The 213,926-nt window shown below is 41.2% G+C and overlaps 2 protein-coding genes, 1 non-coding gene and 1 pseudogene across 9 annotated transcripts; 2 read left to right on the top strand and 2 right to left on the bottom strand.

Annotated features, from left to right (window-relative positions):
* Positions 1-60,477: 60,477 nt before the first annotated feature.
* LOC116863666 (NADH dehydrogenase [ubiquinone] 1 alpha subcomplex subunit 5-like) lies at positions 60,478-60,837 on the bottom strand. Its single transcript, XM_032851050.1, has one exon. It carries the CDS (start codon positions 60,835-60,837, stop codon positions 60,478-60,480), a length of 360 nt encoding a protein of 119 aa, XP_032706941.1.
* Positions 60,838-78,506: 17,669 nt separating this feature from the next.
* GRAMD2B (GRAM domain containing 2B) lies at positions 78,507-190,378 on the top strand. 7 transcript variants are annotated; one of them, XM_032844527.1, is made up of 16 exons: positions 120,502-120,692; positions 148,569-148,812; positions 164,284-164,403; positions 167,311-167,422; positions 170,417-170,483; positions 171,412-171,515; positions 175,863-175,958; positions 178,274-178,345; positions 178,443-178,523; positions 180,892-181,003; positions 181,564-181,686; positions 182,372-182,459; positions 183,366-183,470; positions 186,841-186,934; positions 187,585-187,669; positions 190,115-190,378. In XM_032844527.1, exons 1-15 carry the CDS (start codon positions 120,629-120,631, stop codon positions 187,645-187,647), a joined length of 1,545 nt encoding a protein of 514 aa, XP_032700418.1. In that variant the 5' UTR covers positions 120,502-120,628; the 3' UTR covers positions 187,648-187,669; positions 190,115-190,378. The 7 variants fall into 7 exon arrangements, with proteins under 7 accessions (XP_032700432.1, XP_032700449.1, XP_032700418.1 ...); XM_032844518.1 differs by having other exon boundaries at positions 187,589-187,669; XM_032844541.1 differs by lacking the exons at positions 120,502-120,692; positions 148,569-148,812 and adding an exon at positions 78,507-78,692 and having other exon boundaries at positions 187,589-187,669; positions 190,091-190,378.
* LOC116859139 lies at positions 152,974-161,267 on the top strand (annotated as a pseudogene).
* Positions 174,526-174,631, bottom strand: LOC116864037. Its single transcript, XR_004381924.1, has one exon. It is a non-coding gene; the product is annotated as a U6 spliceosomal RNA (small nuclear RNA).
* Positions 190,379-213,926: the final 23,548 nt, after the last annotated feature.

Here is a 213,926-nt window from a genome sequence, read left to right on the forward strand (position 1 = left end):
ATTGGATTATTTGTTCTTTGGGTGTTGAGTTTGCTAAGTTCTTTATAGATTTTGGACACTAGCCCTTTATCTGATATGTCGTTTGCAAATATCTTCTCCCATTCTGTCAGTTGTCTTTTGGTTTTGTTAACTGTTTCCTTTGCTGTGCAAAAGCTTTTGATCTTGATAAAATCCCAGTAGTTCATTTTTGCCCTTGCTTCCCTTGCCTTTGGCGATGTTCCTAGGAAGATGTTGCTGCGGCTGAGGTCGAAGAGGTTGCTGCCTGTGTTCTCCTCAAGGATTTGGATGGATTCCTTTCTCACATTGAGGTCCTTCATCCATTTTGAGTCTATTTTCGTGTGTGGTGTAAAGAAATGATCCAGTTTCATTTTTCTGCATGTGGCTGTCCAATTTTCCCAACATCATTTATTGAAGAGGCTGTCTTTTTTCCATTGGACATTCTTTCCTGCTTTGTCGAAGATTAGTTGACCATAGAGTTGAGGGTCTATTTCTGGGCTCTCTATTCTGTTCCATTGATCTATGTGTCTGTTTTTGTGCCAGTACCATGCGGTCTTGATGATGACAGCTTTGTAATAGAGCTTGAAGTCCGGAATTGTGATGCCACCAACTTTGGCTTTCTTTTTCAATATTCCTTTGGCTGTTCGAGGTCTTTTCTGGTTCCATATAAATTTTAGGATTATTTGTTCCATTTCTTTGAAAAAAATGGATGGTACTTTGATAGGAATTGCATTAAATGTGTAGATTGCTTTAGGTAGCATAGACATTTTCACAATATTTATTATTCCAATCCAGGAACATGGAACATTTTTCCATTTCTTTGTGTCTTCCTCAATTTCTTTCATGAGTACTTTATAGTTTTCTGTGTATAGATTCTTAGTCTCTTTGGTTAGGTTTATTCCTAGGTATCTTATAGTTGTGGGTGCAATTGTAAATGGGATTGACTCCTTAATTTCTCTTTCTTCTGTCTTGTTGTTGGTGTAGAGAAATGCAACTGATTTCTGTGCATTGATTTTATATCCTGACACTTTACTGAATTCCTGTACAACTTCTAGCAGTTTTGGAGTGGAGTCTTTTGGGTTTTCCACATATAGTATATCATCTGCAAACAGTGATAGTTTGACTTCTTCTTTGCCGATTTGGATGCCTTTAATTTCCTTTTGTTGTCTGATTGCTGAGGCTAGGACTTCCAGTACTATGTTGAATAGCAGTGGTGATAACGGACATCCCTGCCGTGTTCCTTACCTTAGCAGAAAAGCTTTCAGTTTTTCTCCATTGAGAATGATATTTGCGATGGGTTTTTCATAGATGGCTTTGATAATATTGAGGTATGTGGCCTCTATCCCTACACTTTGAAGAGTTTTGATCAGGAAGGGATGCTGTACTTTGTCAAATGCTTTTTCAGCATCTATGGAGATTATCATATGGTTCTTGTTCTTTCTTTTATTAATGTGTTGTATCACATCGTTGATTTGCAGATGTTGAACCAACCTTGCAGCCCTGGAATAAATCCCACTTGGTCGTGGTGAATAATCCTTTTAATGTACTGTTGAATCCTATTGGCTAGTATTTTGGTGAGAATTTTTGCATCTGTGTTCATCAAGGATATTGGTCTGTAGTTCTCTTTTTTGATGGGATCCTTGTCTGGTTTTGGGATCAAGGTGATCCTGGCCTCATAAAATGAGTTTGTAAGTTTTCCTTCCATTTCTATTTTTTGGAACAGTTTCAGGAGAATAGGAATTACTTCTTCTTTAAACGTTTGGTAGAATTCCCCTGGGAAGCCGTCTGGCCCTGGGCTTTTTTTTGTTTGGAGATTTTTGATGACTGTTTCAATCTCCTTACTGGTTATGGGTCTGTTCAGGTTTTCTATTGCTTCCTGGTTCAGTTGTGGTAGTTTATATGTCTCTAGAAATGCATCCATTTCTTCTAGATTGTCAAATTTGTTGCCATAGAGTTGCCCATAGTATGTTCTTATAATTGTCTGTATTTCTTTGGTGTTCGTTGTGATCTCTCCTCTTTCATTCATGATTTTATTTATTTGGGTCCTTTCTCTTTTCTTTTTGATAAGTCTGGCCAGGAGTTTATCAATCTTATTAATTCTTTCAAAGAACCAGCACCTAGTTTCGTTGATTTGTTCTATTGTTTTTTTGGTTTCTATTTCATTGATTTCTGCTCTGATCTTTATTATTTCTCTTCTCGTGCTGGGTTTAGGGTTTCTTCCTTGTTCTTTCTCCAGCTCCTTTAGGTGTAGGGTTAGGTTGTGTACCTGAGACCTCTCTTGTTTCTTGAGAAAGGCTTGTACCGCTGTATATTTTCCTCTCAGGACTGCCTTTGCTGTGTCCCACAGATTTTGAACCATTGTGTTTTCATTATCATTTGTTTCCATGAATTTTTTCAATTCTTCTTTAATTTCCTGGTTGACCCATTCATTCTTTAGAAGGATGCTGTTTAGTCTCCATGTATTTGGGTTCTTTCCAAATTTCCTCTTGTGATTGAGTTCTAGCTTCAGAGCATTGTGGTCTGAAAATATGCAGGGAATGATCCCAATCTTTTGATACCAGTTGAGACCTGATTTAGGACCGAGGATGTGATCTATTCTGGAGAATGTTCCATGTGCACTAGAGAAGAATGTGTATTCTGTTGCTTTGGGATGAAATGTTCTGAATATATCTGTGATGTCCTTCTGGTCCAATGTGTCATTTAAGGCCTTTATTTCCTTGTTGATCTTTTGCTTGGATGATCTGTCCATTTCAGTGAGGGGAGTGTTAAAGTCCCCTACTATTACTGTATTATTGTTGATGTGATTCTTTGATTTTGTTATTAATTGGTTTATATAGTTGGCTGCTCCCACGTTAGGGGCATAAATATTTAAAAGTGTTAGATCTTCTTGTTGGACAGATCCTTTGAGTATGATATAGTGTCCTTCCTCATCTCTTATTATAGTCTTTGGCTTAAAATCTAATTGATCTGATATAAGGATTGCCACTCCTGCTTTCTTCTGATGTCCATTAGCATGGTAAATTCTTTTCCACCCCCTCACTTTAAATCTGGAGGTGTCTTCGGGTTTAAAATGAGCTTCTTGTAGGCAACATATAGATGGGTTTTGGTTTTTTATCCATTCTGATACACTGTGTCTTTTGATTGGGGCATTTAGCCCATTAACATTAGGGTAACTATTGAGAGATATTAATTTAGTGCCATTGTATTGCCTGTAAGGTGACTGTTACTGTATATTGTCTCTGTTCCTTTCTGATCTACTACTTTTAGGCTCTCTCTTTGCTTAGAGGACCCCTTTCAATATTTCCTGTAGAGCTGGTTTGGTGTTTGCAAATTCTTTCAGTTTTTGTTTGTCCTAGAAGCTTTTAATCTCTCCTTCTATTTTCAATGATAGCCTAGCTGGATATAGTATTCTTGGCTGCATGTTTTTCTCCTTTAGTGCTCTGAATATATCATGCCAGCTCTTTCTGGCCTGCCAGGTCTCTGTGGATAAGTCTGCTGCCAATCTAATATTTTTACCATTGTATGTTAGACTTCTTTTCCCGGGCTGCTTTCAGGATTTTCTCTTTGTCACTAAGACTTGTAAATTCTACTATTAGGTGATGGGGTGTGGACCTATTCTTATTGATTTTGAGGGGGGGGGATTCTCTGAACCTCCTGGATTTTGATGCTTGTTCCCTTTACCATATTGGGGAAATTCTCTCCAATAATTCTCTCCAATATACCTTCTGCTCCCCACTCTCTTTCTTCTTCTTCTGGAATCCCAATTATTCTAATGTTGTTTCATCTTATGGTGTCACTTATCTCTCAAATTCTCCCCTTTTGATACAGTAGCTATTTGTCCCTCTTTTGCTCAGCTTCTTTATTCTCTGTCATTTGGTCTTCTATATCGCTAATTCTTTCTTCTGCCTCATTTATCCTAGCAGTGAGAGCCTCCATTTTTTATTGCACCTCATTAATAGCTTTTTTGATTTCAACTTGGTTAGATTTTAGTTCTTTTATTTCTCCAGAAAGGGCTTTTATATCTCCCGAGAGGGTTTCTCTAATATCTTCCATGCCTTTTTTGAGCCTGGCTAGAACCTTGAGAATCGTCATTCTGAACTCTAGATCTGAGATTACCAATGTCTGTATTGATTAGGTCCCTAGCCTTTGGTACTGCCTCTTGTTCTTCTTTTTGTGGTGAATTTTTCCGCCTTGTCATTTTGTCCAGATAAGAGTATATGAAGGAGCCAGTAAAATACTAAAAGGGTGGCAACAACCCCAGGAAAATATGCTTTAACCAAATCAGAAGAGATCCCAAATGGTGAGGGGGGAGAAAGGGGATAAAAAGCGGTTCAGAAAGGAAAAAAAAAAAAAAAAGAAGAAGAAGAAACAATTTAAAAAAGAAAATGAATAAAGAAAAAATATAAAAAAAATATATATATATATATTAAACTAGTTAAAAAAACGTTAAAAAAGAAAAGGGTAAAAGTTAAAAAAAATTAGCAGAAGAAGAGAAAAAAAAATTGAAAAAGAAAAAAAAATTAAATTAACTGCAAGGCTAAAGAATCATGGGGAGAAAGCCATGAGTTCCGTGCTTTGCTTTCTCCTCCTCTGGAATTCCGCTGCTCTCCTTGGTATTGAAACTGCCCTCCTTGGTAGGTGAACTTAGTCCTGGCTGGATTTCTTGTTGATCTTCTGGGGGAGGGGCCTGTTGTAGTGATTCTCAAGTGTCTTTGCCCCAGGCGGAGTTGCACCGCCCTTACCAGGGGCCGGGCTGAGTAATCCACTTAGGTTTGCTTTTGGGAGCGTTTGTTCCCTGAGCGCTTTCCGTAGAGTCTGGAGGACGGGAATGAAGATGGCGGCCTCCCAGTCTCCGGCCCAGAGGAGCCAAGAGCCCGGGGCCCCACTCCTCAGTGCACCCTCAGAGAACAGCGCCCAGTTACTCCCGTCACCCTGGCCTCCGGCCACGCTCCGAGCTGACCGAGACTGCGACCGGTTCAAGGTAACCCCGAGCTTAGAGCTCACTCCTCGGCTCTGTCTCTGTAGCTGGCTTCCCCGTTCTAATACCTGTAAGCTCTGCGACACTCAGACACCCCCGATCCTTCTGTGACCCTGCGGGACCTGAGGCCACACTGACCCCGCTTGGGCTTCACCCTGGTTAAGCCTCTGGAGCAATGTCCCTCAGTGGAACAGACTTTTAAAAGTCCTGATTTTGTGCTCCGTTTCTCCGCCGCTTGCCGGGAGCCGGCCCCTCCCCCCGTAGTCTATCTTCCCCCCTCTTTGGATTCACTTCTCCACCAGTCCTTTCAGAAAGTGGTTGATTTTCTGTTTCTAGAATTGCTGTTCTTCTCTTCGATCTCCTGTTGGATTTGTAGGTGTTTGCAATCTTTAGATAAGCTATCTAGCTGATCTCCCGCTCCCTGAAGTAGTCTCAGCCTGCTACTTCTCTGCCATCTTGACTCCTCCTTCAAAAATTTTTTTAAAAATACTACCAAACTATCTTAATATACTTATTTTTTTCCTAATTAATAAGCATTTTTTAGAGGTTGCCTGATATTTCGTTTTTATGCATATAGGTCATTACAACTTCACTGAAAACTGTTTGAGGAGAGATAAAGGATCATACAGTTTGACTGACCTTGTGAAATTTACCAATAATGAAATGGAAGCACTATGCATGTTCTTTAAATTTTTCTAGTGTCATGAACTGTTAGAAATGTTTTCTCTTCTTTTTTTTTTAAGATTTTATTTATTTATTTGACAGACAGAGATCACAAGTAGGCAGAGAGGCAGGCAGAGAAAGAGGAGGAAGCAGGCTCCCTGCTGAGCAGAGAGCCCGATGCAGGGCTCTATGCAGGGCTCGATCCCAGGACCCTGGGATCATAACCTGAGCCGAAGGCAGAGGCTTTAACCCACTGAGCCACCCAGGCGCCCCTAGAAATGTTTTCTTAAAGCTTTATGTTTTAAATGTCTTTAAAAGCTCTAAAGACTTTCTCTGATTCAAGTCATCCCAAAAATTAGCTTGAAAAGTAGATTTCCTTCATTCTTAGATTAGTTTTAGGTAAACTGAATTTTATATCCCTTTAAAATTGTTTTAAGTTAATTGGCAAGAAGCCAGCTTTTAAAACTGTACAAATTAGCCACCCAACTTAGTTACGGAAAAAAAAAAAAGCAAATAATTCATTTGAATCCCTCCCCCCAAAAAGCTATTTTTTTAGCTCCCTTAGAGTAGATCTGCTTTTAAATGAGAAGATGATTGTAAATCACTGTGAATTGCTCATAGACAGTGTTATATTGTTCCCCAGGATGAACTTTAAGAGGCGTCTTGTGATTTATGTATTTGTGATCAAAATAAAGACAGCTTTTTACTGTGGGAGCAATTTGCATTTCATTTTATGTGTTTAGTCAAATGCTAGGTTGTACGCGACCAAGGTAGAGCGACAAAGAAAACAGAGGAATAGCAGGTCTCAGTGCTGGAATTCACCTGGTTTTGTAAGATCTAAATATGGGTCACTTGATTGGTCACAAACAGGTCTGCAGGATCCACTTGATAATTTCTATGAATGGATCAGTCTTTTCTCTGCAGCTATGCTGGGTTACTGGCAAGCAGGAAATGTGCCTTGTATACATCATTTCCTATATTCACTGCAGGACATGCTCCTGGGCACAGAGTTAAAATGGAATGACTACCATTCAAATGATTGTCTGACACCTCATAAATGGATAGGTTTTTTGGGAGACTAAGCCCTTCCGGTGATTACTAAAGAGAGAAGAGAGTGTCCTTGATTTCCAGTATTTGTAAGCATATATTTAAGAAGACAGCGTCTCAAGGGCATTTCTTTCCACTTGGAAAATCACTTGGAAAATACTTAGCACCTGTTTTTACAATCAGTATTGACTTGAAGGAAAATGCTTACAAATTCTTTCCAAGTTATTTCTTCTACATTCTTCCTTTTTCTTTACTGTATTCTCTTATTGACAAAACCAGAAAACAAACAAAATTTCAACAATCTCAGTTCTGCAGTAAATTACACAACACTTCTCCTTGATTTTAAAGCCTCCCAGTTTGCCCTTCTAATTTTATCTGCTATGACAATTACTTGACATAGCCAAGACACCTGAATTATACAGTCCCTAGATGTAAATCACGTGTTCCTGCTTCTACCTTGTCTTGCTGTTCTCTATACCTAGAACACTTTCCTACAACCTTTGCCCGTCATGATTCTACTCGTCTGCAAAGACATCTTCCAAATGTTACATCCTCCATGATCTTCCCAAAGGCATAGGAGCTCTTCCATGCTTAAGCCTCCTTGGTCTTTTGTAAGGCTTCTTAGGGCTCTTGTTTGATTCTGTCATATAAAATGATGAGGTGTGTTTTACATTGTTTCATCAGCCTATCACACAAAACTAGAAAACACCATTTATTCAGTGGTAACTGTGCCTGAGATGGCTAGCTCTCTGCATGTTGGTGCTGAGTCCTCACCATGACCCGTATTACTATCCCCATCCTACAGATGAAGAAAAGCTAAGCACAGAGTGGGGACTCAGATCTGGGCCTACGTATGGGGTGACCAACAGTCTTGATTTGCCTGACATGCAGGATTTTTCAGAGATGCAGGACTTTCAGCACTAAAACTGGGACAGTCCTAGGCAAAATGGGATGGTTGGGGTTCTACTTCTACTTCTAGAACCCATGTTCTCTCAATGAGCCCCTTGAGAGCACTCCTCACATCAAAAGGCTCAGAGGTGGGAGAGGATGGCTATTATCCTCCAGCAGGCAGGAGCTTCCCCTCCCAAGCACGTATCCCCTCCAGCCCCAATCATGGGTACAGCTGGGTCACTGTGAGCTGCTTCCCTTCTGGGAAACCCAGACTGAGTGTGAGCTAAAGGAGGTCCCCCCACATCTAGCCCTGTTCCCAACTCCTCCCCCTAAGCTTAAGCTGGCTTCTCTCAGAGGCCTAACCACCAAGTTTTGAGGACATTGATGGGTCAGTGGGTACTTAGCTAGATACCTCCCTATGGGGGGAACCCAACAAAATGCAGGTATTTGCAGAATGGCAAGAAGATGCTGGAAAAAAATACATTTTACTCAAACACCTGATTGACCAAATCACTCAATCTCTTCAGACACGTCAAGGGAAGACCTGCTCCAAACATACTGACAGACCCAATGCTAACAATTCTGTTCATCCAGACAAGAGCAAACAACAACCATTTGACATAAACTGGTCATCCAAGACTATCTGCCCCAGAGAAACAGACTACCATCCCGAAACATCCTGGACAATTTGTGCAGGTGCAGACCAGACTGACATTTCCTGCAGCTTCAAGTACAGTAAGTAGAGCGCTCTGTGGTTTATTTGGGCCTGACAATGCTGTGATCCCTCAGGCTCCAAGCTTCCAATCCTAGGACACCTGGGTGGCTTGGTCAGTTAAGCATTTGCCTGCAGCTCAGGTCATGATCCCAGGGTCCTGGGATGGAGGTCCACATTGGGCTCTCAACTCGGCACGAGTCTGCTTCTCCCTCTGCCTGCTGCTCACCTGCTTTCTCTCTCTCTCTCTCTCTGACAAATAAATAAAATCTTTAAAAAAAAAAAAAAAAAAAGAAGGTTCCAATCCTATCTACTCACTTGTGAAGACTATAAACCTATGGATGACCTGCTCTTTGCCCAGAACAATTAAATCAGAAAGTCCAGAGCACTGCACAGGTGAATATAAGGGGCACAAAGGGTTCAAAGTCATTGCTCTAAAGCAGTGACTCACTGTACTGCCCCTGGCTGGCATCCCTGGCCATTCATTCTTATGCTAACAGGGAAAACTGTGCTGTAAGATCCAACAAATTCTGTGTTTCCCTTGACTCTCATCACTACAACAGAAGTCTCTCTGTCCATGGGAAAATGACCCAAGAGGGAGAGCTTGGGCAAGACAGGTTTAATAAGCTGACTATGTACTAGGAGATGCTTAACACAAAAATACAACTCTGTGATTCGTAAGCCACAGGATTTCCCCTACCGGTCTCCATTTTCCTTCACTGGAGGCAGCTCTATCTTTGCTGCTTTGCAAGCATGTTCCCTACAGATGAAAGTCTCTTGAATGAGCACTCCCAGGTCTCCAATGTAGCCTCCCACGGTGATCTGGAGAACTGCCTCTCATAGAGCTATAATGGTCCTACACCCTATGGTAGATGTTTTTATGTCCCAGTCTAAGTCATGCTAGAGCGACTCAGTCTTCAGTTAAGTATCAGACTCCTGTTTACACTCATTAATTTGGGATCTGGAAGTTGGTAAAAAATTTCAGGACATTGTTTTGTTAATATCAAATAATTTATAGAAAAAAAATTATTGGAATGATACTCTGAAAATGTTGTGGTCTGAATTTTCTAACATTTACTTCTTAAAATTATCCTAATCACAGTAATTATTTTTCTAATGTTACATTAAAAGTGGCAGTTTAAAATGTTGGACAGGAAGATGATGTGATTTAATGAAGGGCATCTTTCTCCACATTGACAGGGATGTTAAATCTTTTTTTTTTTTTTAAGATTCTAATGTGGCCTAATTACTTTAATTTAAAATTCTGGGTATGCATGTTTTATTCATGACTTTCTAGATGATTGAGAAAGTTTTTGCAGCTCCTTTGAAGCTCGAACTTTGGAAATATAACAAATAATGAAGCCATCATATTTTCAAAATGCTCAGATAGAGGAGACTTTTGAAAGACAGTATAATTGTGAATCAAAGCTTAATCGGCTGCTGTGAAATGAGTTTTTAATTATTACATTGCCCCTGATGTGCTGGAGTTCAGCAAGGTTAGGAGAATGACCTCAGACATATTTCCTCTGAAAGGGTAGAATGTGTTTTCCTTTGCAGCATATCACCTTGAACATTCAGAAACCAAGTCATTCTGCTTCCCATGAAAATATTTCTCAGAAACAATTTTCCACACTAACCCTTGGTTAATCTCACACAAAAATTGAAAAGTGTCACTCATTTATCTTTTTCTAAAATGCATTATTTTTGCAGTGGACATAATGGGCTTCTGAGTCAGAATACTCACGTACTCCCCGCCAAAAGTCCCCATTTTCCAAAGCAGTTCGTAAATTCATTAAAGAGAATATGAGAAAGGGTGCTCAAAGCATCAGTCTTTAGATTTCAAAATTCTGGATCAAAATAACTGGTTTAATTTCAAGTGCCTAAAGGTAATGCAGATTTTCCAAATGGGGGAAGTGTGGGTTTGCACAAGAAAGCTCTCTGGACAGCCAGTGCCTGACATCTCCTGAGGTCAAGTTCAACTCTAATTTCCATTTTTAGCAAGTAGTAATCTGCTTGAGTTGAGAGTGGAAGAAACACAATGTACACAACTTCTCAAACATTCTGCCTCCAGTGTAGATACCTATACCTATGTTCTAATTTCAGGTCACTAAAGAAAACTGAGAGATCTGAACTTAAACATTCAAACATCTAAAAATCGTAAGAAAATTAGTACATCATCACATGACCAAAGTAAAACTCAGAATTGATTTCAATTCTATTATCATGTTTTTCCTTTAGACTGTAAACACACACACACACACACACAACAAAGCAAAATAAAAAAAAACAACCCAACTTTTGCCAAATGAAAATCTAGGTTCTACTAAGAAATAAGCACTCACATCATGACCTCTTCTAAAGCTCTCTCCAAACGAGTCTGAACTGAACTTCCAGGGCAATTTTTAAGGAAGGGTGTTTAACTCACTTACGTGAAAGTCAAAATCTCTCCGTTGCCTTAAATATATATATTCAATCAAATCAAAGAAACAGGTGTAGATGTTGCATGAAGCATGACTCAGAGTTCCTACTGACAGTTTTCCTTTTTGAGGAATGCAAACAACCTGAGGCTCATTTAACAAGAATAAGTAGGATCCTGAAATAAGTCTTACTTGGAGAAGAGTCATCATTAAAATGCTGCACAGAGGTCTGATTTGCATAAGATCTGATTACATTTGCTAGCTGCTCACGTATCTGTGCTGAATCAATGTCACTTCATCAACACACAGGTTATCTTTTCTGCTCACTTTAGAATGGCCTCAAATTCCAAGTAAGAAATACAGCATTGCACTCCCCACATGTCCCTCTGTCACAGGCTTGGTGTGTGCCACTTCTTGGCGGAACGGGGAGATCAGTCAAATCTTACCCAGCATTTCTAACATTGAGCAAACATGTGGAATTTATTTCTTGAAAATGCCACCTAGGAAATTATCGGACATCTCTGCACTGGAAATAAGGGTGATGAGAGCCAGCAGACATACTAGAAATAATAATAGCATTTATTGAGCAATTTCTAACTGCCAGATCCTCGGCTAAGTGTTGCCCAAGCATTAAATCTACCATTGCAGCTTCTGTTAATAATCTCGTGCTTTTAAGTGAGAAAAGCAAAGCCTTAGAAAGGTTAATTTGCCCAGTACCACAGGCTCGTCGTTGTTGGAGTTAAGACTTGAACTCTGAAGTCCATGCTCTTCAACAGACATTTCCCAAAAGCTGAATGACCAATGTTCTCAAATTATGTACACCCAACCGAAGTTAAGTCAAAGATCTGCTCTGTTGAAAATTGAAAGTTCAGAAGCAATTCTACCTGAGACAAAAATCCTTCCAAGGTGTCAGGAAATCACACTGACCTCTCAATGACACTGACCCCAGAACAGGACATGAATTCCCCCCTCCTACACACACACACACACACACCTGCACGCTGGTTCTTCCCATCTCAGGCACTACCTGTTCCATTCCTTAACTGCCAACCACAAGGAAGGAAAATTGAGAGAAAGTCAAAACGATGCTTTCCATAATGCACTGAAGCTCAGTTTCTGTTTAGGATTTCTCCTGTAGACACTGAAAACATAGGCAGGAATTGCTGAGAATATGGAAAGCAAGTAACAATAATAGAACCAAAGAATTCCCCAAATTATTATGGAGCTATAGTGACCACCTGTGCAACTGTACGGCCAGTACTAAACACAAACGCGTCTTAACCACACACACAGATACACCCGTGTATGTTAACACCAGGTTGACAGAGGGCTGTGGAATTAGATATCCACCAACGTGCAAATGGAGGGCTTCTGTTGCACATGGCCATAGTCCCAGTTCCACCCACACTCTCTTGGAATACAAGCAAGGCATTTGTGCATAATCTATTTCTCCAAAAAAGACTTTAAAACTCAAAGACTGTGAGCCCTAGCCCTTACCAGAATGTTGGGGCTTCCCTTGCCACATATACTGAATAAGGAAGTAACTTAAATTGCAAGCAATTTAAATTGTGCCCTGCTGAAACACACCTGTGAAAACCACAAAAAAATCCAGATTAAAATAAGAGATCATTTTATGTAATTAAGAGATCTTTGTGTGGCTGAATTAGAAACATATCAGTTCATAAGTAACACATACAATATTCCACAATGAAGACTACCGCTTCTGGATATATGTGCCAAGTCCCAACGATTTGGTCAATCAAAATTTATTGAGTACCTACTACGAGCAAGGCACAAGGACAGACACAAAGGAATAGAAAATAACTGAGGCATGTGCTCCATCAGCCTGTACCCTCTCTGCGCCTCCCCCACCAGAACCTCAGAGGGAACAGAACCCGGACACAGAGCAGAGCAGGCCAACTTCCCTACGCCTGCTCAGGACCCTGTTTCCTCATCTCCGGTTGGTTTACAGGCTTCTAAACTTTGCAACACTGTGTGCAAAGCTGCTTAGGGAAGCCTAGGTGCTAGGATGGTCGGGGATTTTAATCAATGGAGTGGAGACTCTGTGGTCTGAATACGGGATGTATGGTGGTGTTGCCAATCCTGGAAACAGCCTTTCTTTTTTTCTAAGATATGCGAATGAAGAGTTGGCGTCTTCACCAAGAGGTGGCACCTAGGGTTCTGAGGAAATAAATGCATAAGCCTCACGCACGGACCTGTGTATAAACAAATTCCGCGTAGATATACAGGATAGCTTTTTGGAACTTAGGCAGCCACACACAAAAGCCGCTCCTATTAGTTAGGCCTGTGACAACAGCTTGGATTTTTTTTTTTTTTTTTAACCTGTACGTTTGAGGCTTTTTCTTTTGGTTGATTAAGGTATGAAAGTTGCATATGCTGGGGCACCTGGATGGTTCAGTTGGCTGAGCCACCGACTCCTGATCTCAGTTCAGGTCAAAATCTCAAGAGTCGTGACATTGAGTCCCATGTAGGGCTCTGTGCTCAGCGCAGAATCTGCTTGAGATCCTCTCTCTCCCTCTCCCTCTCCCCCTCTGCTTGCTGTTTGTGTCTCAAATGAATATATAAATCCTTTAAAAAAAAAAAAAAGAAGGAAAGAAAGTTGCATACGCTAAGTGGGAATGGAGGAGAAAGCACATAGAAGGCAATTACGCTCTAGGAGAAAGCATTACTGGATGTGTTCTTAAAACTGAATTCTTCACAAATCTATCTAAATCCCTGAGAGAAGACACAAGGTTTCCAAATTATTCCATCTCATTTGCTGTTCACTGAACTGCCAGAATCCACGCAGAAGTAATACGTGTAACAACAACAACAAAACCGTGTTTTTCTATTTCAACAGAAATACCTGAACTCCTGATTAGTTGCCAGAACATCGCAAATCACCTTTTAGCATCTCTGAGTAGCTCTTGTACCTGTCTTCCTTATCAGAGAAATCGCTGATACAGTTTTCCTCTTTTACTGAGGACCAGTATTTGACTACTTTGGTCTGGGAAAAGGAGACATTTGAAACATATTTGGATCAGTTTCCAGGGCTGATTAAAGAACAGAAGGTTTCCATGCACAGTCAAAACCAGAGCCTAATGAGCATCAGACAGATAAGGTAGGTTGGCATGCAGACCGGCCCCACTCCGTTCTGTGCCTGACATTAGCTAAGTGGCTTTTCCCCTCTTTCGTGCCCACAAATATGGAAAAACATCCCTTTCTCTTCCCTCACAAATGCTGTGGAATGAATATGAAGAAGCTGTAGCCAACCCTCCCTTTCCACTCCCATTTTTTTTTTAAGATTTTATTTATTTATTTGAGAGAGAGAGAGCATGAGAGAGGGGAGAGGCAGAGAGAAGCAGGCTCCCCGCTGAGCAGGAGCCAAAGGCAGACACCTAAACGACTGAGCCCCCCAGGTCCCCTTCACTCCCACACTCTAGTAGAATTCCTGGTGTCTCTGCTTCTATCTGTTAATGGAAAACCTTTTACCTGGTGCCTGGCCTCCAGCCTCCACCTCTGGAAGTCACCCTAAACCACCACCTGATTAATTTTCTCTCCACAGTGACTTCAGTCATCCAGTTACTCATCACTGCTTTCAGAGTAAAATACGAAAGTCTTCAACACGGCAATAAGCCAGTCAATGTTGAGGTACTGGGGGAACTACACATCAGATGTGCCCCCTATCAAAGTCATGGTGACAACTGAAACATGGCCACACACACACTTCCAAACACACCTAAGGAGACAGTGTGTCCTCAAGGACACACAGACAAGCCTCGGATGGCTCTGCAGATGCATACAGGCAACGCTGGGTCTGTTTCTGACTTTGTATATAGTTTTCTGGGAGGTATCTACCCTAACGTAAGTTCTGAGACTCCTCTGTTAAATACTTTTTTTTCCCCTCAAGGTGCATAAATTAATGGGAAAAGACACATAAGCATTAAACAATTTGAAAAAGGTCAGGATGACATAGGTTTCCCTAAATTGCTAAGAGTTTTGTAGAAAAGGGGCACCTGGGTGGCTCAGTCAGTTAAGCGTCTGCCTTCGGCTCAGGTCATGATCACGGGGTCCTGGGATCGAGCACCACATTGGGCTCCCTGCTTGGTGGGAAATCTGCTCCTCCCTCTCCCTCTTCCCCTGCTTGTATTCCCTCTCTCGTGGCATCTCTCTCTGTCAAATAAATAAGTAAAATCTTTAGGGGAAAAAAAAAAAAAAGAGTTTTGTAGAAGAGGATTCTCATGTGAAATGTACATGACTAGTCTATTTCCCCTGAAGCCAAAGGAGGAATCGCTGGTCTATAAAAATGTAAGTAGAGCAAATCCTGGGTCTTCCTTCCCCAACTTCCCAAATTTGATTCTCTCTTTTCTCTTCTACTCATATCTTCATTGCCCAGATTCTGTGAAAGCCTGAGGAAATTTTAGCTTTGGCACTTTTGAAAAATAACAACATGACTTCCTGGAGCACCATACGGTACAAGACACTAAATTTGGAACTCCTTGAGAGTAAACAGTGCTTTCATTATGTCTGTGGCTTTATTTTCTAGCCAATCGCCTGGTCATTATTAGAGTAAGAACAAGATGCGGGAAAGCATGTGGTGGAAGGCAGGGAAGTCAGCCCTTAATCTCATCTGCGGACTGCGATTTGGAGCGAACCTCTTAACCTGACTCGGCCTGAATTTATTCAGCTGCTAAAGGGAGGTAGTAACACCAGCCATTTTGCAGGATATTGTTATGAGGACTAAATGTGATAATGTATTATAATGTGGTTTGTAAGTGATAAACACTCCATGGTATTAGTTATGATCACTCCCTAGTACAGGCTTAAAATCATAAAATGAGTAGAAAATAAGACAGAGCTGAGCTACGGCAAAACAAACAAATCATGAGGGGACTGCACCGAAACCTGAAAAAAGCCTTGTCCGTCAGAAAGTCTTCCAGGAGCAGATGTCTGCAAGAGAAGGGGAAAAAAAAGAAGAAAATGCCTCTGAAAGGTGGCAAATTGGATTTGGTTTCTGTTCCCCAACTGAACTAGCCAAATTCAACCATAAATGGAAATTAAAACTTTTGCTTTAAAATGATGAGGTTTAATTCAAAAAACAAATAATCACTCAAAAATTGGGCAGAAGACATGAAAACACACTTCTCCAAAGAAGACATACAAATAGCTAACAGACACATGAAAAAATGTTCATCATCATTAGCCATCAGGGAGACACAAATCAAAACCACATTGAGATAACACCTTACACCAGTCAGAATGGCCAAAATCAACAAGGCAGTAAACAACAGGTGTTGGAGAGGATGTGGAGAAAGGGGAACCCTCTTGCACTGTTGGTGGGAATGCAAGTTGGTGCAGCCATTTTGGAAAACAGTGTGGAGGTTCCTCAAAAAATTAAAAATAGAGCTACCCTATGACCCTGCAACTGCACTACTGGGTATTTACCCCAAAGACACAGATGTAGTGAAAAGAAGGGCCATCTATACCCCAATGTTCATAGCAGCAATGGCCACAATCGCCAAACTGTGGAAAGAACCAAGATGCCCTTCAACAGATGAATGGATAAAGAAGATATGGTCCATATATACAATGGAGTATTACGCCTTCATCAAAAAGGATGAATGCCCGACTTTTGTATCAACATGGATGGGATTGGAAGAGATTATGCTGAGTGAAATAAGTCAAGCAGAGAGACTCAATTATCATATGGTTTCATTTACTTGTGAGCATAAGGAATACCACAGAGGACATTGGGAGATAGAGAGGAGAAGTGAGTTGGGAGTAATTGGAGGGGGAGACAAACCATGAGAGACTGTGGACTCTGAGAAACAAACTGAGGGTTTGTTTTGGAGGGGAGGGGGTAAGGCGTTGGGTGAGCCTGGTGGTGGGTATTAAGAAGGGCACGTATTGCATGGAGCACTGGGTGTGGTGCATAATCAATGAATCTTGGAACATTGAAAAAATAAAATTAAATTTTTAAAAAATCTTAAAAAAAAAAACCTGAAAAACCAAACCAAACAACAACAACAAAATGATGCAGTTTATGTGTCAAAGTCATTTGTAATTGACTGACCCGCCAAATGAAAACACATATAAAAGATGGATAAGATGCACAAAACAGGTATTTGGAGTCCATAGAGATCAAGTAGGTTAGTCAGAACTTGAAGGACTAAATCCCAGAGAGAAAACAAGCAGTATGTGTGTGTCAGAGGTAATCTTCACATTAGCCTCCACATTCTCCCCCCATTCCATTTTCTGACTCATTGCACAAGAAAAGAAGCAAACGGAAAGCAGTAGCTCAGAATTGAAGGCAGTCTCTCTGAAGGTGATTGACTGACTGACTGATGGATTGATTGATAACCAAATTTAAGGATTTCACAGACAAATTTGATAGCATATTTAAAAAGAAAACGGAAAAGATCACTGACAAGCTGGGAAGAGAGGTCTGCAGAAATGTCCAGCTTGAATCTTAAACAGAAAAATGGAAGGACAATACAGAAGAAAGCATCAGATACTGAGTAACACATGATTAAATGCTCTAACGTACGTATGATTAGAATCTCAGGAGAGAGGAAAGGACAGGACCTAACAACATGGAGGGCACAAATTACCAACAGGGGAACGGAAATGCGAGATGTTCTCTACAGATATTACAGAGCCTTAAGAAAACAAGAGGATAGTGTGGATAACATAATGTTCATAGATTAGTCTCAGTTTTGTACAGATAACATTTGTCACCAAATTGATCTAAAGACCCAATGCAATCAGAATCAAAATTCCAGAAAGAGGGGCACCTGGGTGGCTCAGTCAGTTAAGCCTCCAACTCTTGGTTTCGGCTTAGGTCATAAGCTCAGGGTCATCGGATCCAGGACCACGTTGAGCCTGTGCTCAGTGTGGGGTCTGCTTGAGATTCTCTCTCCCCCTCTACCCCTCTCTCCAAAAGTAAATCTTTAAAAAAAAAAAAAATTCCAGAAAGACATTTTGTGGAAGTGTAATAAAGTGTTTAAGATGGATATAGAAAAACAAGGGAACAAGAGCAGCAAAGACAATTTTAGAGAAGAACAACAATGTTGGAGGATTTGTAGTAGGAGATGTAGAACATACAAAGACTAACTATAAAATTATAATAACTGGTGCTCCTGACTGGCTCAGTCAATATAGCACATGACTCTTGGTCATGGTGTTCTGAGTTCAAGCCCCACACTGGGCATAGAGTTTACTAAAGAAAAAAGAAAAAAGCAAAAAAATAAAAAAGAAAAGAAAAATGTTTTAAATAAGTGGTAAAACTATAACAATTAAAATAGTGCATTATTGACACAAAGACAACAGTTCAACAAAACTGAGTCCAGAAACCAATGCATGCATATATGGTTATGCAAGTGCCATCACACTGCAGTGCAGTTTAAATGGTGTTTAGAATAAATAATGTTGGATCACTGGATATCCATATGGGAAAAAAGTTACCATTGATCCCTACCTTATAACATAATACCAAAAAAGAAAAAAAAAAAATATATATATATATCTCAGTTCCTGTTAGATCATAGATCTGAATATAAAAAAGACAAAATAATAAAGCTTCTAGAGGTTAACACAGAATACGTTTAGAATCTCAGTGTAAAGAAAGATTTCTCACATAGAACAGGGAAGGAACATAAAGGAAAACATTGACAAATTGAACTTAACTACAATTAAGAAAATCTATACATATGGGGTGCCTGGGTGGCTCAGATGTTAAGCATCTGCCTTTGGCTCAGGTCATGATCTCAGTGTCCCGGGATCGAGCCCCACGTCAGCCTCCCTGCTCAGATAGGAGTCTACTTTCCTCTCCCTATTCCTGCTCTCTTGCTCTCTCTCTCTTCCTCTCAAACAAATAAATAAAATCATTTTTTTAAAGATTTTATTTATTTATTTGACAGAGAGAGATCACAAATAGGCAGAGAGGCAGACGGAGTGGGGGGGAAGCAGGCTCCCCACTGAGCAGAAAGCCCGATGTGGGGCTTGATCCCAGGACCCTGAGATCATGGCCTGAGCCAAAGGCAGAGGCTTAACCCACTGAGCCATCCAGGCACCCCCAAATAAATCAAATGTTAAAAAAAAAGAAAATCTATATACATCAAAAACACCATCATAAGAGATAAGATGCTGAGTAGAAAAAGATATTTGCAATATTCATTTCCAAGAACTCACGTCCAGAATATATAAGGAAATATTACAAATCCATCAGAAAACACGGGAAATCCAATTTTTTTAAAATGGGACAAAAATTCTTGTATGGGTATTTTGGGTGTGTGTGTGTGTGTATATGTTTTTGTGTGTATTCTCCAAATTGCCTAATAACGACATGAAAAGATGTTTAACATAACTCATCATAAGGAAAATGAGTTACCACTACATAATCACATTTTTTAAATGACAATACCAAGTGTTAGCAAAAATTTCAATCATCTGGAACACTAGCAATAAGAGTATACGCTAGTAAAACCATGTACGGTCAGTATCTGCCAAAGCTCAACGAATGAATCCCTATTATCGGACAATTTTACAACATAAAAGCATATATAATGCACAAAAGACACATATAAGAATGTTCACAGCAGCCTATGCGTAGGTTCTCAAAGCCAAAACCAACCCAAACATGCATGAACGATGGAGAAATGGTGGAACAGTCTTTGAATAAAATTCTCTGCAGCAGGAGTTGGCAAACTACATCCAGTGGACAAAACCCACCCATGGACGGCATCATTTAAGGCTGCAGAGTCCATCAGCTGCAACATAACACCATATGGCCTACAGAGCTGGAAATAGTGCCTCTCACAAGCTTTACAGGAAAAGTTTGCCAAGCTCTGCTACACAGCAAGGAAAAGCAATGAGCGACTACTTCTATGCTACACACAATAAGACAAACCTGAGAGATGTCATACTGGGGTTGGGGGAGCCAGACATGAAAGGATACATGTTAGGATTTAGTTTATATGAAGTTCAAATAAGAAAAATTAATAGAAGTGACAGAAGCCGCAAGGTTGGTTTCATTCTAGTAAATGTCATAACTTGGTTAGAGGGCAATAGTACAGCTGACCACAGTCTTTAAATGGGACCTGTCATTTATTTATTTATTTATTTATTTATAGATTTTATTTATTTATTTAGTTGACACAGAGAGAGAGAGAGAGAGAGAGAGCACGCAGGGGGAGTGGGAGAGGGAGAAACAGGCTCTCCACTAAGCAGGGAGCCCAGTGCAGGGCTCAATTCTATAACCCCGGGATCATGACCCGAGCTGTAGGCAGACGCTTAACCGATTGAGCCACTAAGGTGTCCCTGACCCTGTCATTTAAAAGTGAGATGAGGGGCACCTGGGTGGCTTGTGTCATGATCTCAAGCTCCTGGGATTGAGCCCCGCATCAGGCTCTCTGCTCAGCAGGGAGCCTGCTTCCCCCTCTCTTTCTGCCTGCCTCTCTGCCTACTTGTGATCTCCGTCTGTCAAATAAATAAATAAAATCTTAAAAAAAAAAAAAGTGAGATGAAGCAAGCACAACTGGAGAGAATCACCCACACCCCACTATACCTTCCCTGCCACACCACCAAGGTCCCTGGCAAATCTCTTAGAGCGTGAGATCCCACAATGGCCTCCCAAGCTGGGAAGACAAAAGGAAGAAAATCAATCATTCAATAGCTCCTGGGCAGTTAAGATAAAATCTTGTCTCAGATCTCCTCTGATCCCTATAGGTTTTAACTTCTTTTGATTTGAACAGTAGGAAAACACACACACACACACACACACACACACGCATGCACGCACACCCCCCCCCCAATGAATTCTAACGATCTACACTAAATAGTGTTTCAGGACCAACTAAAAGACTATATCCACCCCCAATCCACCTCCTTATTCAGATGAGTGAATAGAATTGCCTGAAGCTCGTCAGAGTATTGATTTTGGAACAATAATTAAAATCTAATGGAGTTCATCAGTTTCACATAGAACTATAAGTTTCATCTAAAGACATGATAAATCGCTGAATAAGAATATCTGACTGCTCATCTACTCAATTTTTAAAAATTCAGATTTCATTTTCTGACAATGTTATTCATTTTAACTGAGAGAAATATTCAGACCATCTGAAGTGCTGGACGTTTTATTCTAAGAAGGGGAGGGAAAAAAAGAATCATTTGGTTCTTTATGGGGGTCAAATTATACATCAAATAAAGTATGAAGTTCCTTCAGCAGATACATTTCATAAAGTTAAATGGGTCTTTCAAGATTATGCTGACAATAGAGTCTTCAGTCTTTGTTATAATATAGTCTACGACCTCACTAATAAGGATAATAATGTATCATCAAAAAATGCTGTTAATTGAAAACTGCAAGTCTAATTAACCAGGGATGTGACCATGCATAACATATTATTAATAGAACAAAAAGATTGCATTACAGCAACGCTACACAGAGAAAAACTACAAGGACAGTCCACAGTTCAAAGACTCCTCACATCCATTTTGGCAAAAGTTACTGGTGGTATTTTCCTTTCATTAAACTGTAGGCTTCACAGCAAAATGACTTAAAACCAGAAGAAAAAAGTCAAGCCAGATTTCAAAGATGGGTCACAGGGCAGCTGCTTGGGATCCAGTCTATAAAGAGTCCCCACACATGGCTGGACGACATCAGAAATATGGTGCCAATTAACTCATGTTTCCACATGAAACTCTTTACATAATGGGTAAAATGTAAATGGGCCCCACTCCCAGTGAATTAGTTCCCTCTAATGAAAAATATAAATACTCTGTCTTTGTGCTCACTTCTTTCCATTGAGTATTTTGTGATATACACATGCACATTCACTACTGTGGGGGTCACGACTATGTATGGAACCAAACCTGGAAAGAGCCAGCTGAGAGTTACCGGAAGTCAGCGGTTATAGGCAATTAAATTTCAACACTAAAAGAACATGTGGTACAAGACTGTCTCTAGAGAAAAATGGATTTATTTTATTAACTAAATTTTAAATTCTATGCCTCTTAGGATGTTCCCTTATAACAGGAAAAGCCTTTTTAAAGATCTGACAAGTCAGCGGTACTGTGGGAAAATGGAACTCATTTTCCCAACATTAAAAGAGAGGATCCAGATCAAGACGACTTACTGACAGCATGTTAAAATCTCCCCCTTACTGCAGCTAGCACTTTAATACATTAGCTTAAATAGCATGGATAAAGATACAGATATGTAAACACATTTATTTGTTAAAGAAAAGAACATAAAACCTCCAAGGGTTACAAACAGAGGGGAACTCACTACTCGATACGAAAGACTCACAGATCAAGGGAATTTGGATGTGAGTTTGGAATCCTGACACTGAGACCTCCACAGTCTCACAGGACCGCGTTCAAATACACCTCATACAAGACAAGTGGCTCACACCAGGCTCTCCTGCCATTAAAGCTGGGAGCTGCTTGTCCAAAAATCCTTCTGACCACCTGTGCAGAATTGTGGCTGGGGACAAAGTAGAATCTCCCACAGGAAGCAGAACCCAGGCTTACCTGGTGTAGAGTACAGAGCCCAGGGTCACCCCAACAGCACAAAGCAAGAGTCCACACTAAGCAACCAACAGAAAAGCCATTCCATAGGGCTGGGACGGAGGAGTTTTAAGGACTTCCTAAAATCCAAGGTGTCTCTGTTTATTGAGCAAGAGCTAACTTCAATTCTTTTGAAATACAGAATAGTAACGAATAAAAGTAAACAATAATGAATGAGGCAGAGTTTCAGAATACAGAGAAACCAACAGACAAGTCCTTCAGCTGCCCTTTCTTTTCTATCATCAATATTTAAGCAATAACCAGATATGACCATAGCATTGCATTAGTTTTGCCCTCTGTGAGACGTATTTTGCTTTAGGTAATACAGCAGAGGCGGACGCCCATAACCACTTTGTATTTACAGAAAATGGACAGTAAAGTTTTGCCCACAACCAGGAGATGTCTCCAAATTGGGGCAGTGTTCTAATTTGTTTCGTAATCTGTCCCAAGGTAGTGACAGTTCAGTAATATCCATGTCTTCATCTGAGCATGTTCAGTGAGCATGAGCCTCTCTGTTTCTTCATATGAAAACTAAATAAGATGCTGGAACTATTTTTCCAGAAAGAGATTTCTTAATGGGAATTCTGAACTCACTACATGTTTCTTTTGCTGCAATATTCTAACATTTTATTTCTGGTAAAGTTGTGTATAAATCTTAGTTGATTAGCACCAATAAAAGAAACAACTACAACAATTGCTACATTCATTTGCTTCCTACAAAGAAAACATATGGGAAGGGTTGGTAGGCTTCAAACCTTTAAATAAAAATTTGACTGAAGATCTTCTGAAACAATCCACTTATTGATGCGTTGTTTTGATAAGTTAATTTTTTTTATTTTGTTCAACAAATGAACAAGATTTGAGGCCATACACACACACACACACACACACACACACACACATATATATATATATAAAATAATAGTGGGTGATGTGCTGAAAAGAACTTTAAAATAAGTGTTCAAGATCTTTAAAGATGGGTATTAAGGGGGGCACTTGTGATGAGCACTGCATTCTACACCTTGAAACTAATATTGCCCTGTATGTGAACCAACTTTTAAATAGAATTTAAAGTAGAATTTATTTTTTTAAAGATTTTATGTATTTTTTTGACAGAGAAAGACACAGCAAGAGAGGGAACACAGGCAGGGGGAGTGGGAGAATGAGAAGCAGGCCTCCCGCAGAGCTGGGAGCCCAATGCAGGGCTCAATCCCAGGACCCCAGGATCATGACCTGAGCCAAAGGTAGACGGCCAACAACTGAGCCAGCCAGGTGCTTCTAAGCTAGAATTTAAATAAAAACTTGGGGGAATAAAGATCTTTAAGGACGTAAAAATTGTATTATGGTTCATAAAATAAAAACAAGGGTAATGAAGCAAGAGGTACCTAGAAATGAACATTGTAATCACTGAAATTTAAACATTGTGCATTGGGCACAGCCAAAGAGAAAATTGAAGAAGTGGAAGATGGAATTGAGGAAATCTCTCAAACCATACCATAAGGATGGGCACATGGGTGGCTCAGTGGGTTAAAGCCTCTGCCTTCGGCTCAGGTCATGATCCCAGAGTCCTGGGATCGAGCCCCACATTGGGCTCTCTGCTTCCTTCTCTCTCTCTCTCTCTCTCTCTCTCTCCCTGCCTCTGCCTACTTGTAATCTCTGTCAAATAAATAAATAAATAAAATCTTTAAAAAAAAAAAAAAACACCTTTTAAACCATACCATAAGGAGATAAGACATGGACATACAGAAGATAGATGCAGAAGTCCCAAATGCACTGAACAATGCCAGAGGGAGAGAATGGTGGAAAAGCAACGTTCAAGGAGATAATTCCAGAGAATTATCTAAAAAAATGAAGAAAGACATAAAACCTCCAGTCGAAAAGCCCACTGAGTGTCACATGAAATAAACTTATTTTAAAAAATCCTTGCCTAAGCATATTGGTACTAAAACAAATAAACAAAAAGTTTTAAAAACTAAAATTCTTCAAAACTTCCAAAGAGAAAAGGCATTAACTGCCAAAACTGGCAGATTGGCAATAGACATCCTATAATAGCAACATCAGGAAAACATTTCAGGAACAGAATATGGACAAATATTTTCAAAGGTGTACAGGAAAATAACTATGAGCAAATTGTCAACTTTTAGTATTTTATTTATTTATTTGACAGAGAGAGCGAGAGCACACATAGCAGGGGGAGTGGGAGAGAGGGACAACAGGCTCCCTGCTGAGCAAGGAGCCCGATGCAGGACTGAATCCCAGGATGCTGGGATCATGAGCTGAACCCAAAGCAGATGCTTAACTGACTGTGCCACTGAGATGCCCACAAATTGTCATCTTAAAGTGAGAGCAAAAGTAACACCAGATTCAGAACTGAAAAGACTATCCACAGACCTTCACTGGACTGTGCTACTACTGGCAAAAGGAAGGAACTTCTAGGAGCAGAAATGGGAAGTAAGTATAGTCAGCAAAGACAAGGATAAAACATATGGCAAATTTAAATGTATCTATTTTTCAAATAACAACAATATTATGCAATTTTTTTTAAGTGTTAGAACTTAAATTCTGTGCAACAATCAAACAGCATTGTCATCCCATGGCCTGTGGAAGGCAGCTGAAGCTTTTCATTGTGTTCAGCAGCAGCTGGAGATACTTATTCATTTTAGAATTTTCAGGGAAAAGAATATTATCAACTAATTCAAACTTAAAATAAAATATTAAATAATTACTAATTATGTCAACCAATTAATTAATATTAATAATTAAAATAATATTTGATTTTAATTAATATATTATGTAATTAAATCTATTTGATTAAAAATAATTAAAATAAAAATATTTAAAATTAAAAGTCTCCTTCTGCCCCCACCCGCTGCCAATGCTCACTCTCCTCTCTCTCAAATAAATAAATAAAATCTTTTTTAAAATAAAATAAATAAAAACAAAGAAGGTAAAGAGGGAAAAGTCTTACTGAAAAAGAAGAATACTCTCCTAGATGATACAGGAAAAAAGAAGTTTCAAACGTCTCTTGGATCACGCATGCGCGTATTTTCTACATTTCCTGTGTATACTAGCCAGTTACAAGTTAATTTCATGGTCTTGACTGAAAGGTAGATCTGAATAAAGTACAATATTATATTTAACCCACATACTAAATATCTAATTGTTTTTAAGATTTTATTTATTTGAGAGGGAGAGAGAGAGCACAAGTAGAGGGGCAGAGGGAGAAGCAGGCTCCCCACTGACCTGGGAACCCAATGTGGGGCTTGACCCCAGGCACCCCTTAAATGTCTATTTTGAATGTATGGAGATATTTTAAACAATTTTTGATGAAACATAATTTGCCAATATTCATATTAAGGCATTCTAGGTACCCCAGGCCCCAGATGATTCCCCATTATCAATGTGTTCAGCATCAGCATTACTGAAATATCTACTAAGATGAATGAAAAACACAATTCTCCTTTTTCAATTGTCAGTTGAAATAGTTTTCTTGTTCAGCATAATAAGGTGAGGCTTATTTTTGATAAAGCCCCTTTTTAAAAATATGCATAATGAGTTTCCTTTCAGAATATATGTATAATAAATTTGTATATCAGAATACAGACACAGAAAAGGGGGAAAAATTCTTACTTGGTACATTACAGATTTTCTCAGTTAGCAATATCAAGGCTCAATTAACATTACTGTCCTACTGCTCAAAATGTAAAAAGCACTGTTTTTTTCTACCTTAACCAGTGTCCTCGCATCTTAGCCTTCTTACTAAACTTGCTTTCATACTAAGTTTACTAAGCTTACTAAAGTTTTCCATTTCAAGGCCAGAGTACCTGACGATGAGCTGCTGGAAATTGGAATTAACCATTCCCACGTATGCACGGTCATACATAAGAAGAATCCATAGCTCTTTTAAGTCATGAATATTGCTATTCTCTGTTGGGATGAATTTTTCCCTTCTATAAAACAGAGATTTGAATAGAGGAGAGATAAAATGAATGTCTGTTTCCCACATCATACAATAAGACAAAGAGTAAAAGGAAGCTCAAGTCTTTTGCACATTAAATGTCTTGTTATACTGGACACCATAATAGCACACAAAGATTTCAATGCCATAGAGAATATTCTAAATAAAACTAAGTTAAAAATAAAAACCAACAACACAGAAAAGCAAAGAACCTTTCCAACTTCTTGTAGAAAGTAATGTTAACAGAACAGCTCAGCAAAGACAGTTTTCCACCTTGAAGAGAAAGGTTGTAATTGTAATTTTTACTTTTGAATAAGCTCTTCCCACCTGTATCGTACGTGCTTCAGTCTAATTGAAAAGGAAAAAATCTCCAAGTTGGAGAAACAGTGACATTCAGAGCCTCAGGCTTGACTCACAAGTAATTCCACCGGTAATATTTCTATGGTTGCAGAAAGTGGAAAAACACAGATATTTTTGCTTGTAGTATTAAATTTAATTCATAAAGTTTAGTAGCAATACTTCTGAGGACAGAGAAAAGTCAGCTTTCAATATAGTTAGTCCAGAAAAAGAAAGCTATATTGTTGGTGCAAAATTGCCTGTTCAAAATTTCAAAGTATAGGCTTTAGGGTTCTGAAACAGGGGGAGATATAAATAGTTTATTATACATCTCAGATTGCAAAAATATCAAAAAGATTCCCTTGGGGTAATATAGCTACCTAAAATCAAAGAACAAAACAAGAGAACAAAGAATGGAGTTTTTTAATTTTTATTAGTTCTCTTGTCATTCCATAATAAATTAATAGAATTCTGGTTTTTCCATGCAGGAAATGAATAGATATTATGAGGACCATATGAAACAGCTTAGAAACTGACTTATTTTTACAAAAAATGATACATTTTTAAGAAAATCAAGGGAAGAAAAGTCTTGGTTTCTGAGTATATGCGCAGATATATAACAGAATATATATATTCTATTATACTTGGGTTTTCCCAAGTATAATAGAAAACCACCTACAAAGATTGAACCACATTCTTTCACTTATCTACCCATAGATCATTGTGCTGACACATTTGAGACTGTTATACCCAATGAGTAAGTATAAAAATGGAAAAAAAAATTCCCAAAGAGTAAATGCACCATCTTGTTCATTTTAAGATTGTATCTATATTAGGGGGAAAAAGTGCCAACAACTTCAAATATTCAAGTAATGACTTTAAAGGGGCTTTGCAGTTTACATTACAATGTATGTTTGTAATAAAATAACAAAGCCCTTTAAAAATACATTGAGAGGAAAATTGTTACATTTATAATTTAAAAGAAATTCTGCAATTCTTTGTGTTTTTTTTTAAAGATTTTATTTATTTATTTGACAGACAGAGATCACAAGTAGGCAGAGAGGCAGGTAGAGAGAGAGGTGGAAGCAGGCTCCCCGGAGCAGAGAGCCCGATGTGGGGCTCGATCCCAGGACCCTGAGATCATGACCTGAGCTGAAGGCAGAGGCTTTAACCCACTGAGCCACCCAGGCGCCCCTGCAATTCTTCATTTTTAAGGGGGTATAATTCTTCCTTCATCTACTTGATTCACATCCTATTTCTTCTTAAGAAAGAAAAAAAGACCCTGTTCCATCTTTGCAGAAGGCCAGCAAATATTTTACTTCATTAATGGTATCTAATTTTCAGTCAACAGAAATAGATCATGCCAGAATAGTTTCCCCTCACTGTCACCATTCCCAATTTCCTTATTCCTTATTTTTTCTGGTGCCCTCAGTGAGTGCAAGATTTGATGAACACCAATAAAAGCAATAACCAACATTTTGTTCTACCAGCTAATCAATTTAAAAATATAATTTGCAGTGGCTTAAAGCTTATTATAGGATATTTCTACACAAAGACAGAAGTGTAAACATTAAAAACAACTGAAAAGAACTCATATAACACTGCTAACTACACTGGAATGAAAATTAAATCAAATTTTAAAAGAATAATCTACATTTTGGTATAAGTGGTGGCTGCAAAGAAGTAAATGTGTAAGATTTTGTCAAACTATGCACACAAATATTTTAAAACCACAATTAAGGAAATAAGTGTTTACAAAGATTATCTGGTCATAAACTTATTAGTGATTTTTTCTTTTATCTATATCTCTTTTCCAAATTTTATACAAAGAATGAACGTTTTCTGTAATGAGAAAAAATGATCAATATTAATAAAAGGTATCTCAAAAAAAAGCCATTAAAGGGATATCCAACAAGAGTTGGCATCATGGGTGAATTTTTTCAAAACTATAATAAGCAGATATTTTGATCCTGTTTATACTTTTCCAGGCCATAAAAAAAAATTTACAGAGCTGTGGTAAGAATGATATTAAACTTACTAAGTACCGCATGAAAAATAAACTACCAACCAATCTCTTCCTGATTATATTTGTACAGGTACTATTTGAATATTAGCATATAAACTCAAAGAGTTTTATTAACAGATTATTGTGCCATGACCAAATAATATTATCAGGAATAAGAGGATGGTTGAACATTAGAAGACTCTTGGATGTAACACTAATATTTGTAAAATATATGATTATAGATGTGGAAACTCAAAGATAGGTTCTTTAAAAAGCTATTAGTCATGTGAAAAGATGTAAACTGATTAAAAATCAATTGCATAAAAGCAGATTTTCTAGGTAAAAGAATCATAAAATGTACTTAAAAAAGAAAACTTTTAGAAAGGAAAAGAAGATGTTATAAATTAAACCATAAATGAGTAAAAACTAAATTTTTTTAAGGTTTGATTAGGGATAGAGGGAGATAAAAGAAATCTTACATGGGAAGACCTATTTTTAGGAGTGATTAGGGAATTATGAAGCCTCTTGGAATTAATCTAAGACTCAATGTGATATAACCAAAATTCCTACAGATTTTTTTTCTTTTCTTCCTTTCTTTTTTCTTTTGCTTTTTTCATCTCAACAGGAAAAAAAAAAAAAAAGTCATTCTGAAGTTTACGTGAAAGACTAAATGTTTTTAAATGACCAGGAAGAAGTCTTAACAACTAAATCTAATGAGAGGGAAGTAGCTCAGCCAAATAGAAATATACACGGGACTCTGGGACAACCCAGGTTTGAACAGCACAGATCTACTTACACACAGGTTTTTAAAAAATATAAATAAATCGCAGTATTGTAAGCCTATTTTCTCTTCCTTATGATTTTCTTAATAACATTTTCTTAAATCCTTTTTTAAAATCAATTAATTAATTTATTTGAGAGAGATACACAGATACAAACAAATTTCTTTTTTTTTTTTTTAAGATTTTATTTATTTGACAGGCAGATCACAAGTAGGCAGAGAGGCAGGCAGAGAGAGACGGAGAAGCAGGCTCCCCCCTGAGCAGAGAGCCTGATGCAGGACTCGATCCTAGGACCCTGGGATCATGACCTGAGCCGAAGGCAGCGGCTTTAACCCACTGAGCCACCCAGGCGCCCCACAAACAAATTTCTTTACTGGAATGTTTATCATAATAAAAGATAAGAAGTACATTACTTATCTATTACAGAAATACCTAACAAAATTTCTGAAAATGTAGCTGCTTAAAATCACAGTGAACATCGACTATCTTCTGTGGTTTCTACAGGTCAGAAATTTAGGAAAACCTTAACAGGATAGTTTGTCCCTGGTTCCTTCATGGGGTTGCAGTCAGCTAAAGTCTTCACGAGAGCTGAAGGGTCCACATCCAAGTAAACACACTGGTGCTGGTTTTTGGTGAAAAGCTGGTGTCATCTCCAGAGTACTGTTTGAATGTCCTTACAACATGGCAGCTGATATCCTATTAGAACATGTAGAACATGATCCAAGATCAAAGGCAAAGCCACAGTGTCTTATATGACTGACTCAAAAGGCATACACTCATTTCTACCATATTCTGTTCTTTAGAATTGAATCGCCAAATCTAGCCCACATTCAAGAGGACAGAAATTGGGCTCCATTTCAGAAAAAATGAATGCCAAAGAATTTATGGATGTATTTTAAAATCACTATAGTAAAAAACGTAAATATCTACTAATGAAATGAAAGGCTGGTTAAAGGAAGTATGGCAATCATTTCCAAATATTTTTTACAGCATACTCTTTCAGCAAAAAAGAAAAAAGAGAATTGAAACACACAAGTCTGATATGAAAACATGAATTATATTTTCCAATTATATACATAACATGAATTACATTTATTTTCCAATTATATACGTAGACGCTAGATACTATAGTGTGTATGTTACAAAATAGATACCCAAAATTTTGACTTTTCAATAAGATAAACAAAAGTGGACGAGCTAATAATATTTTCTTCCCACAACCCAATGAATCATCCTGAGGTGAATGTACATACTTAAGAGACCACTGAAGATATGTAGTCACTGAAAAATGAAATGATTCTATGAATACAAATGAGGAAATGCATCCAAATAAGAAAAACAAAACGATAAACATTAGGTATCAGTTGATCCCACCTATTTAAATAAAGAACATACACATAAATGCGCTCTCTCTCTCTCTCTCTCTCACACACACACACACAGAGAGACACATAAAATTTATACAACACTATAAGAGAAACTTAAGAATGGTTTTCTCTGGGAAGCAGATTCCATCAGATGGGAGACGAGGAAAAAAAGCTTTAGTTATCTTCTTACTCCCTTCCATAACTTTTGAACTTAATATGTGCATGTTCATTTTGAAATTACTTCCAATGTTTAAAGAAAATATATGCAAATTCATATAAAATGAAAGCAATGTAACAAAAAATGAGTGGGGGCACCTGGGTGGCTCAGTTGGTTAAGCGACTGCCTTCAGCTCGGGTCGTGATCCCAGGGTCTTGGGATCAAGCCCCGCATCGGGCTCCCTGCTCGGTGGAGGGGAGAACCCTCCCTCTGCTGCTCTGCCTGCTTGTGCTCTCCCGCTCTGACAGATAAATAAAGAAAATCCTTAAAAAAAAAAAAGAGTGAAGGACACGAAAAAATAGTTCTCAGAAAAAAAAATTAGTAAAAATACCTCTTGAATGTTTTTTTTCATGTTCATTTTCAATTATAGTAAGAGAAATATAAATCAAAACTACACAGAAATAGCACTTTTCCTTTATCAGACTGGCAAACCCTGGAGTTTGATAACGCTATGACTCAGCAGAGGGGAAAGTCACTTTCATTCAGTGTTGTAAAGACTGTAAACGCTACAACCCCCGTGGAGGGCCATTTGGCAATATCTGCCAGAATTTAAAATGTACATACCCTTTAACCCAGCAATGCCACTTCTAGAGATTAATCCTACAGACATATGCAAATAACATATGTCGAAGGTTCTTTGTTGCAGGATGGTTAATAATAGCAGAAGAAGAGTATTAACCTAAATGTCCATGAACAGGCGTCAAGCAAGATAAATTACTGTAAATCTTTTCCATGGAGCATGACACAGCAATTTGAGTAAGATCCTCTTTCCATTTATAAGCTCAAAAACATTCTTAAGTAAGGGGTGCCCGGGTGGCTCAGCCGGTTAAGTGGCTGCCTTCGGCTTAGGTCATGATCTCAGGGTCCTGGGATGGAGCCCCACATTGGGCTCCCTGCTCAGCGGGTAGTCTGCTTTCCCCCTTCCCTCTGCCTGCTGCTCCCCCTGCATGTGCTCCCTCTCTGTGTGTGTGTGTCATAGAAATACATAAAACCTTTAAAAAATAAATTAAAAAATAAAAACTAGTAATGATAATAATAATAATGATAAACATTATTAAGTAAATTCTTAAAGAGGCAAGAGCAGGGGGCATCTGGGTGGCACATTTGGTTGAGCGTCTGACTCTTGGTTTCGGCTCAGGTCATAATCTCAGGGTCATGGGATTGAGCCCCCACATTGGGCTCTGTTCTCCACTGGGAATCTGCTTGAAATTGTCTCTCCTTCTGCCCCTCCTGCTAATACACTCTCTCAAATAAATAAATATTTCTTGAAAAAAAAGGGAGGGGGGCAGAACACGGTGTATAGTGTGCTACCATTTGGAAAACAAAATGGGGAAGATATATATTCATACTTGCTTATTTACCTATAAAATCACTGGAAGGAGACATAAGAAAAATAAATGCCAGTTGTGGGTGGGATCTGAGTGGTGAGCAGGCAAAGCAGGGAGGCAGACTTTTCACTCTCTACACTCTTATACCTTCTGATCTTTGATCCATTAAAATAACTACAATAACACAGTAGAGGTCAATGACATTGGCTAACACCTAATAGTCACACCCCTTGTGCTAGACAATCTACTGTTTTACATATTATTCTATTTAATTCACACATTTTACATATGAGGACACTGAAGCCCAAGGAGACGAAGAAGGAGCCAGACACCTAACATTAATTAGTCAGGGGTGGGCCTGGTAAAGTAATCCCATGAGATCTGGGCCAGATGCTGTAACACCTTTCACCACAAAGAGTTGTTAAGAGTAACACTTTGCTAGAAGGCACAGCTATGATGACTGACTCTTCATACCAGTCAATAATTATCAATAGAGAAGTGATTTTTTTCAGTGTTATTATCTTAAGACTTTATGGAGAATATTCAAATGGAGTCACCAGAAACGTACTGGAAACAGCAATCAGAAAATGTACATCTTAGTGTAACTCTGCCGTAACTTTAATTTCTCTTGGTCTTCATTTCTACATAGAGAAGATGAGGAAATATCTTAGTTTCCTTTCCAAATCAGAACCCATTACAGGACCCAAGTCACCTGCCCGATCACAAGTTTGCCACCACTTGGGGGAGTCACCCTTTCCTGGAAAGCTAAGTCAAATGATTCACGTGCCTCCCCCAAGTCAAAACAGAGGGAACCTCCCCACCTCTTCCCCCTTGCAAGAGTCATTTCTAATGAGTTTAAGGCAACAGGAGTTGTTTCATACTCAATCCTAAGCCAGACCACAAGGAAGCCTGCTTCTCTGCCCATCCTCCCATCTGCTTCCGTCCCTTGCTCACGGTCACTACCTCTCTTCATTCCCACTACAGCACTGCTCACACAATAACAAACATTTTCAGGCATTACTGAAAGAATATAAGACAACACAGAAACAGCTATAAATCAATAATGAGGGACTGTCCTGTTGTCTATAGAGTATTTGAATCACTTTGCTGCATGAGGGGCTGAGGTCAATGCCTATTTCTAATAAGGAAACAGGAGAAGCTCTACTCCTTCCTCGTAAGCCCACCACTTACGATAAAACTCCCTTTATGAAATGCACAGTAATGTGTAGTTATAAGAAGGAGTTCTAAGCCGGAGAAGTTTGGTTTGAGTCTGAGTGTTGGTTCCAAGTAGGGGAACGCCCAAGGAAGTGCCCACCTAGGAGAGTTCATGAGCTTCCCTGCATTTTAACCACCTGAAGGTCATAAACGTAATAAAGACGGAGAAAACAGCTTCTCTGTTTCTCTAATTAAAACATCATCTCTGCGGCAGGTGAAAGCAAAGCCTTCACGTTTCCAAGTGGTTTAAAAATCCTTTCTATCAACAGTGTGACAGAGAGCAAGAAAATTTACACACCCTTGGGGCAAGGCAGAGAAAATCTATGACTGTCCTATGCAGGTAGATGCAAACTGCTGGTGGTGATTTTTTTTTTTTTTTTTTAAGTGTAGATGTAGGAGGAAGTGCACTGGTCAAATCTGTTAACAAATATTACAGGACACACTATATATCCTTTCCAGAAATAAAACGATCTCAGATCTTGTACTAACAATGGTAGGAACAGTTTCATTAGTCAGTGGCAACCTATAGCTAGTCTCTCAAAATCATTTAAAATGATCACAGGGAGAAGCCAAAGGGTTCTTCCAGATCTTCCAGATCTCTCATGAAGCTAGCAGTTTCTCAGATTACCTCCAGCATTCTGTATGATTTTGCATCAACTTTCTAGATGAGCCCCCAAATCGTGATAAGCAGTGTAAGCTCTAGCCATGTCCTTTTAGAATTTCTATGCACAGCTGTTTCGGATTACTCAAGTCCATTCTTCTATGGCAGCTGGCATCCTCCTTGACTTGCACAGAGGAAAAGATAATTATGTCACGAAATGAATGGCTCTGTTTTTCCTACTTTGGACATGAGAAGAACCTCTTTTCCTGGGCTCACCACCTCAGCCTCCAAACCCCAAACAAAACTATTCAATGCTATTTCCTTCAGAGTATGCCAAGCTTTCCTGGTGAGTTCCAAGCGGGTCTAATCCTCCGTCTAGGAATTTTCCAAAGGAGAGCACGCTATATTCTTCAGTGCCCAGTGGATTCCAACATGGTTACGAAGTCCAGTGTCCTAGCAAGGCTGGGCATGGGCAAGACCCCTGAAGTCAAGCCTAGGGTGAAGACACTCCCCTGCCCCTCATCTCAGGGCTGTGGCCAAACTGCGGTCACCCTGAAGTCATTGCTTTGTCAGCAGTAGGAGGCAGCTGGTAGACCTTTTTTTAGCTGTGGGGTCCAAGATGCTGTGACTGAGCAACCTCCGGGGCCACAGAGTGTAGAGCAAGGCAATCCAAATGCTTTCAGCACAAGAGGTAGAAAGGTGTCCACACGTGGAGCTCAGCTGCCTGCCAGCTGTACCACCCTGATAAAGTGGAGAAAATAGTTTAATCATGAACTCTCTGTGACAACTAAATGAGCTTATACATATGAAGTACTTGGAACAGTACCTGGTACAAAGTTAATAAATGCATTAAGTATGATTAGCTATCAATACAGGATTTTTGGTTCTTAAAAGTCCTGAGGACATGCCACAGAGGAAGTGTTCTGACTCACACTGACATTCTGAGGGGCCAGCACCATGGACTCTCTTGGGTCAGGAGGTATGGTCTTCATTTGGCAGATCTCATTCAAAACAGGCAGCAGGTAGGTGGGTATGGGGAGTGTAATTATCTACCCGTATGAGCCAGGTATGGTACAACAGCCATGCATTTCTTCCTTAGGTACTTTTCTAAGCCCAAGCTAGACGGTTTTCTAAGAATAGGGACAGTCGACCATTCGTCTAACCACAGCTGCTACCCTTTCTTTAGCACCGTCATCCCAATCAGCACTTCGAATGGATGGAGGGGGAACACGACACCACAGACTCCCACTAAGTCAGCTCATGATGCCAAGAGATGCCTTCTTTCCATCAACTCTGCTCTTAAATACTGAATTCTTTCCATCAATTCCTTCTTAAATACTGAAAGGGGTGGAGGTCTGGCTGTTGCTGGTCAATCTCTGTGGAACATGGGGCCACCCAGTGCCCAATGCCCTCAGCTTTGGGCTTCTAGATCAAAATAATGAGCATGAGAAACTGATACATTTATACCTGTGTTTGCCTGGTGACTTCTTCACCTCTAAATGCATTTGGAAGCTCCAGGTGACCTGCAAAATGTCAGTGAAGTTATATACAATGACAGAAAGAGCCTTGAAGAGTCCCTTTCGGGGTCAGCCAGCAGGGGAAATAGTATAGCACTGAGCGTTAAGTACGGCGGCTGATCAAATTTAACCAAAGGCAAGTTGACTTGACGCAGAACTTCCCAGCAAGAGTAAATAAGAAATAAAATTGACTCGATTTATTTTGGCAGCCAACAGATAGAATTTGGTTTATTTCCTTCTGTCCTACAGAATCTTTTTTTTTTTAACCAAACGGGGGGGTGGGAAACTAGATGAAAGGAACACGGCAAATCCCAGATCAATTTTTAAATAAATTCTCTGCTTCATCCAAAAGCAGCACCGAGTTCACATCAGGCATAAGAAAACCAGGATAAACACTAGACAATTGAAAATTTAATCAATTGCCAATGCCCTTGAAGGCCACGAGGTACTGAGTAACAGCCGGGGGGACTTTGTGAAAAGCAAGTCAAGTCAGAACGCAAACATCCTGTCCTCTAATGGGGACACATGCTCCAAAGAGAGATGACGCGTATTTGCTCTGGACTGGTGACAGGTTTTTTTTTATTCCATCACACACAAGGTAGCAATCAAGGCTGCCTCCAGCCTTAGGGTTTAAAATACACCTAAGCTCCCACAGCACACTCAGGAGTTGATTATCAACCATTTTTTTAGAAAATATAATGTCTTATGTCTTGGATGTGGGGTTTATACATTTATCATTTCCTACACCAGATACACTGACAACTCTCCCCTTTACGGATAATTAAAAGAAATTATGAATGTCTTATATGTGCGGCATAATTATCACTTTTACCTTACAAAGTACAATTTGCTACTCACACATGACCATCTTCTCTGGCCATTTAACTGCAGATAACGATCCTTTATGAATCTAGCTCACAACCTGGAGATTTTCTATCTCATGTTCCTTTGGACCTTTGCAAAAACAATATAGAATGCCTACAGTGTAAAATTAGGCCTAAACTTAATTATCTTGCAGCCTATTTCCTGAGTTTAATTAACTTTTCTGAGTGGTTTCTACTGCAATGAGAACTAGGCCCATTTGGTATTATTTAGTGTCATAATTTCTCTTCCTTCTCAGTTCCAAGGACACCACAAGCTCCCTCCAGCCCTAATTGCCATGGCAAATGCAAAGATAGGAGAACCGAAAAACAGCTATAACCAAAATTAAGAATGTGCTGCAGTGCATACTAATCTAGGGATGGAAATCTGTGAGTGTGCTGTCTATAATCCCTTCTAGCCTCTAAATGAACTGACTTTAAATATTTAATTATCTTGTTAAGTAAATTCAGATTACAGATTCAAATCCTCCTCATTACAGATTATCGGGCTATTTCAGAAGGAGAATAAATTGAAGCCAGATACACAGCCTTTTATAAACTGGAATATGCTACACAGTTTACAAGAGAAGCTGTTCTCCTTCTCCATAGCTTACGTAGGCTCCTTCTCTGGACTCTGAGAAGACTAGACATGTCAAGAGAATTGGCCTCCAGAAAGTGCCTAAGCCCTGCCCCATAGGTAGTAGAGTGTGGCCTTTGCAGCCAGGCTTTTTGAAAGCAATGAAGACTATTCAGTCATTAGCTCTGGGGCCCTGAGCAAGTTACTCCTCTCTAGTAGCCTTGGTTGTCTGCTATTGAATGCAGATAATGGTAAATGCTCCCCTGGTGGATTTCAAAGATTAAAGAGATAACCAGTAGGCTTCCTCTACCCTTCCCTCTCCATCCCCCTCCCCATATAAAATGTTTATATTTTATATAAGTAGTTTCCCTCCAGGGAATTTGCGGGTTGACTTTTTATTTTTTTAAGATTTTATTTATTTATTTGACAGTCAGAGATCACAAGTAGGGGGAGAGGCAGGCAGAGAGAGAGAGGGAAGCAGGCTCCCTGATGAGCAGAGAGCCCGATGTGGGACTCGGTCCCACGACCCTGGGATCATGACCTGAGCTGAAGGCAGAGGCTTTAACCCACTGAGCCACCCAGGCGCCCCAACTTTTTTTCTTTTTTTAAGATTTTATTTATTTGAGAGAGAGAAAGAGAGAGCCAGTAGCTGATGGAGAGGGACAAGAAGACTCCCACTGACCAGGAGCCCGCCAAGGCAGTGCTCCATCTCATGACCCTGAAATCTTGACCTGGTCTGAAATCAAGAGTTGGACGCTTACCTGACTGAGCCACCCAGGGGCCCCACGTGGGTTGAGTTTTAACATGCCAATATGTTCTGTAAATGGTTGAGCAGAGAGATGACTAGGAAAATAGACTCGAAGGGGGAGGGAGGCCTTGGGTGAGACAGGTAAGAATAAAAAATAAATAAAAAAGAAAAAAAAATCAGAAAAGGTTGCAGAGACCTAAATGGTATTTGTAACAAAGAACAACAACCACAAAAATTTAGTAAACAGAAAAGGCGGTACAGGGAGGAAGAGAAGAGAACATGAAACGATCCGGATATTCTGACGTAAAGCACAAGAAAGAGGGCCACTATTTCTAGGACAGTCTGTGACAAAAACCAAGGAGAATTCAGGGAGAACACAGGAGCGCTCCTAGGTCAGTCTCTAGCATCCACGTCACTCCTCCATCCTTACCTGAGACTCTGCTGTTGCTCTGCCGGGAGCCTCTCGTCACCTTAGCTGGGGCTGGGGAGCTGCTGAAGGCTGGGAGTGACAGATGCTTTAAACCTTTCTTTTTTTTTTTTTTTTTTTTTTTTTTTTTTTTTTTTTTTTTTTTTTTTACTTTTTTTTGCTTTAAACCTTTCTGATGCCACCAGGTACTTCACACCTACTCCCCTCTCCCCCCATTCACTCATTCTTGCTGCTAGTCTTGTGGTATAATTGAGATCCTCCTTGTTTTATGCTTATTTTACATCCTTAGTTCTATAACAGGGAGGAATGTCTCATCACTGTCCTGGCTGAGAAGGAGACCCCGTCTTGGCTCCATTCAGTGGCTCTTTGGTCCCTCCTTGGCTAGCCATGGGGAATTTCCCTCCCACACCAACACCCATCTTTTACCTGCCCAGTCTAGGTACAGGGGAAGTAAAATGAGGTATGCTTAAGATTATTCTGAGCCATGGAAAGGGGCACGTCTACTCAAGGACGATGGGACACAGTATGACATCAATAGTCATGGGCAGGCACTGGCCCCATGAGGGAACACCCGCCCCCCGACACAGGAGAGCAATGAAAAGGACAATCACTGTGGATCTTTGACTCAGGTGACACGTGATATGACAACTTTGGCTAACACCAATGCAAACGGATGATGCGGGTGATGATCCTCCCTCAGGTTTCATGCATTTTTGTTCAGGCTCTAAAACACTAAGCGTCTCTCTCGGGCGCCTGGGTGGCTCAGCGGGTTAAGCCGCTGCCTTCAGCTCAGGTCATGATCTCAGGGTCCTGGGATCGAGTCCCGCATCGGGCTCCCTGCTCAGCGGGGAGTCTGCTTCCCTCTCTCTCTCTCTGCCTGCTTCTCTGTCTACTTGTGATCTCCCTCTGTCAAATAAATAAATAAATAAAATCTTTAAAACACTAAGCGTCTCTGGAAACATTCTGTTCCCCTGTGCTGCTCTGTGTCCCATATCAGAGAATGTTGGAGTTGAAATAGGCAATGACATGGACAGAGATTCGGGTGGTTTTAGTATTGCTATTGGGCTCTTTTCACATCCTCTCATAGACCACAGAGTTCCCCTTCACACATTCATCTACTTGCTGCTTTCATTCAGCATTTTCCAATCTACCTTGTCCAGGGAAACAATCCCGAAGAATTAGTCCAATATCTGATTCCATCCTTCAAAAACAGGGCCTCCTGGATAAGAGAGAGCCTCTAGTCTCTCACATTCAGTCCATATCCAAGGCTACCAAAAGCCCTCACAATCTATGTACTAGTTCCTACTTTATTGTAAAGTAAAAGACTGGGTCTTCGGATGAGACTGAGGCACAGAGGACTTCAAACCTGCCGTGTGCCTGCCTGTGTCTCCTTCCCCAGCCTCCCACACGCTCCCCTGCACAGGCCTTAAATCAACCGGCCCAGCCTGGTCTTGTACCTGCTAACATCACCCACTGTCTAAAGGCAGCGAGCAGCTGTTTATTTACAATTAGATCTGCCAGCTGGAAAGCAAACATTCTACGTTACCAAATCAATCAATGTTACAGGGAGAGAAAAAAGTCAGGTACAGCATGAAGTGGAGGACAGGAACACTACATTATATCGCAGCTGTCTTTGTCCCATGCCATTAGAAGTTCTCCGCACCAAGGATTAATATAACCACCGTCTATGATCAGCTGTCTTCCAGTCACAGATTGGACACCTGAGAAATACAGCCAGCAAAGGGAGAGACTGGGGCCTTGGACGCCCATGGCCTTCATCTGATGACATGAGCAACACTGACCTGAAGGATGGTTCTATCATGGAACCAAGGCTTCTCCCCTGGACTGGGGGAGACCTCTTTGATTCAGGTAGCAGTTACAGCTGAATCACACGGACTGATATGGGGCCTTAAAAACAGTATCACATCACCATGTTGTGTATTTGGAGTCTCTCTCTCATTTTGGAAACCTGAAAGAATGATAAGCAGCTTCTCTTCACCATCAAGTGGGTCAGCCCAAGTAATCTTCCCATTTTTTATGGATGTATGTAGTTACTGATGGTCAAGATATCGATTTGAGTTTGGCTGTTAATTCACCAGCGTATGCTTGCTGGAGGCACACACTTGCCGGGTATGGTCCTCGAAATCAGTAAAGCCAAAGGCAGTAACACTTTAGTAGGAATACAGCGACAAAAGCTTAACAATATGACTGATGAGGCTCTTCACTTACCTCTAGGAGTTTTGTTTGGTTTGTTGGGCCATTTTTTTTTAAATAGTAATTGATGGGAATCCAGAGGGGGGAGGAAGGGATACTAATTATAAAACTAGAGGGTCACTCAACATGAGATTCCAGTATACAATCCAATCTTTGTAACCCACAAAAGTTCCTATGAATGCATGCATACTGGTCTGCACCCCCTAAAACTCACTGCACTTTTTGTAGCATTTCAGATAAACCCTATACACGTCCTCCTCGGGCCCTGGTGTGCTGTGAATGTGAAGGTTTGTGTGCTCTCTCTATGCTCCGGCTCCTAATAGGAAACTCCACTGCGCTTTGTGTAAACAGAGAAACATCTGCTGTAGCCACTAAGAGTTTATAGAAAATGTGCAGCCAAGGCTGTTACAGACCCCTCTCTGCCCTCATTAGAAAATATGCTGGCAATCAACAGAAATACAACAAAACTCAGAGAGCTTAAGGAATCGGGAAAAGACAGCGAAGGACTTTGGGACAAAAAACAAAAACAAAAACAAAAAAAAAAAACAACCTCCCAGCCAACTAGTGGGATTAGGAGTACAGGGATTAGCCATTAGGATTCACAGAGCCTTCATTAAGAGCCTCCCATTTTCTGAAATCTGGTTTGTTTAAAACTGTAGGCTCAGAATCCACCCTTTGCATTTCAATACCTTGACCCCAAGGGCAGTAATCTCCTTTTATACAATTGAGTTGGCTTAATGCTCCATAGTAGCCTTATGAACCCTGGGTTTCCCACAGTCCACAGAAGAGGATGTGGTTTCAAATTCTTAGCAAATTCTGGTGAATATTTAAACTGGAGGTACATATAGGTAAACTCTACGAAGAGTCAGACGGAAGGGAAAGTATTGAGACCACTGCAGACCTCTCTGGGTATGACGGGAAAAGGACTAGAACTAAAATGAGATCAATAAAAGTTAAGAGAATAAGGCCAGTGATGGGGTGTCCACCAGAGGGTGCGAAGTATGGGGTAGCCATTCTCTTCCCTGTTCCAGGGACCGGAAATGAACATTCTGGATAGAAATGAAGCCTTTTCCTCTCTTACAACAGCTCACCAAGTACAGATTTTGTACCATCTACTCAAAGTCACTGTGTTCTTTCTATTTTTTTTTAATCTTTAAAAAAAAATTTATTTAAGTAATCTCTACACCCAACATGGGGCTCGAACTCACAACCAAGAGTCAAATGCTCTTCCCACTGAGCCAGCCAAGCACCCCTCAAACTCACTGTGTTCTTGTAGTTCCCTTCATTCCTTTTTTCTTTTGTTTTGCTCCTGGAAGAACCCCTCTTTTCCCTCCTGCCCTATAAACCCATTTCCATCCACCATAACATCCAAGTAACAACATGTTGGTTTGGATTATTTGGGTTAATGTAACAAAAATGGGTTCTGGCTAAAATTAGCAAGGAAAAAAAAATTGGGTTTGTGGAAGGAAATGAGACAGTATAAGAAATGGAAGGGCAAGGTAAGCAACCAGGTCTCAGAAAAGGATGAAAAGCAGGGTAATGATGGGAAAATAATAGATGCTCTCTCCAGAATCACCAAAAGGATGAGTCAAATCCAACTATTCCCTGGATCAGGTCATTTTGCTTGGGATGCAATTTCCCAGGTTGCGATCCCCACAGAGCTGCATGGAAGGTCCCTCCCCAGTGCTGGTACCAAAGGAGGGTGGACGGGACGCCATAGCCATACGCGTGAAGTACTTGCACACAGGCATACTTGTACACACAACAATGGCATGAAGCTTAGAGAAATGACTTACCAGGCTCAGCTCTTAGAAGCTCAAGCTCATCCAACTGCCCTTCATTTCAGGACAAAGCACATCTTGCACCACCATCTGCATTTGGTGCCTTTTATTCCTTTCTTTTACATAAAAATTTCTTATTTCAAGGAACAATCCCTAGTTTTAATTCCACACCCTTGCCCACCAAGTAGTTCTGATTAATTCTGTTTATCACAGAAAGCAAGGTAAGGCTACAGGAATGATCTCAAAAGAAAAAAAGAAAAGAAAAGAAGGGGGGCGCCTGAGTGGCTCAGTCCGTCAGGTGTCCGACTCTTGATTTCGGCTCAGGTCGTGATCTCATGGTCATGGAATGGAGCCTACATCCAGCTCCCGGCTCAGCAGGGAGTCTGTTGGACGCTCTCTCCCTCCCTCTCCTTCTGCCCCACTCCCTGCCAGCTCTCTCTCTAAAGTAAGTCAATAAATCTTTACCAAAAAAAAAGAAGAAGAAGAAGAAGAAGAAGAAGAAGAAGAAGAAAGGAAGACAGAAAAGGCATCCTTAGCCATGTCACTGCTGGCCAACAGAACATTGTACGATATTGGAAATGTTCTAAATCGAGGCTCTCCAGTATAGCCCCTTCTGCCACATGTGCTACTGAGCTCTGGAATGTGGCCAGTGAGACAAAGAAACTGAGTTGTATTTAATTTCAACTAAATTAAATGTAAATCTAAATAGCCAAATGTGGGTAGGCTCTACCAGACTGGAGAGTATAGAATAGATACAGAATACCCCAAAATTCTTTGTTGCATTTATTTGAAGACTATATGGCTTTTATGTCCTACTGTACTCACGTGTACCATGAATGTGGGATGTTAAAAACCAGATTAAGTGTTTTTCTGGGAAAGTTAAAGGCAACTCTATAACCTTTGCACAAACGCGGCAAGTAAGGCACCTTCTGGGTCAGGAACTCACCTGCAATCTAAACCCCCAACCAACGGACGCCTGGGTGGCTCAGTCAGTTAAGCATCTGCCTCCAGCTCAGGATGTGATCCCAGAGTCCTGGGATCCAGCACCGTGTCAGGCTTCCCGCTCAGCAGGGAGCCTGCATCTCCCCCTGCCTGTCACTCCCCTCCTTGCTTGTCCGTGTGCACTCTCTCAAATAAATAAATAAAATCTTTAAAAGTAAATAAATAAGTAAACCATCCCCAAGTAAATAAACAGACTTGCAGCAAGTCCTAAGCTCTAGCTCTAGCTCTCCCTAAGCAGATGAGTTTAGGCAAGTCAGGCTTTCTTTTTCATTTCTTGAAAAGAAAGAGACCAGATTAGATGTTTTCAGGTCTCTTCTCCAGCACTAACAGCTTTAATTTTTATTTTCTGCCACCCAAATCTAGAAGCTGTGTGGCAGGGGCTACAAACAGAAATGGCTCCAGGGTCCAGGGTGGTACATGAGGCAAAGTTATCTGGTAGGATTGGGAGCCAACACCACACACCCCAGCCAATCCTACAGCTGGGAACATCCGCCTGCCACCTGGAGAGTCTGTTTCCCAAAAGACCTCAGAAATCCTTTTTTCTTGTTGGGGTCTAGAGCAATTTTTAAGAAAATCTCTGTGGCCTATGCAAATCTCATCTGTGGACAAGGCGTGATGTTGATTGCTTCAGATACATGATAGCTAAAAACCTGGGGCACTCAGATTCTATTCTCATAAATGACCCCCACCTTCAGAAATTTCTCCCTTTCTCTATCACCCCATATTATTTTCAGTTTAAATTTCTGTTTCTAAGCTCTCCCTCTAAACTCCAAACATAATTTAATTAAAATGTTAGCTCAAGCCACAACACCACATGGTTGTGAAAGTGGGTTTTTCTCTAGTAACTGGGACAGACAGAAAGGTTAGCATAATGTGCCTATGGTAAGGGAAAGATGCCCGTCTCTCACTTTTCATTGGGGTACTCTGAGGGGAATACAAGGTTTCTGGGATCCATTAGAATTTGTGTTTTATGGGAAATACATTCAACTTATTCTCCAATAAAACTGCAAATAATTACTGTCTAGAAAATTCTAACTGTTCACTGAAGCAGCTACTTGCAAGGACACAAATATTGCTGCAGTAACAGAAAAAAAACACCAGGTGGCAGCATTATATCATTAAAAATTCTCAGTACTTGAAATGGAGGTAATATTTAGAAAAATTGTCTTGGCACAATTCAAATCAAGCTACATGACTTCTAGATCTATTCTTACTGATCCATTTCTTCAGAATTTATTTTTAATCAATTATGATTATTTGAAGGCTATTATTATTGCAGCTTAAGTCATTCAACCCAAAACAGGCCTTAAATTTTTAGAATGTTCAGTTTCTAACACCTTTGGGGTTAAATGGTATAAAACTGCATAAGGGAAATGGGAAATGTTTTATGTTTATATTGCATAAGGGTAATGCTTTTTTTTTTTAAAGACTTTATTTATTTGACAGAGAGAGATCACAAGTAGGCAGAGAGGCAGGCAGAGAGAGAGAGAGAGGAGAAAGCAGGCTCCCCGCCCAGCAGAGAGCCCGATGCAGGACTCGATCCCAGGACCCCAAGATCATGACCCAAGCTGAAGGCTCAGGCTTAACCCACTGAGTCACCCAGGCACCCCAAGGTAATGCTTTTTAACAAACATCCTCGCTTATTATTATTAATCTATTTGTGTTAGAGGCCCTTGGGAGTAATGAATGCTGCATTTTTAAGAGAAATCCTGGATGGTTGGGATTCATGTTTTAGATCCCAAGAAGTACCAAACAGTAGGGCAGAAGAGGGTGTGGAAAATTAGCAAAGAATCTCTTTTAAAGTCCAGGAATCACACCTTTGCATGCTCTGGAAATAAAACCCATTTTCAGATCTCAACTGCAGTGCTTAAAAACCTGGCCCCTGGCCACTGCAGAGTCAGACCGTCCTCTCCCATCCCCCTTTCACCCAATCATCCTCAACTCTGTTTTCAGTTTGCTACTGCTATCTCATTGCAAATTCAAATCAGAACATGTAATTAACCACAATAAAAAAGTATGTGTGTGTGGAGATAGATGGATATTCATTATGCCATAATATCATCAAATATCCAGAAAAGATTCTTTTTTTTTTTTAGATTTATTTATTTATTTAGAGAGCAGGGGAGGGGCAAAGAGAGAGGAGAAAATCTCAAGCAGACTACCCACTGAGCACAGAGCTCAAGAAGGGGAGTGGGGGGGATCGATCTCATGATCCTGAGATCATGACTTGAGCTGAAATAAAAAATTGGACTCAAGTGATAGAAGTCCCTGAAGGATTCTATTAATTTTCAATTATTTCATAAATGTCCTCAATTTTTAAAAAAGATTTTATTTATTTGAAAGAGAGAGAGCAAAACTGGGGTGAGGAGCAGAGGAAGAAGCAGGCTCCCCCCTGAGCAGGGAGCCCGATATGGGACTCGATCCCAGGACCCCAAGATCATGACCTGAGCTGAAGATGGATGTTAAACTGACTGAACCACCCAGGCACTCCTGTCCTTAATTCTTTAAAAAAATAGAAGAATTGTGCATTCCTTTTATGATGGCGGGCCCTCCCTCTTACACAATTACATCTGACTAACGTCTGGCATTTGGACCTGGGTGTCAAGGCCAATAGGCAGGTTTTTGACCTGGGCTGTTGACCTGGAGGGCTCACTCCAAAATAATCCCTCCCCAAATGGAGGACAAAGCTGACGTCTCTATGCGTAGAGGAGGCACAGAAGCAAATGCCGGGCCATTTCAAACGAGCCATTTTTATCTCTCATTTCAGGAATCACGAGTTCAAAAATAATATAGCAATTCTCAGAGCACCCCGATACGAGCTTAGCAATATTTTCATTGTAAATGAAAAATATCTCTTTCTTTCCTTCTTTTTTTCTCTTTTCATTTCATGAGACCAGAAGCCAAAATACTGAATCATTCCTTTCCTGAGGGTGCGGCACCTGTCAGCCCTAGAGGACCTTCGGAAAATCTGAAGGAAGTTTCAGACACTCTGCAAAAAACTTGCAGACGGTAAAGCTAAAAGTACCCATTTTCAGGGGAGGAGGAGGGTCAGGGACCCCTTGTGAAGAGCCTTGGGCACGGTGAACCTTCGTTGCCTATAAGAGCCACGCTATGCACAGAGGGGAGATCCCAGAACCCGCTCAGCCAAGCAGAACGTGCCTGACCGTCTCTCTCTGCTCAACCTAAATATCCACTTCCTACCACGTTTGTTCACTGCTTGACTGTCATTTTATTTTATATCGTTTGGCTTTCGCCACTCAAAGCCTGGAGGGGATCTGTAGTGCGTCTGGCCAAGAGCCAGCACAGAAAGCCACATCCATATAAGTCACAGAGATGAAGGGTACAGCACAGGGAACGGAGTCACTGGTACCTTAGCAGGGTTACGTGGTGAGAGATGGGCGCTACCGCAGAGTGTATGGACTTGTGGCATCACCATGCTGTACTTCACCTGAAACAAAGTAACCTTGTGTGTCAACCGTATGTCAACAAAAAACTAAATTAAAACAATGACACACAAACAAACAAACAAACAAATAAATAAAACGAAGCTGAGGGGACGAAAACGGAAAAGAAAATCGTATCCAGAAAAGCAAGTAAGGAACCCAAGGAAAGTGCTGGGCTCTGACGTTCAGCTGGTGGGCGAATAAATTGGAGGGCAATTTGGCGATCTCCCAAGGGACTTAAAATTCTGCACATGCCTTGACCTGGCCCTCCTACTCCTGGAAATTTATCCGGAGGAAATAGTCATGTGGGTGGTACAGGCACATGGGTAGTCATTACAGTTGTGCCTATAATTGAAAAATTAGAAATAAACTGTCTGACCACAGTTGGAAATGCTAAACCAGCTCGAGTACTGCCATTGCACAAAATAACATTCAGTCTTTTATATCAGTTTGATAAAGGTTAGTGATACCATTGGAATATATTTAATATGTTAAGCGGGAAAAGCAGAATCTAAAAGAGTTTCTAAATGATTCCACTTTGATACTATCTATTTTGCTAACATACCCTGAAATGCTCTACACAAAGTGACTAACAGCAACGCCTTAGATTATATGATTATGGTTGGTTTTATCTTTTGTCCCTTCTTCCCTTTGATTCTTATTATTTCTGTCTGTATTTTTCTTTTTTTTTTTTAAGATTTTATTTATTTATTTGACAGAGATCACAAGTAGGCAGAAAGGCAGGCAGAGAGGGGGAAGCAGGCTCCCCACTGAGCAGAGAACCCGACACGGGGCTTGATCCCAGGACCCTGGGATCATGACCTGAGCCGAAGGCAGAGGCTTTAACCGACTGAGCCACCCAGGCACCCCTCTATTTTCCTATAATACATACGTATTGCTTATGCAATAAAGAAAAGTAAGTATGTTCCAAACATGAGTACAGTCTGAGGATCCTCAATCATTAAGGTCAGTGGCCGGAAAAGACAGGAAAATTGGAAAGCAAGAGAGGTAGGCACCTGCTGAAATGAGGATCAACAAAAAAACTAAAACAAGACACCTTTCACCATGGAGCAAAGCTAAGGAGAAATTCCATGATGCACGAACCAGATTCCATGGCAAGAACCAGAGAGCTTGAGGTAACACTAACACCCACCCAGTCCCATTTTCTCCTTCTACTAAAGTGATTCTTGATATAGAAGATTTTTATGTATAGCTGATCATGAAATAAACCCAAGTTTCTAGAGCTTTATAAAAAGTGACTCCAAAAAGTCTTAGCAAAAGAAGATTTAGCAAAAAGAAAATTTTTTATGTGCTCAGGCACCTCCCTGCCCTAGTGCAGAGAAAACCATCTCGTGTGTAGGCAAGAAACCTGTACTGTGTACCCTTTCCTACCTAAAGAAGATTAACAGCAGGCTCCAACTTCTCTGTCAATGGTGCTTTTGAAAAAGGGACTTTGTTTCACATAAGAACATTTGAACTTGTTCCTTTGTAAGCGTGAGCACTTTTAACTCAGACACATGTTAAAATCTCAGAATTGTTTCCTTAGATTTGTGGGCCTCCATGATTTTTTCGACTATTATCTATGCTCCTAGTTTTGTCTGCCTTTCCACAGTGGACTCAAGTGCTCTAAGACCCATCTCCAAAGTGTGGAATTCTTCAGGAACAATCCATAAATCCATCAATGACACTTTTGTTTAAAAAAAAAAAAAAAATCCGGGGGCGCCTGGATGGCTCAGTGGGTTAGGCCTCTGCCTTCAGCTCAGGTCATGGTCTCAGGGTCTTGGGATCGAGTCCCACATGGGGCTCTCTGCTCAGCGGGGAGTCTGCTTCCGCCTCTGTCTCTGCCTGCCTCTCTGCCTACTTGTGATCTCTGTCTGTCAAATAAATAAATAAAATCTTTAAAAAAAAATCCAAATTCCCCAATTGCATGACTCAAAGGCAATCCTTTGTGACGATATTAGCTGAGACCAAAACCTCAATGTTAAAATTACAGGTGGAACACTTTGACTTACATTTGGAGTTCCCATTTGGCAAAAGTAATAAAACTTGATTTCCATTTAGTTGGAATTCCTCCCTTTTCCTTGGTTATACCTAAGTTTGGGGGAGTTTATGTTAAGCCAAGGCCTTGAGAGGTGTGCTCCATGGTTCTTGGGTCTTCATCCGTAATGGTTTTCCCAAGCCACACCCAGCTGGCTCCCAAAGGCTGAGAGGAGTCACATCTGTGTGTGTGTGTGTGCGTGGAGATTATCAACTTTGTGCCAGTGGTTGTTTTCTCAAACCAAGCACCAAGAGGGGATGAGTTCAGTGAGCATTGGTGGTAGAGTGGCAGCCTTCCAAATGTGATGATTTCAGTGAGTGAGAGACTCTCTAGCCTAGATGGGAAAAAAAAATCATTCTATAGATTCTACAACTGAAAATTCATTTTCTTTACCCAAGAAAGTTTTTTCTAGGCCTTTTTGTTTAAAAAAAAAAAAGCTAGTTATAACTCATCTTCATTCAACTCTTTTAAATCTTCCAATATTTTTTTAGATTTTAATGATTCTAAATTACATATTCTGGAGGATAATTAATGTAGACCTAGCATGTACTTATGTGGTGTGAAATAAGCCTGGTATGTATGCCACCTTCCTCAGTGGATGTATTATCCCAGGGTTAACACTATGCTCTTCATGGGGTGATATGGTGTCCCTTTTCTCTTTTCTCAACCCAAGCTGTAGTAGATGCTCAATAAATGCAGGCCATCCCGTTTCCTTGTGATGCTGGAGCATCCTGTCATGAGCCTGCTCTCTGCAGGAGTACTATGTATTTGTATCATTTTCTTAGGGTTTTTGTGGGGAAGGGGGTCATGTCTGTCTGTTTAGCATCAAATGCCTAGGGGCTAAACCAGCAAAATCAAAATAAAAAACCAAAAATAAATTATTAAGATGTAAAAACCTTGTAATGACACTCAAATTCTAGATTAGTACATCAACCAAACCTCTAATTATGTAGATAAATAAAACCGCATCTTAAGTACTTCGCACCAACATCTACTCTCACAAGATGGCAATGCCCACATATACCCAGAGCGTCTACATATGGGCGCCTGGGTGGCTCCGTTGGTTGAGCATTGGACTCTTGGCTTCAGGTCAGGTCATGATCCCAAGGTGCTAGGATCAAACCCCAAGTTGAGCTCTGTGCTCATCGAGTCTGCTTGTCCCTCTCCCTCCCTCCCTGCGCCTCCCTCTACTTATATTTTCTCTCTCTCTCAAATAAATAAAATCTTCTTTAAAAAAAAAAGTGTCTAAATATAAAAAGACACATATAAAGGAAAAGTCAACGAACTGTGCATGCCTTCACTTAAAGGCAGATTTCCAGAGGACGAGCCTCATGTATTTTGTAGCTCGTGCACCAGGCAGGCGAAAAGGGCTTACCCTCTCAACAAAGACTCTATATATTATAGAGTTCTTGTGAATTATAATTCATAGATATATTCCTTTGACACTGAGGATGTTGACTCTTTCACAAATGCAAGATACAATATCGGGGTTTTATTCTTCTGAAACAGCCCATGAAAAAGCCACCGATCCAGTACTTCTTAGCCAGGTAGCTAGATGCATGTTGATTTAAAAATCCTTCTAAAGATAGCACTCTCCACCGTGAAGGGGCCTTCTTAGCCCTGAGCGTTTCATTCATCATCCTTAGCTTTTGCTGAAAAAAAAAGTTGGCCGTTCACCTCTCTCTAAAGATCAAATCCACTGTGCTCAAGACATATTGCTTCTTTCTTCGAGCTTTAAAAAATATATGTTTACTTCTAACTCCTAATGAAGATGTATTACTTCAAAAGCCACAAAGTAGAGGTCCCAGATACGCCTTTTGAGTGAATCCCAAGAAAGGTTGTTAGGTTGTGGGCTTAAGAGGTTTCTGCTGCCTCTGAATCAATCCTTGAAAGCGTTCCTTCGAGCTCTCTGCAGTCGGTGCTAACCAGCAGCCTCGGAGGGTCAGAGAAGGGCCAGCTACTGGAAATGATTCGGACCCCTGACACAGCAACCAAACGATGAAATGATTCTTTTTCCCTTAAAGGAGGATAATCCTCCACTCTTTTCATACAATACACTCAGAGGGGAAGACCAAAATAGAAGCAGAAAACGCTTTCCACAAAAGATGTAATAACAATTTTCTTTACTTGAGCCCAGAGAAGGCAAGTGGTTAAGAGTATTCTACCGAACTAGGAGATACTCAGGGAGACATCAAGGTCCAGAAGAGTTCAAACCTTCTCCACTCAACTGAGAACAAACACATGACTCTGAAGGACAGAGACCAGCTCCTTCTTTTCCCAGAACCACAAAATGATGCACGTTACCGTCAGAGGTCTTTATGGAAAAATGAGGGGGGAATGAGCTGTGAAGATCTGGAGCAATTTTCAAAAGAGCACTCAGCAAGACAGTGGCAGGTCAGGAAAACTGCTTTCCTGCCTCAGAGAGTTACATTTCATCTCTAACACAAGAACTGAGGCTGGTCCCCAATGACTACACGACCACGGTTAGACAAATGTTTCTTGTTAAGAGAACCAACTGAAAATGTAATGTGGAAAAGCAAAATACCATCTCCACACATGTCTTTACAGTAGCTAAGATACTCGAGGCCATGGTAACCTCTCCTGATCCTGGGAGACACGGATTCAGGTCCAGGAGTTTTCAATCTTGGCTCCATGGACGCCCCTTTGGGGAGAGCTTGGAAGAGAAAGAAGAGTCAGTATATCTGAGTCAGATATACTCAGCCTTTCTACCCCAATTTCAACCACCAAAACTCTAAGCTTACTTGTTTCAAGGGGTACATGATTTTTAATTTTTTAAACAATCGAAGCTAACCCTATACCTTCAAACATGAAGGGACCGAAACAAGGAGAAGTTAAATAACCAGAAAGAAGTACTGTTGAAAGAATGATTAGTGGAGATCAATACATAAACCAAGCAACCAAGATCTAAAGAAGCAAAGGAGGGGAACTTAGATCATCCAAGGACCCAGGACAACGAGCACTTTCAGGAGATGATTCGTCACTGGCACATATTACAAACCCAAGGTGGATTTGGTTCATAGACTTAATATTGGTCCCTCTTCCTTTGAACCTCATCTTCTTGTAACAGTGAAATAAAAAATGGAAGCATGACTACTAACCCTTTTCATCACAAATACATTTATCCCCCTGAAAATCACCTCAGTAATTCTACTCCTTTTCTTCTCTTTCTGTTCTAAATCCCTCCTCCTTCTGGTAGCTACCTCTTCAAACCCCAACCCTTCTATGGGTTTTCTTCTGAATCAGTAAACCCAATATGGCCCCACACAACGGCATGTAAGTTGTTTTATCTGAAAACTTCAATTCTATCAATCTTGCATCTGTGGGCAATTTTATTTTGTGAAAAACATAGAAGAAAGAATATTTAAAGTAATACAAGGGGTAATATAAGGCTATTAGTCCCCTTCATATAGTGGTAACAGTGGAACCAGATGACATGAGGAATCTTATGTCTGGAAGGAAGAGTCCTTAAACAGGCCATTCCAACCACCACCACCACCTTCACAGAGTGACATCCTTAGGCACTGACAATAAGAAACAATTTGAAAACCATTCAGAGATAAACTTTAACACAAACTTTAAATAAAATTGTTTGCATGTCTTCTCTTGTCATTTCAGTAACCCCATTTCCACATGCTGTGTTCATATTTCTATTTTTATTTTTCTATTTCTCTTTCTATTTTATTTGTGTCTTTCACCCCTTCTATATACTCCTCTTGGTTCTGCAAATTCCCCTCTCCTCCTGAAATGCCAGACTATCCACAAGGTTTCAGTAGGGTCTGAATGAGAAAAAGAAAACATTTTTCTAAGCTCCTCCATACTATATTTTAGTTGCTTTCTCTCAAATTGCCCAAAAGCTTACTAGCAAGTAAATATTATTGTTCTCTGTCTTTTTTCTCTGTAGAGGTACGGATGGGTCGATAGGGAGAGGAGGGTGTTCCAAATCACAATGCTTGTGTTTTTATAAACTTTTTTATTCAACAATAACTTCTGAACATCTTTCTATATCATTAAAATTGATCAACGTTGGGGTACCTGGGTGGCTCAGTGGGTTAAAGCCTCTGCCTTTGGCTCAGGACATGATCTCAGCGTCCTGGGATCTGGCTCCGCATCGGGCTCTCTGCTCGACCGGGAACCTGCTTCCTCCTCTCTCTCTGCCTGCCTCTCTGCCTACTTGTGATCTCTGTCTGTCAAATAAATAAATAAAATCTTTTAAAAAAATTGATCAACAATATTGTCCTCATGCTCTTACAGTATTCCTTCATCTACATGCCAAAACTTATTTAAATCCAGGATGAATTCTGCCTTCCAAGAAGTTGCTTCTTTGGTCTGGTTCAAAGTGTTGATTATTCCAACAGTTCCTAACTGGCCTTCTTATCTGCTTTCCCCTCTACAATGCACTAACCACATCACAGCTGACCTTACCCTCTCCTAAAACACAGGGAAGATCATGTTACTCCCCCTTTTTATAAACCTTCTACTGCTCTTTGAGTAAAATCCAAACTCCTTCGCAGGGCATCCAAGACCGTCCCAGAACCTAGCTTGGGATTCCTGCTCTAATCCCAGCACCCCCATCTCTCCCAGCCAGTATTTCCTGCTCACTCCACAGAAATTCCAGCCTTTGTGCATTCCCGTAATGTCCTTCAACACCTGGTCAACATGGCTAATTCTCACTCCTCTTTTAAGATCCTCCTCCACTGCCTTTTATGCCACCAGCAGCATTAGCTGCTTTCTTTTCTGCCTGTGAAGCCATTTCTATATTTCTATACAATGGCATTCATCATATTGTATTATAATTTTTTATGTAAATATTTATCTCACAATTCTAGCTTTATCCCTAATGTTTTGTACGTTAACTTTCCCTCAATAAATGTTTGTTGAGGTGAATTCAATCCCTCAACCTGCGGACCAGGCGTATAACTGGATGGGATCAAACATTTAGTTCTGCTGAGGTTCTGAGTCCTAAGGATGAAGTGCATTTCCACCCCCACAGTTGTCCTCCTGATATATCATAGCAACTGACATCACTAATCTATGTTTTCTCCACCAACTTTCAGCTTATATGCAAGGGTCAGAGTCTTTTTTTTTTTTTAATTAACATATAATGTATTATTTGTTTCAGGGGTACAGGTGTGTGAATCATCAGTCTTGCACAATTCACAGCACTCACCATAGCGCATACCCTCTCCAATGTCCATAACCCAGCCAAGGGGTCAGAGTCTTCGGGATGGTATCATTGATAACATTTGAACTCTTTCTGCTGTAAGGAGGGATAATGAATTCAGGAATTATGTCCAACATCCCATTAAAATCAAAAAGTTTTGGAAGAGGCATGCACTGTGAGAAAGCCGTCAATACTGTTACAGAAAACAAAAGTCGGCCAATAATATAGAAGTAACATTTAAATGTGAATATTGGTAAATGTGAAATAGTTCATTAACTTTACCAGTCTTTATGACTTTCTTTTCTTTTCCCCTTCCAATAAATAACACGGAACTTTCTACTGAACAATCAGCCAAGGAATATCAAATGACTTAGTCTTTGATGGTATTTTCAGGAAACAAAAGAAAGAGAAAGAGAAGTTGTCTAGATAGTATTGGTTTCAGTGACATCCATGTTTAGTTTCCAGTTTCCTTCTAGGGTTTCTAGGCTTAGTGAAGCATGACAATTGTTTTTTCAATAAAACACAGTCCTACAGCCCTGCAATCCTAATCATGTGTTGTTTTGCATTACTTCGTACTGTTCTCGTTCTAATTGCCACTGATTTATTGGATGCTTGGTCTCCCAAGCATGGTTCATAGGGACACTGAAACCTGATGAAGTCAAAAGCAACACTGCGATAACGTGAGTCTGAAAAACATATAAATGTTGCCACCTTAATGATTCTTTCCTTAACAAACCACTAGAGATACCCAGATTCAGATTTCCCTTAAGTCAACGAGAAGAACGTGTTTCCTTGACTGTTCATTTTTTAAAGAAATGTAACAAAGAAATCGAGACATGCACAAATACTAAGTGCACAGTTCAATCAATGCTCACAAAGGAAGCCCAGCAATGTCACCAGGATGTTAATCATACCCAGCACCCCCAAAGCTGCTCTTGAATGTACTTGCCAGTCTACCTACTTAAGTAGCCCATATTCTGGTATGTTAGCTTTGCCAGTTTTTGAACTTTACATGAATGGACTCATATAGTGTACACCAGAATGTCTGGTTTCTTTTGCTCCAGATGATCTTTCTGAGATGCGTTTTTGTTTTTGCATGTGCCAAGAGTCACGTGGAGCTCGGTGTTAGAATATAAAACTTTAGTCAAAAGAGGAAACAGTGAATGAGATGACTTTTTGAAATAACCTGAAGTCAACGGCTAAGAAGCAGCTGCTTGAGGTGAGAAATGTGAAATACCAAAAAGAGCCCTAAGAGATAAGCCAGAAAAATGGTCTTGGTAAGAAACGCCCAGAACTGAAATATCTCTCTTAGCTGAAAAGAAAAGAAAATTGGACCTTCAGAAACTATTTTGATTCAGGCTGTCTTCACTCTCATCTCTTTCTCAAAATCTTGCTTTTTTTCCTGCCTATGCCGTTCTGTAGCTGCTCTCTGATGGCCGCACCTCCATGAGGGATCGGGTTTTGCCACCTTTTCTCACACTGTATGGTAAATGATTCCTCATGTAAAATGATTCCAAACAATTCTTCCCATAAAAAGACATTTTCAGGGGCACCTGGGTGGCTCAGTGGGTTAAGCCTCTGCCTTCAGCTCATGATCCCAGGGTCCTGGGATCAGGCCCCGCGTTGGCCTCTCTGCTCAGTGGGGAGCCTGCTTCCTCCTCTCTCTCTGCCTGCCTCTGTGCCTACTTGTGATCTCCGTCTGCCAAATAAATAAATAAAATCTTAAAAAAAAAATTTCTTTTTTTTTATAACATCGCAATTTTTTACTTCCAATTTTTTCCTTCACTTATTTTTTTTAATCCCATTTTGGTTAGTCTCCTTAATCAGATATGGAATTTTCATTCTGTTTCTGCCCTTTTATTTTTTTTCAAGATTTTTAAAAAGATTTTTATTTATTTATTTGACAGAGAAAGAGAGAGAGATCACAAGTAGGCAGAGAGAGGGGGGAAGCAGGCTCCCCGCTGAGCAGAGACCCAATGTGGGACTTGATCCCAGGACCCTAAGATCATGACCCGAGCCGAAGGCAAAGGCTCTAACCCACTGAGCCGCCCAGGCGCCCCTCAAGATATTTTTATTTTTAAGTAATCTCTACACCCAATGTGGGGCTTGAACCTACAACCCTGAGATCAAGATTCACACATGCTACTGACAAAGTCAGCCAGGTGCCCTCTGTCTCTGCTTCTTTTAAACACAGGTTATTAAAAGCTTTCTTTGTAAGTTTTTGGATTTCCATTATGGTGAGCTACCATGCCATAAAAGTTTATAAAATTAATAAACTATCGCTACCAGCTAATTCTAACATTTAAGATACAGAAATTTATACTAGTGCTTCATAAAATTACATGCATTTAAAACATAAATTATTTTTATTCCATTATGAAAATGCTTCTTAGGGTAATTATCAAAATAATCTCACAAATATCAGTGTCATATTTTGAATATAAAAATACCCTTTTCTTCTCCCTTACAAAAAACCCAAATTCACACACACAAAAAAACTTGTACTAGTTTAAAATACAACTCATTTGAGGTACATCTACTATAGTTTTTAAAACAGATTAATTGATTCCAGTGAATGTGGGGGAAAAAAATTTTTTAATCTAAGCTTTTCCCTAAACCCTTCCACTTAGAGAAGGTTAATTCAACTTGGCACAGATTTAAACTATTTATCAGGAACGGGAATAGGGAAGTTGGGTATTTACCACAAAAGAGAGACAGTAGGTGTGATTGGTCACGATATGAATAATCTGATTTCTGGATTGTTTGTTTGTTTTTATTTCTGGTTTTAAAACCAAAATCCAGATATAAGAGGGCATCCAAAGTTCATTTCATTGGCTACTCAAATATACTGTGTGGTAAATTAAAAGTGGTCTTAAATTATTTTATGTCTTTCCACCAGGAGAGTGAGTCTACTTCCCCGTAAGTGAGCACCTTGTGATTCCTCTGACCAACACAATGAGGCAGATGTGACGAATGTGACTCTCAGCTCAGGCTTCAACAGTCTTGTCACATTGAGGCCACCCCCGGATCTGCTGCCTCCACAGGAGAAAGCCCCTGGGAGGAGGGCAGCATGTAAAGCAAAGACAAGCTCTCCGGGCTGCAGTCGTTGATGGTGATGGGTAATTTTTTGTGTCAACCTGACCGGCCTCACAGATGTCGGGATAGCTAGTAAAACATGTCGTGGTGTGTAAGTGATTCAGTAGATTGAGTCAAGAGATCGGAGCTCACCAGTGCAGGCAAGTGCAGGCAGGCAGCATCCAAACTGTAGGGAAAAAAGGGGAAGAGAGAGCAAATCTCTTCCTTTTTGAGCTGGGATACCCATCTTCTCCTGCCCTCAGACACTGGAGCTCCTGGTCCTCAGCCTTCGGGCATGGACTGAGTTATCCCAACAGTTTCCCTGGCTCTCCGGCTTGCAGGTGGCAGACTGTGGGACCTTTCAGCCTCCATAACTGCCTGAGCCAATTCCTCCAAATCTCCTCACATGTAACTGAGTATATCCTATTGGTTCTCTTTCTCTAGAGAGCCCTGACTGAGACACCGACCAAGAAGCCTGCAGAAGACAACAACTATGTGTAAATGCCCCAGGGAAGAGCAGAAGAAATGCCCAGCTGAGCCCAGCCCAACTTCACGAAGAACAACAACAAATTGCTCATGTGAGTCCCTAAATTGAGGGAGGTTTGTGACAGAGCAACAAGTCGAGAAAGGCACCCCGAGCCCACTGCATGAGGTAACATAGCCATTCAGTGAGGAAAACAGGCTAACAGAGTTGGGGCTTCACTATCAGGTCTCCTATTTCAAATGTCTACTTCGGTTTTCCATCTAACTTAGAGCCAATTTATTTCAAATTGGAGCAACTGTATTTCGCTCCTAGTATCTGCCTCTCCCCCCATTTACTTCCCAAACAAATCCCACTTCCATGTTACCACCAAAATATCTAAGATCCTAATTAAAATTCTCCCTGCCACCACTCATCCTTTCCAACATACTTCTGCCTACAGGATAAAGTCCTGACCCTACCTTGAGCCTACCTCATAACCCTTCTTGAGGCCCTGTCCCAAAGCAGAAGAGGCAGGAGTCTAGACCCACTGGCCCCTTCCCCACTGATCTAGAGTTGCTCCCAGATGTGTTAACCTACCCTGTGCTTCCAAGCTGAGCATACTCCATAACTTAGAAAGTTCCTCACAGCATCTAGGGCCCCCAAGGAAATCCTGAGGCATTAGGTAAAGCACTTGAAGGGGAAACTTAGAGCCTTATAACGAGTGGAATCCTGCATGGAACGGTCCAGGACAACCACAGCTGAAATCTAAGAGCACATGTGAATCACTGAGCCGGCTGCATGTTCTGTATCTGTGGTCATATGTGAAGATCCATTTCCTTGGGATGCTTCAGGAAGCCTTAGATGAAAGGTCTCCTGGGAAACACCTGGGCCTCTAAGGTGCTCATGCAAACCTTGGATCTCCATGAATTCCTGGAGCTTCTCCTTTCAGACACCGTGACCTCAATTAAACTGATCTGTGACCAGGTTGTTCTTTCTAGGACAAAGTTACTGCAGGATGGCCAGAAACACCTCCATGGAGAGCCACTTGACATATGATTATTTAAAAAACAAAACAAAACAAAACAGGGGCCCCTCAGTGGCTCAGTGGGTTAAAGCCTCTGCCTTCGGCTCAGGTTATGATCCCAGGGTCCTGGAATCAAGCCCCTCATCGGCTTCTCTGCTCGTCAGGGAGCCTGCTTCCTCCTCTCTCTCGCCTGCCTCTCTGCCTACTTGTGATCGCTCTCTGTGTGTCAAATAAATAAAATCTTTTAAAAAGAAAAGAAAACCCAAAATTGCACAGAATCACCTGGGAAACTCGTTCTTGAAACTCTGATGCCCAAGCCCTCCACTGAACCTGCAGAATTCTGGAATCTGTAGGAGTGGAGTATTTGTACAAGCTCACTGTGTGGTTCTGAGAAAGAGGAGAAAGTTTGAGGACAACCAGTTATGAAAATGACGCTAAAGCAAGATTTATTCACCACTGGGTGGCGCCAGAATTTCAAAGATGAAAATCTCTACTCCTGCGTTGTTGCCTTTGAGAGAACCCTAAGTGTATTCCCTTTTTCTCTCTATTCTCCACATCTCCCCAGCTTCTAGAAAAGGGGTATATCACACCTTTTCTCCACTCAGTATCAGTTTGGCACTTTCTCCTTGAACTTATTTAGGTTATAACAAACTATCTTGCTCCGCAGGGACCCTGGAGGGGGGCTCTTTCAGCACTGCCCCTACTTTCCTTTAGCATTGTCCCTTTCAAGTGCAATGTTTGGAAGAAGAAAATCCACTGTGAGTACTGGCCTCAACAGCGAGGAGTGATTTGACAAAAAATAATTATATGACAAGTTCCCAAAAGCCGTACTTAGCCATTTGTAATTTTCAATCCCTGCCCTTTCCCAAAAAACATGACTTCAAAACTACACCAGAATCACGTTTATTCTTTCCAAACTCCCACTGCTTCAGTGCAAAAGTATTTGACAACTTGTTAACAGTTTTGTCCTCTCTTCTTCCTCAGAGATTTGTACATTAACAAATCCCATGCAGATAATAATGTCATTTAAAAATTTCTCTGTACAAAAAAAAAAAAGAAAAAAATTTCTCTGTACAGTCCATTTGTTTGAAATCTGCTTGAGGTCATGTATGCAGCCCCGCATGCATTTAATTATTTTTAAATGTGCACTCAACAGAAATGGCTGGAAAGGGGCGCCTGGTGGCTCAGTGGGTTAAGCCTCTGCCTTCTGCTCGAGTCCTGATCTCAGGGTCCTGGGATCGAGCCCTGCATCAGGCTGAGCCTGCTTTCCCCTCTCTCTCTGCCTGTTCTCTGCCTACTTGTGATCTCTCTTTCTCTCTGTCAAATAAATAAATAAAATCTTTTAAAAAGAAAGAAAGAAAGGAAGGAAGAAAGGAAGAAAGAAAGAAAGAAAGAGCTGGAAAGATGAACAAAGCAAATAACATTTATCTTATCAATCCTATAAATATCTACTGAGCAACTGTATGTACCAGGCACTGTGATACACACTAACGGGGAGATACGAGGTTGAATACAACAGGAAGATGGAAGGTCTCCTGGACTTATACATCTAGTTGAGAGAAACATGGGGGGAATAGCAAATGAACGATTAAAATAACAAGAGCGACAACTCTTCCAAAAAGTAAAGCAGAATGATGTGATAGTCTCTGCACAAGGTGGGATTAGTGTTGACAAGGTGGTCAGGGAAGGCACTGAGGAGGCAGCATGTGAACCAAGAACAAATGAACCATCTAGGCAGAGGGTAGAGCAAAGGCAGCAATCTGGGACTAAACAAGCCTGGTACATGGTGGATCAGGAAGGAGGCCAACGTAGGGAAGCATCAGCCCCATGAAGTTGGAGACATGAACAAAGAAAGACCCTATCGAGGTCAGAGACTGCTATCTATCTATCTATCTATCTACCTATTTATCTATATATATATATATGAAATGGAAAATCACCAAAAGGTTTTAAGGAGGAAAGCAACATGGTCTTATTTATTTATTTATTTATTGTAACAGAACATCTAATTACATCGGTTTCCCATCAACACGCTAGTCATTTAATGATGACTACATTGGTCATTTCCACTGATGGCAGGAAGCTCTTCTGCTAAAGGCTCCCATGGTTTCCAGTGTATCATTTTTCCTGCCAGACTTACTTCATTTGCAGCCTCAAGCATCCCCTCTGCTAGCTGGCCACTCTGAAGTTGGTCTTCTAATTTCTTAACATCTGGTTCCACTTTAACCAGACCCAGCTTCTCATTTGTAATCTGTTCTGCATACGTGCTGTAGGCTGCATTTTCAGAAATCTGCTCAAGAACATCAAGAATCCTTGTGTACAACATTGTTAGCCCTTCATGTGGACTTTCACATATAACCAACCCCACCAGGCTGGCAGTTGTCCTCAGCAAAGGTGCCATGACAGCGCCTATAGATTTATTTTTTAGATCATCTTGGCTCCTGACTGCAAAGGGGACACAAATGGAAGCTAAGAGAACAACTGGAACATGGCAGTAATTGTTGCTTGAGAGATGATGATAGCTTGACTAGAAATAGGCATGGCCATGGAGAGAAGTGGTCACATTCTGGAGTGTTCTGGCAGGACAGACTTGCTGATGGACTGCATGTGAGGAATGAGGGCATGAGAGAAATCAACAACACTTCAGTTCCTGTTTGATCAATCAGGTAGATAGGGAGACGGATTACGAAGGGTAAAATGGGCAAGAAAAGTCTAGAGGAAAGCTCTGAATTTAAAATCCTCATTTGGTCATACAAAGCTTGAAATGTTAACATGGGAACAGTCAGTGGGGATTTATGAGATTTAATAGTCATCAGCATAGACTTTTATTTAAAGCCTGGATAATATCCTATCCTATCATATAACTATTATTTAACAGCTGGATAATATGTGTATAGATGGAAAAGAATATCAGAGACTGAGCCTACTAACTACATTGATAACTAACTACATTGATAACAGATAACACGGTAGTGGTTATGGGGAAATGTGATGTCATCAAGATCCATATTGGTGAGAATAATAATATTCCATATGGTATTGCAAAAAATAAATATGGGGGGCAGCTGGATGGCTCAGTTGGTTAAGCAACTGATTCTTGATTTTAGCTCAGGTCATGATTTGGGAGTCGTGAGATCGAGCCCCACATCAGGCTCTGCACTGGGTGTGGAACCTGCTTAAGATTCTCTCTTCTCTCCCTGTGCCCCTCTTCCCTCCAGCCTGTACACAAGATTTCTCTCTATCTCTCTCTCTCAAAAAGAAAAAAGAACGAAAGAATATATAAAATATTTAAGTGTCTGACACAGAGCAGACAATCAAGAAAATAATGATTTTTTTTTCTTATTTCCTTCCTGAGTAAAAAGTGGACTCACTAGTAAATTGCGATAGAACCAAAATCTTCCCATTAGTTCAGATGTCTTTAAAGCTGAAGAAGTCCTGAGAATCGTCTGCCTCCACATTTCCAAAATGAGATTCTTCCTATAGGGTCTTTAGGGGTTTCCAGGATCTCTATGAAGCCCGAGTTAATAAAGCTGAAAAGATTTCTTGAATGCAGACCCTCACAAAAGCCTCTAAGGGACAGACCTCGTATGCAGCATTTCCCGACTTTCACCCAGGCTAGAAAAACTGTCCACAGACCACAGTTTGGGAGAGCACTGACCGACTCCACGCACACATTTTATAGATGAGAAAACTGAGCACAAACGGGATAAAGTCACCTGGCCTGGGCTTGTTGTTGAAAAACAGACTGTTACTATGAAACTGCTTGCCCCAACCTTCCCATTGGAGAGCCTATTCCTGCTATTTTCCTTTACACTGAGTTAGTGAGTTAACGAGAGGTCAACAATAGACTTTGAGGTTGATAAGATGCCCCTGGTGGGCCTCAAGTTCCTTCCTGGGTCTGAAGGGCTCACATGTGCTTTACAAGGACTGGCCTAAGAATCACTATTGTGATTCTTATATGTTATATATATTATATGTTATATATATATTATTATATACATAATTATATATTATTCTAATATGAATAGGGAGACTGATCTTCCACATTTTTCTAAAGAACAAACTATTACTATATTTATGGTTTTGCTTCCATTCATGCATGTGACTTTGGATCCATCCACGTTGTGTCAAATCTCTGAACTTCCATTTATCTGGCTGCTAATAATAAGGGCAGTAAAGCTATGGTGAGTGCTGTGAAGTGTGTAAACCTGGTGATTCACAGACCTGTACCCCTGGGGATAAAAATATATTATATGTTTATAATAATAATAATAATAATAATAATGGCAGTAAAATGAGAGTTAATATTTGCTAAAGCTTTGGCCCATAACACAAAGTTTCTAAATCAGCAGAAACTATCTCTACCAGTGATCAAAAGAACCTTGGATTGACTTTCTCAAAAGCCAAGATCTTCCCCATCACCATTTTGCAGGAAAGGAAACTAGAGTACACAAATACTAAACCCTTAGTGGGCCAGAGGGCATAATGCATGAGGCCTAAGACATGGCTGGAGGCCAGTTTTGTCGGTGTTGTCCCTTAAATGCAAAGCCCTCCAGCAGAGCTGACTGAGCGATCAGAAGAAGGACTTCTATAAAAAGATCCAAGAGGAGCCAATGGTGGGTACAGCTGTCCGCTGCCCCTGGGGGCCAAGTGGAGTGGGAACTCTGCCCAAGAGGGTGGGTAGGATGGTTTGGGGATGTAATGGCAACAGTTTGTCGATCTACCAACAACAAATTTGAGATCTTTAATAGAAGTCATCTACCTGATTTTAAAACTATTTTTTTCTTGTTTCTAATGATAATCGGCTTCCGAAGTATATGGGACTATTATCCCAGGAAGATTCCACTGCACTCCCTAAGTCCCCCAATCATCATTTACTAAAACTAAAGATACCCTCAAAATGCATTCATTTAGCTCAAACAACTGACAACAATTAAAATATAATAGCCCTGGGAGGAGCTACCACCATCTTATCCTATAAGTATTATGAATATAGGATGTGAAGCAGTTAGCTATGACTGTATGACCATCTCAAAGCACATGGGTTTAAAAAACTATTGTTTTGGGATGCCTGGATGATACAGTTGGTTAAGTGCCTGACTCATGGTTATGGCTCAAGTCATGATCTCAGGGTCCTGGGATCGAGTCCCACTTCTTAGTCTCCACACTTAGCGTAGAGTCTGTTTGAGATTCTCTCTCCCTCTCCCCTGCACTCTCTCTCTCTCTGTCTCGCTCTTTCTCTGTCTAAAGTAAATAAATAAATCTTCTTAAAAAATAGCTATTGTTTCTCAGGAGGCTACAGGTTGGTAGGTAGTTCTACTGATATGGTATAGCCAGATTTTGGGTGGGCTCAGTCTGGGTAGATGGCAGGTCCACTGGGAGCTGGAGCTCCATGATGGCTAGAATGACTCAGCTCTCCTCCATGTGGCCTCACATGGAATGTGCCGCAAAGTCCGACATGTGACCACAGGGAAGCCAGAGAGGAAAGAGAAACACACAAGGCTTCTTGCAGTCTAGGCTCCGAATCATCACACCATCATTTCTAGTCAAAGCAAGTCACAAGACCAGCCCAAATTAGAGTGGGCAGGAACTACAAAGTTATTGGAGAAGGGGTATGGACAGAGGCCATTAAATTAACTGAGATCATTGATGCCTTCAATCCAACACAGGGTGGAAAGGCAAATTTTGATTCAAAGAGTAGAAAAGGAAGGATAGAGAATAAAAGTTATCTACATTCTTAATAATCTCATGCTTGGAAATCTCGTTCTAGAATCAAGCTTCGAACTCACACAAATTAGACTTCCTTCTCATTTGTAAATCTTCATCTCAGTTTTTTCCTATGCAAGTAAATCATCTCAACAGATAAGATTTTGTTTTACAGTGGTCACAGATTAATGTTCATTAAATACTTAAAAATATTTTATCATTTGTGAGGCACCTGAATGGCTCAACGGGTTAAGCCTCTGCCTTCGGCTCAGGTCATGATCTCAGGGTCCTGAGATCGAGCCCTGCATCAGGCTCTCTGCTCAGCAGGTAGCCTGCTTCCCTCTCTCTTTCTCTCTCTGCCGGCATCTCTGCCTACTTGTGATCTCTGTCGAATAAATAAATAAATTATTTAAAAAAAATATTTTTATCACTTGAGTTTAGCCAAATGATTTTGTTTGGATTTTTGATACAGAGTAAAAAAAAAAAAAAAACTTTAACGTCCTTTTTTTTTATGCTTCTAATTAATAAGCAACTTTAGTATTTGCATTAGTGATATGATAGAACACCTAAAAAAAAATAAGAGTAAAAAAGATCAAATTCGCTGTGAAAGGGCCTTCTCTAGTATAACAGATTCATCATCAGTCAATATTTATTGAACCCCCACCATGAGCAAAGAACCATAATGAATAAAGCACAAAGAACATTTCTTTAAAAGCATAGTCTGAAAAAAATAAATGAAATAAAAATAAAAGCATATTCTGATTATAGAAAGAGCAGATGAGGCAGGGGTGATAAAAAAATTGATAATTTTTTTTTTTAGGGAAAAGGTCAAATAATTTTTTTTTAATTTTTAAATTTTTTTATTAACATATAATGTATTATTAGCCCCAGGGGTACAAGTCTGTGAATCGCCAGTTTTACACACTTCACAGCACTCACAATGATTATCAAAGCTGTTGTTTGGGCATTTTGGGGGGAGGGTTGTTTTTTTTTTTAAACATTTTATGTATTTATTTGGCAGAGAGAGAGAAAGCAAGCACAAGCAGTGGGGAGGGGCAGAGGGAGAAGCAGGCGCCCCAACGAGCAGAGAGCCCCCCAGGATCATGACCTGAGCTGAAGGTAGATGCTACCAGATGTTTAATCGAATGAGCCACCCAGGTGCCCTGGGCATGTGTAAAGAATGCATAGTCAGGGATGCCTGGATGGCTCAGTTGGTAAGTGTCTGCCTTCAGCTCAGGTCATGATCCCGGGGTCCTGGGATAGAACCCTGCATCACGCTCCTTTCTCAGTGGGAAGCCTGCTTCCCCCTCTCCCACTCCCCCTGCATGTATTCCCTCTCTCGCTGTCTCTCTCTCTCTGTCAAGTAAATAAATAAAATCTTTTAAAAAATTAAATTAAAAAAATAAGAATGTATACTCATGCAAACAGGAGGAAGCTAAAGCCCATTCAGGGAAAATGACGGTAGAGGCTCTGAGGTGGCACATAGCCACTATCTTCTGAAGGGAGGAAAGACAACAAGATGGGAATAAGACATAGGTCCTCATGAGGAAGGGGTCAGTGTTAACTGACCCCACACCGGTGCCAAGATTAAATGAAGTTCTTGAGCCGAGAAGGTCATGTGATCTTAGGAGTCCCACAGCACATTGCTGCAGTCATTTGCTGAGCCACACATGTGTGTTTCAGGTGTGGCTGATCATGTCCCTCCGAGCAGAGTCTGAAAGAGAAACCTTCTGTTGCAGCACTTAGTACAGTGAGGGAAGAGCAGGCCACTTGGCAGAAAGGGCTGTCATTGGCCAGATCAGGAGTAAACTCCAGGTTCCTTCCTGGTACTCCCCAGAGTTTCTGGGAGATCAGATATCTTCTAAGAGATGTGGAAAAGGCAGCAGTCCCTGTCAACAAAGAGGAGCATCCAGCAGACCTTTCAAGCACAGCTCATCTCCTACAAGAGCCTGTTCCAGTGGAGGGAAATGACGCCAAAGGACCCAAACCAAGAATTGTAAGTGTTAGGTCTCAGACCTGGAAAAGGGGAGTGTTGCCTCTTTGCATTTCAAAAGTCTCTAGCATCTCAAGGACAGAAGCCTCCACAGGAGGGAGGTCTGTGCTTGCCTACTGGGACATTTTACCTTCTTTATCATTAAGGGCTTGAGAATAAACAAGAGTGATCCCACACGCTTTAGTAACCTAGGATGGATTAACCAAAGACTCAAGCGTATTTTGCTTATAGGGTTATTGTATAGAAGAACAGGCAGGGTTTGAGGGTTTTCATGTTATTCAAGCTGAAAAAGGGAACTCAAGCAGAGGGGGACAATGAGCAATACTAGGAGAGCCTTGAGAATCATGGTGGCAATCCAAGACTCGGTTTGCTCAAGAGAAGTCAGGATTTTCCAGTGAAGGGAAAATAGGATTGAAGGAAAGAAAGAAAGAAGGGGGAGGGAAAGTGCTGAATCCTAACCACTAGGCCATTAGGGAGCATCAGAAGGAAGAAGGGAAGGAAGGAAGGAAAAAAAATACAATTAAAAAAAAGAAAATGGGATTATGGTACTGTCACACTTACCGTGTCAACCTACAAGTTTTGGTTTTAAGTTCCTTTTAATCTAGAAAGATGGGTTTGGTTTCAGGTTAGATTTCATTGACTTCCTTGTAAGCAGGCACGATGTCTGAGGCTTTTGATCTTTTGACTTCTGCTTTGTTTTCTACTTTAAATTTAGCAAAACTGCTCACAGAGTACCAATTACATGTAGAGGAATTTTTTTTTTAATTCCTCAGGTGTTTCAACTATAATTGCTTTAAAATCCCTCAAAGAGTCTTGTCTTAAAAAGAAAGAGAATTTTATGGGAATGTTGTTAGGTTTTACCCCAGACCTAGAGCAATAAAGAGAAAGTCTCCAGAAACCCATTTAAAAGCATCACCATGGGTACACACAAACACTGTGAAGATAAACACTGCCCATGAGACGTGACAGGAACAGAAAACATAATATAAAATGTAAATGGATGGAGGAGACAAAGAACCATGTGCTTTACTTTACTTCTAGGAGACTGTGTGTAATAATGGAAAGACACAGGGCTTCGGATTCCAGAAACTTGCCCTGAATCTCAGCTCCACAGCCATTTCACTGAATGTGTGAACTAGGAAAAGAGACAGTGTCTCTTGAGTTTGGTTATCTTATCTCCAAAATGGTGAGAAATATACCTATTCCCTAGTGTTATTAAGAGGATTAACTAAGTTTCTATAGGTCAGGTGCCAGGTATATAGAAATTTAACAATGATTAAATTCCCTTCCCGTCTTTATCCTCTGCCCCTAAAAACCCAACAGAAACACTAGAACACAGTTTCACAGATAAACAGCCTATATGTTTCCACAGCAGTCAGGAGATGGTTCAGTCCAATCACCAAACTCCACCTTAATTTATAGCGTTTTCATGGGTGTGTCAGGCAGAGGTAGAATTCAAACTCTGGTTTACCAGAAATTTCCAAATTGTATCTGACCTGTCTGGGCTAAACACTCACTGTGCCGGAGGGGGAGACAGCAGGCACCTGGATCTGTATTTGAGTCTCAATCTTGTCACTCACAAACTAGGAGACGTGATATGAGTTCATCAAACTCTCAGAGCCTCAGCCTCTCCTCTGCAAAATAAGGACGGTAACTCCCTTCCAGACTCACTTCCAGCACTGCACACAAGCATGTTAGGAAGGCAATAACCATCACCACAAATGTGGTGGCCTTTCAAAAACTCTCCCCCCAAAAAACAACAACAAAAAAACGAAACAAAAACCTGCCCACTGGTCACCCAGTTGGGTTGTCTTCTGCATTGTTTGATAACTAGTAGAGAGTATTTTTTATTTATTAGCCATGTGCCTTTTTTCTTCCACAAATTGCACCCTTATGAACCGACTCATATCTTAAAAGATCCTATGACCTCCATTCTCAAGATCAAACTATTACAGATAGCACCATCTCAGTCACCTTCTGAAGTCGGCACAGCCTCACCGCTCTTCACTATTTTAAAACCTTGCAGGATGAATGGTAAATTGAAGACATGTCATCAACAGTAACACTGAAATGCATTAGTATATGATTCTCTATCTCTTTGCCTGTCCTTGAGTGATACTAATTCAGGCTCTTCTCAGTGCATGAAGATTCTGTAGGGAGGCATCATTATTAGCATTCCTTGTTATTACCATTGTCACAAACAGGTAAAATAATAACCATCTAAAAAACATGATGTCAGGATTATCAAGAATGATAGAGGGAAAATACACAAAACTCTGGCCCTGGACTTACTACTAGAGATGCAGAAAAAAGATAGAAGTCCATGTCTTCAAAAGGAACAGGGATCACCAAATTCACCAATGGAGAATAAGTTGCTAATTATATTGTTAAAAGTAATCAGTTAGCCAGAAATAAATCCTAACATTCATGGTCAGTTCATTTTCAACAAAGGAGACAAGACAATTCAATGATAAAAGAACAGTCTTTTCAATAAGAATGCTGGCAAAAACTGCCAAAGGAGTCACGTACCAGGACAACACACCAAAGAAAGAAGTTGGACCCCTACCTCACAACACACTTAAGAATCAACACAAAATAGATCCAAGACCTTATTCTTACATAAATGTTAGAACTATAGTACCTCAGAAGAAAACATAGGAGGAAAGCTTCATGACCTCAGGTTAGGCAATTATTTCTTAGGTCTGACACCAAAACACAAGTGATAAAAGAGAAGACTGCTACATTGGACTTCATCAAAATTGAAAACTTTGTGCTTCACTATTAAGAAAGTGAACAAACAACCTATAGAATGGGAGAAAATATTTGCAAATCACATTTCTGAGGGGAGAGTTTTATCCAGAACATATAAAGGATATAACTCAAAAATAAAAAGACAACCCAGTTTGAAAGTGGGCAAAGGATTTAAATCAGTTTCTCTCTAAAACAGATATGCAAATGGCCAATCAGCACAGAAAAGATGCTCTCATCATTAGTCATTAGGAAAATGCAAATCAAAAACATAATGAGATACCAGTCCATATCCACCAGAAGGGCTATAACCAAAAAGAAAAAACAAAAACAAAAACAAAACAAAACAAAAAAAAGCACATTAAATGTTGGCAAGGCATATGGAGCCATTGGGACCCTCATCTATTTCTGAATGGAATGCAAAATGGGCAGCCACTTTGGAAAACAGTTTGGCAGTTCCTCAAAAAGCTAAACATAGGGACGCCTGGGTGGCTCAGTTGGTTAAGCAGCTGCCTTCGGCTCAGGTCATGATCCCAGCGTCCTGGGATCGAGTCCCACATCGGGCTCCTTGCTCTGCAGGGAGCCTGCTTCTCCCTCTGCCTCTGCCTGCCATTCTATCTGCCTGTGCTCGCTCTCTCTCTCTCTCATAAATAAATAAAATCTTTAAAAAAAAAAAAAAAAGCTAAACATAGCAACTACACTCCTAGTTATTTAACCAAGACCACTCTGCACACAAAACATGTACACAAATTTCCATAGCAGCAGTATTCATAATAGCTAAAAACTGGAAACAATCCAAATATGTACTGACTGAAACACAATATGAAATGTGGCATTCCATTCAAGGGAATATTATTTGGTCATAAAAGAGAAGTACTGATACATATTACAACATGGATGAAACTTGAAATTATGCTAGGTGAGGGGTGCCTGGCTAACTCAGGTGGTAAAGCATGGAAATCTTGATGTCGGCGTCATGACTTCAAGCCCCACATTGGGTATGGAACCTACTTAAAAAACAAAACAAAAACAAAAAATAAAAGTATGTTAGGTGAAAGAAGACAGTTATAAAAGATCACATATAGTATGATCCCATTTATATGAAATATCCAGAATAGATACTTTGTTTATATGAAATGTTTCATTCCATTGACACAGAAAACAGTGATTGCCCAGAGCAGAGAAGCAGGGAGGTAGGAGGATGGAGAGTCACTGCCAATGGGTACAAGGCTTCTTTTTGAAGCAATGAAAATATTCTAAAATGAGATGATGCTGGTGGTTGTATACCTCTGTAAATATGCTAAAAACCACTAAGTTACACACACTGAATAGGTGGACTTTATGTTATGTAAGTGATATCTTAAGCTGTTATTTAAATCTTCAAAAGCAGGTACTTTAACTAAAACCCTCTGATTTTATTATAAATGTTGGTAATAATACTTATAACAGCTAACTGAGTGCTCATTATAGGCCAGGCAATATTCAAAACCTTTACAAGTACTAATTCACTTTTCTGGCAAACCTGTTAGGCAAATACCATTATTTGGTACTTTTACATACCATTTTACAGATTAAAAAACTAAAGCTATTAAGTAGTATCCTAAGAATTCAAACACAGAGAGTCTGTGTTTTTAAATAAAATATGGACCTGGCCCAGTAATCCAACAGCAAAATATGGGGAGAAAATCCCCAAAATTCAGAGTTGGGGAAATTTTAAAATATTATAACAAGAGGGGTACCTGGCTGGCTAAGTCGGTGCAGCATGCAACTCTTGATCTCAGAACTGTGGGTTCAAACCTCAGGCTGGGTGTAGAGATTACTTAAAAATTTTAAAGAAATTTTTAAGGGACACCTGGGTGGCTCAGTCGGTTAAGCGTCTACCTTCAGCTCAGGTCATGAGCAGGGAGCCTGCTTCTCCCTCTGCTTCTGCCACTCCCCCTGCTTGTGCACTCTCTCTCTTTCTCTGACCAGGAAATAACTAAAATATTTTTTTTTAATTAAAAATAAAAAAATCATTAACATAAAATAAAATACTATAACAAACAACAGAACCTAGAAAGTTAATGACTAAGAGTAAAACAATTTTTTTTGGTTACTTCATATAATAGCACTGGAAAATGAAAGGCTGGAGATGTCATGGCCATGTCCATCTCTTGTCCTGTGTGAAAACAATATTAAATACAGGTGGGCTGATGCTGGGAATCCCTGATATGTTTTCATTTTCCCATGAGCTACACCAGGAGGGATCCGGTACTGCAGCATGGCAGGAACAGAAGCCAGACTAGCAGGCTAGCAGCTAAGAGAGTATGGAGGGCAGGCTTTCCTCTGACACTGATTATTCGTGTGGCCTTGGGCAGGTCCCCTAACCCTTCTGGACACAAATGACAGATCTCGACCATGAACTATCCTCAACTGACACTTCCTAAAGTATCTGTTTGTTTGAAAATCTCATCATCCTAATTTATAGACTGGTCTCAAATACCTCTTGCCCAGTGTCATGCTTACTCTCAAACAAATCTTCCTCAAATCGGTTTCATGAAAGTCCTCAAGAATTCGGTGTGGTTCTACGCCAACCATGCTGGCCCCCAGGGTTCCGCCTGTGGGGAGGGAACCGAGATGAGTCCGTGTGTTCCTCACATTGAATGGTAATGCCCCTGAAAATAATAAAAAAGTATTTTGCAAATGTTGACTATATTTCCAGGATTACCAAGCAATTTTGACAATTATTTAGAGTAAAGCACAATTTTGGTAATGCCTACAGTGTTAATTGTGATTATCTCTGGAGGCTGAAGATTATAGGGGCTTTCTTAATCTTTTTTATATTTCCTGTGTTTTGTTTTATAAACAAAAAAGTGTATTTTAAAAAACTATGGCCCAACACTATGAATGTAGTTAATGGCACTAAACTGCTCACTCAAAAACAATTATGATACTACGTGTATTTCACTGCAATAAAAATCCCCCCAATATCCATTATGGAGACACTATAAATAATACAATGTTCATAAATAATTCTCTGAAAATAATTATCAATTTGTATAAAATCAAACAAAGGCAGAATAGACAAAACCCATGCAGTAGGTCTGAAGATATTGGTACTTAAATCAAAGAACACAGTTTCTTCAGTCTGGTAACTCTGGAGCCAAATTCATAAGTTTTGCCAAATACTGCAGCTGGGATGCTGAATGTCAGCAGTGGTGTGAGGAAGCCAGCTCCTACAAGCTCACAAGAGTTTACTGTCAGCATCTCTTCCCAAAGCTATATTCAATGGTGCATGTTGGTAGCTTAAAACCAGCCACAGTGGGAGCACTTACACTCTGGAAATTGGAAATGCTACAAATCAAAGCTTTGTTTTTCCTAGAAAATCAGCATACCAGCACATTGCTGTTTAAATAATAAAAACGTAAATAGAGGGGCACCTGGGTGGCTCAGTGGGTTAAGCCTCTGCCTTCGGCCCAGGTCATGGTCTCAGGGTCCTGGGATCGAGCCCCGCACTGGGATGGAGCCCCGCACTGGGATTATGCCTCATATTATCACGGGGCTCTCTTCTCAGCAGGGAGCCTGCTCCCCCCGCCCCCGCCTCTGTCTTTCTCTCTGCTTACTTGTGATCTCTCTCTCTCTGTTAAATAAATAAATAAAATATTCAAAAAAAGTAAATAGAAATGTATACTAACAGAATGCCTAAAATCAATGATCCCAACTTATGTTATAAATCTAAATACAGTTAGGAGCAGTGAAAAATATACCCAAGTGAGTGGCAAGGCGGGAATAGGAACCTAGGATTCCAGATTTGTTTCCCTTACATCATAAAGACCAAATGCCCAAAGACAAAGGTTGCCTTGAGTTTGCTATTGCTGGATTCACTGGAACTGCAAGATCAATTTGCTAATCTTTCTGGGGGCAAAACTCCCTCCAAAAGTCACCAGCTGCTGCAGAGAGTAATGGCTTTCTGTCAAAAGCAATATCCATCATCTCTCTGCATCACCTCAGAGAAGGGCTCATGACTTCAGAGGAGGAATTAACTTCCTTTTTGATTGTGACCATGGATACCCACAGATCAAAGGAGCTTGAGGAAGAAGCCAGGGCTTAAGATTGGACCTAGTTCACCAGGTCCTGAGCATTCCAGGCTGCTTGGTGGGCCCTTAGCACCAATGTCAACACCCCACGGATACAAACTGTTAATACTTGATCTATCTCTGGAATGAGGTCTTCCACAAGACACATGCAGGCACACGCTGACGTCACATTCAGAAAAGGAAATTACATCTTTCGATCATATTATAATAAGACTCCACTCAACTTTAGTGAAGGTATGACCAGCTCAAATCATAATCGTCCTCCGCCTGCTTATCCTCAATAGTATTTCCTGCATGCTGACTACATACAGGCCTCATGCTGGAACTCTACGTGATCATCCAATTCTTACCTTTGAGATGGATAACTTTTGTCCAGAGGTCTGGAACCTTTCTAAAGAAACACAGCAGGGAAATAATGGAGCTACCTTTCCAATGCAGACAACCTTCCTCCCAAACCCACATTCTCAATCACTCTAGAAATATGCATACATTCATAATATATCCAATATAGCATCATTCTATGAAGACTTTGTAATCTCCAGGTAACTCCACCAGAACACACACTTGTTTGCCCAAAAGGCAGCAGCATCTGCTTTGAGTATAAAACTAATTAAATTAATACTAACCTGAACTCAGCATAATCCATCAGATAAATCTTAGAGCACAAGTACCTGTAACTACTTAATTATAGAGGATATTTAGTGTATTTTTCAGTGGAAATTTACATTCCATACCCCTGGAAAGCTCAGTTTTGAAGCTCTGTTGTTTATATGGTGTTTTCAGTTTGGTCCTGTGCTTCAACATCCCATTCCCACACTTTCAGGAGGAGGAAGAAGATATGGGGGTATGAGCTCCCCACCCCTTATCTAACCGAACACAAGCAGGCATACCAGGTCCATATTTGTGGACTTCAGAATGGCTGGATGTAATAACCAAAGATTGTCATCATCGCACAAGGCTAAATTCCTGGAACTATGGACTTTGTTTCACTGAAGAAAGAAAAAAAGTTCTGGGCACTTGGGTGGCTCAGTCAGTTAAGCATCTGCCTTCAGGTCAGGTCATGATCTCAGGATCCTGGGATTGAGACCCACATTGGGCTCCCTGCTCAGTGGGGAGCCTGCTTCTCCTTCTCCCTCTGCCTGCTGCTCTGCCTACTTGTGCTCTCTCTATCCCTGTCTAATCTTTTAAAAATTTAAATTTTTAAATTTTTTTTTAAAAATTTTTAAAAGGTCTTTTAAAAATCTTTTAAAATCTATTTAAAATTTTTAAAAAAAGAAAAAATTCTTACAGGGAAACTTGAATGAGTTAGTCTAAGGAGCTAGAGCTAGAGAAGACTTTCAACATCATATAGGCTGGGGGTTTAAAACCCAAATGCATATTTTGAGAACCCAGTGAATCAAAGCCAGCAAAATGAGTGCAAGGGGGAGACTTGAGGGAAGAGGCAGACTGCAGTAATCAGCCCCACCACAAGGGGGCACTACTACTTAGTATCAGCCAACTATTACCACACGAATCCTATTTTTAAGGCAAGGTCAGATAACAATGTTTTATATAAAATGTTTAAGAAATTTCTAATTATGAAACATGGCAAGGCCAAACAGAAGCTGTCAGCAGGCCAAATCTAGCCTAACATCTTTCATTTGGTAGAAAAGAAAAAAGTCTAGAGATGTGGATTCGACTTACCAAGTGAGATAGCCCAAATTCATTGTTCCATTTTCTAGGTCACAAGCTCTTTAACCATCTCTACTTATAAAGATATTACATATAATTTATTGGAGAATATCAGCAAAATGACGCACTTGAATCATTGGTGGTCTTGCTTTAAACTACTCGCTGTCAGTTTCTGTCTTGTTGGGTTTCCATAATCTCAGTTTACACGGGAGGGGAGAATATGATCTCTGCTATCTTTATTTTAGTTGCAGTCTACTTGTTATCATTTTTTCACCAGTGTGTATGTTCTTTTTATGGCTATATTTATATAAATGTCCTACTTCCGTTGTTTATCTTTGATCGCCTGGACTTTGTTTTAATCTTCAGACAGAAATGAAAGATGCCGCAAAATCTAGGAGCGCCTTGAGAGCAAAGGCCATGTCTAAACAGTCAAGAGGGTCAAACAGCGGCAGTTCGGTGCCTGCTGATGTGGACTGCTGTCCAGCAGGCACCTGCCATTAATCTTAAAAACAAAGCGTCAGAAGTCACATTTTTCTCTTTGTGATCATGTGCCTTTAAACCCTCATTCCTGTTTGAACACAAGGTCCAAACATAACTACTAGCAAATTTTGAAACATTCAGCAGTGGCAGCTCCTATCAAGAAGTGAAAATGAGGGGACAAGCCACACAACTGGATCCCATTCCCGAAAAGGTTTGGGTTGCCTGTCCCATCGGCACCTGGCCATTAAAAACTTGAACGTCCCTGATGGATGACTGGTGTTGAGCATCTTTTCATGTGTCTGTTGGCCATCTGGATGTCTTCTTTGGATACGTATTTGTTCCTATCTTCTGTTCATTTGGATTATTTGTTTTTTTGGTATTGCACTCTATAAGTTCTTTATAACTGGTGATCACGACAGGGGAGATAAGTGGGGGAATAGAAGAAACAGGTGATACTTATGATGATGAGTCCTAAGTAAGGTAAAAACAATCACTGCATCTCTATATTGTATACCTGACACTACCTGACACTAATACAACACTGTGTGTTAACTATGCTGGAATTTAAAACAACAACAACAACTTGAATGTCTCTGGGGAGAACATACACTCTTCCCCCTTTCTACCACTTTCTGCTGGCTTCCATCCCCACCTCACAGTCTTACGTACATCTCTGGTTCTTGAAGGCATTCGAGTTCATGACTCTGGGTCTAGACTTTTGGCAAACCTCGTCTTTGACATAATTTCTTATGATTACAAATGAACTCAACATCTGACATAACATCGGCCAGCACTGTTTCAACGACTTCAGAGTTGCATCCCATAGATGGGTAGCAGCCACCTAAGTGAAATAAACCTATCATCAGACGACCACAATCATTTTTGGCTATCAAAGCAACATGTACATGTCCATGAAATTCAGCATTCATCTGTTTATTCCTATTACCTGTAAGATAAAGCTTGACCTAGCCACGGCATTTGGGGTCCTTCATCATCCGGCCGCTACCTAAGTGTTCAAAACTACTTTCTTCACCAACACAAAGTCTCCACTTACACACCCAACCTGACCCGTGTACTTTTTCGCTCATGGACTCTCCTGCCTTCCCTCTCCGCTTTTCCAACCTCTCCTCACTCTCCAGAATGGAGAGGTTAACTGGAACTCCAATTTTTCCTATAGGCTTTTCTAAATCATCCCGGATTCAAAAGATCTTTCTTCCTTTGAAATGTAAATAAACATAGTCTCACTTCTGTTTAAATGCTCCGTAAACATTTGGTGAATGAATGACTGAATGAATTCCAGCACGACCACATTCTTAGGTCCACTTAATTATGGCCAAGTTGCTTTAACCTTCTTAAGATACAGTTTCATCATGTGTAAAAATGTGGTTTGGGCAAGAGACTGAGATATTGTTTTGAAATTATCTAGCAGAGATTCTACATAGACTCAAAAGATACTAGGTAGAACAAAGACTGGAGAAGTATTAGCCTGATTTACTGCCTCCCTCCCTCCTGTGTTGTTAACTTTTCCATTATGCATAGTGTCTCTTCCTAGCTAGATTATTGGATCAAGGACCCATTTCTTGACATTTTTTTCTGTCCTTCACAGTGGCTAGCAAAACATGGAGTTTTGCTAATAAAATACTGTTGATGAGTCAATAGCTTCTCTATTGAAAAATATGTCCCAAGATTTTGTCTGGTGACACTGGAATTCCCTCCTTTAGAGACATTCTCTCCTAAAACAAGCATCAGCCTAGCTAAAATCCAAACCTGCCTGGGAGATAGTAATAAATTATGTTGCATTAGTTATGAATATATGCTCTGGTTACACTTTCTTGTTTACAAGGAGTAGAAACTAGCTTGCAGACTGTCGCTAGTATGCGAAGTATGATATGGTTTTGTTTAATCCAAAACCTTAGTAGAATTTGCTTTATTTAATGTTTTGCCAACATAACTGCAACATAGAAATACAGGGGACAAGAGAAATACAGATACTGCTCTATCAAGGAGGACAAGGAGTGAAACGGAATGAAGTATAGCATCAGAATTGCAGCAAATGGCATCAGGAACCGCAGTGTCCGGCTGTCGTGGTTTGCATTTCACCAAGGGGTTCCAAAGATGCAAGGCATTCAGGGCTAACACCAGAAAATCCCAGACAATCTGGTATAAGTTGGTCATCCTATAAGGAACCACTAAACTTCCACCAAAAAAACACACTTCCTCTAATTTCAAAAGTGCACTTGGGGTCAGCAGCACAAACCCGTCCCTGGTTGGTTATCAGCTGGTTAGGGCAAAGAGCTCACAAGGCCAAGGCTAAAGGTTTGATTTCCCAGGAAACTTTGCTCTCTTCCACAGTCAGAGGCAGAGTGCTTCCCTTCAGCCAACCGTCTTCCCGCATCTCTGACCCATCACAAGGGAACAAGGAGGGGGAATGAGCAGCTACTTTGGACCAGATCCTCCGCCGCTGCTAGTAACATTGGTGGGCGGACACTGATGGTTTCCTTGGGCATCAACACGGAGTGAGTGAATAAGGTTACAAAAAGAAACTCACCCTTAAATGGGTTTGAAATAACCATACATAGCAGAATCTCCTCGATTTCATTCCAATACTGTGAGACAGGCCTGGCAGACAGCAAGCTCGGCAGGTCTGGGATCACCTGAGGTTCCAGAGCCAGAAAGCCACAGAGATGGGGCGGGAACCCTCACCTCCTAGCGACTGTTTGTCATTGTGGTGGCCGCGGCGGTGGCAGTGACAGGGGTCACAGCCGCCTGTAAGCCAGCAAAACACACACCCTGAACACTGAGCTTGACTTTGTACATCTCCTTTCCATAAGGATTCCAGAACTCTTCAGGTTACTGGAACCACACGGGCCACCTGAAAGCTCTCATGCACCTTGCCCAACGCCAGCCGTGGCATGCTTGTGGGCTGATGATTTCCTGCACGTGTAAAGGCTTTACAAAGTGCAGTCAAATGCTCTGCCACTGAGCTATACCCCCTAGGCTTTACAAAGTGCATCCACATTCTCCACCCTGTTGCTCAGGTCCAGGGGATCCCAGAAAATTATCCCCACTTTAAACGTTTAGGTGCTGCAAGTTTCTGCACCTCCCTCTTTCACGTCTTTATCTTCTCATAGACTCTTCTGCCTCCAGTCCACAGGGTCGTGAGGTGTTTGGTGTTTGGATTAGTAAACTGACAGGTGAATTTCCCAAACACGTTTATTTTTCCTTTGGAAAAGTGTGGGTAGGAAGAAAACCACTCTGTGTCCTACTTCCATGTTACTCATTAACTGACTTGAAAAAAAAAAAATAAACAGCTTTGGCTAGATTAGGAGTCATGTGAAGAAAGTTTCCTGCAATGCGGGAACAGAGCAAAGCTAAAATGCAGTTTTCCCCATGACAGGGGGGACTCAGAAATGAGCCTCTGAGCTTCTTGCCTGACCTCGTGATCAATACACGCACAATGGCGAGGAAAAGTCAGTCTCCCAGCGACTCGGTCTTCCAGTTTGACATTTCTGGCAGCCCAAGAAAGGCAGGCTCCGAGGCCCCACACAGCTCCACAGACAGCCCCGGCTCTGTGTTTCTCAGGTGGGTACCTCCGTGGGTCGCCCTGGTGGCCTGAGCCACTACACTCGTGTTCCTTGGAGAGCTCTGTCCTCGTCCCTGGAGGCTGCAACCTGCCAAGGGGAAGGAGAAGGCACAGCCTGGGCATTTGGGCCAATGGATTAGAAGGGGGTACGTAGCAAAGAATGTGACTTGCCGAGCAAATACAGCTATTACCACTATTAAGGGAAAATAATGGTGCGTACCTTCTTTAGGAATTTTTTGTACTGGGTGACTGGCCAGCTCTGCCGTTCTTTAATTCTTGATCACTTTCATGTTCTTAGGAAATGAAGTCAAATAGTTGAGCCAAAAAAACCTTTCTTCCGTGTCAGAATTACCTGTGTTATTATCGAAAGAGTAAATTTGGGGGCTTTCTAAATTAATTATCAAAATAGTATTAGCTATACTGTAGGTTCAACTATTTATTGTACAGATGGAAAGCAGATTTGGCCTGATTGAGAACACACTCTTTTTTAGCTATAAATATTAATATCTACATAAATATGACTCTGATAATTACATTTTTTTTAATTTTTATTTTTTTACTTGAGAGAGAGAGAGAGTAAGAGAGCACAAGCAGCAGAGGGAGAAGAAGAAGCAGGCTCCCCACTTAGCAGGGAGCCCAATGTGGGGCTCGATCCCAGGACCCTGAGATCATGACCTGAGCTGAAGGCAGAGGCTTAACTGTCTGAGCCACCCACGTGTCCCAATAATTACATATTTTTAATGAAAACCCATGTTATCAACTCTTTATTTATTTTCACCTCCTAATAATTGTCTAGGAACTTACAAAATGTAGAAATCAAATCCAAGTGGAAATAATTACAAGAGAAAGTTTCTTACCCAACTTTGATGTAAACTTTAATGTTATCCCACATGAACCTCCCAAGTGAAGCCAGAGGAAAGACCTCCACACTAGAAGTTTATGTCTACACAACACCGCAGCCAGAAAGTTGATCATTTATTTTATTTCTTCATCATTTAAATCATTTATACAAAAAGGTGCTCCTCAAAATTATAGCTTTTAAAAATTAAATGGAAACAAAGAAATCCCATTTAATTAAGTTGTGTTTGCATATCAGAATGTCAGGTTACAAAAATCAGTAAAATAATTTAATTTTATTTTACTATATTATTTTATTTTATTTTTATTTATCTATTTGAGAGAGAGAGAGAATGAGAGAGAATACATGAGAGGGGAGAGGTCAGAGAGAGAAGCAGACTTCCCTCTGAGCAGGGAGCCTGATTGGGGACTCAATCCCAGGACTCCAGGATCATGACCTGAGCTGAAGGCAGTTGCTTAACCAACTGAGCCACCCACGTGCCCCAAGTGAAATAATTTTAAGAAGAAGTTTTGGGGATAAAGAGCCTGAATTTATGCAAAATGTTATGTAATACCTTTATTTTCAGGTTAAGTTAGTTTTTTCCATCCATCATGAAAATGAATTTATCTGACTTTCATTGTCTGAGCAAGAGGACAACACCTGTGATTAAAAATGTAAAACCTCTGCATTATTCCCATAATTTGCTGAATTTTGAATGTTTCTCAAGTAATTTTGTCTGGTTAATCCACCTCTTCTGTAAATAATGCCAACTCTTCTAGGAGCTCAAGTTCTAATCAGGAAAAACAAAATTAAAATGTAAAACAAATATTTAAAATATATAAAGTACCGAAAGTATAATTTAAATGAACACACATATTATTTAAATAAATTTAAATAAATAGAATAAAAATAAAATAAAAATCTGCATCAACTTAAAGTCAAGCCTCTTTCAAAAACAGCCCATGCCTACTCTACCTGCATATTAGATATTAAATATCAAATGTCTATATTAGGATCTAGAAATGATTTTTTGTGTGTGTATTGGAACCCATCTAAAACACTATGTGTATCTCCAAACACTTTGAGCACTGAAGGACTTTCAGTGCAGTTGAAAAATCTACTTAATGTGTTATATAGTAAATCATTCCAAATAATTCATGGGAGCATTTAGGCACATGCTGGTTAACTATTTGAGGTATAAAATAAGACCAGGTAAACACTTCCCTTTATCTTCTCAATAAATACTAAGAATTTATGGGGCTGATGTGATATCCTATTATCACTTCCCAAACTAGAAGCAATAAAATGTACTCTGAGATCAACAAACCACTTCAGATAGGCACAGATACAATTTACGCAGTGCTCTTATTCAAACATTCAACACAGATTCACTGAGTGACTGTCATATGCCAGGCTATATGGAGCACACAGCGTACAATCATAAGCCAGACAAACCTAGTCTCTGCCTTCAAAGAGGTTATTATAATGTTTAACATCAAAGACAGGCTAAAACATTATGAATGCATAAACGTATATACCTCTATATACGTAATTCTTATATTAACATTTATTATCATAGGAAACAGTTACAGGACTGAGAAAAAGAACCAGATAAGGAAAACTAACTTAGATGGGATGGCAAGAGAAGGACTCTTCAAGGAATTAATAATTCAGGTGTCTTCCAGGATGAGAAAAGAGCCAACCATGGAGTGACCATGGAAAAGGTCATACTGTCCAAAGGGAGGGAAAGATCCTAAGTCTTGAGGAATCTGGGAAGAGAAGCATCTGATGAAACTGGAGAAGGGGTTTAGGATTCTCTCTTAACTGCAGTGGGAAACCACTGGGTGGTTTAGAATAGGGGAGTCTCACAATGTGGTGTTCCCTTTAGAAGGGCATTCTAAAGGGAACACCACATTGTGAGACTCCCCATTGTGAGACTCCAGAGAGGCCCCTCTCTGGGTGATTTCCAGGTTTCTGCTCTGCTGAGCGATACTGGATCTTGCCCACATCTCCCCATGACCTTGTGTAAGAGCGTCTGTAAGGTACGGGGCCAGCAGACCCATTACTGGGTCACAGTTTATAGGCACGATTAACCCTGCTCATGATGTCAACTTGTGTTCCAAAGTGTTGTGTCATTCACGATCCTACCTGCAATGATTCTGCTGCCTACACAACACTGACATTGTCTGACTTCTTAATTTTTTCTAATCAGAAGCTGTGAAATGGCATCTCAATGGGGTTTTAATGTCCATTTCCCTTATTAATACAAAAGGAGCATCTTTTCAACATGTTTCTTGATTATTTTCATTTCCTCTTCCATAAAATACCTGCTTATAGATTTATGACCCTTTGGGGCAGAAGGCAGGTGGGAAGACAGGATACTTTTTCTTATTTTTAGATAGTTTTAAAAACACTGCAGACCTGGTGATTCACAGACCTGTACCCCTGGGGAAAAAAAATATATGTTTATAATAAAAAAAAAAAAACACTGCAGATACTAATTTTTTGTTACTTATATGTATGGTGTAAATATTTTATTCCGGCATATGATTTGTCTGTTCACATTCTCTGTCATATCCAAGTTCTTATTCTTAATTTATCAATGCCTTATTTTCTTAATGATTTGCACTTTCTGTGACTTGTTTACAAAATCCTGACCTACTCTGAGGTCATTAGAATGTTCTTACCTATTGTCTGCTAAAAGTATGTTTCCTTGCTCTGTCACACATTGCTGTCTTAGTTAGTACAACTTTATAATAAAAGTTTTGCTGTCTGGTAAGACAAAACTCTTTACCTAGTTCAAAAATGACTGGCAACTCTTGGGACACCTGTATGGCTCAGTGGGTTAAGCCTCTGCCTTTGGCTTAGGTCATGATCTCAGGGTCCTGGGATTGAGCCCTTCATTGGGCTCCTTGCTCAGTGGGGAGCCTGCTTCTTCCTCTCTCTCTGCCTGCCTTTCTGCCTACTTATGATCTCTCTCACTCTCTCTCTCTCTCTCTCTGTCAAATAAATAAAAATAAATAAATCTTAAAAAAAAAAAAGACTGGCTACTCTTGACCCTTTTGCTTTTCCATTTAAATTTTAGAATCAATTTATCGAATGAAGACTTATTCTTAGTTGAAATTGCTTTAAGTCTATTACTTAATTTGAGGAAATTAAGTCTACTTCTCCTTATATTGTGTGAAATATACCTGTTCATGCACATAGTATGTCCTTCCATTTATTTAGGCCTTCATTAATATCCTTTGATAAAGTTTTAGAATATTCTACATAAAGACCTTACACATTTTTAGACTTATTCCTACATACTTTACACCACTGTTGCCATTGGAAATAAATACAAATAAATATATATATACATATATATACACACATTTTTTTTAAAGTTTTTTTATTTATTTGACAGAGAGAGACACAGTGATTTATTTATTTTTAGAGAAAGAGAGTGTGTGTACACACACATGCAGGGGCAGATGGAAGGGGAGAGAGAATAAAGCAGATTTCCCATGGAACCCAGTGGTGGGGCTCCACACAGGGCTCCACACAGGCTCAATCCCAGCACCCTGACATCATGACCTGATCCAAAATAAAAAATCCACTGCTAATCAGACCCCTGGAAGTCTATGCCTCTTAATCCCCTTTACCTATTTCACCCATTTCCCTACCTCCCTCCCCTCTGGCAACTATCAATTTGTTCTCTGATTCTGTAAGTCCGATTCCGTTTTGTTTCCTTTGTTTTGTTTTTTAGAATGCACATATAAGTGAAATCATATGGTATTTGCTTTTCTCTGTCTCACTTACCATAATACCCTTAGGTATATCCATGTTGCCACAAAAGGCAAGATTTCTTTCTTTCTTTCTTTCTTTTTTTGATGGCTAAACTAATATTCCGCTCTATGTGTGTGTGTGCATGCCATATCTTCTTTATCCATTCATCTACTGATGGACATTTAGGTTGCTTCCATACCTTGGCTTTTGTAAATAATGCTGCAATAAACAGAGACATGCATACATATTTTCATATTAGCATTTGTGTTTTCTTTGGATAAATACCTAGAAGTGGAATTGCTAGATCTTACAGTAGTTCCACTTTCAATTTTTTGAGGAACCTCCATACTGTTTTCAATAGTGGCTACACCAATGAACATTTCCTACCAACAGTGCAGAAGAGTTCCCTCCTTCCCACATCCTTGCTAACACTTGTTATTTCTAATTTTTTCGATAGCAGCCATTCTAACAGACATGAGGTGGTATCTCATTTTGGCTTTGATTTACATTTCCCTGATGATGAGAGATGTGGAGCATTGTTTCATGTGTCTGTTGGCCATCTGGATGTCTTTTTTTTTTTAAGATTTTTTTTTTTTTAATTTGACAGAGAGAGATCACAGTAGACAGAGGCAGGCAGAGAGAGAGAGAGGGAAGCAGGCTCCCTGCCAAGCAGAGAGCCCAATGCGGGACTCGATCCCAGGACCCTGAGATCATGACCTGAGCCGAAGGCAGCAGCTTAACCCACTGAGCCACCCAGGCATCCCCATCTGGATGTCTTCTTTAGAAAAGTGTCAGTTCAGGTCCTCTGCCCAATTCAGGTCCTCTGCCCCTTAAAAAACCTTTTAAGAGGGTTTTGTGTTTTTTTCTGCTTTTTTTTTTTGTATGAGTTCTTTGTATATGTTGGATGTTAGCCCCTCGTCTGATATATCATTTGTGAATATCTTCTCCTATTCAGTAGGCTGCCTTTTCATTTTATTGATGGTTTTCTTTACTCTGCAAAAGCTTTTTAGTTTGTTGCCCTCGCCCGAGGAGACAGATCAAAGAAAACAAACTCCAAAAAGATGAGGCAGCACTATGCTGGAATGTGGGACCATGGTGGGACAATGGTGGGACCAGCCTAGGCCTCCTCAGACTCCTTCAGTGCTCTGGTTTGGGGATCACCATGGGGATGACCATGGCAGGTCCAAGGTAGCCTTACAGTCACATTCATGCTTCCACCCAGTGGCCCCACTGATTCTGTCCCTGTTCATCTATTGTCCCAGCTGCCACCAGTGAATGGCAGAGGAAATATTGGCCCTTTTTCTCTCTCTTCCCAACAGCCTTGATTTTTCTTAGCCACACTCACTTCCCCCGCTATCAAAGAAAGAGCAGGAGCACTTTTTGGTACCTCAAGAAGAGGAACACTGTAGGCATCATAATATGACCCATTTTCACTAGATGAGTCCATATCCCAGCTCCTGTTCATTGGGATTTGTAGAGGTAAGGGTTATATTTAGAATCTGGAGGGAGCTGAGTTCTGAGAAATGGGTTTTCCTCCCTAGGAGAAGGGATGAACAGGTAACAGTCAAAGAAAGCAGGACTGTGTTAAGAGGATATAGTAGTAGCAGTCATAGTGTCCTAAGCGTGGTGTGGGTGTTTCAGCGAATGGCATACCTCTCTATTCTTAGCGGGCAAGGTTCACTGGCAGGACCTGGGAACTCTGCTGAGCCTCAGGGGAGCTTGAAGAGCAGACTATCAGAAAGAAAAGAGATGATGAAGTATACTAGTGAAATGGGGCTGTGGAAGTTAGAATGAGGAGATAGATGCCTCTCCTCAAAGAGCAACAGGCATCTCTGACAAGAGGGGTAGAATTTTCCCAGCAGGAAAGAAGAGAACTCCCCAGCCTCTAACCTGGCCCAGAGAGAATGGACTTGCAGTTTCTTTCCCAGACTTTGCCAGACACTTCCCCACAGTTTATGTATACCAAGCACTCAATATTCTGTCAGCACACATGCTCTATCCTTGCACCAGGCTTCCAAACATGCTGGGAGCCCTCCCTTGACTGCCTCAAAAATTCCTATTCATCTTTCAAGTTGCACCTCCAGAAAGGTCTTCTCTAACATCTGGGGAGAACTTCTACCTCCACCCCCTCAGAAGTAGCTGCCTTTTTTATTTGTTGACATCCCATCCACTATTAACCACTTATCAGAATGGACTGTCAGGAGGGGTATGGTTTACAAAGTCGGTGAAGCTTAAGCTTCCACCCCCACTTACACAGGCCCCTTCCAAGGCCCTGGGAGTATCCGTAGCAAGCTCCTCAGATAGGCATACCTTTCTGTAAAGCTTTTGGACAATACTCCAACTACCATTATGACTGCTGTCTCTCTTCACTCCGATTTTCTCTCCTATCCAGTGGGCAAGGGCTTTTTTGACATTATGAGCTAAGGGAAAGTTGTTTGGAGATGCATTTCATTTGGGATTGCTGGAATTAATTTATGTGGTTTATCATGTGTGAGTTGTTACTAGCCAACCTGGCTTCCTGGAATATTCCCACCACACATGAAGGGTCAGAGATGAGATCACGATAGGAATATGTCCTCCCGGTACAGTTTATCAGCAGTATGTAGGGAGTGAAAGAGAAACAAGATTCGATATGTATAGGACCAGAAGCTAGTTTCTGGTAAATTTTTCCAGTCATCAGATGTGGTGGACTCTGTCCTCATTAATGCCAACACAAAACAGAAGTTCTCTCCTGTTAGGACCATAAACTTGATAAGGTAGCTGATATCATTTTAAGTACACCAAACTTTTTTCTTCTTCTTCTTTGGTGGTAATTGCATGATTTATCAGAATTTCTGTCTTTATGGGACACAAACCCAAGGTAATACTAAAAACAGCCTTTGCTTTTGTGTGTGTATCATATAATAGACCACATCTTATTTTTATTCTTTTATACTTACGTGCTGATGAAGGAATGGATGTGATTCCCTAGGCATGAATCCGTTAGTGGAATGCATGCTGGCTTCTTAGTGACTACCTGTTAGAAGTTTCTCATTTGGGGTGATCTTGAACATATTTATAGAAAAACTAAGTTTATACAAATGTTTCTCATCAGTGTCCAGTTCATTAAATTTTCATAACACCTAAACCTGTTTTTAAAAAACAATTTTAAAAATTAATAGCCTATGCATTAAGCCTTGACTCACTTGACTCACTTTTTAAAACGACATTTTCAAATGTCATGAAAATTTATTTTGGATGAGCTTATCTTTAAGTTCCTACTTTCATTAAAAGCTTTTTATCTTAATCAGTCAGGTTCATTTACATCCTCTCCTCCCTCCCTCTCTCTCTCTCCCCGCTCTCTCTTTCCTCCATGTCTAATGTAAAGCCAGGCAAGTGTACCTGAGCTGCAAGCTCCAGCAGTTCCCTCCATGGGTAACTATGTGGAGTTGTAAGAGGGCAAATTGGCCAGCCCTGCCAAGAAGTACAGGAGTGATGGATGAGGGCTTCTTTATAGCTAATGGCACAGAAAAAACCTCTACTATTTGCACAGTGTCTTACTTGTGGGAACTTTTTTACAGATGTGACCTTACTAACCTTAGCGGCTTTTGCTGTGGTGGATGGATTATGGTAGTTACTCTTTAGTGCTTAGATAATGAAGAAAAGAACAGAAAAAGGAAAAGCCGTTTTCTGCTGTGGCTGTCTGGCAAAATTAAGCTAACGAAATTAGTTCAGGTAGTGAACACACGGCCAGAGGGGTAACAGAATGGCGTTATCCAACTTCACTGATTAATATATTCACACAGTGTGACTTCAAATTATGTAGGCTATTTCCAAAAAATCAAATCTATCCTCAAGAGTCGTTTAATTCTGTTTCTTCAGCCCACCCAGGGTGACTTTCACAACCTCAGAAGTAGGCATGTGACTCCCTTTGAAAGAACAAAGTTAAGGAGACCTACCCGGAATTCTCTATTCTCTATTGACGCATTATGTGATTCTATGGGTTTTGGTGAAATTTATTTGCAAAAAAGACAAGGGTATTTGTCTTAGGTAATTTTCAGGAATGGTGAAAGAACAAGTATCATGGGTAATTTCATTTAACAAACAGCTATGGAATCCCTTCTATAATGCTGCATGGAAGGAGGACTGCCTGGTATATATCTGGTTTGGATACTTACTCGTGGCATAAACCCTCGGTGCCTCACTTTCCTTGATGGTAAAATGGGGACAATCTTAAGATGGCCGATACTATTAAACAAGACAATATACAAAGTGCTTGGACAGCAAATGTTCTAACAAGGTGATTATAAGGCAGGAGAGAAGATCTACAGAGGAATAATGGTATATTCACTCACCACCTAGAACTCTTAGAAGCTAGAAATACATCCTTGCCTCTCCATCTATAGTATCTGGCACAGAGAAGAAACTCTATAATGAGAAGAGAGCCTTGCAAAGTAAGTAAATGGCTGCAAACCCAGCTCCTGCTTTTAGGGGCTCCAATTTCTGTTGGTCACAGACACACCTGCCGGCTACTATACAAGGCAGGCAATGTGCATGTACTAGGAAGATTGTATTATTAGCCTAACTCTCCAATCTGTAATTTCCCTCAGCATGTTTATGGCTGATCCCCTTGTTGCAAAACTTACATCTAGAAATAACTGCACATTTCAAATGCTTAGTGCCACAAAATAAACCTTACCTAATGTGAAAAAGTAATGGCTGTCACGATGTTCCTGGGGAGAAAAAAAAAAAAACACCTATTTTATTACTTCCAATAAACCCACAGGGACAGAACAATGGGCCATGAATAAGCTTCACTCCAAACACACTCCTGTACAAGGGTAATAAAGCCAGAAGCAGGAATGGTGAAATCATACCAGGGCCTGCATTTATCTCCCAGACTTGTCCTTTGAACGCTGGGAAATACCGGCTATGACCTGGCCAGCTTCCTTGGTCCTATATCTTATTCCAGGAAGCTTCCACTCCACTCATGCATGCGAGTCCCGCCTTTGTACATTCTGAGCTGCCCACAACACTCTGGCAGAGTAAATTCTGTGTGGTCCTTTGAAACTGGACCAAACATCCCTGTCTTTGGAAAGGCTCCCTTGACACCCTTTTCTCGGCTGTGTAGTATCTTTTGTTTACCTCCATGACCACATTTATCACAAGCTGCATTACCCTTGTTACATTTCTTTCTTCCTCACTTTGCTGCCTTATTTCTAACCCAACCATTCAGCACAGTTCCCGGAACAAAATAGACAACAATAAATGTCAGAGGGTGGTGGGTGACAGAGCAGTGAGGAGCTCCCCTGAGATGACAGGCAAACCTGGCCCCTGCTGGGGTGTTTGCTGGGGTGCAGCGGGCCTGGCCCCAGGAAGACTGATGCTCCACAGCACAGTGAGAGCACACAGGGAGGAGCCGGCTCAGTGCAGGAGGGCAGCTAGAGACAAAGCCGAAGGATAGATCAGATCTTCTGACTCACCATTCTGGACCTTCTCGCTGTTCCACAGTGATTGACTATTAGATCTGAACTAGCATTTGCCTATACCGGGGTCCCAAAGGTTTTATCCTTGCAGTTGGGAAAAGAGAGGGGAAGAATTACAAGGAGCCATAGAGGCTGAGGTTTCTGTTTCCATAAATTGAAGGGCACACTTGATTTTAATGTATTTTCACACTGCATTCAGTTTACAAATAAACTAAATGACTGTAAAATTGAATTAAACTCAGCATAAAAGAAAAAAGAATGAAACAAAACATCAGTTTTTCATTTAAGGAATGATCCCCACACACGCTGCACACCTTCCTGACTTCATGCCTCTAAGCTCGCTCTCTCTGCCCGGAGTAACATCTCCCTCCAAGAGCACTAAATCAACGTCACTAGAAATCCGGCGGTGAATACAAGGGTGGCCTATGTTCTTGAATTACTCTCCTCAGAGGAAGTCACACACGGGCAGGATTTTGAGTCTTGCAGAGAGGAGGACAGGTAAACGGACCAAAGGGCAGAAACCCAGCCTCCAGGCCGTAAAGCAATGGCAGAGGAGACGCAGTTCCCAGCACAAAGAAATGGTAATTCTGTGACGTGATGTAGGTGTTAGCTAACCCTACCTCAGTAATCGCATTACAGTACAGAAGTGTCTTAGATGAACAGGTTGCACACTTCCAACTTCCACAATGGTACTTGTCAATTATATCTCAATAAAAATAATAATACTTAAAAAAAAAGAAATGGAAGGTAAGAGGGGAGCTGAGCATGAGGCGAGGGAGTGGCAAAGAGAGAAAGAGCTAGAACCTAACACTGAGGAGTTAGCCTTTTGCTATTCTCTGTGAAAGAGAAGAGCCCCTGTTTCAGACGGCTGACAGAACCCCGTGTCTCTAGAGCACACAGAGGGGTTGGAGAATCAGAGGAAAGGATGCAGAGCCCAGACACACTTTCCTCAAAGCATAAAAATGAAGCTCAGAAGCTGCATTTTGTCCCAAGTTCCGAACAAAAGAAAACACCCTCCAGAAAAAAATACCATTCCTATTTCTCTCCCTGTCAGAGACTGTATCCAACTGAGACAAACTCTAAGTTAGCAGTCATGGCCTCCAATGCCACCTCTGGAGAACAAAAGATACTCTTTTCTCTTTCGTGGCTGTGCCTCACCATCAGCACCCAGGCTCTGCCCGCTGACCCTTGCACGATTCCACACCGCCCAACATCCAAAGGCAAATCCAACTCCAAATCACTCATTTAGGGGAACATGAGGTTTAACCAGGAGGCTCACCCCACAGTGGGGAAGAATGGCCAACAAAGGCTGTATGAGTTACCAGCTGCCTCCCAGCTCGTTACACCAAATCTTCACCTCTTAAAATCATAAGCATCTACTTTCTCATACAGTATCTGTGTGTTTTGAATCTGGAAGTGAAGAGCGTGGTGGTTCTAGCTCAGGGACTCTGGTGAAGTTGCCGTCAGCTATCAACCATGGCTGCAATTATCCAAAGGCTTGACTGGGGCTAAGGGGGTGCATTTCTAACCACACCTGGTGGGTTAGTGTTGGTATCTGCAGGAGGCTTCAGTTCCTCTCCAACTGGAGAGAGGGTTGTTTACAACATGGCAGCTGGGGCTTTCCCCAGAGCAAGTGTTTCTTGAGACAGGACCGTGAAAGACACAATACCTTTAACAACCCAGTTTCTGAACTACACCATCATTTTTGCAATATCTTGTTGGTGAAATAGGTCAGCCCTATGTATTCGGTGTGGGAGGGGACAATACATGGGTGAGAATGCCAAGAAAGAGGCATCATTTGGAGCCATCCTGGAGGCTGGTGACTACAAGGGGTATGGGGGTGACATCAAGGTTGCCACATACTTCTAATCTGAAGGCAGTATATGCTGGAAGGACAGCAGGCTTGGAGTTGCACAGGCCTGTGTTTGTGTTGTGTTTTGGGGTTTTTTTGTTTATTTGCACAGGCCTGTATTTGATCACAATGTTGGCACATGCTGTGTCACCTTAGTCCAGTTACCTCAACTTTCTAAACCTCAGCTTTCTCATTTGTAAGATGGAAAAATAACACCTACATCTGAGGACTGTTTTTGAGGATTAGGTATGGAGAGTGTACATACTGTGGTGAATACTGGAGAATGGTTAACTGTTATAGTTACAAAGTAGGCTAAATGTTACTATAGCAACACAGTTGGAAGTCTTTACCCACACAACCCTGGGTCAACTCTAGGGTTTGTTTGGATTTGTTTCTTTTCCCTCATATTCTTTTTTTTTTTAATTTTTTTTAAAGATTTTATTTATTTGACAGAGAGAGAGAGAGAGACAGTTGACAGTAGGAACACAAGCAAGGAGAGTGGGAGAGGGAGAAGCAGGCTTCCCACTGAGCAGGGAGCTCGACACGGGGCTCAATCCCAGAACCCTGGGATCATGACCTGAGCCAAAGGCAGGCGGTTAACGACTGAGCCACGCAGGTGCCCCTTCCTCATATATTCTTTTATAACTTATAAATGACTTCAAGCTAAACACGGTTGGTAGCAGTATATAAAGCTAAAAAACATGTATTTTTGTTTATATATTTGAATAGATGTAGAAACCATGAAAACTTTAAGATCTAAACTTGACAGCAAGAGCTGTCAGGCTCTTGCATTTTTCCCATATGGCTGAAATCCATACTCTGATGACCTTAAAGAAACCTGGAAATAAGGTAAGGGTGGAGGGAATATACTGCATTCATGAGTTTTCTCAAAATCACAGTTTTTCTGGGAAGAAGTGTGATTATCTCTAGAGAGAAACACAAGTTCCAGTGGTCAAGTGGTGTGTGATGTCAAAATGAAACATTTTTTCAACAGGGCTACTGGTTTATAAGGTTACAGTATGTTCTTTCCTCAGAAATTTGAGAGTTTGGGCTTTGCCTTTGCAAATTTGCCTGATGCAAATTTCTCCACCCTTCATTTCTTCCCCAGTAAGATAAGAGTAAGGACCCTATGAGAAGCTTCTTCATGTGTGTACTCAGAATATTAACTCTCCAAATTTGTGCCCCAGAAGTTTAAGTAGAAAGAGCCCAGGCTTAGCCCTGACAGCCCTCTGGGACCCGGAACAAATCACTGATCCCCTCCTTTTCCTCATCTCACAAAATGGAGAAATCTACCAGTAAGAGGATTTTTTCCAGACAATGGGGAAGTTAAGGGACAGTGGGGAATGAAATGGGGTGAGATAAATAAATATATAGAGATAGATATAGAGATACAGAGATATTTAATTATAAGCTCCTTCTGGGGAAAAAATGAAGAATCCTCTTCAGGGATTACTTTATTCTTATGGTATTTAATATTTATTTTAGTTGCTATCTGATGTGGGGGACTTACCACAAAGCTAATGAAGATGAACTTTTAGGGCTGATCATCTGAATTAACCTCTTCTAATTCAATATTCTCTGTCCGCACCTGATTTTCACGTTTTTTTTTTTTTTTCTTAAAGAAGTCCCCCATATCCTATAAGCTGCAGGCCCTACAAAACTGAATCTGCCCCAGTTGCTGCTCTTAACATAAATACACATTTTTCAACCAAGACCAATTTTCTAATGGTATCACCGGTGTTTCATCATCATCAGTGAGATATTATCCTACTAACAGCTTAACAAATCTATGTAAGAAACTTAACAAGAAACTATTACTATAGTATGAATGGGTATTTCCAAAATGACTGATTCCTGGAATAGATGGAAATACAACGTATCCCCTACGTGCGTGTATTATTTTTCATAATATTCATATTGTCATTTATACAGGATGGTCACATTACATAAACCATGTAATTCATGAACCACATATACTAGAGTATATAACATATTTAATGTAGAATTTAATTTTAGCATAAAACATAGATAAAGGTGGTAGCATATTTTCCTTCTCAAAAGAGAAGAAAAATATTATCAAATATTCTATCTATATTATTATATACTACACATTGGGGGGTTTAAAGAAATATAGATTCCAGAAATCCAAAAGTTGCTGTACCGATAATAATTCCTCTCTGAGGTGAGAAGTAGCATAGAACAGTAGTTAGGAACGTTAGCCCCATAGGGTGCCTGGGTGGCCCCTCCAGTGAGCTTTTGATTCTGGGTTTCAGCTCAGGTCGTGACCTCAGGTCCTGAGATCCAGCCCCACTTGGGGATCAGCTCAGCTCAGTGCAGAGCAGTCTTGTCCCTCTCCCTCCCCCGACTTGCACGCACACACATTCTCTCTCAAATAAAGAAATAAAATCTGGAAGGAAGGAAGGAGAGGGGGAGGGAGGGAGGGAGGGAAGGAGGGAGGGAGGAGAAATAGAGAGCAAGCAAGTAGACTGACATGGAGTCCCATCTCATTGAAGTGGTTCAGCAAGTCTGTACTTCAGTTTTTGCTCCTCTTAAAGAGGGAGTGATAGCTTCTACTTCATGAGGTTCTCATAGGGATTGAATGAGCTGCCCTACTTGTGAAGTGCCTAGAAACCTACCTAGCATAGGCAAGCACTGCATAAATGTTATTTAAAAACACTGTAGGCTGGGGGCACCTGGGTGGCTCAGGCTGTTAAGCATCTCCCTTCAGCTCAGGTCATGATCCCAGGGTCCTGGGATCCAGCCCCACATTGGGAAGCCTGCTTTCCCTCTTGCTCTCCCCCAGCTTGTGTTCCCTCTCTCACTGCCTCTCTGTCAAATAAATAAATAAATAAATAAAATCTTTTAAAAATAAAAAATAAAAATACTTTATGCTGATTTCCACCTTGGGCTGTAGTCTCACAAACTGCTTTAGCACCCTGGGCAATGACTGAAAATTTCTCATTTTACTTGACTGTCATTCTCCCACTAGTGACATCATGCTTCTAGATCCCATTGCATGATTTCTACTGGAAAAGACTATATGATTCATCTTGGTATACTCCAAAGGTATTATTTAGTCTTCTCTTCTTAGAAAGGACAGAGAAATCCCTTTTGGGTTGTAGGTTAATCTAGAAATAGCTAAAACAGAAAACTGTGTAGTCATTTAAATGTTTCATGGCATAGGATTATTTGTTTTTATTTCAAAAGAGTTTTTAATATTTGCTAAATTGTCCACATTAGGAAATATAACTATGAATTAATAAGCATGTCTATTGGAAGTTGCCTCTTTTGTCAGCCTGTAGGACTAGGTGACTGAGAAGCTGACTTGACTTTGAACTTGCAACAATAACTGGGTTTACAGTAATAAAACAGAGTGTATTTTGCTGTGGCCCTAAACCATGATGTACATGTGAACACTAAATTACTGGATCATTAATATGTAAGTTCTGAGGTAATGCTATAAATCATGATAAATATTTAATGGAAATATCAAACCATCCTTCTTAAAGTCTTATACCTGAAAATGACAGGGAAGGAATTTTGTTAATTTCCTTGTAATTCTATCAATGGTCCTTAATTAATGACAAATAAGAGAAAATACACATTATGATGAAACATTCAATCATGTCGATACCAGTTTTTCGTCCCTTCTTTGGATCCCCAAAAGCAAAAGCATTGTTTTTTCTTGAATCCAAAAGAAGTAAAATCTTTCTACTATGTGCCTATCAGGTTTTTCCACAGTGCCAGACGCGATGTAACCATAAGCAAACCTATAGCTTTATGTAACTTTTGCAGCTTTTCAAAAATACATGGTTAAGAGCAGTGTGATGACCACAGTTCTGTGAGGTAATTCTTAATAAGGACCAGCCTCGGTTCCATAATCTTGTCATAGAAATGACAACATTTATTCTATGCATCCTGTGTACCAAGTACGATACTAAGCCCTTTTCACAGATTAGCTAATTCAGACTTCATAATAATCTTATGAAATAGGAACTCTGTGACTGCATTTCCCAGATAGAGAACCCAGGTTTAAAAAAAAAAAAAAAATGAAGTACTCGATTCCCACGATGTAAGAGTTGGACTCCATCTTAAGACTCTAAATCCCATGTTCTTCCTACTTCACTGTACTCCCACTCTTGCAACCCTTAATTTCCTTCCTTTGTGGACTAACAGAATTGGGTAAATGGATATAGACCTTCTGAAGTAAGTGGGGTACTTAACGTCTGATGTGGGAGTTAGCTATGACACCAAAAGCATAAGCTACAAAAGAAATAATAAATAAACTGGACCTCATCAAAGTTAAATACAAAAGACACCCACAAGAAAGTGAAAGACAATCCACAGAGTGAACGAAAATATTTGCAAATCATGAAGCTGATAAACTAGTATCCAGAATATATACAGATTTCTTACAACTTAATAATGAAAAGATGACACATTTAAAACTAAGCAAAGGTGGGACACCTGGGGGGCTCAATCTATTAAGCATCTGACTCTTGATCTCAGCTCAGGTCTTAATCTCAGGATCATGAGTTCAAGCCCCACATTGGGCTCCACTGGATGTGGAGCCTACTTTAAACAAACAAACAAAGAAATTCAAAGGATATGAAGAGTTTTTTTCTCCAAAGATATATAAATGCCAATAAGATGCAATATGGTTCTTCACATTAGTCATAAGGACAAAGTAAAACAACAAGAGAAAAAAACCCATAATGAGGTACCACTTCACACTTACCAAATGACTATACTCAAAAAGACAGAAAATAACAAGTCTTGGCAAGCATGCAGAGGAATTGAACCCTTTTACAAAGCTGGTGGAAATGCAAAATGGTGGGAGCGCTTTGGAAAACAGTTTAGCAGTTCCTCAACAGATTAAACATAGAGTTACAATATGACCCAGCAATTCCACTCCTTGGTATATAACCATAGAATTAACAACTCATGCCCACACTAAAACCTGTACATGGGTATCATAATAGCCATCAAGTGGAAACAACCTAAATGTCGATCTACTGATGAGTATGATGTGGCTTGACTACAGAATGGATTATTAACTGGATAGAAGAAAAAAGAATGAAGTACTATTCTATGCCACAATGTGAATGAAAGAAACTAGTCACAAAAGGCCACATGATTCTATTTTTTAAAAAGATTTTATTTCTTTGAGAGAGAGAGAGAGCATGCGCATGAGAGAGCATGAGCTGGGGGAGGGGTTGAGGGAGAAGCAGACTCAGGTTGAGCACAGAGCCCTACAACCAACATGGGACTCCATCCCAAAACCCTGAGATCATGACCTGAGCTGAAGGCAGACACTTAACTGAATGAGCCACCCACATACTTCCATTTAAATAAAATGTCCAGAATAGGCAAATCCACAGAGATAAAAGTAGAATTGTGGTTCCCAGGGGCTAGAAGAAAGGACAATGAGATTGACTACTAATGATTACAGGATTTATTTTTGTAGTGATGAAAATGTTCTAGAATTAGTGGTGATAGTTACACAACTCTGAACCAGTGAATTGGAGAGTTTGAAAGAGTAAATTTCACAGTATATGAATTATGTCTCAAAAAGCGTTATTTAAAAAAAAAAAAAGCTTAGTGAAACTTTTTAAAAAATCATTCTTTTTTTAAAAAAACTCATGTTCTGTGAGTACAAAACATAAAAATAACTTTTTCCATGACTGACAAATTGACCTCTTGATTTCAAAAGGAATGACACATTTTTATTAAACTAGATATTCTAGATCAACATTTTCTTTATTTGCCATGTAACTTTTTAAAAGATTTTATTTATTTGAGCGAGAGAGAGAGAGAAGGACAGGGATAGTGAGAGAGAGCACAAGTGGGAAGGAGAGGGAGAAGCAGACTCCCCACTGAGCAGGAAGCCTGATTGGAAGCTTGATCCCAGGACCCTGGGATCATGACCTGAGCTGAAGGCAGATGCTTAACCGAATGAACCACCCAGGTGCCCTTTAAGTTTTTTGTTTGTTTTTTTAATTTTATTTATTCATCAGAGAGAGAGAGTGCATGTGCACGTATGCGCTTTGGGTGAGGGGCAGAGGCAGAGGGAGAGAGAGAATCTCAAGCAGACTCCCTACTGAGCCCAGAGCCCAACATAGGGCTCGACCTCACCATCCTGAGATCCCAACCTGAGCCAAAATCAAAAGTCAAACACTTAACTGACTGAGCCACAGGTGACCCTAAGATTTTATTTTTTTAAGTAATTTCTACCCCCAACGTGTGACTCTAACAATCCTGAGATTAGGAGTCGCACACACCATTTAAGTCTTTGAAAACACTTCCCTTTCATCTTCTCACTGAAACTGTGCCAGGTTAAGGGAAGAATGTGAGAGAGTAAGTACCACAAGAAAGGGTTTGTGCCAGGGGCCCACAAGACCAGCCCACACTGAGAGATTCACTAGACACACTCAGAGAACTCAGCATACAGTACAGTACACAAGGCTAAGATTTACCACAGGGACATAGTAAACTGGGTCATAACAGAAAAAGAGGCAGGTGGAATCTGGGGGCATCCATGTATAAGCTTCCTTATACCCTTTCCCTCACAGTAAGGGTCACAGAGAATAGATACCTTCTTTCCCCAGCAAGGCAAATGCTACAACAGGTATACAATGTTTCTGACCACGAAAGCCCATCAGAGAGTTTTTACTGGAGGCTAGTCACATAGGCACCCTCTGCCTAGACATGCCCCAAATTTAATCTCCCAGAAGGAAAGCAGATGTTGAACATAAATCATATTGCTTGCACAGCCTAGGCCTGATGAGCCACTTTTTTTTAAGGTTTTTTTATTCATTTGACACAGAGAGATCACAAGTAGGCATAGAGGCAGGCAGATAGAGGGGGGAAGCAAGCTCCATGCTAAACAGAGAGCCCGATGCGGGGCTCGATCCCAGGACCCTGAGACCATGACCCAAGCTGAAGGCAGAGGCTCAACCCACTGAGAACCCAGGCACCCCCTGATGCGCCATTTTTATCAGCCTGGGAAAAGTGGGAATACCCCCAAAACCGAAGTTCCCAAGTATCAGACTTGCAAAGATACCTGTCTAAGAAGACCAGTCTCAGGTCTTCTTATTCTACATTAACTCTATCCTGAGTAGGGGTGGGAAACCAGGACCTCAAAACCACCATCCAATGAAACACAGATTCTTGAGGGAAAGACAAAGAGGACTAAGAGGATTCAAGGCCGAGGGGACACTGTAAGGTTTGGCTCCTAGATCAAAAGTCTACCCACATCCACAACCTGGGAAAAATTGGACTGGTTCAAGGAAGAACCTTAAGCCCAGATGGGCCTGATCATTTTGAAGTGATCCCAGGATTTTCTAGCTTCGCTTCCTAGCTTCTACCATCACCATGGCCTTCCATTCTCTAGTTGTCCAGGCAAAGGCACCTCCTCTAGTACTTTCCTGGAATAGGTGTGTCTTTTGCAGGAGAGATAAAAGGAAAGAGAGATTAAGTGCAAAGGTCTCTGACCTTTATCTTCCCCTGTGGTATTCAAGAAAGAATCCTCATTGATGTACAGATGGTGAAATGGTTTATCACCAAGAGCAGAGTTCATGAAACACTTACCAGGCCAAGTGTTCATGTAGCCCAGATGTAAAGGTCACAGAGGCAACCCCAAGAAATAAACATTACATGACATGAGGTCATCCTTTTCTCTCCTGCAAATGCTTAGTGAGAATTTATCTCATGGAAGACTGGAAGACTACTGTCTCAACTCCTTTGGAAGTCAGTAACCACCAAAGATCAACTAGAATGTATTTGAAAAATAAAGTGGAAGGGATGTCTTTTTTCCCCCCCCTAGAATATATCTGTTACATAAGAATTATCTAACTATGACCAGTGAGTTACAAAATGCATCATTAAAGGGCAGGACTCAAAGTGCATGCCGGCATGAAAATGTTTAGGTTTCTGTGGCTGCTTAGAATTTCTAAGACTTTCTACTTTCTCTGTATCTTTCTCTGTTATCCTGAGTTCCTCGTTTTCCTTTTATTTCTTTCACCGATCAGCCTCCTCCTCTTTCCCCCTTCCCACCCCTCCCATCTCCCCAAAGAATTAGAAACTGACTGTAATTTCCAAGGGTTCACTTATCTGCAGCCAACTGTTTTCTTTGGCAATTTCTTTGACAATATCTGGGAGAATTACCCAGATACAAGATGGTATCTCATTGACAGATGATTTCTAATAAACATTCCTATGTTAGCATATGTGTGTACCTGCATCTTCCACATTAATAGTTTTTTTTTTTTAATGGTACCTTCCAAAAATATTCAAGTTCACAAAAATCAGTAAATTCTTCTTTGCTACTTTTAGCCCTATGGAAAAAAGAGACAGTAAATTCTTATTTAGCAGCCTTTCAAAATCTTCAAAGCTCTGCCTTCAAAATCAGGCAGCTACATAGGAAAATCAGAGTTTCCCAGAACCAGACTTTGTAGCCCTGGTGATTGGCTTGACGGAGAGGGAGGAGACCTTCCTGGCAGAGATCAGTCACCCAGGGAAGGACCCTGCATCTAACTATCCATGTTTAATCTTCACAGAGAGTCAAACTGTCTTGAACCTAAGAAAGTCAACTTAGATGCAAGACACAAAAGATGACCCATTAGCAGGTGAGCCTGTCTCCAAGATAATAATTGCCTTCCATTTCACTTGCCTTCCACTGAGGCAGGGTTTTACTCGGACTAAAAGAGAAGTTTTCTCTGAAAAGGTGAAAAAATTGCTTCCTCCAAAAAATGAAAAAGTAATTTGATATCATAGAGCATAAGCAGACTTTAGGATAGGTAACAATCCTATGTGTGTCAGGCCTTTCCCAAACCATCGTGGGTTCTATGGAAAGGTGACAATCTAAAGCATACCCAGAGATCTGAGAGCATGAGTGAACATGCAGATCTCTTTCAGCTGTGCAAGAGCTAAGGCTATTAGTCTGCAGAAGCAAAGCTCAAAAGCCGGTGCGGAGAGTAGGGTGTGAGGGTCAACTTGGATATTTAAAGATTTGTCATGTGGCTGAGTCCGTGTACATGGCCTGAAGGGCTAAAAAGGTACAACTAAGAAGAGATAACATTCCAATCGCTATAAAAGAGAACTTGGAACAATCGGAATTTCCAAGGATGAAAGGGGAATGCTGTGAGTGGTAAGGAGTTCCCTGTAGCCTGAGGTATTCAAGCATTTGATAGATTCATTCAACATTTTGCATTCCTTTATTAAGTGTTCACTCTAGAGGCTCAACACTGGCTACCCAGAGGTGAATGAAAGGGTTACGATTCCTGCTCTTATCCAACTGAGTCTGGTGAGGTCATCCGCTCAGAGGTAGACTCTGAGTTAATTGCTAGAGAGGACTCAGATAGGACCTGTCAAGTTTTTCTGAATCTCAGGAAACATTCCATGCAATAAAGCCATGGGTTTTCCTACATTTAGAAAGCCCCAGATATTTTTTTTCTTGCCAAGAATGAGCCAGCCAGATTAATAACTCCTGGTTATGGAACAGCTTACAGCTAGTTTAAAGAATATTTTGGAGACCGCTGGGATTAAGGCTTTAAACTTTAAACTGTGGGTCTCCAAAGAACCTAAGGAAGAAGCCTCAAGTCCATTTTCTGAAAGTGAGCTCTTAGAATCATCTTCTTGCTGTTGGTGATAGTACTTATAACTTAGAGTTACGTATGCTTTACGGTTAGAAGATAGCTGGCCTTTGGAAAAATGGAATGACAGTATTTTATAATTAGGAACATAACATAAGACTGGTATATGCTGAAGAAAAAGACGAAAAAGGTTCTTCTTAATGGTTTGCATTTATTCTCACAATTATTTCCTTAACACACAACGCTGATTAAGTACAATCTAGTCTTGCCTATTAGCAAGTCTTGCCTAATTAGTGAAGTTCATTTTCTAATCACTTTGGTAATCAGCACACTTCAAGATGTGATCTTTTTACCTTAATCTTAATTTCACAACCATGATCTTAAAACTGGACCACCTGATGATTTGGAAAAATTACCTGTTATAGCTACAAGCCCCCTGCGGGTTTGCCTAACTTGACCAGGGGGCAGAGGTGAGAAGCTCTGGGAAAATTCCAGGAAGTTCGCTTTAGTAAGCCTCCCAGAATAGCTCCCGGCAACACAGAATTCACAAACACGTCTTCATGGAAAATAAACCGGCACTAACAAAAGCTCCTTTCACTTCTTTTTTTTCCTTTTTTTTTTTTAAAGCATATTTTAAATACTAAGACTAATCCAAAAAAAATCTATTAGCAAATTATGTACTAATCAATGCTAGAATGCTAAAAGTTTAAAAAACAAGAAAAAGAACAAGAACAAGGTCAGGGACTGAAAGTCATAAGCAGGAGAGAACTTGCTATTCAGTTTCCAGAAGAAGAGGGAATGCTTTATAGCAACTTCTAGATACAGACCTGTTTTACCTTGTACTTAAAGAGAAAGGTTTACACCAAAAAGAACAATGATACTTTACATTATTATACAGTTTTCTAACCATATTCTTGAGCAGACCGTATCTCTGCTGCCCATTAGACTCAGACAATTAAATACTTAGATAAACCTATGACCCCTAGTCATACACATGCACAAATGAATAAATCACAGAAGATAATAAGGATCATGAGGCTAAGGGCAAACTGGCAAGTTTTCAGTTTATTGTTAGGCTTTCAAATTCTAACAAAACACACTGGTTGGCTTACTTAGCTGAGGGTCACTATTTCCTAACAGTGGAACTAGACAGAGAGAAAATCAAAACTGTAGGCGCAGGTCCTTGAATCAGGTTTCAGGCCCAACCCTAGTATTAGCCTAGTATTAGCCCTCTCCGGCGTTTTCCCTTGTATCTTGCCTTTTCCTCTATCTGTGGGGTTTCTGCCAACATGCCCACTGGGGTTCCAGGCCACCCATGGGCCTTCTTATCACCCCACCCCAAATGGAAAGAAGTCTTCTCTCCAAGTATGACAGTTCCTTCAGCCAACTCAGAAAGCCTGGCTTCATCAGCAACGAGGCCCACTAATAAGAAATTTAAGGCTAATGAACCTAAGAGTTTGCAGAACCAGGAAGTGTAGATGAATGGTAGCGAGAAAGATATTCTCAGCCTTGTGGTCCCAGGAGGCAATTCTCCTCTATCTCTAGCTAGGATCCCTGCTGCTCAAGAACCCACCCAGCCTGCTGAGATGGGAACAGGCTTCAGTGTTTTCTTATTTGAGGCATAATCTCTATGGTACTACAGACCCCCAAACTACTACCAGTGAATCTGAGGTAGAAAGAGCTCTAAAACCACACAACTTTTGTAACTTTGCTAGGAGAATGTGAACTCAAGTGCTGTGAGACTCAAAGCAACACCTATTTAGTTCACTTAGTGGGAATGTTCGCATGTTTAGTGGAAGAAATCTTATCTGATTGAATCAAGCTGGGGATATTTTCTAACATGCAGCATATGTGTCATATAACTTTCAAAAATCCAAAAATCTCTCTGTATCCAAAACAATTTTGGCCCCATGGGTTTTGGATCAAGGCCTGGGGATCTGTAGTAGCTTCAAAATTAATTCCAGAGTTTTCCTTCAGTATTTCCCCCAGGGGGCTGAATGAATTATGCAGGATATTGTGGCTAAAAGGAAAAGGTCACATATCAAAATTAGAATTCCTCATAATTTAGTGGGGAATTTAATGGGAGGGGAGTACTTTTAGAAAGCCAGGGGTTAGGGTAGAGTGTCCCCCTAAAGAAGACAATATTTACCCCTTAGCCGTCTCATCTCTTTGTCTATCGTTGGCTAATATTCACCCAGGAAGGAGAGTATAGTGTGGGAAATCCATTCCTGAATTCAGTGGGGAGCTCACCATAGGATAAGAACTGCCCTCACTATACAAACAAAATTTTCAATGATGATTTGATTCCCTCACTAAGCCAGAAAAGTTTGCTATGGAGTAGCAAAAGCAATAGAATCCACAATATAGAATAAGCTCACTATTATGAGCCAGACTTGGAATCCAAATTCTTTTTACATGACTCTTTACATGAGAAAATGTATTCTGCTTTCAAAAATGCCACGTAGAACACGGCACATTTCTAAGTTGTATGCTAGCAGTATTATGTAGTGTTCTTCTAAGCACCATCACTTATTGTCCAAGAAATATTTTTGGGGCACTTGTAACAGGTTCTAGGAATAGAAGGTTCAACAGGAGACAATGAACCAGTCCTCACACTGTTCAGACACTAAGGAGAGAGATGAGAGGGGGAGAAATGTAATACAGATTAAAGTAAATGCCTCTCAATGTAAAATCAAGTACTCAATAAAGTCACAGTTTTCTAGTTGTAATTCTATACATCCCAAGTCTCCTGTGGTGTGTTTCATCTTATTTAAAAACAGCTGCATATTTTCTGATCCAGAGTTTTTGACACACTAAAAGTTTCACACTGAGTAACATAAAGTCTCCAAATCTTCACAAGCATAAGAAACTTTCTAATTATATATCTTTTTCCTCCAAGTTCTGCTAGTAAGAAAGAAGCTGCCTGGAAAAGAACAATTTACCAAGTCTCAGCAGAATAAAAGCATCATTTTCCCAAAAGTGAGACACAGAACACTATTTGAATCTTAAAACAATAGTGCTGAAGTTCATCATTAAAAAAAAAAAAATCCCAACTTTGCCAAAAGAAGATGGAATGTTAATGTCTGATCTGATAGCTACAGTCCACATTTTTAGAAAACCTGTCTCAACATTCTACATAGCAACCTTCTGAAAACAATAGCCTAGCACTATTGAAATGCCAAGGTTAGATTTTCTAAGCGGAAACCAAAAAATAACAGCTACCTTCCCTGAAATCAGGAAATCCCAGTATCCCACAACACAACCCAAGGAAACAAAGCCTTGGTCTTACACCCATCCTTTTCATGGTAGTGGTATTTGGTAGAGGGCGCATGTGAAGAGAAGCAAAAAGAGAAGAGGCCTTACTTCTCCACAAGGCAGCTCCCAGGGGGAGTTGAAGGCACCAGTGTCAACACAAATGGGAAGCTGTAGGTAGAAAACACATAGAAGAATTACATGCTTGTTGTCTTAACCCAGATTGCATCAGCCACATAATGCCAAGGACAGAAAGTCAGTCCATACTTGATGTTAAGCCCCTGAAGAAACAACAAAGAAACAACTAAGTCTTGAAATGAATCATGGGCATATGCAATTCCCTCTCTACTTTCAGATTTTTAAATGCAATGAGAACTCCCAGGGGATGGTAATGCCAGCCTGGAAAGCAATAATCAGGATCCTTAAGAGTAGCAGAATAAGGTCTGGGAGGTGTGGATTCTGTATTTGGTGAGGTCTTTCACTGGGGAAATTTGGACAATATGGAAAATTTGGAAGTTCATTAACTAGGAAAGTGAAATAAACTCAGTAGGCCTTTGTTCAGTGTCTCCAATTATGAGACACTAATCTTGGCACTGAAGGGAGAATTACAAAGATGTACAACATATCACCTCCATCTCCTTGGGGAGGTACATATAACCATAAATAGAGTATTGTGCAGCATAATAACTAAAGGTGATCATTAATACTCCCAAGACAACCATTACATGCCACACCCCATTCTAAAGGGGTTTCCATGTTGTATTTCATTTAATTATCACAATCTATAAGACAGGTACTATTATTCTGCTATTTTAGTGAAAAAACTGAAGCTCAGAGAGGCTGAGTAACTTACCTAATGTCACATAGCTCCTAAGTGGTATGTTAGTGACTTAAACCCAGGCTCCAGATGCCCGCCACACAGAATAGCATGGAAATGATGCTAATTCCGTGTGTTGTGAGTTATGGGGGCAGGATGAGGTAGGGAGGTGGGGAGAGAAATGGGAGCTTCCAGGAAAAGGGCAATTGAGCTTTATGGTGCCTCAATGAACACAATATAACCTCCCACAAAATAACTGGGTCCCTAGGCTTGGTTTCCTTATCTCTGAGTAAGACTGATGAGTTTCTCTCTTGGGTTCCTTTGAATCTTTTAATTCACTTCAGAACTCAACACGTCACCTCTTGTGACATCAGTGACATCACCAGAAACAGTACATAAAGAGCGAACTTTGGAAGAAAATGAGTCCATAACAGCCATGTGACATTAGGAAATTTGTGCACCTTTACTGAATCTTAGTTTTCGTCATTGGTGCACTGGGATAATCTTCATAAGGTTGTTGTAGAGATTCAGTAATCGACACACAGTGCCTGGTGCACAGGGGACAGTCGATTAAATTTAGTCTCTACTTCCCCTCTTCCTTTTCTTCAGCTGCATAAAAATCTCAGTTCTTGAACTCCCTTAAACCTTAGATGAGGGACCTGGATGTGCATCTGGACACACGTTAGTAGAATACCCTTTGGAGGGAGATTAAAAAATAAAAGATAGAATATTTGAGGCTATCAAATGTTTGCCAAAATATCTGCAAGGTTTTAATCTGCAATGCATCCATTTTATATTAAAATACTTTGTCCTTCTCTTGATCTCTTTCCTTGTACAACTCAACTACCTTACTGAACAGTCACATGATCAGCTGGAAACCAAGAGGTGAAGACATGCATGTACTATTTATAAGTTATGATTCATATGGCTTAGGAAGCTTTCAGCATTCCTCAAGTCATGCAAAAGTGCATAGCTGAAAGAATGAAAACCTTTGTAATGTTACATACTAAAATAAATGTGAAAGGAAGTGGACAATAAGGTCCTATCCAAAAACACCTGCCATAATTTAAAGCTTTGTTTTCAAAGATCAAGTAAAGATAGAGATCAAGATGCACATTCATAGAAAAGACGGAGACCATATTGATAGCCAAGAGGAAAAAAGAATATATAAACAAAGGTTTTACTTCTTCTTTCATTAACTCAGAATACATTTTTTTTATCCAGTGGTGGCTCAAGAGATTTGAGACTTTTCTTCCCTTTTTTACTTCTTTTTTATCTAAGGTTTAACTTACATATATTAAAGTATACCAATCGTAAGTGTACATTCAATGAATTTTTACATAGGCACACACCTAAGTAACTATCTCCCAGATCAACATATAGAACATTTTCAGCACTCCTGAATGTTTCCAACCCCCTTGCAGATACCAAAAGTTAACCTCTATCCACACTTCCTAATTCAGCACTGAAACAAAAATAGGCAATGATCAATGAAAAAGTAAAGGAGTCCTAAACCTAATTTGTGTCTTCTGGTGTGTGCTAGAGTTTTTCACCATAAAAACTACTCACAGGCAGTTTAGTAACCAGAGAATCTCAAGGCTCTAAGGAACTCGCTCCCTGGATGATAAACTGAAAGCCACAGCCTGGGACGTTCTTATTCCGGAAGAGTCAAATGACCTATTTCTTTCTTCTAGAGGAAAATGATTAAGGAAAGCATTGGGAGAATTAAGCCAGATTGTTTGCAAACTCTGTGTCAATAAGAATGACTCATTAGTGACTCAAATTTAGCTTTGCGGTTAGCCAAGCCAAGATAGGTAATAACCATGAGTCACTTAGGACCATACTCTTGATTGGATCATGAAGCCATCAATTGTACACAGAGATGCCTCCCATTTGTGATCAACAGAGCATGAACTTTAAGTTTTTTTCTGTGATAATTTGACATTCTTACATACATTTCTTTTTTGCAATACATTTCTTTTCAAATTTTGATTTAAATCCTAGTTCATTAACATACAGTGCCATGTTGGTTTCAAGAATAGAATTCAGTGGTTCATCACTTACATATACAACACCCAGTGCTCATCATAAGTGTCCTCCTTACTACCCATCACTCATTTAACCCATCCTCCCACCCATCTCCTCTTTAGCAACCCTCAGTTTGTTCTCTATCATTAAGAGTCTCTTATGGTTTGTTTCCCTCCCACCTTTTATTCTTTTTCCCCCTGCCCAAATGTCCACCTGTTTTGTTTCTTAAGTTCCACATATGAGTGAAATCATATGGTATTTGTCTTTCTCTCATGGACTTATTTCACTTAGCATAATACACTCTAGATTCATCCACATCATTGCAAATGGCAAGATTTCATTCTCTTTTTTTTTTAAGATTTTTTATTTATTTATTTGACAGAGAGAGATCACAAGTAGGCAGAGAGGCAGGCAGAGAGAGAGAGAGAGAGAGAGAGAGAGAAGCAGGCTCCCTGCTGAGCAGAGAGACCGATGCAGGACTCGATCCCAGGAACCTGAGATCATGACCTGAGCCGAAGGCAGTGGCTTAACCCACTGAGCCACCCAAGCACCCTTCATTCTCTTTTTAAAAAGATTTTATTTATTTGCCAGAGAGAGAGAGCAAGTGAGCAAAGGCAAGGGGAGTGCCAGGCAGAGGGAGAAGCAGGCTCCACACTGAGCAAAGAGCCCAATTTGGGACTCGATCCCAGGACTCTGGGATCATGACCTGAGCTGAAGGCAGACGCCTGAATGACTGAGCCACTCAGGCATCCCAAGATTTCATTCTTTTTAATGGGTGAGTAATAGTCTATTGCACATATATGTCCAATGGACTATACACAAACACACACACACACCACATCTTCTTTATCCATCAGTTGATGGACATTTAGGCTCTTTGCATAGTTTGGCTAAAGTTAATGATGCTGTTATAAACATTGGCATGCAATTTTTATAACATGATGCTGTTATAAACATTGGCATCCTTTCAAATCTGTATTTTTGTATCCTTTGGGTAAATACCTAGCGGTGCAATTGCAAGAACGTAGGGTAATTCTACTTTTTTTTTTTTCTTTTCAGCGTAACAGTATTCATTGTTTTTGCACCACACCCAGTGCTCCATGCAATACGTGCCCTCTCTAATACCCACCACCTTGTTCCCCCAACCTCCCACCCCCTGCCCCTTCAAAACCCTCAGATTGTTTTTCAGAGTCCATAGTCTCTCATGGTTCACCTCCCCTTCCAATTTCCTTCAACTCCCTTCTCCTCTCCATCTCCCCTTGTCCTCCATGCTATTTGTTATGCTCCACAAATAAGTGAAACCATACGATAATTGACTCTCTCTACTTGACTTATTTCACTCAGCTACTTTTAACTTTTTGAGGAACCTCCATACTATTTTCCAGAATGGCTGCACCGGTTTGCATTCCTACCAACAGTGTAAGAGGGTTCCCCTTTCTCCACATCCTTGCCAACACCTGCTGTTTCTTGTGTTGTTATTTGTAGCCATTCTGACAGGTGTAAAGTGGTATCTCATCATGGTTTTGATTTGTATTTCCCTGATGATGAGTGATGTTGAACGTTTTCATGTGTCTGTTAGCCATCTGGATGTCTTCTTTAGAAAATGTCTATTCATACTTTCTTTTTTTTTTTAAGATTTTATTCATTTGACAGAAATCACAAGTAGGCAGAGAGGTAGGCAGAGAGAGGGGGAGAAGCAGGCTCTCTGCCGAGCAGAGAGCCCGATGTGGGGCTCGATCCCAGGACCCTGGGATCATGACCTGAGCTGAAGGCAGAGGCTTAACCCACTGGGCCACCCAGGCGCCCCTATTCATACCTTCTTAACAGGATTTCTTAACAGGATTATTTGGTTTTGGGGTGTTGAGTTTGGTTAGTTCTGTATAGATTTTGGATACTAACCCTTTATTAGATATGTCATTTGTGAACATCTTCTCCCATTCCCTAGGTTGCCATTTAGTTTTGTTAATTGTTTCCTTTGCTGTACAGAGGTTTTTATCTTGATGAAGTCCTAATAGTTCATTTTTGCTTTTGTTTCCCTTGCCTCCAGTGATGTATCTAAGAGTAAGAAGTTGCTATGGCCATGGTCAAAGAGCTTGCTGCCTATGTTCTTTAGGATTTTTATGGTTTCCTGTGTCACATTTAAGTCTTTCAACCACTTTGGATTTCTTTTTGTGTGTGGCATAAGAAAGTAGTCCAGTTTCATTCTTCTGCATGTGGCTGTCCAATTTTCCCAACACCATTTGTTGAAGAGACTGTCTTTTTTTCATTGGATATTCTGTCCTGCTTTCTTGGAGATTAGTTACCCATATAGTTGTGGGTCCATTTCTGGGTTTTCTATTCTATTCCACTGATCAGTGTCTGTTTTTGTGCCAGTACCATACTGTCTTAATCACCACTGCTTTGAAATGTAGCTGAAAGTCTGGAATCATGATGCCTCCAGCTTTGCTTTTTTTTCGTCCCAGGATTGTTTTGGCTATTTAGGGTCTTTTTTTGGTGCCATACTAATTTTAGGATTGTTTGTTCTAAGGCTGCAAAAATGCTTGTGGTAATTTGATAGGGATTACATTAAATGTGTAGATTGCTTTCATTGGATAGACATGTTATCGATGTTTGTTCCTCCAATCCATGAGCATGGAATGCTTTTCCATTTCTTTGTGTCCTCTTCAATTTCTTTTATAAATGTTCTATAGTTTTCAGTGTACAGATCTTTTACCTCTTTGGTTAGGTTTATTCCTAGGTATCTTATGGTTTTTGGTGCCATTGTAAATGGGGTAGATTCCTTCATTTCTTTTTCTGCTGCTTTGTTATTGTTGTATAAAAATGCCACAAATTTCTGTACATTGATTTTATATCCTGTGACTTTACTGAATTCACATATTAGTTCTAGCAAATTTTGGGTGGAGTGTTTCAGGTTTTCTATGTAGATGATCATGTCCTCTGCAAATAGTGAGAGTTTGACATCTTCCTTACAATTGGGATATCTCTTATTTCTTTTTGTTGTCTGACTGCTGAGGATAAGACTTCCAGTACTCTGTTAAATAGTAATGGTAAGAGTGGATATCTCTGTCTTATTCCTGAACTTGGAGGAAAAGCTCTCGGATTTTCCCCTTTGAGGGTGATATTAGCTATGGGTCTTCCGTATTTGGCCTTTATGACGTTGACGTATGTTCCATCTATCCTTACTTTACTGAGGGTTTTTATCAAGAATGGATGCTACAGGGGCACCTGGGTGGCTCAGCCTTTAAGCATCTGCCTTCGGATCAGGTCATGATCCCAGGGTTCTGGGATCGAGTCCTGTATTGGGCTCCCTGCTCCAAGGCAGGAAGCCTGCTTCTCCCTTTCCCACTCCCCCTGCTTGTGTTCCCTCTCTCGGTGTGTCTCTCTCTGACAAATAAATAAATAAAATCTTAAAAAAAAAAAAAAAAGAATGGATGCTATATTTTGTCAAATGCTTTTTCCCCATCTATCGAGAGGATTATATGGTCCTTATCCTTTCTTTGGTTAATGTGGTGTCTCATGTTGATTGATTTATGACTATTGAGCCATCTGTGCAACCCAGGAATAAATCCCACTTGACTATGGTGAATAATTCTTTCAAAGTACTGTTGGATTCAATTTGCTCATATCTTGTTGAGAATTCTTGCACCCATGTTCATCAGGGATATTGGCTTGTAATTCTCCCTTTTAGTGGGGTCTGTGTCCAGTTTTGGAATCAAAGTCATGCTGGATTCATAGAAGGACTTTGGAAGTTTTCCTTCCATTTCTATTTTTCGGAACAGTTTGAGAAGAATAAGTATTAAGTCTTCTTGAAATGTCTGGCAGCATTCCCCTGGGAAGCCATCTGGCCCTGGATTTTTGTTTGTTGGGAGATTTTTAATTACTGATTCAATTTCTTTGCTGGTTATGGGTCTGTTCAAATTTTCTATTTCTTCCTGTTTCAGCTGGTAGTTTGTAGGTTTGTAGGAATTTGTCCATTTCTTCCAGATTGCACAGTTTGTTGGCATATAATTTTTCATAGTATTCTCTTATACTTCTATCTATTTTTGTGGTGTTGGTTGTGATCTCTCCTCTTTCATTTGTGATTTTTATTGAGTTGGTGCTTTCTCTTTTCTTTTTGATAAGTCTAGCTAGGGGGTTATCAAATTCATTAATTCTTCCAAAGAATCAGCTCTTAGTTTCATTGATCTGTTCTACTGCTTTGTTTTTTGTTTCTGTATCATTTACTTCTGCTCTAATATTTAGTATTTCCCTTCTTCTGCTGGCTTTAGGCTTTATGTGCTGTTCCTTTTCTAGCTCCCTTAGGTGTATTGTTAAGTCATGTATTTGAGACTTTTCTTGCAGACCTATTGCAATATACTTGCTTCTTAGGACTGCCTTTGCTGCATCCAAAAGGCTTTGTAGACTGTCATGTTTTTGTTTTCATTTGCTTCCAATTACTTTTGTATTTCTTATTTATTTTCCTGGTTAACCCCTACGTTATTTAATAGGATGTCCTTTAACCTCCACGTATTTGTGGGCTTTCCAAATTTTGCTTATATTTGACTTCAGGTTTCATAGAACTATGATCTGAAGATATTTTTTGCAACACATTTGTTCTGGTAAGTTTTAGGTCATTTAGTAAAATTTGGGAATACAATGAGTGACAGAGGGTATTCTACCAGTCAGCAAAGCAATCAAATCCAAGAGTTCATGCTTAATCTAAACACCTGAGCTAATAAAATATTTTAGTTTGGTCCAACTGTAGATTACCTGTCAGTAAGTTTTCCAAACAGGGATACCTTTAAAAAGGGGACCGTACTATAAATAAGCCATAATAGTGGGAATAAATCAGGACTCTCTCAAACAAATGAGAATGTTCAGTCATCCTAGCTCTCATAAGCCTCCATAAGCCTCAGAATTCCTATTAATTACCTTTTAAATCCAATGACTTCTATACTATTAAACTAAAACTTTTATGGTGGCAAAGATATTTGAGAGGGGAAAAAACCCAGGATATACGAGAGATTACAGATGAGATCTAGTAAGCTAAACATATCGATATCACTGATCTAAGGATGGAGCCTTAGCTTCTGATACAGATATCAGCTTGAAGAGGGCTGAGAACTCAGAGAGGAATAGATGTTACACCTTCTACAGCTTTAGTGATGCCTTCTTGCATATGACATAATACTCCACACACTGTGGGTTTTCATTAAATACTGAGGGCTGATGATATAAGGGAGGGCAGTTAAAATATTATTCTGGTCAGTAATAATATGATGATGATAATCAATAGCTTAAATGAACTAAGTGCTTACTAGGTACCTGGCATACTTTACTAATTCCTTTACATATATAAGCTTTCAGGTGCCTGGGTGGCTCAGTGGGTTAAGCCACTGCCTTCAGCTCAGGTCATGATCTCAGGGTCCTGGGATCAAGTCCCGCATCGGGTTCTCTGCTCGGCAGGGATCCTACTTCCCTCTCTCTCTGCCTGCCTCTCCATCTACTTGTGATCTCTCTCTGTCAAATAAATAAATAAAATCTTTAAAAAAAAAAACAAATAATCACATGCTGTACATATATAAGCTTTCTAAATTCTCCAGTGATCCTATAACATAGATACTACTGCTATTTCTGTTTTTTCCCTCCAGACGAGGAAATGGAGGTTTATAGGAGGTAAGCCAGGTGCCCAAGGTGGTCAAGTGCATATTAGGACTCTTAGATCAGTCAGAATCTCAATCACTTGACCTCTCCTCATTCCCTCCCCTCCCCTGCTGAGACTCTTTTGCCACAGGACAATTCCCTGAAGGAGCTCAAACAAGGAGGGCTATTTCCTGAAAGGAGATCATGGACAATCCCTCAGACAGAAGGGGCAAAAGAGCAAATTCTATAGGACCACATGAGAAGTGGTCATGTGCAACTGAGAGGTGCAACTGAGAAGCCTGGAATCAAGACCACAGCCACCTGCTCTCACCTCCTGCTTCTTTGTAGTACCTACTACTAATTTATACATTTTCTCGAAATCTGGAGGCTTGGGATTCTATAGGACCAAGCATTTCCAATGTCTGAATCTCCCTCTAATGTGTGTTTTACTGAAGAGCTTATTATTTATTTTTTGATAAATAAGAAAGATGAACTTTTATTACTTTGACTACTACTACTATTAGAAATAGAATAAATTCTGATTTTAGTCAGCCTGTGATCACAACACACAGGGAAACATGCTGTTTTCATCTGCTATGCTTTTAAAGGTAGAAGCCCATACAAAGAAGCAGAAAGCCCTATAGGAAGAAGGTAAATGCACTTAGTTTGCCAAGTGAATAGATTTTAGTAAGCACTCTGGCCTCATGAAATTTATTTAAAACTGTCATTCCACAATAGGTACTTCCAACATTTCTGTGTAAAGCAGTTTCTTCCCCCTTCCCTCTTTTAGTCTCTATAAGACAAAAAGTGATACAGCTATAAGCATGAAGTCTAGAGCCCTTTCTCTGAGGCCAGCATTCTCTTACTTCAATTCTGTATTCCATTAATAGATGCACATTCCAGCACAAAGCACACTGCCTGGACTAGGGCCCAGTTCTGACTTCCAGCCTACTGCCTTTCAACAAGTTGTGTGGATATGTAAGGGGGTTAGGTGGGGAGTGGGTATGACTTGTGTGTGACCCAAAACAGAAGAATGTGAAGCATCCCATGGCCATCCCCTGCCCCTTCCCACCATCTGCTACCCAGTTGTCTGATCCAAGTGTCTGGTTGTGATATAGAATTGTGATAGGTTTGGACTCAAGTTCTGTGTACATGTATCTTGTAAATAATCACTTATTGAACTCTTTCCCTGTGGACAATGAACTCCGTTATAGCACATAGGTACTTCTTTATTTTTACATCTCCATCACATGAAATATTGCTTGGCACATGCCAAAAAACAACAAACAAACAAACCAAAAAAACAGGTTGGAAGTAAAGAAGGAAGGAAGGAAGGAAGGAAGGAAGGAAGAAAAGAAGGACAGACTGCACAATCTACCTCAAATGAAGGGTCTGTTTATAAAATTTAAACAAAACCAAAGTAAAAGCTGTGGTTACTTGAGGGAAATAGAAAAACTTTATTTGTCTGAGGTGTTTTCTGTATTCACTTCTCCTCTGTTCCTCTTTTGCTTTCTTGTTTGTTAAATAATTCTTAAAAATGAATACTATTGGGGTGCCTGGGTGGCTCAGTGGGTTAAAGCCTCTGCCTTCGGCTCAGGTCATGATCTCAGGGTCCTGGGATCGAGCCCTACATCGGGCTCTCTGCTCAGCAGGGAGCCTGCTTCCCTCTCTCTCTGCCTGCCTCTCTGCCTGCTTGTGATCTCTCTCTCTGTGTCAAATAAATAAATAAAATCTTTTTTAAAAATGAATACTATTAGAAGACAAATTGGAAGAAAAGACAACAAAATGCTAATAGGAATTGTCAAAAAGGAATAACATGAAAAGTATGTGAAACAGAATGAAAATCCAAAAAAAAAGTGTACAATAGGTGATATAAAGAAAAAAAGTAACATGCAGAAACTCCTTGAATAATTAAGTATTAACTGCTTCCAATGTATTCATTGCACCATGCAAACTACATCGTCAGAACATTTCCCAGGAAGGAAGAGAGAGCACGTAAAACCAAGGCGCAGGGGAAGATAAGTCCTCATAAGCATGACATGACCATTAGTTCCCAAAACAAGGAAAGGAAGTTGCTGTATGAATGTTTCTCTAAGAAAACATGAAATATTCCCTAACTTTAAATCACTGCCTGTGGATTATAAACAGTGATTCTTGGACATACTTTGGAGCCAGACCATCTGGGAGTCATGGGACCTCTCTGACCCCTTTGAAACACTTGCCATCCACTAGCAGACAAGTGATAAGTAGCACAAGCTACTTTTCTTTTTTTAGTTGGAGGTCTGAGGTGGGGGGGAATTTGAGTTAAATTTCTTTTTTCTTTTTTAAAGATTTTATTTATTTATTTGACAGACAGAGATCACAGGTAGGCAGAGAGGCAGGCAGAGAGAGAGAGGAAGGGAAGAAGGTTCCCTGCCAAGCAGAGAGCCCAATGTGGGGCTCGATCCCAGAACCCTGGGATCATGACCTGACCGAAGGCAGAGGCTTTAACCCACTGAGCCATCCAGGCGCCCCTAAATTTCTTTTTTCATTCACTCTCTTTTTTCCCCTGCAAATTCCAAAATGAAAAGAAAAGAAGAGAAACAAAAAGAAAAGAAAAGAAAAGAAAAGAAAGAAAAGAAAAGAAAAGAAAAGAAAAGAAAAGAAAAGAAAAGAAAAGAAAAGAAAAGAACATTTCAGGTTCCCTAGAGTTCCAGAAGATCATGGTTGAGCAACACTGGTTGGAAACAATGACCCAGTGATTCCTTCATTCATTCAACACATATTTATTGAGCAACTAATAGGAACCAGGTGTTGTGGATGGAGTGGCAGACACAACACCCAAGTTCCTTGTTTTGGGGAAGATTCCAATGTCAAGAAAGAGGACAGATTAAAAAAAAAAACAAATGGACAGAGAAGATAGTATCTCTCAGAGATCACCTCCCACCAACCTTCTCTTCCCTCCTTTTACTCCAGAGTAGAGAACAAGGGCCTTCTTACTGTCCCTAGAATGTGCTGAGCTCACACTTACCTCAACACCTTTACTCATGCTTTCTCCACTGGCTGCCAAACTTTGCACCCAGACTTCACATGCCCCCTCCTTCCCCTCTTTCAAATCTGACACATCACCTCTCAACGAGGCTTCCCTGGGCTTCCTATGTAAAATAGGCCTCCCTCATTATCCATCATTTTCTATTTTATTTTGTTTGTACCTCCCATCTGTTGAAACTGTGTTCTTTATGTGCTTATGTTTCTCATTTTCAGTTCCTCCACTAGAATGCAAACCCACCAAGCACCATGGGTTTTGCCTGTATTGTTCACTTGTATATCTCATGCATTTAGAACAGTGCTGTTACAAACACCCATTCACCCACATCCACATTGACAAAGTATCTAAATTCAGAGGGCCTCATCTATTATCTGCACTGTGGTAGCCCATCTCCAGAGATGGTCCCCAGTGAAATGCACTCCTGTTATTCACACCTTGAATGTGGGGCGGCCTTGTAGCTCACCCTTGACCATGAGAAAGCAGCAGAGTTGAAGCCGCCTGACATCCAAGGTTATCACATAAGAAGCCTTGCAGACTCTCCCTTAGCCTTATACAACATGTACCCTGGAGAAGCCAGCCACCAAGTCAGAAATCTACATATACTGAGATGGCCATGTTGTAAGGAAGCCCAGGATAGCCATGTGGTGGGCCATGGAGGGAGACAAAATGCTCAGCTAGTCCCCACCTGTTCTAGCCATCCCAGCTGAAGCACCAGACATAGGAATACACCTGAAACTCTGCTGAGTCTTCAGATGGTACTCCAAACCCAGGCACAATCTGACACTGACTGCATGAGAGACCCCTAGTGAGAACCCTCCAGCTGAGGGTCCACTGAACCAGGAGCAGAAATAATAAATTACTGTTTTAAGCCACAAGCTTTGAGGTAGTTATGCAGCAATAGATAACTCCAAAGGGCAGCCACCAAAGACAGCTCTAGGTTCAAACATTTCCTTCCCCACCAACATTACAGATATGTCAGTGTCCTTGGGCTTTCCTTCACACACACTCTCCAGTAAGGTGTGCGTCTCTGCCATTAATGAAATTTTGCCCTGTCCGTTCTTCTGCACCCCTACAACCACCCAAAGTCAGGAAAGTTGCATCTTCATCCTCAGGGGATCACTGTCATCTTGGCCGAGTCCCTACACCCTCTGAAGCTCAGGCTCTTCTCTCAAAAATGACTGCATATTTTACTTTTCAATTTTGTTTAGTGTGTGGCAGGCAACCTTTTCCCCCTCCCTGAAGTAGAACCCAATATAGAACACAAATACACGAGAGAGATAAAGTGAGAGGGGTCTAGCGGAGGCAGGAGAGGCTGTGTGTCTGAGTGGTGGGAAGAGGGAGGCTGGTGTCATAAGACCTACCTTCAATCACCAGCTCCCCCACTCTCTAGTTCAAACCATCCAGCTGACTCCTCCAGAACCTGATGTGAAAACCACAATAAGGGATGGTCTCAGAGGCCTCCTTACCTCACATGTGATCTGTGACATTAACCATGCAGAAATTAGACATCTACTTTAAAACTTTGGGATTGATTTTAATGTATTCTTTATGGGGCATCGTGTATTTTAATTTTTAAATAATATGGGGCTGGAAGAGTTGGGTTTTTTGTTTTTTTTTTTTTAACTGCTTTTGCTTTCTCATAGAATCAGACTTAATCCTAGTGTGTGCCAACCACCACCTATTCTTATCGTAGCAAGCTCCTACCATTTTGTCCATTTCTCTAAACACGGGTGCTAAGCTTGGTTAATGCTTCATCCCTAAGAGAAAGGAAGAGAATACTTCAAATTTTCCCATCTGCAGTATAACCTGACTTGGAAAATACTGGTTTACAACCATTCTATGTGGTTTTTCTTTATACCATTTTCAAAAGCCTATAGAGTACGAGATTTCATGCCATACTATAGCTTTCCATTGCAATTTTAATAGCTGTACTCATCAGGAAATTGCCTTTCATATCAGTAAAGATCCCCTTCATATAATGCTTCTCAACTTTCATTCTTAAAACTCTATTTAGAAGTCTTAAAATCAAATTCTTCAGTGTCACCGTAGGGCTCGCTGCTGAACTCTGTTTTCCCATTTTCTCCTTTGGATATTGAATTTAAATTGAAAACAGGAGTGTTCTGATCGGTGCTCATGAAATTCTTTGACTTAGGACACTAATACATTGAATATTATGCATAGTTAAATTATTACAGGTTATACCTTGATAAGAGCATCAGCTACCTTTTTAAACATGTCCTCAGACAACAGGCACAAAATCCCAAGCATGTGATGACCCTTGATATGTGCCTATATTGGTTAATAAGTACATAGCCTGTCACGTGGTATGAATTAGGTAATTACTTGACCCAAACATCACCCAGCAGCTTAGGTAATTACATGATACCATCATCTTCACTCAAATTTCCAAGCTCATATTTGAACTCTGCCACTGAGACTATGGACAGATGTACAGTATATCTGATCAATGTCAAAAAGACAACAATTTCGATCCATATTCCAAGCTGTTAAGTAGAAGTCTTCTACCTCCTGAAAGGTGATGGATTAGGCACTTTCTACTGGACCTGGCTCGGAAACTGGAAAAAGTAACAGCTAGAACTCCTCTTTGATATTAGAAACAAGAAATGATGTTCTGAAAGGCTAGGAGGAAGAAAAGTAAAGGGTGTTTTATTAGAGAAAATCAAAGAGCCCCCTAAAGTATATAGTAGGCATACTCTCAAATCTCAGTTTTGTCATACTACAGTGAAATTTCCCCTAATGTTTGCCACTACTACTTTTTAAATACTGCATTCCATTTTATTGTAAAATAGCTCCATGAATAAACAAATTAGGAAGCTGTTTGACAATGTCTTTTAAACCCAGGCAAATATTACTATGTAAAATAATGTTTTTTGCTTGCTCTTTTATTTTTTTAAAATTTTATTTGTTAATTTGACAGAAAAGGAGAGCACAAGCAGGGTAGCTACAGGCAGAGGGAGAAGCGGACTCCCCATTGAGCAAGGATCCCAATATGGAACTTGATCCCAGGACCCTGGGATCTTGACCTGAGCAGAAGGCAAACACTTAAATGACTGAGCTACCCAGCCACCCCTTACTTGCTCCCTTCTAATTCCTCTCCACTCTAGGAAAGGCCTATGTGCTATTTTCTTGATCTGCCCGCCTTCCCATCCTCCTTCCCTCCTTTCTCACTTAAGACTGAATTATTAAGTCTTCATCCCACACACTACAGAACAAGTTCTAAGGTACTCGTGTGCTCACTAAATGAGCTCTAAGCCCATGCTGAGGAAGTTTTGAACACTTGCTCTTATTCAGGCATCCAAAGGAGTCTGACTGGGGTTTCTCAAAAGGTTAAGCATGTGACTACCATCCAACCACCAATTCCACTCCTAGGTATTTACCCGGAAGAATTCAAAGCAGGGACTCGAACAGGTATTTGTACATCAATGTTCACAACAGCATTATTCACAAGAGCAACAATAGCAGAAATAGCCCAACTATTCATCAGCAGGTGAACGGATCAACAAATGTGGAATAGACATACAATGGAATATTACCCAGCCATGAAAAAGAATGAAATACTGAACAGGGAGTCTGCTTGAGATTCTTTCCCCTTTTCCCTCTGCCCTCCCACTCTTGCTCTCTCTCTTTCCCTAAGATAAATAAATCTCTTTTTTTTCAACCAACATCTTCTTTCTTTTAACTTAAAATCAATTAATTACATATAGTATATCATTAGTTTCAGAGGTAGTTTAGTGATTCATCAGTTGCATATAACACCCAGTGCTCATTACATCAAGTGCCCTCCTTGATGCCCATCACCCAGTTACTCCATCCCCCCATCCACCTCCCCTCCAGCAACCCTCAGTTTGTTTTCTACAATTAAGAGTCTCTTATGGTTTGTCTCTGATTTCATCATATTTTATTTTTCCTTTCCTTCCCCTGTGTTCATGTTTTCTTAAATTCCACATATGAGTGAAATCATATATTTGTCTTTCTCTGACTGACTTATTTCACTTAGCATAATACCCTCTAGTTCCACCCATGTCATTGCAAATGGCAAGGCTTCATTCTTTTCGATGGCTGAGTAATATTCTCTGTATACATACATCACATCTTTATCCATTCATCTGTTGATGTACACCTGGGCTCTTTCCATAGTTTGGCTATTGTTGATATTGCTGCTATAAACATTGGGGTACATGTGTGCCAATAAATAAATCTTTAAAAAAATCTGGGGGTAGAAAGAGAGCGCACAACCTACCAGGCCAACTCTCATGGAATTTACGTAAACATTTTTCTTTAGTTTTATTTTGCAAGTGTCAAGAGAATCAATTTTGGAGCAAGCAGGCTACTAAAAGATGCTTTTGTTCTCTCAGCCTAATCATATAGCTAATAAATGGAGAGGGGAAAAAGAGAACTTTGGAAGAGCCTTGATCCCCCAAATTCTTGCAGTTATCTGAAAAGGTAGGTGTTTTATTTTACACACACCATATATGCACACATATACATACATACATGTGAACGCTACGGTTCCGTAGTCTTCGTCATTATTCTGAAATCTAAAATCAATTTTAAGAGAAAAATGAAGGACTTGCAGCCCCAGAAAGAGCACAGAGTTGGTGATTCCTCCCCCACCCAGCCATGTCATGAGCTACTGTTGCCCCATGTCATTGTTTTAAAGTAAATGTGGGCTTCCAGCAAGTAAAACTACCCTTATTCTCAACTACTCTGGAGAAGTAGAAAACCACCAACACATGCTTCACTTGGTGTAATACGGGCATGTTTAGAACGACACCTGGAACACGGTAGCTCTCAAAAGCCTGCGCCATAAATGATGTTTGAAATGCAAAACTTCAGATCGATTCACCACGTTCGAACCTCACCAAAAAGCTGGAAGAAGAGGCATTCATTGTACTTCGCGGGGGCACAGCCCCTGCTGAGTTGCTGAGGAGGTTTTGAGGGTGCCTCCCCATCCCCACCCCATGCCCGCCGCTAGCCCCTGGAAGGGTTCACCAGACCACCCCTAGAGACAACCAGGTCTCACTACCTTTGTCACTCAACTGACCGACTGATGAAGCCCCACGGAGCAGTCCCCAATGAGGCAACATCCTGTGTGAATCATTTAGGCCAGGCCCCAATCCAACCCACACAGCACATCTGTGTGCGAGAGCGCCTCGCGCAGGCGTAACCATTTCCTGGAGCCGCAGCCGGGCCACCTGCTTCTCAGACCCCCGGGTACCAGTCCGGGAGCCAAACAGCCCCCGACATCGGGAGGTTACATCTATGGAGCCTAGTTAGACACGGTTCCACCCGTGTGGCCAATTAGCTGCCTCCCCCCCGCCCCCAGCCCGGACTAGTTCAACAGGTTTCCTCGAGCGCGTCTCGGGCCTCCCAATTGGTGCAAGAGGCTGTCACTCGGCTTCGGCCCGCCCCTTCCCGCCCCTTCCCTCCCCGGCTCGCACGCCTGAGCCGACCAATCGCCGCGGGCCGGACGTGTCCAGGTTGGCGGCCCCGCCGCGCCGGGCCGGCCTGGATGCGCCGAGCCCACAAGCGCACGGGGACAGCGTGGGGAAGGCGCGCTTCGCAGGGCCTGCGCCCCGGACGCCGGCAGCCTCGGGCGGACGCCTGAAGGTGCCCTCCACAGGCGGCCCCGATGACCGAACTACAGCAAGATGTGGAAGACACAAAGTCTGCCAAAGTGCTCGCGAAGAGAGAGAGCAAAGTGGGTTCAGCCCAGTGAGTATGCTCCGCGGGGACCCAGCCCCGGCGGCCGAGAGCGCGCTGCCCAGACGTCTCTGCCGGGGACCGGTTTGGAGTGGAACTTGAGCGGGGACGGACGGCCCTGTGGCTTGAATTCTTTCGGTGGCGCCGGGTCGCCTTTTTTTCTCCCCTTCTCCGATGCTGTGTTAGAGGAAAAGGCACGGTAGTGGGTCAGGAGTGGGCTGCAACTTGCAGTCCCGTGGGGATGTCAAGGATTGGACCCGAAGGCAACGACTGGAGGTTGGTCGTTCCCGAGGGACGTCTGGGGCAAGCCGTCAGATCTCTAAGGCCGGTCAGGAAGCAGCAGCCAACATTTGTTTCTGTTGCCCTACTTCTTAGTGACGTGTGGGAAGGTGAAGTTGCCTCATAGATGTCATCTGGTCGTTAGCGTCGCGGTGATGTGTGTTTTGTCGTTCGATTCAGAGCTTCAGGGTGTCTTTCTCCCATCCCCTTTCCTGTTTCCCCTCAAGAGAGGGGGAAAGTGGCGGAAAACATGGACTATGCTTTATCTTTCTCCTTAGAGACTGTCTGGCTTTGCTTGGGAACTTGACACAAACTTCTTCAACACTTTTTTTTTTTTTTTTTTTTGAGAGAGGGTCTAGGAGTGGGATGAGGGAACACAGGAATATATAATAATATAAAACACTTCAAATATTAGGTTCTGACTATCCTCTTAAAGGATCCATGTTCATAATAGGATTTGCGCATTGTTGGGCCTGTAAACGCCTATGGTTTTAGAAACTGAAAACTGAAATATTTTGGTTACAAGGATTAGCTTCCTGTAATAAAACTTATTTATCTTCCCTGTATAGCTTTTTTTTTTAAAAGCTGCAAGTATTATTTCCATGGTTATTATCCCCAAACCTTCTTGTTTGAAATATGAAAAGAATCTTTCGTTATTTGCTTCTTTTCTATATCACTGTAACTTTTTTTTTTTTTAAGATTTTATTTATTTATTTGACAGAGCTCACAAGTAGGTAGAGAGGCAAGGAAGAGAGAAGGGGGAAGCAGGCTCCCTGCTGAGCAGAGAGCGAAATTTGGGGCTTGATCCCAGGACTCTGAGATCATGACCTAAGCTGAAGGCAGAGGCTTAACCCACTGAGCCACCCAGCTGCACCTTTATCTGTAACTTTAATGATACTTATAAACTATAACTTTAAATGATACTAAGATAAATATATAAATGTTAAGATGAACAAATAAACCTCAAATTTTTTTTGGTACCAACCTGTTGGGCGGCACCTAAAAAATAGTTAGATTTCTATCTGCTTAATTTCAACATGTACTCGTTTTTTTATGACACAGCCTGGTTCCACATAAAGACTTGTGTTTATAAAAGCATCTTCCATCAGTGTATCAGAGTTTGGGCTGAAGTTTTGGAAAAGGAATAGCTTTTATTAGCTGCTTTGATTTGTTATTTCAAAGGCTTTGGTTGTGTTCTCTTCCAGTGTCTGCTTTCCTTGGCTACCCTTTCTTCTGCCTCTCAGCTTTGTCAACTTAAGCTGATACTCTTTCCTCTTCAATGATAGATAACACTTGATTGAGGAAAAAAATCCCATAGGTATAACCCTTAAAAAATGTTTTTGTTTTCTTACCTAAAATAAAATCCTAACTCTATTCTAATTGTTCAAGCCCAAGAAAAAGGTAAACTAGCAAAGACCATCTATCTCCTTTGCACTTAATCGTTCTTTTATAAGCTTCTCTTAAAAAGAGGTATACGTAGCATTTTAAACAGCCCTTGATAGATGTTTGAGGTGACAGGAGTATTAAGGGGCACAAATAAGCCTGGAGCCCAGGACTGTGACCCCCTAGTCCAGGAGTCCGCCACAGGCAGTGTTATGTTCCTGTTACACAAAGCGGAATGATTCAGGTCCACCCAGCAGCTCCTAAATTTTTACATCTTCACATTCCCAATAGTCTACTCAGTTAAGGATATCGTTTTAGTAGATTGAGAAAGTCTGTTAGCTGTTTAGGTGAATTCTCTTAACTTAAAACTCTTCAGATGTTGGCAAACTAATTTTATAGAAGATAATCTTAACCATATTGAAGCAGAAGAACCCAAACAGCCGGACCTTTGTTTGGAACACCTTCGTTTGACAAATTCATTTCAGCTCAGCAAATATTGGAATACCTACTCTTGGCTCCATAATGGCGGGGAACGTAGAATGAAGATGTTGTGGTATCTGCCCTTCTGGAACCCAAGAGCTGTGTTGAGGAGACGCATACATATACAGATATTTCTGTATTTATCTGTATGTATCTATTACTGAAGTTCAGAGGACATTGGGGTCCCTGGCCATATTAAATCCATGAACAAGATAGTTCTATAAAAAGTTTGGCCTAGGGGCGCCTGGGTGGCTCAGTAGGTTAAGTCTCTGCCTTCAGCTCAGGTTATGATCTCAGGGTCCTGGGATCGAGCCCTGCATCGGGCTCTCTGCTCAGCAGGGAGCCTGCTTCCCCTTCTCTCTCTGCCTGCCTCTCTGCCTACTTGTGATCTCTCTCTCTCTCAAATAAATAGTCTTTAAAAAAAAAAAAAAAAAGTTTGGCCTATAACTGAATCCTCTCCACAGTTAGGATGTTTGCCCATTTGGCACTCTTTGGTAAATTTTTCTAGGTTTATGGAGATTTTTGTTTATTTTGTTTTGTTACAAAGTGGTAATTTCTAGTCCTGTTGTAGTCACTTCTGAGTCAATCGAAAACTTTAGACACTCTCTACTTCCTGAGCATTTGAATTCTTGCTTTGGTAATGGAATAAGAGTGATTTTTAAGAGGGAGATAGATACGTTGTCAGTGTTACATGCATTATGATTATTACATATCCGAAATCATTTGAGGAGCAAAATTTTGATGCTTAGAAACCCAGTCTAACTTCTTGGTTTTGAACTTTGTAACTTAGATTAATTATCACTAAGCTCAGAGTCATTGGAGTCCGAGTGTCCCGATGGACATTTTCTTCTCTAGTGTTGAAATGGCTTGTCTTCCTACACAGCCCTTATCACCTAGAACCTAGGTTCGTAATTGATAATAGCTGGCCCTTACTGAGAATCCTTGCTTTGTGGCAGGCAGGGTGCTTAACACTTCACGTTCATTTTCATACAGGATTAGGCACATACTGTCATCTCCATTTTACAAATAAGAACATGGAAGGTCTGAGAAGTTAAGCAACTAGGCAGAGGCCTAGTTAACATAGAACAGCTCAAATTCAAGGCCAGGACAGCTCACTCTAGTCCTGAACTTGAATACTTTATCCCTACTTCTGTATTCCAGAATCTCTGATGGCCCTCCATGACCTCCTCTCCTCTGCCAAGAAGTTCAGACCTTTCATGATCTGAGCACACATAAACCATTTCAGTCTCATTCCTAATATTAGCATGCACATCTTTATAGCTAAGCAGTTGCACTAGTGGCCCTGTAGTTAGGAGGTGAGGATGCGGAAGAATAAGAAACAGATGAGCCAAATGTACTTCTGAGTTAGTTTCCCTTCACTCCCTCCTCACCTCTGTTCTTTTCTCAAGCAATTCCCTCTTTTCTTTGTCTCCGTGTACTTCTACAAGTCAACTCAAAATTTCCTTTCTTGAAAGCCTTTCCTTGTCACTGGCCATACTTAGCTCTCCCTTATCTGGGCTCACCTTGCATGCATGTGATCAACCCCAGAGAACTTAGCTGTCACTATTATTGCTGTTAATTAATAATTAATGTTTATTGGACATTTATTATGTACAAAGTACTATTTTAAGTTGTTAACAGATACTAACTCACATACTAATCCAGGACATATTAGCAGACTCACATCATATTTTTTCTTACTGATTTTCTCAGAGTGCCCAATGTATAATCTCTTCCAATGTCTGTCTCTTAGTGAGTGAGAGAGGCTGACACCCCAGCCCTCTAATTAAGGTATATAATCTACTTACTGATATTCCGCTTGAGTATTTCCAGGGATATCTTACTTTTAAAGTTTCTTAATCAAATTTTCTGTCTGTAGCAGTTAGAATTTTTAGGTACCGGCCCAAGAATTTTGACTTAATTACTTATCTTTGTATTAGCAGTGAGGTGAGGCTGCACATTTATTCATCACCAAAATGCATTAATTTAGCTGTATATTTCCTTTGAGATCCTAGTTTTCCCCTTTCAGTACTTTTTTCATTCTGAATGTTCTGTTCCCAATGTATAGACATTTATAACAAACCTAACTTTTTTGACACACATTTTCTCAGATACACTTCAATTTCATAAACTCTCTTGTGGATCTCATTTATTAATGGCTAAGTTATTTTCATAGTTTTTTCTTTTTTTAAGATTTTATTTATTTATTTGACAGAAGGAGAGAGAGCACAAGCAGGGGGAACAACAGGCAGAGGCAGAGGGAAAGGGAGAAGCTGGCTCCACGCTGAGCAAGGAGCCTGATGTGGGACCTGATCCCAGGACCCTGCGATCATGACTTGAGCGGAAGACAGACATTTAACTGACTGAGCCACCCAGGTGCCCAGCTAAGTTATTTTCAATGAATTGCAAAAAGGATCTAAATTGACTGATATATTTCTGGGAAAAAGTTTACCTTGATTCATATTTCAAATAATGAATTTTATCACATGTAACATATTTTTAATGCAGTTTTAATTTTTAACATACTTTAATAATTTGAGACATAAGAATTCTAGACATTTATTCAACTGGATATATATGGAGAAAGAGAGGATGGATGTGGACAACATAAACATTTACCTCAAAAGGAAACTCTTGTATTAGCAAGAAGTAGTAAAGATTTTAGGAACATGTTTGACATTAGTGAATTCAAGTAAAAATAAGTGACCTGCCCCAAAAGCATTTATCATACAAACAGAATAAGGGTTGGAGTTAAGACGTGGTCTTGCTTTGGAGGCAAGAGGAGCAAAAACAAATAATGTTTGAGGATAGCTTGATTTCTTAGTGCTTGTTTAATTCCAGTCTTCCAAAGTGCTCATTTAGAAAGAAAATCTCCATATTGTATATTGCCTATATATTCTCTCTCTTTCCTTGTGTGTACGTGTGGGTGTGTCCACATTTTTCTAAAATTCTAATTTCCAGGTCACCAATTCTGAAAGATTATCTAGTGTACTTTTTAATAGAAACTTTGGAATAGGAATAAAATACTGTAACATTAGAAACCATTAAAATGTTATTAAAGTGAAACAATCAGAGGAGTTTAAAAAGATGGAGAAAAATCAAACAGTGTGCTGGTCTAAAATGTTCTTGGAAAGGGATTTAATGAGTCAAATCAGTCCTCTGGCTTGAGGGTACTATCCAGGGAGATCACTGATTTATCAAGGTAGTTCATAAAGATGTTAAGAATGTAGGCTCAGGAAACAAGGATTTGAAATCTAACTTTCCTGTCTCCTGAAGTGGACCCCGGCCTGTTACTTAGCACCACTAAGTCTCCCTTTTGTCATCTGTAAAGGGGAAAACTTAAGTCAGCTGTTTCACAGATGCTTGCTTTCATGTTTAAATGAGAAATGTAAGAAATTCACGTCCCCTACTGCCTGACATCATGAGCTCTCAGTAACCATAGCTCTGTTCATCTTTGCTGTTGAAGGTCTGGGGCTTGCTGCGCAATGGAGGGTAGCCTGGAGGTAGGGAGGGTAGGTTGGTAGCAGGGAGGAAGGCTGACATAAAAAGTAATTAAATTAATCAAAATTCAGCAGGCCTGCCTGATAGTTTCATGCCCTTGTGATGTACTCAGTGAGCCTCTGTTACATCAGCTAGACCTTGAGGACACTCGGGAGGGTACCTGAGCATTTCCTTGAAATCTACATGGCAGCTTGGTTTTTAGTTTATGCTAAAAGGATCTCCTATTGTAATTGTTCAGTGACCTACCAGCTTATTTAAATATTGCTTACTGCTTTGGTTGTTATCCCATCTGTTGTCCAGGACTGTTATCTACAAGCCATTGATTTTCACATCCTGCTTCCTGGCACCGAGTTTTATCTTGCAGCTCCTCATCTTTAAACTGCTGATTGTTTTTCATTGCTGCACTCCAGTAGAACTCTGCTTCACCGTCTTTCTGATTCTTTAAATGCTCAGCTCTAGGCATTTCACACATTTTCAAATGGCGTAAAGCAGAGGTCCTCAAGAAAGACTCTGCCACAGTCACCTCAGTGACCGTTCTTTCTCCTCAAAGGACAATGGGTGTTTTTATCTGAACTTAAATTTGATTATTTACTCCTAGCAGAGAAGCAGAACCAACTTCAGCTGCATTCCATAAGAGAAACTAATTTGGATGTTGTCATAAGTCACTCTGTGACTTATCTGTGTCCCATTCAGAATGGGACATGATGTCTCAAGAGGCAGATTAGTTTTAACAAGTTTATTGAGATATATATAATATATCATAAAATTTATTCTTTTCCAGTATACAGTTAAGTAACTTTACTAAGTGGTGTGCCATTGGCATACCTGGTTTTAGAACATTTTCACGCCCCCAATGAGATTCCTTAGGCTATTTGTTCCCCATTCCCACCCAGCCCCAGGTAACCACTTGTCTACTTTCTGTTTCTGCAGATTTGCTTTTCTGGGCATTTCATATATATGGAATCATATAATATGTGGTTTCTTCTTTTTTATGATTTATTTATTTATAAGAGAGAGAGTGTGTGAGTGAGAGGGAGAAGCAGCCTCCCCACTGAGCAGGGAGCCCAATGTGGGGCTCGACCCCAGGATGCTGACATCATAACCTGAGCCGAAGGCAGATGTTTAACTGACTGAGCCACCCAGGTGCCCCAGTATGTGATTTCTTATATCTGCCTTCCTTCACTTAACATGGGGTTTTTGAGGTTCATCTGTGAGGTAGCATATGTCAGCAGTTCATTCCTTTATATTGCTGTATAGTATTCCACTATATAGATATGCCACATTTTGTCTGTCTCTTCATTTGTTCATGAACATTTAGCTTGTCTCCACGTTTGGTTATTATGAATAATGCTATGACTGTTTGCATGCAAGTCTTTGTGTGGACATGTGCTATTAATTCTCTTGAGTATATACCTAGAAGTGGAATTGTTAGGTCATACTGTAATTGTTTAACTTTTGGAGGAACTGGCAGACTTTTTCCAAAGCAGCTATTCCATTTGATGTTTCTCCTAGCAATGTGTAAGGGCCCATGGTATAGATTTAAGAGTAAATGCTTTCACAGTGCAGGGAAGCAAAATTCTAAGCACTTTATAAAGGTAAATCAGTGACTTATATTCCATAACATAATAAACATCTGTTGATTGTTAACTGAGCAACATTCATACTTACAATTTTGAAAACTCCTCCAAACTGCAGTGTTATCAAAGATGTGAACAGGTGTTACAATGTTAACAAAGATAACTCTGGCTGTCATACTTGGGTACATTTTTTACAACCTCTTAAATTTTTCATAAAACATTTATCACATATTTTATGACAATAATAGACGAAATTTAAAAACTGGACCATAATCTCCTCCATCTGTGTTGACCTATTTTAAAGCAATATGTGTATAAGGTTAGAAAAATAAAACAAGGTAAGCTTTGTACAAAATGAAAAGTGAGGCCTTTGTTCCTGTCTCCCACGTTAAATGCCCTTGTCTCAAAGGTAACTGCTTGCTGAGGTTTTTGTATTCTCTCGATGTTGGCACTTAAGGCCAGAATCAAGGTTTTTTTTGTTTGTTTGATTTGTTTTAGAATATTCAGCTCCCAGTATGCATGTAAGTATGTTGGACTTGGTAAAATGAAAGACCATGAGAGGACTAAGAGTGATCATACTCTACTTGGACAGCATATCTAGTACAAAAGCTACCTAAATGGCAGACGGTATTCTCATAAAGCACTGTTTTCTCAAACTTCTTTGCATAGTAGTTATCTACCAATAAAGTGGCCTCCTCGATTCTAGCATCGAAGGGTAAATAAATCCATCAGAACGTGACTTTGAGTGGACCTTAGCAATGTGGCCTTATGGAGAGTCTGATTTCTGACTGTGCTGTCCTCCAGTTATCAAAACATTTTCTCATCTCTTCTGTTCCCCTCTCCTAAACGAAGGACACTAGGCAGGCCCTTGATGAGATGAGGTAGCTATAGCTGGGCTGCGATGTGAACAACTAGATGAAGGGCACAGTAGTGATGAGATGGGTTTAAAGAAGAAGAGATTGAGCGGAGAAGTGGAAATGTGAAGGTGGCAACAGTGAGTAAGGATGGGGGAGAGAAGAAAGAAGAATTCAGGAGGGATATCGAGTTATATGGAAAAGAGAAAGAAAAAATGCTAATTTAACATTAATGTGTACAATCTTCTATTTGTCCCCTGGATCCCTGGTTCCTTGTTCTATTTCTCCTCTTCTCTCCACATGCTCTTCTGTATGCTGTCAGTGAAGTCTCTGACACTGCAATGTTTAGCAGACATGCCTCTTCCCTCATGAAGATACTGAGTTGCGTGTAAAGGTTGGTGTTTTCTTTAAGTCCCTATATATCAGGTTTATCATTATACCCTTATTTGTTATCTTCTGGATTTTTCAAATTATGTCTTCCATCTCATGCAGTGAGTTAAAAACTGGGAAGAACCTTAGAAATAGCCTAAATTTTGTGTCCTTTACTATTAGGGATTATTACCTGAAGACCATGATATTGGGATCCTACAAATTATTTTGAAACCCCTAGGGTGTAGTCCCATAAAGAGTGTATTGCAACTTGAGTTGCTATAGGATAACAGTGATGAAAAACTAATTCATTGTGACAGCTTTTATTATCACAGTATTGTTTCTATAAATCTTTGGAAAATAGCACCTCATTTGATCCTAAGAGCTTAACTATTATGCTGCATAACATGAAATGTGGTCTTGTGAGAGCTCACAGGAAACATCAAGAATATTTTCCTTTCCTCTTAGAATAAAGTTCTATAGTATATAAAGTTAGACTGGTTTTCACATGAAGTTGGTAGATTTCTTACACTTGTTCTCTTGACTTGATCAGAATCTTTTCTAAAAATTTTACAAAGAATCACAGCACCTTTGTGGAAATCAGATACTAAAATCAAAACATCAGATTTTTCATCAATACCTGAAATGAGAGAATAATCAATGGCGTAGGAGAAAGGCAATATTTAACAGCTGATAATAACCGAGAGATTTGCTCCTATTCTCAACTGACATTGACCAGGTAGTTCTGTATGTTGGGTACCATGTTGTGTGTCATGGCAGTCACCATGATGAAGAACATATGGCCTTTGCCCCTAAGGAAAATAAGAGCAGAGGAAAGGAATATTTTGAGATTAAATTTTTTTCAAAGGAGAGACAAGGTAGCTTCTGAAAATATATTAAAGCTTAGATGAGGTGTGATATCATTGTTATGTGGTAGACACCAGAGTGCTTTTACATATGAGGTAGGTACGGTTCTCATTGCATTTTATGCCTCACAGAGACTTAGCAACTTGCCCAAGATCATAGCAGCTTCTGAAGTGTTGAAGCCAAAATTCAAATGCCCCAGCAGTCCAATCTGAACCAGCCCCCTTAGATGGTTCCTTACTCAAACAACCTCAGTAGATTTAGGAAGGGTAGAGCCACAGAAGGCAGAATTCCTCCATGAAGTGTCTCTGATCCTTGAGTAGATCTCTTGACTTTGATCGGTCTGTTTTCTCAACTATAAATCCAAGATTCCTTTCCATTCAACACTTCTAACATTGAAAGTATCTCTAGTGTTATGCAGAGGACAGGGTAGATAGAGGGAGCATCTTCAGTGAACTCCGGGGCACTGGGACTTTGTCTGTGTGTTGTCAGACACAGACATCCCTGTCTGGCTCCTTCTGCTCAAACCTGACCACCGGGAACCTGATCATTGCAGTTTCAGCTTTCTACTGTGATTTGTGCAACAGTCATTCATAGATTCCGGTTTTTAAAAACTGTGGTTGGGTTCTTCCTTGCACAAGCACAGAGTGTTTCTACAAAGTAATGTGATTGCTTTGCTATAAAAACATGTGAATGTTGTCTCTTTAAAAGTAATCACCAAAGGAACCGAAGAACTTTTCCAAAAATGCTGCAATTGCACAAAACCTTTTTGAAACTCTTCTTACAGAGTTACTTCCAAAGCCTGGAACCCATTCTTTGAATAGTCATAAGGTTGGCAAATCCTTGTCCTTTGAGAATGAATTCAATTTCTGGAAACAACCTGAAGCCAAATGTGGTGAATAAGGTGGACAAAGATAAATTAAATGCCTTTTAAAACACTTTTGGATAGGATCCTTTTTGATCCAAAAACAAGTTGTGACTATAGAATAATAAGACCAAGTTTCTAGTGATATTTACAACCTAGTTTCTATATGTCCAAATTCTGGTTATTATTTTGTAACCACATTATGAGAATAGGAAGATATTACAGTTTTTATTCTGTCCTAAAATCATTTTTTAGTGTTTACAGTATACCCAGGTTGGTGTTAGACATATCATAAGCATTAAAAAAATACTTGAGTATGCAAATGTAGCATGTGATATCTTTTCATTGAAGTATATTCTCTATGTATTAGGGAAAACAGTTTGTGAAAAACTTGCCCTCAGTTTAGTTTAAAGTAAGTGAAGTTCACATGTCACAATCTTCTTATATTATCTTGTCTGTCATTATAGACTAAGGGAACTGGTATGCTAATTACATTTTTCAGGCCCTCTCTCCATAGCAGAGGTTTACACTAGATGGACTTTTCTCATATATGCCAGGCATCACTCCTGACTTTTCCACAGGATGGCCATCAGTTTTCAGTGTGAAGCTTTCCACTTTTGTCTGAGTGTCCCCTGTTAGTTAATATCTGTGAGATGATTGATCTACTACTACCTGTTAAGTCTTAGAGCCTTCTTTTTTGTTTGTTTGTTTTAAGATTTCATTTATTTATTTGACACCGAGAGAGATACATCAAGAGAAGGAATACAGGCAGGGGGAGTGGGAGAGGGAGAGAAGCAGGCTTCCCTCCGAGCAGGGGGCGTGATGCAGGGCTGATCCCAGGACTCTGGGATCATGACCCGAGCCAAAGGCAAATGCTTAACAACTGCCCCAATTCTAGAGCCTTCTTAAAGATAAGCATATTTTCTCGTTCCCAGCTTTTGGTCCAAATGGGTTTATTAGCATAACAGTTTCACCTGATATCTGATTTTAATGCTGTGTAGTGTTTGGTAATCTGTATGTACTTTGTCTTTGCTCTTCTGTGATCCACTGGAATTCAACAGACATTTGCCTACCACTTACTCTCTGCTGGGCATACAAGGCTAAATGACATGTGTGCAGTGGCCTTTGGAGCTCACAGTCTGAGGAGAAGAGAGTGGGGGTATGGGTGCACACATATAACTAATACCATGTGATAGAAATTTCACAGTAGTTGTCTACTGCTAATGGGAACAGACATGTAGGCAATTTGTTTTCTTTAAGGTGAGGTGAAGTAAGAAGTGATGTTGAAGTGTGGTTGAAGGGCAGTAAAGAATCTGGCCTCAGCTTGAGGGGGAAAATTATTCCAGGCAGAAGGAAGAACAAAGATAGGTTGCTTGAGAGTTCAAAATCATGTTTTTGACATGTATGTAAAGGTTTTCTATGGCTCAAATGGTGGGGGCCAGGGGAACTAAAAAGAACAGAGTCGGGGCAGACCTGGAGCCCCCATTTAGAATGCTCTTCCTGGCTTTGTTCTCTTTCTTCATTTCTGGCTTTGGCTCTGCTACAGAATCTTTGGAACTTTAGGGAAGTCATTCACTCTGGTCTTCACTTTCCTCCTCTGTAAAAAAGGAGGGCTGAATGACTTGATTTGTTAGGTTGCTTCCAACCTGAGAAGGAAGAGTCTTTGAAGAAACTGCCCTACTTCTCTGCACTCTGCTGTAGCCTTTGTGTAAGGAATTCTATCAGACTGGAACAAACCAAGGAGAGTTTTTTGAGTATGAACAGAATCCTTGCATTCTTACTTGGTTTTATCCTCTTTTATTTTTTTCCTTCCTTTCCCTAGGTAAACTTACACCTGGCTAAGGCAGGATTGCCATTTGTACATACCTAGACTGTCCTCTCACAAATTTGTAGATACTTATCAACATTCATGTTGCATTCACACATCCCTGCGTTGCCCTTTGGATGCAGCTGACAGGGTCACAATGCCTTCTGGACCAGTCATAGTAGAAATGTCCAATCAAATAACTTCATGTCAAACCCATAACACACAGGGAGACCAAACTTCTTACCAGTAGAACTGCAAGCTTCTCCGCTGTAGTTCAGGTCTGAAAATAATATACCATTATACTGGAATACAGATGAAAATTTAAGGTTAAAAAGCCTTTTTCCTCAGAGATGAAGCCAGTGATACTTGTTTACTACTTCAACTTAATAATTACTTCAGCATTTTAAAAAATTTTATATTTTTTAGAGTACCTTTATTTACACCAGTAGTTGAATTTAGCACATATTCTGAGAACTTACTATTGTTAGGTACTGTACTGTCCCCCTTAAAATAAAATAACCAATTATTTTACCATCAGAATGGGTTTAATCAGGAACAGCAGAGGAATTGCAATCTGGGACAAGTAAATGCTAGCAAATGCCAGGCAAGTCCACAGAACAAAGGAAAGGAATGCTCCTTTACAGAGAAAATAGGGGAGTTGGGAGAGGCTGTTATAAACAAAAGGCCATTGGTGTAAACTCTTTGGCTGATTGGCAACAGTCTCTCACCGGCTGGGCTGTTGCCAGGCAAGGAGAAAATCTTCCTACCTCCCGCCGTGGTAGTAAAATGGGTTTCTTCCTTTGGAGAATGCAAGGTCTGTCTCTTTCTGTTGAGTCTGCAAAGTGGGGCAACTAGTGGTACAACTTGAGCTCCTTATGTAAAGCCTCCTGACTCCATTTTCCATGAGGTTTCCTTTATTAAGGTTCATAGTACTATGTTATAAGGATATTAAGTTGCATTAGACATGGACCCTGCCCTCTAGAACAGATTTCACTACAATTTGAGCAATATCTTAATATGACATTAAATATGAATTTCAATCTATTGTGATAAATAAGAATCTGTACAAATTATTTTTAAAAGAATAACAGAAGAGAAAGTACCCCAGGGTGGGGACTGAGTAAATAAAGTAAATCATGAGAATGGTTGAAATTTTCCAAATGGAGAGAAGAGTAGAGTCCCAAAGAGAGAACCTAGGAATGATTTTATGTTAGAATGAAGGACAAAAGAAGAGGCCACAAAGGTGAAGTAAAAATAAATGGCACAGCAGAAAACAAAGCAATAATAATATTAAATGCATAGAATAGAATCATGAAAAAATGATCAAGGGAAGAAGAATCCCGAGGCATAGCATGAGCAGGAGCTACCAATAGCATCAGAAGAACTCCTGAAGAGCCCTTGACATTTAGCAATACAGAGATCACCAGGGAACTCTGCTAGGGAAATTTTAGTGGAGTGTGGAAAATGGAGGTTAGACTCTAGTGAATTAATGGGAAATAAAGAAGCAGACACAGCATGGGTAGGCTGTAGTTTCAAGAGACTCCACTGAGAAATGAAGGAAGGGGAGGAAGGTAACTAGAGGAAGTGAGGTCAGAGGAAAATGGGTTTTTTTGTTTTGTTTTGTTTTGTTTTGTTTTAATTTAAATTCTAGTTTATATACAGTGCAAGGTTTGGGGAGGAGGGGCTCCCACACACAAAGACTTCATTTTGAAAGAATTAGAAAGATAATGACCATCCTGGAACAGTGACATGATGAAAACTGAGCTTTTATTCCCACAGCTGTTCATGACTGAAGCTCAACCAAAACTGAAGGTTAAAAAATCATGGTAGATTCAGAAGCAGGGCCTGTAATTGGGAACTGAGGGGTTAATGTGATCGGCTCAGACATGAGCCTTTCTTTATCTCCGCTTCATCATGGGTGATAGGGCCTTTTTTAAAAAAAAACTTAAATCCAATTAATTAACATATAGTGTAGTATTAGTTTTAGAGGTAGAGTTCGGTGATTCCTCAGTCTTTTATAATACGCAGTGCTCATTATATCACATGCCCTCCTTAATATCTATCACCCAGTTACCCCTTTTCCCCACTCTCCTCCCCTCCAGCAAACCCTCAGTTTGTTTTCTATGGTTAAGAGTCTCTTATGGTTTGTCTCTCTCTCTCTCTCTCTCTCTGATTTCCTCTGGGTTTTTATTTTTCCTCCCCTCCCTTCCCCTATGATCCTCTGTTTCATTTCTTAAATTCTATGTATGAATGAGATCATAGGATAATTGACTTTTTCTGAGTGACTTATTTCGCATAGCATAATACCTTCTAGTTCCATCCACTTCATTGTAAACAACAGTATTTCTTTTTTTGGTACCTAAGTAGTATTCCATTGTATATTTATACCACATCTTCTTTATCCATTCATGTGTTGATCGACATCTGGGCTCTTTCCATAGTTTGGCTATTGTGGACATTGCTGCTATAAACATTGGGGTGCAGGTACCCTTTTGATCACATTTGTATCTTTGGGGTAAATACCAGTAGTGCCATTGCTGGGTCATAGGGTAGCTCTATTTTGAACTTTTTGAGGAACCTCCATACTGTTTTCCAGAGTGGCTGCACCAGCTTGCATTCCCACCAACAATTTAGGAGGGTTCCCCTTTCTGTACATCTTCACCAACATCTGTTATTTCTGGACTTTTTTAGCCATTCTGACCAGTGTGAGGTGGTGTCTCATTGTGGTTTTGATTTGTATTTCCCTGATGCTGAGTGATGTTGAGCGTTTTTTCACACATCTGTTGGCCATTTGTAGGACTTCTTTGGAGAAACGTCTGTTCATGTCCTCTGCCCATGTGTTCATTGGATTATTTGTTCTTTGGGTGCTGAGTTTGAGAAGTCCTTTGTAGATGTTGGATACTAGCCCTTTATCTGATAAAACGTTTGTGAATATCTTCTCCCATTCTGTCTGTTGTCTTTTGGTTTTATCGACTGTTTCCTTTGCTGTGCCAAAGCTTTTGATCTTGACGACGTCCCAATAGTTTGTTTTTGCCTTCGTTTCTCTTGCCATTGGAGATATGTCTAACCAGAAGTTGCTAAGGCCAAGGTCACAGAGGTTGCTTCCTATGTTCTCCTTCAGAATTTTGATGGATTTCTGTTTCACATTTAGGTCTTTCATCCATTTTGAATTTATTTTTGTATATGGCATAAGGAAATGGTCCAGTTTCATTCTTCTGCATGTGGCTGTCCAGTTTTCCCAACACCGTTTGTTGAAGAAACTATCCTTTTTCCATTGGATGGTCTTTTCTGCTTTGTTGAATATTAGTTGACCATGGAGTTGAAGTCCATTTCTGGGTTCCCTGTTCTGTTCCATTGATCTATGTGTCTGTTTTTGTGCCAGTACCATACTGTCTTGATGATTATAGTTTGTAATAGAGCTTGAAGTCCAGAATTGTGATGCCAACAGCTTTGGTTTTCTTTTTCAACATTCCTTTGGCATTTTGGGGTCTTCTCTGATTCCATACAAATTTTAAGATTATTTGTTCCAGTTCTGAAAAAAGTTGATGGTATTTTGATAGGGATTCCATTGAATGTATAGATTGCTCTAGGTAGCATAAACATTTAAACAATGTTTGTTCTTCTAATCTATGAGCATGGGACATTTTTCCATTTCTTTGTGTCTTCCTCAATTTCTTTCTTGAGTATTCTGTTTTCTGAGTGCAGATCTTTGCCTCTTTGCTTAGATTTATTCCTAGGTATCTTAATGGTTTTGGGTGTAATTGTAAATGGGATTGACTCATTATTTTCTCTTTCTTCTGTCTTACTGTTAGTGTATAGAAATGCAACTGATTTCTCTGCATTGATTTTGTATCCTGCCATGCTGAATTCCACTATGAGTTCTAGCAATTTTGAGGTGGAGTATCATGTCATCTGCAGAGAATGAGAGTTTGACTTCTTCTTTGCCAATTTGGATACCTTTTATTTATTTTTGTTACCTGATTGCTGAGGCCAGGACTTCTAGTGCTATGTTAAACAACAGTGGTGATAGTGGGCATCCTATGGTGTTCCTAACCTTAGGGGAAAGGCTCTCAGTTTTTCCCCATTGAGAATGGTATTTGCTGTGGGTCTTTGGTATATGGCTTTTGTGGTATTGAGGTATGTTCCCACTATCCCTACACTATGAAGAGATTTAATCAAGAAGGGATGCCCTACTTTGTCAAATGCTTTTTCTGCATCTATTGAGAGATTCATGTGGTTCTTGTCCTTTCTTTTATTAATGTAGTGTATCACATTGATTGATTTGCAGGTACTGAACCATCCTTGCAGCCCAGGAATAAATCCCACTTGGTCCTGGTGAATAATCCTTTTAATATACTGTTGGATCCTATTGGCTAGTATCTTGGTGAGGATTTTGGCATCCATGTTTATCAGGAATATTGGTCTGTAATTCTTTTTGGTGGGGTCTTTTGTGGTTTTGGGATCAAGGTAATGCCGGCCTCATCGAATGAACTTGGAAGTTTTCCTTCTATTTCTATGTTTTGAAACAACTTCAGAAGAATAGGTATTAATTCTTCTTTAAATATTTGGTAGAATTCCCCTGAGAAGCCATTCAGCCCTGGACTCTTATTTGTTGGGAGATTTTTGATGACTGCTTCAGTTTTGTTGCTGGTTATGGGTCTGTTCAGGTTTTCTTTTTCTTCCTGGTTCAGTTTTGGTAGTTTATACATCCCTAGGAATGCATCCCATTTCTTCTAGATTGCCTAATTTGTTGCCATATAGTTGCTCATAATATGTTCTTAGGATTGTATTTCTTCAGTGTTGGTTTTGATCTCTCCTCTTTCATTCATGATTTTATTTATGTGGGTCCTTTCTCTTTTTTGAATATATGTTTTTTAACATATTTTCTTTTTCTTTTTGAATAATAATAATATTAATTCTTTCAAAGAACCAGCTCCTATTTTTGTTGATCTGTTTGACTGTTCTTTTAGTTTCTGTTCATTGATTTCTACTCTAATCTTTATTAATTCTCTTCTGTTGGGATTAGGCTCTATTTGCTGTTCTTTCTCCAGCTCCTTTAGGTATAAAGTTAGGTTGTGTATTTGAGACTTTTTTGTTTCTTGAGAAAGGCTTGTATTGTAATGTATTTCCCTCTTAGGACTGCCTTTGCTGCATCCCAAAGGTTTTGAACAGTTGTGTTTTCATTTTCATTTGTTTCCATGATTTTTTTTTAATTCTCCTTTTAATTTCCTGGTTGACTCATTCATTCTTTAGTAGGATGTTCTTTAACCTCTAAGTATTTGAGTTCTTTCTGACTTTTCTCTTGTGATTAAGTTCAAGTTTCAAGGCATTGTGTTCTGAAAATAAGCAAAGAATGATCCCAGTCTTTTGGTACCAGTTGAGAACTGATTTGTGACCCAGTATGTGAACTATTTGGGAGAATGTTCCATGTGCACTGTAGAAGAATGTGTATTCTGTTGCTTTGGGTTGTAATGCTCTGAATATATCTGTGATGTCCATCTGGTGCAGTGGTTGTTCACAGCCCTTGCTTTCTTGTTCTTCTGCTTAGATGATCTGTCCATTTCCCTGAGTGAGTTGTTAAAGTCCTCCGCTATTATTGTATTATTAATCAATGTTTTACTTTGATTATATTATTAATTGGTTTATATAATTGGCTGCTCCCATGTTAAGGGCATAAATATTTACAATTGTTAGATCTTCTTGTTGGATGGACCTTTAATTCTGATACAGTGTCCTTCCTCATCTCTTATTACAGTCTTTCTTTTAAAATCTAATTTGTCTAATAGAAGGATTGCTACCCCCTCTTCTTTTGATGTCCATTAGCTTAAAAAATGGTTTTCTACCCCTTCACTTTCAATCTGGTGGTGTCTTTAGTCTAAAATGAGTCTTGCAGACAGCATATTGATAGATCTTGCTTTTTTATGCCATCTGATACCCTGTGTCTTTTGATTGGGGCATTTAGTTCATTTACATTCAGAGTAATGATTGAAAGATACTAAGTTAGTGCCATTGTATTACATGTAAAGTCACTGTTTTTTATTATTGTCTCTGTTCCTTTCTGGTCTGTGTGACTTTTGGGCTGTCTCATCATGCTTAATATTTCTTGCAGGGCTGGTTTAGTGATCACAAATTCTTTCAGTTTCTGTTTATCTTGGAAGCTTTTTATCTCCCTTCTATTTTGAATGACAGCCTTGCTGGATAAAAATTTCTTGCTTGCATATTTTTCTCATTTAGCACCCTAAATATATCATGCCAGTCCTTTCTGGCCTGCCAGGCCCCTTGGATAGGTCTACTGCCAGTCTAATGTTTCTACCTTTGGAGGTTACAGACCACTTGTCCTGAGCAGCTTTCAGAATTTTCTGTTTGTCTCTGAGATTTGCAAGCTTCAGTATTATATGTCGAGGTGTTGCTCTATTTTCATTGATTCTGAGAGGGGTCCTCTGTGTCTCCTGGGCTTGAATGCCCATTTCCTTCCCCAGAGTGGGGAAGTTCTCCACTATAATTTGTTCTAATATACTTTCTGCCTCTCTTTTTCTCTTTCTCGTTCTCTTTCTTTCTCCTTCCTCTTCTGGGATCCCAGTTATTCTAATATTGTTTCACTTTATGGTATCACTTACCTCTCAAATTTTCCCCTCGTGATATAATAGTTGTTTATCTCTTTTTCTTAGTTACTTTATTCTTCATCATTTGGTCTTCTGTATCACTAATTGAACTTCCATTTTTAATTGCCTCTTAGTAATAGCCTTTTTTATTTCAACTTGAATAGATTTTAGTTCTTTTATTTCTCCAGAAAGTGATTCTCTAGTGTCTTCTATGCTTTTTCAAGCCCAGCTAATTAATTTATATTAATTATTCTGAGCTCTCGTTCCAACATCTTATCTCCATCCTGATTATGTCCCTGGCAGTCAGTAGTGCCTCTTGTTCTCTTTTTTGAGGTGAGTTTTTCTGTTTTGTCATTCTTGCAGAAAGTGGTTGCTTTTCTATTTGTAGAGGTGCATCTATTCTTTACTTAGATCTCCAGTTGAGTTCACAGGTGTTCAGAAAGATTTGATACCTGTCTAGCTGGATTCCTGGGAACAGACAAAACTAACGTCTTCTCTCCACCATCTTGGACTCGGCTCACGGTTTTGGTTTTTAAATGAGAGAACTTTGTAAGGTTGTATATAAACTCCCAGAAAGTCAGCAGAGAGGGGAAAGATGAAGATGTACCACAAGCCCAGAGGGGTGGGAAAATGGGCTTGAACATCAGTAGGAGAAAGACCTTGTCTTCCAAAACTTGGGGGACACACAGATGCAGTAGAATCAGATACCTGCCATTGTAGATCAGGGGGACACATGTTGTTGCACTCCTATGAATACTTCAGTTTTCTGTTTCTCTAGCTAAGTTGTGATGTGGCCCCTTTGATCCACAGGGATGGGTTGTGTGTGGCTAGGGGCCTGGCAGCATGGAGAGTGTTTAGAAGGCAGGCTGAGGGAATAGCAGGGGGAGGTGGCCAAGGACTGCCGATGAGCCCATGACAGCAGCCTCAGTCCACAGTAAGGGCTAATTTTCCACCTTCAGCAGTGCTCACCATCTAGGATTGAGAAAGTGAAAAGGCTGATGTTGAGCTGATCTTGTGGTGTTGATGCTGGCAGAAGGACTGCCATACCTGGAAACTAGGGGTGAATCTGTCATAGAAGTAGTCTGAGCTGCTTCAGGAAATAAGTCCAGAAGGCATTGCTCAGCCTAAGAGAACATGGAATATCAAAGACTATTTATTATCTTTGTCTGTAGTGGGAGTGGTGAGGGGCAGGAACTGGGATGATAGAAGATTACAGGCAGACAGCAAGAGAGAGCCATTTTTATTTTTTATTTTTATTTATTTTTATTTTTTTTAAAGATTTTATTTAGTTATTAGACACAGAGAGAGAGATCACAAGTAGATGGGGTGGGGGGGGGGAGAAGCAGGCTCCCCGCCGGGCAGAGAGCCCGATGCGGGACCCGATCCCAGGACCCTGAGACCATGACCCGAGCCGAAGGCAGAGGCTCAACCCACTGAGCCACCCAGGCGTCCCAAGAGCCATTTTTATATGGAGTAATCTTAGCAGTGATTTAATGGAGTTAATACCAAGTGGTCAGATGCCATTCATGTGGACATTGAAGGATCCAGGTTTCAAAGGGAAGTGGTCCATATGTTGGAAGATGCAGACAATAAGGAACATTAAATGCAGCTCTGTCAAGATTAACCCACAGGAGGTTGGCCTTTCTGTATACTGAGAAGTGATAATTGACTTCATTTTTTAAACTCAAGTGAATGAACACAAATAGAAATGAGTAGTCAATAGGTTAACTGGTCATCAAAAAATATTTTTAAATCAATTACTTTTCTTACCAACAGTAAGAAATTTTAAAAACAAATTGGAGGAAAATGTACAAACAACAAGAAATATGAAAAAAACAGAAATAAGTTTAAGAAGACGTAAAAATGATACAGCTACCGGAGACAACTTAATTAATGGAGAGATGTACCTTCTTTGAAAGGGAAGAAAAACTTGACATCATATAGATAGTTGTGTTCCTTAAATTTCAGTGACTCTCTGAAGTGTTATAAACTGAATCTAAAATTCCTCTGAAAGAATAAGCTTGTGAGAATATCCAGGCTAAATCTAAATGATAGAAGGTAGACTTGTGGCTTGTTGTGATGGATTCTTAAGCTCTAGGATTTAACTTTAACACATATAATCTGTTAGCTCCTGATCTCATTACCAACCACCTTTATTTTTATTCTTTTCATTTATTAGAGAGAGAGAAGGAGAGCAAGCACAAGCAGCAGGGAGGACAGAGGTAGAGGGAGATGCAAACTCCCTGCTGAGCAGGAAGCCTGACAAGAGGTTTGATCCCAGGACCCTGGGGATCATGACCTGAGCCAAAGGCAAATGCTCAACTGACTGACCGCCCCCACCAGGCACCCCTAGGATTTAACTTTAGCACATCTAACCTGTTAACTCCTGATGTCATTGCCAGCCACCTTCAACTGAATATTTGCATCACTCATAATTTTGAAACAAACTCCGTCAAAACCTTATTTAAAATGTATTTTCGAAGTTGTATTCAAATTTATGCATTATAAAATTAGAGATTTTCCCATAAGTCTCATGCTTAAAATTACCCCCTAAACATTTATTTGAAATCCGTTCTGGTTTAAGACATTGAGCATAACCAGTGTCCCAAAATCCAATGTTGTCCCTTTTCTTCCTTCTTTTTTTAAAAGACGTTTTAAACAGATTAACATGTGTGATTAGAACAAGCTCATGGTAATAATCTTGACCACCACAGATCATAGCAAAAAATAAAAATCACTAGTAATTTTATTTCCAAAACAAAATTCAAACATGGTTTGTATTTTGATTTTGGATAGTGCATTTGACTAATATAGGAACTTCATACCTGAAGGTAGCATTACATACTTATCATTAATGAAGATTATTTTTCTAGAAGTACTAGTTTGTGCTAATAAATTTACCCCTCTTTCCCAGCCCACATTGTAAGATCACTGCGAGAAAGAATAAAAACAAACCAATTTGCTTCTTGATTGGCCTAATAATCTTTGGCTTGGTTTCCATTCACTTCAGTAGTTACAAGATTTTAGTGGGCAAGAGACTTAAGTCTTAAAAGGGTTTGAAATAGGGGTGCCTGGGTGGCTCAGTTATTCAGGCATCCAACTCTTGATTTCAGCCTAAGTCATGATCTCAGGGTAGTGAGATCAAGCTCCATGCAGGTTTCATGCTGGGTATGGAACCTGCTGAAGATCTCTCTTTCCCTCTTCCCATCTACCACCTCCTCCCTTTAAAAAAAAAAAAAAAAAAAAAAAAAAAGTAGGTTTAAGAATATTCATTCTTACAGCCCACTCACTATCTCCCAGGTGGTTCTGACATAGAAAGTGCTTAAGCCCCACTTTCACAACCACTCATTTATGAAGTTCACAGTCAGATTTTACCAGAAACCATATGGCTTAAGCCTACCCAAAATGACCTATCATGGAAGAGAAGAAAGGGCTTCAGCTTTATTTGTATTCTCTGTCCTAGTTTTGGTTAAGGGTTGTTTCATTCTGTGTGTTCCTGTCTTAGGCCAGGCTCCGATTAATTAGTAAGAAAACAGGACACGCCAGGCAAAAGCTTGAGGCTACAGAGCCTGCTCACACTCTCTTCCACATCTTCCTCCTCCTGTCTCCAAAGACACCCCTTTAGTTGGTCACCTAGTGCTGTGCCCCCTCTGTAAAACCAGCCTTCTCTCAGCAGTGGCAGGAGGACGCTAACAGTGACTTCATGAATTGGTGGTGGTATGTTCATAACAGTAAAAGAGAGAGATGCCTCCTAGTACCCCTTCCCCAGGTCTGGCTTACCTTTTCAGAGATTTTTCCAAAGAAATATAGGGGAGGATAATGGGTTGGGGGTTGGAGGAGCAAACAGGGGTGGTGGAAAGGGGATTCCGATATACTACAAAAGATGGGCTTGCCATTTTCTCCCACAATTTAGCCAACAATACTGTGCAGGTAGCTACTCTTGAAACAAGCTAGCCTTCAGCTTAAAAAAGACATTGCCTCTGCCTTCTTTCTAAGATAACCTGACAATTTAGTATTTGAAGCTGTTCAAAGAGAGAGTAGGAATTGCTGTTACATTAAAGCTCTTTTTCATGGACAAGATTCTAGGGGTTCTGTTCTAAGAATTGGCAAGAACTTCTTGCAAAGATCAGGGGGCAGTCATCATTTGTGCCATGTATTTATGATGGACAAAGTCTGAGAACCAAATACTGTTGAGAGAGAGCTGATCTTTGCACCTAGAATGCCATATTTTATTTCAAACCCACATACTGCTTTCTTTTTAGATGCTTACCTTCCATCCCTTTCCTGTGCCCAGGAGGGCTGACCTAACCCTGCAAGGAAAGCCCAGACAGCCTCAAGTACTAGCACAGCCCAGGACCTCATTGACAAATAATATTGATGGGCTAGAGGAAATGGATGGTTGTGCTGTCACATCACCATGTGTGTCTGCTGAGCAGCAGGTTTCTTTCAAGAATATCGCTTGGATTTTGAAAGGCAGAGTTTGGCGGGGGAGTGGAGAAGAACAAGTGTAGCATGAGTTGCAGGCAGGATATATTTGTGGCACTAATATCCCATCCACTGTCACAGTGGTTCATCCATTTCGATACATTGTGCTCACAATGACAACCAGCTCCTTGTTGACCCATATAATTGCAAATCTCTTTTCCTTCATCCCCAAGAAGACCTAATTTGGCCCAGGTGTTGAGATTAGGGGCTATTTCTGTTTCTTCTCCCCAAAGTAGCCAGAGCAGCTAGGCCCCCAAGAAAAGAGACCCCAGCCCATGGAGATACCAAAGGGTTACCTCCTATTGCCAAGCTGGTGACAGCCATGTGGATTAATGCAGGGAAGTGTGAACTCTTTCAAGTCCCATACTGGATACTCTGAATATCCAACCTGCATCCAGAGATGATTTAGTTCACTCTAACCCTAAATACTGCAGAGGGAGAAAATAATTTTCCCTCTACTCTTCTGAGTCCTTAGCTGAGACTTCCACAATGAAAGGCAGATTCACAAGAGAAGAACATTATTAACATGTTGGCCTTATGTATATGTGGGAGATACCCAAGGAAAAATGAGTAACTCAAAGAGGTGTCTTTAGACCTCAGTATTAAATTCCATCTTAATAGGGAGAGGGGAGGGAGGATATGGGCCTCTCAGGGGACAGTAAATGATTTTTATGAAAGATGAAGGGACTGAAGAAGAATAGGCAGGAGGTATAACAATTTCTGACGGTTTGTCTGGGTGGTGTGTTGTGATGAGCCTGTTCTTTTGTGATGAGTCAATCCTTCATGGTTGATGGAACTCCCAGGAAATCCCTTTGGAGAATCTGTCTTTAGGCAGGGAAGTGGAGGTCAGAGAAAGCCACTTCATGCATTTGCTCTCCTTCAAATACCTACAGCTCAAAATAGTCCACACATTGAAGCAGCATCTTTTGGGGTGACATGTCCTGCTATACTCTTCAATAATAATATGTAATGATAATACCTTCCCTGAACAATAGCTAGATTTCACTTACTTTTTTTTTTTTTTAATGAAAGAATTTATTTATTTGTGAGAGCTAGAGAAAGCACAAGTTGGGGGAAGGGACATAGTGAGAGGGAGCAGCAGACTTCCTGCTGAGCAGAGTCCCATACAGGGCTCCACCCCAGGACCTCAAGATGATGAGCTGAACTAAAGTCAGATGCTTAACCCACTGAGACACCCAGGTGCCCCTCACTTATTTTCTTAATCAGTTACAATTGTTAATCCTTTTTGGGTTTGATATTGGTATTGTGTTTATCTTTGCAGTGATAATGTAGGGATTTGCTTCAAAATAAACAGGATTTGGGAGAAGAGGTAGGTGAAATGAGATTGGCCATGAGTAAATAATCATTCTTTTGTCTACTTTGTATATATCCTAAAACTCAGAGTAAACAGTTGGAAATTCTTTCTAATCATTTACAAAAATAAGTGGGAACTTTTAATTACTCAGTTAGCTGTGATGTAAACTAAGTATTAATCTCCAAAATTAGGCCAGCCTGAGTTTTTCTAATGAGATCTATGACCGATCTTTAAGCAGTGTCACTATTCTATGAACACCACCTACCTTCACTGGCCAAATAGAAAATGCATACACTACCCTATGCTCCTTTACCCCAAATTTTTAAAAACGGAAAAATCTCTATAATCAAGCATGATAGGAAAAATTTCATATCCAGCATGGTAGGAAGAGAGCAGCTCTGTGCCGTGCAGCTCCGTAGTACATGCTGCGGGAATGGGAACCTGATGTGGACGCAAGAAAGCCAGAACCTCATTCCGAAACTGAAATGTGATAAACAACCCTTATGAAGATGCCCCTCCCAGAAACCAGGTTCTTTTCCTTGAGTCTTATCCATTTCAGAGATGCAAAATGAAGAAAAGGTATCTTGTGTTCTTTGGCTCTCTTGGAACTGCAATATCTAAGCATCGCCCTTTAAACTCTTCAAACAATAAAATCAACTAAGCTGTGATGGCCCCTCCCATCAGCAATGATGAGCTCATGCTGGCTTCATCAGGCTGACTTTCCTACCTGTCACCCAGTTTTCTGGGAAGAAACGGTAAAGCTTCCTCAATGGAGAGGTTCCTTCTTGACCCACAGTATTTGCTGTATCCTTTTGTCATATCTTTGCCTGGAAGAATTGGAAAGGCAGGCCATTGCCTCATTAAAACTACCCCTGACCAGTTGGGTCCAAGTTTGCCAGAACAGGGTCCACCCTCCAGTAGAAAATTTCTCTGGTCTTTCCCATGCCAATCTTCCCAAGACCAGGAATCCCCAGTGAAGTACATCCCTTCCTGTTGCTATTTATGCTGTCTGGTGTAGCCAGAAAGGGCTCTGGGCTAGAAATCAGAATGCCTGGCCTCTAGTGCTGATTTGAGGAGCACGAAATACTTAAGCTAAATGAATAGAGCCCTTTCCTCCAAGGGATACAGAAAACCCTGGACCCTGCCCTCCAGGGGCTTATGATCCAAGGAGGGAAAAGACAAGCAAACTGTAGGCATTCATAATTTCAAAACAAACCTCCCATTAAAGCATACAGTTGCCATGGCAGCCATATCTTATAGGGTACTGGGAGGGAGCATCTGAAAAGGAGAGTCAGTCCTCACGGCACACTGGGCACTGGGCAGGATTCCCTATAGGATGATGGTCAGCCAGAGCTAAATCTTGGAATATAATCACTGCATGCTGGGGACAGGAAAGATGTCTCAGGCAGCCCAAGCTTATGACTGGGGCAACCTGACAGGAGGTTAAAATCCAAAGAGGGAGGTTCCAAATTGCAGAGGGCCTCCTTAATTCGTCTTCAGCTGCATCCAGTAGGCACTGGAGAACCAGAGGGCTTCGATGGGATGTGGGTGGGGAGATGATGTAACTATCCTATCCTATTTGGGTTTTTCCACGATCACACATGGAAAAGTGATCTTCCATATAGACACAAGGAATGAGATGGAGGAAGTGTCTGTCAGAGCTCAGATGAGGTAGGGAGGTACAGGGGTCCAGGCAGAAGGCCTCGAGGATCCCAGCGAAGCCAGCAAAACTGGGAACAAATAAGCAGGGGCATAACTGGAGAATATTAAGGCGGTGAATTCCACAGGTCTTGGTGTCTGAATGAGTTTGGTGGGAAACAGGCAGTCAACGTACAGGTTACAGAGGTTCTAGGCACTTAGGGTATTGTGTAGGCAGTCCCTCAGTCCTCTTATTTAGCTTCCTTATTTGTGACATTTGGATAATTGGTGTGGTACACACTCGCCTTGTCCACATTTCATGAACACTGGTATGGTATCATGCATGATACAGGTGTACATGCTCTTTTGCGAACAGCAGTGCAAATTAAAGGATTCGGAAAATCCAAAAGAAAGGGGTGGCAAGGGAGAGAGAGGAGGTAGAGAAGAGGTGTTTGGCCAAGCAGTGTATTTTCAGCACAGGTAGAGAGAATGCGTATTTGTGGTGATAGAAATTAAGAACGGGAAATAAGGACGTCAAATGTAAGATCTGTTAAAATGTATCTAGGGGCACCTGGGTTGCTTAGTGGGTTTAGCATCCAACTCTTGATCTCAGCTCAGATCTAGATCTTAGGTACTTGAGCTTAAAAAAAAAAAAAAATCTGTTTAGGCTTACTGCTTATGTTTTCTTGAAAAAGGTACTAATTTTCATGTATAAATTATACTAATTCTAATTCTTATATCTGTGCAAGTTAGTTATCTTTAAAATACTGGGATAAACATTTCTTCTCAACAACAGTAAGGAGTTACTCTATTACATATGTTGATACATATGATAATTATATGATTAGATCATGACATTAACAATAATGATATCATATTTCATGATATAAATGTCAAATAATTCTCTGGCAATAATACATATAAAACATGGGGTTGGATTCCAGGGGAGAAAAACCCAGATAAGATACAGTTAATGGGTTTACTTTCGTGAGGAGCTTACATTCATACTTTTGAATCTTAAAACTCAAAGTAACCAAGAAAGTACCCTTTTATTATTTATTCCCATAGGGTAGCATAAACTGTTCTTTGCTTAAGTATCTTGTTTGGGAGCATTTTTGGTTAAACCATGGCTTTTTAGAGGAAACTGTTTTCTCTAACTTATGGATGTTGCATTTTTTAAAAAGTGACAGGAGAGCCTGGGTGGTGTAGTCCTTTAAGCATCCGGCTCTTGATTTCTGCTCAAGTTAGGATCTGAGGGTTGTCAGGTGGAGCCCTGCATCAGGCTCCATGCTCAGTGTGGAGTCTGCTTCTCTCCTTGACCCATGCCACTCCCTCATTCACATGCTCTCTCTCTCGCTCTCTCTCTCAAATATTTTTAAAAATTTTAGTTTGCAAGTAAATAAAGAACAAAAAGCAACAGTGACTTTCTTGTCTAGTGGTTGAGTCCCATTAATTTTCATTAGAAAGAAGCCCCAAGTCTTAGTAATACAAAGCACTTAAGCAAAGAGAATTTTCTCGTGCACTAATGACATCCAAAGAGCCTGTGTCCATTTTGGTCCCTGGGGGTGATGTGGCAGGAAGTCTGAAGCCGACATCTGGAAATTCCTGTATGGCCCAGCCCCGCGAACATCCTGAGCTGTCCTCACACACAGGCAATTCTGAGCCGTGAGATCAGAGGACAGAAGCCTGAGGACATAGCACTGCCGAGTTTGAGTGGGGGAAACAAAGGAGAGACAGGTTTCCGGAGTGCTTTCTGGAGCTTTGTGGCAACTTTTAACTCTTCTGCAACGTGCATGTACGTGGGTCTTTCAGCTCTCAGGCTTTTGATGTTTTTTGGGTTTTGTTTTATTTTTTTTTTAACCTGCATAGAACAGAAAGAGTTCCAGGAAATGAAGGGTATAAGAGGGAAGAAAGCCCTTGCATCATCAGAGATGACAGCCAGGGTGGCACGAGGCAGCCCCTTTCTCCTGTCTCCCGTGCTTCCCTTGCAAATGCCTCCTCCAGCAGCTGAGGGCCAAAGCAGCACAGCCTGTTTCCACGGACACAGTGGGGGCTCCTCAAAACAAGAACAAACATTGCTCTTCAAGTTGGCTTCCAGTGGCCCTGGATTGGGGTGGGTTTTTTTTTTTTTTATGGTACTGTGCTATTAATAGGTGAAATATTCCCTTCTGGTTAAGTACATGTATTTATGACATGATACATCCCCTCTGTCTCCAGAATAAAAGTTACTCTCATGCATGGTAACAAGAGAAATGAAACTTAATTTGGGAGGTATTTGTATTTTTTTTTAAGATTTTATTTATTTAATTGACAGAGAGGTACGCAGAGGGGGAGGAGGAAGCAGGCTCCCTGCTGAGCAGAGAGCCTAATGTGGGGCTCGATCCCAGGACCCTGGGATGATGACCTGAGCCGAAGGCAGAGGCTTAACCCACTGAGCCACCCAAGCACCCCCAGGAGGTATTTATATTAACATAAATTCATGTTCTGCCCATGTTGCTTATCAGGGATGTCCTGCTTAGCCTGGGGGGAGGGAGTAGAGGTATACTTTTTCCTTTCCCTCTTACCCCCTGGTCCTCTATCTTCTCTTTATTGGAAGAGTACCTATAAATCCAGACTCCCTCACATTCATCTCATCCAGTACCCATCTATCAGAGGTTAGAATGTCATTATCTCAGGAGTATCATTTTTTAAAATATTTTTTTATCTATATATTTTAGAGAGCATGTGTGTGTGAGTGGGGGTCAGAGGGAGAGGGAGAGAGAATCTCAAGCAGGCTCCTCACTGAGCATAGAGCCGGTCTCATGGGGCTCCATCTCACGACCCTGAGATAATGACCTGAGTCAAAAGAGTCAGCTGTTCAACTAACTGAGCTACCCAGGTACCCTTCACAGGTATCCTTTTAAGAAAGTTGTGCCTCGGGGCACCTGGGTGGCTCAGTGGGTTAACTCTGCCTTTGGCTCAAATCATGATCTCAGGGTCCTGGGATCAAGCGCCGCATCGGGCTCTCTGCTCAGGGGGGAGCCTGCTTCCCTCTCTCTCTCTGCCTGCCTCTCTGCCTACTTGTGATCTCTCTCTGTCAAATAAAAAAAATCTCAAAAAAAAAAAAAAAGTTGTGCCTCATTTTAGGGTAGGGCTCTGTTACTTTCTCAGAATTTTGAGGCTCCTCTGCTTACCAACACCTTTCTCCTCAGCCACTTGATTTTTTTCTGATTGCACTCGCCTCTCATGCCCTTCCGCTAAAGACACCTTCTCCTTGGCACTCCCAGGATCCATGTTAATTGTTCCTTTCTCTTTCCTTGCACACTCTAACGTTTTACGACTTCTGCCTGAAGCCTTTATCCTCCAAGTTTTGTACTATGCTTGGTCCTCTTTTCCTTCAAAATGTGTTTCCAAATTGTTATTTTTTTTTAATATTTTATTTATTTATTTGACAGAGATCACAAGTAAGCAGAGAGGCAGGCAGAGAGAGAGGAGGAAGCAGGCTCCCCACCGAGCAGAGAGCCCGATGCGGGGCTCGATCCCAGGACCCCGGGACCACGACCTGAGCCGAAGGCAGAGGCTTTAACCCACTGAGCCACCCAGGCGCCCCTCCAAATTGTTATTCTTTGATGGAACGGCACACAGGCATTAATATCTTTAATCCGGGTTTTAATGAGGTTGATAGAACAGCGGGTTTGGGTTTTTTAATGTGTGCCAATCAATTGCCTTTATTTCAGATGTAAATCTGTTGAGAACAGAGACTGTCCTTAAATATTTGTTCTTCCCTTCTTCCTTGCCATGTTCAGGATGTGGTAGGTTCAAAGACAAGGCATGTGGCTATTTATCTTGGATATCAGATCTCTTCTGATATAGAGGTGTTTAGAAATTGTGGCCCTCCCCCAAGCTTATTGAAAGAACTTCTTAATTTTCCTTAAATTCTAGCATTCCTGCTCTGGGCAGTAAGCACATTTATGAATTTGAGCAGTTAGAAGTCCAACTTATATAAAACAGCTTTGCTTTTATCATTCAGAATTGCCTGTAATGGCAAATGGCTATTTTATCTTAGGGCATATTCTTTTTCTGTATCGTGCTCTGTAAATACATTCCCAGTGATCCAGTAGCTCTCCATATTCTAGGTTTTAATTTAGTTATTTCTCAAGTACGTGAGGTACTTTCTGATCTTATTTAATACTTATGATACTTTGAGTACTTTCCATAATAGCTATAGATTTGTTAATACTGTACTTTCTCAAAGTAATTTTTTTCCTGGATTTCATGCCCTTTTCTTTTCAAGATTTTATTTATTTATTTGACAGAGAGAGATCACAAGTAGGCAGAGAGGCAGAAGCAGGATCCCCGCTGAGCAGAGAGCCCGATGTGGGGCTCGATCCCAGGACCCTGAGATCATGACCCGAGCAGAGTCTTAACCCACTGAGCCACCCAGGCACCCCATCATGACCTTTTCTTTTGTATTCCTACCTTTCTGCTTTTCTAAGTGTTTCATTCTGCTTTTAAAATTTATTTCTTCCCCAAACACATCCTTCAGGCCAAAGCTTTAATAAATGTCCTTGAATATATCTTAGATACATGAAAATGGCTTATTCTGACATCTAGCAATTGATCATGGAGAACAACTTCAAAAAAGGAGTGGAGATAGAAATATAAAAACTCTTTAAAGCCCTTGCCCATGAGAAAATTATATTCTTGTTTAAAGGAGCCATATTAAACATATTTTTAAAAATTTTGTTAGCACTGAGCAAGGCAACATACAAAATACTATTTACATGCCGAGGTTGTAAGTAACAAAAGGGAACTTGCTGTCAGCATCATCAATTTGCCTTTCCTGGAAATTGGAAAAGTCAATTGCTGTCTCGTTGATGTATTTTCTTGTCATTTTATTTTGTTATTTTCCATTTGTGCTTGGCCTCAAAGTACCACTACTGAGAAGTTACTTAGTTTGATTATAATTCTGCTTGCAATCCTCATTTCTTCCAACAATGAAGACCGTCTGAGTTGTCACAGGGATTCAAATTCTCGCTTACCTAACTAATGATTAGTGTGAGGAATAAGGCTGTACACAGTGCTGATTCAGTGTAAGGGAAAGTGGAAAGACGACCTTTTCCTCCCTTCTGGCCCCTTCAACACGGGCCCCCTTCCAATAGAAGTTGTAAGGCACACCTGGTAAAGAGTTTACAACGTAGGCTGAAAGCAAAGGTAAGCCAAAGCCCTTTTTAAAATGCTGATTCTGGGGACACCTGGCTGGCTCAGTAGAGCATGTGACTGTGGGTCTTGGGGTCTTGAGTTGAAGCCCACATTGGGTATAGAGATTACTTTTAAAAAATGCTGATTTTTGTCCTGTACTGCAAATATACTCAAAGTTGTCTGGTCAGTAAGTATTAATTGCACAATTTCTTATACCCAGATACCGTAGCTAAAGAGATGGGGGCCAGTGTGACAAAGGTCGATAATTAGACATGCCCCAGGCATGGAACAGTGTGTAGTTGTGGGGAGTTGGGAAGCAGCAGGGAGGATAGTGTGTAGTTGTGGGGAGTGGGGAAGTGACAGAGGATAGTGTATAGTTGTGGGGAGTGGGGAAGGGGCAGAGAGGATAGTGAGGAGTGGGGAAGGGGCAGAGAGGATAGTGTGTAGTTGTGGGGAGTGGGGAAGGGGCAGAGAGGATAGTGTGTAGTTGTGGGGAGTTGGGAAGGGGCAGAGAGGATAGCCCAGCTGGAGCCAAGGCACAGAGGGAGGATGGAACATGATGTAAGTGAGGTCATGGGGAGAAGACCAGCATGGCTGGAATGCAGAACTTGTGTTGAAAAGTAGGGGAACACGGCATAACTCTGGCAGGTCTTGGCTTATATCCAGACGCCGCAATCCAGATGCTCGATAGAAAGCCATTTTGGGTTCTGGAGCGGTGGCTTGATGCAGGGGAGGCGGTGTCTCTGGAGGATGAATTGGGCATTGATGGCTCAGGCGACTTGTGGAGGGGGACCCCGGAGATCACTGCTGTGTGTTCAGGGATTGAAGGCAAAGGTCTGCAGCTGCAGCTCTTCTGCCCTGGTGACTTCATCTTGAAGCAGGGACAAAAGCCCTTTCGGGTTTTTTTTGTTTGTTTGTTTTTTTCTTTTCTTGTAAACATAAGCTAGTTTGAATTGGGTTTCTCTTCCTTTGGAACCAGAATCCCGGAGATCAAATGCTTTTTGGAATTGAGTTGCCTTAGGCTTTGAAAGCAAAACAGTGTTGTAGGCAGACAGAATTAGGAGAAGGTGGAAAGGTGGGAGTGACTCACGCGATGGGTTCTGGGACAGATATTTGTCCACTGAAATACGAGCAGAGGGGAGCTCTGTGGGACCAGTTTAAAGAGGTGTGTTGGGCCCAGTTGCTGGCCCGTGGTGAGCCACTCCGCTATGCCTAGGATACTGCAGCTGAAGCTGTCGCTCTAGCCTATGGCCATGTGCTTGGGACTTAGCAGAAAGAAGTTTCCAACTGGCAGAATCTCTCCTCTGCAGTCAGATACTCTTTTTGCTGTTGTTCTTTGGGTTGTTTTGGTTTCTTAGATACGGCTTTCTCACGATATGTTAGACGTCTATTGCTAACAATAGACATCTGTTATTTCTGAAACTAAGTTTGCAAAATCCCTCCCACCCAACATTTCCTCTTGCTTGTTCTAGTTGTTGGTGGCAATCCTATCTTCTCCATCCTCCAGATAACCTTGGGGTTATCTTGGATATTGCTCTCCATTGCTTGCTCTCTTCTCTCTTCTGATGTTATCTCTGGATTCATTTTCCTGTGCGGTCTACTGCTTCTTGCCTTCACTCTCAGCCCCCTACCCCCACCCTGTGCTTAGCCACTGATATAGTATAATCCCTCCAGAGTCCGTAGCTCTTCAGACCCTCACGATGGCTGTGTGGGAAAAGATGGGCGCTTCACACCCTGCCACTTCATTCCTTCTGCTTAAAAATGTTTCATTTAGGGGCGCCTGGGTGGCTCAGTGGGTTAAAGCCTCTGCCTTCGGCTCAGGTCCTGATCCCAGGGTTCTGGGATCAAGCGCCGCATCAGGCTCCCTGCTAGGCGGGGAGTCTGCTTCCCTTCCTCTCTCTCTCTCTGCGTGCCTCTCTGCCTGCTTGCCTATCAAATAAAAATTAAAAAAAAATTTTTTTTTTTTAAGTTTCATTTATCCCTGCTGCCAACCAAGTGAAGACTAAAAGCAGCCCACTCTCATTAGGAATCAAACTTTCCAACAACGTAATGGCCACTTCTTTCTGCTGCCTGCACTCCAGAGAAAACCAGCCTGCTCCATTTTCTTGTGCATGTGTAACTCTTCCTTGTCTGCCTATTTTTGCTACTGCCTTTCCTTGTATTTCTGTGCCCTTTTGATATCTCAGCCAATTCTAACTTGAATGTCCCCAGTTCAAACATTGATCCTTCCCCCATGACGGTTGCACAAATACAGTGTCTCTCCAGGTAGAGAGGTGGCAGAGATGACTACAGTGTGGTAATAGAAGGGTTTGATTTTCTCCATCCAAAGGAACAGGTCTATTTTTTTATTTACAGCACTAATAGAAATATTATTTACACTTGTGATTTCTTGGACTGCAATGTATTTCTGACAGCTTAATGAGAAAATAAATACTGCCCTCCCCTCATAAATGCCCACAATGTCATGCTGATTTCCTCCACAAATCTTCCCTGATTCTCCTCTTCACAGCTAGATTTCTTAATTCCCAAGGCACTGTGTGTATGGTAGACATCCCTTATAACCTGTATTATGTGTTAATTAGGTGCTAAGCTTAAATTCCCAGTAGAGGCCACAGTCCTGGAGAGGGCAGCACCTGGCAGTATGTTCTGTACATAGCAGGAACTCAGACATTTGAAGACAGCAAATCCACCTATTTTTATGATCTGTGCTGTATTTTACATCCTCTTTATAAGGTATTAACTTGTTTTTAAGTGTTCACAAATTAATAAAGTGCATTAAAATTTATAACATACTCAATTTCACCTCCCCTCTTTTCCATGTGCCTCCCCAGTAGCTTCTTCTAACTGTGCCTGATTTTAGTTGCAGTGGTTACTTCATTATCTGTAAAAATGTTTGTATCCTGCTCCTTCTTGCTTATTAATATTTAAACCTTATCTCTTCACTTCCTGTTTTGATGGAACATAAGAGTCAATGCAGACTAGCTCCCTGCCTCCGTCTGCCTACTCCTAATGTTGCCTAGGCATATCCCTCTTTCTAAATCCTACTTTCTCTTTTACCTCTTTAAAGAATACATCAATCTATATTTGGTGAACAGCCAGTGCACAGGTTTTCTCATGAGAGTTTGGGACTGTGGTTGGAAGGAAGTGAGTGAGGGGGTCAGGAGCTGAGGAGGGGTGAACAGGGCAGGTCACCAAGTGCCTGTAAGCTCCAGAGGACTTGGACTCTGGGAGAATTTACTAGTCCAGGAGGGTTTTCCCTTGCCATACTACTGTGATCCATTTCCTGGGTGCTGTCTTCTCTCTTTGAAGATACTCATTGGAAGGCTATGGGGTTTTTTTCTTGTTCGCTTGTTTACCTTAAGTTTTCTTCTCTTCTCTGAAGTCAGTTCCCTAAGGGTTTTACTTTCCTGTTGGTTTATCTCGATCTTGTCATTAAGACTTCAGGTTTTCTTCAAGGGTCTGGCAGTCCTTTGTTGTCATTTCATATATCAGAAAGAGGGACAAGTGAGCTCTTCTGGGATCTTTGGAAGGACATGGGTAGTGGATTGGCACCTAGCCTGGGGACTAGCGATTCCCCATGGGAGGATAAGAAGGGTTTTACTGTAAGGTTCCACCCTCCATACAGGGTACCCTGGCTTTGTACAACTAAGTTCACTCTGTCTTTTCACTGATATTTTCGTCTGATATTTGACCTCCATGGCTAATGGTCTTCCTGCCGGATGATGGGGGCCGGGGCCAAGAGGAGGCCGTCAAAGATCTCTTACACACACCTTTAATTTAATCTAATGTATTCATCAACTTCTTAGCCTTCCTCTTATAGCCCCTCATTGGACTTTGACAGACCAGATTACTGTTCTCTTACCTTCCACTGATGCCCATATTCTATAACTTCTTTTTTTTTTAAGATTTTATTTATTTGACAGAGAGAGAGATCAGAAGTAGGCAGAGAGGCAGGCAGAGAGAGAGAGAGAGGGAAGCAGGCTGCCTGCTGAGCAGAGAGCCTGATGCGGGACTCGATCCCAGGACCCTGAGATCATGACCTGAGCCAAAGGCAGTGGCTTAACCCACTGAGCCACCCAGGCGCCCCAATGCCCATATTCTAACTACAGCTTCCTTACTTGGCTGCATGAGTTAATACTGTACTTTACTTTCTACTTTCCAGATACCAGAAATTTGGGAATTACTCTTCTGTTGATGGTTTCCCTCCAGGATTATAAGCAGGAGTATTACTTCTTTTATACTTATTTTAACGGGCCTCAGAAAGGAGAGGCAAACATTTGTGCTCCATTCCTCCCTCTTGAACTAGAAGCCTGTGAGGTTTCATGAAAGGTTTTGCTGAAACCAAAGAATACTACGTTTTGGGCATTTTTCCCCCTACCTGCCAGTAAGCCTATCAAAAATTCAATTTGTCATCGACGTTTTATTTTAACGTTAGGCCCAACCCTAATATCCACTTAACTTCTAATTGTTTAACATCAGTTATTTAAAAAGTCAGTTCTAGAATATTGTAAAAATCAGTGATATAGTTGTGAAAAGAAGTATTGCTCCTGAATGTTTCAGTCAACGGCCCAATAGAAAAATTGGCAAAGTGTTTAAATGTTAAATCACAAAACAGGAAATTTCAAAATACGTGAAAATACTCTCAACCTTACTCATAGAGAACGATAAATTGAAACTAATGGATTTTTTTTAACCTCTCACATTTGCAAAGATCAAAAATTTAACACTAGTGTTCATTAAAATTATTCTTATTTTATGTGCTTGTTATTGTTATGTGTAGGTACTCTGCTAGGGACTTGGGAAAAATTCTTTTTTGTTTAACATTTTATTATTAAGAATGTGTTAACACTGCTTTGTATTGTGGGTGTGGGTTACAGAACCTCTGCAGAAGGCAATTTGGCAATAACTATTAATTTTTTTAATTGTGTACATTTTGACACAGGTGTTTCATTTCCATAGAAGGAAATGAAACATACAAGGACATTTGTTGCAGTGTTATTTGTATTTGTAGTAAGACTGAAATCCACCTAAATGTTCATCAATAAGGAACTGGTTAAGTTATAATTTATCCATCTCGGTGGAACTCTATGCAATAATTAAAAAGAATGAGGAAGCTCTGTGTCTACTGATAGAGAAAGCACCAAGGTATATAGTAAGTAAAAAGGGGGGAAAAAGCCAGCTGTATGATAGTATCCTATCATTTGTGCTTAGACAATACATACACTTGTATGTACACAGATTGTTGCTGGAAAGACATACAGAAACTAGGAACAGTAGTGGGTGCCTCTTGGGAGACAAACAGGACCACCATGAAACAGGGATAGTAGGGAGATTGGTTTTGTGATTTGTAACTTTTTAATTGAAGTGGAGTTGATACACAATGTTCCATGAGTTGCAAGGGTACAACATAGTAATTCTACAGGTCTATACATTATGCTGCTCTCACCACAAGCATCATTACCATACAATATTACAGTACCATCAACTATATTCCCTATGCTATACCTTTCATCCCTCTGCCTTATTGATTCCATGACTGAAAGCCTATATCTCCCAGTCCTCTACATCCATTGTGCCTGTCCTCCTACCCCTACTCTCTGGGAGCTGTCAGTTTGTTCTGTGTATTTATGCGTCTCTTTCTACTTTTTGTTTGTATTTATTCATTTGTATTGTTCTTTAGATTCCAAATGCAAGTGAAATCATAAGATATTTGTCTTTCTCTGTCTGCTTAATTCACTTAACACCCTCTGGACCCACCCATGTTGTGACAAATGGCAAAGTCTCATTCTTTTTAATGGCTGTGTAATATTCCATTGTGTGTCTGTATTGCATCTTCTTTCTTCATTAATTTATCAGTAGATACTTGGGCTGCTTCCATAGCTTGACTATTGTGAGTAATGCTGCAATGAACCTAGGGGTGCATATATCTTTTTAGATTCATGTTTTTTGTTTCTTTGTGTAAATACCCAGAAGTGGAATTACTGAGTTATGTGGTATTTCTATTTTTAATTTTTTGAGGAACCTCCACACTGTTTTCTGCAGTGGCTGTCCCAAATTACATTCCTACCAACAGTGCATGAGGGTTACCTTTTCTCCACATCTTCACCAACGCTTGTTATTTCTTGTCTTTTTAAGTCTTAGCCATTCTGAAAGGTAAGAGATGGTATCTCATTGTGGTTTGAATTTGCATTTCCCTGATGAGTGCTGATGCTTTGACACATCTTTTCATGTGTCTGTTGGCCATCTGTATATCTTCTTTGGAAAAATGTTTGTTCAGCTCCTCTGCCCTTTTGCTAGTCAGATTATTTGTTTTTTGGTATTATGGGAGTTCTTGATGTATTTTGGCTATTAACCCCTTATTGGATATATCATTTGCAAGTAACTTCTTGCATTCAGTAGGTTGCCTTTTTGTTTTGTTCATCGTTTCCTACATTGTGTAAAGACGTTTTATTTTGGTGTGGTCCCAAGTTTGTTTTTATTTTATTTCCTTTGCCTAAGGATGCCTATCTAGAAGAATGTTGCTAAGGTCAATGTCAAAGAGATTATTCACTATGTTTTCTACAAGCGTCATGGTTTCAGGTCTCGCATTTAAGTCTTTAATCCATTTTGAGTTTATTTTTGTGTGTGGTGTAAGAAAGTGGTCCAGTTTCCTTTTCTCGCATGTAGCCATCCAGTTTTTCCAGCACCATTTACTGAAGAGATTGTCTTTTCCTCATTGTACATTCTTGCTTCCTTTTTCATAGATTAATTGACCGTATAAGTGTGGGTTTATTTCTGGGCTTTCTATTCTGTTCCATTGATCTATGTGTCTCTTTTGGGCCATTACCATACTGTCTTGATGACTAGAGTGTCGTAGTTTATCTTGAAATCTGGGATTATGATACCTCCAGCTTTACTCTTCTTTGTCAAGGTTTCTTTGGGTATTTAGGGTCTTTTGTGATTCCATACAAATTTTAGGATTACTTGTTCTAGTTTTGTGAAAAACGCTGTTGGTATTTTGTTAGGGATTGCACCTTGTAGATTGCTTTGTCCTACTACTGTGGACATTGGAACAATATTCTTTCAGTCAATGAGCACAGGCTGTCTTTCCATTTGTTTGTATCATCTTTGATTTCTTTCATCAGTGGTTTATAGTTTTCAGAGTTCCATTTGTAACTTTTGTATCGTGTACTTTTGCTTCTGGTACTTACACAGAAATGAATATGTAGATACATAAAATTTAAAGTTTCTAGACAAAGATCTACTGTATCAAAATTGTAGATGAAAGACTTCTTCCTGGCTTATGAAAATCTAGTTTGGGAGATTTTGCATTTACTTTGCAGTTGAAGAGGCTGAGGGGTCTTAGAGAGCTCTGGTGTCCATCACCACCTCCTATACATTTGTGCCCCATTCTGCACCCTTCTTACCGTTACCATGATGTCTCCTAATTTGTCCCATGGCTGCTGCCAAGCCTCCCATAGATCCCTCCTCTAACATTGTAGTCCATCTCTTGGGTTCCATGTAGTACTGCCCTTGCCTGCCAGCCAGCCTTGAAACCACTAAGCAAACAACACACCAAAAACACGGATTTGGTGGGACACCTGAGTGGCTCAGGTGATTGTTTGATCTGTGACTTTGGCTCAGGTCATGATCCCTGGGTTGTGAGATCGAGCCCCATGTTGGGATCTGTAAGCAGTGGAGAGTCTGCTTGAGATTCTCTGTCTCCCTTTCCCCCACCACCACCCCCTCAAATAAATAAATCTTTAAAGAAGTAAAATAAATTTAAAAAAATAAAAAGTAAAATAACAAGGGTTTGGTGCCCTAGGTCTTGGCGCCAGGTGTACCCTCATTTCCAATATAGGGTTTCAGCACAGCACTCTATTATGACAGACCTGGCCTTAATCACTATGATCCCCTTTCCAGAATTTTATCCCCTTGAGATCCTCTGGTGAAACATAGCCTATCTTCAAGTCACTTCCAAACCTTGTTGGTCAAAACTGTGGTTTCAGCATACGGTGATCAGGGATTTTTTTTTTTTTTTTAAGTGACAATGGATTTAAAACTACCCTCACCCATGCTACTATAAGGGAGTTGACGACATTTCTTATGCTTTAGCTTAGACTGATTTAACTTGAAGGTAGATTCAACTCCAGGGATTCACCACTGTGATTAGAAAGGAACACATCTGCCTGGACTGAACCATAGGAAGCATTTGTTTTCATTTACCTGAGATGCCACTTACTCACCTGGAATGCACCTTAATCAACATTCTGCCCAATAGGTACTTACCTTGACTTGCTTGGGATGATGGTTCATTCTCAGCATGAGGGACAAAGTGATGGGGAAATTAATGGGATGGGAGAAAGGAATGCTGAGTTTACCCTTCAACTCAGAGACACTCTTCCCAGGAGGAATATCAGAATTCCAATTCTGAAAATTGTGAAATCTGAGTCATCTCATCATCAGCTTAATGAGGTCTGGGAATTGACTCATATTGTCCTCTCGGTAGGGATTGTCCAGCCCGTTTTTTTTTTTTTATTTATAGATTGTGTAACAGTGTGGGGCAGTGTCTTATTGAAACCAGTACCTCCTAGCTGGTAATAAAAATGCATTCCCCCAAAGGGTAACGTCAGGCTTGGTTGGGATAAGCAGGACTGTCTCAGTGCTCTGGAATTCCACTGAAAAGCTTTCAGGGCCCACAAGTGATACTTACATTGGGTTGGAGATGGGAGAAGAAATAACTCGTTAAGGCCGAGTGAAGGTTGATCCTGCATTTCCAGCATCTGGTTCTTCTGAGGATACAGTAAAACTGTCAGTCACTTATCTCTGTGTCACCTGCCTAGCTCAGCATCCTGCTTTCCTAGCAGGGACCCTTCCAGTAAACATTTGTGCAAAGAGGAAGGTTGGATTATCTGCCATTAGTGTCACCACTAGGGCCACATTCTAGTGATCCCTGAGAAATCAGCATATTTTGTGAGAACTCAATACCAGTTTTGATGGTTGGGCAGAAAAGAGCCTTTGCCATCACTGCAGTGAAGGGTGTGGGGCAAAGACAGGCTCACGTGGTATTGTGGAAAGCAGATAGCGACCTCACCAGGAAGGCAGGAGAGCTGACGGAGGATGAGATGGAACGTGTGATTGCCATTATGCAGAATCCATACCAGTATAAGATTCCAGACTGGTTCTTGAACACACTAAAGGCTATTAAGCATGGAAAAAAATACAGCAAGGTCCTGGCTCATGGTCTGTATACAGCAAACTCTGGGAAGACCTGCAGCAACGGAAAAAGACTCGGGCTCACACAGGGCTGCAACACTTTTGGGGACTTCGTGTCCGAGGCCAACACTTAAGATCATAGGCTGCTGAGGCTGCACCACGGGTGTGTCCAAGAGGAAATTTAAATCTTGAGGCTTTATCTATTAGTAAATTGTTTATGTATAAAAAAGAGAGAGAAAGGAAAAAAGATGAAGACTTTCTTTTGGTTTCGTTTGGTTTTGTCTTGTTTTTTAGTTGACTCTTGTAGCCAATGTCCCTGAAAGGCCTTATCTTCTTGGTTAGAAAAAAAGACAGAAAAATACCTGGTTTCTTCTTTTTCATGATTCAAACAAGACCTGTTATTTCATCTCCGTTTTCAGTGAGCTCAGCTTTATTGACAGTAATTTTAAAGTGACAGAGGGGCCTTGTGGAACCATCCCATTGCCCTCCCATGCTCGGCCAGTCTTTGCTGTTTGGATTCTATTACGGTTTCAGTCCTCTGCCACAAGACCTCAAGGGGGAAGGTTGCTTGTGGGAGTGAGCTCTCCTGTGTTAGGAATTCACTTACTTGATTTTCTGTAGCATCTTTTTTTTTTTTTTTAAGATTTTATTTATTTATTTGAGAGAGAGAGAATGAATGGGGCATGGGGGGTGGAGAAAGGGGCAGAGGGAGAAGCGACTCCCCGTTGAGCAGGGAGCCTGACAGTAGGGACGGGGGCTTGATCCCAGGACCCTGGGATCTTGACCTGAGCCGAAGGCAGATACTTAACAACTGAGTCACCCAGGTGCCCCTGTGCCATCTTTAAGTCGACAAAACTCTAAAACTGAATGGGCCCCTACATGCATTTCTGTGTGAGACACTGCAGAATGAATCCCATATCAGTCAACATCTATAAACGACCACTAGGAGCCAAATGCTGAGCTGAGAGCCATGGAAAAACTCAGATGTTCCCTGTGCATAAGGAATTTAGTCTAGGAGTTGGCTAAATAAGACATTTGCCCCAGGCTAGGGGTACCTTAGCTCTGCCAGGCCACATAGCAATAGGGCTTCCTCCTAACAGATGGGTAGCTTTTGGTGAGTTGTTCCTGGGGGAGGGTCCTTTCTCAGTACGCAGAGGTGCTGTACAGGATTAGCAGCACCTCAGACTCGTGCACAAAATTCAGGAAACACATAAGTAAATGTCAAATGGATTATGGAGGGTCTACACACGCTTATTCTCCCTACTTAAGGAGGGCCTCACAAATGGATTACCGTCTCATGCTTTTTTTTTTTTTTTTTTTTTAAGATTTAAGAGAGCGAGAATGAGAGAGTGAGATCATGAGAGAAGGGAGGGTCAGAGGGAGAAGTAGACTCCCCACTGAGTAGGCAGCCCCACATGGGACTCGATCTTGGAACTCCAGGATCATGACCTGAGAGGAAGGCAGTCACTGAACCAACTGAGCCACCCAGGTGTCCCCCATCTGATGCTTTTGAAGAATGGGGATAATGTGTGTGTCTTGGGGAGGGTTAGGGTGGGCGGAAGTATCTTCTAAAGCCCCTTAACCTTCTAAAATTCAGAGTCTGCGAATTCAGCTTGATGGTAAAATAACATACTTAAGTACTTTTGAGCACTTTGAGAATGGAAGACATGGAAGGTTGGGGAATGTTGATATGCTGAGAAGTGGAATGCTAACTCCCAGTGGAAGAACACCCACCATCTGTAGGGATGGTTAACTGGCTACCTTGTCAGATACACTTGGTCTTGATTTTGACACTGCTGCAGTCTTACTGGAATGGTCCGGAACTGTCACATACTGTGAGAAGTGGTAAGCGAGCAACCACAGAGCTTCAGCTAACCACTCACATTTCCTGCCTGTGAGGTCATGTGCAGGTAAAGGCACCAAATGGTGGGAAATGAGGATTCAGAGTCGCCAGACGGTCATCACAATGCTATCTTCATATGTTTCCCTTCATGTTCAGCCACCCTAGAGCTCTCACCTTCTCAGAAACGTGTCTTGTGAATTCTGTGCTTTGCAGACTGGTACAGAAGGAGTAAAGTGTTTTACTGGTCCATGTAAAACACCATGTATTCTCTCTTCCCGCATTCCTCGCCCTCCTAGTTCTTTCCCAAACTGAAATTAGTGTCCCTGGTCCCTAAGATTGAGGGAACTCAGCTCCCATGTCCACCCCACTGGTTACCCTCGTTTGTTAGTGGTACAGGGTGCAAACCCTCCTCACTTGCTTTCCCCTCTAATCCTTCTGTCACCAAAGTCAGCCCTCGTTGTGTAAAAACCTGTTGATCATGATTAGATACCAGCACTCAGCTGAACCGTGTGGTCAGTATAAATATCACTAAGATCCTTACCCCACCCTGGAGCTCTCCCACTGAAGAGCTATGAGGGGGCTCGATGGAGGGACAGGTGGTTGGGGCGGGGGGTGGGTGGATGGCAGGGGAAAGAGAGAAGAGGATATGAGGATGGGTGTGTACCCTGAGGCATCCTCAATGGACAGATCTTAGCTTGAATCCCAACTCAGACAGATACTGGTTGTGTGAACTTGGGCAAGGTGGATGATACCCGAGGTCCTCAGATTCCAGATCTGTTAAGAGGGGGTGTCATAATTCCTCCCCAGCCCAGGTGGCTGCGTAGATTAGAGACCGTAAATGGCTCAGAGAAGTGCTTGGTTAAAATATCAACAACCCAAAGTGGGACCTATATATAACTACCACAGTGGGCGGTAAATGACACAAGAGAAATGCAAACAAAGGGGTGGGGGCTCGCAGCAGAAAGGCTCACACCTGGCAGAAGGCCATGCGTGAGCGTGTGTGCTGAGCACGTGTGTACACAGGCCCTCCCAGCCTCTGGGTGATCTGTTGCCCCAGCACACAGCTAGCCTGGTGGAGCTGAGCAGTGTGGGGCCCACGGGCGCACACCTGGGAGCCACTCAGCTCCCACAAAATCGGACGTTTACCTGTTGCAGCAGGCATGACCTGGAGCTCATGCCCTTGAGGGATCAGCCGAGAGGCAGCAGAATGGACATCTGGAAAGGGCACTGCCATCCAAGTTGACTTCGGCCTGCTATGGGGATTGAACATTATTCCCTCCTTCAGAAAGCAAGGTGTTTTCATCGGTTTTCCTTCCACCCCCTTCCCTGGATGTCTAAGATCAAGCGTGCTTCTCTCTTCTCCAGCTCAGAGGCTGAGAATGGTGTGGAGGAGAAAAAGAAGATCTGTAAGTCGCCAACAGTCCAGTCCCCAAGCCCGTCCATGGAGGCCGAGTCCCCAGACCAGAAGAGAATCCTTTCCTTGCGGTGAGTCCTCATGATGACACTTGGTTCTCTGGGGCCTCTGGGGAGGAGGGGCTGCTGGGAGGAGCCCGTGTTTCTAGTTTGGTGGTGGTGGCTGAGAATCAGGATCTCGTGTAGGCGAACAAACCCCTGAGAAACAAGCAGGGTGTCTGTCTTTGATATCCTGGCACCAGTGCTTGCCCTCCTGTCTCATTTCTTTTGGGTGGCATCTTTCCTCCTTCTTGCCCCAGTCTACTGCAGAACACCTGCCCCATTCTTCAAGGACAGATCTCGCTACCCGATAAAGCCAGCTTAGCCCCCTGTCTGGCATAGACCTCGGAAGCACCTGGAAAGGCTGGCCAAGGAGCCCTCGAGGCCCGCCCAGCTTGGGCCTCTCTGCCTTTGCGTGTGCTCACCTGCTGCCTCGCTGTCCTGGCAGCCACCTGCCTGGGATCCCTGGCCGGGGTGTGCATGGCTCAGGGGGCCGCCTGCTTCCTGGGGGCTGGAGCTGGAAGCCGGCTGGGGCAGGGGAACAGGCTGTTCTGAGAGGAGCCATGGTCCCTGGCGCGCTCTCAGGCTCCAGTTATGCGTTTGCTTCCACACGGAAGGAAGAAGTAGGAACTTCAGCTTGCTTTTCTTGCCCTGAAAAGGGAATGGGTGTACCCATGGTCAGTTTCGGGAAGTGTGGCCAGGGATCCGTGCCGGGTGGTGCGGGGGAAGCTGCTCTCCTTTCTCCTCCCCGAGACTGCATCTGTCAGAGCTGCTCCTTCGGGGTCTGTGGCCTCTGTGAAGGGTAATGAAGTGACTCCTGCCTTTCCCTTTCCTTCCTGGCTTCCCAGCCCATTCCTTCTCTCCAAATCCTTACTTCATTCAAGACCAAGCGGAAGTCTCCTCACTGTGCCTGAGATTTTTCTTTTCTGGCTTCCTCGTTCTCTCGTCTTCAGTTCTGCACGGCTGGCTGGACACATCTCACACCTATAGCTGTTTCCTGTCTGAGCATCTCACCTCACTCACCACTCGAGTCTCTGGGCAAAGGCACAAAGTATGTCATTTCTTGAATCTTTTACCATTACTGGCTGGCTCCAGTGGGTGCTCGGAAAAAGTTGCTTTGACCCCACCTCCCCCAGGCTTCGGATGAGAAGCACACACTCATCGTGAGAGCGGCTTATTGAACAGTGTGGGTGAGTCGCCTGTGTAGTCACAGAGAGCCCCCCACGTGCTTTACTGCTCTGCTCTCGCTGTCTGGAAATTCCTAATTTTTGAGTAAGAGGCCCGACGTTTTCATTTGCACCGGGCTTTCCGTCCCCTTCATAGTCACCGGTGAGAAACGCGAGTACCACAGTTCAGAAGACACAGAGATAGCAATGCTATGTAAATCAGCAGCCCTCCTCCCCCTTTCACAGAGCGCTGTGCTATGCAGAATTCCATTCTGCTGGTGGCTCTTGAGTTCGTCAAGGATACAGCTGCCCTCCTGGGTGCATTTGCTCAGAGTCCTTCAAGAGGTCGTTGCCTTGGCAATTCCATTGACGTTTACTAATGTGAACCTGTAGAGGTGATTAAATCAGATTAGTGGATAGTATAAATAGTAGATAATTTGACATTTGTAAAAAAAATAATTTTATTTTGGAGTTCAGTCTTTACTCATAATTTCAAAGAGAAAAGTAATTGCTAGAATTCAGAAGGAATTTGTATCTGTGAATGGTTTCAGTGGTCAGTAGCTAAGTCCAAATCTTCACTTGTGGCTAGAGCAACTTGGATCCAAACTGTTGGGGCTGGCAAGGGCCCAAAACATCCGATAGCCTGTTTTTTCATAGCTGAGAGACCCAGAGTCTAAAATCTGACATCAGTCATTTCTGTCTCTGAGTCGTACCCTCAGACCTCCTGAATTACTCAAGATTCTTACATCTGCTTTGAACCAAATAGTAGTTTTAACTGAGCCTCTTTGTAAGGAATCATACTGTGGAATCATGAATTTCATGTGCTATTTTTCCCAATAATCAAAAATAGTCCCACATAATTGTATCCTAAAAGTTGATCCTAGTAGTCCTCTAAAAATCATACATGCATTCTACTTTGAAATGATTCTGCATGTCTGTAGGCCTGAAGACATGTGCAAATTCGCATATGTACTCAAACGGAGAGCCAGGACCAGAGTCACCTCAGAAACACCTCTGCCCTCACTAGAACAAAGGAAGACTTGACTTTCAAACACATTCTTCATTTTTATCCTGGTTTCACATCTGTTTTCCCCACTCGGGGATGTTTTGTCTCTCTTTTCCTCATACCCACCTCCTGCTCATCCTCTGGGACCCAGTGTATTAAACCCACATAGTGCTATTGAGCTCCTCTTTTCTTATCTCCTGTTGGACTTTGTATCTCTCTACCTGCCCCCAACGCCCCTGGTATGTATTATTTGGTGCTAAATCTTGCACTGCCTTTTAAAAAAGATGTCTGATGAATTCTTGGGCTCTTTAAGGAAAAAGACTGCCTTGTGTGCCTCCTGGCTTTAATACAATGCCCTCCTCAATTAACACATGTTAAATATTAATGGAAATCTGAAACAAAAATATTCTTTGCTTGAACTATAGCTGTAGTTTTGTTTAATAATTTGCCTATACTGCTCCTCTTTGACTGCTTAAAAGACTTTTGAGATGGTATAATGACCTTCACAGTTCAGCTGTTACTTCTCCCTTCTACAAGTTCACATTTCTCCAGTTTAAGATTGCAGCCTGGTGAAACCATCCCAGTCTCCTACACACTGTACTGTTTAAATGCTCGCAGAGTATCATGAGTGATCACCAAGGTCTAGAAGAGAAAAACAAATGTCAGGTTTTCTCATGCGATTGTATAATAATCAAGATTTATCACAATACAGTCAATGAGTAGCATACAAAATTCATCTTACAGGCTCCCTGGATTCTCTTTCCTCAGGTCCAAATCCAGTTTTGACGGTACCTCTTTAGCAAGCGACAAGAACGACTGTAAAGCAGAAAGCAAAAATGAATCTAAGATGGACCGGAAAAAGTATTCGTCTTCCAGCCAGGTAACTTGGGAAGGCAGTGTGCATCATGTCACAGCAGGGACTCTAAACCCAAGTATGTATCTCCCTGCTAGTCAGGACTCCCATAGGCAGGGGTGGTAGGGAATCTGGAAGAAAGAAGAGAATGCCGTTCCTTTGGTTGATTTTTAATCAAGATCGTATTTCCCCACTGACCTTTCAGTATATCCTGGACAGTGGTGGGTTCCACACCGTGCCCCCTAACTCTGACAAGCACCCTGAGAGCAGGGAACAATTTGGTCACATGCTGGTCTAATTAACTGAGACCGGGAGAGCTTTGATAGCCTTGCATTAAAATTAGAGCCTGATACAGCACCTGTATGAATGGAAGGCTCCCCAGCTGCACCGGGGCGGGGGTGGGGGGGGAACCTATGAATGGGATCATGATTCTTGTCCAGGAGTAGTTCAGTTCTGCTCTCAAACACCCCCAGATGGGTGTGAAAGCCCAGTTCTGTGTCTTAGAGTGGGGAATACTTACTGGAGTCAATGGTTTGAGGTGGTTATTGACACTTCACCCCTAAATAGTTGAATATGTGTTTCCTAAGAACATCAACAACAACAAAAAAAAAAAACAAAAAAAACCCATTGGCACACACAAGAAATGTAACTAAACAGTAAATATACCAAAATCGTATTAACATAAAATCCATTTTGGATTTCCATAATTGTCCCAGTAGTAGATGCCTTTTTTTTTTTTAAGATTTTATTTGACAGCTAGAGAGAGCACAAGCAGGCAGAGTGGCAGGCAAAGGGAGAGGGAGAAGCAGGCTCCCCCCTGAGCAGGGAGCCTGATGCGGTGCTTGATCCCAGGACCCTGGAATCATGACCTGAACTGAAGGCAGCCACTTAACGAATTGAGACATCCAGGCGCCCCGTGGAGGCCTTTATAAATGTTTTTTGCTTCCCCCCTCTCTAGAATCCAGTCAGGGGGCATGATTGCATTTATCCATTTATCTGTTGTTTTTAATATAGATCATTCCCACCACCTATTTTTTTTCCTTTTATTATGTTCACATTTTTGAAGACTCCATGTTCAGGTTTTTTTGTTTCATGGATTTTATTTTTCCTTTTGGGCCCAGGTTTTTTGTTCTTTTGTTTTTTAAGATTTTTTATTTATTTGTCAGCGAGAGAGAGCACAGCAGCAGGAGCAGCAGGCAGAGGGAGAAGCAGGCTCCCTGCTGAGCAAGGAGCCCGATGTGGGGCTTGATCTGAGGACCCTGAGATCATGACTGAGCCGAAGGCAGATGCTTAACAGACTCAGCCACCCAGGCGTCCCCGGCCCAGATTATTTTTAAAATCAAGTCATGCAGCTGATTCTCACTGTAGCCATTTAAAAAAAAAAAAAAAAAAAAACCCAAAAACCTCAGGAAAGCTCCTGTGGAATACCTAGCTTTAATCCAGGTAATGTCCTGGATGCAGAATGTGCTTTTAGGAAGCAGCATGAGGTGACCTACTTTATAGGAGGTATTTGTAGAATAGCTGACTTGTGGGGCCCATCTTTCATCTGCATGACCTTTCTAAACTCTTCCTTAGAGCAGTATTAGGGCCCGTCCTGTACTGAGACCACTCCTAGTTTGGGTAATAAAACATGAAGGGCCTGCTTGTACTATCTCTCTGTTCGGCTCACAAGACTTTTTTATCAAAAGTATCCTGTCAGGCAGAGGTCCTGGAAGGAGGACCAGTTCTACCTCTTAGCCGTGTGGCGCCAGTTCAGTGATTCAGTTTCCCTGAGGCACACTGTCCAGACCCATGGAATGGGGATACCAGTTCCCCGGGTTATTTTGGGAATGGTATTTTTGAAGGCAGGTTACCAAATGGAAATTGCTGGCTGTCCATTGTTGTTGTCACAGCTGTCTAAACACATGTCTTTTTACCGCCCTCGAGAGTTCTCTCCCCCTGACACTGACTAAGGAAATGCTCTCACAACAAAAGTAGTGAGAGTGACAATACCAGGTGGTGGGTCTTTCAGATGAATTGTACCATTTAAGCCTTATGGGAGCCCTTTGAGGCAAGTAGTGTATTTGTCCTCTGGCACAGAAGAGTTTGAGGCTCAGCGAGGCTCCCTCACTCGGCCATAATCACACACCAAAGGAAAGGTGTAGCCAAGACTTGAACTCGGGTTTATCTGACCCTTCAACCTCTGCCCCCCACTCTGAAAGTCCTTGTACCTGGAGGGCTCTGAGATCTGCTGCCTTCCCTGGTGAGATCCCTTGGAGTTTCATGCCATTTGTTATTAGGGACATCCTTGTCGAGCCACCTGGGCAGAACGGTGACCACCAGCTGCAGCATGGTCACAGATGTCTGTCCAACCGGAAGGTCACTAATTTTGTCGGAAAATGAAACCTTGTGCCCTGCCCACTCTGAAGGCTTGTGTTGAAGACTGTGAGGTCAGAGAGAAGGAATTCCTAAAGCGACTGTGTCAAGGGAGGGGAAATTTGTTAGGTTATTTATTTATTTATTTATTCATTTATTTTAAAGGTGTATTTATTTATTTTAAAGATTTATGTGAGGGGCGCCTGGGTGGCTCAGCCTCTGCCTTCGGCTCAGGTCATGATCCCAGGGTCCTGGGATCGAGCCCCGCATCGGGCTCTCTGCTCCGCGGGGAGCCTGCTTCCTCCTCTCTCTCTCTGCCTGCCTCTCTCTGCCTACTTGTGATCTCTGTCTGTCAAATGAATAAATAAAATCTTTAAAAAAAAAAAAAAAGATTTATGTGAGAGAGAGAGAGTGCAGGTGCATGAGCTGGGGGGAGGGGCAGAGAGAGAGAGAATCCACAAGCAGACTCCCCGATGAGTGCAGAGCCCACCATGGTGCTCGATCCCAGCACCCTGAGATCACAACCTGAGCTGAAATCAGGAGTTGGACTCTAATGGACCAAGCAACCCAGGCATCCCTTGTTTTGTAATTTAAATTGAAGTCAAAATTTACAATGTTTCATCAAGAAATGTGAGTGGTGATGCCTGTGTTGTGTTCTCATTGTAGTACAAGGCCAATATGCACTTCCACAAGTTGTTCCTTGATGTCCCAACTGAGGAACCACTGAGGCAAAGTAAGTTCTGGTCTGTTTGACTTATTTGAAGAGATGATAATTGGTTTGGGGGTAGAAAGCGGCCTCCATCTGGGGGCTGAAGCACCCAGGGGAACAGGTTTTTGAAAGTCACAATGTAACAGTGGTGCCAACTTCATTCAGCTGTCACCAAGCACCTGAAGGAAAGTAGACCAGGAAACTGAATTTGTCCTCATAACAGGGAGCCCTCTAAGAGGATTACAGAATGATTTCCTCACCTCTGTATTGATGGCTGAAAGGCACTGTGCATGGGTTGTCCTGAGAGTGAAGATAACAAGACTGGAGAAACCGAGAACACTGGAAGAAGGCTGAAAGGAAGCACAGATTCTAATGCACAGACGTGTCAATCCCTAGATGATGTGGGGCGCAAGGATCACCCCCAGACATCCTGCTCAGCAAGCCAGTGAAGACCTCTGCTCCTCTTAGGTTCATTAGGACCAAGGTTCCATTCTGGCCTCTCAGTATACCCATGTAGAGCAGGAGGCTGGATTCCTGCCATGAGGCCCAATCATGTGGGTCACATGCTCTTCCCACACTGAGACCATCAATTTCCAAAGGAGTCATTAGTGACCGTCCCAGAGTAGGAGGGGCAGGAATGCCAACACAAGCTCAAAGTGACACGCCTTCCTTAAATAAAGGGATTTTGAAACTCCATTCTCAAACTCTCGTTTGTAGTGATAGACTTGCCTGGCCATTTTGAGTTTCATACCAAAGCACGTCAGACTTTGAATTAAAAAACAAACTCTCATGCCCATAGCTTTACTCCACGGAAGACAGCTGACAAAGAGGGGAAAGATCTTTTGAATATGAGTATATTATCTCTGCCAATCCTGAGTCACCAACATATTTACGGAATTTTTATTTCATTTGGAAATTGCAAGACCTCTTATACCTGTGTCTGTTTTCCCAGGTTTTACCTGTGCTCTACAGAAAGAGATATTATACCAGGGGAAGCTCTTTGTATCAGAAAACTGGATTTGTTTTCATTCCAAGGTCTTCGGAAAAGACACTAAGGTTGGTATAATTTTTTAAAAGAAAGCTCTGCACTTTATTACATGTTGTGAAAGTCAGTTTGTTTAAGCGTAGCAATGTTGATAAATATTTATTCTTGTTATACCTTTATATCTTTATTTCCCCTATCATAGTTCCAAATATTACAGGTTCTAAATACCTCTAACTGATACTAACTTCCCTTTTCTCCTAAAGACCACTCTCAGTTTATTTCCTTATATACATAGATCTCTCCCACAATCATACGCTCAATCCTTACCCAGATGTCACTAGAGAACTCTCAAAGTTGTCCATTTGGAGAGCGCGCCATCATTTGTTTCAAAGACATATATTAACCCAAGACCATTTTTTAAATAAATACCGATTTTTACACCTTGTTCCTGTCACATCAGACATGTAGAAAAACAGGCTTAAAGGAGCTCACTTTGTACCATCACCAGCACCAAATGAGCAGGAATTAGAACACTTAAGGCCTGGTCTGAGAGAGTTGTACACCCACATTCCCCAGTAGACAATGATCGACAAGTTCTCATTCTCATTAAACAGATTTGGGGGAGCACAGGCCCAAGACACCTGAGCTGTTAAGGAGGATAACCTGGAGGAATTGGCGGCTTTCCCAAGCCACTCCTTCCAAAGGGAGGACCCTGGGACTATGTCATAAGAAGGAAAAAGATAATACCATCCCACTGACATTCTTTCCCTTTGACCTGCAGTGTCACACCACAGTCCACCAGAACAAGGAGTCTGAGAAACTCCTTAGGTTTGCGTGACCGAAGGAGTTCTTAATCCTTCTGATGCATGAACAAGCTGCTTTAATATTCATGAAGTTGCTAACTAAAAACTTTTTGAGTGGTAGTTATGTTTTATTTAAATATTCTCCCTAAAGCCCCTGGCAATCTTTAGGATAATGACTATGTAACAAATACAAGGGAAAATTCTTGATTTTGTTGGTGTTAGGTCTGCCGACTAGCACATTGTTCTCTAGGTCAGACATGTTATTTTTGATGTTGTTCTATAATTCTGTAGAGTTGTGTTTAGACAAACATTTTAATAAATATGATCACCTGAATCAGTATAACACAAAGCAGTATTAAGCAGTTTTCCACCGGATTTCTAGACTGCTCAGTTGTAAGAACTTGTTCATGGAGTAGGGAAGGGATTGGGTAGCAGGAATCTCCACAGTTTTGTGCTTTTTTTAAAGATTTTATTCATTTATTTTACAGAGATCACAAGTAGGCAGAGAGGCAGGCAGAGAGCGAGAGGGAGGGAAGCAGGCTCCCTGCTGAGCAGAGAGCCCGATTTGGGGCTTGATCCCAGGACCCTGGGATCATGACCCGAGCCGAAGGTAGAGGCTTTAACCCACTGAGCCACCCAGGTGCCCCAGGAATCTCCACAGTTTAAAGTGATAAGATAATTCCCAGGAATTTAGAGCCAACACCTCTGATGAAAGCAGCAGGGCTGGAGATATTAGTGAAGGAAGAATGAGTCTTTGTTAAGGGATGGGGGAATTCTTAAACTCAGTAAGTGTACTTTGAAGCTAATATACGATCCTGGCAGTGGTTTTAAAATCCAGTATCTACCTAAAAGAGAAACGGCCAGACCACAAAAAGAGAAAAGGAGTGGCCTAACACACTGGTTTTCTAAAAAGGTAGTAGCAGGGGTTGCTTTTGCATGTGCTATAGCTAATCTAAGAGACAAGGGGTTAAAAATCATCAGGAGGTAGGAACTTAAGAACGGTGGTAGCGACCTGTACATTTCTTCCCTCCCCAGGATGTTGGCAATGAGATTGGGGCCCCAGATCTGTGGCAGAATTCCCATACTGCCAACAGAACTGGCTCCACACGGTCCCGCGTAAACGAAAGGCAGTTCACACAATTCCCTCTAGGGAGGGAAATTCTAAGCACCCTACCCTGGAAAAATATTAGCAAAGTGCAGCCTTAATGTAATCAGGACATTTTGGTCCGTCTGACTGCATTTTCAGATACTGGTAAAATTAAATGCATGTATCCTATCCCATCCAGACTCAAACTGAAAAATGATTGATACTTTATTTCTCACATGTGATCTGGTTGTCATTTTATACTTATTAAGCAGTTGATTGAAAACTCCTTAAGAGTGTTCCATGCCTTAGATTATGAAAAAAACCAAATGTGTAGCCCCTAGTCTCTGTGTGCTCATGCTGCTGCTCAGAAACAAAATCAAACTCATTTTTATATCCTTATCCATCTTGGCAGACTTTACTTTTTTTCCCCCAAATTTACCCTAATGTTTACCATATGAGTTATCTCCTACACTTCAAAATCTGGGGCAGTAGAGTTCTTCAGCAAAATAGTTTTTAGGAAATATCTCATTAAGATTAGCCCCTCATTCTTCCATAGTCTTCCCATCTGGAACTTGGAGGGGCAGTAGAACATCTCTGTCTCATAAACCTAAATACAGGAAAGACAGTGTTCAGAATTAAAAGCTCAGTTTTCTTCCTTCAAACTGACAGTACTAACCTAAGGCCCTCCTCTTCCCCACTGACCTTGTTGCTCTCTTCTAGAATATGTGAAGCATTTTTACAAGATAATGTACACTTGAATAAGTATCTGTGGAGGGAGTCAGTTCATTTTACCGTGGATGCATATGCCTCTTTATCAGGACTAAAGTGATATGGCCCATTTCTCTTTGAAACCAAACTGGCTTGGGGGGATATAACATAAAAATATTGGAACATCTATTCTTCGTGTTATCTGGTACATGCTTGTAATACACTGGATGAAAAAGAACCCACATTTCGGATTGGATTGATTCAAATTCTCTCGTAACCCATTTATGACCTTGGACAAGTCACCTACCTCTGTAAACACATGTCCTAGTCTCTTAGAGCATGTACTTTATAGGACTGTCCTAATTAAAATGACATTCTCATCTAATTCTCTATTGTTCAAACCAGAGAAGTTGTTCAAGTTCTTTAATTTCACTCATCCTCTTCTTATAAGACGAATGAGGAAATGAATGACTTTTTTTTTTATTTAATGTGGAACATTTCATGAATTTGCACTGATCTTTGCATAGGGGCCCTGCTAATCTCCTCTGTATCATTCCAATTTTAGTATATGTCCTGCCAAAGTGAGCACAATCCATTACTTTCTTAATGAGTGCTAGACATTTTCCATATATTATCTCACTGAATCCACAGAAAATCCTGGGAAGCAGGGAAGATTATCTCCATTTTACAAATCAGAAACCTGAGACTTAGAAAGTGTGGTTTGTAAGGTCGAGTAGGTGACGTAGATAGTATGGACTGTAAAAAGTAAAAACAGCCAGTGGTTTTATCAGCAAAATGGGTTTATTCAGGAACGGGAGAGAAATCACACTTTGAGCCATGCAAAGCTCTGGCAAACCATAGGGAAGTCAAGATCAAAGGAGAGAAATATTAAATTACAGAGCAAAGGAGGAAGTTGGGAGGGGTTGCTTTGGACAAAAGCTCATTGAAGAGAATTGAGCGTTCATGCCTTCTCATTGGCTGAGCTTGTTGCTTGGCCATGAGAAATCCTTCCTTCCTCTGGCTGGGGTGGGTGGGTAGTCAAGTGGACTTCTTCCTGTTAGGGTCTGCAACTAAGGACCAGAGGTGGTACAGGAGAGCTCCCCTTTTGGGCCTCCAGATTGCATTTTAAATAAGGTTTCCTTTATTCGCTTTCACAGAAGTAACAACTGAGAATTCAGGTCCCGGACTTTCTGTCCAGTAGTGATTCCACTATAACAGCGTCAGTCAAGGTTTTCCATACCTGCATATGTATAAGGATAGATGAGAGGGTGGGGTGTGGAGATTAGCCCTAGGGGGATGGCCACAAGCACTCTGTTTCTGTAGAGCCAGGGCCTACCTTTAAGATGACTGTGCATTTTGCATTCATTGCCTTGTCTCAAGATCGTTTCTCACCCAGCCCTTCGAGTAGAATTAATGAGGCAGATTTAACCTCTGGCTTTGGAAGCAGAACTTGGAGGAGACTGGCTTTTTTTCCTGGAGGCTGGAGAGCTCCCTGGTGGTTTTGGATTTCTTCGTTAAACTTTTTTTTTTTTTTAAGATTTTATTTATTTATCTGACAGAGATCACAGGTAGGCAGAGAGGCAGGCAGAGAGAGAGGAAGGGAAGCAAGCAGGCTCCCTGCTGAGCAGAGAGCCCGATGGGGCTCGATCCCAGGACCCTGGGATCATGACCCGAGCCGAAGGCAGAGGCTTTAACCCACTGAGCCACCCAGGCGCCCCTTCTTCGTTAAACTTTAAAAAAAAATTTTTTCTTCCTTCCACATGAAGATCTGAAGTCGTGTTCAATGAAGGCTCAACCAGTGCAAACTGATTCTGTTTCAGATCTCTATTCCGGCGTTCTCAGTCACCCTCATAAAGAAAACCAAAACTGCCCTCCTCGTGCCAAATGCCTTAATTATAGCAACAGTCACAGACCGGGTGAGTAGGCCTCGGAGACGAGGGCGCCTTCGCTTTGTCCTGTTTGTATATTGTTTCCCCTCACAAGGTGCTTTATTCTCATATAATTGTTGGCAATTTTGCGTTTCCTGCTGACTTAATTCTACTTGCTTGACCAAGGTCAGAAACAGAAGATTCTTTCCCAACTCCCCTTTCTCTAGGATCTCTTGGAAGAGGCTAAACTGATATATTGAGTTTCTTTAATATTTAAAACCACCACCACTGCATTGTTGAGGGGATGAGACTGAAGAATCTCTGGGACCCAGAACCTTACTCGGTCCCTCACCAGAGCCATCCCCGATACATGAACCCGGTGCTCGCCATGTGGGGCTCAGCTTTGGAACCAGTTTCTAGCACCTCTTTGCTTCCAGGTTGCGTCAAGTACTACTGTTCTATATAGAAATTCTGTATTTCTCTTGACTGTTGAGCTGCGCCACACACGTGTGACTGGATACTTGCATTGATAGTGGTGTTTATTTCAGTTTAGCCAGAAAGAGGGAGTGGAATGGTTCGGTTATTCATTTCTCCCTTGAAATTATTTTTTTTAAGATTTTTACCTTCTATTTCTATGAAAGTATAAAAGATGCATTCCATTTCCAACCTTACTGGATAACCTGGAGAGGGAAGGAGGGTGGAAGAAAAGATAAAAGAGGCTATTCTGATGAGAGTAGAAAATAGGTTAATATTTTGGAAAAAAAAAAAAAAAGTGTATAATACGAATGGCTAACAGGCATTAAGTACTTCTCGCCAGGCATACACTAGATGCTTTCCTTCTATTTTCACATTGATTCCACACTGCCACCCAGAAGGGGTAAGTGTTGTTAGCCAACTGAGCCACCTAGGCGCCCTGGCCTCAGTTTTCTTAAGCATCTGCCTTTGACTCAGGACATGATCCCAGGGTCCTGGGATCGAGCCCCGTGTTGGGCTCCCTGCTTGGCAGGGGGCCTGCTTCTCCCTCTCCCTCTGCTGCCTTCCACTGCTTGTGCTCTGCTGTTCTCTCATTCTGTCAAATAAATAAATAAAATTTTAAAAGAAAACTGAAGCCAAGGGTCACTTGAGGGTCCGATTCTTCAGCTCAGGTCCTGATCTCAAGATCATGGGATCCAACCCTGCTATGGGCTCTGCAGGCAGGCAGAGTCTGCTTGAGATTCTCTCTGCCCCTCCCCGCTTCACATACTCTGCCTAAGTAAATAAAATCTTCAAAAAAACAAAAGAAAAACTGAAGCCAACAATGGTTGAGCAGTTTGCCTACTGTTACCCACTTCTAAGTAGCAGCGCCAGACCTAGCAACTGGGTCTAAAGGCAGAACCCACAGTGTTAACTACTCTGGAATACATACTTTCTGGGAAAACCTATCAAGGGCTCTCCTCCATGAGTAAAAGGAATAATTACAAATTTCTGGAAGGGGCTCTGAAAAGATTCTGTGGCTCAAACAGACAAAGAGTGAGTTTTAGTATTTTCTTAACATATGTAACACTTTACCACTTAACATAGTTTTTTTTAAGATTTTATTTATTTGAGAGAAGTCACAAGTAGGCAGAGAGGCAGGCAGAGAGAGAGAGGAGGAAGCAGGCTCCCCACTGAGCAGAGAGCCCAATGCAGGGCTCGATGCCAGGACACTGAGATCATGACCTGAGCTAAAGGCAGGGGCTTACCCCACTGAGCCACCCAGGCACCCCCACTTAACATGTTCATGGTAAATTCATTTTTCCTTATGTCATGTGTCTCCAAATTCCTTCTCTAGTCTGATTTCACTTTTTGCCCATCACTTACGTATACATGCATCCACTAGAAAAATCTCCATATTTGTACAAGGGAGAATCTGGAAGTGGCTTAAAAAAGAATGGAGCCTCTAAGAGCCTCTGGGAAATTCTTAGTGGAAATCTAGGTCAGAACAGAGAAAGAGGACCCTTGGGAAATGTTAAATACCTTAAAAGAAAGGGGGGGAGGGGTGGCTGGAGAACAAGCTTTAAAGAAGATCTAGCAAGTATCACTGGCCTTTTTTTTAATATTATGACTTTTTTTTTTTTTTTTAAGCCTGTGTGTGCTTGTTTGGGGCATCTGTTTCAGTGCCTTAGCGCCTTCACATTGCTATTACTTAAATGGGGTTTGAGGGTTTTGTTGCCCTTGTGGGGAAAGAGGCTTGGTTTATTACGGAAATGGAATTAAAAAAAAAAAATGTGTGGGTGAATGAGTCTTTCCTTTGAAAAGGAAAAAAATTATATAAATTTTTTGCACTCTGAACTCTCACGTGTTTCCACGCAGTATCTGTTAATAATGACTGTTTTGTTTTCCAGTACATATTTGTCTCCTTCCTCTCCAGAGATTCTACTTACAAGCTACTGAAATCTGTGTGTGGACACTTAGACGTGAGTACAACATCCCTGAGCCCCAGTTGCTGTCTCTTTTCTGTTTCTGCTGGTTTCCTAGTTGATCTGGTTTTTCATTTTGTTTCATTAATTTCAGAATACAAGCGTCGGGAACAGTCCCAACCCGTCTTCTCTTGAAAACAGTTTCCGGGCAGACCGCCCTTCATCTCTGCCTCTGGTGAGTTGCCTACATAACAATCTAAGAGCCACAGAAAGGGAATGTGTCCCACAATGACACTTCTCCTTACACCAGGATCAGGGGACGGAAGTAGCATAGGACCTTAAAATCTGAGGTCAAATCTGAAGGCAAGGGCATTTCTGTGCTGAAGAAAAGGGGGCCATAGGAGGCCATAAACTTTTTTCAGGTAACTAAAGAGCCGTCCTACAAAAGAAACAGGATAGGGGGCTGTCTGGGTGAGCAAGTGGTCAGTGGAGATGTTTGTAAAATCTTGCTGTCTTTGCTTGTCAGTGTTTTGCAATTGTAAAAGAACTCTGTAGTCACCAAGTGAGAGATTTTTTTCCCCCTTTAGATTTTGTTGACTGAATAGTAAATCTCCAGTGGAAAGTAGTTCCCCCCATTTGTACCTATGATGCTGTGATGTCAGCCCAAGAGAGTCCTAGCCATATTTATTCAAGTCCTTATTCCCAGATTGATTCCTGTTAAATACCAGAATACCTTGAGTGCAATAGTATGAGCCCATGGCTTTCATATCTACAAATCTTCTGAGAGCTATTAAATACTACAGGGATTGAAAACATATACACATAAAAAGTCGTCCAAGAATGTTCACAGCTGGCATGCCTGGGTGACTTAGTCAATTAAGTGTCTGCCTTCAGCTCAGTTTGTGATCATGTTGTACCGGCACTGAGTCCCCCATCAGGCTCCCTGCCCAGCGGGGAGTCTGCCCCTCTCTCTCTCTCTCTCTCTCTCTCTCTCGCTATCTCTCAGATGAATGGATAAAATCTTAAAAAAAAAAAAAAAGTTCATGGATGAATAAAATGTCGTATGTCCATACAGTAGAATATTATTTGGCCATACAAAGGAAGGAGTACTGACACATACAACATGAAAGAACCTTGAACACATGATGCTAGGCAAGAGAAGCCAGACTCAAAAGGCCACGTACGGTAGGATTCCATTTATACAAAATGTCCCCAGCAGACAACCTGACAGGGAAAGTAGAGGAGTGGCTGCCAAGGGACGGGGCAAGGGAGAAATTAGAAGTGACTGCCACTAGGTAAAGGGATTCACTTTGCAGGTGGTGGAAACGTTCCCTAAGACAGTGGTGATGGCAGCATAACATTCTGATTATTCTAAAAACCACTAAATTGTATGCTTTAAATGATGATTTTTGTTATTACATGAATTTTATCTCCATTTAAAAAAAAAAAACACCTTAGGGGAAAAAAGTAGTGGGAAGTTGTTAAAAAAAAAACAAAAAACAAAAAACAAAACAAAAAACCAAGACATATAATTTGGAATCCAACAAACTTGGTTTCAAATCTGGGTTCTGCCCAGCTGAGTTATGCCATCAGAGAAGCGCTTTTAACGGCTGTGACTCAGTTTCTTCATCCAGACAAATGCCAGCTTCATGGTGTGGCTGTGAAGATTAAGTGCAGTCGTTGGTCTGAGGAGCTTTGCGTACTGCCTGATACATGATAGGCTTTCAGTCAATAATTATTAAATCGAAGAGACTGGAATTCTTCAACTTTCTCTCTCCTGTATATTTTTGCCTGAAATTGAAATGAACTGAAATGAAATTGAAATGAATTGAAATGAAATTGAAATGAATTATTGAAACGATCCAAAGATAGCCAGTGTAAGCTGAAGGCTGGTCATTTGCTGTTTGGCAGCTAACTCAGCTGTGAAAATCTCAGCTTACTTGCACCTCCTGGGAGTGGGGAAGGGTACATTTTAATGACCCCTGTGGTCCCTTCAGTACTTAAGCACTTGGGGGAAACAAGTGGGATAAAAGTTAAACATCCCTGCTTTTTCCCTACTGCTCACGCCTCTATCCTCCTTCTATAATTCAAAAGTGATAGCACAGCCTCTCTTTTAATTTGGTTGGTGGAAGGGAGCTAAAACTTTGCTTTCAGTGTCTAATTTGTTAAAGGCATTTTTCCTTTCATTAAAATTCCTTTTTTTATACTATGATTTAAAGAATACCTTTGCATTGAGAACATGGGTTTAGAAAACTGTGCTTCTATTTCTTTTCTCCTATATGTCTGTGTCGATCACTTTTTCTCATGACAGAGTGCTAATGAGACTTTTCCAGTTTGACCCTGGAAGCTTTTCAATCATCAGCAGTGCTTTTTCTAAACATTTGTTGTTTCAAACAAGTTGGCCACTGTTGACAGGATTTTAATAGCCCAGAAAAATCTGTTTTGATCACCAGTACTCTGATCTGTTGGGGAAATCCCAGGGGTATGGTTATCCTCCCTTCTTTTTCAGTATTTTATAGGTGAGGCCCAAGTGTGGGGATTACAGAGGCCTGTCTGTTTACTGAGGGGAATTGGACTCTGTACGCTTCCTTGTTTCCCTTTAGGATTTCAACGATGAATTCTCAGATCTGGATGGAGTGGTTCGACAAAGAAGGCAAGACATGGAAGGATACAGCAGCTCTGGTTCTCAGACTCCTGAATCTGAGAACTCTCGAGGTCTGAGAAATTTCTGTATGTTACCTAAAGTATAAGGCTCCACCAGATATCCTCATCTCACCCCTATAAAACAAAACAAAACCAACAAAAACCACCTTGTCAATCAGGAAGGGACTAATTAACAATTAAAATTTGATAAGAGACTCTGGAGAAAGGGTCGTTTGAAAGTTTCAGGGAAAAGAATTGTCTGCTTGGTTAAAAAAAAATTTCTCTTTATACACATTTAATAAATCTCTTAAATTGACATCATATTAGGGTAGTTCAAAGAGAAACACACAAAATGTTTTGTTTTGTTTTACCTCTTCTTTCAATCATATTATTCACTGTTCTAGCTGAATGGGCCCAGTGAGTTAGTGGGATAAGGACAGACTGTCCTTGTATCATTTTCTTACTTCTTAAGCATTGAATTTCAATACCTAACCGCTGAACCAACTTGTGAGAAGATCCATTTATATTCTCAGCCATTATGCATGTTGTAAGATTAATTTGCTTTGTGGTTGATGGTGTGTTTTTAAATGCATTGGGAAGGAAACTTAGCCAGCCCCATTTTGGCTTGATAGATTTCCATGTGACAGAATCCCAGACAGTTCTGAACGTCTCCAAGGGAGAAACAAAACCAACCCGGGCAGATGCCCATGTGAATAGAGTGCCTGAAGGAAAAGCCAAGAGTCTCCCTGTACATGGTAAGGAACAGAATGTCTTGGGTAAGGGAGTGTGGTAGTCATCAGCTTGTAACTTTTCAAGGACCCCCATATGTCAGGGGCCCCTGGGTGGCTCACTTAAGCATCCCACTCTTGGTTTTGGCTCAGGACATGATCTCAGCGTCCTGGAATCAATCCCTGCATTGCCCTCCCTGCTCTGTGGGGAGTCGGCTTCTCCCTCTCCCTCTGCCCCTCCCTCTCACTCAATAAATAAAGTCTTCAATAAAAAATAAAGGGCACTCATATTTCAGTTTATGACTGCCTTTCATATTCCCACCCCTCCTTTCCTACTGTAGGTCTTTGTTCTGTGCATATTAATTCATGTACTTATTCAACAAACATTATCCAGTTCTGTGCTTTATTGTGAGGAATACAGAGGTGACTAGTCTTCCTGGAGGTCCCTTCATTATTTTTAGTATCTTGAGAACGTTACTCAAAAACTGGTGATAAAACTCAAATTATTGCTTACTTAGTAAGTATCCTAAAAGCTGTTTACCAATTATACTGATAGGAGAGCAAGAACAGACACCTGGAAGGCTTCAGTGTTTTCTTCAATGTCTATTATCCTGGAATAATTACCTCTTTCAAGTACCTCTTCCCCGCAGGGACTTTGCTGGATGAAGGAGGTGTGTTGTAGTTTTAAAACTGTTTTTTCTTCTCCCAACAGGTCAGTCAGAAACCACTGGAGTCCTACACAAATTCAAGTCTCAGACATGTATGACTCTCCACCATATTCTTATATTTTACGCAATTGTGTAAGTAGATGAATTTACTTTGAGTGACTTAAAATCATTCATTTCTCTAAAAGAATAATCTCACAGTTCCAAGAGTCGTTATAAATCTCAGTTGTCTCTCATGTGACCCACATCTTTCCTTTGACAATTTTGTCTCCTATTCCAACATTTTGTTTTCCTTAGGCTTAGGTTACATTTTCCTATTTATTCCCTTATTTAAATAAATGAAAGGAAGGAAGACCAAATTGGGCCAATTCCAGCAGAGGACTACGTTATGAGTGGATACTGTTAGTAAGAAAACGGTTCTGTGAATGATGAAGCATCTTTGGCCTTATTATTTGTCTTCTCATCTATCCCGTGTTCTCTGGATAGAGGCCAAAACAACTTCAAAATACCATCATCCCTTTTACTGTGAAAACTCTAGCATAACTTTAAGACCTTTCCTCCTCAGCTTCCAGCCTTTAACCAATTGTTTTTCTGAAAACAGGCTGACCCAGTTCTAGGTTCTCCTTACTACCAGGGAGGATGTGCCCAGTTTGGTTTCCAGATAAAGAAGGGAACTTGTGAGTCACCAGAGAACAAGACTGGGCACTCACTGGCCAGGCCCTCCTAGTAAGGGACACAGCACCCCATGGGAGGAACACAGGCTTGGTAATCCACCCTGGGCATAGCCTTGAGAGACCCTAGTAGAATGGCCATTGTTTATAAATCGAGGAACCTGGACCAGAAGATTTTAAATCCCGTTTTCGCTCTCAAGTTTTGTGACAAGACATCAGCCATTGAAAAAAAAAGACCTTTTCAAGTCTCTCTGGCAAGTTAATTTTGGAGAATATCTTGCCTTAAAAATACAACACTGGCTCTGAGTTGATAGTTTCATGAGTGTCAGTTCATGAACCTATTAAGAATTTCTCTTTTATCCCTTTCCAGTGTCTGTGCACTAATCATCTCGACCTTCTACATGAGATACAGAATTAATACTCTGGAGGAGAGGCTGGGGTCACTAACCTCCATCGTGGACACTCATCATCAGGAGTAAGACGATTCCATCCTGTGCTGTCATCTGCTTGCTCCTGAGACTAGTCTAATGTTGGGCGCTTACCATCCTTCTTAGCAAATGTGAACTGAGGTTACATTCCATAGGAGACATTTTGTTAAGTGCATCCAGTGGGGATAAAGGGGTTGGTGAGAGGGTCCTAGAAGTGAATGCGTGGACTCCGAACTGTTCTTGCTAGAGTGTTGCCAGATTATCAAGAAACACGCCTGATTTTACATTATCTTGTTCTGGTAGCCTAAGACTCAGCTTGACCTTGGCCCACTTAGTAATATATACCAGTTTATCTTACTAAAAGGACAGTGAGTGAAGACACTAATAGGAAAGAAGCAATTCAAATAACTCAGCTCATTTATCACATATTAATTAACTCTTTATATTAACTCATATATTCACAAAATTGACTACTTTTAAGATCTCTGTGACTAGTAATTAGCTGAATACATCTGTGAAGATTTTCCATCTCACCCACTCAGAGCTCTTTCCTTCAAATCCATATACATAAGGATTTTAATCCATTACCAAAAAGTGAAATAAATTACTCCATGTTAGAAAGCATACTTGTAACCCAAATTTCTTTCTTTCTTTCTTTCTTTTTTTAAACTGTTGGGTTTTTCTTTTTTAGTTTAAGTGATCTCTACACCCAATGTCGGGCTCAAACTCATGACCCAGAGATCAAGAGTCACGAGCTCTTCTGAGCCAGCCAGGTGCCCAACTCAGGTTCTACAAGTAGAGATACTCATTTACAGAGTTTATACCATGTGCTAGAGACTCTATTAAAATAGATACATATGGGGCGCTTGGGTGGCTTAGTTGGTTAAGCGGCTGCCCTCAGTTCAGGTCATGATTCCAGGGTACTGAGAGCAAGTCCCACATTGGGTTCCCTGTTCAGCAGAGAGCCTGCTACTCTCTCTCCCTCTGCCTGTCACTCTGCTTACTTGTGCTCTCTCTCTGTCAAATAAATAAATAAAATCTTAAAAAAAAAAAATATATATATATATACATATATATGTGTGTGTGTGTGCAATTCTCTCTAATTTTGTGTTCACCATAGCCTTTTTTAAAAGATTTTATTTATTTGACAGATAGCACCATAGCCTTTTAAGACAACTTTTATTCCCATTTTACAGATGAGGAAAACTAAGACCCAGAGAAATAATTTACTGTCATACAGTTTATAATCAAATCAGGTCCCAGATGCAAGTCAGTATGACTACATGGAGGACAGGCTTTCCCATCTACCAGTGGCTTGGTTGTGAGGGACAGCCTAGGAACTGGATTAGGCTGTATAGAGTGTGCTTCAGAATCATCTGGATGGCTTGTGTTAAAACAGACTGCAGGGCCCCTCCCCAGAGTTTCTGATGCACTAGAATGGAGGGCCCAAGAATTGGCATTTCTGTCAAGTTCCTAGGTGATGCTGACGGTGCTGGCATGGATCTGTACTTGGAGAATTATTAGATTATGCCATTCTAGGGCCTCTTTATGCTCAAACAATGACCTAGAGTCTCGTTCTGTGGCTTACATGTCTGCTGGCGTACAGGTTCTTTCTGAACCATAACATATACTTTTGAGCCAATACAGTGGAAACATAAAGAACAGTCTAGAATAGATTTATACCCTGCCCTTACTTTCTCCCTTGTTCAAAATGCTGACATACTTAGGCCACAGTAATATAGTGTGCCCTCCTAGCTCACTATCATATACAGGGTTGGCTTTTTTAACAAAAATGTACCTTATGTCTGATTATCATTTCGTTAACTTGGTGATGATGAGGGGGAAACTCCCACTAAATAAGAACAAAGGGAATATTCATTCCACTATTTACTCAACACGGGGCACCTGGGTGGCTCAGTCATTAGGAGTCTGCCTTTTGCTCAGGTCATGAGCCCAGGGTCCTGGAATTGAGCCCTACATTGGACTCCCTGCTCAGTGGGGAATCTGCTAATCCCTCTTCCTCTGTCTGCCGCTGTCCCTACTTGTGTGTGCTCTCTCTCTCTCAAATAAATAAAGATTTTTTATGTATTTATTTGATAGAGGAGGAGCACAAGAGTAGGGAGGGTCAGAGGGAGACGCAGACTCCCCTGAGCAAAGAGCCTAATGCAGGACTTGATCCCAGGACCTGGGATCATGACCTGGGCCGAAGGCAGACACTTAACCAACTGAGCCAGCCAGTTGCCCATAAATAAAATCTTAAAAAAAAAAAAAAAAAGAACAACAACCTAGGTAGAAGTAGTGTAAAGAATCACCATTTAAAGGAAAAATCACAAAGATTAGGACATGGGGTCAGGAACACCCATGATGGGAAGAATATGTTCATAAAGTGATTTATAAGACCTGAGCCTAATCTTCTTTTCACCAAGGTGATCCAGCCAGGCTGCCCCATAGCTAGATCCACACTTGTAAGCGGGTCGGTTAGTGGTCGCAGAATCCATACCTTTTACTGGCTTTGTTGGTGCATCAGTAGCCTGTATGCTGTCAGAATTTCGTGTTGATCCATCAGTTCCGTGGGTCTCCGTTCTCTCTAGACACAGATTCCCATTCAGCTTCCTGTCTGGGATCTAAGATTTTGATGGTGCGGCTCAGGGATACAGAAAAACATCTAATTCCTTTCTTAATGTTTAGATGATCCTCAGTCATTCACCAAGTACTTGTGTTAAATAATTAGACCCATCACTGCCATCTAAAACCTTAATGGCTAAATAAATTACAGCCAAGAAATATGGAGAAGCTAGAGACCATGGTTCTTAACCTTAACATGAAAATCTGCTCAAAGGCTTTAGACCACTTCTCCAGGAAAATGTACACATAGCGCTCAATTTCCTACAGTTTCAGCTGGTATGGGACCCCACTGAGCCCTGGGGAAGAGCCCATGCCGTAAATACTTGAAATGGCACACGATGAATCCACGTTCCGTTGTTAAGACAAGGCCAGCTCCATGGGCATGGCAAATCGCAAACTAGAAAAGTCTCACACTTGAGCAGCAATTTGACTAAAATTCCTGTGTAAATGGTCTCTCCTCCAAAAATAAGTCTTATGACTGAGAAGAGCAGTAATTCTTGCTCATTTCTGGTCTGGTGGGGACAACAAGAATATTCGAGGTGAACAAGAGGTCTAAGAAGCCATGTGCTTGAGCAGAATTGCCTCATTTTTTTTTGGTTTGGAAGCCAAGATACAACACGGCCACTTCCACAAAAACAGGTTAAGAGTTGTCCAGCCTTTCCGATGTTAACAAGTGAAATGCTCACGCCTGGCAACTGTAACCCAGTTTTCTGTACAAATAAATTTTAAATGTGTTCATTCCACTTCCTTTGCCACCGCTGCACATAATCATTTTTCTCTTTGTTCTTACAGACAGACAGCACCATCCGGCCTGGGGTCACAAGTACAATTAAATGTGGAGGTCCTCTGCCAAGAGCTGACGGCTAACATAATGAAATTAGAAAAGGTGACTCACATATTTCCTGGGCTGGGGCGAGAGCTGTGGTGTCTGCTGATGGCCAGACAGCACTGGTCACGCACGCAAACACCTACATGGGGTAGCAAGCAGCCTCCGTGAGCAGAGCCAGCCAGGGGATGTCACTGTAAATGGGAAAGAGTATTTTTTTTTATTTCCACCCAGAAACAGATTTCAGTCTCACTCTCCTTGTGGGTATGTCTTTGGCTTTTCCTCCTTAGAAAGATTTCTCTCTACCTGAAGGGCCCAATGGCCAGTGACCACTGACACAGGGCTCAGTGGAAGGGACAGAGTAGGAAGTGTCCTCACCACAGAGTGTGGCCCAGCTCTACCCAGGCTGATTGTTGCCATCCATGAAATACTGTGTTCAATCTGTTAGAACCCCTGCCAGATGGATGTCACTGTCCTGTCTGGCAGACAAAGAGTCCAAGTTCCGAGTAACTCGCTCAGAGAGACACAGAGAAAGTTGGCGGATCTGGAATGTGAACCAGGTCTGATTCCACAGTTGTGTTTGCTGCTCCTCACAGGCCAACCTGAGGCCTTGCCAGTAAACCACTGATGTACCTTTACCCTCTAGAAGTATCTAACCGTGGGGCAGTTTTCGAACAGATCTGTCCTAAAACCTGTGTCATTCTTCAAAGCCAGGAGGAGGGCGGACAGGAAGATTGGCACAGGAGAACCGGCCCAGAATTAAACCTAACTAACATTTCTTCACCTCTCCTTCCGGTATGTCCCTCTCTTCCATCTGGTGGTTTGTTTCTGCCCTAAACCTTAAGGAAGGGTTTCAGGTACAGGGGTTCAGTTTAGACTGTTACCACAAATGCCCAGCGTAGCTCTCCCTAACAGTGCAGTCATGTTTACCTGGTAAGAAATGTGAAATACAAATGAGCCAAATGATGTTGGTTTTGCTAGACTAAATGGTGGTTAGCACTCAGTTACTGAAGGATTGAGAGCCAAGGAGTTTCCAAAGTTCTGCTTGAAGCCAAAGGATGACCTAGAATTCCTACTGAATCTATGGACAAACTTGGAAACTTTTCCTCTTCTTAATCCAAAATCATCCTAGAGAAAGTCGGGTGTAGCCACCCAAAGAGTTTTCTTTTCTAAAATGTGAGTTGCTGAGAGTTGAAGAGATGCTTTTTATAAGTGTCCTGCCATGCTTACAGACAGCGGGTTTCCACGCTGGCCTGGAGAACAGGTTGGTCGTCATTCTCCATCCAGTTGCTCACACTGGTACACAAGGGCATTTTGGGGCCAGAAGCACCCAAATTCCTGCCCATCCCCTTTTGCACTCCCTCCCGCTCTGGTGCCAGGCCCAGCTAGGGCACCCCACGCTGTAATGAGGGACAGAACCTGTCCACAGGGGCAGACAGATGGCTGCGTCTCCTGCCTTCCGCCTCAACTTCTTCTAGAGCCCAGCTCCTCGGCTCGGAGGCCTGCACTCCCACCAGAAACCTTGGTCCCGAGCAGCAGTAGTAAAATAAGTGGGGTTAGGGCCCCAGTGCTGATGTGGAAGTTCTAAAAGTTGTAAGTTGCCACACGGCTCAAAGGACTCTGGGCATGAACAGTCCTGCTCTGGCTCACGGGTCCACCCCGCTCTAGAGGCCGTCCACAGCGGGGGGCGCAGACTTGAGGTGCACTCACAGCTGGCCCCCCCAGCTTTTACTTCCAGGTTTCTGTCTTTGGAGGTGTGTTTTAGATATTTTGGTTATCAGGACTTTATGTCCTCTTTTTCTTCCTCCGCACACCTGCTTTTCTGTTTACCTCTGGTCCTGTGGAGTAGGTAGGAAAGACAGGACAGAGGAACAGGTGGGGACGAAGGCAATGCCTTTTACAGGTCATGAGATAAATAAGTAAACTTACTGTCTGAGAGCCACAAATGGCATTCATGGCGGAGCAGAAGCGGCAGACCTCTGTTTTCACCCTTCGTCTGCCACTGAGAATGTGGCTGTTCTCCCAGTTCCGTGTGTGAAACCTGCGTGTGGTGGCGGAGGGCAGTGAGGGGAGCACCTGTGAAGTTCCCGGCACGGACGTCCTAGATGCTTTGCTCCTCACCAACCCTGGGTGCCTGCAGGACATCACAGACTGGTCTGTAGAAATAGATAGGGGCGCCTGGGTGGCTCAGTGGGTTAAAGCCTCTGCCTTTGGCTCGGGTTATGATCTCAGGGTCCTGGGATCGAGCCCCGCATCGGGCTCTCTGCTTGGCAGGGAGCCTGCTTCCTCCTCTCTCTCTGCCTGCCTCTCTGCCTGCTTGTGATCTCTGTCTGTCAAATAAATAAATAATATCTATTTCCTTTTTTAAAGATTTTATCTGGGGCGCCTGGGTGGCTCAGTCAGTGGAGCATCTGACTCTTGTTTTCAGCTCAGGTCATGATCTCAAGGAGGCTTGATGCAGCCCTGTATCCGGCTCAGTGGGGAGTCTGCTTGAGTTTCTCTCTCCCTCTCCCCCTCTCCCACCTTGTGCTTGTACTCGCTCTCTCAAAAAAAAAAAAAATATATATATATACACATATGTGTATATATATATATTCCATTTTATGTACACACACATATGTGTGTGTGTATCTTTTCTTTTCTTCCATGGGGTTCCCCACTCCCATCACCATATTGCTTGTTGAGAATTCCTTGCTCAGAATTCTTGGAAAGTTCACTTACTCAGCAAATATCTACTGAGCATGTTTCTAATGCCCAACACTGTCCTGTGGTCTCGAGATCTAAAGATACGTCACGGACCTGGGCCTGTGAAACTCAGTCTTCTGGGAAATGGGTAATATCTCATAGGAGTGTTCAACTTTGATGGTTTGAGTCAGACACCACAGGACACACATGCTCCATTAATCTCAGTTTCCCATTATCTGTATTTAGGTCATACTTGGTGCTATGAAGGCTTTTTGTTCTTTTCCTTCCATCTGATTTCTTTTGGTCTCCTAACATTTGCATCTTTGTGCCACTCTTCGTTTTTAGCCCCCCCCCCCTTTTTTTCATCTTAAAGTGGATTATCAACAGAGTTTATTTCCATTAAGCAGCATTTGCCTGATCTCAACTGAATGTGGGGGCCGCTTTTTATTCAACGTAGAATAGATTAATCTCAGACATTATCCAGATCATGGCAAATGGGCTCTTGGTAGAAGCCATTCTATTTAGGAACAGGAACTTCTCTCTTGTTATCTCCAGATACAAAACAACCTCCAGAAGCTGCTTGAGAATGGTGACTGACAGACCGGGTCAATCGTTCAGGCCGACATGATACCTCGCTCGCCCGTCCCTTTGGAGAAGGTGCTCCCTGAGGCATTTTGGTGGAGCGCTCCCTGCTGGCCAGAGGAGCTGGCGGACCAGCATCCCCAGCCATGTTTGCACTTGGAGGTCTCCAGCTCAGGAAGGGGGGAAGGGGGAATAATTCTGGTTCCTGTGCAATAAACATTGACCCTGTCTCTCTGAGGAAGTTTTCAGTGCTGCTGCCCGAACAAAACAGACCCATGTCTGGAGGTCTCTGAAGGGCCTGGTGGACACTCTTGGGTGATTGTGGTGCCACGGTTCTCGTGACTGTATCAGCAAACACACTCCACTCCGTGCCTTTTTAGTCCTTTCTGTGCTCCTTTTCTCTCCTTTACACCCCTCTGAACCAGCCTTCAAACGAAGGGAGAGATCATGTGCCAAAAACCTGATACGGTCCTTTCAAGAATGAGCCCTGGTTCTCCAAAACAGACTTGCCTCAAAGAACACCAGCATTTTTTTTTCTTTTCTGCCCTTCTGCTGTTCTGCTTTAAATCATCCTGCGTATCTTCTCAATTCAGTACAGACAAGAATATCACAAAGCAGATTAAAAGTACCCGTTTACATTGTGCTTTGTTCCTGTAACTAATACTTAATTAGACTGATCATCACCCGGCCCAGATCAAGAATCGATGACCACATGCAACTGAAGTACTAAATTAAACTTACTCAAAACCAAAACTAATCTTTAAACCAAAAAGTACAATATGATTTGATACTGGATGGAAAACCCTGAATTTTTAAGTTTATAGGTGGATGATGTTAGTTTTGAAACAGGCTGCCTACATGGAATGCTGAAACCCCTCCCAGCATGACCAATGAATGCTTCTCTCTCTTGCTGACCAGAAGAAGTAACTGGTGGTTTCCTAACTTCTATTTACCATATGGGTTGGCTGGTTTTTATTAATAATTATTTAGGTATCATAAGATCTGTAATATAAATGATATTCTGTTTCTGTTGGCAATGCATTTTATAATCATTTCTATGAAATGTACTTTGTTTAATCAGATAAGCTAATAAATGAATTGGTTACATCATTTATATTTGTTAGCCTGTTGGACAAGAACTGTGCCTGGTGCACCCACCCCACCCCCCGGCTTTTAATAAATACTCATTGGCTAAAATGCCCTGCTAACACTGTGTTCTGTCAGTTTGTAAACTCATTTAACTAAGACAATGTGGCCTTTTTAACTGCCTCTCCCCTCCTCTCTACTGCTTCCAACTCACCCATACTTCTCTCTTCCCAAGTATCTATTTCAAAACTTAAAAATAATTTAAATTCTAGGGTGGCAGTGATAGAGGGGAAAGAAAATGAGCTTTTAAATCATAAAAATAATGCTTTATTCTTGGGTTCATGTTTTATAAGCTGTGTGACCTGGAGATCTTTGGCCGTTTTCCCCTGTTTTATGTATGTGACTAAAAGTACCAACAAAAAGTGTCACTGAGAGGATCAAATGTGATATCTCTAGAGCCCATCAGTGTCATGCCAATAGTATACTCTCATAACAAGGGCCATATTCATTATTTTTCAAAATGTTCTCATGTCTGACATTCCAGTTTCATAAAAGTTCTAAGTCAGTATAGTCCAAACCCATTAGGAATTCAAGAATGGGTAAATTACCTACACCTACACAGAGAAATTTTACAATGTATGAAAAGCTTTGTATACCCAATATATTAAATACCCAATGTATTAAAAGGTTTAAATTTCACAGTAAAGAAAACAAAACTGAAAGGCAACCTTCAGAATAGGAGAAGATATTTGCAAATAACACATCCAATAAATAGTACCTAAAAAATATAAAGAACTTAGACCCCCCCAAAAGAAGACACCCAGATAGCCAACAGACACATGAAAAGATGTTCAACATCACTGACCGTCAGGGAAATGCAAAGAAAAGTACAATGAGCCATCACCTCACAACTGTCAGAATGGCTAAAATAAGAAACAAGAAACAACAGGTGTTGGTGAGGAAGTGGAGGAAAAAGAACCCTCCTGCACTGTTGGTGGGAATGCAAACTGGTGCAGTCACTCTGGAAAACAGTACGGCGCTTCCTCAGAAAGTTAAAAATACAACTACCCTATGATTCAGGAATCACACTACTGCATATTTATCCACAGTGGATACAAAACCACTTATTTCAAAGGGATACATGCACTCCTGTTTGTAGCAGCATTATTTACAATAGCCAAATTATGGCAGCATCCCAAGTGCCCATTGAAAGATGAAGAAGTGATAGATACAGAGAGACAGTGATATGTGAGAGAATAATACATATATATCACTGTGTGTATACATAACAATGGAATATTATTCAGCCATAAAGAAGAATGAAATCTTGCCATTTGCAATCACATGGGTGGAGCTAAGTGAAGTCTGTCAGAGAAAGACAAAACCACATGATTACACTCATATAAGGAATTTAAGAAAAGAACACAGGGAAAAAATAAAACAGAGACACCAAGAAAAAGACTCAACCCCTGAGAACAAACTGATGACTACCAGAGGGGAGGTAGGTGGGGGGGATGGGTGACATAGGTGATGAGGATTAAAGAGTACACTTACCAAAAAAAAATTAAAGATCTGAATTTCAGGAATTGGCAATCTCTCTAGGATTTTATCCTGAAGCAATAGGCAGAAATCTAAGATTTATACACAAGAATATTCTTTGAGAAATTATGACTGCAAAATATTACAGATTTTAAGCATTCAATGGCAGAACAATTAAATCATATAACTGTGGAGAACTGTCAAAGCATTGTCTAAGAATGGCATCAAATATACCATTAAAAAGTGAGGCACAAAACTATATGGTATGATCATAATTTCTGAAGAAATTCCTACATATATGTGTCTATACACATATATATGTACATATGGAAGGACACACACACTGACATTGTCTATCTTCTCTAAATGTGGTACAATGAGCAGTTATTACCTTTTTTTAATCAGAGAAGTTGATCAGAAACATTACATGGCTCTCAGCAGGGAATGAGATCTTACTATTGTGCCCACCCTGCCCAATAACACGGCCCCCAGTTCTGTACCACGAGTGCCTTCTTTAGTTGTCGTTCCAACATCCACTACAGTTTTTTCCCAAAGAGAGAGAAAACACATTATTTTTAAATAGAGTGACTATTTTTGCTCTGGGTATGCTGTTATTTGTTTCTTTTGGTTTGGTTTGCTTTTGTTTTGTTTTCTTTTTCGTTAGTAGCTCCTAAATCTAAATCTGCTACAGATGGATCTGAATGATGATGTCCACATACCTGTCCAATATGCAGGTTATAGGCCTGCTTATTAAATCCAAGGAAGCATGCGGGAGCAAGCATCTGGGATTTTTCAGCCTCTACCACCAAGATTAAAAATGTAGGGAATTCTATGGGGTGCCAGGCTCAGTGGGTTACACTCTGCCTTCGGCTCAGATCATGATCCTAGGGTCCTGGGATGGAGCCCCGCGTCGGGCTCTCTGCTTGACGGGGAGCCTGCTTCCTCCTTTCTCTCTGCCTGCCTCTCTGCCTACTTGTGATCTCTGTCAAATAAATAAAATCTTTTAAAAAAGAAATGTAGGGAATTCTAAAGTAGAAAAGAGTTCCAGACATTGAGAGGTCCCAATAACAGCAAATGTTCACCATATACCTTGCGTTTTAAAACTTTAGCATTACCTTTCAGAAAAAAACAACAATTTAAAAAGAGATTAACTGGTTGTATTTCTACTTCTGTGCATCCTAATATTTTCATGTGTGATGAAATATATACTATTTGGAATATATGAGCAGAAACCAGCAACTTCACATAAACTAAAAATGCAATTATTATTGACCTCTCAAGCTTTGTGAATACTTAAGATAATTTCCTATGTAGACTCTATAACACTCCAAGGCATTTCCCAGGTATTCGTTTATGCAATTCTTTGAAAACATCACAGATGTATTTTCCTTTAAGATTTTATTTTTAGGGGCGCCTGGGTGGCTCAGTGGGTTAGAGCCTCTGCCTTCTGCTTGGGTCATAATCCCAGGGTCCCAGAATTGAGCCCCGCATCGGGCTCTCTGCTCAACAGAGAGCCTGCTTCCTCCTCTCTCTCTGCCTAGTTGTGATCTCTGTCTGTCAAATAAATAAATAAAATCTTTAAAAAAAAAAAAAAGGATTTTATTTTTTATTTTTAAATAATCTATACCCAAAGTGGGGCTCAGACTCACAACTCTGAGATCAAGAGTCCCACGCTCCTCCGCCTAAGCCAGCCAGGCACATTTGGTTTTTTGTCTTCCATAACTCATCCTAATTCATAAATTCATGGCATCAGACTGAAAATGTTCCCACTTAAGTGTGAATTTTCTCTTTCATGGTTTTATGTGTCTTAATAGTGAAATTCAAGTGATGCTCTCCTTGTTTGTTTCTGGTGACCTGAAGGTCACGGACACTAACAGATTATAGATAGCTCAGGTAATTTTACTCTCAAGCATTATTTTTTTTAAGATTTTAATTTTAGGTAAAAATACACCCATTGTGGGGCTTGAACTCACAGCCCTAAGATCAAGAGTTACATACTCCACTGCCTGAGCCAGTGAGGCACCCCTCAAGCATTTTTTTAAGTCAAAATTCTATACCCTGGTAATAGTTATGCTATCATTTGGGATCCATAGCCTGATCGTCTCACAAAGGAGCCCAGTGGTATAATGTTCTTTTTAATGCCTCTTTTAAACCTATCCCTACTAATAATGTTAATATTAGCAGTTTTTAACTAAACTAAAAAATTAGGGACATTAAATGAAGCATCTCTGACCACTGAGTTTCTACCATCCTTTGTGTTTTCCAAATGCTAAGCCTTACCAAAGCAATCTGTAGATGTAATGCAATCCCCATCAAAATTCCAATGCCATTTTTCACAGAAATAGAACAGCATGGAACAGCATGCAAATAACATTTGCATGGAATCACAAAAAAACATATAGCCAAAGCATCCTGAGAAAGAACAAAGATGGAAGAAGCATCATGCTCCCTGATTTCAAACTGTATTATGAAACTATAGTAATCAACACAGTATGCTATTGGGATAAAAACAGACATATGGATGAACGGAAAAGATTAAAGAGTCCAGAAATAAACCCATGCATATATGGCCAGTAATTTATGACAAAGGAACCAAAAATTTATCATGAAAAAAACAGTGTTTTCAATAAAGTATTGGAAAAACAGGACAGCCACATGCAAAAGAATGGAAATGGACCTCTATCTTACTCTGTACACAAAATTCAACTCAAAATTGATTAAAGACTTGAATATAGAACCTGAAACCATAAAATTTCTAGAAGAAAACATAGGCGGTGTGCTTCTTGACACTGGTCGTGGCAATGACTTTTAAGATCTGACATCAGGAACAAATACCATAAAAGAAAAAAATAAACAAGTGGGACTCCATCAAACTAAAAAGCTTCTCCACAGCAAAGGAAACCATCAAGAAAATTAAAAGGCAACTTATTGAATAAGAGAAAATATTTGCAAATCATATATCTGAGAAGGGAATAACATTTAATACATACACTCACACAACTGAATAGCAAAACAAACAACGTGATTAAAAGATGGGCTGAGGGGCACCTGGGTGGCTCAGCAGGTTAAACCCTCTGCCTTCAGCTCAGGTCATGATCCCAGGGTCCTGGGATCGAGCCCCACATCAGGCTCTCTGCTCAGCGGGGAGCCTGCTTCCCTCCTCTCTCTCTGCCTGCCTCTCTGTCTACTTGTGATCTCTCTCTCTCTGTCAAATAAATTAATTAAAAAAAAAAAAGATGGGCTGAAGGACTGAACAAAAATTTTCCAAAGACATACAGATAACCAACAGGTGTGTGAAAAGATTCTCAGTATCACTAACCATCAGGTAAGTTAAATCAGTATCACCGTGAGATATCATCTTTACCTGTTAGAATTGGCTATTATCAAAAGAACAATACATGGTAAATGCTGGGTAGGACATGGAAAAGTGGGAGCCCTCTTACACTGGCGGTGACAATATAAACTGGTGCAACCGCTATAGAAAACATATGAAGGGTCCTCAAAAAATTAAAAAGAGAGCTACCATAGGATCCAGTAATTCCACTGCTGTATATTTATCCAGTAAACTAACTCAAAAATATATACATGCTCCCATGTTAATGGGACATTGTAGCATTAATCCTAACAGCCAAAATATGGAAACAAATTAGGTGTATAGAAGAATATACACTTGAATGGATAAAGAAAATGCAGTGTATATATACAATGAAATATGATATGACATTAAATATCTATTATTCCATTAAATATGTGTATTATTCCATTAAAAAAAATGCAATCTTGGGAGTTCCACTCCAAGAAGGCAGTGTAGGAACACCCTGAACTCACCTTCACCGTGGATACACCAAGTCTGTATCTGTTTGTATAGATCAGTTTCTCTTGAAGAACTAAATGCTAACTCAGCAGCTTCCATACACCAAAACATGGAGAAACCACACAGAGAATGCTGAGAGCTGGGGACACGGGTGCAAAGGGAACTGACCCTTGATGATGCAAACTGCGGTGAGGAGGGATAGTGGTGGGGGGACCCAGAGCAGATTCATCAACCTTGGGGGACAGAAAAAAAACAAAACCACAGTTTCTAAGAGCAACATGAAAGATCCAGCCCTAGGGCCCGACCCAACAGCAGGGGAGCGGCTGGAATTCTCTGTGGGTTGAAGGGGCTGGTGCACACCACAATTTATGTTTCGTCTCCACCCTGACGGCATGGACAGGAGCAGAGTATGGCCACCCGAGTCGGCCTGCTGCCTCACTGAGCCCCTTGCTCAATCCATACCAGCCTCAGCGTGGAACACTACAGGACACCTGGTCAGTGCTCACCATAGCTCCAGCCTTTCCGCCAAGGTGACACAGGGGCAAAGCACCTCAGAAGACTCCAGGCCCACACCACTTCGGCTCCAAACAACTCGCAAGGGGCATGGAGCACCCCAGAATATCCTGGCTTTTTACCCAGGTCAACTTCAGCCGGCCTCCCGGATGCCCTCAACAGAGCCTGGAACTAACTCGGCCCAGACACACTTCAGTCTGGGCTTCCTTCCAGGGTGCCCTCCAAGCGGAGAGCCTCAGGACCCCACAGTTGGCACCCACTTCAGCTTAAGATATCCTGCAGAGATGCCCTCTGCGCAGAGAGCCCTGGGACTTGCCCAGCTAACGCACACCTCAGCTCTAGCCATCCCACCAGGGCGGCCCTAGTACAAAGTGTCCTCGGACTCTCAGTCCATACCAGTCTCGGTCCTAGGCAGCCAACCACAGTTAGTGGGCACTCATAGTCTCCACAGGGGATGATCATACACAAGGTCATTCCTTCAAGTTTCGGAGAAGTAGTTGTTCCACCTAATTCACAGATACAAAGAAATTCAAAACAAATGACGAGAGAGGGGCGCCTGGGTGGCTCAGTGGGTTAAGCCTCTGCCTTCGGCTCAGGTCATGATCCCAGGGTCCTGGGATCGAGCCCCGCATCGGGCTCTCTGCTCGGCCGGGAGCCTGCTTCCCTTCCCCTCTCTCTGCCTGTCTCTGCCTACTTGTGATCTCTGTCAAATAAATAAATAAGATTTTTTTTAAAAAGTGACGAGAGAGAGGAATGTGCTCCAAATGAAAGTACAAGACAAAACCTCAGAAAAAGAACTAAATGAAACACAGAAAACCAGTCTATGTGATAAACAGTTCAAAGTTATGGTTATAAAGATCCTCCCCAGATGAGAGAGAAAAGTGGATGAACCCAGTGAGAATCTCAACAAACACAAAATACAACAGGGAACCAGTCAGAATTGAAGAATACAACAAGTAAAATGAAAATACACTAGCGGGAATCGACTGCAGATTAGAGGATACAGAAGAGATCAGCAAATGGAAGACAGGGTGAGGGCAAGCATCCAAGATGAAAAGCGAAAGGAAAAAAAGAATTTCTTTTTTTAAATGACGGGTTATGGGTTATCTTGGATAACATCCATATCTTGGATATCTGGGAACAAACATTTGCAGTACAGAGATCCACAAGGAGAAGAGAGAGATAAGTGGGGCAGAAAACTTACTTGTTTTTTCAAGTAACAAACAACAGCTAACAACTTCCCTAACCAGGGAAAGTAAACGGACATCCAGGTTCAGGATACACAAGGAATTCCAAACAAGTTGAACCCAAGGACATCCACACCAAAACACATAATTATTAAAACGCCAAAGAGGGGCTCCTGAGTCAGTTAAGCATCCGACTCTCCATCTCAGCTTAGGTTAATGATCTCAGGATCATGTGATCAAGCCCTGCATCAGGCTCCATGCTCACAGGGAATCTGCCTGAGACTGTCTCTCTTTCCCTCTTCCTTTGCCCCTCCCTCCTCTCTAAAACAAATAAATAAATCTGCAAAATAAAATAAAATGTCAAAGATTGAAGATAAAAAGAGAATTATAAAAGCAGCAAAAGAGAAGCAACTATTTATGTACAGGGAAAACCTTATAAGGCTGTCAGCTGATGTTGCAGAAGAAACTTGAGGCATCAGAAGAGAGTGGCATGATACATTCAAGGTGCTGAAAGGAAAAAAATCTACAACCAAAAATATTCTAGCTGGCAAGATTTTCACTGGAATGAGAAATACTGCATTTCCCAGAAAAGAGAAGTGAAAGGAGCTCATCACCAGTAAATCGGCATTGTAAAAATATTAAAGGAACTTGTTTAAGTGGAAAGGAAAAGACCATGTTTAGAAGAAAATTATGAAAGGAAAAAATTTCATGAGTAAAAGCAAACACACTATAAAAGTAATAGACCAATCACTTATAAAGCTATAAGTGGTGGTTAAAAGACAAAAGTAGTAAAATCAAATATATCTAAAAAAAAAAAAAAGATACTTAAGAGGATTCACAAAATAAAAGATGAAAATATGAGGAGGGGAGAATAAATGAAGTTCTTTCAGAACATGTCTGGGGGCACCTGGGTGGGTCAGTTGGTTGTGTCCAACTCTTGACTTTAGCTCAGGTCATAATCTCAGGGTCGTGAGACTGAACCCCGTGTTGTAGATTGAGCTCCACATGAGTGGAGACTGCTTAAGATTGTCTCTCTCTCTCTCTCCCTCTACTCCTCCCCACTCATGTACCTCTCTCATTTAAAAAAGAAAGAAAGAAAGAAAGAAAGAAAGAAAGAAAGAAAGAAAGAAAGAAAGAAAGAAAGAGAATGTGGGTCTTAAGTGACCATCAGCTTAATATAGACTGCTATATACTTGAGATGTTATATACGAACTTCATGGTAACTGCAAACCAAAGACCTATTACAGACACACACACAAAAAAAAAAGAAAAAGAAAGCCAAGAATAGCACAACAGAAAGTTAATCACAAGGAAAGAGAGTAAGGAAAAAAGAAATAGAGAACTACAAAAGCAACCAGAAAACAGTTAACAAAATGACCATAATACCTATGAATAATTGCTTTAAATGTAAGTGGGCTAAGTGTTCCAATCAAAAGAGGTAATGAAATGGACAAAAAACAAGACCCATCTACGTGCTGCCTACAAGAAACTCACTTCAGACCTAAAGACACATAGAGACTGAAAACGAAGGGGTGGAAGAAAATATTCCATAGAAATGGAGGAAGAAAGAAGTTTAGATAGCAATACTTATAGCAGATGAGATAGATTTTAAAACAAATGCTGTAATAAGAGACAAAGAAGGACATTACAGAATGACGAAGGGATCATTCTAACAAGAGGATATAACAATTATAAATATCTATACAGCCAACATTAGAGAACCTAAATATATAGAGCAAATAATAACAGACATAAAGGGAGACACTGACAGTAATACAATAATAGAAGAGACTTCAACATCCTCCTTAACTCAATGGATAGATCACCCAGGAAGATCAGTAAGGAAACAGTGTCTCTGAACAACACATTAGACCAGATAAACTTACTAGATATAAACAGGACATTCCTTCCCAAACCAACAGAATATACATTCTTTTTGAGTGTATATAGAACATTCGCCAGGACAGATCACATGTTAGGCCACAAAATAAGTCTCAATAAATTTAATGAGACTGAAATCATATTAGGCATTTGATTCTGACAACATTATGAAACTAGAAATCAGTTACAAGAAAAATTGAAAACTGGAAAAAAACCCACAAACACATGGAAGCTAAATAACATGCTGTTAAGTGACTAATGGATCAATAAAGAAATTAAAGAGGAGGGGCACTTGGGTGGCTCAGTCGGTTAAGCATCTGCCTTCCATTCCGGTCATGATTCCAGGGTCCTGAGATTGAGCCCTACATTGCTCAGCAAGGAGTCTGCTTCTCCCTCTCCCTCCACCTCTTCCCCCTGCTCATGCTCTAGAGCTCTCTCTCAAATAAGTAAAATCTTAAAAAGAATTAAAGGGACAATAAAATATATGGACAGAAATGAAAACACTATGGTCCAAAATCTTGGGGCCACAGCTAAAGCAGTTCTAAGAGGGAAACTTACAGCAACAGAAGCCTTTCTCAAGAAACAAACAAACAAAAAAAGTCTCAACTAATCTAGCAGCACAAGTAAAGCAACCAGAAAAGGAAGAACAAAAAAAGCAGAAAGTTAGTAGAAAAAAGGAAAAAATAAAGATTAGAGCAGAAATAAATGACACAGGGACTAAAAAAAATAAAAAAATTAAAAAATAAAAAAAAAATAGAAAAGATCAATGAAACCAAGAGCTAGTTCTTTGAAAACTACTGCAAAAAATTATATGCCAGTAAACTGGACAACCTAGAAGACATAGATCAGTTCCTAGAAACACACCATCTTTTAAAACTGAACCTGGAAGAAACAGAAAATCTGAACAGACCAATTTATCATAATAAAATCGAATCAGTAATCAAAAAACTCCCAATGGGGGCGCCTGGGTGGCTCAGAGGTTAAAGCCTCTGCCTTCGGCTCAGGTCATGATCCCAGGGTCCTGGGATCGAGCCCCGCATCGGGCTCTCTGCTCCGTGGGGAGCCTGCTTCCCTTCCTCTCTCTCTCTGCCTGCCTTCCTGCCTACTTGTGATCTCTCCCTCTGTCAAATAAATAAATAAAATCTTTAAAAAAAAAAAAACAAAAAAAAAAACCTCCCAATGAAGTAAAGTCCAGGACCAGATGGATTCATAGGTGAGTTCTACCAAACACTTAAAGAAGAGTTAATAGCATTGTCAAACTATTTCAAAATATAGAAGAGGAAGGAAAGCTTTCAAAGACATTATAAGAACCCACCGTTATCTTCATACTAAATCCAGACAAAATCACTACAAAAACAGAAAACTAGAGCCAAAATTCCTGATGACCACAGATTCAAAAATCTTCAACAAAATACTAGCAAACTTCATAAAACAATACATTAGAAGTATCTTTCACACACAGTCAAGTGGGATTTATTCTGGCAATGTAAGGATAGTTCACGATCTGTAAATCAATCAATAGGATATGCCACATTAACAAAAGGAAGGATAAAAATCATATGATCATCTTAACATATGCAGAAAAAGCTTTTTTTTTTTTAAGATTTATTTATTTATTTATTTGACAGACAGAGATCACAAGCAGGCAGAAAGGCAGACAGAGAGAGAGAGGGAAGCAGGCTCCCTGCTGAGCAGAGAGCCCGATGCAGGACTCAATCCCAGGACCCTGAGATCATGACCTGAGCTGAAGGCAGTGGGTTAACCCACTGAGCCACCCAGATGCCCCAGAAAAAGCTTTTGACAAAAATCTGATTTGATGATAAAAAAAACCCCTCAAAAAATTGGGTTTTGAGGAAACACTCCTCAACATAATAAAGGCCATATTATGAAAAACCCACAGCTAATATCATACTCAGTGATGAAAAACTGAGAGCTTTTCTCTTAAGGTCAGGAATAAGACAAGGATGTACACTTTGTCACTTCTACTCGACATAGTACTGGAAGTCTAAGCCATGACAACCAGACAAGATAAAGAAATAAAAGGCATCCAGACTGGTAAGGAAGAAGTAAAATTGTCACTATTCTCAGGTGACATGACACTACACATAGAAAACCCTAAAAAATCCACCCCAAAAAATGCTGAAAGTAAATTTAGTATTGTTGCAGAGTATAAAATCAATATACAGAAATCTGTTGCATTTCTATACACTAAAAATGAAGCAGCAGAAAGAAAAATTAACATAACAATTACATTTAAAATTACACCAACAAGCCTAAAATACCTGGGAATAAACTTAAACGCATAGGTGAAAGACCTGTACTCTGAAAATTATAAAACCCTAATGAAAGAAATTAAAGACAACACAAACAAATGGAAAGATACCCCATGCTCATGGACTGGAAGAATTAATGCTGTTAAAATTTGAATACTGCACAAAGCTATCTACATATTCAAGCCAATCCCTATCAAAATACCAACAGCATTCTTCTCAGAACTAGAACAATCCTGAAATTTGTATCAAACTACAAAAGAACCCCTACATATAACAAATCAATCTTGAGAAAGAACAACAAAACTGGAGGTATCACAATTCCAAACTTCAAGATTATTATAATACTACAATCATCAAAACAGTATGGCACAGGAATAAAAACAGACACACAGAGCAATGGAACAGAATAGAGAGCCCAGAAATAAACTTACACTTACACAGTCAATTAACCTACGACAAAGGTGGCCAGAATGTACAATGGGGAAAAGACGGTCTCTTCAATAAATGGTGCTGGGAAAACTGGATGGCTACATGTGAAAGAATAAGACTGGACCACTTTCTAACACCATACACAAAAATAAACTCAAAATAGATTAAAAACTTAAATGTGAGACTTGAAAACATAAAATTCCTAGAAGAAAATAATAGTCAATAACCTCTTTGGCACTGATCTTAACAACATGTTTCTAGCTAATGGCTCCTCAGACAAAGGAAACAAAAGCAAAAACAAGCTATTGGGACTACATCAACATAAAAAGCATTTGCACAGTGAAGGAAACAAACACCAAACAGAAAGGCATCCTACCGAATGGAAGAAGTTATTTGCAAATGACATAGTGGATAAAGGGTTGTTAACCAAAATATATAAGGAACTTATATGACTCAACACCAAAAACTCCCACATAACCTGGTTTAAAATGAGCAAGGACCTGGGACACCTGGGAGGTTCAGTTGGTCAAGTGACTGCCTTCAGATCAGATCATGGTTCCAGGGTCCTGGGATCAAGCCCCACATTGGGCTCCTTGCTCAGCAGGGAGTCTGCTTCTCCCTCTGCCTGCTGCTCCCCCTGCTTGTGCTCGCTCTCTCTCTCTCTCTCTCTGGCAAATAAATAAATAATTTAAAAAAAAAATGAGCAAGTACCCAAACAGACATTTTTCTAAAGAAGACATCCACAAAGAGGGGTCATTTGACACCTGTCAGAATGGCTACTACCAAAAACCACAAGAGACAACAAGTGTTGGTGAGGACGTGGAGGAAAGGGAGCCGTCATGCACTGTTGCTGGGAACATAAATTGGTACAGCCACTGTGGAACAGTATGGAGGTTCCTTAATTTTTTAAATTACTGAGTATTTACCCAAAGAAAACTAAAACACTATTGTGAAAGGATACCTGCACCCTTATGTTTACCGCAGCATTATTTACAATAGCCAAGCTGGGGAAGTGACCCAAGGGAATCGCTGATGGAGGAATGGATAAAGAACATGGCTGGCACTTTGGAAAACAGTGTGGAGATTCCTTAAGAAATTAAAAATAGAGCTTCCCTATGACCCTGCAATTGCACTACTGGGTATTTACCCCAAAGACACAGATGTAGTGCAAAGAAGGGCCATCTGTACCCCAATGTCCATAGCAATAATAGTCATAGTCGCCAAACTGTGGAAGGAACCAAGATGCCCTTCAACAGACGAATGGATAAAGAAGATATGGTCCATATATACAATGGAGTATTATGCCTCCATCAGAAAGGATGAATACCCAACTTTTGTATCAACATGGATGGGACTGGAGGAGATTATGCTGAGTGAAATAAGTCAAGCAGAGAGTCAATGATCAGGTTTCACTTACTTGTGGAGCATAAGGAATAACATGGAGGACATTAGGAGATGGAGAAGAGAAGTGAGTTGAGGGAAATCAGAGGGGGAGACAAACCATCAGAGACTGTGGACTCTGAGAAACAGAGGGTTTTTGTGGGGGGTGTTTGGGAGGGCCTGGTGGTGGGTATTATGGAGGGCACGTATTGCATGGAGCACTGGGTGTGGTGCATAAGCAATGAATTCTGGAACACTGAAAAGAAATTAAATAAATAAATAATATCATTAAAATAGGGGGAAAAAAAAGAAAAGAAAAGAAGATGGCTGGACCTAGAGGGTATTATGCTAAATGAAGTACATCAGGGAAAGACAAATACTATGATTTGACTTAAATGTGAAATCTAATAAACATACTAAATCCACAAAAGCAGCAGAAAGAAACCCACAGGACAGACTGGTGGTTGTCAAAGAGGAGAGGTGTGGGGAGATGAGCAAAAAAAAGGTGAAGGGAGGGGAGGGAAGTACAGACTCTAGTTAGGGAATGCGCAAGGGAGAGGAGGTACAAGCACAGGGTCTGAAGTCAATGGTATTGTAACACCAGTGTATTGTGACAGACGGCAGCTACACCTGTGATGAGCAAAGCCTAATTTACAACCACCTAAATAGCTGTTACAGGCCTAATTCTACCTTCTAGGGAAGTGAATTTCCTCAAAGAACATTTTTTCCCCCTCCCAGAATATTTTATTTTATTTTAAAGATTTTATTTATTTATTTGTCAGAGAGAGAGAGAGAGAGCAAGCGAGCACAGGCAGAGTAGTAGGCAGAGGCAGAGGGAGAAGCAAGCTCCCTGCTGAGCAAAGAGCCCAATGTGGGACTCGATTCCAGGACTCTGGGATCATGACCCCGAGCTGAAGGCAGAGGCTTAAACAACTGAGCCACCCAGGCGTCCCTCTCCCAGAACATTTTAAAAAGCAGCAAAGAGGATGCCTGATGTTAAAATGTTTAGTGAAAAACATGTGGGTGTGAAGTTACACGACAACATCCAGGTAAAAATACTCAGCTATGTGGACAGATCCGGGGAAGAGAATACCAAGGAATGAAAATACTTGTTTTTGTTAAGGTGATGAAATTGTCAATTACAAAACAGTTCCTTTTAATACTGCTATTAAATGATTATTACAGAAGGTAATTTTTTTTGAAATGCTACTTTTCCTAACTTGAAAAACACCAGACTGAATAGTTGTCACTAATTGTTATAGTTTCTCTTATTTCTTTATGTTTCTAACCACTTTATATAAACTACCTTGTCTCTCTTTCTCTCACTCTCCCTCACACACACACTCCACCATATCAATAATCCAATTATGTGGTAATGAAAACTGGGAGGGGAAGATGGCCCTTGCTTGGCACAGACAAAACCACTAGCTCAGTGGGTCTTAGTGAACCAGGTAGCCCATTCTCCTTCAGCCTTTAAAAATTTCTCACATATGGGGCACCTGGGTGGCTCCAGTGGGTTAAAGCCTCTGCCTTCAGCTCCGGTCATGGTCTCAGGCTCCTGAGATCGAGCCCCACATCGGGCTCTCTGCTCAGCGGGGAGCCTGCTTCCCTTCATCTCTCTCTGCCTGCCTCTCTGCCTACTTGTGATCTCTCTGTCAAATAAGTAAATAAAATCTTTAGAAAAAAAAACTTCTCACATATATGTTCCTCCAGAAAGTCACTTTCACTGTTCTTTCTGAAACTGACTATAAAAAGCCTTTGGAGACGCAAAAGTGACAAAGTATGTCATACAGGGAAGCGTGTTTATCCCTCTGGCCTCCACTGCACTGATCTGATTAGTAAGCCCCTTTCTGTGTCTAGAAAGCTACAGTTACACATTTTCCTCACTCTGTTTCTAATTGTCCTTAAGCTACATGCCCATAAATAAATTCAACCCTATATATTTTTTTCATTTTCTCTCCCCATACGATAATGGGATGATAGAATAACCATTAACCTCTGAACCTAAGCAATGTAGGCCCTTGCCCTCCTTCACTTTTATGCCCTGGCCAGGCAGTGGTCCCACTACCCCTTTACAATGTTTCCACTTAAAAAAGAAAGCAAAGGGGCACCTGGGTGGCTCAGTGGGTTAAAGCCTCTGCCTTCGGCTCAGGTCATGATCCCAGGGTCCTAGGATCGAGTCCCACGTCAGGCTCTCTGCTCAGCAGGGAGCCTGCTTCTCTCTCTCTGCCTGCCTCTCTGCCTACTTGTGATCTCTGTCAAATAAACAAACAAACAAATCTTAAAAGAAAGAAAGAAAGAAAGCAAAAAAATTCCTGCCCAGGACCTAGAGCTGGGGGCTTACCCCAGCGTAAGCCACCCCAGTGAGAGTGTGGTTCCAAAGCAGTAGAAACAGGAGAGAAACAGGTTGTTAGTGGCCAAAAGGAATACGTGTGTGGTTTTATCTAACCAGAATCACTGTCAAAGCATGCTAATTCGTTTTGTTTCTAATTTTTAATACCCCTATTGAGGTATAATTTATATCCAGTAAACTATCCATGTCTAAAGTGTAGAATTTAAGTTATGACCTAAGTACATGCTTGCAAAACCGTCATCACAATCAAGATAATAAACATAGCCATCACCCCCAAAAGTAATTCCTTTGCAACTCCTCTGTCATGCCCCCCTCTACAATGCCCATTCCCAAGCAACCACTGATGTGTTATCTCCATATTTGTATTTTTTAGAATTTTATATAAATGAACAATTCTGTAAGTACTCTTTCGCCTATTTTTTCCTTTCAGAGTAGTTTAACATTTATCAACTTTTTGCATGTTTCAATAATTGATTCCTTCTTATTGTTGAATAATGTGTGTGTGTGTGTGTGTGTGTGCGCGCGCGCACCACACACTGTTTATCAGCCTGTGGATGGCTACTTGGGTTGCTTCTAGTTTTTCTTTACTACAAACAGAACATCTATGAATTTTCCTGTACAAGCCTCCATAGGGACGGCCACTTTAATTCTCTCGGCTAAGCACCTAGTGGTGGAATGGCTGGGTCATACAGAAGGTATATGCTTAACTTGTTAAGAAACTGCCAAACTTGTTCCCAAGTGTGCTATCTGACAGTTCCACCGGCGGTGTATGAAAAGGCCAGCTCCTCTACATCCTCACCAGCACCTGATATGACCCATCTTTACAACCGCAGACTTTCTAATATCGGTGTGCTGGGGTTCCCGCTGCAGCTCTAATTCGCGTTTCCCTAATGACTACAGATGCTGTACATCTTTTCACATGTTACTTGACACCATCTGTGTATCTTCTTTGATGAAGTCTGTTCAAATCTTTTGTCCATTTTTATAGAACCATTTTTTTTAAGATTTTATTTATTTGACAGAGAGAGATCACAAGTAGGCAGAGAGGCAGGCAGAGAGAGAGAGGAGGAAGCAGGCTCCCCGCTGAGCAGAGAGCCCGATTCGGGGCTCGATCCCAGGATCCTGGGATCATGACCTGAGCCGAAGGCAGAGGCTTTAACCCACTGAGCCACCCAGGCACCCCTAGAACCATATTTTTTATTATTGAGCTTTGACATTTCATTATTTTGGATTCCAGTCCTTTATGAGATATGTGATTTGCAACTATTTTTTTTCAGACTGTGGTTTATCCTTTCCTTCTCTCCCCCCCTTCCTTTTTTTAAAGATTTTAATTATTTGAGAGAGACAGTGCACACAAGTAGGGGGAGGGGGGAAAGCAGACACCCCACTGAGGAGGACTCGATCCTGGGACTCTGGGATCATGACCTAAGTCAAAGGCAGATGCCCAACCAACTGAGCCACCCCGGCACCCCTATCTTTTCCTTCCCTTAATGTCTTTTAAAAAGAGATTCTCTTCCAGCCAGGGCTCTGCTCTGCGAACTCCAGCCACTTGGGCTGACTCTCAGATCCATTTCTAGCTAGGTTCTCCTCCCCCCACCACAGCCTGAAAGCTCTCTCCAGGAAGTCAGCGGAAGTGCTTATAGTAGGGCTCATCTCTCTTGTCTCCCTCCTCTCAGGCATGACTGTCCTTCCTTACCTGATTTCCAGAGTCTTCAAAACCATTGTTCCTATAATTTGTCAGTATTACTTGGTTGTTTCAAGTGTTAAAATCAAAAAACAAGTGGTGACCAGCCCTGAAAATTCTCTGAATCAACAAAACTAGGTTAGTCATACAAGACAAGCTTAACTGAACTTATTTGGCAAGACTAACTTCACCTGGGTCATTTCTTGTATAGACATCTGAAAATCCGAGGCAAAACTTGACTGTTTCCCAAAGGCTGGTAAAAGATAACCACTGATCAATTCCCTATTACTTGAGAAAATGCTAATATTATAACCAATCACTGTGAAGAATGAAGAGTCCCTGTTTTCTCACAGTATAACCTTATATACTTTATAACAATACATACCTGGGCCTCATTCTGTATTCAGTCTGAGCCATCCAGGTTTCAGCCTTTTTGGCGTATGCACAGTAAGTTTTTACTTGTAATTACTTCAGTGATACAATGGTTTTACTTCCAACTTTCCACACTGGTGAGAAGTTAAATCTCGTCCCTGTTAACTCCATCTTGGGAAGAAATGGAAATCACACACCACAGAACATCCCATCCCACGGACTACGAAGCCGGTTGAAAGAACTGTCAACTTGGTAACAGAAAAGGGAAACAACACAAAGCACACAGGTAGCCAATCTAGGCTTTGGGGAACAAGAGAGAAGTGGCTGAGACTATTATAAAGCTTGGACCCTCAGGAAGGGCTCCAGGGAGCTGAAAGGCAGCCATCCAAGGGACTCACAGGTGGTGCTCGTGTCTCAGAGGGACCCAGTGACGCTGCTTCTGCAAATTCGGGGACAAATGCAAAGTGGATTCAGCGGCTGCTGCAGTAATCAACTGCCACCATCAGGATGAAGAAGTGAGGATAAGCGGACACTCACCCGCACAGAAAGGAGTTGAGGTCTCAGGAGCAAATAGGAAGGAGCAGTCCCTTCTTCCAGCCTCAGGGCTCTCGTTAGCGCCCCTTTTAGTAGAATCTAACGCGGAGCAGCTGGAGGCTCGGAAACATGGTTTCTAGAAGTTTCGACACTAGCCCGACAAAGCGGAATCTAGAAAGGCGGGCTTCGAGCTGAGGGACGACAGCTTCATGACTGGCTACTAGCTACCCCTCTTGCTCCCCAGGAGCCATGCGCAACTCTTCTATACCTATGTGAGCTCTCATGCAAGAAACTCACCTGCAGGTTCCAGGAGAACAAGATGCAACCATGCTTCACAGAAGCCACCCTTGTCCTTATCTGAAAACGATGCGACGCGGACTCCCAGCCTGCGCGGGGTCCGTTCCCGCGGTACCGCTACTTGGACGAGCTGCGTGCAGACCCTGCCTCCGAATACCGCCGCCGGGAGCTTCCTGCTATCAGGGGGCCCAGGTGTAGACGATTCCAAGCCTGGCTCTGGGGCCTGGCTCTGTTCTTTGTGGGAGCACAGAGGCGAGGCGCCCAGTTGCAATGCCCCACGCACTGAGGCCAAGCTTGCCCTCTTTGACCCCTTCTCCAGGAAAGACGGTGCAGGCTCCAGTCGGACCCCACGGTAAGTAAGTGGGCAGCGATGCAGCAGAGTCCAAGAGGCTGCAGCAGGCATCTTGGGGTCCAGGAAGGCAGAAGGAGGAAGCGGTAGGAGAGCCTGCTCTTGCTATCTGCACTGAGCCTCAGAGCCCATCAGCCAGGCCCTGCGGCTCTGGAGGGCTACCAGGACAGGTGGCATGCGCGTAGTGCGCAATTCCCAGTGACTCGTGCGATGCCTGCCAGGAGGACGTGGAAACAGTAGCCGGGCACCTGAAGCAGGCAGAGGAAATCCTGCACCTGCACCTCCCCCGCTCCCGCCCTGAGAGAGACTGGATCCTTCCCCAGGACGCCAGCTCTTCCAATGCCCGCCACCGGCTTGCCCTCTGTCTCCTTGGTGCCTGCCCCTGTCTCCTGGTCTTATCACTCCAGGGGGACATTTCTATGTGTAACTGGGCAGAGACTGGGAAAAATAATGAATTCAAAGCTCCCATTAAACAATAATGAGTTCCTTTTAAATAATTCAAAGTAACTGATAATATTATTTTTATTAATTATTCCTCACATTTGATCACATCCCCATCAGAAGAGTGTGTTCCTTAATGACTATATTCTAAAGTTAGCCTCCAGCAAAACCTGAATAAAATATTAAAGGGAAGGATGAGAGGAAAGAAAAAACTGTTACTACACACACTTCTATGCTAATATACCACACAGATATGTTTGTACACACACACACAGAGAAAAAAAAATATGCACAGATACTAGTCTTCATTTCTAAGTAATCACAAAGATATTTTTATAACTTTTCACTACCCGTTTCATTTTCTCTTTGCCCTCATAAAGAACCACAGCTGTTCACTATTCTTTCTGAGGTCAGGTGATCTAAATCTCCATTCTTGAAGGTTCTCAATTCCCAAACCTTTTTTTTTTTCTTAATTTTTTGTTGTTGTTGCTGTGTTGGTTGCCTGTTGGTTCAATGGTGTTAGCAGACCAAAATGGGTATTTGGCAGTGTTCACTTCTAGTTCAATGGAAAAAGTGTCCACTGGGAACCACAATCTCAGAGCTCAACACTGGAGAGATAAAAAAGCAAGAATTCCGGGACGCCTGGGTGGCTCAGTTGGTTAAGCAGCTGCCTTCGGCTCAGGTCATGATCCCAGCGTCCTGGGATCGAGTCCCACATCGGCCTCCTTGCTCATCAGGGAGCCTGCTTCTCCCTCTGCCTCTGCCTGCCATTCTGTCTGCCTGTGCTCGCTCTCTCTCCCTCTCTCTCTCTGACAAATAAATAAATAAAATCTTAAAAAAAAAAAAAAAAAAAGCAAGAATTCCGAGGCACCTGGGTGTCTCAGTGGGTTAAGCCTCTGCCTTTGGCTCGGCATGGTCTCAGGGTCCTGGGATCAAGCCCTGCATTGGGCTCTCTGCTCCGCAGGGAACCTGCTCCTCCCTTCTCTCTGCCTGCCTCTCTGCCTACTTGTGATCTCTCTCTCTCTCTCTGAATAAAGTCTTAAAAAAAAAAAAAAAAGGCAAGAATTCCGTACTTGAGTTACTGCAATAGTAAAAGGAGCCACTCCTACCTCCAGCCTTGGATGGGAGGCTACGGGAGAGACACACATATATGGACTTCTGCTTCACAGCATATGCTGCATCCTCTAAGATAAAACCCCATGCTTTCAGGGTGTCTCTCCTGACGGGGAGCCTAATAGGGTCTTCCATAAGGCCACACCATTGCTTATTAACCCTGCAGATCTAATGGAGTATGTGGTTAAAAAAAAAAAAAAAAAGCAACAAAAAAACCCAGTGGACTCAACGGACACGAGCCCTCTACTGAAAGTCTTTTGCTGTGAAATGAGCTTCCTGATCAGAAGCACGATGGTGTAGAATTACCGTGAGCATGAACAAGGCAGAAACATTATGGGCAAGGAAGGCAGGTCAATACTGAGAACACCTATCTATTCCAAAGAAGACAAATCTCTTTGCCTTCTGTGCAGGAAGAGATCCAAACTAAGAGTTTTGCCAGCAAGGCGCTGGCTGGTCTGCAGGGGGACAAGGCTACGCCCAAGGCTGTTGCCAGGTCTGGTCCGAAACTCTGTCAACCATAGTGAAGGAAGGTTCATGTAGGCTGAAGCCAGGAAAAAACTCAATGATCATCAATATTCTCTATTTTTTAAGATTAAAATTTGAGTGGGTTATTTCAGATTGAACGCAGGACAAGGATTCTAGCCCTTAGAATCACCACCTCACCACCCCCCAAAAAAGAGCGATTTATAGGCTCTGCTCTGCCTCACTCAGCATTGGACTTGCTAAAATGGTATTTATTAAGTGCTCAGTGAGGAAGTCATTCAGAGCCAGTCAGCTGTCGGGGAGGCTGTGAAGAAATTTCCTAGATTGCTTGGCATTCCATAGTTCTGAGGACAACTGAGCAATTGCGTATCTTCCACGACACGTCCCCACATGGTGAAGGCTGTAGCAGCATTCTGTTCAAGGGTTAACCTCGCCCACGGGAAACGAAACTGTTTCCTGCTACACTAAGAACTAAGAACAACAGTCCCATAAGAACGCCGGGGCTCTGACATGCTGACGTGTGTAACGTTGTGTGGATGCTGTGAGGTGCTCTGGGCTTTACAGACAAGCGTATTGTGACCCAATTCGTTCACCAGCAGGTGTTCCTGAGAGGCAGTCTACTGACGGAAGAGAACTGAAGGCAGAGGACTAACTGGACCATCAAAGCCGAGTGTCTGCTGAAGTGAATAAAACGCTGTGTAAATCCAGGCGTCACCATGGCATGAAGAAAATGAAATAACAAGGAGGAAGAGGGATTAACTCACAAGGAAACACAAGGTGATCTTGGCCTGCGCTGACCTGGTAGGTTCATCCCCGTCCAGTGGTCTCTGTCCAGAGGCTCATGAACAGAATCTTACTGGCAATCTTGGTAAAAAAGAAGCCAACAAATTTTGGGTCAGCATACACCTCCTTTTGCTGCCACTATTTAACTCTCGAAAAATCTTCAGAGAGATTTTCCGTTGTATTTCACATCCTTTTGTATGCTCAGGGAGTCATGTATGATTTTCAGGCTCTTCTTGAACTCTGCTTTCTGTGATGCCACCACACGAAATCCTCTTAAGTCCTGTCTGTCTGGAAGGCTCGTGACCCTACTGCACGAACAGATTTGTGAAGATGTTTCAGAAGAAAGTAACACGAGGGATGGACTTTCTGAGTGTCTTTGAGCCCCTTTGGGGCTCCTGAGTTTTTTTCCGTGTATTTTCAATGTCAGGAATAATTCGTTTCAAAGAATAAACGATATAAAAACAGGTCTGTAACAACTGTAAACCTTCTCAAGCAATTGAATCGTTTCTCCTTTTTTTTTTTAAGATTTTATTTATTTATTTGATAGACAGAGATTACAAGTAGGCAGAGAGGCAGGCAGGGAGAGAGGAGGAAGTAGGCTCCCCGTGGAGCAGAGAGCCCGATGTGGGGCTCGATCCCAGGACCCTGAGATCATGACCTGAGCCAAAGGCAGAGGCTTAACCCACTGAGTCACCCAGGCACCCCGAATCATTTCTCCTTTTAAGGGGCAGAATGTGAAGTTTGGTGGGGATCCAAATGCCACGTCAAATTGTCCTCGCCAGAAGATGATTCTTGCGGGGCGCCTGGGTGGCTCAGTGGGTTAAAGCCTCTGCCTTTGGCTCAGGTCATGATCTCAGGGTCCTGGGATCAAGCCCCACAGTGGGCTCTCTGCTCGGCAGGGCGCCTGCTTCCCTCTCTCTCTCTTCGCCTGCCTCTCTGCCTACTTGTGATCTCACTCTCTGTCAAATAAATAAATAAAATCTTAAAAAAAAAAAAAGAAAGAAAGAAAGAAAGAAAAGAAGATCATTCTTGCAACATACCCTCCCCTGACTTAGCCAGGGAAGGAAGAACATGACTGAGTCCAATCAGAACTAGCCTCTCCCCCACCCCCCAGAAAAAAGAACTAGAGTTGTCCATTTTTACATGGACCCCAAGGGAAGGTTAGAAGTTCTAAATACCGCCTGTGGCAGTGGTGGTGAATAGGAAGCCAGGGCACCTGAAAAGCCCTTGAAGTTATACAATGGCACAGAACTACAGTATGATGATATTAGCTC

This window comes from Lontra canadensis, unplaced genomic scaffold (assembly GCF_010015895.1).
Source record: "Lontra canadensis isolate GAN:19392208 unplaced genomic scaffold, GSC_riverotter_1.0 scaffold4, whole genome shotgun sequence".
NCBI classification, from domain to species: Eukaryota; Metazoa; Chordata; class Mammalia; order Carnivora; family Mustelidae; genus Lontra; species Lontra canadensis.

What these genes read in the sequence shown, in the direction of transcription:
- LOC116863666 (XM_032851050.1), bottom strand. Translation starts at nt 60,837, where the DNA reads ATGGCACCTTTGCTGAGGACAACTGCCAGCCTGGTGGGGTTGGTTATA.
- GRAMD2B (XM_032844518.1), top strand. Translation starts at nt 120,629, where the DNA reads ATGTGGAAGACACAAAGTCTGCCAAAGTGCTCGCGAAGAGAGAGAGCA. An exon ending in AAGAGAATCCTTTCCTTGCG is followed by an intron (nt 164,404 to 167,310) that starts GTGAGTCCTCAT and finishes CTCTTTCCTCAG; the next exon opens with GTCCAAATCCAGTTTTGACG. An exon ending in TGAGGAACCACTGAGGCAAA is followed by an intron (nt 170,484 to 171,411) that starts GTAAGTTCTGGT and finishes CTGTTTTCCCAG; the next exon opens with GTTTTACCTGTGCTCTACAG.